We start from the raw sequence: 288,358 nt of genomic DNA, 5'->3' as shown, positions 1-288,358 counted from the left end.
TAAGCAATTATCGACACCTTCGACTCGGTGCCAAGTAAAGGTCCAAGATCGTGGCGTTTGCTGGCTCACGAATGGCATAGAATATCGATCATCGAACCGATCATCGCGATCCATTGGTTCCATTTCTCGAGTATTTCAAGAATTCATACGAGGCGTGTATATTATACACGCGTTAGGTAGGGTGAGCTAGGTAGACGCGAGCGGTAAGCTATTCTTCTGCTTCGATAACTATTGGCAATTGAGCAATTAACCCTTTAAATGCTTCCGCAGAAACCTCTTTGGAAAATCCGTAGGAAAAGTCTTTCCTATTCCAGATACCAGGCCGTGAGCGATAGGAAAGATACGGAAACGTTTCTATGGGCTTAATTGACCGTGGCCGAGGAGCATCGTGGTGCGAGCCATTAGCGAACTTATCGAAGTCCACCGGGCCAGTCCATCAACAAACTCGTTAAGTTGATTAACCTCCGATGCACCCCTTCTTGCGCGGTTAATAAATGGGCGATGCGTTAGATAAAACCGTGAAATATGAACAGTTATTAATTTCACGGTTAACGATTGTGATGGCCCGTGAGATAGATCACATTCGAAATAACAATCCTGTTTCCCTCCTCCCTTTTTTCCCTTTTTTTTCCAATCTTAGGTCGCGAATTTTTAACTCAAATCTATATAATTCCAATCTTGACGAATGTTCGTAACGCAATGAATTGGAATTAATTACAGATTAATCGGAAAAGTAGAAAGCTAAAGGTCGAAAAATACGTTGAAAGCGTTTGTACGTTGTGGATATTGGGATATCGGGAATGGAACGATTATTAATAAACCGTGGAAAGGGAGACGAAACGGAACGAAGAGAAGGCCGGCGAAATAAACGATCCCCGTACGGTTAATTGGCGCTACAGGTTTTTCCTTAAATCAAAAACTGTCACCGACGCGATATACCGGCGTATACGTGTATATCAGATATCGATCTACCGTTATTTACGAGGCCAACCGGATCGTGTCAACGTAACAGCTTCCAGGATACCGGTGTTCTGATCACGTTCCGCGTGTCCCCCGTTGTGTTGCGTCCTTACAGGACGCGTTTACGCCGCCCGTACACGCGTATATGCGTGTAGCAATTTACCGGCCGAAGAGGAGGCGTCGGGCTACATAAATCAGAAAGACAACGCGTCAGCTTATTAACCACCGACGATTTATTTCCGCCTGTTGGTACACGGACTTTCCACGCACCCATCTGCTCGTTCCCGGCCCGAACTGTTGCGATAAAATTGAAAAATTCCTTCGAAACTCGAGGGAGAGGGAGAGAGAGAGAAAGAGGTTTCTATTCGAGTTTCTTTTTTTTTTTTGTTTCTCTTTATCGAATCTTCTTTTCTCCTTTTCAGAAATGAAAAAAGAAGAAGAAGAAGAAGAAAAAAGATCGAGATCATACCCGTTTGTTTCGCCGTTTGATAAACGATAAATACTTCGATAAATATTAAAGAATTTCCCATTGTCGAAACTTTCCTTTCAAGTTTTCCCCCTTATCTGCTCGAAACGACGAAACGGATGCGCGTGCATGTAAACGAATTCCAGACATAAATTTACCGACTTCCGCTCTCCATTCAGCGGCAAAGAACGGCTGAGACATCATCGGTATATTCGACGATACTTCCGCCAATTCTTGAAACCTCTCGACGTGTATGATAATGCTATCAATGTCAGGTGAAAAATAACGTTTGCTCCTCTCGTGTTCGAATTTTATACCCTCTATACGTCAGCCCATTTTCACGTCCAATTTAAAATCTGTACCGTCCTACAGTACATTTCTCTCTCGCCGTTTTCTTCTTCTTCTTCTTCTTCTTCTTCTTCTATCCACGAATTGATCCACGCGCGTTGCGTAAAAGAAAAGAAAAATAATAATAATAATAACGATATTAACAAAAGATTGAGAAACGAGAAGGAAGAAGAAGCACAATCGGAAGAGAGGAAGGTGTATCAGGCGTATCAGGAATGCGAGGAAATATGGCGAAGGGTTAATCGTGGCGGGGTGGGATCTCCTGCAATTAATCGAGGGAGGAGCACGTCGGATTTTAAGGACTCCTCCTGGTGCGTGAAGACCCACCGCGGGTTCCGTCTTCCGTTATTTATGTTGCTGGATCCAAGGAGCTCGGGGGGTCCAGGAATGTCCACCGTTTTCTTCCAAAACGCGATACGAACGTGACTATTAATTATTGCCTCGACCCGTGCACGGTTGAGACAGTTCCGAGCCAGCTAGGGCTCGGCTAGACACGACTTACCTCGTGGCGGCCGATCATCGTTTTCTTCCAACGCGTTTCCTCCAAAGTGTGCGGCGTTGCTCGAAAGGAAAGGGAATCGTCCGTTGGTCGCAAAGGAGTAAGGGATAAATCAAGACCACATGTGTTTCGCCAATACTACTTTATTCACCCAACCATCTCAATCTACGCGAAATCGCGATTTTTAGCCGCGCGTGTGCCCGCGTGTGTCTCTGTTCCACGCTACGAGCGTCACGCTGCGCGGGAGATATTCCAGTGGCATACGCGCACGCTTGGAATAATTAACGAGAAAACGCTAGAAGAAGGCAGCAGGACAGAAATAAACCGTCGGCTATCTTCCCTCGACTCTCTATCCTTTCCTCTAAACTTTCCTTTTATTATTTTTCAACCTCGGAATGGAAGATATTATATTTCTTCCATCGAGTAATTTTCCTTCTTTTCGATAAATTTTCTTTTTCCTTTTTTTCTTTTTTTTTTTTTTTCTCCAAGTATCGTTCATTCGTTCGTTCGTTCGTTCAGAACACGGTTTAGTTTACGAGATATCGTTATTTCTCCACGAAATAAAATCGGTGAGACGCGAGCAAGCGGAGGAAACAGTGGGGGGAAGACAATGCGAGGGGAAACGCGGACGAGCGACAAAACAGCGTGGTAACATCGCGATTTATCCTCGCACACGGTTGATTTATAACGATGCGTACTAGTCACTATGCCACCGTGTCTCGGGCCCCTCTCATTTGTACAACGTACTTTCTCTCATTTGCGCTCGCGGAATTCACGAAAAGAGGAGGAAAAAGAGGGGGGAGGGAGAAAAAAAAAAAGAAACGAGTGGAAGAGAAAGAGGAACGGGCAAGTCGTGAGTGGCGCATGAATTATTCAACCGGCAGCTCTCATTTGCCGCGCCGTTGATAATGATAATCGTGAATCCCCCCTCCCCTCCCCTGTAATGATAACTGTTCGTCGATCTTGTTCGTCGTTGGACGGATCACAATAATAGCGGCGTTAATCGCAATCACAGATCGACGGTCGAAAAACACTGGTCGTTTCGCCGATCCGAGAGATCGTCATCCGTCATCCGGCCATCGTCTTTCGTCTTTCTCCGACACCGGCTGAATTACTCCTCCCTTCCTAATTTTCCTAATTTTCCGTGTAATAGGAATCCCAGGAGGATACGTTCGGGCGTCGATCCTCGTCGAACCTCTTCCACATGTACCGATACCTGAAACAGACAATCGCGTCAAATCTGACTGATTTTTCGTTCGAAGATCGTTTCTCAAATCGATGCAACAAAAAAATAAAAAACCGACGACGAATCGAAAGGGTCCCTCCTCTTCTCCTTCGTCGCGTCAACGTGTGGAAGAAAATGCGGAGAAAAGGATACGGTTACGAATCGGAAGAAGCGGAAGAAAGGGGGGGAGGTCCAGGTAGATTGGGAGGAGGTGATCCGCACCGCAGCCACGTTGCACGAAGAAGCACGTCGCTGTAGGTAAAACGTACCTACGGCATCCTGTCCCCCCTCCCCCCTCCCCCTTTTTCCTGCCCCTCCCGTGGATCTGACCCACCGACGGTGGCAGTAGCGGCGTGCATAACAGGGTGGACGTTTAACATATGACCGGCTACCAGTGTTATTAATGCGCCGGTAGCGTCGTGCTCGGTTTCTTCCGAGCCCACGTACGGTGCCTACGATCCCGTGGCCGGGTTGGGGCCACCCGCGGGTCCTCGATCGCGGTCCACGGGTCGGCCCAAGGACCCGAGGAAACGGCGCACACCGTAGACGTAACACGACACTCGGGTACCGCACCGCGACCACGTCGTCCTCCACTCATCCCTCCACGAGTTATGTCTTCCTGCTGGCGGCGGGTCTAATTAATATGTGTTTAGCCAAAGACAATGTATACGAATATATATATTCATGCGTACACGTCGGCTAGTTAAACATTCCAAAAAGAAAAGGAGGGAGGGGCAGGGAGAGGGGATCTCTCTTCTTCTTTCGAATTCATACGATAGAATCGGCGTCTGGTAAAAAAAAAAAAAAAAGACGGAAGAATCTCGATCGAGGAGGGGATGACGAACGGACGGTTGTTCGATCGCGAAAGAGGAGGAAGAGAGAAGAGCGGTTTGATGGGTGCGCGGTTATAATCGTTGGAAGAGGAGGGGTTACGCGACGTGGAAGCCGCGAGAGAAGCGCGGGGAACGCGATCGTGCGAGTCTATAGGCAAATATCTCTCGCTCAGCCGGGACATTAGGAGTTCTCCCGCGTCCGGAGGATTATAAATCCTTAATACAGATCGGCACGCGATGCCCGGCTCGTTAGGGTGATGCATGGCCGACTCTGGTGTCCCGGGGTGTACGGTAGCCGATACCAACACACCCGTGCCTCTACATCCGAGAGGCTGGTTCCTGCGGGAACGGCTACACCCTCACACACCGCCAACCACCAGGTAATAATGAGAGATCAGAGATACGGGCCGATATTAATTGTGCGCATCGAGTGTGGCGGTGCTGGCCGCTTCTGCTGCTGCTTCTCTGCTTCTCTGCCTCTCTGTTTCTCTCCGGACCCGGAGAGGAGAGAACCGACCGCTACCGGCTTACACCGATCCTTCGATGCGATACGTGGCGATATACGATACAGGACCCGATCCTGTCTGCTTCGTTCGCGAAAAGACCGCTCCTCTCCAATCTCCTCCTTGTGTGGACACACGAATTTTATCCCCAATTTATCTCCTTACCCTTTTTTTCGTGATTTTCTTTCGCGGAAGAAATCCGCCCCTCGAACCCTGCCCAGCTCTCGGCTTCGACGGCTTGAGCGAGAGAGATGAACGAGATAACGAATTTGAGATCGCTCCGTCTTTGTCGATCGATGAATGGATTGCCACCGCGAACGGATTCCATCCTGCGGGAACGCGCGTGGTCGTCGCACTCTTCCGTTTATAATATACGACATCTCCGTTTCCTCCGTAAAGTCGTATCTCGGAATCGTTCCGAGAAAATATCCATCGACGGTAGCTGCTCGAGGACCTGCTGCCTCGAAGATACAGATCTCGAAACAAATTACGAACGATGCTCGCCGCTGTCCTGCCTGTTTGCTCGTCCTTCGCAGCTGGAATAATCCGAATAATCGCCGCCCGTTAGCGGGCCGAATGAGATCGCGTCTTTTTTTAAATCGACGCGCCTATCGTTGTCCCTCGCCTCTCCCCTACCTTCCCCCCCTCTCGAGGATTTATACGCGCGGATAGCGTAATAAGTTCCCTCGGAATTAAAGTTCCACGCCTCGATACCAGTTTGCTTCGATAACGATCGAGGGAACGGTCGCTACAGATTTCCTTCCTTCCTTCCTTCCTTCTTTTTACTCGCTATCCTCCGCGTTGATACATTTATCGAGGCAAATCGGACTCCGAAGTTGAACGATCAAGGGACGCGCTTTCTATAAATCGATCGATTCGAACGCTCTTTCAAATTCGCGATCTCTCTCGAATCTTTTGATCAAAATCTTCCAAGAATCTTTTCCAGAATTCTTCGAGTATTTCGAAATTGGGTAAAATTTTTTTCTCGTTTTCAGGGCCACGATTTTAATCGGAGCGAGAGGCGTGAAACGATTTCAAATCGCACCGAGGGGGAGAATTTCGGGCGCGTTTGTAGCGAAAACGAATCCCTCTCGTTCGAAACCCTCTATTTTCCCAAGCCAAAACCGAGACGATTCTCTAATCCCACGTGGCGAGAAAGAAGAACGCGAGCTACGAGGGAACAAGAAAACGGGGGTATAGGGTATTCCGTACAAAGTGATTGCAGGTGTATGTGCGCGCAGCATCCTCGGACGGTCCGTTGCTCGTCTCGATCCGGATTACGGTAACACCTGGCCATCCGCAATTTTATCATCCTTCGTCCCGGAAGGATTCCAATTTTCTTCTCCCGTTACGCCACCCTTCACCCTCTTCCATCCACCTCGCCGCCGTCCACCGCTTCTTCCACTCTATCTCTCTCTCTTCCTTTTTTCCCCCTTTTCCTCCTTCTTCCTCTTTCTCTTTTTTCTCTCTCCTTTTTTTTTTCTTTTTTCTTTCTCTTCCAACGTCTCTCCCGGAGAGACTCAATCTGTGTCTCATCGTGGATTATTGGGATTTCCTCGATGGAGGAAGGAAGGGAGGAGGAAGTTGGCTGGCTGCTTGCCTCGACTCCCGTGTCTGCGCCAAGGGAATCGGTTGGCAGAGAGAGAGAGAGAGAGAGAGAGAGAAAAGAAAGGAGAAAGAGACTGGTTGACCAGCGCGAGACTTTAATTCTTTTCCTCCGTGAAACGTTCGACGGGGGATGCTCCCGTTCGCCGCTCCCCGTCGAAATAAGGAGCTCCGCTGATCGGTGATTTCGTCGAATTGTCCCGGCTGACAATTTACCCTCCCGCTCTCCGATAAGTGGCACCGGGATCCTGGATTTTTAAGTCTTCCCCCCTCCGCCTCCTCCTTCGTCGGCCGACACGGAAGCTCGAATTGCAGGATTTTTAATTTCGTCTTGTTCTTCGGTTGGCCCGGCACCGGCTCCGGCCGCTGGATCCTCCGGTAATCGCGAGGATTCCTTGAAAATGGTGAATCTGCCGGCGAAGGGGGCTATCGAGGCTACCCCATTTCCCGTCCCATCCCATTTTTAAATAATACACGTTCAACGAACACGCCATCGTTAACGCGGATTGATTCCAATTATAAGCTGAAATACACGTTCCTCCCTCCTTCCCTCGTTTCGACGATTTTTATCCTCCCCTCTTGTCGCTGCCGAACCAACTCCGCCTCGCAGATGGATTTTATCGAGATGCCCCTGCGAGGATCTTGGTCGCGATACAAGTAATCCCAAAGACGGTTCCTCTCGTTCAACGGCTCGTCATAAACCGACGAAATGATCCTCTTACGGGGGGGAAGGGGGATAGGCGGAGACGTCGAGGCGAGCGACGAGGACGAGGACGAAGATGAGAAGGAGGAGGAGGAGGAGGAGGTTGAAAAAAGATTGGCACGTAGTGAAGGAGATCGCGAAGCAGGGAAACCCACGATTCGATGGGGGGACGCGAAAATAATGATTCTACGGCCGCGAGATAATTAGCATAAGGAGCTTACAACGGGGAAAGTACGACGAGGGGAGGAGGGAGGGGGAAGGAAACGCGCGGTTACATCAAAAGAGACCTCCATCCCCTTCCTCTCCCCCTTCCTCTCCCTAGCCCCAACGTTCGGACCCCAACTCTTTTTCCGTTCGCGACTACGATCCGCGAACGGAATCGATCCGCGATGATTAATTTTCAATCGAGGCTTAATTACGCTGGCCGAAGCTGGCCTGGATCGAAGAGGCCAGAGTCCCTATCTGGGGGAGATGGGGTGAAAGGGCGATCTCTTCTGAAGTGGAAAGGGAAGAAAAGAGGGAAGAAGAGGGTGGGGAAGAGAGAGAGAGAGAAGGAGGAAGTGTAAAAAAAGGAAGGGAAAGAAATGGAGGAGATCGTGTCCCTACGGCCCTCGAATAGAAGGGACATCCTCCCTTTCGCCGATCCCTTTTCCTCTCCTTCCTTTCTGTGCCAGGATTGCGTCCAAGATGCGAAGAGGGGTCGCGAAGCCGTGCTGAAACGAGGGAGGCGGACGCAGGACACGATTGCCGGGAACACCAGTGATTAGATGGTCCTCTTTCCACATGATTCTCCGGATTGGACACCCTCCTCTGCCCCACCCCTTCTTGCCCCCCCTGTTCTTGCCGCAGAGGGACGTAAAAAAATGCAATCGGCTCTTACCGTAATGAAAAAGAACCGTCTCCGGGTAATTCGAATGAACGATGCCTCCTCCTCCTCCATCTCCTCCATCGTGTCCACGTACGTACGTGTTGTACGCACGCTGTCTCTTCTGTCTTCTTTCGTTCCCCTTCCCCTTCGCGATCGTAACTGCCTTGGAGGAAATCGATGGACGGGATGGCGCGTAATCGCCTCGTTGTCATATTTTTCGACAAACCGGATTAACGGAGTAACGGATCACGATGGGAGGAGGGATAGCTTCTGGTGGCAATCGGTCTGGAGGATTGTCGGGACGCGCGAGATACGTGTCTACAAAATGAAGACGTGGTAGTTTGGACGGTTCCACACGGCGAGAAACAAGATCCTATGCCGGGGAGGGGCAAAAAGCCCATGATTCCCGTGATTCATGACACTTTTTACGCTGGGTGGCCGGAATAATTCACCCTAATGCTCCTGCTAACTGCCTGCGCCCGATTGTTTATTGCCGAAAAGCATCTCTTTAATATATATCATCGCCTCTGCGCTCCGTTCCGTTCGAATAAAAAAGTGGCAAGGACGCAAGGACCGAGGTGGCGCGAAAACGGAACGAATGGATCGAGATTTTTTTTTTTCCTTTTTTTTTCACGTAACGAAACGGGAGCCTCGGCAACCCTTAAGCTTTTATCGGCGTGAATCCGGGTATATATACGTGTACGTGTGTGCGCGCGTATAAAACGCGAACAAAGGCGGGGTCGAGTCGTCTTGCGGTCTCGTCGAAATTGTCGAAGACGTGGTTTAATCGCGTCACTAGGCTCCGTGAATCCGCGACGTCGAGGGTTGCTACTCTTTGTGCGCGAAAGGTGAACTCGTTACGGGGGGTGAATGGGAACGATTCGAGATTAATGAATGTCGATCATATTTCGACCAGGTTCGCGGTCTGTAGAACGCGTTTGATGGAGAGAAGGGTACAGTTTTTTTTTCCCCCCCCTTTCGGTGTCGGTGCGACAGACCGTCGAGTATCAACAGTGATTGCAAAACGACCACGCGGACAGGAGTGCCGTTAGACACGTGCATTAATAACACTCGACATTCAGTATTCTTCCAGCGAGCAGACTGGTTTCTCTATTTCTCTGTCCTCTGCCGTCCTCTCCGCAAACTTCTCTGCCAGCCACCAAACTGGATTTTCAATACTGGATTTTACGCGACAAAACCGAATATTTTGTTATACATATATGTATATACATACACACACACACACACAAAGGGGAGATCGTTAATCCTGGCTATACGCTTATTTATTTTCGCCGCGATTTATACGCGCGTTCCTTTTACCGGATATTTTTCAACCTTTGAAGAAGAGAGTAGGCGGGTAGCGTCTTCGTGGTGGATAGGAAAAAATTTCATTCGTTTGGAAGAGGAAGATGGATGGAAGAGGGAGGGCAAACGTTGGCGAAAGAGGGAGGGTGAGGCAGAGGCAAAGTGAAAGTTGCGGTAAAATTGACGTACACGCGCGAGAGAGGTGTATTAATTAGTGGCGGAAGAGAAAATAGCGAGGAGATAGGCCTCGGGGTTGAAATCGTTAGCGAAGAGGGGTTTGCCTCGCGATTCCGAGTTGGCTCACCATGTCAATTCTAATTGCGTTTGACAGTAATTTGGCAAGGGAGAGAGGGTTTGATTGACAGTCAGTTTCGCTCCAAGGCGTTCCTTTTGCGCCTTCTCTCTCTCCCCCTCTATTCATTTCCCGCGTTCTTCGTCTAGGCCAACAGTACTTTGCACGTTACAACGTATCTTTTATACCGTATCTTCCCGATATTCCCGATATATAACTTGATCGATTAAAGATTAATCGATATCTTGTTACGTTCTTGAACAATTTTGATACCTGTCTCTCGTCGACAAGGAAAAAGTTCTAACGATAGGTTCGCTTTAATATCGGGGAAAGAGTGAGACAACGATTTTTTAACTTTCTTATAAACCGAATTATTAAAATTGGATGGATCGTTCTTTTCGAATGATTGAAATAACTTGTTAGGTATAGGTTGGGTCATTCCCCTAGACGAAGCGAGAGAGAGAGAGAGAGAGAGAGAGAGGGAATCTTATTGGCGGGCGAAGATAGAAAGTGATTTCGACGGGACACAAAATCGCGCGTGTAATGCCACCCGGTCGATTCATTTCATTAGACACGCAGCGAGGACGTGACGCGTGATCGGCTCCGACCCTTTTTACGATCTGACAATTCTTCGATCATTTCGACGCCGTGGTAAGAGGAAAGCGTGACGAGGATGATGGCCGGTCCACGATGTTCCGGCCACACGCGTTAATTAAAGTTCGCGCAGCGATGATGCACGCGTTTCGTCTCGTCCTTTTCTTTCTTTCTTTCTTTTTTTCTCCTTTTTTTTTTTAAATTATCCGAGTCGCTATGAGTCGCGTGTCTCGGGAAGAATGCCCGCTAAATTATTGATCGTATCCCCTAATTAACGGGAGATGGTACACAACTGTACACGAGTTTCGACGTATCGATTGTATACCGTATACCGTAGATTCTTTTCCCGCAAACGCAAAACGACGACGCCTCCCTCCTTCCTCCCCCCTCCCTCGTCAATTAACATTGAAAAAAGTTGGACGAGTTAAACGCTACGTTTGTTACGAAGCTACAGGAAAGCGAGTTTTCCTTCTTTTTTCTTTTTTTTTTTCTGTCACGTTCGAGGTACTTGGAATTTCGCGAGACGAAACGAAAAAAGTATCATCAACAGACAGCACACGTGCGTGGACAACGACGACAGGAATTTATGCACTGGACGAACATTGGTGAACATTGACATAGGCAGCACCCTTTGACAGCCAGAAAATAACTTTGACGGAAAATATCGCGTAACGACACGGGGAAAATATAATACGACTTTCTTTTGTTTCGGGACAATGGGTGAAATATAAGTATCAATGGAAATATTAATATCCAGGGGGGGGGGAGAATGGGAGATACGTGATATCGGCTTAAATACGCGCTCGTGCAAATCATTGCTGCGTCGGCTTTGCTCGATGCCAAAATCGGCCGGATCGATTTTAATTCGAAATTAATTAAACCGCGAATCGATTCATGCCCGATGTTCATTAATCCATAATTGCGCAAGTACGTTGTCGTAAAAATACGTAGCATCATTCGTTCGAAGAATCATGGATAAATAACCTGGATCTTCCTCTCTTTTTGCTCGAGTCTAATTAAATAATTACGCATATATATATATATATATATCTCGACAAAAATCAAAATCGAAGAAATAGCAGAAGAAAGACGAAGGATGATCGCGATATAGAATAGAATGGAAGGATAAATTTAGAGGGACAAGAGGAAACGTTACGGGAAGTAGAATGGGAGAAAGCGGAGGAAAGGAAGGAGAGGCAGGCGGGTGTTCTCGCGCGAGGAGAGAGGAGGAGAAGAGGGACGAGAAGGTGGATGAGAAACAAGGGTGTAAAGGAAAGGTGTGAGAGAAAGAAAGGAAGAGAAGGTGGATGGGAAGCGAAACGGAGCCGGAGGTGGGTTTATCTCGCTCATCCTCATTAAAACCCTTGGCGGCCCACCCCTTTCTTCCTGCCTGCAGCTCGTTGTTCCTCTTCCTCCTCGGCTCCTCTTCTCTTCCCTCTTCCTTCAATTCGAATCGCACCCCCTCTCTTCGCGCGCCAACAGACGACTACGACGATGGACGACGACTCGGTTGTCCCAGTGTTGGTAACGCGAAGACAAACACCGACGTTGAAAACTGCTCGACGCGCGGCTGCGCCTTCTCGTCTATCCGCGTGCGTACGCCGATGTATATACGCCTGTATGTGTGTGTGTGTGTGTGTGTGTGTGTACGTGTGTGCGGTATACCCGGTAGGCATCCCCGGCTCGTTGTAGCACGCTCTATTAATTAAAAAAATGGAGACTCCGAGGAATGCTGGTCAGCGACAGTGAGGGGGTGAGAGCGCATCGACGCCTCCGTAATTGGAGAGGGATGGAGGGAAGAATGAAGATTTCGTTGCTCTAACTACGCTCCTAATGATTCTTTAATCATTCCTTAATGTCGCTGGAAAAATCTCTTGTCTCTCTTTCTTCCTTCCTTTCTTTCTTTTCTTTTTTTTTATCGTTACGCATGCCCTCCCTACTCGTCACGCACTATTCTCTTCGTACTCTTCTCTCTTAATCTTACCCCGGGATTGTTCGTTGCATCCGTTTCTTTCTTTATTACTTTTCTACATATATATATATATTGATATTTCTTTTTCTTACGATTTTCAGAAATCGACTGTCTCGAAATAGATCGGATCGAATCGAGCTCTAGTTCTAAAAGACTTCTTCCTCTTCGATTCTGACCACAATTACTCCACGATTAGATATCCATCTGATAGAAAATGCTCGGATGAATCGAAAGAGTAGAAAAAAGTCGCTACCTCCGCCCGGCTCGTTGTAGATTTTTCCCTGAACGTAACCAGGAAAAGAAATCTGTTCTCGAGAGAGTGCTCATCTTGCTCGGGTTCGGGTACCTTCGATATAACGAAGGGTGGTGGCTAAAACAAAGGGCCGGTCGCGGGTTGGTCGATAGTCCACGGCCGCCAATCAGGCGAGACCTCGCCGGCAACCCTCGTCCTTGCAACTTGCCATCCGCCGAGGGTGGGTTACACCACGGGGAGAGAGAGAGAGAGAAAGAGAAAGAGAAAGAGAGAGAGTTTGCTCATCCCTGTAGGAGAGGAACTCGGAGAACGAAGGATGGCCAGGGTGTCTCGTCGCCAGGGTTACGACTCGGATGGCGAAGACGGCTTCTTCTCCGCTCGTTCCGCGCTCCGTCTGTGTCTACGCCTATGCCACTGTCTATATTTGTGCCCGCTTCCCTCCGTGTTTGTCTTTCGAGGGAAACGCCTCGAAAATGGTGAACTTGGAACGTCTCGAAAAATGGAGGAGGAAGGGGGAGGGGGAGGAGAGAGGAACGATCTTGATTGATTCCCCGAATAATCGAACTATCCTGTTCCATCTTTTGTTGGACGATTATTCGTGGCCGCGAAGAGAAAAAGAAAGAGAGAGAAAGAATAGAAAGAGAGAACGGTCGGGAAATAACTGGCCGCCTCCTGTCTCAACGTATCTCGTTTATTCAACACTTACTTTTATCATACATCCTTACGCGTAAGATCTACATAAAAACTTATTAAAACGAGCTTAATCATATGTTCATAACTGGTTCTGGGCTGGGGCAGCTTCGCGTGGCGCTTCGGTGCACGGTGTTTCCGTTCTAAAACAAAAAAAAGAAGCAACATTGTTATTAGTCTATTAGTGTGTCGTTCGATTCAATTTTTTTTTTTTCTTCACTTATCGAATCAATACAAAGTAGTCTTAAAAAGTAGGTTCTAATTGTAAGTGATACGCTCATTAAAAAGAAAGATTTCGTCACGCGCGACAATAAATAATAAAGAGCCACGACGAAAAGGGGAGGAGGGATGGAGGAGGAGGGACGAGGAAAGGTTGGGGAGGGAAAAGGAACGCGGGGATTCCACTTTTGTGACGCGAACAAACGAGAGGCAATCGCTCGATCGGTGATCGAGCCTTCACTGCCACCGTCCAAGTGGCAATATTAATTTATTCCTTGGAAAAATGCCTCCCCGTTCCGTTGGGATTCGAGCTGAAGTGAAGGGAGAGAAAAAAAAGAAAAAATGAGAGAAAGAAGAAAGAAACGTCCTCGCGATTCCGCGGATCAACGATCATCGATTGTTCCTGGGCGTCAGGGTAGAACTGATCTCCAAGAACCATTATTAACCCCGTTCGTCCCGCGGGAACGACGCTTCTTCCTCTGTCGCGTGTGCCATTTCTGCGCAGCCAGCACGCGTATCCCGTAATTAATAATTGCGAGTAATTACCCTTATCTCGTTCCCCGATGATATCCTCGCAATTTCGGAATTTCAGGCTATTGATTTCGCGCTTTCGTTTCCCTCGGCAGATTTCGTACTCGCGCGATCGCGAAAAGGATTTCTTTTCTCTCGATAATTATATCTCTATCTTCTATATATTACTTCATCATAGAAATCATAGAAATATATAAACGAAATCCTTCGTTCTCCCTCGATTCTGCTTTTTCGATCGATCGAAATAATAGCGCGTACGTTGGGAGAAATATCTTGGCAATCTCGCGTGATCGATTTTTTCGATCAAAAATTCGAGAAAGAAGAACAGCGTGCGTTTCGTGATGCGGGTTTGCAATGAAACGGGCAAAGAGAAATCAATCGATCACACGGGAGGAGGGGAAAGAGGAGGAGGAGGAGGGGAAGGAGAAAGAAGAGCAGCGAGAGTAGCGAAATAAAGGAACGAGAGGAGAATAAGAAGGAGAAGAAGATTACGTAGAATAAGACGCGCGCATCATCTCCAAAGGGCCGTGACAAATGAATTTTTATTAAGCCCCGTCCCACCGCGGCTTATCAGCCGATCCGATTGGCACAATACCGGCACGAATGAACGGGACCCGCAATATCGAGGAGTCTCTCTCTTCTTCCCTCTCTCCTCGGATCTAACCTCGCCCACCCTCTGTAATTATTTTTACGAGGGTGAGAAGCCTGCTGCCGCTGACAGCCTCGCGGTCGAGAACTAGCTGACGGAGACACGGCGAGGATGAAGCTCGGAACCAATGAACCGTTCCATCAAACAGAGACACGGGCCGAGTGAAACAGGTAGAGTGGAGGCGGGCCCCACCCCTTTCTACGCTTTTTACGCTCCGCTCCTTCGAAGGCGGGGGTGGAAAAGGCGGCGGACGGGTGGAGACAAAAGGAGGATTCGTGTCATTGGCAGTGTGTCTCTGCCGGGGGGAAGGGAACTGACAGCCAGGGAGGACACGTGGCTCGAACACCTGTCCAGAGCTTGGAAAACGTGCGCGCGGATCGAAAACTCTGTTTGCTCGCGGATTCGTTTCCTGTAACTTCTTCGATCTTCAAAGACTAGCTCCCCCTTCGATGGATGGATGGATGGATGGATGAATATCGTTAAATCGATATATGGAGAAATATGGAGAAACTTGTCGCGATTCCAACTATCGGATAGGGACTAGTTTTGGAAGGGAAGAAGGATTTGGTTGGTTCGATTTTATTTGAGGGAGCAAGTATGTCTATTTCTCGTTCTCCGAAGAGGCTACTCGTTGGAGAATTCGGCCGGGTTATTTCGATCCTAACAGGATGATTCGGGGGGAGGAGAAGGGAGGAGGAGGAGGGGGAGGGGCGAAGGATGACTCGGCGAGAAACGAGCGTTCAGGCCGCGTCGAGCGAGATGTGCCAGCTCGCTCTCCGGTTCAATTTCTGGCGTCAATTAAAAAGTGACGCGGACCGAGGAAAATCAGTAATTAACGAACCAGCCACCTTCGCCTTCTCCGCCCTTCCCAGCCTTCCTTCTTCTTCCTCTTCTTCCACGATTTTGCTACCACCGCCGTCTTTAATCGTTCACCGACTTCGAATCCTCCCTACTCTCCCCTAACTAACCATCTTCAACGATTAAAAATCAGTCGAAATTTTCTATCAAATAACGATCCGAGACGAGCATTTTTTTCTTCCTTCCTTTTTTCTTTTTTTAATCCATCAATTCGACTCGATTCCTTCCGTGGAAGAAAATATTCGCTCGAACGTGAAATACGTTCCATCGATCGAAGGAAGGCGGATCTGAGAGCGGCGTCGAAGAAGCGTATCGAGTTTAAACCCCGGCTAATCTCGAAACACGAGCCATCGAATCAATAGCCCTTCTATCGGTATACCGCAAACAAAATAACTAACGTAGGATCGAGAAATCGAGGTGTAATCTCGTTCCTGGGCCGAAGGTATCGGGGGTGAGGTGGAGGAGGGGGGCAACGTTAATGACGCCTGCTCATCCTGTGACAGGGAAACGGTCAGCCGGGATTTGGCATCGTGGATAAAGGGGAGAGAAGAGTTCCAGCTCGAGTTCGTTACACGCCGTGACTCGGCAGAGACGGATCCTCCAAGCTGCCCAACACCTTCCCCCGCCACCTTCGACACCTTTTTTACCTCGCGTCGGGTCGCTCGTCATTAGCACCGGGCCCCGTAATTGCCAAATTCACGGGGCCCGAGGGCCGCGGCCGCCGCGGTTAATCGGCGCGATTTCACACAGTTTCGCCTAGGGCGAAACTCCCAAGGGAACGCAATCGTCTCGTTTCGATGGACGCTGCCTATCGAGATCGCGAGGTACCCCCGCGATCGTTCCCTAGAATTTGTTGCTCGTCGAGGTGTCGTCACCTCGTTTCATCAGCTTCGGCCCCGGAGAAAAATTGGCGAATTCGGTGGAAGTGTGTGAACGCATGCGCCGATTTGGCAAATTATCTCGCGTGGACGCGAAAAGGATGGAGGAAAGGACGTTCGAGGCGAGAAGTGGTAAAAAGTGGGAAGTGTGGAGGAAACGATTTATCACGGGACAATTTGGAAGACGGTTTAATATCCTTGGCGAAGCGGAGGTTGTATCGCAATTAACCAGGTGGACGGGAAAGGAATCGGTCCGAGGTGATTGTTGGAAGGGGCGTGGAGAAATGGAGCCGGTGTACGCAAATAGAGAGGTGTACGGAGAACGCGCGAAATCGCCGGGGAGTTGTGTATCCCGTGGCTTTTTGCCGGCCCGGAGGGTGAAGAAGCCGGGCTCTGCGGCTAATTACCTGAAATAACCCATTAGTCGTGTATACACGAGAAATTATGGAGCAAAGAGCGAGACAAAGGGATAGATGTTTCATCTCTGACGAGTCAATCTTTGCCTTTGCGGCCAACCGCCAGCCTTCGCTTCTTCTCTCGCCTTGGACCTTGTTGTTTCCATGAATCAGCGGAAATTCGCGACCGAGGAAAATCGGCGTCGCGAACCCCAACCTTCGACGTTCGATCGAATCGTCACGCGCGCAAATCGATTACGGCCGATCATCGCGTCGATGAAGCTATCTCGACTCCGTATATATGTATATTCGATTCCGTTCGAGCAAGGGATCGGCCAATTTTTATAAATATCGACGATTGGTGATAACGAGGGATTAGGAAGATTACGAGTCGAGCGTCGATGAACACCTTTTTCGGCGAAACTTTGCTACTTTGATCGATCCCCAACGGGGATGAAACAGAGGAGAGAGGCAATCATCGGCGATTTCATAGCTGTCGTTTGTATTGGAAGCTTCTGAGGCCGGTTTCAAGGTTTCCCGCTGTATCAAACGGAGAATGACGAGGCGCATTCCCGTCCCTCACACCCTTCCTCGAGGCTTTCCCTTTCGAAAAAATTCCGGATGACACCTTGCGCTACGAGCACGCCTCCTCTTCGGCCGCTCTGCCTGACGATTTAATTTTTAATCAAAGGCTTCGACGCCTCGCGTTGAAAAAAGAGAGAGAGAGAGAGAGAGAAAAAAAAACTATTTCGACCGAAGCTTGTATAATTCTCTCTTCTGTGTATAATTTCCTCCGCGAGACGGGAGAAAGAAGCGTCGTTGGAACGAAACGATTATTATTATTATTAATATTATTAATATCACTACTATTATTATTATTATTATTGCATTTATCGCGGATTAAAGCGTCGCGAGGAAATGGAAGCGTCGGGGAATTTTGGATCGATCGTGGCGAGCCTAAGCCAAGCGGAACCAAGCCAAGCCGAGCTCGTTCCATTAAGCCGAAACTGAGGCAAAACACTCGAACGGCGATTTTAATCCGACTCGAGTAATCGGTCACGGCGTGAGAGAGTTTCGGCGAGTTGTTCGATTGCACGAAGATGCACGGAGATATGTCACGGTGATCCCGATCGCGAGGCGCTCCGGTTGCCTTGCCTCGAATCAATTAATCCCCGTGTAATTGCTTTCCCGATCCCGTCGTATGCGAGCCAAAACGGACAAAACGGATAAAAACCGTTTCTGAATAATACACATATATTAGCGAGCAAACTGTCCCCCGTATCGTACTCGGCGATTTTTCATTCGCGATCGTTTTTCCTTAATCGTCGAAGAAAAAGGAAAAAAAATCTGGATGGACGATAATTTAACGGAATCGCGTGATCGGAGTTGCAGGAAATCGATCGTAGGGAAGGGAAAACAAAACGAAAAAAAAAAAAAAAAATTCGGATCTTTCAAACGTGGTAATAATTAGGAAGGGAGAGATGTAAATTCGTGGCTTGTCCGATCTCGCGCGTTGGATTGGAAAAGAAAACTCACCGCCAGGCGCGAAACAATCAAGGAGCCTGATCCTTCGGTGCTGAAGAGGTTCGAGTTGGCCGTGCCGAAGGACGCTCACGTGGGCCAGGATTCTTGTACGCGGACGTTGCTCGTCGCGTTCCAATCCCTGAAACACACACACACGAACACGTCTGAGCGATCAGTCGAATCCTTGCGGATAATCATCGTGATCGAGAGACACGTCATCTTGGTGAAAATTAGTGATGATATCACGAAACAACCGAGTGGCCGTTCAACACTAACGTTTAAAACATTAAAACCTTTAACTTTCGTTAATAATTACGTTTCACACGCGTGCGAGAGAGAGGAAGAGAGAGAGAGAGAGAAAGAGAGGGGATGATAAATGTCGTGAGAAGTATGGAGGATCGGGTTCAAGGACAATCGTTTGGATCAAAGGAAAGTTCGAAGCTTGAAAATTTCTCGCGTATGGGGATCGAGCACGCGTTCGAGCCCCTCTTGTTATAGATCTTCGTCGAGGTGTGAAAATGACGGATGGCCGTAACGAGACGATAGAGAGAGAGAGAGAGAGAGATAGAGAGAGAGAGAGAGCCAAGGCAGAAACTCCTTTTCTCCTCGCCTCCTTTCATTTACTCCCCGGCTCGACGAACGTCACGCGAGAAGAAGTAATGAGCCGGCTTCGTTACTTAACGCCACGCAAGTCGTTTCACGCCCACGCGAGAAACAAGTTCGAGGGGGCCAGATTGATTCGAGAATGACAGTTCTCGTCCTCCCCCATCGTCGCCCCTTCTTTATTACCTCGAAATCATTCGCTGTATTTACGTCGCGGTTGGAGTCGCACGCTCGGATGCACGCTCGTTACGTTTCGCGAGAGAAATTCGACCGGTTCGTTGATAAATTTGCCCGGAAGAAGATCATCTTGTCGATGAGATTTTCGTAAATCTCATTTTTCCTTCGTCGACATGTATAATTTTTCCTCTCAGAAAATCATTCTTCTACATCGTGTAGAAGACCGCGTGCGTTTAATTCTTCTCTCAACGAGTATTGTTTCGTTGTTTCTTTTGCTTCGATGGGGAGGCAAAAGAGGGAGAGAGGAGGGGATATATATATATAGGGTGCTTGATCGAGGAGCGTTTGATCGAGGATCGGCCTTGCCCGTCGAATTTCAGCAATTCGATTCTCGAGAAAGATGACAGCCGCGTCGGCGTCGTGACAGCGAATAACGATCTTCGCTTCGTTAACGCCTCTCGTTCTTCTCGGTAGAGGATCGAGAGAGGTTCGCGTTTAATGTTATTTCTACGACGCCACTCATCGATCTATCGAACGGTTTATCAACAAGTTCGATAAAACGCTAGAAAATTTCCGTAACGACGCGCTGTTCGAAAAACGCTATTCGATCCTCGAAGAAGATCGAAGCGAAGCGACGGTAAAGACGAGCGAAAGTAGAACAGGGAGGAGGAGGAGAGAGGAGCGGAGGAGAAAAAAGGGAGGTAGAAGGGAAAAAGGGAGTAAATAAAGGAGACGAGACGAGACGGCGGAGCAAGAGGAGTCTGAGGAGACGGGAGAGAAAAGGAGAGCAGAAGAGAGGAGGATGCGCCTTTATCAGCCAGCCCAAAGACCAACCAGACTGGGGCCAGGCTAACCAACCAGAGGCATCCTTCAGCTACGGATGCTCAGCTGGTACGGAGCGGCGCGCACCCGTAGACGCCGACGCTGTCGACGCCGACGGCTAATGAGCAGAACCTCAATGATACCCGACAAATGAAAAATCAGCTTCCCCTAATTACGGGATCCTTGGCAACGCTGCATCTTGATGACGTCTACCGCACAGTTTTCGGCTTAACCCGCGATCTTATTCGTTTTTCCTCGTCTTTGATTCGCGGCTCCGTTAATTAGAGCCGGCCGAAAATCAACCGTTCCCCGCGCCTTCCCCACGATTTTTCCGACTCGCTTCAGGTCACACGCGTCGCTATGCAGACGTCACCGTTCCCCTTTTCTAAAATATATCTCGCGATCGTTTATCCTTGGACGAGCCAAGGTTTGAAAATTATCCAGCGATTTTTTTTTTTTCATCGAATATCTTTCAATTTTGGAAAAAACTAAAAGATCGCAAGATTTTAATAAAATTGTCTTGACGAACGACGAAAAATTGTTTGAAAAATCATCGCGTAAGATCGATTAAAATATCGTCCGGTATTTTTTGACGGGGGTGGGGAGAAATGGATTCGTTTTTCGGGGATAGGACTTTTTTGGCGGACAACCGACCGGGCCATGAATCCCATTAGCTTTCGATTTATATACGGCGACACGGGATTGCGTCCAGTTGGGTGGGACTGACCGATGTAAAAAACGCGGGGGTGTCTACCCTCCTCCGGCGACCACAACAGCTCGGTCCATTGTTCGAAAAAAATTAACTCTGGACTTTTATTTACTACCCTGCCGGTCGGCGTTCGAGCTCGCGTTTCTGACCCTGACGAGACGACGCGACCGATCGATCGCGAAATTTACATCTCCCCCTCGTCAACGAAAAAAAAAAAAAAAAAAAACACGAGGAGGGCACCGCTTGGTTTACCGCCGAATAAGAATACCAACGTCGATCGTTTTCAAAATTTCGTACTCCTCTCCCACGAACCCATCCATACGTCCACCACGATATCCAAATCGATATTCAAAGAACGAAAAAAGGAAATGGTACGTGCTTGGAAAAAAAAAGTGTTTTCGAAATTTCCCCCGAAGAAAGGGAGGAGTTCACGAAGGCATTTCTAACGAAGGCGAGTAAAAATTTGCTCTCTCTCTCTCTCTCTCTCTTTCGATTAATTTCGTTTTTTTAGGAAACGAGGAGAGGAGAGCTTTCCACGTTTTGTGCACCACATCGCTCTGACTTTTCAACCCGACGAGCTGGTCGAGAAAGGAAGGTCCGCGGAACGATGGTCCGCGCGGCTAGTTTTTATGAATTCCGGTGCGACGGGACTTCCGGCCAGCGACCTCATCTCCAAACCGCCCATCCTACGTCCAGTCACGTTTTTACTCCGTTTTCCCTGTTGCCAGACCTCCAGTCGATTCTCGATCGGCCGTCACATCGTCCAGCTACATTAATAACTGACCACGTTACTCGTCGCCCCGTTTTTATCGCCATCGATCCATCATTTCTCCTCTATTTTCCGCTAATCCCACCGGCTCCCGCTCCCGATACTTTTTCACCGCATCTAGCCACTAGTCGTCGATCGTCTCTCGTTATAACCCGCCCCTCGTGTTCCCGCCCCTCCCCCATTCTCCTCTCCCTTCAAATTCATTTTATTACCCTCTAATTTGTCGCGTCGAGGAGATTTAACCGCGTTGAATCTACACGACCGCGCGTATCCCCCGATATTTCTCCGTTGCCATCTCGAGCTTCTCGACGACCAGGTAGATGTTTATCGACGCGCTACCTTTTTCTATTCCCATATATATATCCTCTTGATTGCTTAAATAGGCGAGCGAGAAAAATCTTTGCTTTTTCGCCAACGCTTCATAAAATCTCCTCTCTCCATCATGATATCCATGGTTTCCAAACGCGTGGTGTGCTTTTCGTTCCGTGCAAAGCATAGGGACGGATTGTAATAATAATAATAATAATTATAATGATTTGGAACACTCGCAACGAGGGGATAACGCGAAAACTGCATCCCGGTTTCGACCGGTTTCATTCGACAGTCATTACGGCGCGATTCGCGAGCAATTAAAGCGAAGTGGCCGGGGCAAACATTCGATCAGGAAGAGTGCGCGAGGGGAATCGGTGTACACATGGGGCCCTTGGCCACCGCGAATAGAAGGCAAACACCGACGCTCAAATATTTGCAGGAGAGTGCAAACGGGTCCCCGTATTGTTTCACGCCGCTACTATGTGTAAATTTAATCTTCCGAAGAAATACCTCGAAAATAAGTGTACCGTCGCACGGCTGCACGTGCTGCACGTCCACGGGGGAAGCGTGTTCCGAAATGATTTACGGCCTCTCTTTGCTTCTGCCTAGATTTTCTAACTGTACGTTAATACGCATCGTTGGGAATATAAATATATATATGTATATTCGCTTCGATGTACTTCTCGTAACGATAAACTGGTTAAACACCGCTATTTCGAGGATATATGTTTTCGAAACGGGTTAAGCAAATTTAAACACCGCCTTTCTCCACTTTCCAAAGTATCGGGTGACCGGAAAATCGGAGAGGAATCGATAAGAACTGGTTTCGAGCGGATCACAAACGCCGAACACGGTGTTAACTGGGGCTAAAGTATCGGTCAAACACAACGGGCAGAGAATGACACTGCGGTGTTAACTGGCCCGTGGTTTTTTCTCGAGACGAGATCGAGGATACCCTTTCGATGACCTCAAATCAGAAGAGGAGAAGAAGAAGAAGAAGAAGAAGAAGATAACCGGAGTCCAGGTGTCTCGTGATCGGCCGACAAAGGATCGTTTGGAAGACGGCGTAACTGGCATCGAAACTGCGGCCAAAGACGTGTGTCGGCAGAGTCATCCTACCACGAAGAGGCGAGAGACGAGGGGGAAGACTTTGGATCCTTTTCGAGTCGGGTCACGAGGAGGAGGAGGAGAAGGAAGACGATGAAGATGTCACCTTGGCGAGCCACGGTGGTGACCTCTGGGCCGAGTCAGCGAATTCCTCTCTCTCTCTCTCTCTCCTCTCGGTTGATCCACGATGACGACTTTATCCCTTTGACACCCTCCTGGCTGACGAGATTTATGAATGATCGATCGTACGGGTGAATAGGGTTTGTCTATGCGGACGCATTCCCCCGTCCTGTTCGATACGAACGCGCCGTGATTAGCGGCCACGGCCGAGGCAATTAATCCTCCAACGACGTCTGCGCGATAAAGGGGTTGCGAACGAACGATCCTTTCGTTCCAATTGTTCATCTCTGCTGGTATTCTTCCAGAGAGAGAGAGAGAGAGAGAGAGAAATCGGGATCTTGTACGAGTTGGAGTTGATTCCAAAATTCCAAAGATTTGAAAAAGAGAAGAGAGAAACGCGGTATTTAGATTCGAGGAATTAATTCGTGACGTTCTCGCGAGTGTAAAATACAATGTCGACGCCAGGATTCCTCGAGGCAGGTACGCGTAGCAACGCGAGAGAAATCTATCGGGTGGTGGCAGAAGGGATTCGTGAGGCCACGAAGGAATGCCATCATCGAGCCACGGTCCACCTAGGAACGTGGCTAATGGGCCCACTTAACGTCTCAAGCATCTCATCGGAGCCGCGTAGGTCATCTCTCGGTCCATCTCCGGGCTGTTCTCCGCGTGGCGTGCCGCGTTAATAATCGCCAATATTTATTCCGGATTGGTCACGGCTCGGTCCGGAGAGCGATGAGGAGCTAGCTGAAGAATGAGACGACTACGCCGAGATCGGAGCCCTCGCCACATTGTAACGCGGGAGATTAATACGTATCGTTCACTTTCGTTTCAACCCCGCTTTCGTTGCGCGCCACGCTCCCAACGTCCCCCTTTCCAATTCCTCTCACACTATTTCTCTCACATTTCCCGAAATGAAATCGAGGAATCGAACTCTAACGAGGAGGAAATCGATACCTTCTTTTTTTCTCCTCTTTTCTTTTTCTTTTTTCCTCTTCCTTCGAAAAAATTGGTCGAAAAGTCGATCGAATTAATCGAGGAGAGGAAGGAGAGAGAGAGAGAGAGAGAAAGAACTGCGTGGTCGCGCAGAGTTTTCAATGTACGCTGGACTCGCGGTGCACCAGAAGTAATCGGTCTATCGCGAGGGAGGGGGACGATAAAGTTATTAAGGGAATTAGCCTAAAGGCGATTACCAACTGTCGACAGGTTGGCCTAGCGCCTAACGGGCTCTCGATCCATGCCCAACACTTAATGATTTGTCTCTCGAGCTAATGAGTGTCGGGTCTTAACGCCAGATTAGTGACCTAATCCTTCTGATGAGCGATTCGCGTGTTCGCCACGCGGTGCGACTTAATGTACGCGTATCTAGCCGCATAATAGACACGTCCACAGCGGCCATTATGGCGACAGGTGCCGCTCAACCGGTAAACAAATAATGTAATTACGACACCATTGAAATTCCCCCCGTATCTTTTAGCCTATTTAACGGATTGCCCGTTCATAATTTGAATTGAAAATTCGAATAAAGGAGAAAAAGGAGCGGCGATAAATAACCGAGCGTTGGCGAGTTGCCTCTCGTGACGTTTCGCGAAATTCCGTCCGTTTTGAGACGGATCAAAAAAAAAAAAAAAGAAAAAAAGAAAAAAGAAAAAAGGAAAGGAAAAAAACGACGTTGTTGAAAACGTCGTTAAATAATTCAGAGAGGACAGAGCCTGTATACATTGGCGCGTTTTATTTTTAGATAAACGTCCCAAGCTATTTTTCAAATATATTCATTGAATATATCGGGACTGTTTCCCGTTTCGTTCGAACGAGAGGCGGCGTTAACGAAGAGGAAAAAAAGGAAAAAAAGAAAAAGAAGGAAAGGAAAAAAATAAATCGGACGGCCGTGAAAAAGAAGCACGGCGCGTCCAGTCCGGTTAATTTCTTCCGAGTTACCGAGTTTTCGGGATGAAAGGGCGGGCGTGGAATGGGTGGAGGTGATACGGTGTGTCGCTTATATGGGACGCCATGTCCTGCGGACGGACAAAGGGTGAGGATGAATCGCCTCCGGAGAGGCGGAGGACAAATGGGGACATTAAGTCGCTTTTGCGACCTGGTACCAGAGCTACCGGAGTTCTATGCACCACCGCTCCCTCCCTCCATCCTCTTCCTTCCCGTCCACGTGTCCGCGATTTCTGGATACATTTCGTTACCAACCACCACGCTCTACGTGAAATCTCACCCTTCTACGTAAATTTCATCCTTCCTTTTTTCTTTTTTCCTTTTCTTTCTTTTTTTTCAACGGCGATTTCAACGGCATCGTTCGTTCCGACATCATTCGACGAATGTGCAATAACTCACCGAGCTTGAATCCCATTTCAAAAGAGTTTCAAAATATTTTACGAATTCGACTTCTCGAAGAATCGAGAAATCGAAATGGAAAATATTCGTGGAGAGGGAGAGGGAAGGGAGAAGCAACGATTTTGGTTTTGATCAATCGGAGGAATAGAAATACTCGCATCCCGCGTAATTTGCCTTTCTTCAATTTCAACGCCGATGAGCATTCTTATTAATATTTCAAAATATTTTACGATACTTATAAAAAAAAAGAACAAATCGAAGAGATATCCCAAGTTTGGAAAAAGAGGAGAGAACAATATTCGTTCGAGAAGAAGAAAAGGAGAAGGAGGAGAAGGAGTGAGTGAGTTTCTTTTTCTTTTTCTTTTTTTTTTAGTCCGGGAGAAATACAAATCTTCCTCGTGGAAATAATCATTATTCGAGCATCGATCATCGGGCCGTGTAAAGAAGTGTCGACAACGAGGAAGAGAAGAATTCCCGCGCAATGTTTCATCAGCTCCGCGTGCTTTTCTGTTCGCGACTGATTTATATCGAGATGGAAGGCGCGCGTGTCCGCTGGCTGCGCTGGACGCTACGCTGGCTTATCCGATTGCTATCGGGTTCCGGCGGAAAGGAGGAAGCGTCGCGACGAACCACCCACTCTGATCCATCTTTCCCAGTGGAAACTCCATCGACGACATTATCCGGCCGCAAGGTATCGTTATCGATTCAAAGTCGACGCTGCGGATCCCATCCACCAAACCATCCTGCTTATCCTCCGAGCAGGACAACTTTCGTTCCCCGTTCTCTCGAAACTCTCGTGAAAATTTCTCCAAAAAAGAAAAAGGAAAAAGGAAAAAAAGAAAAAAACGATCAGATATATATATATATATATATATTATATATATATATATATATTATAACTGACGAAAAAATTTTACTGTATATTTTGGAGATGTTATTAACGGTGGAATTTCTTTTCACAGAAATGAATGAGCGGGTTAATCGTTTCGAAATGGAAAGATTTCGACGTCGAATTACGAATTGCGGACGTCGGCGTGGATAGCCCGAGGAAAAAATTCCAGGACACCCGGTGGATAGTAGCGCAGTGCCGTAGGATGGTTTTCTCGGGGGTAGGAGCGAGGACCTGTCACATTACGGAGTGGAATTTATGTCCGATGCCCAGCGGCGTGACAAGTTGCCGCTGATGAACGGCCCCACCGCGAACTCTTGGCCCTCCTTCGGGATACGAACGGAGAAGGACGAGACCGGAGGAGGAGAATCCTTGGTTCTCTCTTAGCCCGTCCTTGGCCTTCCCTCCAAATTTCCTGGAACTTTTCCTCCTCCAACTTTAATCGCCACTTCCTTTCACTCCAATTTCTTCGTCTCTCGTTCCGTAAGAATCCTCGCTCGTTTCGAAATTTATTTCTCTCGTTTTTTCTATATAAATAAATAAATATATATATATATAATTTTCAAACGACGAATTTACGATCGAACTGGATCGTCACGTTTCTTTCGAATCGATCGAGCGCAATTATTATTTTCAATCGCTGCACGGCAAGATTATTGCTGGAAGACGGAAATTTTCTACGAAATTTCCGATGACGTGGGTGGTGGTGATGGTGGTGGTTAAGAAAGAATAGCGAACGGTGGGGACAAACAGGACGGGAGGTCCCTGTGGCCGCGGGCTTTTAAAAAAGTCTCATATGATTTTAACGCCCCACGCAAGAAGTCGTTCCTCGTGCTAACGCCGCCGACCGTGCACGGCCTGCCGGTGATAAACACGCCAAGTTACGATTTCTCGGAGCCGGAGAGCTGTGTTAGTCCGCCATGCGTGTCTCTGTGGAATATCGCGTGCTGCGGCTGGAGAAAGCGACGAAATTCGATGGAAACCGATCCAATTCCTGCGCCGCTCGATAGATACGTTCTCTCTCCTCTCCTTCAAATTCTCCTCCTCCCAGCCGAAAGTACGGACGAGCGTACGCGTTTCGCATTTTAAATATTTCTCGAACGTGAAAGCTCTCGAAACGCAAGCATGAAAATCGAACTCGTATCCGGGAAGGGAATTGGAAGCATCTGTTTCGCATACCAGTCGCATGTGCCAAAATGTCGTTCCAGGTGGTTCACAGACCATCCATCCTGCTTTCCATCCCCTCGAAGATAATAAAAAAACGTCGAGTCGCGTGTCAACCCCTCGTAATGCACAACAATCTCTAAAGCTTTATTTCTAAATTCTATTCTCCTCGAGGTAAACTCTTTTAAAAGTTAGCTTCCTTTTAAGGACATTGGAAAATTACTCGAATAGTTACGAGTCCCGTCACATCTGTTCCATTCACGTACATCGAGCTTCTCCTCACCTCGACTTTTTTTACATAAAAAGAAGAAGGAACAGAGAGAGAAAAGGATTATTCGTAAAATCAATCCTCGAGAATTATTCCTTCGTATACAAGTGTAATATTATCGATAAATTACATCGGTAAAAATTAAGCTCGTAAATCGAGTAATGGAGCAAGTTTCAAACAAAATTCAGACAAAATATTATTTCTTGTCCCGCGCGTATTTTCACACCACGGTATAATAATATAATATAATTATCGATGGATGGAAAAAATTACGAGGTAGCTCGTGTCGTAACCAAAGCAAATTCCTACATCGAATCAGCCAACAGCGAGGAACGTAGAGCAAATTTCTCGGCGGTCGGCTTGCGGGTATCCCCTTACGAATAGGTTCCAAGAAGCTGTCGTTTCGCGAAATGTCACCGTTCGCGTCGCGCGACCATCGCACGTGCACAAATCTACGTGCGACTACACGTGCACCGTCGTACTTGTGTTCTGCAACCACCTCGTGTTGCACGGCGTTACCAGACGCTACAATGTACGACGCTTTGCATTCTGGAAAATTTCTCGTCTTTCGGCGGCCGACCGAATGTTTCTGCAATAATAAACTTGCCGTTGTCGCGAAAAAAAGAGAGAAAAAAAAAGAATTGGCAACGTCAGCAGTGTCGAGTAACTAACCGCGGCTTTGAAAGTTGCGCCAATGATTTTTATTTTGTTTTCTTCTCTCTTTTTCTTTTTTTCCTTTTTTTCTCCCCGATACTTGCGATCGAACCAGCAACCAGCCTCTTTATTTCTCCAACGGGCTGGAACTCGCGTACATTCGCGTATAGCGCGAAGAAGAATAGTTTAGGGGATGGGATGAAAGAGAAATATATAGTTGAAACAGACTTGTTACCAGAACTCATTTCGCGTGATTGATGTCCCAAATAGGTTCCGATAGCTACGGTTTTCCACCGATTTCGATCAGCGAACAGCTGCTCTTGAACGCGGGAATTATTATCGCGTTTCCGGAGCTTGCTTGTTCGACCAGCACACCGGAATGTTTGCGCAAACAGAGATCGCGCACGATAGAAATATTTCGCATTTCCTCTCCGATGCTTTGAATTACACGTGCCTTACGTATAACAATCGAATCGAAATAAAAATATATATACATATATACACACACGTAATCGATGTCTAAACTTTTTTTTTTTCTTTATTTCAAAAATCAACGTTCATATCCCGGTGAAATTTTCGTTGCGTTTTAAAAAAAGCAACGAATTTTTGACTCATTTACGAGTATTGGCGAGTAAGAAAGCAGAAAAAGATGCGGGAATCGTCTAATAACTTATTCAATTTTAAACAGATAGGATCGAGTAAGCGAGAAGGGGGAGAAAAAGAGGGGAAAAACGCGAAAAAAGAAAAAAAACCCGTGAAGCGTAACAAAACGATGACGTATGATGAAGAATATCCACAAAGGGTGGGCGGTGATCCAACAATGCTCGCCGCTAAAAGAGCAAAACGGAAAGGGGTGAAATCGTTTTTTTCACGGTTCTAGCGACGCGCGTGATTTTTACGACGATGCAAGTTACGAGCGCGGAAGAATCGAACGACAAGCGTGAAAACGTACTCGATAACGAGGCTACGGTACGCGATAACTGGTCGGCGATGCCTGTAAATCGGCATTCGTCGGATGCGGGGAGGGACGCGTAAAACTTTGTCGATGTCCATCCAACCCGATCTGCCCGATTTCAGATAACGCGTGTCCTCGTCGTCTTCGTCGTCCTCGTCGTCCTCGTCCTCGTCGTCGTCGTCCGAGAGAGCGATACCGGATGGGAGCCGGTCCACGAACACGGCGTTCTCGGCTTTCAGGGAGAGGAACCGAGGAGCCAGATGAGGACACTTTCCGTTCCCGCTCGATTGTTCTCGTCCAGCGTAGCCTCTATCTGATTCGTCCCGATACAATGGACCGCGTAAAATTACGTGCTACTCCCCACTCCCCTCTCCTCCCGCCCTCTTCTCACTTTCTCTGTCTTGCTCGACTCCTCTCCGTGTGCCCCTCTCCGTGTGTCCTGTGTCCCTCGACGTGCATTCGCCACTCGGAATATCGATCGCCGGAAGTTGGCCACCGCCAGGCCGCTGGATAGTTGGTTGGACCCGATATATTCGGCCGACTTGGGCGGACCGGAATTTCGATTTTCATCGATGGAATTTTCCGAGAGACCGCCTCGTTTCGACCGTCAGAAATTTGTCAGGGGATGGCCATCGCGGCCAAGTATATATATATATATATACGTTATATATTTTAAATGTTTTTATATACAGGGGGATGGAGCGACGCGATCGAAAATTGTTGCCAGTTGTTGCTGCAGGAATGTCGGAAATTTTGATAGAAAATTTGACCACGCGAGCGAATATTCGCGAGAGAAATTGTAGGGTATCGGGGTTGTACGATGAATAGGAGAATAGGAAAAGTTTACGTCAGTTTCAGATACGAGATACGGGGACCAGTGTTGGCCGACTACCACTACCGCTCGTAGTGCGCTCGATCGAACGTTATCGTTATCGACGTCGTTTTCGCGATTATATCCTCTCTGATCTCGTCTCTCTTTCGCGAATTCACGAAACAACTCGATAATTAATCGAGACTTGAGCATTTTACGAATCTCGCAACGAAAGAGAATTACCACTGGAATCATCTCCTGAAGAGATCGGTGCGAGGGGACGGTGTTGGGCAGTGATATCCGCTCGGCAACGATTCGGTCGAGAAAGGAGCAATCTCCCACCCATCGTGGAATTCTCGACCGTTTAGAAGGCGCGGGTAGTCGAACGCGAGATTCGCGGAAGGCAGGAAATGCAAATGATGCACCGTCGTAAATTTCTCGATGTTCGGGTCGCAGGCAACTTTCTGGCGCGCGCAAGAAAGCGGGGAAAGTGGAAAGGAAAGTTGGAAAATTTATGCGCCGCGCGAGGGTGGGTGGGCCCCGTGCACGATACGAGTCTCGTCCCCCTCGCCTCTGCTCCTCGTTTCAACCATTTTCTGGACCAAAACAATCTCATTCTCTCGTTAACCCTGTCCATTGTCTTTCCAAGCTTTCATGGTCGGCCAATGCGTCGTTGTGTGGTTTCGGGAAGAACCACACGACGCCCATCGACTTCCAATCGACCCCAAGCGTCCATTGGACAAAGAGAGTCGGATGTCTCGGACAAAACAGGGCATCTTTATTTTCCTTATTACGATCCCTTTTCCCCTCCCTCATCTCATCGTCACTGATATTCGTTTCAGGCAAATTTTCATCGCCCCTGTAGAGACGGTCCACCCAAAAACTTTGGAAAGTCCGGGCTAACGTCTACGCGACTAATCGACGACTAAACGTTTTCCACCTTCCAGACTTCCCGTTGCGTAATCCTAACCTCCGCTCCTTGTTTGCATAACAACGTCCTCCTTCCTGTCCTCCCTTTTCCCCTTCGAACGTTTCCTACGAATCGAACCAAATTTTCTATCCTCTATCCTTTTGTTTCCTCCCACCCCCTATCCATCCTTGGAAAACAAGGCTTCGAAATAAATTATCCTCAAGGAGGAGGAAGAATCATTATTATTCCGATGTATGAATTACAATCGAAATCTCGTTTCGGAAGTCGAGAGAAAATTATTATCGTATAATCCTTCTCCTCTCGGAGAGGAAATTTGCGCGCTCACCCCGGCGATGATCACGAGGGTTAATGGTAGAATCGGTCGGCAGAGTCGCGCGGCACGATTCCGGGCACAAAAGTGGCGACAAGGAAGGAGGACAATTCATCGCGTAGGATTAACGGCAATTAGTCAGGGCCGAGGGCTCGTAGGCGTGGCCTGTCCTGTCGTCACGCTTGGAGGCTACGAAGCCGGCGACGAAGAAGACGGCGTAAGTAAAAGCGACGCGAGTAGACGCGGGACGTGATGAAGAGGGAAGAAGGATTAGCGGTGCGAAGCGGCGCGAGCAGGATGGGCAATGTCCGGACGGACGGAGCGGAGGAACCAACCAGTCTTTGCCGATTACCTGCTCGTTCCCCCGGGTGTTCCTGGCACGGTGGCCATAAACCAGGCATCGAGCATCAGGGTGGACACTTTTATGGTCGGCAGCTTTGTCTAGGCTACGGCCTGGCCACGTTATGGGTCGTAGTATCCTTGCAATACAGCCCTTTGGGGTGGGGGCGAGAGGAGAGGTGGAAGGGAGGAAGGAAGAAGAAGAGGGCAAGAACGAGGCACCGCGGGACTACCAGGGACACTCGGAGGAATACTGCTGTGCACCGGCGGAGGGTGGACGCGGGACGAAAGAAGGAACTCGTAACGTTTCCACGTTTCACAACAGGCTGGATTGCCCCAATCGATCACCCACTGCCTTTTTTCTTTTCTCTTCTTCTTCTTTCCTCGACCTTCCGTGAACGAGCACCCCCCTCGTAAAAGATATCCCCGATCGGTCGTCGATCCGTGTAAGTTGGTGTCGCGAGATCGTATTCGCTGGGAAAAAGCTCGTCGCCTCCATGCTAACTCCGGTGCATGGAAGAGAGAAAGGGAGGGGGGAATCGGAATCTTGGATTCGAATTTAAAGAGAAAGGGGGAAAAAATTCAGATCGAAATTTATGCTTTACTTCGCTTAAACTGTTCTTCTCCATGCTCGATTCCATAGTTGGACGGATATTGTATAGCTCGAACGAATTCGACTCGAATTTCGCTCGGTATATTTTTGGATAGATGACGAATCGCTCGAATCGCAGGCGTCACTCGTTCAACGGTCTGAGTATACAAGGATTCGTTTTATTTTGTTTTTCTTCCCTTTCTTTCTCTCTTTCCTTCTTTTCTTTTTTTCTTTCCCCTCTTGCCAAGAGATATTATGGACAAGTATCGATGTCATTAGCATTCCGATCGATCCCCGTTCCCTCGCCTTAATTTCTGACGGGCGCATTAAGACAGACGGACGGACAGCGAGTGGTCCTGCCGGCGCTGCAGGATCAGGATCAGGAGGAATCGAGGGATTCGAGGCGGCTTCGAGCACCCCCGTTGCGAGCCACGGCGGACTTCAAAGAGGCCGGAGACTTCATCATCGATACTGGATCCTGATCACTGCCGACAGATTAGACGCCTCTACCGTTTCTTCCCTCCTTCTTTTTTTCCCCCCTCTCTCTTCCCCCATCCGCGACCTTCGGCCGGCGTGATTATAGATAGATACATCGATCTTCGACGTCTCCTTTCCTTTCCTCTCCTTTCCTTTCCTTTCGAGCGTCCGTTCTTTTCGGACATCCACGTACGGACACGTTTCGTGGGTGTTTGGCAATCGCGTCGAAACGCGCTCTTATCGACGACACGAGGAAGAAGAATTTTCTCGAATCGACCGTTTATATATGTATATACGTTTATAGAACGAAATATTTTTCGAACACACCGTTGCGAAGAAGATTTGCGGTGTAACGCGCGTATTAAGAAGAAGAAGAAGAAGAAAAGAAGAAAAAATTCCTCGAAGACGTCGCTCGAAAACTTGCCACGCAATTTTCTCGAGCCGTTTGCCACCGCATCGCCAACGACTTCGGCCGCTTCTCTCGTGAGAATTTCGAGGCGAACACTCCTCGTAGAACGTAATTGCTCGTCGAACCGCAGCTCGCACGCGGAAGCAAGGAAACCGAGCAGAACTCGAAGGATAGACGAAGAAGTTCTCGTTTGAGTTACAAGAAGAAGAAGAAGAAGAAGAAGAAGAAAGGGAATGAGGAAGAAGAGAAAGAAGAAGAGGAGGAGGAGAAGGAAGAGGAGAAGGAGAAGGGGACGAAGGGAAGAAAGGAAGAGAAGAAGATGGAGAAAGTTTTCATTCGTGGAAGAACGGAGGTCGGGGCCAATGGCGGCTTTAAATCGTTCGCAATTGAGAGGCGTCGTTCCTCTCCTTCCCCCCGTGCTCCTCTTTCTCTCCAGAAGACTCGCCGGAAGTCGGCCGATCGAGGAACAACCTGTTGACCGCCTCTTAAGAACGTGAAATCCTGCGGTTACTCGTAAACCGTTCAATCGTTAACCTATTTCAGAGTGTCTTGTCTTTACTATGACTGGATGAAAATATATTGGATACTTGGACGGATCTAGCTTTTTACCGCGGACGAGATTATCGAGTATCGTTAAAATTAGAATTTTTCCTCTTCTCTTTCTCTCTCTCTTTCTTTCTCGATCGATCGATCATCATTAAAATTTCCAATCGAACGGGAAACAATTGATAATCCGGTGAGGAGCGAGTCCAAGTAATGCGATCCACAGATGTTGTCGGGCGCATCATTTATCAATCATCGGGCGTTAAGACGTTTGGGAAAAGGGAGAAAAGCTGGCGCGAAACAAGGGTTAAGTTTCGTCAACAACAAATTGTTCCCCGGCGCTGCATCTAATCGGCTTAGCTACCACCTGCAGTACCGAAAAGGCTTACGGGATAAGATGGTTCCATCTTTGAAGAGGGTAACGTTCTCGTCGTAGAAAACGTCGTGCGTTGTATACACGATTTTGCCACCTGGGACAGGTAGCTCTCGAATATTTATTTGCACTGAAACCAACGCGTTGCGAATGCCAAAGCGTTCGAGTGCTTCGAGTTCGTGTATATGTACAAATTGTCCATACGCGTTGATAATCTTCTTAAATACTTCTCTCGGGAGAAAATAAAAATCCTCGTACTGATTTCTCCCTTTTGATCCCTTCGGACAATTGACACTCCGGACGGGTCTCAAATTTCACCTCTTGGCTCGTCACGAAAAACTCAATGAAAATCGTCGTTTCTCTCGATCCCGCCAAGTCAACGGATGAAGTTCGAGGAATCGCCGATTGTAACGAGCTTTTAAAGCAGCGTGCAATTCCGTGAAAATTCTTTGCACTCTTGGACGGTTGGATGACGTTGCAGTTTCAATGGAGGCTCGTTGCACCAACTATACGGACTCGTTTGGCTACACAAGCAGGGCGTTCCTGGCGAATAAGCGTTAGTGTACCCGTTTTTCTCACAACGTCGGAGCAATGGGCGCCTGCCTCGATGAATTACGGATAAAAATTGACGATTTTACGGTGCAGCCCTTTGTGCCTGCCTGCGTGAATTCCGCCTCTTGATTATAGTTTAAGGAAACGCGTCGTCTTTATCGTTTGTTCAATTGTTAGAACGCGTCGTGCATCGATCCGTTTTATCCGTTCGTTTTACTTTCGGAAAATTTATTCGATTCGGTTCGGTTCGATTCGTTCGATCGATAAGATTCGATAGATCCAACAATCAACCGTAGTTCCGTTCATCGCGTCGTGAAATATTGCTTTTTTCTTTTTTCCTTTCTTTTTTTTTTTTTAAATCATCGATGATTTTTTTTTTACCGAAAATTGATGAAAACAGGAATCGAGCGTTTTGGAATCCCTCCACCCGCCTCCTCTCTACTTTTTCGAGGATTTTTTTCCCCCTCCCCGTCCCCCAAATAGAGTCTTGACAGAAGAAAACGGTTGGAAAGATTTTATCAAGAGACGGAACGACACATCGCTGCCGGCCATTCGCCGTTCAGGAAACGCAACCGCTGTGCAAAACTGCACGTAGGATGCACTGAATCGTAGACACTCGCGAGAGTTTCGCATAAGAGGGCCGGCAATATTCACGAGCACAAGCAACCAGGCACTCGAATAACCCGTCGGCCACTCGAAACCAGCGGAACTGGCGATATTCCAACGTATGCGCATGCATGGAAGGTCGAGTGCACGCTTTTCTTCCCCTTTTCCCCCTCCCCCTCCTCCTTTTTTCTTTATATCCCATCGACCCGACGCGAAAATATCGCCGGCCGATCGCGCTGATTCTTCCGTGCCATCAAGCCGCGAAAGCGGCTTCACGATCGATCGATCGACCGATCGATCCATCGAACGATCGAGGCCAGCCTCCGTTTTGCATTGATTCGTGGAAAAAGGAGAAAAGAAGAAAAGAAAAGGGGGGAGGAAAAAACGTTTAACGTCCAACGCTACTTGTAATTAACGAAGAAAATTTACAAGCGGAATCAGCGTGGTGAAGAAACGTTAAATTGTTGAATTCTCGATCGAGAGATAAGAGCTCGTTGTTGGAAATGCCTCCTGTAAATTTATGGTACCGTAACGGTTGGATCAGAGGCGAACGAGCAAGCTCGAGAGTCGGCGTGGTTGGGAATCGCGTTAATTATCAACCGCCCGCGCAATCGAGTAAGAAGTAAACCTCGTTATCCGGATGAGCGAAAAAGAGGCGAGCCTTGAAGCTCGTCGAGACTTGGAGGGATCTCTCGAGCGAGCGAGCGTCGGTTTGTCGCGCACTCGTCGTTCGCCAATAAAAATGCCAATCTCTCGTATCGTACGTAGCAAATTGAAAAATCATCCTGTTACTCCCCTGGTTTGCCGCGTGTAATCGACGCGTTCGAGTCGTCTCTTTCGAGAAGACGACGGTTTCGCGCCCGATAGCCCAATAGTTTGACAAAAGGCGGCCGTTATCGTGGATTGCGACGAACGTCAGAACGTGGATGCCGACACTCGCGCGAGGGTCGATCGATTTTCGGCCGGCGCTCGTTTAAGCCACGTCCACACCTGGGAAATCGGAATCGCGATCCCCGGCGTTCAGCCGCGGCGTCCAGCCTGGAAACTGATAAATTGCGACTTCCGCCTGCGTTTCGATCGTAATTTCCTGCGGAGTAGCCAGCCTGTGATGGAGGAAGAGAGGGAGCAGGCTGGAAGCCAACGGCGATCGGAAATTGGCCCGATGACATTGATTAAAGCGTTTAGCGGCGGCGACAATGTCGTAATTATTAATCGGTGACGACGCCGAGCCAAGATTCCGATCCACGTTCACGTCTCGATATGTACGTATATATGTGTATATATATATATATATATGATTTCGATTCTCTCGATCGCGTTTTTCCATTTCAGAAATAAAAAAAAAAAAATATCCAACGCACAGAGAAATCTTTGTTAAGCGAGTTCACGCGAGTTTCAATTAATAAGTTGCGTTCGAATAATAATTTTGCTTCGTACGAAATATTGGGAGTGTATATATGCAGTGGGTTATACGTACACTGGGAGCAGTTTTTTTTTTTTTTTTTCGTTAATGGAACTATCATTAAAGTTTCCGTATTATTTTCGTTTTTTTTTTCCAAATATAACCACGTAATGGCACGAGATAGAGTACAATTTTGAATTGTAATGCCAGGTGAAATTGTATATGGAGAACACGAGAAAGTAATAAAAAAAAAAGAAAAAATTAGGTGGAGGCTTGATTTCGAGTGCCTCAGAATTTACGTCGAAAAAAAAAATGAAATTGTTCCGCGTACAATTCATTATTTTTATTGAGATCAAATTTTTTTTTTTTAAACGGATAAATTTCCTTTTAAGATAGGAAATACGAACATTTTAATTACACGTATACGTGACAACGAGTTGAAGAAATTGCGTTCTATTTTTCTTTTCTTTTTTTTTTTTTTCTTTTTGTAAGAATGCAAACAATATTTTATCTCGCGTTTCAAGTGTCGAGCATTATTCTAAACGCTCGACACTCGAGGAAAAGGAGTTATTTATTATGGTCGAGGAACGTTTCGATCGAATGTTACGATCAGAAAATTAATTAAACAGCGGTGGCTCGAGTAAATTAATACAGGCTTTGATAGCGGGTATACAGATCCGTTTCTAATCTCTAACGGAAATATAATCGATCCTCGAGGCGTCGTGAGGGGGACAAGAGTGCGAAAGGGGGCCGAAAAAGAGAAAGAACGAAGGAGAGAAGGAAAGGAAGAAAGAAAAGAATGAAGAAAAAGGAAAGGGAAAGAGGAAGTTGCTCGGTCATCGGGCAAACGAGCTGATATTTTCGCACCTTCTTCGCACCCACCGACCGATTCAGGTAGGCGTCTGCAACTGAATTTCACGCTACCTGACGAGTGGCAAGCGCGAAAATTTTGGGAGAAATACGGGCAGGAAGGCAGGAAAGTAAGCGTCGATAGAACTTACCAACCAAGCTAGATCCGATAGAGACAAAGGTGGAGAGTTGTTGCAAAGACAAACAAGATCTCCTCTCCTCGAGATTGGCACCGTACATATGTGTGTGTATAAAAAGCTACTACGTAAGATAAATCGAAGAAGAAAACAAAAGCAAACAGAGATATTGATTAAAGCAGGGAGAAGAGAGGGGGTAAAGCCGTAATAACGCGGAACTCGGTAAATGAAGATAAAGAGCAGTGGCGTGCCATCTAATCGTGGAGGAATCGGTGAAAAAAATAAGCGCCGTAAGGTATAACGACACAGGGCTCGTAGAAAAATAATGGACACGATCATTTGGAAGAAAAATGCGAAGTACCGAGAAGAAGGGGGAGTAGAAAACGCGGCAACAGAAGAAGAAGAAGAAGAAGAAGAAGAATAAGGAGGAAGAGAAGGTGGAGGAGGAAGAGGAGGAGGAGGAAACTTGGTAGAGAAGAAGCAGCCGATTTATTGGCGAGTTTAAAAGAGCTCGGACCCTCGACATAACTCAGCATTCGTGTGATGTTGACTGAGTGGCCGACTCGCGGCTGCCAGAGGCGCGGATAGCTACGTACCTGGCCAGCTTGGCTCGTCGTCGGCTACCTCGTCTGCCAATCAAGAAGCATTCAACGGTACTAAGTGGCTCGGCTTAATTAAGCGCGCACGGACGGTGGAGAGGAAAGGGAGCCAAGGAAATTGCGGGACGTTTCGACGGACGGTTGCCTCGTTGGGTCCTGAAAAATATGTTTTCCTCGGCCGAGGGTTACGGTGTGGTGCGATCTCGCGGAAAATCGCCTAGACAGCGGCCTGTTTTCCTTTGAAATTTCCCTCCCCGATTACCTCGATCCTCGTCCTGCTTTCCATCCTCCGCTGTGCATTCCCTCCCTCCCTCCCTTCTTCTTCCCCTTCCCTCCTCCCCGCCCCCAGTTATCCTCTTTCTCCGCTCAGCCGCCAAAGGATAGTTCCACGAAACGCGTCAAAGGAAATCACCGGTCGCTTCATTTCCCTTTGTCTCGGTCACGAATCGCGAATAGTTTCGGAAAATTGGCCCTCGAGTTTCCGCGTGAACGAGGCGCCCCGTCGTACAAGTCTTGTCGTACACGTTGACGATGCGTTGACACGTCGACGAATTAGCCAGGGACGGATCGATTCCGTTCTACGATCGGAAAGGCGAAGTGGGCTGGCGATAACGATACGGTGAAAATTCCCGACGATAAAATCGCTTTTTCACGAAAGGAGAGGGGGAGGGGAGAGAGGAAAAATGTGACACCGTTTAAGCGAGTTCCGTGATTTGGTCGAGCGATCGAGCGATCGATCGGTCGAGCGCGCGGTGTAATGTTGTCGCGTCATTCGATTGGCCGCCGATTAATTAAATCGAATGACGAGCCAATAAAATATTTATGGAATCGTATGCAAGCCGCACAATCGACCTCAAACCCCTCGTGCTCTTTCCCCGCGATGGTTACACCATGTTTACCCCTCGGCAATCCCCTAGAGGGCTGATTCTGCGCTCTCGTGGAGCATACGTTTATATGTATATACGTACATATATTTATATGTGTGTATATATATGTCTACATGTGCATTATATCGCATCAAGAGGAACGCGGAGAATGCCCTTCGATCGAATCCCCTAGCGCGGTGGTCCCTATTAACGCCTCTCCTCCTCGCGTCTCTCATTCCGTCGTTCTCTTTCCTTCTCTCTCTCTCTCTCTCTCGATGATTTTGATCCTCTCGGTTACGGGCAATTTTTTTCTCGCATCTCGTCTGAAGTGTCAAAGCACGCCAAGGCGCGTGCTCGCTGGACGCGAAGGGCGAATTAATAATCTCGCTGATGCAGGCGTTGAAGAATATCCTATTCAGTGATCGCGATTAGGATCGCTTCTCTCTTTCTCCCTCCCTCTCTCTCTCTCTCTCACTTTTTCCTCGCTCTACTCGCGTGATTGCATTGGCCGTGAAACGAACCCATTGAATTACCCCTTGCGTGTCTCGATCGACTCGACTCAACAACTCGTGCGTAGATCGTATCCGCTGTAAGAAAAGTAATCGCGTATCCGTTTTCCTTGGTGCAAATTGAAATTTACAACGATTAAAAAAAAAACGAAATCCGATTATTATCCGATTCAACTTGGTGCGCGTGCACACACACACACACACGCACGCTTTGGATCTTCCCTCTCTTCGTCTTCGTTTCACCTGTTCACCCGAATGAAACTTTTCGATTCGATCCGGAGGAGAGGCGGATCGAATCGAAGGCCCGATCGATGTCGCGTTCGACACGCGCTCGATCGTTTCCGAATCGTCTGAACGATGACATCGATGACCTTATTCGCAGCTGTGGAACCGAACCAGATCCCCCTTTTTTCGCGCAGCTGTGCAATACCACCCCTTCACCCGGAGCTAATCGAGCACAGCTCTCTCTCTCTCTCTCTCTTTCCACGATCTTTATCGTCCCTACCCTCGCGCGTAATCCTTTCTCCATCGAATTCGCTCTGCGCTTTATTCGGGGGTGTATTAAATCGTCGTTAGAACGACGAGGATGACTCGTATAAGCTGGTGGAACGGAGAATAGAAACGGTCGAGGATCGTCGAGGAGGATCAACAGTTGATGACTACCGATCATTTCTGTGTTCAAACCTTACTCCTTACGTGGAGGGGGAAGAATGATTGAACGATAAAATTGGCGAGAAAGAACGTTTTCCTCCGGAAAATTGTGAATTCGATCGTTTCGAAACGAGGAGGAGGAGGAGGAGGAGGATTGGAAATCGTAATGAAGTTACCACAGGAGATATTCCATTCCCGAATTCGGGATCCCATAAATGCGCTGGGAACCCATGAATACGCGCATCTCGAAGACGAACGTTCTCGGAAGGATAAAATCTAATATATGCAAATCCCCGCAGCGGGCCGGCGTTCGAGATGGTTGTTGAAACAGTGGTTTCGCGGAATCGATCCATAATTTAGAATATTCGGCGATTTTCGCGCCACATCCGCTTCACGTTTGTCGAAATCACTCGGTGGCCACAACAAATTTCAACGATAATTATTCGATAATTGTCGCTATCTAATCGCGACTTTTTTGTTTTTTTTCTCGACAGTCTCGAATGAGAAACGAAGGACGCGGTCAAACGACGACGAGCCAATAAAAGCAAATCTCCTAACGAGTTCGTCGAACGCGGAAATTCCCCGATGAAACGAGTCGCCAATTAAACCCTTCCAGTCGCATGTTCAAAGGAGTCGGAGAGACAAAGAGGCAGGAATTTGAAAAAAAGAAAAAAGAAATAAAAAGAGAGAAAGAAAAAAGAAGAGAGGCATTCCGTCTGTTTCGCTTATCTCGGACAAATTTGCCGTCTTGTAAACGACACCGGAGGGTCGTCTTGACAAACTGGGGTGCTCCTGGGAGGAGTCGGTTACGCGCGGGATACACGCGGCCAACTTTCCGTCCACCCAAAGATCTTTGTAACCGACACCGAAACGAGCGATCTCTCCTCTCCTCCGTCCATTCTCCCCCCCGATCTCACAACCCGATCCGACAATCCAAATCGAACCAAGGTTTCCTCTTTTTTCTTGGAAAATCCTCACTCGGTGAGGAAGAATAGTTATTTGTCGCGAATTGTCGCCGCAGGATTTATAGTTGATCATCATAGGTTTCCGCCGAGGGTTGGACACTTCTCGAATCGAATTCATTGCCCTGCTCGCACCGCTTGATTCTTCCAGACTCGCTGATGAAAGAATCTGTAAATCTTGCGGTAAATTCCTCCGATTGTTTGTTGAAGATTAATGTCCTCTGAATAAACTGGATAATCCTATCGTGGACCGTTTAACGATAAGCACAGTCGTATAATAATTTAATCGATCCGTGGAATCTGATTCGCGGGAAAACGCGAAGAACGGTGTCGTTAATGAATCGGGGTGAGGGGGGAGGGATGGGGGATTCTCGTTGTTCCGAGAGTTTCCGAGCGGAGTGAAAATCGTCCCGATAAATCAAGGCCCCCTTTCCTTCGCGCAGGAAGAATTCAATCGGCCATTTATTCCCCTACCGTGGTAATTAATTATTAATTAGGATTACAGCCTCGACCCCGTAGGGCTGCCTGGCTGCCTCTCGACGACGTAACGACTTCCTTCATCTCCCCTCCCTCCCCCGGTGGCAAGATAAACGAGTGAAGCCCGCTGGAAGACTGCTAAGTAACTCCATGAATTTTCCGCCCTCCGCTCCGTGCCCTCGGGGGTGTAGCTTCTAATCGTCCCCATCTCCTGGCCACACCCTCGCCTTCGTCGCGAGATCTGACCACCAAGAAGGTCCTCTCTTTCTCTCGTTCGGGCAAAATAAATATATCGTCTTCTCTGCTCGTACTCTCTCCCCCTCACCCTCTTCCTCGTTTCTCTCTCTCTCTCTCCCCCTTCGACGACTTTAGCCCCATTCTTCGCGGCAAATGCGACGTTATACGCGTCCGAGGGTGGGTGTCCAGGACGAGGTTTAACGAATCTCGAAATGCCTCCCGGCACGCGATCTTTTTCCTTTCTCCTTTCTTTCTTCTCTTTTTCTCAAACCGATCCACCCGTTTCCGTTTCCCCTCCCCGCTTTTTTATTAAGAAGATTTCATCATTGCATCGGATGCTTATATAGATATTAATTTACCGAAGATTTGTGTAAATTTATATCCATTAACCGCCTGTTGTTTTTTCAGGAAAAAAAGGAAACAAAATTGCACCGATGGACGACGAGGATGGAAGATCTCGCGTGTCAAAATTGAGATTGGCGCGGGGGGGACGGGAAGGCGGCAAGAAAATGGGCGGCAGGAAACGAAGGGCGCGAAAGGAGGGAAGCGGAAGTAAATCGTGCAACCCCCGTGACGACGTCGCGCGATGACAAACGAGCGCGTCGACGTCATCGCGCAAGAAACGCCATCGGCGACATCTGATAACGACCTTAATCGCATTAAGGCCCGAGAAACCACCCTCTCCTCCCCTGCCAGCGATCCTGCCTTCTCCCGGTGGCGGTGATCGTGTCCCTAATGTCCCGAGAAAAGCAACGCCGCGATTGCGGATAAATCGACCATCCCTCTCCCCTCCTCGACAAACTCGCCTAAATATATTTCTTTGCTCTCCGCCGTTCCAAGCGGTTTCCTCGCCGATACGAACGAACGCGCGAACACGTGGCACGTCAACAAATTTTTCATCGGGTCAACGCTTTAATCATCCCTTCTTCTCTCTCTTGTTCTCGTTCGTTTCTTCGCCAGCTTTCTTCGAGTGTGGGCGTTTAAAGACAAAAAGAGAGAGAGAGAAAGGGAAAAGAAAGGAAAGAATGTGAAGGGAGATACGTGGATTTTTTAAATTTTAATTCATAGATGACGAGATTTCGAACAACTTTTTCCTTATATGTGTATATACATATATATACAGTCAGTCAGTTTTCAAGATATTTGTCAAAATGGCTGTTAATACTACAATGAATTTTGCTTTAAGTACGCGTGTATAGCAGCGTGTGCGTCATATGTAATCGCCAGTTATTATTAGGTATGCATCACACTTGGTATTTATCGTTGTTATTTTGTTCATTGTAATTTCGATCGTCCAAGGATTTTATAATTTATTTTCGCATTCCATGAATTCGAAGAATGGATAAATACTGGGTGTGATAATTATCTCGAAATTATCGCTCGATTTTAATTTAGTAATAGCAGTTATTTCTTCTTCCTCTTTTTCTCTCTCTCTCTCTCTCTTTTTCCTGCAAATAATTCTCAAACGACAAAGAATCGATCGATCGACGGCCATCATCGAAATCGTAATCCAAAAGTTTGCGAAACTTTCGGGAAAATTTTCACTCAAATTTCCACCCCTTGTATGGAATGTAGAAAGAGCGGGCAATCAGAAGGATTGAAAAATCACGCGGCGGTGGTGGGCGACGAGAGGTGGAACAGGAGGAGAGAGGCAAACAACAGGCAATCCTCCCTTGCCAGGTACAATACGACGTTTCATTATTAAAACTGGTTGCTTGGAGGCGAGCGTGGTTCAAATTAAACCTGCAAATATTTGGATATTTTATTTTTGGGCCGCGAGAGAGAGAGAGAGAGAGTCCGGTTCCAGGGGCGTTTTGTTACCTATTCGCTGGCCGGCGAGTTTAATTCGTTTCGTTATAAATACATCAGCAGCGGTCGGAGCTGGGAAATTACCTTTGCCGGCATAATGGCAAAAAACACGAAAACGAGCGCGGAAATAACACGGGCGTGTGGGATGGGCGCGCGGGGACCGATTGAATTTTGCGCCTGGCCACGGGTTGAATTATGAAAAATCGGTTCGATATTTCGAGTCTGCCGTGCAAAATCGGCCCGACCACCGTTCGTTAAAATTCATGCGCGCAATTTGGACTGAATCGCGGCCCTGTTTGTTTCCTTGCCAGCATATTTACGGCTGATCCGGCCGGTTCCTGTTCGCAACGCGAAAACTACGCCTCTCTCTCTCTCTCTCGGAATGCACCGTTCCGCGAATTATCGTTCAATTAAGCCGAAAACCAGCGCCCGATCGACCGTTCCTCCACCTCGCTAATGATTCAATTTGAATGGAATTTTTTTAAACTCTCTTCTCTCCTCCTTTCGCGTTTTTTACTTGTCAGAAAGAGAGACATTTTTTCCCCTCCCCCACGACGAAAAGATTTCCAAGCGTAAGATATAAAGAAGATAAGAAAAAAAGAGTGGCCGATTCGTGGCCATTATCAACGAAGATATCGTTGTAACGAGGATGAAGAAGAGTTTGACGACGAAACGGAAGAACACGTCTCCAACACGTGTTGAACGAACGCGTCCACGTGACAATTAATTCACACAAGTACAAGTTTTGATCAACTCCGTTTCATACTTTTTCGATACAAATCTTGCGTGCGATCTTTGATCCTCGATCTCCTTAAATCGATCCGTGGACGGGCGAGGAACATAGGAGGAGGACGTTTAAAAATCTACGCGTATTCGAGGACGCGCACGATGATTACGTAGGGAACGCAACAACAACAATAACGACAACAACAACAACAACAACAGCAACAACAACGTGAGAACAAGAAGCGATAATCGTGAGCGCAAAAGTTGAGCTTGGTTTCGAAGAATCGATTCACGCCTGGTTAGCATAAAGTTGAACCGACCTGGCTTGACCTGACACACAAAGAGTTCCTTTACTCTTGTAATAATTATGTTCCTTTCATCTCCACCGCTATTTAAATATAAAACGACGACCGAATAACAGTGAATCGCGCAGACACCAGTCCTACCTACTCTCTGCCCATTTCTATCTGTACTTTGCGTTTTCTCATAGTGTTCGCGATCATCGTGACAATAAAAATAACGGATAGATTATTCGTAAAGAAAGAAAAAAGGAAGGAAAAAAAAAAAAAAAGAAAGAAAGAAAAAAGAAAAAACGCGAGTGTGAATAAAACAGTGAGTAGAACGTGGCGAGAAGGAAGGGAAGTCGAACGATTATCTAAAAGGTATGCCGGTAGGTGGACGCGTCGTCGTACACGGAGCGATTTGTACTTAATTAAGATTACGCGCTGATGAGAACACGCGCGGCACGCGAGCCAAGATATTCGAGGGAGATTAGGGGGCGACGCTTATGCCTGGTTCGAACGTAAACGCATTCTTGCGGCCGAGTCCCAGAAGTAAATTAACCCCTAATTCCGATTTCTTCTTCTTTTTTTTTTTTTATCTGATCGCGTTACTCACCATGCCCGAACGGATTCCGAGTAACAGCCGGTTTCTGGATTCAACATTTTGCGCTCACTCTCGGCCCTGGAAACAGAGAAGAGAAAAATACGGTTATATTGGAAATTCAAGCTCGAGGGACAAATTGAATTAAAAAATTGCTTCTCGGACGCTTCGATCCGAAATTAATTATCGTTGTGCACCGTTGAAGGGAATAATGCGTGGCGTTCGATGAAACATTTGAGTTTGAGCGAAAAAATAACAAGTATACTTGGAAGTATATTGTGTATATATATATATACACAGAATGCAGCTGGTGCATCGTGAGACGTTCACGGGACACGTTTAATAATTTTATGCTTCTCGCGAAGGACGTGTAACGATCATTATCATTTAAAAAAAAAACAAATTTCAAGCATGAATTTCGTGAAATTTTGCGATGCGTACTATAGGTGTATTATACTTTCGCGTCGAATTACCGAGATCCTCGGTCTTGGAAGATTATCGAAGATTAAGCGGCCCCTTCTTCGATATTAATTATTGCCGTCAAACATCTGTTCGTTATCGATTTTTCATCTCGCCAACATCATCTCGTCGTTTTCGTGGGCAAGTTGTCGTGAAAAAAGAAAAGGAAAAAAAAAAAAAGAAAAAGTATATACGTACTCGTGAAAGTGCAACCAGTGCAACAACAACAACAACAACTGGTCATTATCAGCGCCGACAAAACTCGAGTGGGCATAGAACGGAGGACAAAGACGATGGACACGAGGCGAGACGCGGACGGCACGTCGTCGAGCGGGACGACGTATGTCGATAAATTTATTCGCATCGCGGTTGGTTTTACGATAAAACGAGCCACTGCTTTCGTCGGCCATTCACGGCGAACGATACATTATCCACGCGGGAAATTTATTCGACGCACACCCACCCAACCCATCCACCACCCTCCTCGATTCTTCTTCTCCTTCTTCTTTTTCTCCCGCCTCCTCTCCTGTCGCGCTCTTTTTCTTCTCCCTCTTGTCTTTTTTCCCCTTCCCCTTTTCTATTTACCGAATACCGCGAGTTTTCACCGTTATTGTCATCCGTGTATCGTCGATTAAACCGTGTGTCAGCCCTCCCCCTCCTCCTCTCTCTCTCTCTCTCTCACTCTCACGCAGAGCAGAAACACGTTTCCGTGTTGCACCACCGCCACAACGAGGGGACGAGATAAAAATGTGACGGCTGTCCTCGCGACGAGACAAGTTCGAGAGACGCGCATCGTGAAATTTCACGGGGTAATTTTTCCACGCTCAACTCTTCCATCTCTTTCAGTTCAGCATCGAGCGCAACCGCCACTCTTCGACAAGGACAGAAAATTGTACGGATCACTTAGGTTTATTGCACTTGTTGCTATCCACTAACTTCCTTAAATTCCTTAAATTATGCATGTAAAACGCGCCCCTTTCTCCCGTCTTATTTTTTTTTTCCGAACGATTTACGTCCCGAACGACTTAGTGTTCTCGTTGGAGGGAAACGTATAAATATTTTATTCGATCAAATTGGATCACGGGGGAATTGCTCGTTACCATTATCTTTATCTTTCTCGTTCGAACCAGCGAGACCACCCTCTCCCCTCCCCCAAGAGGAGAAGATCCCGGGTAATCCTTTGATTCTTTGATTCTTCAATCGGCCGCGGGCTATTGTTTGCGTGTTGTGACAGCGTGCATTATCTGGCCCGATTATGAGCATACGTATTAAGGGTGACTCGTGAGAACCCCATCTGGTGGTGTGGAAAGGGGAGGCGATCGTCGTGGCGGACATCGAGGGTGGAAATCACTGTGCGCGCTTGCATTGCACGCAACTTGCGTGACCATTCGTGTACTTTGCGTAAACTCTTCGTGTCGCTCGTGTCGTACAGCCCGCTCCAACACGTTTTGTTTTTCTTACGTAAATATTTGATATTCGCGGAAGAATTTTTATTTAATTTCATTTTCCTTCTTTATTTATTTATTTATTTTTTGTTCATCGAAGTATCGATCGTTTGAAAATTGAAGACGAAAGGAAGGGAGGATGATACGTTGAAGGGAGTTTCCTTCTTTTTTTCTTTTCTTTTTTTTTTCCTTTTCGAGTCGAGCTGTCCCCTCACTTGCGTGGAACGATGTGTATAATTATTGCACGAGACTGTACATCGGCGCGCGTATGGGAATGCGAATTCTACTGCGGTACCACGCAGTGGTAATTCCGAGGGGTCGGCAGGAATGTGATTTTTGGCCACGAGGGTGAACCGCCCCCTCCAGCTATGCGTGGTTTGCGCGTGACGTTTGAACCCCGCGAGTCTTTGCAGGTTTTTTTCCTTCTTTTTTTTTTATTACCACTCATCGAAACACTCGCTCCCCCTCCTGTGAAATTATTCACTGTGAAAAATCACGAATAACCGCAATAACTCCCTCCTTCCTTTCCTCGACAAAAAAAAATATCGCATCATGCTTCGCTATCGCGACAAATCGAGATACATCGATCGATTCTCGGTTCGAAGAAAACACTTGAGAGGACGAAAGATCCCTTCCTTCCTTTTTTTTTGTTAAAATCGCAGACGAACACGAATCGAACGAACAATTCCTTGCTGTCGAAAGACGCGGGAGACCCGCCTCCTCTTCGTTTCCGTTGCATAATTTCGCGTGCACGGCGTCGTATTGTCGAATTTCATCCCGCGAGGAAACGGGCGAAAGAGAAACGGTAACGAAAAGGAATCGCTGATGCGTCGGCGATGGTTGTTCCCGGAACACCATCGTGGAACGTGACGAGCGGCTCTTAATTCACGTAACCGGAGAAGGATCGCCCGTGCTCCGATAGGAACATGGAGTTTACACGGGCGGGCGGATCGGATCGCGTTTCAATTCGTCGACAGGTTGCGAGAATAATGCTCGCGGCCGAAATCGCACCGCGAAACTGTTCCGCGAGAGCTTTCAATTATGCAACCGCGGCCAAACGCGGAATAAAATTTCGCCGAAAATCCAAATCGATTGTGCGCCCGGTTTTTAATCAAAAATCAATCGAGCCGCTTTCATCGGCGGGAAAGTAATTAGACGATGCATGATTAAAAGGGCGAAGAGAGAGAGAGAGAGAGAGAGAAGGGGTATTGGGAAAACGAAACGCTTCGATCCTTTGATCTTTCGATAGAGATTGCGGAATCGATTGGAAAAAAAAAAATCTTGATTGCATCCTTCCGATTTGGAGAAAGAAAAATTTTCTTGGTCAGATTTCCTTCGTATTATTCCTCCCGGATGCCGTTTAATAAATTCTAACCGTGGCTATTTGTCAAGTCTGTCGATGGTTAATGACCAGCCGTCAGCAGGAGGGTATTTCGTCCTCTCCTCTGTCTTGGAGGGTATCGTGAGAGACGAGCAGGTGAGGGAAGAGGCGGAAGAGGGGCGAGTCGAAGCGAGACGGAGCGAAAATTTCAGAGGCTCGTACGCCGGTTGGTACCTTTCGTTCTCCAACCATTTGTCAAGGTGACAAGGCAATCTCACCCCTCCGCGCTATCACCCCTTCCACGAAACGCGAATTCGTTCGCCAGTTACGTCGATGTCATCGATCAAAGTTATTCGAAGATTGGATGTCCGCGCTGTTATTGCGACGAAATACCGTTTTTCTTTCTTTCTTTCTTTTTCTTTTTCCGCCGGAATTTTTCGAGAGTTTTATATATATATATATTTTTATGTGTGTGCGCGTGTGTGTGTGTGTTCGAAGAGAGAAAGAAGAAAATTAAATTTGACGAGGAGGACGATGTTGAGAGAGAGTCGCGTCTCCCCGCGAGAAAGAGGAGCCAGGGGTTTCAGAGAGATTGTAGGAACGAGGGAAGAGGATTCGAGGACCGATCTACCGGCAATCCGGCTAAAAGTCGTCGACTTCAAATATCGTGTTCCTCGCGACGTAATCGTTACACTCAGGAAGAGTGGTTGCCTCATCCAGCTAAACGGCAAACGCCTCTACTTCCATTAACCCGGGGGAAATAAAAAATAAGGGGTGAAAAACGAAGGGAAACGAAGGGAAACGCGAAAAACTCGAAGGAAAATTCTTCGCGACGGATCCTCGGTGTATTTTGCGTTTATGTTATTACGAAACGATACAACAATTCGTTCGGAATTGAAGAATGGCAAGGAGAAGGGAATCGAAGCGAAGTAGGTGACGATAGCTCGAGATGAGTACGCGTTTTCCCTCGATACACACGAGGAGAGAATGTCCATCGCCTCTCGATTTTCCACGGCCACGTTTTTCCTTCTCTCTTTCTCTCTCCTTTTTTCCCTTTTTTTCTTTTTCAACAGGAAAGAGAGTCGAATCGATCCATGTTAATAATCGTCGAGTGGTACGCAAGTACCGTGTCCCCAGTCAGATAATCACTGTACTTAAGGGGAGTGCTCGCTCCACCCGTGACCGGGTTCCCACAACCTCGCCGTCATTAAACGACCAGGCGAATCACGTCGCTCTCTGCCGTGTGATCAACCGTTTTGGCAGGTGGTGCGTCCATGGGTTTTCTCATAAAATGGCCGACTATCCGCGCGTCGATTACTTCCTATTCACAATTCCTATCCCATCTACGAATTATCACGAGTCGTCGATATTTTTTACTCTTTTTCTTTTTTTCTTCCCCTTTTTTTTTTCAATGAAACCAGATATATATATATATACACGTTATCGTATCGATTTTAATCACGCATGGGGAGTAATTAAGTAGACCGGAATCGGGGCAGCCCCGATATAAAGCGAAATGGAAACGAAGCGACCTCGTGTCGTTCCGCATCGAGGAGTGGAAGGTGGGGAAGCACGACTTCCTTCGTTGCTCGACTCGCGACGTCGGCCTCGTGTAACAAATCGACCTTTTAATCACGAGTGCCTCCGCTCATTTCTAGCTCTAATGGGGAGGAGGCCCTCTTGTTTAGCCGCTAATGCGGTAGCTGGCCGGCCAATTTCATGGGGCTTCGGCGATGGGTTTCGTTCAAGCCTCGAGCTCGAGTCCATTAGTAGTTTCGCACTCGGGGAACACACCCTTCGTCACCCTTCGATCCCATCCTGGCGTCGTTTTCTCGGCCAATTGTATTGGACGCGTACTCGACGAGCTCGTTCGAGTGGCTCGTTCGTCACGAGGAGAAAAAAGGAAGAGGAAATTGGAGGAGGAGGAGGAGGAAGAGCACGTCCAAAATTTGGAACTTTGTCGGTGCTGTGTGTCCGGGAGATTGGAAAATGGGCTAATAGGCGAGCGTGGAGGATGAATTATAACAGGAAATAGAAGGAAAACGAATTCGTAGATCGATCGGGGAGGGGAGAAAGAGAGAGCGGGACGAAGGGAGGAAGGAGGATCCACGGATCCATGGATCCGAAACGTGACGACGGCGCTCGGCTGAGCGTGTATCCCACCTGAAAACAGGAAACCGGGGTTCCCCTGCGTAGAGAGAGAGAAGGCAAGCCTACCGGAACACCGGAACCGGAAGGGTGCGGAACCTAGGCGACCGACGACAGCGGCGGACAGTACCGGCTCGCACTGATTACCCGCTGATGAAACGTACCGGCTCGTTGACTTCGGCCAGGGTCGCCATTAGGTACGCCCCTGAGATCCCCCCCTGAACGACGTAAAAATCCGTGCGAAAAATCCGTAACTGACTTGCGTAACTTGCATAAGAGAGAAAGAAATAGAGAGAGAGAGAGAGAAGGAGAAAAAGATAAAAATAGAAAAATAGAAAAAGGAAAATTAACTATTCGTCCGTGGATGAAATAATTCGACGGCTCCGATCAATGAATCGTTTAAATTAAATATTAATTTTTAACATCGCGAGACGAATGTTATAACCGTGGAAATAATTTTAAATGACGATTTCATTTATCCCGATATGTCATATGCCTGTTTCTGATCCGGCCATTTTTTTTTCCTTTTTTTTTCTCCTTTTTTTTTACTGCTTCACGGTTTCGCGCGACAATGGGACGCGCGTGTGTTTTTTAGGCTCGGCCGATGGGAAAAAGCGATCGCGGCCGGAAGTGGAAGTGGAAGTGGAAGTGGAAGTGGAAGTGGAAATTGAGGCAATGAGAGCGTTGCCCGGCGAGGCTCTTATCGAGATATCGCCGGTTTCTCGTTTCCGCAATTTCCTATCTATATCGGCTGGTTTCGCACGGCCCCCAATAAAAATATACCTCGAGTTTCCACGAGATCCGTCCCCCCTCTTCCCCCGCATCGATCCGAATATTTCAATCGGTTATCGCCTCGAACCGGTGGAACCGCGCTAGAACATCGTTTAGAAATTCATTTTGCCTCCCCCTACCTTCTTCTCCGTCCTCGAGGCTTATTATCTTAAGCTTTCGAACCGATAAGATTTTACCGTCTGGTTTTTCACGGTCGTTGAATGACTCGCGATGAATTAGCGATTATTAATCTCATTAATCTCTGCATCATAATTATATTATGATGCAGAGTACGATCAAGCGAATTAACTACTAGTTCCGCGATATTTACAGAGAGAGAGAGAACAATATTCCGTTCACCAGTTTCCCGCGATCGAGAGGCGAGAAATCGAATTCAATTGGTTATCTCTAGAAATCTGGAAGATTTTATAAATAATTTCAAACATTTTTCGACCGATTTATTTCCCCTGTATTATTAGCTCGAGGTCGGGGAAAAATTCGATCGAGAAATCCGTTTGCGAGGAGGGGGAAAACGTTTGGACGCAGAATCGTGCGTTCGATGATCGGGGGTCCTCTCGTCGCGCGTCTTGCCGTGCTCCAACAGCCGCGGAGGGGGCGAGAGAGGGGCGAGAAGAGAAATGTTCACCCTTGCGGCAACATTGCGAGAGAGCACACCTGGCCGAGGCTGCAGCTGCAGCCGCAGCCCCCCGTCACCGATGGGGATGAAAAAGGGGAGGGAAAAACGAGCGCACCGGAGGGTCGTTGCGGGGCATCACGGGTTCCACACTGGCCCGTTCCAAGGGGGAGGTTGGTCTGGATGCCGAGATTTCAGTTACGCGTTCGCTAGCCAACGATTTCCAGCCTCCAACGAGCCAGTAAAAATGAATAATTGTTTCTCTTCTTTTTCTTTGTTTCTAATTTTCTACCGTTTTTATTAAATGTTGTGTTTCGCGTGTTACTTAATTCGTTACTTAATTTTTTGATTTCGATCTTGTATATCTTTCGCAAAAATCGGTTCTAAAAGTCAAAACGTAAAAATATTGATTATTAATTTATAAATTCGAGATAATCGGTGTCTCGTTCTATTTTTATTTCGCTTCGAACAAACAAAAATAATTTCGTATATCGTAATTTTTGTTTGTAACTTGTAGAATCGAAAAATTTCAGAGATAAATAAACGTTCCAAATTAAAATGTTTATACATTGGATTAAAATTTTTTTCTCAGGCATGCATTTCGCGAAACAATTGTATCTCGAAAATTTATCTCGCGCGTACATTTATATTGTTTCCAAACGAAACGAGGCGTTCGAATCTGACGATTGGAATCGACTCTACTTAATCAAATCTCTTAATTGATTCGAACGTTCTCTCTCTCTCTCTCTCTGTCTCTCTCTCCACGCAAGAACCACCAGTGCAGGTGAATTTATTCAAATGCCGATCAATTCAGAAGGATGACACTCATCGACACGGCGGTTCCAGCACTTCTGCCTCTCTTTTTTCCCTCCTTTGTCATTCGCGTTACGATCCTTTTGTAAGCCCGCCTCAGAAGGGGCGGCCGGAACAATGACCCTGATGTATGATTCGAGAATTTGTTTATAAATGACGGAGCGCATCGTCTTTCGAGGATATCTGTTGATGAAATCCGTCCAAGAGAGAAGATTTCTCGCGGAGAGGGATCAAAAGTCGAATTCATATACGAATTTTCGATAAGTAAAACAAACAAAAATCGAATTCATATGTATTTTCGATGAGTAAAAGAAACAATTATAAAACAGAGGAAAAAGAAAATCCAAATTGATCGTGCATACATCTTTCGATAATATCTGCTAATGAAATCCGTGTATAAAAGAAAAAGGACCGCACCGAAAATCGAATTCATATGAATTTTCGATAAATAAAACAAACAATTATAAAACAGAATAAAGAAAATCCAAATTGATTGTGCATACGATGTGCATCTCATCTTTTAATAATATCTGCTGATGAAATCTATTTGCAAGAGGAGAAAAATTGCACCGAAAATCGAATTCATATGAATTTTCCATAAGTAAAACAAACAAAAATTTAATTCATATATGAATTTTCGATAAATAAAATAAACGATTATAAAAAACAACGAAAAATGCATATGATGTATCTTTCGAGAATATCTGTCAATGAGATTCGTCTGCAAGAGGAGAAGGATTGCATTAAAAATCGAATTCGTACGATTTTTCGACAAATAAAACAAACAAAAATTTAATTCATATATGAACTTTCGATAAATAAAATAAACAATTATAAAAAACAACGAAAAATGCATATGATGCATCTTTCGAGAATATCTGTCGATGAGATTCGTCTGCAAGAGGAGAAGGACTGCACTAAAAATCGAATTCATATATGAATTTTCGATAAATGAAATAAGCAATTATAAAAAACAGCGAAAAATGCATATGATGCATCTTTCGAGAATATCCGTCGATGAGATTCGTCTTCAAGAGGAGAAGGATTGCATTAAAAATCGAATTCGTACGATTTTTCGATAAATAAAACGAATAAAAATAATATATATATATATAAAATAAAAAAAAAATCCAAAATGATTGTGCACACGATGCACTAGAACGCGTGCATATAGAAAAAAATAAAATCGTATACGGATTTTTGTTCATCTTTACATTTACGATACATTATAAGAGAGAAAAATTTATTACACGAGTGTACGCGTCGATCGTCGAAAGACAAATAACACGTAAGTGTCGAAATATAGCGCCACATAATATTTACATACGTAGCACACGTAATATTTATATTCGAAGCGAACGAAATATTTCGGAAAGATTATTCGTTAAGCGGCACGCCCGAGGACGCCGGTTTGTTTATTAACGCGGCACAAGTTCGTCGTACGTCGTACGAGTCGCACGTACGATATTCGCGTCGCGAAATATTTCGTCGTATATATTTTATCGTGTCGCGAGTGAACTCGTGGGTGATTGGAAACGGTTAAAAAAATACGACACGATGCGTTGGAGCGCGATTCGATTAAAAAATAAAGGGAAGAAGGGAGAGGAGCGTGCCACGGGACGAAATTAAATATAATTGTTTACGAGTAAACAATCACGTAGATTCGAGATACGTTTTATATCTTATCGAAAAAAGTTTCTACATAGTTTGCACGATAAGCGGCGGAAAATTCCAATTTTACGAAGTTTATTACGCGTAATATCGCTACGTGGATACGAACTATGCAGCTCTCGGGTACCATTTGGACAATTATTATTATTATTATTATTATCGGGGGAGTACGCGGGAGTGGGTGAAAAATGTTTGGTGGCCGGTCGAGGTCTCGGCATTAATCCGAGAGACAAAGGAGGAGCAATTACAAAAGAAGAAGCGTGTCCGCCTCGAGGAAGAAGATCCGGAAGCCTAAGTTTATTTACATTACAGTGGCACGGCCGGTCTCTCGCTCCTTTTGTCGGCCTCGGCGTAATGCATATTAATAGGAAATAATCCCCCGCCCCCTGGAAAAGGGGGTTGCGGGTGGCCACGTAACGAAGGACTCGTAGAAAAGCCACCGAAGAGAGCGTTCTGCCAGATACAACGTCATCTCTCGCGCGTCACGTGGAAATTTCCTGACGAATTCCGGGGCCACCACCTCTCGGTATATAAATATTCATAGACGCGCAACTGAATTTTTTATTTCGATCTCTTCTCAACGAATCCTTTTCCAGCTTTTTGAAAGTACATATATATAATAAAAATACGACGCAATGTCTAGAATTCGAAGAATTGTCGATACGATAATTCGAGACGGTTATATCGTTCCATCGAATTGTTTTCACTTTGGACGAAAAAAAATTTGAATAAAAGGAAAAAAATTAGGTCGGGCAGAAAGACACGGAGGTACAACGGGGCCGGTGAATGAAAGGAGCTGGTAAATCCTGCAAGCATGAACGGTGAAATCGCTGAGCCAGCTACACCTCTTCGCAACTACAACCTTCTCGTGCCAGAGAAGAAATCCTACTTCCGAGAATTTCAGCCAGAGAAGCAACTTTCCTTTCTCTCTTTCTCTCTCTCCCTCTCTCCACGGTTAGGATTATCTTCCCACGAGACTTTGGACCGGGAACAATTACCAGTCTCTCGAAAATCCGTCGCGGAAGAAAGAGTTGAAAACGAAAGAAAGAACGAAAGAAAAGGAAAACTCGAGGAAAAACTCGTGGTCGAGAATAGGTACTCTCGATGCGACGATTCGTTTAATCTTGGAGCCAAGCTTGGGCGTACACACGTCGCGTCGCGTTTTCGAACAGAGACGAGGTTGAATCGCGAGAAGATTCATCTCCGTTAATCGCGCGGAGAAGGAGGGAAAGAGAGAAGAAAGCAGAGTTTGCCAGAGTTGTCGGCGAGGAATCGCCACGCCACGCACAGCATGGTTCGACCGACTGCAAGTACGAAACATCTCTGTTCAAATATTAACACGGGAAACAGAGGAGATTCTCAGACCTTGCTTGGTTTCGTAACACCGGTAGCCGAGTTTACACGTTTACCCTGAGGTTATCCGTACACCGGTGTTTGCCGACACCTCGCCGTGTACGTGCAACTTATGCGGTCCACGCCCACGCGTCCCCTGCCAGCCTCGCGCGTTGCGATATTTAACACGCCTCGATGGTAATCTCGATGGCGTGCCGGCCAACTTTGTCTCCTTTTTTTTCAAATTCAAATTCGATCTCAATTCAAAAATTCCAATTTCAATTCAAACGCTCCCGATTTGAATTTGAAATTTAACCTCGGGGTTTTAAAGAGAGGAAAAAGAAAAGAAGAAGGGAAAAGAAAGAAAGGAATGTACTGGCAGTAGGCTCGTCCACTTTCCTCTTTCTTTCGAGGAACGAAAGTAACGTAAATCGTAAAAGGCAAAATTGGACAGTTGCAGGATGTGGTAGCGTGGAGGTCAGTCAGGTACCCGTTCGAATGGTGGAAAAAAAATCACCGATCCACCGACGCGTACAGAACAAGGATCGGGCAGACAGTTGGGCGCCCAAACCTCGTACCGGGAAGGTCCTACGCGAGGACCTCAGGTAGCCTCCTGTCCCTAACCTTCGAGTCCCCTCCTTTCGAGTGGAGGGGAAGCGAGGGGAGGCCTATCCTGGTCTGTCCTCGTCAACACCCTGATCTCTTCCTCCCCTTCGAGGCTCTCCTCGGCGAGAGAGGAGAAGCGAACGAGCGCACCTGGTCGCACAGCCTGATCCTGGTCAGGGTTGGTTGCCAGAGGATTCTTCCTCTCTTATGATTTTCCGCTCTCGATACGAATCTGTCTCGACGCGGCTTTTTTTCTCTTTTTACGAAACGTTTCTTACGCAACCAACACACGGTCTTCGAGGCTTTGATTCTGTCCACCATTATCCGAATTATCCGAGTAATTTTTTCGAAATATTTTTTTCCGAAATTATCGAGAGGTTTTTCTCTTTCCTTTCTTTTCGAGTGTTAGAACGAGATAAAATTTTATTTATTACCCGCGCGTATTTTCTCGACAAGTTATCTCTGGTGACGATTTTCTGCAACTTGGTGAGTAGAGAGTAGAGAGAGGGGGGAGCTTTCGTTGAGATCCTTCTCTCAGGTCGAGTTCATTCGAGCGACGAGGCTGAGGTTGACGCCTCGTCGGCACGATGCTTGTACCTGGTAACCTGAAATTGGTAATCATACACCGGGACAAACCGAGAACCGGCAGCCTCGAGCGGGTGGCGCGTTCGAGAGACGCGCTACAGGGGCGGCAGCCAGTAAGAAAGAGAAAGGGGGAAGGACTGGTGGTTTCTCGTTACAGAGCTTCCTGTATGGAAATCACGGGAATACCAGCAGGTTCTCTCTCTCTTTCTCTTTCCTCCACGAGGAAGTGGGAGGCATCGGGCACAATGATCTCAGATTCGAAATCGAATCTAGGCTGCATAACCCTCCCCTCCTCCTCCTCCCCCCTCCTTTTCTCGATCTGACCGACCTCGTCTCTTCCGGAACGAGTCCTCGAATCGATAAACCTGGTAATCGATTTTCGAGCCGGTTTGCTTCGAAAAAAAAAAAAAGAAAGAAAAGAGAATACTTGTTGCTCCGCGCAAGATGGACGAAATCATTTTCGTCGTCGAACGAGAATTCTCTCTTTTTTTTTCTCTCTCTCTGTTTTAACGAGTGAGCGTATCTCGAGAGTGTCGATTTCGTTGGGACGATAATTCGTTGGAACCGGCGTATCTCGACGTATCTCTCCGGGCCGATTTGCAAATTTAATTGACCGCAGAGGGGGAGCGGTGTTGCGTCGGTACGATAATCGAATTAATTGAGGAACGATGAACCGTGGCGGATGGCGGAGACGGAATTGGAGCCGAGCGTGTGCCCGCACGCCGGTGAAAAGGAAACTTTGTTTCGATTCAGGAGCCACGGGGGTCCGGCGGGTCGAGCCTGAAACTCGTCTACAGGTCGTCTACGGCGAACAATTACTTTCCACTTGTCATGCTAATCGCACGTACGTGAGCACCCAGGGAATTCCACTTTGTGCGTGACGGCCTCTTTTTCATCCCGCCGCGTTCGCCGATATCGCTCGGCCACGACCGGCGACCACGCGCGTTTTAACCCTTCCGTCCGTGCCCCGAAAATTTTCGACAACGCTCGACAATTTTGAGGAATCTCGATCCCCGGTTCTCTACGCCGCGTTTCGAAAACTAAATCGAATCGAATGTAAAAAAGGAAACGTCGAATAAACGGGGAAAAATCCAATTGGACAGGCCTTTCGAAATATCGAGGTTAAAGTTCGAAAAAATCCTTGCGATTCTTTCTTCTTTCGTGATAAAGAGGGAGAAAAAAGTCCTGAAACTAATTCTAGGAAATCTGGAGAACGTAATAGATAGGAATAAATGAAGGGGAGGGGGGAGGGACAATCATCTGTTCGAGTTAGCAACGAGAACTTCCTCCGACACGGTGTTCGTGAAGGAAAAGACCGATCATTCGTGTAACTAGCTTGGCTCGGAATGAAAAACAGGCGCGTATACACGCACACGGGCCCCGATCCCCTTGGTATTGGTGTCCCTTGAACGGCCGGTATCTTGATAGCCATGCAAATGGCCCGGTGTCAGATCCTATCGTGGAGCCGCATAATCAAAAGCGGAGGCACGCAAGCGCGCGCGAACCCATCTGCCCCCCACTTTCCTGCCCGGCTCTCTCCCTGTCTCTTTCATTCCCTACCTACCCACACTTCCTCCCGTCTCTTTTTCGATTAGAAGAGATCGAAAAGCTCCAACCTCCGTCACAGTCCTCCGCCTACTGAATTAAGCGTGGTCGCGGGCCTGGCCTCGCCCAGAATCACGCAACTAACGCATGCGCACGATACACCATTTCCTGCTATGGATCATCGCATCGAACCGGGATCTATATTAATCGAAATTTACCCCCTCGAGATTTTTTTTCGCGAAATATATTCCGTCTCGAAAGGATAAGGAGACCGAGAACAATTGGAATCGGGATTAGTTTTAGGGGAGAGAAAGAAGGGAAGGAGGGGGAGGTTGGGAAGTCGAACAAAGTCGAAACAATTCCACGAATCTTTGTACCTTTCCCTGACGGGGGAAGGTAAAATAATTACGAGAGCGGTGACCGAAGCGCTGGTCCAACACCGGCGGTCTTTATCTCGGTTAAGAAAATGTTTCACGGTCGAGGAAACGGTCTAGTTTGTCGGAGGAATTCGAGGAAATCGCGTTAGCTGGAAGCGGAGGGTGGGAAAATAAAGATTCGAAGACTCGACTCGAGTTTGTTTCGTCGAAACGAAAAAAGAAAAAAGAAAAAAGAAAGAGAAGAAGAAAACCGAAATAAAATCTATTTGACGAGAAATGTGTCGAAACCGAAATAAAAATAGAGAAAACGATGGAGAAGCGAAAGGAAGAGCGTCCTCTTTCGGGTTCTTCGAAGGAAGGAAATAAGGAGAAGAAGAAGAAGTCGGTTAGAATGGATGATTTTTCCTTCCCGTCTCTTTCAGCTTGTTCTCGTCGTAGCTCCTACCTACAACGAGTTTTTCCCGATCTCTCTCCCTTTTTCTTCTCCCGGTTTCGTCTCGGTGCTCGGAACCAACGTCCCGAAGAGACGAAGATATTCCAGCTGAATTGCGCCTTCTCCTCCGGCTATCGCGGGCCAGATCAAATGGCGGTATAAGAACGGCGGGACGAGGAGGTAAGAAATATGGTGGACTGGGAAGAGAGTGTGTAGCCAGGGATGAAATCCGGTAGCCGCCCGGCCACGTCGACCCAAGCCGAGTTTGTGTTCGACAGGGCGCAAAACGGCTCCGTCGATTGGTGCGACGAGCCGGTTATTTCGATATTTCGAGGCCTGGATTTCTCGTCCTCGGACGAGAATCGATGGGATCGTCGAACATTATTTGGAATAAATAAACTTGAACGCGATAATTGCGATAATACGCGAAACGAAGACGAGCAGCGAAAGGGTGCATGGACGCGTAAAGGGATGTGGGCGGTACGCGAGATAAAGCGCGGGAGAGAGAGGGAGAGAGATACGTCTCGCGATGGAGTTGTAATTTCCAGGCTGTCACGGCCACCTCGCGCGCCACGAGGCTGTCTGAGATCCGTTCGAGGAAGTGCAATTCCTCGGATTCCGTTAATGCCGCCTCGGTCCATCCCTCGTTCCCCTCGCTCGTATCGAAAAATACCGATAAGGGGATCCGTGATAAGGGGGGAGGGGCGGTCGGGCGATCGAGTTTGTCGCGGGCAAGTTACTACTCTTTCTCGGTAAAGGGAGATTTTTTGAAGAACAAGTTTCACCAAGTTTTTACGATTGCGATTCTCGTGGCAAGCACGAAGGGAAGTACGAACGATCCGCTCGCGAAGAGTGTGTGCCTTGCACCAGGACACGCCAATTACGGGCGCGATTTAAGGTTCATTACGCGAGACGGCGAGAGCGAGGCGGGGAAACGGTGAAAAAGGTTAAGAGGCCGGGTACGAGGGATTTTTAAGGTAAAAGCTCGTCGGTACGATTCGAGAAACCGAAACTTCCCCCTCGTAGAGAGGCGAATAAACGTCCCACAAATCGCGTTTCTCGCAACACGGGGAATAATCTCGTCTCGGGAAGAAATCCAGTGGAACGGCTTGTACACGGTTCTTGGAAGTTTGTCCTCCGATGGTTGTCGGAAAGGTTTACGGAAAGCCTCCCACGTGAAAATTACGTGACGGGTCTCCGCGAAGGGGATCCGATTTCCCTGTAATCAACGACTCCCGTTTCCTGTACGATGGCACGTGCCCGTTTTCGTGTAATTTCCCTCGGCCTCGCCTACGTGCTCCATGCCCGACCATCGCTTACGATCGTTTAATTAATGCGCCGCGCCACGTGGCACGCTTTGCCTTTCGTCTCACGCGCATCGATACCTTCCTCTCGATAATTCGAAATCAGGGGGGAGAAATGCCGACCACGCGCACTTACTCACTCCACGAGTCTCGGGGATCTCTCCTTTCGCTATGCACGCTGAATAAATCGTCGCGTGATTCCAGGAGGATCGAGCGCCGCTAAATATAAAGCTCTCGAGTATATCGGGTATATAATACCGCCTGTTCGACCGCCGACAAAGTAGTCCCCCGTCGGAATTTCAAATAGCCAATCGAGTCTGTAATTGGAAATCGACCAACGAAATCGGTAATCCGTAATCGCGATTAATCTCGAGATTGAATCCAACTTGGAATTTCGGTCATCGCGTTGAACGACGTTGTTCGGAAGCAACAGGGAATCGGGGAGAAGTGAGGAAGGAGGGAGAGGAAGCGGGATCGAAAAAGGAATCAATTATCAAAGAGAGAGGGAGATAGAGAGAAGTAGGAAGAGAGAACTCGACTTCCGCGGTTCCGAATTTACTGCTAGTTGGAGTCTCTTGCGCCTTACAACGGGGAAAGACGCCCACGCTTGTGCACCCCCGCCCCCTCCCTCCTCCCACGGGCCGTGCGTCAAAACCGGCGGAGTTTCTTGCCGTAACTAACTACTCGTGAATTTATCGAGGCACCGAGACTCTCGAGTTTCTCTCGCCTGCCGCCTCTCACCTCATCCCCGGCCCCTCCTCCTCCTCCTCCTCCTCCTTCTGCTCTCCTCGAGAGTACGAGCGCGGCAAGGTAACCGTAGGAAACTTTCCAACAGTTTCTCCCGTAGCGGCAACTCGCGGAGGGTTGCGGGATCCGGAGGTAGGGGAAGAGGCGCAAGGCCTGGACCAAACTTGTAGTTTATGAATTTATAGCGGCGAAAAGGTAGGAAACGCGCGCGCTCCAGTTTATTCCGCCCTCACCTCGCCAAGATTTTACCTCCATTCAAATCCCCGCCTCCTTCGTCCAAACTTCTCGTCCCGACTTCTCGTCGGCCGGGAAATAGTCGCGAGCGCGTTAACGAGAGGCGGGTGACGGTGCGATCGCGAGAATCCAGCGGACGAGCCGATAATTTTCGTCGCGGATCGTTGACGCTCTGAACTTTCTCGCCTCAGCTACAACCGATCATAGCTGCTTCCCGCTTCCCCTAATTCGTTCTAATCTGTCTTTTTTAGGAAAGGAGGGAAGGCGGACGCGGAGAGTGTCTTTGAAATCGAAGCTAGATAGATAGAGATTTCGAAAAATTTGATGGAGCGGCGTGATGCCTTTAGTTAGCTCTCGAGATCGGAATGGAGAAGAAGAAGAACGTTCGTTCGCGTCGATCGAGGAGGGATGTAGGAGGAAGGCTTCTTTTTCTCTTTCTTTCCCCACCCTCTCTCTCTCCTCCCCGAGGCGCGGAAAGTGTTTCGAAAAACGATTAAACGCGATACGCGTGACCACGAAACCTTAAACCGCGGTGACCGCGTTCTTCCCTCTCCGTACGCCTCGTAATTGCATCGTTCGAAAGCGGGTTCCAGCCGGGTTCTAGGCGCAGCACGGAAACCGATGTAACTGCATATGCAGTGTCGTATATACCTGCGTACACCTGTTCCGTTTCCTGCGAAAACACGACGAGTTCCAGTTACACAATGGACGCATCACACGAGTCTGCACACGAGCGGTTGCACACCACCACGATTGCTCTCGCGCCACTTAAGCCCGATAGCGCGGTGGCGCTTATGCAGGTGCGAACAGGTGAACCTGTAGGTAAAAAAGGCCGCATCCCACTTTTTCCACACTTTGTCACGCGCGAACACAATTGCAATTTTTCATCTCTCTCGCCCCGATTTCCTCCACTCCCCCCCACGAATCTCTCTCGATGCTCTCTCTCGAGGAGGATCGAGGGATCGAATGTAACAAGTGTCCCGTTGCGATCGATACAGAAGTTTGCGTTTTTAAAAAAGAAAGAGAGAAAGAAAGAAATTTGCGTCGACTCCCCACGACTCGACGCGGCGAGAGAGGGATCGAGGCGACCACGCCAGCAACGCATGACGCCGGTGGTGTCGGTGTTTCACAGATTCAGATTCGGTCACGCTGCTCGCGCGACACGCACCCACCGTGTCTCCGCTCCGACACACGCGCGGATTTACACGCGCGTGGGCGCGTCGCCTCTCCTAGGATCGCCGTCGTCATTGATACCTTCCCGCTTCCTTTCGCTCCGGTTTCCGTGAAATCGCGGATGCCGGCAATCGATATCCCCAACGCCGTGAATTACTTCGTAATTTTATCCCGGAACCGGCGCGGTTCCCACGCGAAAACGCGTTTGGGTTCGCTTTTCTTTTTTCTCCTTCTTTGAGTTGGGAGGAGAGGCAAATTGCTCGAAGGGGGTTGCGAAAAAGTTGGGGAAAAAGAGGGGAGATGAGGAGAATTTGGGTTAGTCGCCGTACGTGAGAATAAGATGGCCGGGGCGTCGGATATATTTGGTCAATAATGTCAATAACCTCGCGCACGATGCTCGAGACACTCGACACTTTGCGTTCACGCGCGCGCCAGAGAACACGCCAGGTTTTGTTGGCCGAACATGTGCATCGTGACTGGGCAGTTAACACCTCGAAGGAGCCTCCTGAGTCATCGATGAACCGTGGAATCGATCTTTCTACGAACCCGAACTCGCCGGCTGAAATATTCGGAGGGGTTTGATGCCCTCGACCGTGAATCCAAGTTGGCCGCCACCATAACTCGTCCATAAAACCGGACGATAAATCCGGTAAGATTTCGTGGAACTAAATATTTATCCAAGGAGTAGAACGCGAGAATTCCACCTTCCACGAGGCAAGGTTTTCGAGAGGGGAAAAATTTAAACGATCCCCACGATTCGTGGAAACGAATATTCGTCGGAAGGACGATGACGATGAATTTGTCGGTCGGTTGGAGAAAAGGGTTAGAGAAAACTGGCATCATCTCTTGCGCGTACTGCAAGCGCGTAATCGAGGAGCAGAAGCGAGAACCTTGTCCTGGTGAAACTCGAAACTGTTCGTAACGTCTCTGATGTCGGCTAACTCGCCTTTCCTAACGCCTCCTCTCCGCGCTTTACGCGCTTGTGTCTTATCTTCCTTGGCCTCGTGGCCAACGTTGAATTCCCTTCTACGATTCTCGCGCAGTGATTATTGCGTTTATTCCTTTTCTTTCCTTTTTTTTTTCCCCTCCGTTAAAAAATCGAAAACGCGTGGAACCAGCAAAAAAAAAATAGAACGATCGAAGAAACTTTTCGAATCGCATCGAATCTTGGAGAGATCTGAGCTGCGGGAATAATCCAAAAATTCATCCGTCCTACGAGCTGGAAATCTTAGACGTTGAGTAATGGACGAACCATTAGTCCCTACTACACTTGGCCAGAACCTTACCGATATCGAGTTGCAGGAATATTACGTGACTCGTCGTCGCATCCCATTTAACGTCACTATCACTCTGCCACGACGAGTGGAAGACTAACGGCTCGACGTTAATTTGTCCCGGCAGAGGAGGAGCCATTTCGAATCCTTTTTTCCCCTTTTCCCCTTCTCTCTTCCTTTTTCTCGCGTGCATCGCACGCGAATAGAGGAGCGAGACGAGCTACTACCGGCGAACGGGGTAGGAAGAGGGATCGATCGATTGATCCATCTCGAGAGACGCGCGAAAAACTCGAGCCGAAACGAAATTCAATTCGATTCGATTCGGTGTAAACGACTAGCGTTTCGTCGAAAGAGCGAAGGATCACCGCCGCCGTTCAACGTTCAATCCGAGCAACGTTAATTCGTTCTCTTTTCGTGCTCGCTAACTCTTCTCCCTTTGCGTCCCACTTCACGTTTCATTGCGAGCACGAGGATCTCGAGGAGCTCCCTCGAGCGGAGGGAGGAACGATTTCGAAAAGAGCCGTCGTCGACGACTAAACATCGGGCCTCGTGGCCCGATTGCTGCTGCTGCAACGACCACGACCACGACGACGACGACGGGGAGACAAGACGAGCGAGTGATATCGCTTCCCTCGGGCGGCAGACGCGCGCGTTAATTAATTAGAAGCGACGGTGACACTTGTTACTCGGTGATTTCACCGCGAGTGTACCACGCTTGTTTCTCGTTTCAACTCGATCCGTTCGAGCGGAGAAACCTCGAGGAGAGAGAGAGAGAGGGGTTGGGCCTCTCGAGCGGCGGTGAATCTCGAGTTTGTTTAATGCACGGGAAAAGAGTATTCACAACCCGGTGTCCCGGATCGACTTTTCCCCGATTGTCACGGAAATTACCGCCAACGATTCTCCCCTCTTCCTTCCTCTCCACCAGTCTCGAGAGCAATCGAGGAATTAAGGCTGAATCGAATCCGCTAATTTTCCGCCCCCTCGTTTCGTTGGAAATATATACCGATCCGTTTGCGAATCGATCGATCGATCGATCGATGAAGGGAACGATCGTTGTTTCTGTGTAATAACGGATGGATAATCGTAACGTGGTTAACCGGCGAGCCGAGATAGTGGCGAGAGACTCGGTCGATCGAATCGATAGGGGAAATGGGTTGGCTTTGTGCGTGGCGTGGCGTGGCGGAGCACACACTCGACGACACGTAAATTGTCGCGTTTCCTTCACGGGAGACCGATTCGAACGGCTGCTTGTCCCCGTAGGTGCAAACACGCCGTCGTATCGTCGAGGTTCCCTTCTCCCCTCCCCCCTCCCCCTATTAACAGGCGACGCAATTCAATTTCCACGGGATCGACAAAGGCCTCGGAATTACAAATTCAAATCCCGCCGATTCACGGGGCGGCGCGCCGTGTCACGTAAACCGAATTTCTTTTCACCGAAGTGTGCCACCTGTGAATCGTCGGCAGACGTGATAAGAAGACCCTTTCCTCCTAAGCGTGGAAGGGAAGGGAAAAAAAAAAGAAGAAAAAGACGAGATTCGCGGAGGAAACTAACGTAACGATCGATTGGTCGGTATCGATACACAGAGGGAAGAGAGGGAGGGTGGAGAAGGTGGAGAAGTGGTGACAATAGGTTAAGTATCTGGTTCCTGTTTTCTTTCTTTCTTTCTTTCTTTCTTTCTTTTTTTTTTTTGTCCAGAGATCAATAGCCTGACGGCTATGGTGACGGAACGTGGAGGAAAAAGGAACGTTACGTTGAACGTAAAGGAAAGGATCGTTCGGTTGGTTCGGTTATATATTATATAACGCGGAATGTCGAGGATAAAAATTCGTTTCGTGGAAAAACAATTAAAAGTGGATGGAAATTTCCTCGAGCAAACACAGTCAGAGACTTGTGCCCGGTTCTATGAATAATTAAACAAACTCCAGTCCATCTTCGACGTTCGAGCGTTTCCTATGTAAATCCATGGCCGACTACTGCGTTTCGAGCATCCTCCCAAAGCTACTCGACCCAACTCCACCCACGTATGTATATAGCGCAGCAGACGCTGCGAAATTTACAACCTACACGGTATTATTCAGAAATGGATCGTGCTTCGAAACGCGTAATTTACCGTGTCAGAAAAAATCGCGACTTCTCTGAATCTTCCATATATCGTCGTCGAATGATATTCTTTTTATTTTTCCTCTTTTGTTGTTTCTTTTTTCTTCTTCTTCTTTCCGGTACTACTAAAAATTCGGTAAACAAAAGAAATTTCTGTAGAAAGAAATTTCGTGCGAGCGCGACAACTGACGTTCAAATGTTACCAACTCGTCGATTTCTCGCTTATTTTCGTATCGCGCATTCTTTTTTCAATTACATTACGCGTTTACACAAATCGAAGTTCAAATACAAGAAGCGTACAAACGAACTTCCATCCGCTTAAAATTACTCGCATAAAATTTCTCGCGATTACTAACGATCGAGAGAAGGAAAAAGGAAAGAAAGAAAGAAAGAAAAGCCAACAAAGTGCATCGTGGATCCCCGGGCATTCTGATTCGCATCCGACTACCGAGCCGCGTTTCGAGGATCCTCGAAAGCTGGTCGAGCGGCCTCCCCCTCCCCCTCCCCCTCCCCGGCCACCAATGCGCCGGACCAAAGTTGCGAGAACGGTCGCGAGCAAACACGCGTGAACGGAGCGCACACGACGTCGACGAATACCACTCCACCACGATACTTAAACCCCCTGTACACCGAGCTTAATTAGGGGTATGAGGCAGAGAGCGGTGGTCGATGCACCGTGGGCCCCCGTGCCACGTGCGTTTTCTCGCGCCACGCTCGGACCGGGCCACAACCTTGCCCGACGACCAGCGTCCAACCCGAGTGTTTGCCCTTCGTTTCGTGTTGCGCGCACACGCTTCCATCCGCGCGTATGTACCGCCGCCCGTACGTACGATCGCCCGTGGGTCGAGTGTTTGCTCTCGTTCCGGAGAGGAGAGGAGAATGAGAGAGAGAGAGAGAGCTTCCTCTGCTATATCGTTCCACTTGGACATATTTTATAGACGTATCGTGGGTGGAGGAGGTACGATACGAACGAATAAGGCGATTCTTGGAAATCTTCTTCCTGCGTTATTTAAATCGATTAAATTTATTGGTTATCTAGAGGCGAATGGTGGCAAGGGGGGGGCAGATTTGGTGAATTTTTAAAAAACGAGATAACGAGGGAATAGGATAGGGGGAGGGGAGATAGGAGTCTGGCAAAAGGACAGTCGTTGGCTAAAAGGGAAGGAAAAAAGTGGGGGAAAAAGACAAAAATATGAAAGAGTTTGGAGGGAGGGGGAGGGAGGAGAGTGGCGAGTGAATGGGCAGAAGCCGGTAAAAGCCGAATGAAGGGTCACCGAAAACGCATCGATATTCAAACGAATCGTCACCTAAAAAGGACACATCCGATAAACCATCAGCGAGAGCGGACAGGCTCGAATTACCATTGAAACCGGACAAAATGCTCTCTAACGAATGAAATAGACAGCGGTCGACGTGGCATTCACCGTCGAAACGCGTACAAAGGATCGATGAAAATGATCAGAGACGCGGTGGATCGACGAGATTTTTCACCTTATCGATGGACAGCCCTGACAGGGGAAAATTAAGTTGGAAAGCGACACGGGAGGCGGCCGGTAAATCGGCGGAAATAAAGAGAGAGAGAGAGACAGAGAGAGAGGGAAAAAAACGAGACAGACCACGAGTGGAATCCCATTCCAATGGGAACCAACGACTTTTGAAACAAGAATTTATTAGCGCTTCTGTATAACCGGCCCCGCCGATTCATCCATGATCCAAACAGGTGAAAAGAGATTGCGGTTAGACCGATTCGCGTACAATTTTGAATCGGTCGCTCTGACTCCGTTCTATCTATCTATATGGATTCGAGATGGAGCCGAGGGAAGGAAAGCAGCGAAAGACGAATTTGAATTTTCTTCGCCTTGTCTATCGACGAGCCGTAAAATAACGCCGTTCTTCCGACAGGGAAGAAAATTAAGTTGGGAAACGACACGGAACGAGCACGGTAAATCGCGAGGGGAAAAAAAAAAAAAAAAAAACAAAAAAGAAAAACGAAAAAAAAGAGAAGGTCGGTGGCACGACCAGCCACTGTTCAAATAGGTCGGTGGCTGGCCAAAAAGGAATTTATTAACGGCGCTGGAGTACATTCGCAATAAACCGTATGTCATGGGTAGGTTACGGTGTGAGGTTGGTTATGGCGATGCTGGCAACTAGCACCCAGACAGCCACTCGCCTCTCCCGCTCTGCCCGCTCTCGAGCAACAGCCACCGTTGCTGCCGTTGCCGGCGTTGCTGGCGCGCGAGCCGGATGATTTAATGCCGGGGCTGCCCCACCCTGGAATGCCGTCGTTTGCGCGAGATTTTCAAAAATAATATCGGCCCACCCGAGAGAGCCGGCCGCGCTACTCTCCTCCGCAGGAAGAGCAGCGGCGGGAATTATGCTGGAATGTTTCCTACTATTTCACCGACCTCGCGCGTCCGTTGAAATTTCTGATAGATTTACGCGCACCCACACGTTGAATTAACGCCGATTAAAAAATATATATATATATTTGTCTCTCCGCGATATCTCTCGCGAAATTTCTCGCCAATTTAAACGTAAAGTCGAAGCTTTGACTGGAGTCACCTTTCGACCGAGTCGGCCATATTCCCGCGATCGCGTTCCCAGCTCTCGTTTTCTCTTTTGTTACCAATGACGTCAATCGGCATCAATCCTTTTCTCATGCATTTTAATACGACCGATTACGTCAGACGGAAGAGAGACCCGCCGATGTCGATTCGTGTACATTGTTCGACCTGGATGTCGCGCGGATAGAGAAACGGAGAGAGAAAAGGAGAGAGAGAGAGAGAGAGAGAGAGAGGAGGGGAGTCTGGGACTGAAAAGCGTGAAATTCAGACCGCTGAAATAATATCGAGGGTTGTGTGGGACGGGCTAATAAAAATCGTTAATCAATCGACCGCATCTGGGGAGAGGGAGAGGGGCAGGGGAGAAGCGGTAATGAATTTTTTCACGCGTTGCCACGTGACTCGTATATCAGCTACGATCGTTCTCGTTTCACATAATTCGCGCCACCATTTGTTAACGATGATCGTTGAGCGGCGCGAAATAATAAATAGCCGCTAAAGAGAGGACGATGTAACGCCTCGTACGTTTAGGGGCCACTATTTCTTCCTTCTTGTTGCTTCTCACCTGTCGTTGGCCACGCGTGACCGAGTCTCGGCCGCCAATCCTCGGCCACAGCAGATGTATTTTTTTCCTTCTTCACGGGAGAGGGAACAGGCTTGCGCCTATCGTGTCTCATCGTTATCGCGATCTCTCGTTATATCTGTCGAATCGATCGTTCTCGACCGACCCAGTTCCACCAAATCCATTCTGTATGGATAATTCGGACACCGATTGCCGCGATCAGACGGCTTTTCCATCATTTTTCCCTTTCCTCGACGAAAAATATAAAAGAAATACGCGTGAACGTTGAATCCCAACATCGGTTAGTCGTAAGCGTGCAGATTTCAACCGCTCGAAGGAAGGATCCCCAGGTATAAAGAAATGTATAGAGATCCCTCGACAGGAGGGAGGTTGGTCGAACGTGTCCGAACGTGTCGCATTAGATTGCTAACCAGCCTGTTTTCCTCCTTCTCTTGAATTTACGAACGACGAAAGAAAAAAAAAACGAAACTAGCGCGAGACAAAGTCGGGAGAAAATCGGCCGTGCGCTTTTTCTTCGTTCCTCGACCCAGAGAAAGAAGAGGGAGAGGGAGGGGAGAGTCAATAGCATCGGTGTTGGCCGGCCGGGATTAATAGTGACAAAGGAAGATCCGGCTAATCGCGGTAAGCTGACCAGTAAATTACCACGATCAGGCCGGGCGAGAAACCGGTAACCGGTAAATCGGCGGTCCAACGAAGGACGTCACCGAATCTTTAATAGGTATTCGCATTTTTCAACTTCCCACGTTTCGAGCCGGGCTCCTCTAGACGAGTCCTAAGCCGTGCGCGTCCGTATAAATTAGATTTCTTCGGAGGGAATGATTTGTAGCGGTGCTCCCTCTCCCCCACTTTCCTCCTCCTCCTCCTCCTCCTGCTCTTCGAATAGGTATCTCGGTATCTCGCGAATATTTCCACCGAAAAACTATTCGACGAGAGAATAGTTTAGGCTGAGGAAAGGAGGAAGCGTGTCGTCACACGAGAAATTCGAAATTGGATACGAGAGGGAAGAATCTTTTGTTTCGCGGTGAACGGCGAAAGAAATAATTCGTAAATAATTTATATCTTTTTTTTTTTCTTTCTTTTATTTTATCATCACGCAAGGACTGATATAATATAATTCGTAAAGTTAGGAGAGTTGGGAGAGTCAGAGATTCGAAAGAAGTGGTAGTTTTCGTGAATTTTTCGAAATTCTTTCCCGTTTCTTTCGTTTTTTCTTTTTTTGTCTCTCTGGCTGTTTCGGGGCGAGCGCACACAGCTGCAACTCGTCGACACTCGCGGTGTTATTAATTGATACGCATCTCGGGCCGATTAAACCGATAATGAGATTAATTAGGCCGGGCCGCTCAAGTTTGAGAGAAGAACAAAGCGAGAAGGTGTGCGATCGAGCTGGGACTATGATCGCCGAGTCATCGGTATTTTTCGAGTCGCGTCACGAATTATCATCATCCACGAGAAGAGGGGAGAGAAGCAATTAATGCTCGAAGCCGTACGACGTTGCACATTCCTTTTACCTGCTCGTTGCAAATAAGATATCCTCGCAAATAGTCGCGAGGCTATTGTTCGCGAAAACTGATATCTCGATACGAAGGATGATTAGGCTTCGAGTAAACGTCGAGTAACGCGTCGAGAATAATCAATTTGACGCTAATTTAAATCAATGAGAATTCGTCCTCCCCCTTCGGGAGTAACGCGAGTGTCGATTAAATGTTTCAGCTTGGACCGATCGATCGATCATTTCACGTACACGGACCGCGAAATCGAGACAACAAAGAGGAGGAAGCGTACAGTGAAATCCAATCCTCGAAAATTCGTTAATACTTTTTTCTTAATTAATCAAATATATTCAATTCGATAACGAAAGGGAAAGAGGTAAACGAGGCGCGTAATAACTCCATCGAATTATAAAGCGCATTATCAAACGCTTTGACGGAGCTTAACCAACCGGTGAAAACCTCGCGAAAACCGCACGAGCGGACGAAATTCTTTGACCACGAGTTGGTCACTTGTTTCTTCTCGCGAAAGGAAAGAAAAGAAAGGAAAAAAAAAAGAAGAGAGAAGCGACGTTAATTTTTAACCAGTCGTCGCTAATTCCGAACCAGCGAAATTCCTCTTTTTTTTCCCCGGCGCTGGCAATCCCGGTGCCAATACGATCGCGAGAAACACGGAATTGCGTGTGTCGAACAGGCGAAAAGGTTTATTAGCCGCGCGCAGGGCTAATATCGGGTATGTACAGCCGGCGGCGATAACTTTGACTCGTCTTTGATGTCGCGCACCCCTTTGTGCCGCCGTTACGGACAATGAGATCGCTGGAAACTCGCCTTTGCGCCAGCTTGGCCCAGACGCGGCATCCGATTTTCCTTCCTTTTCCCCTCTCGCCCCTGCTTCCTCCACTTTCTTCGCTTCTCTCTCTCTCTCTCTTTCTCTCTTTATCTTCTTTTTTTCCATCCGTCGTCGCGAAACGAAGCGACGACCGGAATGGGAATTTAATAACGTCAACGTTTTCATCCCCCTCCCCCTTGTACTCTCTCGGTCCAGCACGGTAACGAGACGTCTTTATGGGGACGTTTACAATTACGCGTGACGCGCATGGATCATTTGCTGGCAAAGGAGGATCCGGGTTTAAATTGTTAGGAGGAAGAGTGGCGCGACACGGCGAGAACCGGTGAATGCATTATTTTCTCAGGGGAGGGGCGCAGGTTCACTTGTTATCGCGCGTGTCTTTTCTCTTTTTTCGTACGATGAATTGGTACACACGTGGTGTATAATCGACGCTCTAACGTGAAAACGATCGCGAGAAGCAAGGGAAGAAGGGAGGGATATATTTCATCCAATCTCCTACCAGGAGCACGCGAACGAACGAGATAGAATCCTTCGCTCTCCTTTCTTCCTTTACGAGGATTACGATACAGAGCTCGGTCCGTTCCGATCCACCGCGCTGACGAAAGAGAATTTCCGAGCAGAATAAGGGAATAATTGAAATATTAACGGACAGAAATTCGCGCGCGACTCGTTAGGGGTGGCCTTTTTGCCGGCAACTTGAGCCCTTCAAAAGGTGAGGGCACTCGAGGTGGCGCGAGGCGGAAAATATTGGAGGAAACGCTCCGCCATCGGAACGTTCGACAGAGAGAAAGAGAAACTCGTCCGCGTCTCGATATCGCGCCGATCCGCGGGGAGACAAGAAGAGAAAGAAGAGGAAGAAGAGGAAGAGGAGGAGGAGGAGGAGGAAGAAAAAAGCCATTTTTCTTCCATTCCTAGCCGGCCGCGCCGCGAATCCGGACTCGAGTGGCTCTCCTCCGGGCGCATGCGTGACCACGCATTCACGGCCCGCGTTCACGTGCACCGGTACGTGTGCGCGCACGATTGTTAAATGCGCACACGATGCAAATGCGCAGACGCCGCGGTGCATCCGATAGTGCATAGGCGAGACCACACTGGCGAACGATCGGCGGAGATAACGGTGATTCCCCTCTGCCTATCTCTGCCGTACCCACCGATCGAATGGACGCTCGGCCATCTGTTCGACAGCTCCGAGTACGTATATATTTATACACGCTCAACCTGTTACCCGTTGCCTGTTATCTCCTCTTGTTGGTCTCCCCTTTCCGTCCCGACCAAACATTCGAGAGAGGTAGTGGAAGAAGAGGATCTCGAACGTACGAATCTCGATACGCACGTTTCGTGGAAACGTGCGACGTTTCGCGCGAGAGGGAGAGAGAGGGATTCCACTTGCAAAAACAAATCTCTGCGGCGAGACTTGGAGGCTTTATCGGATCTGGTAACAGGTCAGCGAGAGAAAGAGCGCGAACGAAATTCGTCAAAGGACTTTCCCTCCGTCCCTCCGCTTTGGCTGGAGCTGCGCGCACCGAGAGCTTCCTAAAAAATGAAACTCTAACACCCGGGCGGCGGCGGGTGTAAATGCTTCAAAAGAAGGGAGCGCAAAAGGAGGCGGGGAGAGAAGAGGGGAGGGAGGAAAGAAAGTCGCAAGGAAAAAGGGGAGAAAGGAAAAATCTCGGCGCGCACCTGTGCACGTATGAGCGAACGTGTAAAGACGAATGGCGGAGGGGGAGGGGGGCGGATGTAGGGAAGAGGGTAAGGCGCGAGGGAGAGAAAAAGGTGGGGAGGGGGATAAGGGAGGCGAGAGAAGCGCAGAAAAAAAGGGAGAAGGTGCGAATCACGCTCCCGCGAATCCTTTCTCCGGCGCCGCGAGGGTGCACTTAATTGCGAGTTTAAGTAATTAGTACGCGAGCTGGAAGCGCGTCGTTCGTCCTCGCTCGCTCGCTCGCTCGCTCGGTTCCGCGAGCACGACCAACCGCTTTATTTCTTTCTTGCTCCCCCTCCCTCCCTCTCTCTCTTTCTCTCTTTTTCCGTTTTCATTTCCTAGAGGATTCTTCAGGCCGCGACGCTGCAACGGTAACAGGGTTGTTTCTGTTGCCGCGCCGCGTCCTCGTCGAATAATTGCGACGACGGATTGTAATTATGAAACGATATTTCGGACGTCCTCGCCACTTTTCAGGGAAGAAGGACCATCGTGAGGTGTCGTTGGAGAGGCGACAGGAGTGCCAGTTATGTCGAGTATTAGGACGTGTAATGAGCAAGTCGCGAGTTTAAGCTTCGACGCGTACGGTGTATTCCTCCCTCGTTATTCCCTCCCCCCCTCCTCCTCTCCCCGCGGCGGAGAAATTCGATGAAGAAGAGAAAAGGAAAGAAGCAAAAGTCGCGTTGATCGCATTGATAAGAGCATCTCGTCACTTTGATAACACTTTCGTTACGCGAAATGTTTCTTCTTTTTTCTGAAGCGAGGTCTCGTCGATATCGAGCTCATTCGCGAGACTCGAAGATAACGCGAAAGAAAAAAACAAGGTTTCACAAAGGGGTCAGGATTCGAAACTAATCCAACTAGAAATCGTCGAATCGGAAATGAGACTCGTCACAAAGACACGAGGCTCGTCTCCTCTCGGATTTTTTTCGAGATTCGTCGCTCTTTTTTCGAAACTATCCCGAGACGAGAGAAGACAAAAGAAGAACGCGGCCACTTCGCGATATATATGTATATATATATATATATATAGTATATTCTGGTTGGCAATTCACGCTACTCTCTCTATGAACGTGGAAGCCCCTCGAGGCATTCTATCTTTTAATTAGCCTCATTACCATAAAATAATTACAAAAAATTACAGTGGCGTGCAACGGGCCCGAGGTAGAGGGAGGAAGAGGCTGGAAGTTACACGTCGACGAGCTTATACGTCACCGGGTACGCGCGAGCCACGTGAAAACCGTGGCTTCGTCTCTTTCTATTTATCCCTGGCTCTACGCTCTACTCTCTCTCTCTCTCTCTCGGCGCAAGATAATGCACAGTTTTTTGCGTATACCTTGGACAGAGACGGGAGAGGGTCAGAAAGGAGCGAGGGTGAAGAAAGGAGAAGAAGGGAGTGGGCGGGTTGCTCGCGCCCACGTGCTGCTCTAATGAGTAATTAGTAATTAGCAGCGACACCCTGTGCATCCAGCGCGAGCAGTCACGCATTTATTGCGTAATTAGGTGAGCCTGGGCGTCATTCGAGTTTATCGAATATCTACGGGAGAGAAGGGCTCTCTTTCTTTCTTTCTTCCTCCTTTTTTTTTTTTTTTTTTGTTCAACCGTGCCGCGATTGTGTCGAATGGATGAAAAGTATTTTCTTCTCTCCGCTCTTTTCTTTTCTCCGCCAAGCGAGCCTTTCTTCGCGCCCTCGAAAAAAAGAAAGAAAGAAAGGAAGAAAAACAGTGCATTTTCGTTCGCCAGAGGGAAAACACGGGGGAGAGTATCGAGAGAGAGAGAGAGGAAGAGGGATAAAAATGCGAAGTAATTAAATGGGAAATAATGGGTGAACGGGAACGATCGGAACGAAAAAAGAAGGAAAAAAAAAATCGTTTCTCTCGACACAAGAGAGAATAAATTTCGACGTTGAACGATCGAATAGCAAGCGCGAACGGTTCCGCATATAGGATAGGTGGTTTCGAGCCGCTTGGGCAATTTTTCAATTAACGTCATTAAACATCACGCCACGCTCGTGAAATTTGCTTTGGCGACAGAGAGAAGGGACGCTGGAAACATACGCGCTCCGACCCAAAATAATATATATATATCCTCGGCACCGATGTCTTAATTATACCACGTTGGCATCTGTGCCAACGTTGCGTTATCGCGTGTAAATGCAAACACTTGGCCGCGATAAGGGGACGACGAGTAGCATCCACCGATCGACCGATCGACCGACCACGCTTTCCACGAAACGAGATGTGTATCGGGAGTTACGAGTTATCACGCGATTTTACGCTTCTTGTCCTCACAGGTAGGAAAGAAGGTGGCGGTCGCAGGTATACGCAACAACGGGATTTGTGCGTAATCACACTCGTATATCTGAATCGAAACCGAAGGAAACTAGGAGAATAGTTTCCATTCCATTGCGCTGAAGCTGAGCAGCGGTAGAAAGTATTCGACATTGATCTATATGCGCAATATCATGCCGTGTGACGGACGTGTGACGCAAGATGTTGGAGACGCTTGGCGGAAACGCGAGGATAATCCTTTTCGAGCCCCTCTTGTGATTCTTTTGAAAGGGGGGGTGGGGAGGGCGGGACGAGGGACGTTCTGTCCGTTGAACGTTGAACGGACAGAAGAAAAGAAGTGGCATAATTTGTCACCGCGCGACGTCCCGCGCGATACATCACCCCGCGCTGGAACGCTCGCCTCTCGCTGTAATTAATCAACGATGCAGCGATAAATAATTAAGATTCGAGCGGAGCCTGGGTCGTCTCATTAATTACGGCTACGCGCAACTCGCGCGACTTTCTACTAATTGTAAGCATCGTCCGTTTCTGCCAGACTGCCAGCTTCCTTTCCCATTCCCCACCTCTCTCTCTCTCTCTCTCTCGCTCTTTCTTTCTCTCGCCTTCTTTTCTCAGCGGCGATCCTACGGATCGTTTGAATAAAACGACACGTATCCGCGCGACACGCGTCCACCGTGCAGAGATACGCGGCGCGATGCCGGGAGAAAAATATCCCGTTATCGTCGCCGAGTTTCTTATACACGGCGGCGCGCGCGAATTAATTGCGTTATCAGTCGCGAACCGTATCTCGTATCTATCTCGTGTTTTCGGACCTTTTCCCCCATTTATCGATCGATCGAATATTTAATTGCCAATCGCGAACGGATTTTAACTTTCTCCAATATCGAATTTCTCGTATCGCGTATATTTCCAGATAGATGGACGGATACTTTCTTCCTTCTTCTTTCCCTTTTTCTTTTTGGAAGACAGGGACACTCGAGCGACTTCCGCTTCATTTTCCATTCTTAACCACCCTCGAATCTATCTCGAAATCTCTCCCCGTCCCTCTCGAAAATTAAATCAAACTCGAACAATTAAATTACGAACGTTTGTTGCAACAACAACAATAATAATAATAATAATAATAATAATTTTCGCCGACGTTTGATTTTTCTTGCGTCGCATTTTAGCGATGCGAGTTATCGTGACTGTTATCGTTCCCCGACTTTGCGGGGAGAAAAATATTTTCTCGCGCGTCGCGTTCGAACGTCGCGACGATAATTAGCCCGAAGAAATTACTCTCCTCCCGGTGTTATCGGTAGACGCGCACCTGAGTCTCTGCTCGATCATCGTCGTTGGAGAGAAAAAGATGATCGTCCGGGGGAAGAAGGGAGGGTAATGGGTGGAGAGGGACGTTTGGGAAAATTGTGCTCCGTATAAGAGTAGCCGGGTCGGGTTTAATTAACCGGCAAAGTAGCGAGCAGAATCGTAGCGGGAATCAATTATACAAATAATTTACGAGGCTTTCGAATCCGCGATCCGCGTTTCTCGCGTGTCGCAGACACGCTGGTTCTTCGGTTCTTAACGGCAACGTCGCTGCCAGAGTTGATGAGAATATAATTGCAAAGTCATTCATCAGGCATCGAGCGGCGGGTTGTAACGTGAATCGCGTTAGAACGGATCGCTATGGTTCGACGATACGTCGATGAATATATACGTACACGCTGAATTTCGCTTGCATTCCGTGAAATCGTTGAATCCTCGAAGTAGGTCTCTCCTTTTTCCACCGAATAATTTCAGAATACATTCGTTTGCTATCTGCGAATGCAATTTGTCTCCTCGTGCCTATTATTCGCTTGAGAATGTAAACAGGTTTCATCTTTGAACACTGTATGCAAATTTCACGTTTTTCAAACTACGTGCCGAAGTTCGATCGCTTGTTAATTCCCCCTTGCGAAATATACGCGTTTTCAAAGCCGCGATTTTACAATTATTTGGACAAAGATACATACGCGCTTTCTCCGCCGATCGTCCATCGATCCGGGCATCATTGTTGCCTTGCGTCGTAAATTATCGCGCGATATCGACGGCCCCGCCGATGAGCGAGACCGATCAGGCCTGCCAATTATCCTCGCTCTACTGCCTCGACAAATATTCATCGATCTTGAACTTTAACGAGTGCACGGCCGCTCGAGCGCTTTACGGCTCGCGCTTAAAGGATAAAAATCGTTGCGGAGTCGGTCGAATTACTTGTTATTGCGCCATGTGTGTGTGTGTGTGTGTATATATATATATTATATATTATATACGGGAGAATATTTAGCCGGCCGACTCCGTTAAACCGTTAAACCGACACCGGAGAAGAAGTTTCCACCGGTGTGCGTTCGATGGTAACGATTCCCACTTATCCGAAAGAAGCGAGGCATAATCGGTGTGTTACGTGGCGTTTCACGGAGTGTTAAGTGCACGCGGACGTCGAGTCGCCGTGCGAGCAGCTAGAGAGCCTGCTAACGCTTACCCAGAGAATGGAAAATTGCATAAGAGTCCCTCGAGCGGGCCACGCTCGATAAATATGCATCAGCCGCGCATCGGTGCATTTACGCTCGAAATAGGCGTCGATGCGTCCTCTCTGCGTCGGTTTCTTTCTCTCTCTCTCTCTTCCTCTCTCCTCCCTTTTCTTCTTCCTTCGAAATCGAAATCCGAGGAGGAAACGAAGATGCGAGGCGTTTGCGGGGAGAATACCCCCCTTCCTCTATATACGTGTATAAGAAATAATCATCCGTTCGACGATAAACGATTTTCGAACGAAAACAGCGATATTCGAAATCTATCGATTCCTCGCGTATACAAACAGAATACGACCTTGCCTCGGCGGAACATTATGATGATCGTTTCGTGTTGTGACATCCACACACGTTAACCGGTGGTCGTCGAAACGAATATTTAAATTTCCGATTTAAGCACCGATTGATGCCCCGAGGGGGGACGCGAAACGGTATTTCCATTTTCGCGACCGATTAAATCGACGCTCTTCTCTCTCCTGTCTTCTCTTTCTTTTCGCGAGATTGAACTGTGTTCGCCAGCCTCGAAACGCGAGCCTCCTTTGGAACGTTTACTGTTTGAAACGTTGAAAAAAAGAAAAAAGAAAAAGGAAGAAAGAAAGGGGGGAGAAAAGGAGAGGAGCCGTCAGAAAGCGGCGAATCAAGGTGACCACGGGATATTGAAAAATTACGGTTGTACGTTGCGCAATTGGCGGGCAAAAAAGTGACAAAGAGAGAGAGATAAATGCTCGTCTCGCTAATTTCCGCCCCCTCCGACCATCTTGGTCTTCTTTCTCGACGCGCGACTCGATGGCGCGGGTATAGATGTCAGGACGATAGCAAATTTCATTTATTATTCTCGCCTCGGACGGCCACCTCCCCGCGTCGCGGTGGAAAGGACACACATAGAAGGACTGACCACGACGACGATTACGACCACGACCACGACCACGACCACGATCACGACGACCATTTCTTTCACGCGACACACGCGACATTTATCACGCGTGTGACATTTTAATTAAATACGATGACACTCACGGTTCGGCCTGTCGCGGACGCCGTACGCAACTACGAAATGTACCAACACGCGTGCCTTTCTAGCAAACTCGTCTCTGGGAACGCGTGTTTCGTAACAGCCTCTCGTGAGAGAGCATGCCTCTATATAGCTGGGATATCGGCGTGAATCTCGACGCGTTTCGCGGCTAATATATCTCCTCCTCGTTCGTTCGAGGCGGGTGCTAAAGCGTAGATTTTCTGGATGCTTCGTTCTTTTTTCCCTTCCCCTTCTTCTTTCTCCATTTCGTTCGAGAGTTAACGTTAAATTCTTTCAGTCACTTCGCTTTCCTCGCCCACTCCCTCTCGCGCAACGCGGAACAAGGCAATTATCATCGATATTAAACAGCGGAGTGGGATTCGGAGAGGTTGATGATTTTCGCGCGCAAGATTTTCCGACTCGCGGCGCGCATCGCGGCGATGATTAGACGGCCTCGTAATTAAGACACGGCTACGAACTCGTTAAATTACTCCGGCAACTCGATGGAAATTAGTACGCATCAACTTATGTGTATATATATATATATTAATATTCCTGGCCGTCTGATTAATGGTAATTTCGCGAGCAAAAAACTGTGCCGAGGAAAGTTCTTCACGATCCTTTTATTCAAATCTCACTTCCTAATAACGTTTAAGATGGATCATTCCTCCCTGAATTATTAACAATTCAAAATCCCTTTCGAACGATCGAGATACGACGTTCATCGAGCATGGATCCACAGGTGGTAATCGAATTATCGAATATATATATATATATTGAAACATTAATCGAGCGTCAGCTAATTAAATATCGTAGACAGTTGGAAGAATTTCATACTCGATTCGCGTCACTCTGACGGGAAATTCCAGCAAGAAAGTCTGGAAGGATTGAGGAAATCGGGAGGATATCCGGCGAGGGCAGGAATAATTGAGACAGCGGCTTGGCCGCGTCGCTTATATCGCTCGAGGGGCTCGTCCAGCTCGAAATTAGCGTCCGACCGGGGCCGAAATCCCAATCGCGACGTGGCGATCTCCCCGACGACGATGGCCAGCCGCGATAAGCGGACGCGTGACGCCGTTAGAAAGGTTGCTCGCCAGAACGTTGCGGAACCGGCGAGAACCGATAAGAAGGCTCGAAAGCCACCGAAATTAAGACAAATCGGGGGACAACGATTGCGATCGCGTTCAATTAACCCGGACGGATCTCTCGGCTCGCTCGCCGCCGTGCTGGTGCGATTCGTCGCCTCGGCCCGTCACATGCGAATCGTGCATTAGGCAGGGTGGCTTCGCCCTCCTCCCCCACCTCCTCGCTTCGTTTCGGCGAACGATAACTCGAACTGCTTCGTGCACGTATGCTGCTGCCGCGCGCACAATCTCGGCCATAAGTCACACCGAACTCTTGGAACGTTTAGGGGAAAGATATATCGTTGTTGACGATTAACGATTATTTACCTTTACAAAAGGGTGATGAATAACGTCGGCAATATCGTTACAGCGAGTGGGGAGGATGGAATTCAATTTTTCTCCTTTTCTCCTCCTCTTTTGGATATTTTATTCGGAAAGTAGTGGTAGCACAACTCGGTGGCGAGTTACGGACGGGAGTGTACGGCGTTGGGAGGGAAGGGGTTGACGGTGCGCGGCCGGGTTATCGGCCGGGACACCGGTTTATCAGTGGCCGGCCGCGGCCGGCTGAAAAATCACCGGCCGGAAAATAATTGTTAAGTGCTTTATTAGCGCAATAACGCAGGTCCGGGCAGGGCGGGGGTGTGGAAACGAGAAAGGGTCGAGGGGGAGATAGCGAAACCGCTGCCGGGATCCTTGGCCGCGATTTATGGCCCCTGTCCACTGCTCGCTTTTCGATTTCTTGTTTGTTTTTATGGGGGCTTACGGTTGGCTCGCGCGGGGAAGCATAAACGCTCGCGATGGCCAAGATACCGAGAGGGAGAGAGCGTTGGTATGCGTTGGTGAGCGTAGTCATGGCGACGACTAACCGAGACTAAGCGAGAGAGAGGAGAGGAAAGGAAAAGGCTGAGGCCAAGGAACGAGTTTCTCTCCAAACCCAGACGATCGTTTCGATCCCCTTTGATTCCGTGCCGAGTCGCTCGAACGGGAAATGGCCCTAAACAGAAGTGCGACAAATCGTCGAGGCCCAAGGGTCAATTTGAGAAACCTCCGGGGAAAGGGTTTTCGATCCTCGCGATGCTCGACGTTTCACCCGCGCCACCGCCTCCTCCTCGTCGCGTTAAGAACGTCGCATCAACGTCGAGTCCACGTTAACTGATTGGCGTGGCGATGCAGGCTGCGATGCGGGCGTCTGTACCTCGGGCTTATGCACCGAGCGCCGGCTCGAGAACGGCGAAAAGAGAGGGCGAGAAAATATCCAGGAAATCGACTCTCGTGTACGCCGCTCCGAGTATCGTAATGACCGGATTGACGTCTAATTAAAGCACCTGCTGATTAGCGCTGCTCGCGCACCCGGTTAACGAACCTTCCTGAATTTCGAGAATCGCGTCGAAACGTTCGAGACACGTTGGATATATATATACATATACGTACATAAACGTATAATTAGTCGAAAAAATTTCGAACGTTGGACGTAAATTAGAAAATCCTTGTAAAAGGATTCCCGTTCCAATCCACCTCGTCGCCCGCTCTAATATCTTCATATCACGGATCATCCTGTTATCACGGCCATTCCACGCGTATATACCGTGAGCAAGTGAGGATACACCGAAACGAACGGGTCATCGTTTCCCCGACCAGGCAATAAATACCTGGGGAGAGGAGAACGGCGTCATTTTCGGGAGACAGTAACGCTCCTACGTAGGGGCAGAGGGATAGGCTGGTTAATTTCACTAGGAACGCGCGACGATCCGAAAATAAAACCGGAGAAAGAGAGAGAGATGGATGTCCGTGGACAAGGAGAGAGGGGGGGGATAGGTGGGAAGGGGGGAGAGCGAGAGAGGAGAAACCCGTCCTCGGAGGTTTTGTCCCTGTATCGGCTGCCGGTGGTGGTTGGCAGTCGAACCGGTGGTGCTATTAACGACATTAACGTTACTCGGGGCAAACACGGCCCTATATCATCCCGGGCCTGCGGAATAATAAACAATAAATTTCGGTGAAATACGGCGTCGAACAAGCGTAACCCATTTGTTTGCGATAAACTGACCCCGCAGCTAGTCGAACCAGTCTGCACAACCATCGTCTCTCACGTCGTTTCACCCTTGCTCTCCTCCTGTGATACCTGCAGCATATCCCTCCCGCCCCTCCCTCCTCGCCTGTCCTCCTCCTAGGACACTCCGGGAGGAATGTCGCTGGAGGAGGATTAGATTTCCTCCCGTGGAATAGGATATAAAATTCGAATGGAACGGCGGAACGGAGTCGCGTGGCTCTCTCGAGAAAGGTAAATTCACTCGCACTGGGTGGCGAGGATGGAAATTTAGAAATTTCTCGAAGAATTTTGAAAGAAAAATTGAGAAGAGCGGCGAAATTTGTTCTTTTTCTTTCTTTCTTTCTTTCTTTCTTTCTTTTTATGCCAAGGATCGCCGAGAGTTTAATCAGAGCAGGGAGCAGCGCGCGCGAATAAATGCAAGCCGAGCACGAAACGCAAAAAAGGTCGGTATTTTCCGCTCGAAAATACGATCGCGTATGTTATCGTGCCAATTAACAAATTGGAATGGGTCCCTTTGGATTCTCGATGACCGCCGTTCATTGCCATAACTGTCTTGCTCGTGCCATAAACACGGCCAGCCTCGAAAAAGGAAAAGAAAAAAGAAAAAAAAAAGGGACGAGAGGAAAGTGTCGGCCGCGCCGAAGGGGGAATCAAGCGAGATGGGAATTCTCGAGCGAATTCTCGAAATTCATTCCGCTATACGCCTCGATCCGATGCGTAGTCGTCGATCTTAAGAAGAAAATATCTTTTTGCTCCAGCAAGACGACGTCTTGTTTTCAGAAATGCGTGGAAGATAATTTCGTAGAGGAGAGAGGAAAAGGGGAGGGAGGGGAAAAAGTAACAAGATCCGAAGTTGGCAGGTAATCGACTAATCGGCCCCCGTGGCGCAAAATATCGCGTGAGGATCGGCGAGGATCCTTTTGGGCCGTGGCTTGCGGGGTTATTGGCTGGTAAAGCTTACTTGAACGTTAATAACAAGGTCGTTTCACACCGGATACTCGATTGCACCGGTGGCAGCCTGCCAATAACTCCGCTCTCCTCCATAAGGAGTGCGTTTTAGGTAATTGGCCGTGAATATTATCTTACCCGGGGGTTAACCCGGCCCGGGTAGGCCGAGAAAGGGAGAAACCAAACCGCGATACCTTCCACCGTTACGTTCACGAGGGGGATTATTTTTTCGTCGATCGCCCACGTGCCATTTCGAGCCATTTCCAGATTGACGCTTTCTTCCTGGAAGATTAATATTTCTCGAATCGATCCACTATATATATATATATATATATATTTACATACAGGCACAAATATAAGAATTATAAATTACAAATTAATTGGAATTATAAATGAATCGTGGCGCCAGGGAACGCCTGAAAACGAGCACCGATCCGAGAAAATTATTATTCCGACCGAGCTTTTGAATCTAAGATGAAATAGCGAGTCGGATATAATGAAATCTCTCGTAAAATAACGAAACGACACGAAGGTTAGGAATTAGTTAGCGCGGTGGAAGGCTGGCATTCCGTGGGCCGGGTTAAAATTCGAAAGAAAGGAGAGGTTGGAGCACGACGTTTCAATTAAACAGAGTTTTTCGATTCCGGTAAGGAGAGAAGGCCCACGACCTTGGCGCGCGCTGAGATTAATCACGCGTCGGATCGTTCCTTGCCGGCCGGCAATTAATTAAACGGTCACGGTTTAGCAAGAGCCGGCTCTATTCACGAGATAGCTTTATCAATGCCCGTTTCCCTTTGCCACCCGCGTTTCTCTCGTTTCCCGCGAACCGAGAAAATTCCTCGCTGATGTACGCGCAAACACTCCTCCTCCTCCTCCTCCCTCCCCACGAGCACGGCCGAGTGTAAATCAGTCGAGGAATAGAGTCAGGTGCGAGACACCGCGTGGGCGTCATGGCGGTTTGACCGGCCGGGACACCGAGCGAGTCGGTTTCCGCGTGGAAAAACGTGGAGCGAAATGGAAACGAAATTGCAGCATTAGGATCGAGGCTGGGATTAAGCCGGGGAAAGAGTTATAACTTGTAACGGACGACTTGTTTTTGACGGTTAATGGTCGAAAAAGAACGCGCGTGATTTATTTATTGATCGAATCGAAAAAATCGATCGATTTTGCACGGATTCCTTTTTTCTTTCTCTTTCTTGCATCTTTCGATTCGATTCGAAAAGTTGTCCCGAAGAGAAACGTGGATACACGCTAGGAACGAGACGAATACTGGTTAACCGGTGATTTCTCTTTTTCTTTTTTTATCGATTAAAAAAAAGTTTTATTCGATATCGAGGCAGTTGAACTTGATTACGCATTACGAGATAATTAATTTGTCGATGGTTGATACATCGGGATATATTATATATTGCGATTAACGATGGTAGTAGGGAACGATGGTTGATTCCAAACGACAGATTTCCGCGTTATCGTAGCGTGTAACATGGTCGGTTGATACCTATCTCTCGAGCAGCAGCAGCTCGTGTTTCATCAAGATTGATCCGCGTCGACAAACCGGCCGCGTTTCTCCAATTTTTCTTTTCCGCCTCGGCGATCGAACGATCGATCTATCGATCGTCGAGCGGCTTTTCGAACACCGAACAGGGCATAATTTGAATATTTCTCGCGTGTCTCGAGCCCGGTTGTTTCCCCCGTCGTTTCCATTACCATTAACAACGAACAAGTGCTTCTTATAGAGCGCACTCGTTATCGCTCGCTTTAATAATAGCGGCGATGCGACAGAACAGAAAGGATTCGTGAGCGCGAAAATTAATAATCGTGCACGTTTGAGCAGGCAGCAACTGTTGCAACAGTGAAATCCAAGAATGTGAAAAATTCATGCGAGGATAGATTGGAGGATTCCAGCATGGAACAGTAAATAGGACAAATAACAAAAAAAAAAAAGAATTTCGAAAGCTTGGAACTTTATCGCGTCGATCGAGTCGAAAATCCTCGAAATTGATATTTCTTTTTTCTCTCTCTCTCTCTCGCGGGTAATTGTTTCGCCCTCGCGGGCCTACCCAGGAGGCCCGCAATTGGCGCACGCACTTTGGAGGGTCGGTCGATAACAGAGAAGAGAAAACAAAACAAGGGAATAGAGAAAGGAAAGAAAGGAAGAAAGGGAAAAGCAGCGACGAAAGAGCAGCAAGAAATCTAGAGGAAGGCTCGTTAGAGAGACGGAAAGAGAGAGAAAAAAGAATCAGGATAAAGAAGCGTATAGCTGGCGGACCGGCGCGGCGCGGCGCGTCGCGCGTCCTCGTGGGGCGTGAAACACTTGAAAATCCCGGTTATGCAAAACATAGGAAAATGGCCCTCCAGGCCAGGACGTTAGGTGGAACACGTAATTGAAAGCACTTTAGAAACCCTACGGCACGCACAACGAGCACTCGCATTTGCATTCAGTGGCAGAGAGAATGCCTTTTAACCGAAATGACTGCGTGTATATGACAAACGCCAGGTTTATGTGCCGGAACGATGGGAATATTTATTGGCGCGAATTAATGTCTCCACTCGTCCGTGGCGAGCGTTATATTTATTAGGACATTTCGCGGCGGCTATTCGAGCCGGGCTGGCGAATAAAAACAGCTATCCACCGGGAAAAAGGATACCGAAAAACCCGTTCGTCTCGTTCGTCTCTTCCTCGTTCGTTCGTTCCTTCCTTCGTCCCTCGTATCTCGATCTCTCCACGCCTAATCGTCCGTAGATTTCCTTCGCGTGTAATCACCATGCATTTCCCCCAACGATCGACTTCGACAACGATTTGGTAAAGGATTGTAAACACGGCTCAACGCGGTTGCTTGAAAATTGTACAAGTAGAAAAATGTAACCGTGAAATCGGTTGGAAGATCTATCGCGTGTCGTTTCATCGCGGTGTATGATTGGAAAATGAATGACAGAGAGAGAAAGATAGAGATAGAGAAGAGAGGAAAAAGAGGAAAGGCGATGATCCACGCAGAGGATGCATGCAAAGTACACACAAGAGTGAAACGATGTTGTTCTTCTCGTGGAAGATTGAATTACCTGATTCGTATCTTTCGGCTCTTCGATATTTCGTTCAATTGGGTAATCGTTGTTGGTAAAATTGAAAAATGAAACAACAAAGAAATCATACGCTCTCGATTAATATACACATGTATATTGTAATATATTCGAAAGTTACCACGACGATTCGTTGCCATGGCAAAACATGTATTTACATTACAGTGCTTACGATTTAAAAAGAAAAAAAATTATCGGTAATTTATACAAAGCTTTCGTAACCATCTATCTTTCGCTTTGCATGCTCGTATACGTAAATATGTTATATGATGTTATATCGTGTGAAAAAAAAAAAAACAAGAAAGAAAGAAAGGAGAACGACGTTTGTATCTTCTTGCATTCGTTTGTCGAACGAAAATTGTTGTTATTTAAAAAAAAAAAAAAAAAACTCGTTCTTAAACAATTCCAAAAATCTCGATCGTGGCAACGCGATTGAGCGACTCTTTAAGAAGAGTTTCGTATCGAGCTAGGCGATTAAAAAATAAAAGAATTGAACAAATATTCTTGCTCGATACTTGACCAAGAAGGGAAAAAGGGAGGAGAAATATAAGAGAAATATGATAAAAACAAATCGGTCCCTCCTTTCCGTCGATCGGATTTCACGCACTTCGAGACGACTCGAAGAAAGCTCGAGATACCGATACTGAACTTCGCCCAAGAATGGTGAAAAACTAGGGACGCGAGAAACTGGCTCCCTGACAAGTATCTGTAAAGTTGCGCGTGGTTGAAGTTTGGCCGATCGGCCGATCGATCCGGGATTTCAAAAGCCTCTTATCACGGCATGATTGCAAGCGAGAGGGGAACTTATTAAAATACGACGACGAGAAGAAGTTGGAAGAACCTCTTTCGCGTAACAAATTTCGATTCCCCGTCGTTCTCCCTTCGTTTGGCACGTCAGGCACAGATCGGTCGCGATTAGTCGGCTTTTCGAATTTTCGGTTTAAAGGTTTCCTCGCCAAGCGGGAAAGCGTAGAGAAACGCAATACGCGCGTTTCGCGGATTGCTCGATCGATGACGATCGAAAAGCGAAGGAAACGGATGGCGGTGCGGTACTCGAACGAAAATGGGAAGAGGAAAAGAGGTGGGAAGGTGCGCGTGTAACCGAGTCGCAGATGAGAACGATAATTATAATTATAATAATTACAGTGGTAAAGATAAGTAATAGTAAAGATAATAATAATGATAATATTAATAATAATAATAATTATAATATTAATATTAATAATAATAATAATAATAATAATAATATTAATAATAATAACGAAGGGAAAAAAAATCATGGACGATAATGGTAATAACATTAATAACGACGTCACAGTAATAAAGTAAACGAAATAATATGCTGATAAAACGTACTTTATTGTAATGAGTACCCTTGAAGTTCTCTCCTTTCCTCTTTTTCTCGCGTGACAAAGAAGGCACAAGGTTTTTATAATACCATAAAAGAAAGAGAAGGATCCGGGGTTAACAATCAACGGCCAATCTACTTCCACAACAATTTCCCACTCTCGCATACGAACACACAAAACTCTTCTCGGTACACCGAAAGGGATTCTTTCGTCTATGTCAACTATGTTCGACTGTGGGGGAGTGGGGGAGGGATGCACGATATGCGCGATAAATATTGTTCTTGTTTCTTCTTCTCCCGTTCCATTTTTTCCTTCCTTTTTTCTTTTCCTTCTTCTTTCCTTCTTTTTTCCTTTTCTTTTCCTTTCCTCTATCTCGTTCTCTTTTATCTCGATACGCATTCGGGATTTCGCTGCTTCTAGCTTAATCCATCTCTAGCGATCGTGTCGTACGTGCACTTTTTCTCTCTCATTCGTTCTCATTCATTCTCTCTCTCTCTCTCTCTCTCTCTCTCTCTCTCTCTCTCTCTTTTCCTTCCATATACGATATTTTCGTACATACATTCGACGTTCAGTGAACGATGCGATTAAAAATGGTAGGGAAAAGAAACGGGTACACGATAGACGTCGAACGAGACGTCACCGAACGGCCAGAAGAGAAAAGAGGAGAATATTGCTGATAGAAAATATGATACATATCTCTTATTCTAATTCTAGTTAGTATATAATCTATTAATATGTATATATATATATATGTATACACATACATATACGCATATAAATATGTATATATATATATATATTTATATACACACACGGTTATTGTAATCTCGTTCGATTTTCTGTTTTCTTTTTCCCGCGATACACGTCTTTCTCTACTTTTCAAATCATCATCCCCTTTCTATCGAGTCCCAACTATACCCTGCTATTTCTTACACGCGAGCTAAATTGTGCAGCATTCAACCTTTTTTCATGCTTTATCACAGTAAGAAGTTTAATCAGTTCGCGTTGCTTCTCGCTTTCCTTTCTCTCTCTCTCTCTCTCTCTCTCTCTCTCTCTCTCTCGTTCATTTTCTTCCATTATCGCTCTACTCTTCGCATTTCGTTCGCGTATAATGCAACACCCATTGACAAATCATCGATACATCTCCATTCTTTTTTCCGAATTTATTCCGCGAAGACCCCTCTTCTTCTTGTCCCTCCCTCTTCCCTCGTCAAAATCGCGTTTCCGTTTGATTCAACGAACGACTTATCGTGCCTCCTCCGTGTCATCGCGTCGATAGAAGGAAAAAAAAAGAAAAAAAAATTGAGAACGCTCTCTGCAAACGAGAAGAAGAGGCGCGAAAAAGAACTGGGGGGGCCGCAGGGGCGCAGATTCGTCGCAAGCTTGGGAAGAAAACGACCGGAAGTCCTCGGGCGTACGATCGACGAGGACGCGCGCGATTCCAACGATGGTAATATCTTCCGTGAATCATATATCGATCGCTCAAGAACGCGATTACTCGCTCCTTCCCTTTTCTTTTTCTTTTCTTTTCGTGTATCTAATTCGCTAACTAGTACACGAGCTGCTCGAATCCTTGATGATTGAATACTTCGGATCGCGTTTGAATTGTGAAAGAAGAAAAAATTTTTTTTTTTCGATTGATTTTATTTCTCTTGGTTATTATTTTTTCGTTTTCGTTATCTTCTCTTTTTTTCTTTTCTTTTCTTTCCTTCCTTTGTCATTTCTCCAAAGATTGCGAGAAATCTTCGACGATCTCGTCTCAGCCCCCACGGCCTCCGAATCAATTCATCAGCGTATTATAACAATCTCAATATGTTATTCTCGCGGTCGATCTTTTTTTGTATTTTTTTTTTCTTCTTTCTCTCTCTCTTTTTCTCTCTCTCTTTCTCTCTTTCTCTCTCGTTAGAATATCATCTTCATATTCTCAAAGTTGTCCCACGTTACGCACGTCGTCCTCTCTTCTGAATCTAAGCTATCCTACGAGGTTATTGGTTTCATGTTAGGTAATTGCAAGGTTGCTAATCGCAGTTTTTGGATATTTATTTCTATCGGGACGAGTGGGATGAGTCAGAAAAAAGTCTCGTGGTTCTGGCCGCACGTTCTCTCTTCGTCTCTTCGATGCGATCGGAAGAGCGAGTTCAAAACTCGAGCGAAGATCTTGTATTTATTTATCCTCGATCGACCATTTCGTTCATTTCCACGACGAAATCTTAATCGAATCGAAAGAAAAACGCGCGAGTTGGAGAGTGGGAGAATCGAAGAGCGATACAACGACGATCGATGCCGATGATCGAAGTAAACGTCGAGGGAAGGAGGAGGGAAGGGCGAGGAGGGGGAGAGAGAAGGGGAGAACGGCCTACGAGATTCTCTTGACTCAACCCGCGAAACCCGACACGTTTGAACTCAACATTTATCTCTTGATAGACTGAGACTCACGAGAAATAAATCTTGAGTGTAAGCCGCTCGAAATTCCCTACGTTCTGGACCCTACGCACGAAATTCGGATCGAAACGAGAAAGTAATCGGAGAAAGAAACGGAAAAAGAAGAAGAAAAAGAGAAGGAAAACGAAAGAAAGAAAGAAAGAAAAACGGCGTAATCGAAAGAAACGAATCGAATAGAGAAAAATTCGATCGATCGAAACACTTGGAATCTTGGAACAGAAGATAAGGAAGGATATATAAATGTACACAAAAGAAAAAGGGTTTCGCTCGACCAAGAGGAAAACAAAGGTGTTACAGAGTCTCTTTGCATCGTGCTGGTTGCCACATCGAACGAGTTTCTCTGTTTACCAACCACGTCGGTCGACCGTCGTCGTCGAAAACTTTCCTCGTAAATCTTCCCAAATACCGTTAATCTCGCGTGCGACGACCCTATCGCTAGACGAATTAATCTCGTCTAGTCGATCGTCTGTTGATCTGAAGGTAAACGCGTCCAAATATTTCTACGTGCCCCGTCTAAAACCGGCGATAAAAACCTTAAATCGTTGGAAAAGACGATCGTTCTTCCAATTCCGATTCGAGAGACGAGAAACACGCGTAAAGGAGAAAGAAGAAGAAGAAGAAGAACGGGAACGCCTTCTCTAATTTATCACGATAACGATAACTCACGTTCGAACGAATCCTTCGTTTAGAGAGAATAGAAGGGATTATAGAAGAGGAGCGATTAATTGATTAATAGATCTAAGATATTTCCCTTTTTACGCGAAATCGATCGATTATTCGATAAAAATGAAAGGAACGACGATAATGATAACCACAACTACTGAGTAAATCATGCGTTTCGCTCGATCGAGCGTTGGATCGAGGATGGCTCGTTATCTCGTTACGTAAAAATCTGCTCGCAGTCGTAGCCTCGCCGTTACTCGGCTCGAACTACGGAGCGTGGAGGTCCCTTTTTTTTACTTTTTCCTTTTTCTCACGTCGGTGCTAATTGTTACGTATGTACTCAGGATTGATCATTAGGGTCCAGAAGTGGAAATGTCGTAGCGATAATGTTAGTATGCAAATGCAAAGCCGCAAGAATTGCGTATAGAAAGCGTGGTGAATTGCTTTATCGAGGGTGTTGGTTGCGCGACATATAATCGTGCCAACGTTCGAGTTTAAACGTCGAGCGTAAAGGAAAGCGTAAGAACATTTTTTCCACGAATACCTTCGACAAATCAAAACTCGAACGTTGGATCAAGCTTACATCTACCAAGAGAGAGGGATAAACCGGTTCGCTAATTCGCGATAAAACTCAACTACTAGCGCGACTCAACTAACTCACGGTAGAAAAGTAAAATCGCGCGGAAATCGAGGACGGATATTATTATATCGCGGTTATATCGATGTTGGATGAACTCGAACTCGACCAAGGTTTATCCCGTCCCTCGAAGGTAGAAAGGGAGTAGAAAAATGCGAGTTCGAAGCCTTCCCGGACGAACAGAGAGAATATTTCAATCCTTCTCTTTCATCCGGCAAGACGCCGATACGAAAAGTCGTACACCCGCGAGTAGGCAGAATATTCTAAAGAGATATTAGGGGGAGGGGTGGGGGTGGGGGTAAAAAAAAAAAGAAATTGGGCTTACATGTGCGTCAGAGGTGGAATCGCCGTGTGATGCTGCGCCAAAGGATCGGGAGATGGTCCAGGTGAGTAGACACCGGCGCCATGTTGGACGACTCCCTGTTCCACTCCTTGAGGCAAATACATGGAGATCATTTGCCTGAGATCACCCTGAGTTTGTTGGGTCTGTTGTTGCCCCATGTATTCCCGTTTAACTATTTGCCCCCCGGCAGCGGCCGTCGACGACGCGCCCGTTGGCGTCGGTGTGTGTATCCCACCGCTCGCGGGACTCGTCGGCTCCGATTTTATGCTACTACCGCTGGGACTGTGGCTCGACATTTGAGATCCGGGCTGCGCTTGATGATAAGGTGAGGGCGAGCCACCCGGCACGGTGGTGCTCCCGTAACCACCGTAACCGTTCATGTAACTGTTTATCGGGCTCGGGCTACCGCCGCCCATGTGATGGCCCATGTCGTACCTCGGGTAGCCGGCCGCCGAAGCGGCCGCTGCCGCTGCCGCGCCGCCCATGTGGCTCCCGTACGCGACGTGTTGCTGGTAGGCAGCCGTTGGATCGTGCATCATGTATCCGTTCGGCATGTAACCGTTGGGCATTTGGTATACGTCGCGCGACAATTGGGTCTGCTGGGGCCCACCGTTACCGCCGACTTGCCGTTGATCCACACCCAGCATCCCACCAACGCCCGCCACTCCTCCACCGAGGGGGAATTTGTCCTTCTTGAGCAACGTTTTTGTCTTGCGCCGCGGCCTGTATTTGTAATCGGGGTGCTCCTTCATGTGCACGGCGCGCAATCGTTTCGCCTCGTCTATGAACGGGCGCTTCTCCGTTTCGCTCAGCAACTTCCACTCGGCCCCCAAACGTTTCGATATCTCCGAGTTGTGCATCTTGGGGTTCTCTTGGGCCATCTTTCGCCGTTGCCCGCGGGACCACACCATGAACGCGTTCATCGGCCTTTTCACGCGATCGATGTTGTTGTTCTTGCTGGTGTTGTTGTTGTTGTTGGCGGATTGATGGTGGGACGTCTGAGACTGTTGTTGGGGGGGTTGGTGAGGATGGTGTTGGTGCTGCTGCTGCTGTTGGCCGGCGTTTTGCTGGGCCAACGAGTGTATCGTCTGTTGTTGCTGTTGCTGTTGCTGTTGCTGCGCCGCCTGCATCGACGCGTAATGGTGTTGCGGTGTTTGATGGTGGTGCGGCAAGCCCAGGCCCAGACCTCCGGTGCTCGGTGGACTTCCAGACAATGCCGGGCTGTGCACAATGGAGCCGAGGCTGCCGTAAGGCGAAACTCCGGTATGATGGCCCATTGGCGATACACCTTGGTGCGGTGGCATTTGACCGTGCAGGCTGCCGCCCTTCAGGTCCGTCTCCATCGTGAGCATTTCTTCTTCCCGGTGCCCGTACAGTTTGCCGCCGTTTACTTGTACCGCTCGACGTCAAGAAATTCGACGAAACGCCGAGAAGGACTCGTGCACGCTTCCTCACGGTTGATCACTCGTGCCGAATCCTCCGTTACCACCGCGCCGGGCAAACGAGTCGGCGGCGTGTTCGCTGTTGCGCGCTACCCGCGAACGCTACGCGACCAGCAATGACAATATCCTTCTTCTTTTCCCTTCTTCGCAGCAACAGGATGACATGGAAATCGATTTTCCCGATCTCTTCTCGATCATAAGCAAAAAAAGAAAAAAAGGGCAGGGAGGGGGGAGAAAAGAAAGAGGCAAGTTGCTCGCCCCTTTTCCACCTTCCCTAACGCACCACCGACGAGAAGTCGGCGATCGGTACCGCACCGACACTCTTCTCTTCCACTTATTTTTCGTTCGCGACGATCGCGACGAACGCGCACGTGTACGAAATTCTATCCTTTCGTTCGTCGGTCCCGTTAGAATCTTTGTCCGCGATCGATATATAAAAAGAGTCACCTCGTGCGATAAATCCTCGTTTGATCACGTTGTAGTCACTTCGTTGAACAAGCACAAACGATATATATACATATATATATATATACGTATGTATGTATGTATGTATATATATATACACGTGTGTATGTATATATATATATGTATATATATATATATACACAATCGTCAGTCAATCGAGCACACGATCACCGTGCACTTATTCGTTTAACCAATAATCAACGGCACGATCATTCCTATATCGGTATACGGGAAATGTGATTCTCCGCTTGATCACTCCGATATCACCGATTTTGTTCCTTTTTTTTCTTTTTTTTGAAAGAATCGTGAAAAGTCATCCACGTTGCGCATCCACGAGTGGATGATCGAACATCGAACACTCTTCTTCTATCCTCATATCAACACGATTTCATTCCTCTTCCTCTGGTCGCGCACTCTTCCTCCTCCTCCTCCACCTCCTCCACCTCCTCCTCCACCTCCTCCTCCTCCGCCTCCTGTTCCTCCTGTCCCTCGTGGGCCGCGACTCTACGCCTCGATCGCCGTAATTGCAAGCGCTCGAACTGCACGAATCCGCACGTTTCACGGCAAAGTCCGATCGAGAACTGGCGAACACTTTTTTCTTTCTCGACGTATATTTCCCTCTTGCTCCGTTTCAACTCGTCGAACCCGCACGAGAGCTCGTTCGTGACTGGCTGCAGCCTCGCGATAAGCTCGACGAATGGGATCGCGACGATGCAACGATACGCTGGGTCCTCGCGATTCCTCTCCGTTCTTCGGACTATTCGATGCGGACGATTCTACCCGATCCGGGGAAACAGTTCGATCACATCACTTCGCGTCGTACACGCATAACCGATCCCCTCACTTGCGGTATACGGACAAATTTTCACTTTTCGCCGCACTATAGTCTTTCCTGCGAACGTCGAGAAAGGAAGGAAGAAGGGCGACGATGACGACGACCGTCGTCGACGACCCCTCGCCGTCCCACCTGATGGATACACGCGTGCTGCTGCTGCTGCTGCTGCTCCGTGCACCGTTGCGCACGTACTTTCATCCGTGATCTTCCTTCTCCGACTCGTCGTCGTGCTCGTGGCCCGATACGACTCCGATTGTCAACGTAAAATTTCTTAAAGGCAAAACGAGAAGACGAACAAGTATCGACGACCTCCACTCGCCACGAAAGAACGGAACCGTCTGAGCATTTGTGGATTTCGCCTTGGGGTCCCACTCTCGGGGCTCACTTCCTGCCGAGGCGGCTGTCCCCCTCTCTCTGTTTCGCTCGCACTGCGCTCGCCGCCCCTCCTCCACGCTACCCTACCTGTCTTGCTACCAGCAACCATACCCAACGGACGGACGGACCAGACCCGAGCCTACCAACGGCAATCGATTGGCACGCAAGCCTGCCATCATTTCTCTCGACCAATCGCGCGGCTCCCTTCGACGCCGAAGGCGGCGCCATTACTCCGTGACGTCACACCAACAACCCCCCGACACGACCTCTCGCGGCGATGCTTTCACCCCTCTCGCCCTCGTCTCAAACACCGATCGTCTCCTCTCGCTTCCACCAGCTCCGATCCTCGCTCCCTCTCGCTTCTCCCTCGCTTTCTCTCTTCCCCGACTCGACCACCATCCTTCCTCCTCCACTCTCTCTCTCTCTCCCCCCCATTTTCTCCTCCCCTCCCCTCTCCTCTCCTCGGGTCGCCAGTCTTTCGTCGTCCACGCGTTCTTCCGCTGCCCGCCACTCACCCCTTTCCACCCCCGGACACGCATGGAACCTTCGTCAACGCTGGACCCTGCCTGCCTTCTTCTCCTCCTCCTCCTCCTCGCCGCCAATTTCCTCCCTTTCGTAGTCGCCTCGTGTCGTTTCCCTACGCTCCACGCGCGAGATCAGCGCGTGTCTCTCCTTTCTCACCCCCTCTTCGTTCTTCTCTTTCTTTATCCACGACGGATCCACGACGACACGACACGACACGCCGCGCCGCGCCGCGCCGCGCCTGCCTTTCGCGCGCGAATCGTGTCGCGCGATTTCTCCGCTGACCTTCGAATTCCATGGCCTAACTTCGATTTTCGCGATTCGGGGGGGAGGAGGAGGGTTAGGCGAGAGAGGGGAAGTTACAACCCTTACAACGCGTACACGTTTTCTTCGATTGGAGGCCAGCGTGTGGAGCTCGCAGCGTGTGGACATAGTGTAATAGTAGCGGTAGTAGTGGTAGTAGTAGTAGTAGCAGCAATAGTAGTAATAGTAGTAATAGAGAGACGGAGTAGTTTTGCAAAATTGTTGCATGTAATGTAAATGAAGACGCGAACGTTTCAACAGCGGGATTCGTCGCGGTGTTAGTCGCGAAGGGAACAAACGTAGACGCTCGATAACTGCAACTGTCCGCTCTGTACACGTGTGTAACAAGAGTATGTGTTCTACTGCGCAAGCAATCGTAATCTTATCGCGTTTTTTTCTCTCGTATCAGCGCTTTCTTTCTACGATTTTTTTATTTTTTTATTTTTTTATTTTTTTCCTTTTCGAAGAAAGCCACGAGTCGATTCGTTCGTCATCTCTTCGTGATGACGACGACGATGATGATGATGATGATGATGATGATGATGATGATGATCCAAGACGAGCTTTTTACTTTACTCCGTTTCCTCCTTCGTTCGTTCGAAATTGATCGTAAATTAAAATCCAAGTCGCGTCCTCGTATCGTTTAAACACACTCGACTTTCCGTACCTAGTCGAAAGTCGTACGAACAAGTATCTCTCCTTTTTAGCTAATTTGCCGATTGCATTAGCTTGCCTCGTCGCGCTTAGTCGTATTCAAATCACCCATTATATTCGCTCGACTTGACCCATTTTCTCCTCCTCCTCCTCCTACCCTTTCCCTCTCCCTTCTTTCTTTTTCCCTTTTTTTTTTCCCCTCTTCTCCTCCTCTGTTCGTCGAATCCTTCGAGCCTCTCCTCGGTCACCAATCTCTCTCGTTCGTGAAATTCACAAAGCGGCTGACGATGCTTCTCCGTTCGTGAAAGAACCTTCCATCGGCCGATGCGACTCCGTTTAAGCGCGGCTCATGCGTAGGACCTGTTGCCGCGGCACGAAAGCCAGACAAAGACGGGGAGAATCGGGGCGGGAGAAAGGCAGAGAAAGAGCGAAACGCATAATGGAAGAATGCGTCATAGATAATCGTAGCGCAACCCCGGCGTGGCCCGTGCGTCACCGACAATGAAAGTAACGGCAGCTCGGATGGAGTTCCATTCGAACGTTCGCCGTCGTTCAATTTCGACGAATCCCACCATGCCTCTCTCTCTCTCTCTCTATTTCTCTTTTTTTCCCTCCCTTTCCCTTTTTTTCTTTCCCTTCTCTTCCATTTCTTCTCTCCCTTTCTCTCTTCGTTTCCACCCTTCAACGCACGGTTTCCTCGGTGAAATTCTTCGTCGCGACAATTTTTCCAGAGCCTTACTTGCTTACATCCTTCACTTCCTCTCTCCCTGCGGTAATTAAAACGAAAAAAAGAAGAAGAAGAAGAAGAAGGGAAAGAAAAATCTAATCGTCCAACTTGGATAATAAGAATTTGGCGATACGAGCGGTGATGGAGTTGGAAAGAGGTGTTCGACGATTTGAGAAATCGTTGCAATTATCATCGATCGATGTCGCGCGATCGAGCGGACAGCGGCTGTCTCGATAAGCCGACAAGGTCGTCTCGATAAGATTACCAGGGCCGATAAACGAAGTGCAAGGTCCCCCTGAAATGAGTCGATCGATCGATCTCTCTAATCGTCGGGGCTGACTCTTGCGCCTCGTTATCTGCTCATACGCGAGATCGTCACGAATCGCTTCCGTCTCGCGACGGGCAATAAATCAAAACGGGAAAGGGTAATCAGGGAAGCATTGTGACAGTGCGGCGTAACGAAAACCGCACGAGTGACGCGAGCAAAAGTTACGTACGTAAGCGGCGCGAGTTGGTAGGAGTCGTGGCGGTGGTCGAGATGCGACGACAATGCGGCCTCGACTTCGACTCGGGGCCGAATATTAAGGAACGGGCGAGAATTTATTGCTAATTGTTGGTCAACGTTCAGGGAGAACTCGGCAATTGAGAATACGGTTGGCAGTTGACCGTAAACGGTACCCTTTGTTTGTCGGTCGATTGCCATCCAGCCATTCTGACCGAGTTGGCGTGTATACCTGGACCCCGCAACGAGCCCCGAGAATAATAAAGCTATGCCAAATACCTGGCCGTAGAATCTACAATTTGCTGCTATGACTAATTAGCGGGACAGCCAGCCGGCTTTTCCCTCCTTCCGCCCGCGAAAACTTGCGTTTCGTCACCTTTAAAGGTCGTGGATTATTATTACCTTTACTTTCCTCTCCTACCTGCTGATCGTTCTTCGCCACTCGAGTTTCGAACAAATGAAAAGCTTATTTGTGAATTATATTCCTGCTTGTATATGTGTATATATATATATATTTCGATCCAAGAATTGACGAAATAATACGTTACGTTACGTTATTTCTTCGATCCGCGTATTTCGCGTTAAAAGCTCGATTCGAAAGCATCGATTATTATTCCCTTGCCAAGTTCCTCGACTCGTTATCGACTCGTGATCGCTCATTCCATCGTGATTAACGCGAGAGGTGAGAGAGAGAGAAAAAAGAATAGGAGAGTGAGAGGAGAGAGACACGATGGAACAACGAAATTCTCATTTCGTTGGCGGGGAGGGAAGGGGGAGCAGGGCAAAAGCGCGCCGCCACGCGGTTGACAATCTCATTTTGCGGGAAGACAATCGCGCGATCGACGCGAACGAGAGCCGCATCTCCGCAAATTTCGCGAAAATTATCGCGTCACAAACGTGGGCCCACGTCCAACCTGCGGACAATGGACGATTCGAACGGCAGTTGGAAAACACCGACGATCGTTCGGCCGATGATTAAATGCTCGATGATCCGCGCTCGTCGCTCGTGATTTTCGTCGGCCGGAAACGGCACAAGTGGCGCCATAAACCGCGCGGAATAAGTGGATTGATAGATCGTCGCCGATGGAAAATCGCCGAAGGAAGTGAAAAAAAGTGGAGAAGGAGAGATGCGAAGAGAGAGGGAGAGAGAGGCGAAAACGACAGTCTGGAAAAGACAGAGGAAGAGGAAGAGGTGATCGCTGGCGGCGGAAGTTGGAGAGGAGAAACTGTACAATAAGTCGAGCCCCGACAATGGAATACCGCGGGCGGTCTTTGTGATTCAAATCAATGTTTGTGATACTCGATGGCACGCTGCTTTTGTGCCGGACGAGCTTTCGTTTAAGCGGATACGTATGTACCTGCTACGTACCTATCGAATAACGCGCGCGATTTCAATGCCTTCCCCCCTCCTTGCTCCTTCTATCTCTCCCCCTTTTCGCTTACCCCCTCCCCCCCTCCCTCCATCCTCGTTCACTTTCTTTTAATAAGTTAACAGTTTACACGAGATCGTCATTGTGCCGTTATTACGCGTGAATAATTGGATTTGCGGACAGAGGATGGATTTCTCCGGGTTGGAGAATGGAGCGAATCGACACGAACGCGCGCAACTTGCCACCTTCAGTAATAACGCCACGTGGCGAGTGGACGCGTTTGCGAGAATTGTTCTCTTTCGACACAAATTCGAATGGAACAGTTTTTTCCCTCCTTCTCGAAAAATTGAGAAACGAGTCTCGATTCGATCGATCGAATTTCTCTCGAGATTCTTTCTCGAAACCACCTCCCCCTTTTCTTTCGGTTCAAGAGAGCGGCACGATGGGGTCGTTTCGCGGTAGATAATTTTTAAACGGATCGATGGGTTAAAAAACTCTTTAGGATAGTTTTTTTTTTTTGAAACGAAAGTGAGGAGAGGCCGACGCAAACGGGAGAAACCATTTTCGCGTATCGAAAGAGAAACCGCGAGGTTGGTCGCGGCACAATGGCGTTTGTATACGCCATTGTCGTTCACCATTATCTTCGTCCCATTAACCGCGTTTATGCGAAGGCGGTCGACCTACCCGGTCGTCCACGCTCGAACTTCTATCGTTTTCGTTCGAAGAGAGAAAAGCCGCTGTTGTGGGTGGACGAGGCGCGCAGAGGGTGGAAGAAGCCTCGAGGAGGGAGTGGGTGGTGAGCAGGAGAGGAGGAGACGAAAATGAAAAAGAAATAAAAAAAAAAAAAGAAAAGAAGAAAAGAAAAGAAGAAGTAGAAAAAAAAGGAAGAAAACAAGGAAGGAATTCGTGGGCGTGCAATTGCCAACAGGTGATACCATTGGGGGCCTCCTTTTAGAGGTGGAATAATAAGAGAAAGGCGGACTGTGTGTCGACGGAAAGAGAAAGGGAGAGAGAAATGGGGTGGAAATCAAGGGGGGGTAATGGCGAAGCCGGAAGGGTGGCTAACAAAGTCTTTATCGTTTCGAGGACCGATTACAAAGCTCGATTGTTACCATTCTTCGGGACCTAAATAATCTGGCTGCACCCGCCACGCTCGGTCAATCTATCGTTGGTATATATCTGTATATATATATCTGTATATATACACACTGGTCAAAAAATTAAGATTCTCTCGCAATTTTCGATATTTTTTTTTTTTTTTTCATTTTTTCCCGCGTAGACGAAATTTCGTTTAATTATTTCGCGTTTATCCTCGTTTCGCAATAATATCTTGTTACCAACCCAATCGATATGACGTTCGGTTAAGAATGTCTGGAGTTTATTCGAAACACTTGTACACACATCATCAGTCATCGCATTAAAAAAAACAGATTGAAAGAAAAAAAAAAGAATTGTGGATTATTTGGCAAAAACACGATAAAATTAAGCGACTCGGTTAATCGGCATTTCCTTGAACGAGGGGGAGAAAGCACGAAATAAAATAAAAAGAAAACAACGGGAGTTATTAACTTTGGTAATTAATAAATATAGAATCTAATAAAGTTATCATTAAATATTGTCCAGGCTCGTTCGGTAATTCTAATTTTTTGGCCAGGGATTTTATTGGCCCTTAAAATTTCCACTCTTTTTATTGTACGGTAATCCATGGTTGTCTTAGTCACCTATTAAGTAAACAGCGTCGTTTGTTTTATGATACATCTTATTCGTCATAAGTCATTCCCTACAATCCTAGAAATAAGTAAGAACGAAAAGAATCCGGAAATTCTTTTTATGACTATTTTTATTGTTTTTTCTCAGTTTTACAATATCATTGACACGATTGCACGGTTCACACGATCATAAAAAAACCATAGATGCGGCCGCGGTTGATGGAAAATTACAAATTTTTCTTTCAACGTTTCAACGTTCCCGTATTCCGTCTCTCTTGTAATATTAATCCAATTCTAAAGTATTTCAACCGTGAAACATGGGTCAATAGGATTAGTCAGTCAAGCTAGGGTTTCGCCTCGAATTTGGCCAGGGATGCGTAAACATACTTTTGCAGAGAGAATTATTGCATTACGAACAGAGCCCGCTTTACGTTCATTATCCTTTACGTTAACGTGATGCTGAATGACTCAGCAAAATAAATGTCTTAGCTTAACCCAAGAATTACATTTTCTTCGTCATGTCTGACGACGATTAACCATAACTAACTGTAAATATTGACACATAACGGTTGTTTGATTGATTACGAAGAGCGAATTACATTCCAACATTCTTCCAAGTGAATTTTCTTCGCTGAAATCACGAGACGTAAAGGAACGACTATTTTATAATCGGTATAAGTGAAAATGACTTGTGTATTTATATATATATATGTATATATATATATATATATAAAAAAAAAAAAAAAAAGAAAAAAGAAAAAGTAAAGGATTTGTCTCGGATTTATCGTTCAAACAATTCGAACAAATGGAATTAACTAGTGACTAATAGTTTGACAATGTCGAAAACAAGAAAAGAAATTCTAAAATTGTGACAAAACGGACATACATTTCCAAACGAAAGGTGTAGCTTACATCGAAAGCTCCTTAAATCTTTTTAAATCTCCTTAAACCTCCACGCTTATAGAAATTTAAAAATTTACACTAGAAACGTATTTCGTTTAGAAAGAAAGTATACAAGGTATATACTATTTAACGTTTACGTAGACGTATTGTCGAGCCTAATATACGAAGATCTAAACGAGATAGTCATGGTAATGGTGGCGATTATAACGGTGAAAATTTCTCACGAGGGAGAGAAGATCGTCCCTTGCGTCTATTAAGTTGCAAACCGATCCTTGGATCGGTCTCGCGGGACGATTAAAAAGGGCGACTCTTGCGCACAGGTGTACAAATAAATTTGCGCGGGAATCCGATTGGCTCGGCTCCGGTTCTGGCTGCATCATCCTCTCTGATTGCTAAAATCAGACGCGCGTGCAACTGGTCGCGCGAGCGACTCGTTGCAACCAACCCGTTCCACGCCGATTATAAGCATTCGCGCAAATCAGAATCTCATTGCGCTGTCATCGGCCGATGCTTACTCGGCTCGCGAATATATACATATATACATCCCATTCTGACGACGTGATCTTTCCTTCCTTGGCAAGCTGCTCGTTGCTTTCTTTCCCAACTTCCCATCGTCCTTTTTTTTCCCTCCATCCTCCATTTTTCCCCTCCATCTTTCTTCCTTCCTCTTTCTCTCCAACCATTTTTCCTCCTCCTCCTCCTCCTTCTCCTCTGGGAACTAACGTAGCGTGGATGAAATCATCGACCGCTTCAGCGTTTCGACGGCCAATTTAACGATCATTCATCGACTCGCCGAGCGTATGAAACGCGCCTGTGCCAAGAAATCCACTCGCGGATAGACGGTTGTAATTATGTCAATTGCGGCCGAGGTTTAATGGAAAATGGTGGGATATTTTTGGGAGCATTTTTTTTTTTTATTTCTTCTTTTTTATTATTCGAATCGAACGTAGGAGTATTCCAAATATATATATATATATATATATATATATATATATATATATAAAAAAAAAAAAACTCTAGGAAACAGACAATGCATTTCGACGACGCTTTGTTCGAAATTAATCCACGAGGGTGGTATCGCAGACTCGGCACAGGTCGATTCCCCGCTTTAAAATACACGGTGGCGATGCTACACTTAATCCGTGACCTGTCATCGACGACACCCAGGACACGATCCTATTCACCGGATGCATAACGAATTCCGAAGGATTCGTTATGCATCCTGAATGTTGGCCAACGGATGCACGAATCAATGCGTTCGAGGTAGTATTTTTAAATATTTTTCTTTTTTCTTCTTCTTTCTTTTTTTTTTTCTATTTCACTCGCGCGCGTTATGTATTCCCGTTATGTAGGGGCGCGTGAAAAAATAATCAAGAACGAGAATAATCAAGAGGAATAGATTTCGTCGGAACGGAAACGATTTCCTGTAACGACACGATTCGAACGTGATTCCCACGTTTCTCTCCAACCACGAGCAGGAAGTTGAGAACCCCTGGCGGGGGTCAGGCCTCGTTTTTCGCAAGCCCTCTCTCCCCCCCCCCTCTACCTCTCCCCTCCCCACCCCACCCCTCTCCTTGCCCCCTCCATCGGTCCACAACCGGGTCCCATAGTTTTGCTCTACATAGTTGAGGTGAGTCTTCGAGGTAGACCGTGAAGACGAGGGTTCGGAAACGAGCGGTGGATGGAAACCGGCCACGAAGGGCGAAGAGGGCGGTCCCCCCCCGGCTCGATATTTATTGCGGGGATGCGTGCCGGCCAGATATTATTATTTGTACCGCGGGTATAATTCAACCGGGTCGTTAAAATTATTTTATTACTTGTTCTACAATCGCCGCTCCCAGATTCCGCACCATCACCCTTCTCTTTCATCATCTATAACCACGCTCCTCCCTCCCTCCTTCCCCCCAAGAATTCTACGACGCGAGAAATTTTCCTTGATCGATCTATTTGCTTTGGATTAAGAATTTAACCTTCTTTATAGTCACATGTACTGTACAGAAAATCTTACACGATATCATCACCTTTATCCACTTTATTCATTATTTTGCTTTTATGTGTTTCAGAAGGATTCCTCCTATGCCTGTACATGTTTCCCTATATGTTAAAGGTAAGTATAAAATAAGTAAGTACATTATATTTTTATAATTAGATTTAAGTATAAAACGTTTAAAAAAAGCTTTTAATGAAAAATCATATTTAAAAGGTACGTATATAAAAGATGAGTATAAAATAGATAAATATATTATATTCTATAATTAGATTTGAATAAAATGTTAAAAAATTTTTTGTTATAGAAAAATCATCTTCAACATGGGAGAAATATATCAAGGCGAGCAGAAGCAAGTATTTTACAACTACAATTTTTTAAAACTATTGTAAATAAACACTATATAATGTAAATAAATGTAAATGTAAATGTAAAGATAAAAAATGTAAAAAATTTAAAACATGAATAAAGATACAAATTTTTTTAAACAAATCATAGTTTCCATTTATTTTCCCGATTCCAAAATTCCAAAAATTATCCAATTTTTTAAGAGAACTTACATTCTCCTGTTAAAAAATCGAATTTTCAGGCTATAACGTTTTACCGTATACTGAAGAATCATGATTAAAAGGTAAGTAAAAAAAGGTAAGTATATTACATTCTATAATTAGATTTAAGTAAAATGTTTAAAAAAATGTTTAAAAAATGTTTATAAAAACATTTTTTCGCTAAAAAATCATCTTTAAAATAAGGTAAGTATATAAAGGTAAGTAATGGTAAGTATTTCACAAATATTTGAAAATTTTCGAAAATTTTTGTAAATAAACACTGCAGAATGTAAATAAACACCGCAGAATGTAAATAAACAAACCCAAAATGTAAATAAACATTGAAAATGTAAATAAACAAACCAATGTTTGTAAACAAACCGAAATTTCAACTCCCAGGCCCAGAATTCTTTAAATTTTCGAAAATTTTTGTAAATAAACATTTCAGAACGTAAATAAACAAACCCAGAATGTAAATAAACATTGAAAATGTAAATAAACAAACCAATGTTTGTAAACAAACCGAAATTTCAATTCCCAGGCCCAGAATTCTTTAAATTTTCGAAAATTTTTGTAAATAAACATTTCAGAACGTAAATAAACAAACCCAGAATGTAAATAAACATTGAAAATGTAAATAAACAAACCAATGTTTGTAAACAAACCGAAATTTCAACTCCCAGGCCCAGAATTCTTTAAATTTTCGAAAATTTTTGTAAATAAACATTTCAGAACGTAAATAAACAAACCCAGAATGTAAATAAACATTGAAAATGTAAATAAACAAACCAATGTTTGTAAACAAACCGAAATTTCAACTCCCAGGCCCAGAATTCTTTAAATTTTCGAAAATTTTTGTAAATAAACATTTCAGAACGTAAATAAACAAACCCAGAATGTAAATAAACATTGAAAATGTAAATAAACAAACCAATGTTTGTAAACAAACCGAAATTTCAACTCCCAGGCCCAGAATTCTTTAAATTTTCGAAAATTTTTGTAAATAAACATTTCAGAACGTAAATAAACAAACCCAGAATGTAAATAAACATTGAAAATGTAAATAAACAAACCAATGTTTGTAAACAAACCGAAATTTCAACTCCCAGGCCCAGAATTCTTTAAATTTTCGAAAATTTTTGTAAATAAACATTGCAGAATGTAAATAAACAAACCCAGAATGTAAATAAACATTGAAAACGTAAATAAACAAACCAATGTTTGTAAACAAACCGAAATTTCAATTCCCAGGCCCAGAATTCTTTAAATTTTCGAAAATTTTTGTAAATAAACATTGCAGAACGTAAATAAACAAACCCAGAATGTAAATAAACATTGAAAATGTAAATAAACAAACCAATGTTTGTAAACAAACCGAAATTTCAACTCCCAGGCCCAGAATTCTTTAAATTTTCGAAAATTTTTGTAAATAAACATTGCAGAATGTAAATAAACAAACCCAGAATGTAAATAAACATTGAAAACGTAAATAAACAAACCAATGTTTGTAAACAAACCGAAATTTCAATTCCCAGGCCCAGAATTCTTTAAATTTTCGAAAATTTTTGTAAATAAACATTGCAGAACGTAAATAAACAAACCCAGAATGTAAATAAACATTGAAAACGTAAATAAACAAACCAATGTTTGTAAACAAACCGAAATTTCAATTCCCAGGCCCAGAATTCTTTAAATTTTCGAAAATTTTTGTAAATAAACATTGCAGAATGTAAATAAACAAACCTAGAATGTAAATAAACATTGAAAATGTAAATAAACAAACCAATGTTTGTAAACAAACCGAAATTTCAATTCCCAGGCCCAGAATTCTTTAAATTTTCGAAAATTTTTGTAAATAAACATTGCAGAATGTAAATAAACAAACCCAGAATGTAAATAAACATTGAAAATGTAAATAAACAAACCAATGTTTGTAAACAAACCGAAATTTCAATTCCCAGGCCCAGAATTCTTTAAATTTTCGAAAATTTTTGTAAATAAACATTGCAGAATGTAAATAAACAAACCTAGAATGTAAATAAACATTGAAAATGTAAATAAACAAACCAATGTTTGTAAACAAACCGAAATTTCAATTCCCAGGCCCAGAATTCTTTAAATTTTCGAAAATTTTTGTAAATAAACATTGCAGAATGTAAATAAACAAACCCAGAATGTAAATAAACATTGAAAATGTAAATAAACAAACCAATGTTTGTAAACAAACCGAAATTTCAATTCCCTGGTCCAGAATTCTTTAAATTTTCGAAAATTTTTGTAAATAAACATTGCAGAATGTAAATAAACAAACCTAGAATGTAAATAAACATTGAAAATGTAAATAAACAAACCAATGTTTGTAAACAAACCGAAATTTCAACTCCCAGGCTTTAAATGTTCGAATTTCCAAGAATTGCCGATATTTTCGTTGACCTCTTATCAACTTATGTTCTCCTGTTACAAAATCGAGTCTTCGGCTAAAACTTTTATTCTATTTTATGAATTTTAGTAATTCCAAGAATTTGATAAATTTTTTAAGAAAATTATACTTACCTTATACTTACCTTATATTTTACTTACCTTTTACGCACGTATTTTTATTAAACTCTGATTTTCTTCACGAATCATTTTTTAACAATTACTTAAATACTAAGGGTTGAAGGAAATATAGGTTTAGGAATAAGTGTTTTTTTAAAGATAAAACACATTTATTTATTCAAAAATATTAAATAGTTTTATTGAATAAAACTTATAATTAAATACATATTTTTTAATTAACAATTGATTTGATTATATTTTGGAGTTGTATAAACTTATAATATAATATAATAATTGTTTAGTGTGTGCTTAATATATGGTAATGCAATATTAGAGAATTATCAAGCGGTATACATAAAAATTGTCAAGAAATAATAAAAAGCGTTTGTTTTTTTTTAAATGTGCATTAAATATTAAGCACACATTAAACATACAAGTATTTACTGGAAGAATATAACGTACAATGAATAAATACATATTGTTCTATTACTGATTGCACACATTTAATTCAAATGTGCGATAAAATGGCGATAAAAAATCATACGTAAATTTTTCAAGGATCATTGTAAAGGGGAAGCTTCCTTATATAAATTTATGGAATGAAAGAAATTGCAAAAATAAATTTTTAAACTATATATAGAATCATAAAACTTATCAATTTTTCATTCCTCGATATAAAAGAATTTGTGTAAAAATTTAATCGAGGAATGCAAAAGTGGAAGCTTTACCCTTTGCAACGAGACGAGATAGATCGTTGTACGATTTTCTCGCCAAATTATACCAGTTAAAAAGTTTCACGAAATTAACACATTGCAGACAGATCACGAGAATTCTCGAGTTTTCAATTTTGTTGCGGGTAAAAGTATTTATCGAAACATACTCGAAAATAAAGCTAATAAAGTTAACTGGTCCGCAATGTGTTAAATATTTCGCGTTACAAAATAAATTACAATTTATAATATTTAACAGACAGAAACGCAACTGTCGCGCGAAAAAAAAAAATTTGTACTTAACGACTAAAAGATTCGTCGTAGGGCTCTTGGTAGACACTTGCAGCCATCCCCAGTTGAAATTTCAGATCCGGCGAGGAGCAGCAACCACTACCGAGTTCTCGTTCCATCGTCATTATCCGCAAAACACGTTCCATGGCGTTGTCATAATGGAAGGTGAGCATCGCGTCGGTCAACGGCATGGGCGTACCTTGCCGAACTCTCTCCTCTACTCTTTGCTCCTATCTGTTCAGGGCGCGCAAAGTGGCGTGACGAGTAGCTCCAAAGAGGTGGCCCAAGGATCCACCACTTTCTCTCTTATTTTTTTTCCCTCTCTTTCTCTCTCTCTCTCTCTCTCTCTCTCTCTTTTCTCATCTTGCACACGATCGATTCAAGTCGAGTAACTTAAAGTCGTATCAATCTCATTTATGCCAATTTCTCGAATCCCCTCCGCTTAACCCATTTTTCTAGGCCCGTGCCCATGCGTTCGAGCACGTTATTGGCGCGTCAGACACGTTCTCCAGCCGAGAATTTTCATGACAATCGGGGATCTCCGCTCTAGCTCTGCCTCTTTCTCTGGAAGAAAAGAAAAAGAAAAAGAAAAGAAAAGAAAAGAAAAGAAAAGAAAAGAAAGAAAGAAAAAAAAAGAAAGAAAAAGAAAAAAGGGAAAAAAGGATAAGGGGAGGGGGAGTGAGTCTCTCTTGGCGCGTCGTGACACGTTCCTGGATATGCAAATCGGGTAGCGGAGGAATCGGCCGGTGCTCGATTTATTTAAGCGCGCCACCTCGCCTCGATTGATTATACAACGATCGAACCCGTTTGTCGACTCGATTAATCTTCGTGAAAAATGTTACGATTCCCTCCTCGGCTGCCTTGGAGAGGCGGGCCAGCGGTGGGGGAGGGGAGAGGTGAGGCGAGGGGTGGGGAAAATAATTTAGCGAGCCGCGTGCACGGCAGCGCGCTAATGAGCGCGCCGACCGAGATCGATGATAAATAATTACCTCTCGATTTGCTCCTTTTTTCGCAGCCGCTCCGCGTTGATCGTTCCACGCCGATTTACGCGGAGCGGGGCTATCCCGCTCCCTCTAATATATCTCGAGATTGATGCTTTCGTCAATATCCTCCTTCCTATCCCCTCCCCCTCTCCCTTTCCCCCTCACATTTAAATTCTCCTCGGTTTAATCGTCGATTGTCGACTACCGGCTAACCGATAACGTCTAAATCTTGCTACTATATTATATTTTATGTACACAAGTAGAGGGGGGAGAGGGGGTTGGGAGGGAAGAGAAAGAGGAAGAGAGAAAGGAGAGGAATCGACGTGCAAAGTAGCCATCTCGGAGGCAGACGGCAGCCACTCGACTGCATAATTTCAAATACACAATAAATTGCTGCTCTTGCGAGCACAATGCGCGCAACGTGCGGCCGCTCCTTTGGACGAGTTTGGCACGATTCACGGAGGACGAGGACGATCCAGGGGCCTCGATGGCGCACGACTCTTAGGCTCGAATCGCGTCAAGGACGAAGGGTATATACGTCGAAGGGTAGATACCCTTGTCAGAATCGTCATCGAGGTGACAGGTAAATACAGGGGAGCTCTATCTGGTATGGAGGATGTATATATACATATATACTCACGAGCCAGAGAAGACGATGCTTCGTTGCGGTGGGCAAAAGGGAGGGTAGGAGATCGAGTCCTTGCAAGTAAACGAGGATTAAATCTGAGGCGTCTCGTTTGTTCGAGATCGTGCTGTTGTGACCTAGGAGAAATCGTGCGTATAAGACGAACGCCATGATCATTGTTCCACTTTCCACCCAGCGAAAATAGAGGCGCGGAGGGGGTTGTACTCGTTTACCTGTTGATAAGCCGAAACCCCCCTTTGCGTGACGCGCAAACTTCTCCGCAATTTTTATCAATCATGGATCAAGTGGCATCGAGGAAGGAATGGGAAGATTCGCTTGAATTTTTCTTAATCGTTCCACTACCATACTTTCTTGCAGAAGGTGCAATCAGATCGATCTCTGAAATGACGAATCCGTGATAATTCATCGTTGCCATTTAAATGGCGAGAATCATCGAAGTTTGCTTCTTTCTTCCCTTGATCCCTTTGTTTTCTTTCCTTTTTTTCTTTTTTTTTACGAAAAAATAAATTCTTTCGTGAATGACAATAGCGAGGAAGAGTGGAAATGATATAGAAGCCGAACGGCCGAATGTAAGCGCATATTACGCGAAATTGCAAGGGCAAGAGGAGAATTGAGAAGAAAGAGGAGAATGAAAAAGGGGTAAAGAGGATAAAGTAGAAACAAGAAGAGAGCGAAGGATTGTGGAGAGTGGATGAAAGAGGGTGAAAAAGGTAGGAAAGAGGAGAAGAGAAGGTAGAGAGACGCGGGAAAAAGTGCGTATACGCGCAGCATCCAACCCCTGTCTCCCTCTCGTTTCCTCGTGTTTCTCTCTCCGTCGAGGCGGCGTGAGGGGTGGAAGCCATCTGCATCGCGATGAATGCCACTAACCACCCTGCGAGCACCCCTGAAAAACCCCCTTCACCTTCGTTTCAACCCCTGTGCGAAGCGGCCCAGCCGGACCCGTTGCCATGGGTTCTCAATTTGCGCGAGATACTCGACCTCACTGATTTATGATCGTTTCAAATCATCGAGAATCGCGCTCTAAACGTCCTCCATTTCGCGCGCTTAACGACAAATAAATCTCAACGATTCATCTTTATCGGCCGGGATTAATTTAATTCCTTTCGACGACGAAAGTTTTGTTTTAATCGTTCGAAAAAAAAAAAAAAAAAAGAATAATAAAATAATTCGAAAAGGTAATAGAGCGGAAGGGAAGATTTATGGCGACAATAACGTCGAAAGGGTGTTCAGGTTCATCTTTGTTCTCTTGCGGTCTCTTCGTCTCGACTCGTGAAACTTTATTACCGCGGGGTGATGATTTGCAAAATAAGCCCTTCTGTTCGTTTGACTTTCGCCAGCTTCCCAAACTTGGCCAGCTTTATCAAGTGTATGAATTAAATTGCCGTTTTATTACCCGTGGGGGAGCGCAGTGGAGGGCCAACCACCCCCTTCCTTCTCCCTTTTTCCCAAGGGAGCAACATTATTCAACGTTAAACTTTCTAAACTCTAAAAATATCTTCAATGTTTGCTCGAAGGAATTTATTATTCGTTCGTAAGGGAATAAACGTTTTCATTGGAATAACATCGATTATCGAGGAAATAATGATCGAACGGAAATTGGAAATTTCTAAATTAAAAATTAAAAACCCCTTTTTTAATAAAATAAAATAAAATCAGAAGCGGGATATTTTCGGGATATTTTTTGCTCGTAAGAAAATACGACGAGAAACAGAGAAGAAATTCCTTGGTCGAAGGAAATATTTATCCTGCGTCGGCGACTTCCGCAAACGCGACACGATTTCCGCATTATACCGTGTACGTAACGGCGACTGTTACGAATCGCTACTCTAAAACCCCCTTAGTTAGATTCTAAACACACCCTTTACATATCGTGTGGGTGGGTTTGCGGGGCTTAAGGGGTTGGTGACACGAGGGGGATTTCGACTGATCGATTGTGTCGCATACGTTTCTCGGACCCCGCAACTTTTTAAATTTTCTCCGAAAAATCTCCGAAAATTTAAGCTTCCTCGCCCCCGTCCCTCCCATCGAGGCAAAGAATCGACGATAACGAATAAAGTTCCTTCGAAAATACGTCGCACTTGAAGGAATCGTTGTTGCGACGACGTTGATATCGTATTTATCGAGGCCTTCGTTCTCTTCGTTCACGTCGTGCAAACAAACACGCTTTCAACCCTCTCTCAGAATGTTTGCCCGGTCCCTGTTTATCGTTGAATTATAGACAAGGCTTGTTTCACGTAGGCATCCCTCGCGCGACATACTTAATCGCCCTATTTCGCGCGCGCACGCACACCACCGGCCCTACGTTAAAAAGAAGGCGGTCGGTGAATAAAGGAAGAAGATGGCGTCGATCATCAGGGGTAAATTTGAAAAACTCTCTCTCTTTCCCTCCTCTTCTTCGACCCTTTTACTTAGCGTGGCGCGGGATCTCGCGTGCCTCCTCCGACGAAGGCGACGAAGACGAGGAGGAGCTCTCTTTTCTCTCCGTCTATCTTTCAGCTCAGCGAAACCCACGGCAATCACGGTGGCTGCAATTTTTATGAAGTCCTCGTCGGGTCTTCGAGTTCTTGAATAATTCAGGGTCAAGCGGCGTGGGCGAAAATGGCGCCTGCGCCGTCGGCTTTTCGGGTAATACGCGCCGAATTTTTTGGCCAAGCACCGGTGAAAAACTCGGCCCGCCCGTGCGCGCCACTTGTGCGATGCTTGAACGGTCTACCACTTTAATAATTTCGTGGTACGTCGAGTAGTTGCGAGGTGGAAATAAAATAGGGAACCACCCGGACGTCGTCGTTGCTGCGCCGAAAAATTTGTTTCCCCTTTTCCTTATTCTCTTATTCTCTCTCTCTCTCTCTCTCTCTTTTCCCCAACCCTTTCCGCCTAGCCTCAAAAAAGAATACGTTGTTCGCTAATATTTTCCGGGCGAATCGAGAAAAATGGGGGGAGGAGGGGAAAAAAAGAAGAGAAGTTTCGACAAGTCGGTCGAAGCGACATTATATAACAAACGCTTCTAACGCTCGTTGAAAAATAATTATCTCTGAAGGATCGTCGGATATTTCTGCTCGTTTTCCGCCATTGTTTCGTACAACAGGTTGAATTAATCGTTTGAATTAATTGTTTAAATAACCAGAGATCAGAGTTGAATAAACGAAAGAAACGAATTTTATTCCCGTATTTCGATGATAAAATCGCGAGACGAGTTCCCACTCGTTCTACCAGTTTTCTTTTTTTTTTTCTAGTTTTGTTGTAGTTAATATTATGTTAGTTGATAATCACGTAGGTAAGAAAGTTAAAACAAGAGACAAAGGGATTAGATCGAATGGCGGAGAAAAATATTGGCCAATTATCATTCGAGTCGATATATCAACAATATAGATATTTATGGGCCGAAAGGATGTAATTCTCCTTTTACCTATAACCGTATTTCTAACTTTTTGGAATGGCAATTAATAATGTTCGAGTCGACTCGTAAGCAAGTGTAAATCGTTTATCTAATCCTTCCATTCCGTTCATTGTTTTCCTTATACCTGATCTTTAACTAAAATAAACTGACAAATTTTATTACTCCTTACTGCAACGAAGACGGACCATTCCCGTTTATTGCAGATAATGGAATCACCTCTTTAACGCCAGAAAGAATACCGTTTTTACGATAAGTCATTGTAACGATAATGGTGGTTATAGATCGCTTAATCTCGTCGTATTTCGTCTACTAACTAACCACTAAATTTCTATCTTTAATTACCGTCTTCCATCGCAAATAATCCACAATATTTGAATGATTTTTCTATCTTTTTTTCCTTAAAATCCTTCTTGTCAATATGATTTATTGCTTTCCCTTCATTTCCATAAACTTTAAACATCTGGAAACAATTAGACGGATATTTCGTGTACAATTCATCAAAAAGTTCTTAGAATCCATCCAAATAGAAAATTTCCATTGGTAATAGAAAAATCAAGATGGAAAGGGGTCAGAGGAAGAAGCAAGCAAGGGTGTCACGATGACGATGCGAGCCTTCAGATAGGAAAAGATAAATGAAAATCGAGTCCGGCGAGAAAAACCGATTGATCCTTGACGAAGAGGGGGAAAGAGAAAGGAGAGGGACGGGGGAGAAATTCGTGCAAAGGTCGTCGTAGGTGAGGCATCGAGGTTGCTTCGTGGACATCGATCAGGGAAACGTCGTAAGGACGGACGTCCCTTCGTCCTGCGGAGGGGTTGATGGATGCGAGATTACAGCGGCGGGGACACTCGTTGACACCCCATGATGTATCACCGCGCAGCTTCCAGCTAGTAGTAGCTCGGCTACTTACCACCACCGGGAATGGGTTTGCTGGAAAACGAAAAAAAGAAAAAAAAAAGAAAGACAAGTCGCGCCTCCACGCCCTCCCTTCTCGCCTTCCATCGCCTCCTCTCCTCGCGTATCGAATTAATCCCGTCCCGAAACGATTTTAATCTTAATCGTTCTTCCCTGTCAACCGACCCCTATTCACCCCGCCAAATAAATACAAATATTAAACGCGGAGCCCAAGGTTCGAGGGAACCTTCCAAGGTTCGAAGGAACGTAGCGAAATGGGAAATCGTTATTGGGGGAGGGTGGTTTTCGATCGAACCTTTCTCGAATTCTAATCTTCGGTAAAGGTATAATAAATCGCGAGTTAATTCAAAGGGTGCTCCTCGCTTTTTTGCGAGGAGTGTAGCAACAACCCACACACACACCCCACCCACACGGCCACTCCGATCCGGTACGGAAATATTCGACGGGAGAAAAGAAGGTGGCGAAGGGGGTGGGCGCGAGGAAGCAGGAGGAGAAAGGAGAAAAAGAAGGACAGGATAGGGGGTAGCGTAGATAAGTCGGGGTTGTCGGGGCATCTGCTTTCTTTCGTGCTTCCGGCCATCTTCTGCCACCCCTTTCGTCCTTCTTTTTGGGGTGGAAACGGCTCCGGTCCATTCTCGTCGAGACGTTGTATCGGCCCAACACACTGAGACCTCTGTGCATAGGGGGAGGGGGAGGGAGCGAGGGGTGGACACGGCGGAAAAGAGAAGAGAGAGCGAGAGAGAGAGAGAGAAGGGAAGAATACGGTGGGCGGAGGAGAAGGAGGGCGAAGAAGAACGTGCTGAATAGAAGATTGGAACTCTTTCTGCGGTGACGGCGCTTCTTCCGGCGGGGTGGCTGATAGTGCCGGCTATTTCCGGTGGCCACCGTGACATTGCTATCGCCGAGCAACGTCTACTATACCCCCGAGGCCATCCACGTTAAACGTTCTCTCCTCTCCTCTCCAAGGCTCACGTGTATCCACTCTCTCTCGCCCACCCCCTATATACACGTATTTTTGCATCGGCGCTCCAAGATTTTTGCCCGAGTTTCTTGCCACGTTCTCGTGTCCTGAATTCTGCACGCCTTTCGCTGGAGGAGACTTCCTCAATGGCGTCGTACCTACACTCTTTATATTCCTTTTTTTCTCTTCTTCTTCTTTCGTAAATCGTTGGTTTATCTCGGAAAAGGAGAGGGAGAAAGAAAGAAAGAGAAGGAAAAATAGTTCTTTTTTTTTCACTCGCGCCAGAGGATAATCGTAATAATCTCGATACTCTATAATCGAAACTATCTCGATACTCTCGTTTCTCGTCTCGTTTCGGCGCGTGTAAAGTGCGGATTTCGCGTGGAAATTTTAATATCGCAATCAATAGAGATAGATATTATATACGTATATGTATAGAGGATCCAAGTGCGAGATAAGGACGTTTACCAACGTTGCAATTGATCGCGAGAAAAGATAGAGATATCGCGATGTCCGTATATCCAGTGACACCGGGTGCACTTGGCGGCTTATCGGTTATCGCATATCGAGCGCCCTGCAGTCCGATGAGCTCTCAGACATATCGTAAGCCGGCCGAACATCGACCCTTCGATTATGTCAGTTTATCGTCGGTGTTCGGTTGAACAAAGGAAATCGCCTCGACATGTCGAATCGCCACGGATAATAACCGGCCCTTTAATCGAGAATCTTTCCATTCGTCATACATAGCGGCCAACAAGCTTTCCTGAATTCTTCGAGAAAAAAAGAATAGAGAGTCGTCTCTAAAGCCGAAATCTAATTTTTTTAAATATGCATCGTCACCACGATGCGCACAAGTTAATCCTTCGAAATAGAAAGTTTCCTTCTTTTCTTTTACGACCTTCTACTTTCCATCCAACAAGGTGTGAGCCAGCTTAAAATTTTATTACCGTTCTTCTGTACGCACGTTCGTTAAGACTGAAGAAGAATTATGAACAACTGGAGAACAGTTATTCTGTAATTGATGTGCAGGGATTATTGGTCCGTTTAGTTTATGACTAAGGATGTATAGGTGGTACGATAAACAGGTAACAAGGCCTCGATGAGGGCTAACGGTTTGGCATTACACCGACTAACGATTACTTACACGCAGCCTGAAAGAAGAACGTAAGGACACCACGAGTCCCCAGGTAGTCTTGGCCAAAGCTATTCAACTGTCAATCAGCCTGTGCCGAAACTCGGTAGAACTGGGGAACATCTGCTCTTGGAGAACGCGATACGTCGGCGGACGGGGGCGTTGCTTACCCCTGCGTTCCGCTCCTTTTTCTCCTCCCTTCAACCCTCTTTTTTTATTCCTTTCTCCTCTCCTATATTTTTTTTTCCCTTCTCGTCGTCTGAGTTAATCACTTCTTTTTTTTTTTCTCTTTTTTTTAATCACAATTTTTATCACAGGACACAATTTTATTCGCAGAAAGCAACGCTTGAAGAAAAATATCGATCTATTCGATTCTATTCGAAGTTCGATCCCTTTCGAAATTGTTTCGAGCGTTGATCACCACGCGATGCGCCGATGTATTCTCAGATTCGCGTTTCAGCCGGAATTCAATGACGTGGAGAGGGGTGGCTTCCAGCACGCCGATTCATAAGAGGCAGGCACACGATTAGCCGCTGTTTGGATCCATTTACCATTCGACCGGCCATTAAGGACCGGTCGATACACCGGAATCGTTGAACTTGCAATCGAGACACCGCTGTCCTTCAATAGACTCTCCTCTCGACTCGGTAATGCCTCTGTGGCCGAGCCCTTTCATTCGACACTTTCGATAATCCGGCCAGGAATTCCGTCCCGTCAAAAGTGAAAGACAAATTGGGAATTGATCGTGCTCCCATCCCACCGAGATCTATCTATCCGCGATCTCCTTAACCTCTCTATCGATTTCCCCTCCTCTCCCGTTTCACGGAATAATGAAACGGGACGAAACAGAAAGAAGGAAGAGAAAGTAGGGTAAAATAAAAGATTACCACCCTTGTTTCTCGATAATCCGTTCCTCTACTGCCTGCTACCTAGTTTCTCTTTCTCACAATGGAAATCACTGGTGGTTTCTTGAATCGAGCAGAAAATTGTTTACCTTTCGCTATTTTATTTTACTTTATTTTCTTCCTTTCTTTCTATTCCTTTTTTTCTTTTTTCAGACAAGAATCGTGGCCGTTTCATCCGCCGTTCGCTCAATGGCCGTGTTAACGAGTTACGATTGAGCGTAGTGGCACCCTTCCAGAGACATCCTTCTTCTCGGTATAGCTGTCGACCGATCGCACGTCCTCCCTTGTCTCTCTCGACCCGCCGCCTCTCCTTCCGTCCTTTTCACCCCCGGCCATCGAACAGGGGCGTAGGAATCGCCTTGCGACTCCAGGTAATTTCAGGTACGAGGGGGAAAGAGTAGTGTAACACGATACCGCTACCGAAATCGTTTCACTTTTATTTTATTTTTTATATTTTTCTCCTCTCCTCTTTTTCCCTCGCGCAGCTTCCTCTTCTTCTTCTCTCCTCGCCTCTCTTCTGTTCTTCGTCCTTAATTCGAGGGATTCACCCTCCCCTCGGTTCGACTACCCCTGGATCCACGAGGATCATCCAACAACGCTCCCGATTTTGCCCGCTCGCTCGTTATTCCGGCAAAAAAAAAATAAAAAAAGAAAAAAGGAGCCCGATGAGACAAAGACGGTGGAAACGAAGGCGATCCGATATTTTCACCGATTTCACACAACCGCTGCACAAGCCCTTTTCTTCAAGCCGCGCGTGGAAAGCCGTTTCGTGGAAACTGCGAGAGAACCTGTGGGAAGCTGTGAATGGGAGCCGGGCTGCTACCTGATCGCCAAAATACCGGGAAATATTCCAGTTTCGGGATGGAATTTACGATTAACGCGAGATCGTTGACAATTTTTCGAGACTTAAATTCCGATGGAAATTTTTGCCATCGATTTCATTCAAAAATTCTCTATGTAAGTGTAAAAGTGTAAAAGATCGTATAAAATCTGTCTTGTCCGAATCTAATATCTTTTTTTCTTTTTTTTTTAAAAGGGATACGATTTTTTTCGGAAGCATTGTACAAGTGCACGAGTTCGAATTTTCTTTTGAAGGGAAAATTTTGCAAAGCGGGGATGAGGGGAGGGGAAGGAAAAGAGAAAAAGGGAAAAGAAAAAGTTGACGACACGGGAATAAATACGAGAAGCATTATCGATGATCTCGTAGGAAGACGAGGTCGAGCTGAATGGCGGCCAGGAATTTCATTCACGATCTCGCAGCGGTCATCTCGAAAGGACATCTCTGGACCGTGCTATTCGAGCCCGCCTCCTGAGCGAGGAAATAATCGTGGGAGAAACGGCTCCTCGAATTTCGTCCCTACCGAAACAGAACACCTCGTGGACCGCAAAACGCCGCGTGGACAATCTCATGTTCAAGATCTATCCGATTGTAAATATGCGCGTTCAATAAACACGCGCGAATAGACACGATATTGCATCGATAAAAATTGTATACAAATTTTCTTCTGTATTCACGTTCACGCGAAGAAAAACTAGATTTATTATACGATCCGAAGAAAATTATTTTTCTTTCAATCCCAAATTCCCCGAATATTTTCCTCCTTAAGTCCTCCACGAAAGAAATTTCCTTCCTCTCCCCAGGGATTGTCCATCTCGATCTAACCTACGAAAAAATCCGGTGGATTTCGCAGCGGCCGAAAAAAAAAATCTGCGAGGCACGATCGCGCGTCTGCAAGCGTTGCAACCCTAGTGCAACGAGTTAACGATTTTTCTCCCCACCCAGGAGAACGGAAACGAGTTCGGAACGAGTTCGAGGCCCGCGTCGACAGGTTCGTTATCGCGGTGGACCCTTTGTTTGCCAAGCGGTTATTCTTACTCGCGCGACTCTGCCTCCTCTCTTTCTGCCACCATCCACCGGTTCCGCGCTGTTCCTTGGCAAACAGCCTCTCGTGTACAGAGAGAACAGCCTCTCTCTCTCTCTCTCTCTCTTCTCCTCCTCGGTTTTGAATAGGTGTGCCACGCCGCAGGACACCACCATCCGGCATCCAGGACACAGGTGGCACGAGATCCCGTGCCTCGTCGTCCGGATGGGATCTCTTCTAATCTCAGCTCGTCAGAGTGACAGGGATTATGCTCATTAACTCTTGCAGGACACCCTCTTTTCCCACGCGCCACGAAACTTCTCTCTTCGTCGATTTACCAATTTCCCTCCCCTCTTCTTCTTCTTCTTCTCTTTTTCTTTCTTTCCATTTTTTATTCTCTTTATTCTTAATTATTCCAACAATTCCAAATTCTCCGGATACAATTTACACCAATTTTTTAAAAGCCGCCCCTTTATCACCCGACGGTTATTCGATTCGTATCGGGATATAGTAATGCGATGCTTTGCACAGGATTTTGATCGATGCGCCAGACATTTCGGGACAATAAAAGCGCGGGTTGATACCCGGTCGAATATGCCGGTATAATTTTCAACGGATCGTTTATCCCCCGCGTTTCCACGCGCTCTCGTTTTTTCCGCCATCGTCGCCTCTCCCCTCCCCTCCCCTCCCCGGATTCGCCTGCGTCCATGATTTATCGTACACGGAAAATCACGAGCGTGTGTGTGTATATATATATATATATATCTCGCATAATAATGTAATCGCCGATACGAATGCGTCGAAAAATTTTATCCGCCGATACTACTATACGTGTATGCATATATTCGGGGCGGAATATAACGAAAATAATTCCCCATGTGACGCACCGTCCGCCGATTATTTTATTCCCTAGCAACAGGTGATCACTCTTTTGCCACTGTTTTTCCATAGTTGGACGGACGGGCAAACGATGAGTGATGAATGGCGGCGATCGGGATGCGACGCAAACTATCCGATAATATTGGGACTCGGCGAATCATCGGGATATACACGATTCGGGAAATATGCCTACGAATTTTCGTTCGACGAGTATCGAGAGGTTCGCCGCTCGACGCTCGAAAATCGTGGGCAACTGTGCACAACAGTTTATAAATATTAAAATTCTCCGAATACTGTTACGAGTGGCTTGTTTAATAACACGATATCGACACCGAGAGATACACAAACGTTTCGATAATTCGCGTCGTAATAATAAAGGTGTTCCGTTCGATAATAATAAATATTTTGTCGACTTCAAACGGCTATTTCGTCCGTGATTTTATTGTATGTTGAATTCGTGACGGACGAAATAAATAACTGAAAAATTAATGCAACTAATTTGCGAATATATACATATAGCGAGAAAAAAGAAGTTAAAGAAAGAGAAAGGTATTAGAAAAATATATCGATATCGAGCATTTCCTATTGAAACTGTGTAATACCGTTCCGAATAACATCTAAAAGACGGTATCCCTTTTATAAAAACAACAGTTCTGCGTTTTTAGGACAAGCGAGCAAACAAAGGCGCCACCTCGAGAAGCATTCAAAGGAGAATGTTTTTTCAGGGATCCTCTTTATGAGGAAAGGATCGCGCGATCCCGGTAAACCGTATTATCCCGTCGGATCTCGTGTTCCACGTACTTACTTACTTACTTACTTGCTTACTTACTTTCTTTCTTACTTGGAGAGAGAGAGAGAGAGAAAAGGAATGGCTGGTTCGAGCCGCGAGCCAATATCCTCCCATACACCTTCTCTTCCAAGATTTTCACGAAGGACGAATCTCGACCAGGGAAAAGCCTATTAGGAGACGCGAGGATTCTCCGGGTCTCCACGGAACCCGGAGAATATTCGAAATGGCCTAGCGAATCGCAAAATCCCACCAACAAAGGCCGCTCGCCGCGCACTTTCGAAAAACCGCGTGCCTCCTCTGCCTCGCTCTTTCGGTTCAGTTCCTCCTTCCCTCTCCTTCCCCTGTCGTCTTTCCACCTGCTGAAGGCATAAATCATGGCCTGGTCCGGTCGTTCGAACCGAGAGATCGGTTTGCAGGTGTCTCGACCGCCGAATTTCACGGCTGTGAAGGCCGGTCTCTCTTCTTACGCCTTCGTTTTACTTGCGATTTTACGGGTTTTTTCGAGAGAGAAAGAGAGAGGAAGAGAGGAAGAGAGAAAGCCGTCCTCTCTCTCCCTCTTCTTTTTTCCACACAACGGGAATAAGGAAATTCCGTATCGATTATTCGTAAGATCTCTCGATTCGTTGATCGTGTCGAGAAAAAATTCGAAGAACTCTCTTTGGAATTCTCGCTGAAGACGGGGGAAGGTGTTACGGATGAAATGTCGCGAGAAAAATAAATTTGGAGTGTTGGGCGTCCTTTTAATAACTCGGAAATTTGCCGTCGAGATCGATCCTTCATTCACGTACTTCTCCACCGTTTTTCCCCCTTGTGACCGATATTTGCATTTCGGAAATCCATGCGTGTTTTTTTTCTTGTTTCGCGACAAGACAATCAATCGCATCCGTCTGGTGTGTCGAATTGAGACGACGAGCGGAGACGTTATCTCGGATCTCGCCTCGGAAAAAGGAGAAACAACGTGGCGAGGCAGCACCGGAGCGGTAGTCGTGAACGCGTCGCCGACCCGTCGATATTACGATTAATTGGCTCGTAAATTTTCACCCAGGGGTGTTCCTCGAACTCCCCAAGGATAATTTATATATTTTTCGCCCCGACCAGGTCAACACCTGGCACTACCGTTTACCTGAGCGAAAAACGGACCAGACAGCGTCGCGCCATCTTTCACTACCCATCCCTCTTTCTCTAAAATTCGCCACCAGGTAATTCGCCGATTTTTCAACAAAAAGATCCCCTTTTTAATACCCTTCCGCTGCCGCTTCTTTTTTCAGCGATATCGAACGAAGTTTTTTCCATTAAAGAAAAGAAAAAAAAATAAAGTTTCTTTCCAAAAGAATCTGCATCCCCCTCGATCCAATGTCCTCGAGAGGGTTTCCTTCGACAATTCTCGAAGGAATCGGTTTCAGCTGAGAACCTCGAATGCAACGAATCGCGCGCAACGCACCTTTCCGCCCGAGTTCCGTGGAAAAGTTGGTGGAATCGTCGAAAAGGTGGTGGGAGGAAGGGAGAGGAAAATTGAAACGCCCATCCACGCTTGAGACTCGTGAGGGGCGAGGTGGAAAAACTTTCCTCGGCAATAATTCATCGAGAGCGCGGAAGAGAAACGGTTCCTCGCGTTCCTCGAGATCGGGCCCGCGCGGTTGTTTGCCAAATCAAGTGTAAAACGCGGGGTAATTGTCAACGCGAGAGGGTTCTGCCGAGGGAAGGGTGGCGGCAGACGAGATTAGGGGGCCAGAGCGCGGCACGTCGAATGTTTATAAGCTCGTTCCAATTTTCACGGCTATCGATGCACTTCCAGAATTCGATTTGCGCGCAACGATGCGGAATCGATACGGGGATTTCTCAAAATTAAAAATCAATCCCATTTTCGAACACGTTGTCTGCGTATCCTCATCCTGCAATTCGTTTACTCGATTATTTAAAAAAATTGTACCGGAAGCGTTGTGAATTTAAACTCCATTAACTTGTTATCGTTTATTTCAATGAATAGATTCCGTAATACGTAACAGTTTCTTTATTTCTCGAAATTATCAACTCAACACCGATGCAAAAGGAGGAGGATTCGTTATTTCGCAAACTTTGTTCAGCCCATAAATTAAAATTATTACCGAAATTATCATCCATCTACCGAATACGTGAAAATTTATTTTTTGAAACGAGGCAGAAACGGCGTAAGCCAAGACACACGTAACACGTTTACACGTTACACGTCGGCACGATCTATGCAAATACCTTGCCGATAAATAAAACCTGTCCATCGAGAATATTCGAAATAAAAAGAAAAGAAGGAAAGTCTATTAAGTTCTCCCTTTAACCGCTAGATACCTTAAACAGATCCCATTTTATTTCCCCTTAAACGATGATCCACCCCAAAGGAAGCGTGAAAAGAACGAAAAGCCATAGGCGTTATTCGAACGCGTTTCCAATAAAAAGATCGACGAGGCAAGTTGACTTGGACCGGGTGGGAATCAAGATCAAGAGGCGGCCGAACAATCGGTGGCGCGTTTCTATGAAGTTCGTCGGTATGAATAGAATTCGCGATGAAAAGGACGCACGCGTACACGCGCGCGCGAGTTCGACCCTCCTTCTCTCTTTTTCTTCCTTTCTTCCCTCCTCTCTCTTTCTCTCTTCCTTTCTTTTTTTTTTGGGGAAAAGCCTGCGAGGCTGCGAGACCGCGTTTTTCATACGAGGTCCTCGATAGACGGCCGTAAGTGCATTCACCGTGCAAATCGGGTTGCCTCGAGAGTGCAACAATACGCAACAGGTGAGGAGGAGAGATCGGTACACGTTCAATGGCAGGTGAAGTTTCCTTTTCGAACAAGAATAAGTACTCGAGATTTGTGCCCGATCCGATTGCCTAAGAAGTTGAATCGCGGAAATGCTTGCTCTTCGACCCCTCGACGAGTTCAACACCCCCTATATTCGAAAATATTTAGAATCTCTTTTTGGAAGGGGAGAGGGAGGTTTGGACGCAATTCTTCCACGAGTTTTGATAAATCATTCTCGTTATCTCGGGAGAAAAAAACTGGCCTCGAGAGGAACAAAGATGGCAGGAGATTGGGAGCAAAGGGCACGAGAGAATGACGCACCTGCGCGAGGAGGATGTTGATGATGCATCTGTCGGCGTTAATTAACGGGCCATTAATTAGCCGGAATGGACCAATTAGGAGAAGGATGGCCTTGTTCCTGCTCTGTCGTGTCCGATCCTCTTTAAACAGCTAGCTGTACTATGAACCGTGTAAATCGAACGTGTGTTTTATTTATACACGTATATTTATGACAAAATTATGGCGATATTTGCGAGACTTGTTTCAGGCGGGACGTTCGATGAATTTGAATTGTTATCGAGAATTGCGAGCCAGCTCGTGAATAGTAATTAAATATCGCGTGTATGAATATTTGATTAAAAAACTATTCCTCGAACGTTCGTAAAAATGGCGCATCCGTATAATAAATGGGAAGAAAAGCAAAAAGATCTGGAAAAAATTCGTTTCATGTCCGATCCTGGTACACACTTTTCTTTTTTTTTTTTTTTCTCAACTATGATAATTTATGACGGGCACGATTCCTCGGAGGCGATTGTCACGGTTGACTTAACACGGATTCTCGTGACACGGATAAACAAGCAGGAGGACGCAAGAAAAATATACTCTCGGGCGACGAAAAAATATACGCGAGAGATAATCGATTACCGCGCGATCCATGAAAAAGTTGCCCGGAATCGTTCTTTCCTCTCTCGTCCTTTTCGACGAGAACCAACGTCCATGAAGAAAGAATCCACGTCTCAATCTAAAATTTTCCTTGTCGCCCGTCATTAACACCCTTAAATTATCGCGGACCCCTCTTTCCTTATCGAATCGAGGGATCGGTCCTCCTCTGAGATCAACGCGAGATCAACGACATTGATACAGCGGAAGGAGGGGTACACAAAGGACAAATTAAACAGTTCCATAGACGATGAATTTGGCCAACCCTCTCTCGGTGTACACCGTCATTATCTGTCCATCGTAGTTTCCTCGCCCTTCTCCTCTCGTAATCGCGAATCAAAATGGACCGTGGCGAGGGGTGTGCACCCTACGACAAAATACACACCGAGGCGAAGGAAGAGGACTGGACTCGAGAAACGGAAACGGGATCTTTTGAAGCGAGCCCCTGTCGTCCTGGAGCGACTCCTGGAAAACGAGATCGCTTCTCACGATTTCTTTTTTCCGATCCGTGATCCACATGCCACGATTCCGGAGAAATTTTTCCTTCCTGTCCACGACCACGCTTTTCGTTCAAAAAAAAAAATATATTAAATCCAAACCTAAATTCTAAAGGAAGTTAATTCTTCGATTCCGTTAAAGAATATATTCCATGATAAAAATTCCATGATTCGAATTTCGAAAGTAAAGAGAGAGAGAGAGAAAGAGAGGAAGGTTCGAAACTATCACCCAAATAATTAACTTCAATCGATCCGAGGTGTTCGATGGCTACGAGAAAGATTTTTGAACCATTGAAAATGAATTTGATCGATCGAAAAAATTCTCTCCTCTTATAAAACAATAACATTTATAATTCTCGAATAAGAAATTCAGGATACGATTACAAAACGTCCCGTACTTCGTTCGTGCCTCCACGAATCTGACTACTGCCCCAGCATCGGTACAATCGTAAAGAAGGGTTAAAAAGGAGAGATCGGAGAGAGAAACCGCGAAACAAAGAATGGAATGGAAGCGTTATCTCGAGGAGATCGATCGATCCCGGTGATCTCCCCACCGCCAACAAAGAGGAATTCCTTTGGAATCGAAAGAAAGAAAGAAGAAAGCGTGCGCGCGGCCGGTACCCCGGTGGAAATCGATCGATCAAAAAAAAAAAAAAAGGGGTCTCGCAAAAGCGTCGACCCCCTCGAGGGAGAATTGTGGCAGGAGTGGGCGACGGGACGGAGTGAGTATTAGGTAGAGGAGATCTATCTGGAGGAGCGCGTAGATCCCTAGCTTGCGATTCGGCCGTGATCCGTGCGCCTGGTAATAACTACACAAAAGTAGGGGCTGTATAGGCCCTCGCGGGAGAGGGCGAGAGCGAGAGAAACAAGGGGCACGGACCACGGAAGGAAGGAAGAGAGAGACGAAGAAAAGGAGGTAGGGGGTGGAGAAGAGAGGCATTGAACGTCTCTCGAGTAAGTAGAGATTTCCGGACGCTGCGTGTACCTGGGCCCTTCTCCTCCATGGGGCCCACCCCCTCTTACGCTCACCTTCTCTCGATCCGCAGCCTTACCTATGGGAAAAATCTACATTGAGTCGAGGGCGAATGAATGGAAGAGTGGCGGTGGTGGTGGTGGCCGGTCCGCGGCGGAATCTTTTGTAGGCCGGATTCCTTCTGTCGGGTCCATCCGCTGCAACAACCTTCTGTGCCACGACTACCCACGGATCCTTCCTGAACCCCGCGCGAGTCTTCACCACCCGCACACACATCTCAATACAGTGTGGGTTCGCTCTGGGTGCGGAGGGCAAAGTTTGCCCTATTGGATAGCACGTGCAGGTATCGGAGGTGAACGAGATATTCCTTTTCTCACGGCGATTCGAGCGTAGTAGTAGTAGCCCCGTGGCGCGGCCCTCGTTTTCGCGCCAATTTCGGAGAAGGTGACACCGCTCTTTCCATTTTTTCTCGAAATATTCTTTTTTATAGTCGAAGAGGGGCTCGATTCTTCGAGATGTCATCCTCTCGCTCTCTCTGTCTTTCTCTCTTCTTTTTTTGGAAAGTGGATCGTACTTTGTTTGCTTGTTTCGGAGTTGGAATTTCTTGTTCGTGAAAAAGTGTTGCGCGCGATTGTATTCTCACCTCTGTTGGGAGGTCGATTAAAAGGATTAAAAGAAGCACGTTCTTCGGAAGCGAGTGAGCATCTAGGTCCAGCTCGAGAGGTGCGAAAAACACGGTTCCGCCGGTTGTCGAAATAAATTACCGCCACGCCCGTTGGTTAAATGGGCGTGTAAGCGGCTTCACCCTGGCCAAAGACTTCTCTCTAGAAACAGACGTACGCCACAGATCGTAATTATCTAGCGAGGAGGAACGCTCCTCCTCCCACCGTCTTTCTCTCTTTGCCCGTTCGCGACTCGTCGAGTCGTGGATGGATAAACGCACGAGCCTAACTCACTAATCTCCTCTTACGGAGGAGGAGATCCGTACGAGGGAGCAGAGAGGAAGAGAGTGAACGGAAAGGTCGCGGATACTGCATCGTCACGCGCCTCTATTAGAACACCGGTGAAAAAATATTTTTTCTTTTTACTCGCGCCTCCTCCCGATCGAATTTGCTCCATCCGATTCCTCGTTCGATCTTTCCATCGTAAAACCGAATCTTAATCTTCCCTCGTACTTTCGAGTATAATCGGATCGATATTAGCAGTTCGGCAGGTAGAAAAAAGGGGTATCGATATTTGTTAAGGATATTTTTTAAGGGATTGGGAAGGATGGAAAAATCGAAAATGTCCTCTATTACACGGGGAAATATTTTCGAGGTAGAAGCTATTTCTTCCTCGGTCCCTTTCTTCGCCAAGAAAAATCCACGTTCCATGCCAGGGGAGGAAATATTTTTATTGGGACGATTGCGGTTGACGTACGAGGGTCCTTCGAATTCGCGGTACCCGGGATCCACCGATGGGATCATGGGTCGTTCGAGTGTTCTGATTGATTCTCGTCGTCGTGAGCTCCGAGAAAAATTCGGGGAAATAATTCCAAGAAAATATTCCAAAATATCGATCGAACAATATTCCCCTCCCTCTCCCTGTTTCTTTAATCCGAAATTTCGAAAAGATATATATACATATATCTCGCGATTTTTTTAATTAGCGATCACGCGAGAATCGATTTCGTACGTAATACGTGCGAGGATCTCGTAGGTCGGGGAAGAAAACGCTTGGATCTTTTTTTCTTTTTTTTTTCTTTTTTTTTTTTTAAGAGAGATTTAGACACAGCCTCCGTGTTATGCCACATTAGCGCTCCTCGGGATTCCGGTTTTTCAATACGACCAGTCATCCTCGAAGAATCGGCAGACAATGTGGCGGCAGCCCTCTTCCTCGTCACTGGACCCTTGTAAGTAGCGCGCCCTCTTTATCCTTCCTTCCTCCCGTCAGCTTGGGTCAGCGAAATAAAAAAGAAAATAATACGCGAAAAAATAAAAGGGAAAAACTTCCGCTCGAGGATTTAGAATCACGGTATCGCGTTTAATCGCCGAGCTGAAATCGCGAACTATCATCGATCGTATTAGTTTATATTATGGTTCTTCGTGTTTCCCTATATTTTCGTTTACCTGTATCGAGATAATCTTATTTAGCAAGATCGTAAGAACCGCGCATTCCACCGATTCTTGTTTTAATAACACGATAAACCGTGTTCCGTTTTCGTTTATATACAATTCCCTTATACTGGTCCAAGAAAAATAAACGCTATAATTTTTTTTTTCAATCATCGATCGTCAAATTATTTTTCGAGCGAAGGAAAACTCGATTTCATTTTTACACCTCTATATATACGCGTATCTCTACGAAATAAATCTAAGAGTCCAAAAACCGAGAAAATCGATTCACCGTGATGGCGGTAACCGTAAACTATTTCCAAAGCTTCGAACGAAGGATGGTGTTAAAGCAGATGCTGGACGGATCTGCCGCCGGAAGGCTGTGATTTTATTCCCGGGGAGCTGGAGGAAGGAAGGAAGGAAGGGGGGAAAGGTGAACGGTGGCGCAAGGGCGGACTCAGGACGGAGGCTGCGAAGGCTTGGTGTAATTATGTGCGAGGATAGAGTAACATGTCGGACATTCCAACAGCCACCGGAGTCAGAATCCACCCTCGCCAGTTGGCCCGTTGAACTGAATAGCTAGCTAATGAACGCGAAGCCTCCAGTCTGTCAGTCCCGCACGTCCACCATGGGGAGAGAATGATCATTGCCCGGCCGAGGATGAAACCGATGCGACGCGAGCCATGGTTTCTAGCAGGCCGGTCATGGAGAGACTCTGACTCATCCCGTTCCTCTGCTCCTATCGTCTTATCGGTAATTGTCCACGCATATACTTCGTCGTTAATTCCACGTATATTCGTCACTCGTGCGAAAATCTTGAGATTTCTTCGACACGAATATATCCGTTTGGATATATGTTTCTGTTTCATACAAAGTTGGAAGAAAGGGAACGCAATCCCGACACGGGATCTCATCCTCAGCGTGATTTTAATCATCCCGTACGAATGAAATAAAAATCCTGTACAAATTTTCGGATCTCGTGCCTCTTACATTCCCCCTTCTCCCTCCCTCCACAGAAATCATTTCATCGAACCGAATGGGACGCCGCCATATACATACTATATCGGTAGGTACAATTTCAATTTTGCTATCTCCCCTTTCTCGGGGTTGGTTTCTCGATTCTTACTCGAGGAGGGGGAAGGGGACGCGGGGGGTGAAGGAGGGTGTAAGATTCGACGTTAGATAGGCGAGAGTTAGGCCCGCGTCAGGCAGCTTCTCCTTCTCGGCTGTCACTCAAATCCTTCCTCCCTTTTCACCTCCAACCCTCCTCCCCCATGCCTCCCGACGTGCATCCCCCTCGGCCACCCTCTCTCGCACGTTTCTCGGCAAGGGCCACCCCCGCGGACTCGGTAATTGAATTTCACGAGTTGGTTACCCAAACCCCCGCGCGCTCTATCCCGGCGCCCCATCTCCTGTTCCATACACGGGGAACGGGGGAGGGTGGGTTCGTTTCTGATGCTATTCCCGGTTCCGCGTGCGCGGCCAGGGGTCTCTGCCAACCCACTTGATGCCCGCTTAACGTCGTATCACAACATTGATTACGACACCGGTGCACGATTGCCGGCGGGGACGATGCCTCTTGCTTTCCCGCCTTTTATCCACGATTCACGGACAAACGTTTGGGCGACGTGGGTTTGCGCGATTAGGACGATCGATCGGGATCAATTAACACGATTCGATATCACTCCAACGATGTCAATTCGATGTTAATGCGCCAAAATGTCGAAGTATATAATGGCAGCTTTTTTTTTTCCTTTTTTTACGATACCTTGATAAAGTTGTATACCGAATAAGTATCTCTCTCTCTCGAATCGACGAGATCGATTTTCAGATTCTCGCTCTGGAGTTCATAAATATTTAGCGAGCCGATATATATTTATTCGAAAGAGGGACAAGCTCCGTCCTCCCAGGCCAGGATTTAACGAGGCAAGCTGATTTTTCGACTCCTCCGCTTGTTTCCCCGTCCAACGCCGCTCCTCCTCCATCGGGCTTGTTTCTCTTTTTGTTTCTCTCCCTCCGTCTACCCGGAAGCCCTTTTCATCCCGCTCCTTCGACACCGCACACACAGAATTTCCAGGTTTTTTTCATCGACTCTTCCAGGCCGATAATAATTTTAAAAGAGGGGGAGGGGGAGGGGGATAGCCCGAGGTGTCGAGCAAGCGAAGACGAATTATCGTCGCATGACGCGTACTCTTATTTATAGCCCCTCCTCCCCTAACCCCGTATCATCCCCCTCTTTTTCCAACACCGTCGGAATCGATGATACGTCGGAAGCGTAGAGATTCGTCAAGACTATAAATCCTTCGGTTTCTCGATTGAATTATCGCGTCGTATAAAAAAAAAAGGGAAAAAGAAAAGAGAAAAGAGAGAAGGGAGAGAAAGAGAGAATAAAATAAGGGACGATTAAACTCCGGAAAAAGTTCGTTTCCTCCGGGTTCGTTCCTCCGCAATGTTAAACAAATTCGATAACAGATTCGGTTTAACTTGGCTTTCGAGGCGCGGGAAGGAAAACGGGGGGACGGGGAAATGGATCGAATTGGACGGCATCCGACAAATCGACGACACCGAAGGAATCGTCGTCGGTGGCGAAAATACGTCGGAGGGAAAAGGAAAAAAAAGTGGGGGAGGAGGAGGAGGAGGAGGAAAGATAGCGGCGCTGACAATTGGGGCAACGGTGTGATCCGATATTGCGACGGCAACCGTGCGCCACTTCAGGGCGGATCTGGTTGGTCAATCAGCGGTGCATTGTACGTAACGAACCTCCGCACTCGGCCGAGTTTAATGCCCGTACGTGGACCTTGGTGAACGTGTGTATGCGGCTGGGTTATTAAATATGACGAGAAGGAGGGCCGGCGGCGGGGGAAGGGGGACGACCTCCTCCCAGCTTCCTGAACGTCGACGTTTGACGTCGAGATTGTCGTTTAACGTTTTCTCCTCTGCCAGCCTTTCCTCCGCGATCCTCGCTCGATCCTCGTCTTCTCTCCAATTTTTCTCCAACCCGAACGCCCCTCCCTTATAACACAAATATTTATTAATTTAATCCGGCACGAGAATTTATTTATTTATTTATTTATTTATTCGTCCATTCATCCATTTCTCATTACAGCCGGATATATCTTTTTAGAAATTCCTTAAATGGCGATTGAAAATCGCGCTTCCCGCGCGCCGTGAAAAAAAAGGAGAGAAAGAAAAATAAATGCATTTATTTTGCGCAGGAATCAGGTTCTTATTGGAGGCGAGACAAGGGCAAGAAAAGGGGTACGTTTTCCTTCTTCTTTTTTCTTTTCCTCCTTCCCTCCAAAGCACCGATCTTCCCTCCAACATCGAAATCTCCCTCGAACGAGAGGGGGGAGGTGGTGCGTTGTATCGCGGCGTACGGAACGTGCATAAATTTGGACGGTAGCGTCTCATAGCTGGACGGATGGTGCTCGAAAGCGGTGAAGTGGACCTCTTGGTAACGGCGAGCACTTATTCGCTCGCTCGCTCGCCAATTCAAATGAATTGGATAATTTGATCAGCTCGTTGCTGGCCCTTTGTTGCCTCCTGGGAACTTTGAATGGTCCGGTCGGCTGCTCGTCGTCCCTCTTTTTCGCTCTCTTCCTCTCCCACCCTCTTCCACCCTGATCCCGGATCAAGCACGATATCTCTCTTGTCTTTTCGATTCTTCCTCCCTCCCTCCCTCTCTTCCCCCGTTCTCGATCTTGTCCAGACGCCGCGACACACGCCACGAAACACGAAAGAGAAGATTCGCGAACGAAGGAGAGAAACACTTTCGGGACGGAATTACGATCGATGGTGTAACGCGATGGTGAATCGGCAATGGAAATGGGCGTCGCGAGATTTTCGTAGAATTAAGATAATTATTCGGCGGAAGCGGGTGGAATGGGTAAAGACGGGACGTTTGAATGGGAAGGATCGGTTGGCTCGAGGTCCGCGATTCGCGGCACGCCTCTTCTTCCCGCGAATCGTCGAGAAAACACTTGGTCCTCGTACCAAGAAACATATATAAGGGGTATATATAAGATCCCCGACGTCGTAATTGTTAACGAGTATGTACGTACGAGGTTGTATCCGATTGTGCGTTCATGATTCTCCGTCTCGCGTGGAGCTTGTTAATTAACATTCTTGCATTTAACGTGCTCATTCTTGCATGTTACGGGTATAGAAAGGCGTAAACGAGCGTTAAGAAAGTCGCTCCGCGTCACCGGAAGTCTTCGTTGAAGAGCGTAGAAAAGAAAAAACGCCAAGAAATTACTTCGCTAACTGTATATTCTCGGAAGAGCGTTATTCGTTAAAAAATCGTCGAAAGTCGAAAATTTCGACTCGAATTAAAACGCGTAGCAACGGGGATATAAAAAATCGTAAGACGGAAAAAGAAACGGATAGAAATAGAGAGAGAGAGAGAAAGAATCTGAAGGGTTGAACCGATGAATAATATGATAATGCAGTAGTACGGAATCGGGCGGAGAAGAAAAAAGGGAAAAAAGGAGGAGGAGGAAGAAGAAGAAGAAGAAAAAGAAGGAAAAAAGAAAAGAAAATCAAGCAACGCTTTTCAGCCAATTGATCCAAAAGATCCCCCTGCCGCGGTCGAGGATTTTAAATGCCGTACCAACATATCCCTTCGTCTCGACCCGTTCCCTTGAATAGGCCGTGCTTGCATCCTGAAAGGAATCCGCAAGATGAATCCGCGGACTCAAGACAGCCGACCCATTTAACCGTGAAAAAAAAAAATCCTCGAGTCTGCTATCTTGAGTCCTACATTCACCGGCTAACGGGGATATTATTTTCTCCTCCCTCCCCCTCCTCCCCGCGATTTTTCCCGCCTCAAACCACAAATCTCCCTCTTCCACTCCCCCGCCAAAGTATATCCCGCGCACGTGGAAATATTATTCGGACGATCGCCGCCCCCCCTCTGGTTGCTGGCTGGATGATTGGATACCTTTTGCCTCTTCTTCTTATTCTTATTCATCTTCTCCTCCTTCCTCGTCCTCTTGTACCCGTTCCTTCCGCTTTTTGTTCCCCGATCTTGCTCTTTCTCGACGCGGCTGTGAACGAGAAGGGCTTCCTTACAGCCTCGGGCTCCTAAGATCGTGGTCACACAGCCTGGAGGTGCTCCGCTCTCGAGAAACGAGATATACGTGTATATGTGTGTATATGTATATATATATATATATATATATATATATATGTGTATATATATATATATATATGTATATATATATATATATATATATATATACACACCATCGAGTAGAGAATGGAGGAAACGCGAGAGACCGAGAACTGGTTCGTTGACGAATTCATCAAAAACGTTTCGGTGTAATAGTGGCGGTGATTACTGGCGAACTGAGAGAGAGAGAGAGAGAGAGAGGAAGGAGGTTGGGAAATTAAAAAAGAGAAAAGAAGAGAAGAAAAGATGAGGAAGAGATAGAGAGGGGGGGAGTGAAAGAAAGAAAGAAAGAGAAGGAGCGAAGAAGGTTCTCCTCTGTGGCCGGAAGGTGAGTCTCCCGGCGAAGGAAAAAGGTGGAGATGATTAAAATGAATTCTACGGAGACGCGGCCGTTTCACGGCATTTTTTTTCCCCTCCCCCCCATAGTATTCCTCGAAAAGCATCCCGTTGCTGCCGTTCGATGATATTTCGGTCGTCCCTCAGCCCCTCACTGAATGGGGATCGATCGACGAGGGAAACCGTCCCGGGGATTGAGGAAGCATGGATTTGTCGTGGGCGCCTGTGGGAGAGGATCCGCGGATTCATCTTGAAACTGACGAAGAATAGCACTTGATACGCGTCTCACAACGCCATTTTCTGATGAAACGCCGACAGAAGGAAACCGCTCCCCCGATCTATCGCCGACACGATAGATTCGTTCTCTCCCGCCCTCGATCCTCCCTCCTCTTCGATCCATATCTTTGATAAACTTCGATTTCCTCGATACATCCTCCTCCCCTCCGTCTATCGTACGCGCGCGACATTCATTTATTTATATTTTTAGAGAGAAAACGGGAGGAGAGAGTAGAGAAATCCGAAGGAATTTATAAATTTTCTTCGAGTTAATTCGAGGATTGTACTCCTTTTCTTTCTTTTTCTTTTTTTTTTCGGCGGATCGAAAGTTGCAACGTGGCATTCTCGTTTCCTCCAACGTCGATAGCAAAGATCACTCTGTCCCGTTTCATTTTCCTTCTTCCCTTTCTTTTTCGTTCGGTGAGCGCGTCGGAGCAAAGCGGAGCGAAGCATATTTCCGAGCACAGCGGGACGTATTACCGAGCCGCTCTCGTCCGATAATGTGTTTCTGATTGCCGGCGCGTCTAGATTTCGCCCACGCTGGGACTACCACGCTCCGTGTAAATCCACCTTCGCGAAATATTACGTCCTCGAATCTTTGTGCAAATATTCTTTACCCGTTCCGTTACACCTCGTTTCTATCTTTCAACGACGGTATTGTATATTTTAAAAAATCCCGATAACATTTTTTCCCTCTCCAATTTTACAACGAAACGGAGAATCAATGGAGAAACTCGATCCTTCCAAGAGGAGGACGAGACATTCGTTAATTCACGCGCGCACGAATCGAATCCGAATAATTTTTCCCCGATCGATTCGATCGGTTCATCGTTAAATAAATAATATTATTTAACACGATTTCGATCCATCTGTGAATCCGTAATGTAGTACCGAAATCTCGATCTTTTCGAGATTTTTGCTAGAAGAAGAGGAACGATCGATAATTTAATTCTAACCGAGAGAATGTGAGAAATTCGATCTTTTCTTTTCCTTTCTTTTCTCTTTTTTTTCCTTCTTTTCGTTAAGATTCCTGAGAGAAGAAGGATGGAACGATGGATCGTCGAGAATAATTTTTTTTTCTCCTCCCTCGATTCGAGATTTCCCGTTAAATAATAATATTGTTTAATACGGTTTCTTTGAGCGGCGCGGCTTATTGACGAAAGGCACGCCGTCGCTGGCACGAATTCACCGCGGGGAATAGCGTCATTATTCGACGACGCGTCGAAGCGGCCGTTTTTAATGAGATCCTACAATATTTAAGCCGAGTCTCCAGCGATTTTGCGCCATCCACCATGTCATCGCGTTCCGTGACAACGATCAATGACACTAAATATTCTCCCCTAATTATCCTTACCGCTCGACGAATCATTAAACCGAATTCAAACTCGAATAAGATAAAGATCCCATCGATCGATGCTCGAGGAGATGCTCAGCGACGAGAATTGAAGGTTCGACGGAGTGAAAGAAAGAAAGAAGAAAAAGGAAAGGAAAGGAAAGAAAGAAAAACAAGATAAACGCATGCATCTCTTGCCCAAGGAATACGCGATCGCGGGCAAAAACGGATCAGTGGCGTGCATCGTTTCATTCCACGTCGCGAGATCAATACCTATTGGACAAGCCCGTCTATAGGTCGGATCGATCGTTGAAGTTGTATGCTCGATACATACAAGAGGAGGGACTCGAGACGCGAGAAGGAACGGATTACGTATCAAATTGTCGATTATAATTAATAACGACGTGCCACGACGAGTTTCGCTCTTCTTTCGGATCGATCCAAGATCGGCAAAAAGTTCGTAATGCGATTTCACGATTTTAAAACGTGAAACGTGAGCGGAATTTCTTACGTAAGAAAATTTGGAAGGCAGGAAGGAGGGCGAGGTGTTGCGTTTTACATAATCCAAGATCCCGAACGAAAGAAAACAGATTCGCGGCCATTTTCACGCCGACAGGGGCCATTTGTCTTTTCGTGCGGCGAAAAGAAGGCCGAAACACGAGGCGAGGAGGTTAGTCTCGAAGGTTAAGAGGTGGAAAAAAAAAGGAAAAAGGAAAAAAAAGAAAGAGAAGGCGGGCAGATTAAATCGACGTTATTTTCGAGGCCCGATCGACTTTTCGACCGACTTTGGAACCGCGCACCGTGTGTAAATTAAATAGTCTTAGAATGATTAATAGCCACGTTCACCGATAATGGTCACTTACATACATTGCGATTTGCATCTGGACGGTTTAAAGACTCGGCCAACCAAGGTCGCCAAGAGAACCATTCGGCCAACGAATCGATTAATAATAACCGCTCGCCGGCTGATAACTCGTAACTAACGTGTATACGTATATCGTGAACGAAGAAGAAGAAGAAGAAGAAGAAGATCGCTTTGATTTTACCGCCGGAAGACCTGCATCTTAGATCGCACGTGCAGATGTTTGACGGCTCATCAATGGTTGATTTTCCATCATCGCACCGCGGATACTCCCGTCAATTTTCCAACGATCGTGATTAGAGGGCATTGTCTCGTGCACGTCAAAAACTAGACTTACCGGAAACTCGAACATTTCGGCGAGCACGGGATCCGGTTCCACCTGAAACAGAGTATCGAGAGTCAGTGGGGAAAGAGTTCGAAGAAAGAAGGGAGAGGAAAAAAAAAAGAAAGAAACTATAAGAAGGAAAATTGGCAAGGTTACGACGGTGTCCTTTACGACGATGCACGATCCGTTAAATATCGTGTCAGGGTCCCTTGAAAGATTCATCAACGGGTGGCCAGCCGAGATCCACTTTCCCGTGCCCTATTCGCGGAGGCAAACCACTCGAGTCCCCCCTCCCCCCATACAAGCCCTTCTTACGTAATCCGTCTGTTAAAATATCAATCTCAACATTTCACTCTTTGCACAGCATTCCGTGCAGGGGTAGCCCCGATCCTCTCACCCTCTTCTCTGTCTGGACGAGGTCATCAAAGATGCAGCAGCAATCAGCGGAGCTAGTCGAGCGGACGAGCAAGCAGAGAATCAACCGACTACCGGCCTGGACCCCAGGGATGCACGCGAGATTTTCTTTGAGCCTTTAAATCGATCCTCTCGCACGAGGAAAAAAAAAAAAAAAGGGGGGGAAAAAAAACATACATTCTCGATCGCAGCATCTCTTCACTTTTCTTTCCGATCGATCGATCCGAAAGAAAACATTCGAATCGTTTGCCGATAACTCGAAATCGACTTTCGTATCTTACTTTCGAGTTTCGAGTTTATAAAAAGCGAGATAATAAAAAAGTTCGCAAGCAATATAATAATATTGGATCGACCCGAGAGAAATGATTAAAAACATCAAAGAATTCTTGATCCTTCGAGAGCGACCAACGCGTGCATCGCTGTTGAAATCTCTGCTTTCCACCCTTCCCCATCCCTCCCCCTCCCTCCTCTCGTTCTCTGACCGCGGCACACCGCGGGGGGGCGAACTCTATTAAAAATGCAATATTCTCGTTAATCCGCGCCGGTATGTGGTACCGGCTAATTAGCGAGTACCGAGGACAGGGATGCATACGCGCATCCCCGTTGTCATGCAAATACCTCACGGTGGTACGCACGAAACGTCCATTCAACCTACAGTTCTATCTGCGCGGCCGCCGTATGCCCGCTTACACTCAACGCGTATTAATAACGAAACAAATATTGCTTATCGAATATTAAATTTCCATATATGACACCCACTGCTCGCCGCGATATCGCATTTATATCGTCTCCAACGAATATTCCAAGATAGAAGTGCGCTCGAGCCGGTTGACGCCGATTGGCGATGATGTATCAATGATTGCTGCCACTTCTCTTCGCCTTTCGATATCCTCGAGGAGTCCCTTCGAAAATGAGAGATGGATTTTCCCCGTGCGAGAAATTCCACAGACGACATCCCGTAAATTTCCGCGTGTGCAACCTCGGATACGAGGGATGTAGGGGGTGGGTTATATCAATAAGCATCGAACAGCTACGGCAGGGAGCTGTTGATTAAGGGGCGAGCACAATGAGGAGATATCCTCCTAGAAGGGAATGCGATGGATCCGCACCAAAGGGTCTCCCTCCTTGCTCGCTCCTTCCCCCGCGTGTCTCAGCTCGATCTGATCTCTCCGGCGAGCAAGAGAGACTGTTGGACGCCGATTATTACCGATCCCGTGCTCCCACAATGGCCTCTCGTCTCCTCCCTGTCATCGAGAGATCTGACTGGGTCACCTTGTCGCGTGACAGAACAACGACGATTCAATCGTCCGATCGGAAGTTGCGCGATCGTCGACACGATCATCGTGATCTGTAATAAAATAACTTCGATAACCTGATCCTCTTCGCTTATTTTCGTTTCAGTTGAAGAAAATAGAGAAAAAGTTAGGCGAATCGAAGAAATTTTTCCAAATAAACTTAACTTTTCGCCGGATTTTGGAGTTTACGAAGGAAATGGAGAGAGATCTTGCCGAATATTCCTTTGTTAGAAGGGAATTTCCGCGAACACGATTCGATCGATTCGATCTATTATCTATCCATTATTATATCGCCGTTCGATCCTTCGAAGGAAAAAAAAAGAAAAAAGGAGAAAAAAAGGATCGTAGGGCGACGAAATTAAGGGAGAGACGACGAGAGTGAACGAGCGTTCACGGGCGGCAAGTTGGAGGTCCCCAAATTAATAGTAATGAAAATTGGTTATCAGTTGAAGCGACATCCTGCAGACCGAACAGTGTTACCAGCATTGGAGCGCGTAATATCCCATTGAGGACGAGCGGACGGCGAGAGCACGGTACTGGGATTCGGGTGCACGGGAAGCGGATCACGTTGACACAAAGCGGCCGTAATCCGTTTATCTTCTCTCCGGGCACTCTGCGCCCACGTGTTACGCTTCGCGTTATTCGAGGATGGTCCTGCCGTCAGCCTCTCCGCCTCCCACCGCCACCCCCGCCGAACCACCGCCTCTGCACCCTTTGCGCGCCCCTCGTTGTTCTACGCCCCTCACTCCCCACCATCCGTCTACGCAGCGAAACGAGTTTCAGTTTCTACGTTTTTCCGCAAGAATCTCCACGAATCGATCGCTCCAACAACCATTTCTCCAACAACAACAACTCGTTCGACTGATTCGATTTTCATTTTCGAGAAGCCTCTCCCTCGATTCCGAAGGAAATTTCCCCTGGAATTTTACGTTACAAAGATCATGGCGCGTTTAAATCGTACGCGGCGAGCGATACCTCGCGCGGGTATCGCGAAACGAACGAGGATGGGACGAAAATGTATTCTGCCCACGCGATTGGCCACACGTTCTCCACGGCTCAAAATCCCCTTCGACAGCAGTTTTCTGAAAGGGAAGCGAGGAATGTCCTTCGCGACACGTATTCCTCTTGAGTAATGACACACGGCCCCGGACAAGGAATGCAGAAGGAGGTGTCTTTCACCGGAGATTTCATTGGTTTCGAATACAGCTATCCCCCTTCGCCCTCCCCTCCCCCTCCCCTCCCCCTCACGCCCGTCCCAACCTGAAAACGGCTTAACGAATGACGACGAGTCGTCACGCGTTTTGTCTCGCGGCTTGGAACACATTTGTCTCGAGGCCGGATGCCGGGTGGTGGTTTTGAATCCCGTTGGGCTCTCCACGCGCATACATAACTCGCACACCACCACCACCACCACCACCAACGCCACGGATCACCTTTCTCTCCCTCCCCTTCCCTCCTCTCATTCTTCATCATCAAATTGTCGTTCCTCGTCTATCCTCCGAGACGGAGGGCTCTCCTCCCTCCGTCTCTCCTTTCATCGTGATCCTCGGGCCCGCCAGGATTCGGCTTGACGCGCCGCTGAAAGACGCGCTCGCTCTCCTCACAAAGGACTCCCTAATATATTACGCTTATTAATGCCCCCCCCTCCCCTCCCCATCGTCCTCGTCTATCTCTTCGCCACCCTCTTCTCGGGGTCCTCGAGGAGCGGCGCGTGGAAATATCGTGGCGAATGATAAAAAAGAGCAGCGCGATAGGCTGTGCGCGCCGGGGAAGGGAAAGGAAGTCGACTAAGAGTCGAAGAATTCGACGGTTGGAACGGTCTCTGAATGGTTCCTTGGCTCCGTGCTCGATATATGTGAATATATATATATATGTGTATGTATGTATATCCAAGAAGGAGGGAGGGAGGAGGAGGTTTGTTAATATCGGCGGAATTAAAAGCCGAGATTTCTCTAGCTTTTTAACGTTCGTGAGCACAGGGTAGGAATAAGAGGGTGGCGAGAAAAATCAGACCGAATTCGTCCAGGATCCTTGTAGATTGGTCCATTCACGGGGAGCAAAAAAATTGGCGGCTCGGCGTGGCCCATTCGATTTCTCGACGCTCGCGCGTTTCTCTTCTCGGCGCGCGTTGTTCGCGATTAATTGGACGACCGAATTGTTGTTTCGTTCCACGTTGAATGGCTCCGGCTCGATTTTTTTCTCCGTCCGTGCTGCCGCCGTGTGGGTGTTTGTTTTTTAAGTACCTACACGTACACGCGACGTGCAACATACGCGCGCGCACCACCGCCTATATATATATATATGTATATGTATATATATATATATTTTTTTTTCTTCCCTTTATTTATTTTTCCCTTTTTCCCCTTTCTTTTTTTTTTTATTTCGTTTTCGTTTTTTTCCGCTCCTTTTTTAACCCTTTTTACCTCCGCGTGTTTTTTTCACCCCCTCCTGGACCACTCTCTCGACGAAATTTCACCAGGGCCAAGCCCACACAGCCATCCACCACCCAACCCATCCAGGGGCGGCAGCAAGTCGGGTGAAATCTTTTATCGTTCACGTTCGTAAGAGCGACTGGGCACTCTCCGAATTTCTCTCTCCTTGCGCTCCTCTGTTCCCCGCCATTCTTTCCCCCTTTCTTCGCCCTCTTTCCACCCCCGGAGTTTCCGTGTCACCACGTGGATTTTTCGTGCGGGCCAACGCATAATGCATAAAAGTCGGCTCATTCAGGAGCCACGGAAGTCGCTCGAATTTAAACAAACGCGAGGGCAACTCCTCCCCCTCCCCCTCCCCGCCCTCCTCCTTCCTCCCCCTTCTTCCCTTTACTTTCCAGCCTCCTTCGTTCTTTCTCGTCGGTTATTTCCTGCTCGAGCAGTCTCGACCCCCCTCCCCCGGCACGCGAAAATACCGCTTAATCTTCGCGGGTTCGGTCGCCGCATTGTGCGCCCGGAACCGCGACCATTATTTAGAACGGAACAATAAACGCCTCGGATGATTTTCATGCGTGCAGGCCCGCTTAATTCCTTCACCCATCGTCCACCCTCCGCCCCCTCCACCTTCTTCGATTATTTCTTTCCAGGAAAATAATTCCCGATTAATTCGCGTCTCGATTAATCGCGCCAACGTCTATTCCCTCTTCCCTCTCCCCTCCCAAACGCGATACAATGCAGGGTCGTCGCAGCACGAGAATAAATCCGCCGTTTTCGAGCGGAGGTCTGCGCGAAGAGAAGCGACTTATTTATTTAACCAGAGAGGAGGGGGGACGTAAACGAGGAGGGGAGGAGAGAGAAGGAGAAAATGGCGAAAAAGGAGAAGAAAAAGAAAGGGGAGAAGGAGAAACGTGAAAACGTAGGCTGTGCAGAGGAGATTGGAGGGAGGGGAAAGAGAGAATCTCGGCGCGAAATTTGCAAAGAAGATGGTAGTAGCTAAGCAGAGCTAATCTCGCCCCCTCTCCACCCCTTCCCTGATTTTCTCCCCGGTTATGCCCGTTGTATTTGTTTCGCGGTATGGTGCACCATGGAATAACAATGGTGGCTCGGATCGAGTCGGCGGCCTTTTTGAAGGCAGCTGCCCTCCCCCTCGTCCCTCCTTCTCGTCTTCCTTTTTCTTCTTTCCCTCTACCTCCTTTCCCCCAAGATCAAGCTTTCTTTTTCCACCCTCTTCCTCCCTCCAAGTTTCTTCCCTCGAGGTTGCATTAACCCCCCTAGCTCGGACGGACCTCCTTTCATTTTCGTCTCGCGCCAGGAGATTTCGCTAATAGGCAACAGTGGCTGCGTTAAGCCGGCCGAAAAACCGGATACGATTATCGATTTATCTCCTGACAAACCTTTACCTCCGCTTACGCGAAAGCAAATAGTTGGTTGGTGGTTAACGTAAGAACGATCGGATCAGGGATTAAGAATTTCGGCTACGTTTGACCATCACCCTCCCCCTTAATCGACTGCTGATCTTTCCAGCTGCGTTCTTCTCGCTTTCTTTCACCCTTGCTTGCTGGTGTTAATTAACCGCGTTATAAAAGATTTAAGAATCGAAGAAAATCGTTTCTCTTTCGCGTGAAATTGTACGGAGAAATTGTTACCTCGATCCACGTTCCCACGATATTAATTTTTTAATAGGACGGATCAAAATAGTGATCGTTTAATTTTATAAAACCAAGCTCAATTTCGAATGTCTGCGTCCGCACGATGTAGGAGAGCGAGGCGATGGAAGAAGGATCGCAAGGCCCGGAGTGAGCAGCGACGGTCCCAAAAAAGGCCAATGGGATGTTGTCGCGGTCGAGAGTAGGATCCTCGGAGAGCGTGGGTCGTGGACTGTGGTCGGTCCTCCCACGCATGGAATCACGCATGCGTCGGGCCTCCCTTAAAACAATGCGCCAACCAATCTCGTAAGGTAAAGGGGCTCTTGTCCCATTGGCTCGTTCCTTCAAGTGGATCTTTTTTCGACACGGCCACCATTCTACTGCCTTCTACTGAGATCCCATGGAGTCTCATCCGTTCAAGCAACACGAAATCTTCTTCCCCTCCTTCTTCTCCTTTTTCTTCCATCTTTACTCTCATCCGCGCCTAGTCTCTCGACCAGAGCAACGAAACAAAATTTTTCCAATCTGTTAAATTTCCCCCCTCGCTCGCAAGCGAAACGTCGAAAGTATCTAACGTTTTTTTTCTTTTTCTTTTTTTTTCTAAACTTTTTATTATCCCGGTCGAAAAGAGAATATCAAAGATCCAAGAAACTCTGAATCATCGGCGAGGAGAAGCCGAAGCACGGAGAGGTGGCACAACTTCTCCCCCCTGCGAAACGTTTTACCGAAGGTAATGGCCGTGCCGGAAACGAGATGACGCGTGACCCCAGACGGATGCATTAGACGCACTTCCGGCGGCACGACGCCCGGCGCCCTCGTTCATCCGTGAAACCCGGCCATGCATCCCGCCTATCGCCACTCCTAACGCGCTATTCTCGCGATCCGCACACCGAATTTCTCCTTCCCCGAAACCCGAGCACGCATCCGATCGAAAACAAAAAGTTCTCCGCCTCGATCGAGGCGAAAGACCAACTTCGTCGAGCCTCCCTTCCTCGTCGATCTCTCGGGAGAACGTAGATGGAGAGAAACCGATTCTTCCCGACCAATTTCCCAAAGTGTCACGGGGAGGGAGGGAAACGGAGAAACGAAAGTTGGAATCCCAACCCCGATCGGTTAGACGCGCGAGGCAGGCTTCGCCTCGGGTCCGCTAAGCGGCTGTCGAGCGAATTCTTGCACGAAGCGGTGGAACGCTTTGTTCGACAACTAGCTGGAGGCGACGCTATCGGAAGACGGGAGCGGATTTTGCACTCTCCGCGGCGGGAGAGGGACCGATCCTCCCTCTTCGTCCTCCCTGTTTGTCGTCGCAACCACCTCCGCTCATCCTCCACCAGGGAGAGGAAATGAAATCCCGTCCGGGACGCGATTCGCGCGACGTTTGTCCCGTTATTAGATCAACGTTACTCCCCGTGAGAGGAGGCTGGTGAGAAGAGAAAGAGAGAGAAAGCGACGATCCTCTCCTCCCCCTCGCCGGCCGTGCTGGAATACGTCTTTCGCATTTCAAAGCGTATCCCGCCTTCCGGCCGATACTTCCTGCGAAAATCGCTCCACTCCAACCATCCACGGCTTCCACGGTAATCAATCGACGGGGGGGACGAGCGGAGAAAACTGTCGACGCGCTCTTTTTCGTCGCCATTCTCAGCCGCGCCGAGCAACCCTCCTCCCCATCCCCCCGAGTCGGCGTTTAATGGAATCGAACACCCCGTTTTTATTAGCCGACGGTGTCGCTCATTTGGAACCCCGTGCTGTCTCGATACTTTCTTCTTCTTCTTCTTCTTCTTTTTTGAAAAAAGTTGCTCCGTTTTTTTGAGAAAAATTGAGATATATAGACAGGGAGAGTAGTTATATACTTGAGATTTTTTTTTCTTTGAAGAGTTCTTCTTTCCCTTCTGCTTTGTTTGTTAAAGGTATATCGGAAAAGTGGTATACAATAAAGATTAATAATTCGATGTAATTTCAACGAAATTGTCGAAAAAGCGATTCTTCGCAAGTTTGAATGTTAAATCCATCGTTCGTTTCTTTCGTGACGTACGAGATAAATAATTAAAAAAACGAGAAGAGAGTATTTCCCTCGATCCAAAAGGAGTTGGAAAATATCGAGACAAGCAACGAAAAGAAACAACAACGAGCAAGAAAGTTTTTTCTAGAGTCAAAGATTTTTATCGTCAAGGATAAACTCGAGGGATAATTAAAAAAAACGTCGAAGCTATCGGTTCATCGTAGTTGAATTAAAACGATATACCTTTAAAGAACCGCAACCTCGAGACTGATTTTCGCGGGGAAGAAGCAAGCGCAGGTTGGATCGTTGGCGAGCATTTACCACCTGCATCGGGGTCGAATTAATAGTTCGCTCTGCCGCGAAACCCGTAAATAATGCCTCCTGACAGCCGGAGCCGAACGTCGATGAATAACGAGCCACGGAACCTTCGACTTTGAATTTTTTTTCTTCTCGCTGCGGCGCGCCCGCGCCGGACCACACACGCGCTCCCCGCGCGATGCGGTGCGTGCCTCGTGTATAATCTTTTATGCGATGACGGAACACGCTCACGATCCGCCGTTCGAGGAGGAAAATGGAAAAAGCGTGGAGAATTGGTGGAGAAGGGAGGGTGGAAGAGCGCTTGGTCTAGTCTACCGGTGATCAACTTGTGCGCTGAGCTGGAGGATACCGGAAATCGACGAGAGAAAAATAAAAATAAATAAATAAAAAGCAAAGGGAAAGTTGACTGTGCGTGCAGTCAGAAGCGAGCGTATCGATCGATGGATCGACGACGTCGCGAAAGTGTTATTTCAAGAGTTATCTTGATTCCTCGCTCCGTCTCGTTTCCTCCTCTCTATCATCGTCATCGTCGTCATCGTTCGACGACATGGAACGTTATCGCAATTTCTCCGCGATTAAAATAATGGATTCGCGTTTTTTTCGACCGAGAACCGAGTCGGATGAGCCGAGAGCAACTCGGATAAAACTCGGGTGAAGAGGAGGAAGAAAAGGAGAATATGATGAAAATAAGATGGAAAAAGAAAAAAAAATGGCGAGATACGGTCAAGAGAAGGCAAGGCGCAGCGTGCCAAGGTTAAGCCGGCGCAGGAAGAGGAAGGAGGAAGAAGACAAGCAGAAGAAAAGTGAATGATGGGACTATAATGACGGAGCCTCCTCTCCTAATTCCAGTCGACGCCTCTCCTTTCCACCTTCGTGTTCGACACCTCTGGACAGAGATGGAAGAAGCGAGAGGCGGTGGTGGAAAGAGAGAGAATAGAGAGGAGGGAATCGGAAGAGAAAGAGAGAGAAGAGAAAGAACAGGGGAGAATCTTGCTGTCTCTCCTTCTCCTCTCCTTCTCGTTCGTTCCTCTATTCTTCGCCACTCTCGTCGGGGATTAATAACGGCCTACCATTGTTGCCATGGCAACTCTCGAAGCGTTAAAAACCTCTCCGCTCTAACCCTGATCGTTCGCTTAAAGTTTCACGGCGAAAGGGTTGAATCCACCCTTCGAACTATAGACGGGACTCCAGTGACTCCTGGATATGACGGTGGTATCGAGTATCGTCTAGAAGAAGAGATTCGAAGAAGGGGGGGGTATATACGAAAGGGTATTTGAAAAATACGGTCGAATAATCGATCACGACGTCTCGGATCGCTCTTGCATCGCTCGAAACCACGTGTGCCTGCCTGTCTCTCTGCTACATTGGACGAACGATAGAGAATAAGATTCAACAGATCGGGGATGGGAGGGGGAGGGAGAGGGTTCCCATTCCACACAATGATGGCCGCGTAACAGTGGGTCGTGCCTGGCATAACTAGATCACGTCAAGATAAAGTCTGTCGTAAATAGAGTCGGTTGTTTGCCGGGTCACGGGGGCCAACGCGACAAGAGGCGAGATTACAAGAAAAAGGAGAAACAGAAGAGGCGGAGAGGGGGCGTGGGAGGGAGAGGAGAAAGAAGAGAGATCCTGACGGAGGGATCGCGTTGTGCGTGAGAGTAGGACGATGCACGGGACGACAGAATGGGGCTGATCAATATTCATGGCCCGCTTGTAGGGTGGTTCCAGCCAAGTCAGTGGAGGGTGGATTTATGCGAATCCTTCCTTCCGACTCACCCTTCCCAAGAACGAACCCTTTTCCTTCGATACTATCGCGTTTCCTTTCCAACCTACGCGAAACGAGAGCGAGAGGAGATACTTTCCGCCATCCAAACATCATCATCCAACGCTCGCCCCTCTTTTCTTTTCTCTTTTTCTCTTCTTTTTTTTTCCTTTTTTCACTCTCTCCGTGCGATCCTTCATTCTAATCGACACGATTCTAATCACAGTTACTTAAACAGGGATAAAGTTAGAGTAAAAAAATTTTTATTCCTTGCCAACTGTGACGATACATCACAGGAGGAGAAGAGAAACGATATTTAATCGTATCCGCGTTACCGTGGATACGATACATTGTTTGGCAATGAAAGAGAAGTCTTCCAAGAGGGAGGGGACTTTGTTCGGTTTGCCCCGAACAAAGTTTTACGAAACTCGGAGCCACTTGATCCTCCCTCCCTTCCCACGAAACTGGAACAGCCAACGTTAGAACGGCTTATCCAGCAATAACGCTAAACATTCGAAATGAAGTAGCGCCGTTGAAATCCAGATTGGTAGACGTCGCGCAAGGCGGAAAGCGTGTCTATTCGTCGCGAGGGGGTGGAGGAGCGGCACGACGTGCGGGGGCGAGGAAGAAAGGGTTGGAGGGAAGGGGAGGGGGAGGGGAGAACGCGTGGATCCACAGACGTGTGCACACACGTGCACCGCACGGAGGCGCAAACGTAAGCGGAGTCCGTACGAGAAGGTAGTTCAGTTCCGGTCCGGGCCATTAGTTGATGAGCTACCTCGTTTCCATCCCCTCTCGTAGGCCACGCTACCGGCAACCACCCCCTCCTAACCCGTCCCACCTACATCCTACACCACCCTACCACGCCAGGCCCTGAAAAGCTCGCGTGGCATTGTGGGATCTATTATTGCCCTCCTGGACTTACATGTTTCGATGCAGCGGCAGCAAACTCAGCCAGCCAGCCAGTCAGCCAGCCAGCCAGCCAGCCAGCCAGCCAGCCAGCCAACCAACCACCCAACCAGTCAGCCAGACGAACGAACGAACGAACGAACGAACGAACGAACGAACGAACGAACGAACGGACGGACGTATACCGACAGACACACGGGGAAAATCGAGCTCCCCGCTAGCCGACACACCACTTCGTCGATTTCCAACAGCCGAAGAGAGAGAGAGTCCTCTCTTGCTGCCTCCCTCGCTCGTTTGCTCGCAGAAATCCGGTGTATCAGTCGTGTATCGTAAAACGTGGAATTCCCCCTTTTGGTTACCACGAAAGTAACACAAGGCCCCGAGGCTGCCTCTTACACGTATCTACGCGTATCCCATCCTACACCCTCCCCTCAGACTCGTTCCAGCTCTTTGATTCGCGCCACGATGCGAAAGGAGACCGCGGTTTCGCGGATACTCGCTTCCCGATTTTCGTGGTTCCTCTATCCGTTTCGCGTCTCTATCCCTGATTGGATTCGACACCTGATTGTGATGGATTTGCCTCCATTTGCCCTTTCTTCGAAACATTCGCTTCGAATTTACCACCCCCCGTTGCTTGCTCCATTTATTTTGCATTCATTGTATACATGTGCAAGCTTCGTATATCTTTGATCGATTTGATGGAAGGAATGATCTTTGCGTCTCGTTCGTGGATTTTCTTCTTTCGAACGAAAGGGAAGGAGAAACGGTTTCACCTGTTCCACCAGTAACTTTATATATATATATATATATAGCCATAACGTTAGGGATTATTCGGTATCGCGTGGTTGCTCTTATTCCATTCAACGAAAGATACACGACTGGCCTCGATGTCGAAACCTTGCACACAGTATGGCACACGATAGTTCCGGTCGCCAGCAGCGGTTCTTAGTGCTCGTAGAAGCGATAAGCGCATAAATGCAAACACGGGCGAAGCTCACAGAGAGATGGATGCATGCCTGGGCACAAAGTTGTTGGAAAAAGAGAAAAACGAGGCGGGAGTCCGGCGGAGGGACGGAGAAAGAGAAAGCGGCAGGAAGGCATTCAGCGCATTCACGGGGAAGAACTCTGCACGAACGAGCGAGCTCGTGAATGAATCAAGTCCCGACCCGGCGTACTATCCCCTAACCACCCTCGAAACCACCCCTATCTCGGGCATTATCGTTATTAAACACCTCGAAGGGCTGCCGTCATAGGATATCCTTCGAGTTTCACGATTCAACTTCGAATCGACGCGTCCATTTTTCCCCCCTCCCTCCCACCACAGATAATTCTACGTCTCTCCTTCAAAATGTGAAAAACAGGAGGAGGAGGAGGAGGAGGAGGAGAAGGAGAGTCGTTTCTTGGAGAACGCGTATGTATAAGATAACTTTGCATAAATAACGCGCAAACAATTCGAGATGTAAAAGAGGAAAAGAAAAGGAAAAGAAAAATAGAGAAAAGAATGAAAAAATTAATCTCATCGTTAAGGGTGTTGAAAATTTTGAACCGAGAATTTCAAGGGTTGTAACGTTATACCAACGTGTATTTATCCAACGGGATAACACAAGGGTTTTCGAGCCTCGAAATCCTATCTCACCACTCAAGACAGCCGCCATTGTTTCGAAGAAGGCCGGTCCGCTCCGCGAGCGGTGAAACCAACCCCCTTAACCGTGGCATCGGCGAAACGCCGGATGATGTACTGCGCCCCCAGCCCCTTAATTACTGCCGCGTGCAAATTGGAAGGAAAAATTAATCGCAGAAATGACTTAGAGCCGTCGGTACGGGGGGCAGTGGGGGAGGCGAGGGGAGGCCGAGGGAGAGGGTGGATGAGGAAGCGCACCCGAGGGTCGCACAAAGGGGATGAAAGGAAGTCCGGGGCAATTAGAATGATGCCCTTTGCACGGTCTTCCTCGCTCAACCTCTCTCCCCCTACTTCCACCCCCTCCCCCCTTGCCGGAGAACCGTCTTCCTTCTTTCCACCCTCTCGACTAAAATCATAGAGAGTTCCTTTCTGCCTGCGCAAGGAAACGAAGAAGCGACGATCCGATTCGAAACTCGAGTGATTAGTGGCATCATATTTCGCGAAGATACGAAACGCGAAATAAAAATAATTTTAAAGAGAGAGAGAGAGAGAGAGAGAATTGCAATAACGAACGAAATTGGCGACAGAAGGAGGAGCATACGAAGAGAGAAGAGGAGAGGAGAGGAGAGAAAAGGGGAGGGGTATGGATGGACATTTAATCTCGATTTCGGGGTCGAGCGCCGCCGATCGACGATGTCGACCCCAGACGTCGAAGGCCCACTGTCATATCTCCGGGGGATGATTCGACGTGACAGCTCTCCCTGGAGGGTGGCGCGTTGCCCTGCTAGTCACACCGCAACCTCCCATAGAAAAGGCGGCGTTATACCAACCATTGCCCTAGGCGGCAATATACGTCGTGACGTCCGCGGATTCCTCGCATGCCACCCTTCCACGGCTTCCACCACACCCTTCGACGTATGAGGTTTAATGACGTATAAACTATGCGCCGGATTAGCAACGCGGTTACGCTCGGGGTGGTTCCACACCCCTGCGAGGCGCTATAAGACGCCTCGTAGTAGGGGCTACTCGTTGACGGACAAGGGGGAGAGCGCGAACCACCCTCCCGTGTACATGCAATTTTTCCATTCCTTCGTCCTTCTTTTTTTCCTCGCCTGTCGCTCACGAACCTCGCAAGATTATCGTGGAAAATGAACGAGCGGAAAGGGAGGGAGGAATCGCCGATTTACCCGTAGAACGAATCGTAGATGGATGTAACGTCGGGGAAGACAATGAGGCAAATTCGAAGCGGCCTCGGAATTTTTCGAACTGTCGTGCGACGACAGCGGGCACGACCTTTTTTTTTTTTTTCTTTCTTCCTTTTTTTCATCCACTACCGAAAACGTCACGTATTGTAGAAAATAAAAAATTGAACGCAACGTGCAACGCGCGGCAAGGCTTTTTTCTCCGGTCGAGAAGACAACGAAAGCGAAATATGGAAAACGGGGCCGGGGGAGGGGCGCCCACGGAACAAAAATCTGAATGGATAGATACCTGTCGGACGCATGTGCAACCCGGCGTAGAAAAAAATCAAGGAACCACGCTACAACTGGTACATGACGCGGATTTAATGTACCGGCGGTATCGTATTCCTCCTATGGAAATGCGCGGGTGTATTCGCCACCACTGGAATGTGTCTTCGCCGTAATTACTTAAAACCTTTAAACGACGGAGAGACACGTGTTCCCCCGGTTGATCGAGTTAAATATCGTTAAAAATCATGCGAATGAATCACGAGCAGTACCCGAGCGTTAACATGACGGATCGTGATGTTTCGTAAGCAATATCGATTCTTATCGATAAACGAACGCGATATCAGGAACGTTTATTGCACGCATTTACCGCAATGATAACGTAAAGGAGGGAGGAAGGGGGGAAAAAAAGAATTAGAGTTCATGAGATGAATCTATAGAAGCGTTTATAGCGAACGTGTAACGATAATAAATAGGGAGAAAAAAAAAAGAAAAGAAAAGGAGGAAAAAAGATTATTTTTATATCTACGATCAAAGAATTGCAATCTTTGAATTTTATCCCATTATTGCGATATGATTTTTCTCTAACTATCAAGTGGTATCGAATCGCAAATAATACTTATTCGCTTTTTTTTTTTTCTATAAATACACGCAATTGTAATTGCGGTGTGTTTACAGTGTATTAATCGATTCCAAAGCAGCGTAAATCGTAAATGGGAACGAAACGTAAAGCTTCTTAAGTAAAATTTCGCGCACGATACACTAAATACAGGATTGAATGCATCCCGGGCCTTCGAACAAATATTATTCTTATTACGAAAATTGTTTGAAAACGAGAGGTGCATCGTTTCGAAAACGATGTCTATTTTTACGCTCGCTAATTACGTGCTCTTATATTCGCGGGATTCGAAGACGATTTGAGAATTCTCGATGGTTAACGCGCACGAAACGAGGAGGATAATTAAGCGGACAAAAGAAAGCGATGCTCGAGAGTAAAAGTAATCGGCGCGGGTGTCGAGACGGAGCCAGAGAGAGAGGCGGGAAAATAGAGCGAGGGCGGCGATGCGGATAAAGAGAGCGAGGAAAAGAGAGAGAGAGAGAGAGAAAGAGAGCGAAATGGCACAAAAGGGCCCCGACAACAAAGTCAAGTGGGGCACAATGAGCCGCGGCGTGAGTACATTGAATGCCATGATCGTCTCATGTAGTCACGGTCCCATGCCTCTTTACCGGTCGTGTCGCATGGTGTGGCCCACCGTGTGCCCGTCTACAATGTCGCTGATTCAATAATACGACCGTGTCACCGATATAGAAAATTGTCCAAAGAGGGAGCACTCTTCTAGAGTGGAGATTTCGTCGCGTGCGATCCTCCGCTTTTTCTCTCTCTCTCTCTTTTTTCTTACGTTCTCGATTTTATTGGGAATCATTGTTAACGATGCGTCATTCACGATAATAATCGTTTCACCTTGTCGTGTTCGATTCTTCGTTATCGTCGATAGGAAGAGATATAGGAAGATAATCCCTTCAGTTGAATCGACGATAAACGATTCTGGAATTCTTTAAAGAGGGAGGGGGGAGAAGGATGGGGAAAAGCAAGGAGAGATTTAGGCGGAAATCGAAAAATTGGCCATCGAGTTTGACTCTTCGTTATCGAGAGAGAGAGAAAAAAAAACGTGCGGCGGCATGTAACCGTTTCCTCGTGTCTTTTTCATGCGACTCTGTTGCCGCATGGTTTCGCCGCACGGCTACGAATACGCCGATAACGACGTTATCATCCTGCGCGGGGTGGAAAAAAAAAAAAAAGGAAAAAGAAAAAAGAAGAAAGAGACGCCAAGGGATGCCGACTGAAAACGTCAAGGTCTATTAACACCATTCTGCCGTCGCGGTGTCCGCATAAAAGCGGCCCGTGGCCCGATAATCCGACCCGTGTCACCGATCTATTAAATTACGCACGTACGAATACGCGGCGTGCAGATAAGTGTCGTACGTCGCCGGTTGGCGAGTTTACGCTCGGGAAAATCGCGACAATCTCCGATTCTTTGGCCACGAGGACGGGAGACCACCGATCACCAGCCTTTCTCGATAAAGGGAAACCCGTCTGGGTCTGGTTTTGTGTAACTCAAATTCGCTAGAAGAACGGTTGAAACATCGGTTGACGTTCGTTTCGTTCCTAGTCGACGATACATACGTTTTCTCGCTTCGTTGTGCTCTGTTTTTTATAACAGAAGAGAGAGAGAGAGACAAAGAGAAAGATAGAGAGAGAGAGAGAAAGGGAACGAAAAAGAAATCCAATGGCAACCGTAGCGAGAAAATAAATTATAAAGTAACGTTTCGAGGAGTGCGCGCGTTAAGCTCGTTCCCGCGTGAATCCGGAGTGATGGATAGAACGTCGAGATATTTCGAAAGAGCGGAAAGAGGGGAGGGATGGAGAAAGAGGAGTGGAAGGGTGTAAGGGGGAAGGAGAGAGGCAGAGCAAAAGGACCGATTTAGAGGATTGTCGAGAGAGATCGTCGGTCAAGCTCGACAATCCTGATAAATGAAAGAAGCAAATGCCGAATTCGGATTCCCAATAAGGGTGGTCGATGTCAAGCGACGTGGAACGACTGGATGGAAATGAGGGTGGAAAAAGAGTGGACGCAAGAGGTGGCTTTAACCCCATGACGTCGTCCGCCGGCGACGATCTGGATCTATATTCCATTCCCTTCACTATGCTCTGGTCTTCCGCGTTATTTCGCCCCCCCCCCCGGATATCTCACCGATCACCACCTCGTCCGTATCCCCTCTCCGTGTCACGTTCACGACCTCGTCAAATTCTGCCTCCCTTCCACGTTTTCGCGTTTTCAAAGATCTCCTCCTCCCTTTCTCTTATAATCGACGACGATGGAACGAACGACGATTCGGTAACGGGATATCGACGAAAGCCGAGATTCTACGGGTTAAAAATCATACAGAAATGTGACGAATGACTTCAACAAGCGCAACAGCAACAACGACGATCCAACAATAACGGCAACAACCCCGTGAACATCCGGCGGTGATCCAAAACGCATATTCGCCGCTTCCGGGCTAACTTCCCCTTCCCATTTTCCTGTCGCGTTATATCAAGCTGGAGGGGTTGTTCGTGTTTCCGCCCTCTCTCTCTCTCTCTCTCTCTCTCTCTATTTTTCCCTTTCTCTTTTCCACCCTTCCTCATCTTCTTTTCCTCCCTGCCTCTTTCTCGCTCCCTCTTTCTCCCTGGACGACGATTCTCTGTTTTTGCCCGCCCTCCTCGTCTCCGTTCGACTGGATGCAATCAATAAGACATTCGTGACGCGACGGTTATGGGTGATGGGGACGCGAGCACAGGGGCCAACGGCCAGCCCCATGAATATCTTTCGATAGATTGCACATCGGCCTCGGTTCACCCCCGATGCGTCGCGATGCGTCGATCCCGTGCCACGAGGGGGAGGAGGGGATCGGGACGACGGGCCACAAGGGTGGACGATGTGCAGCCACGCGTCCACTGCGGTTAACTTTTTCCTCTTCCTCCTCCTCCTCCTCCTCCTCCTCCCCTTTTTTTCATCCTTCGCTCTCGCCTTCCACCATATTCCTTCTCCGCGTTTATTCCGGCTTTATTATTCCTGCTCGATCGCAAGATAAACCTGCCAGCCATCGCCCACCACACCATACCTTCGCCCACGCCAAGGATGCTAATCGAAAGTTTTCCACGTTTTCCACGAGGAGGACGGTTTTCCCCTCCCCCTCCCCGGTAATCGATGCCCGATCCGACACAGCTCGATCCGGGATTCCTTTTCGACCGAATTCGTCACGGCGCGATACGCTCGATACGAGGGGCTCTCCTCGAGAGAAGGAGATTCATTAATAATGCATGCACCCTCGTCCACAAAAATGCATACGAACACGGGAGAGAAAACACAGAGGGGGAAGGAGGGAGGAGGGAGAGGATGGTGGAACAACTTCGACGACGTTCGATCCTCGACACGATTCCACACGAAATTTGTCCTCGTTAAACGGCCCGACAGAGAGTGTTCGTTTCGTTTGAATTACCTGTCTCCAAGGGTTTCCTTTCACCCCTCCTTCCCTCCTCCCCGTGAAACGAAACGAAAAGCCGGCGGTGCCCGGTGACACGATGCACACGTTGCGTCGGCCGAATCCTCGCGGAGTTTTTCGGACTGATTAGCATTTTTTTTTCCTCTCTCTCTCTCCCTCCCTCCCTCTGCTCCTCCTCCTCCTCTTCTTCACGCTTCCAGCGTGACCCGATGACGTCCGTGGCCGGACAATGAGGCTACTTATTTATTTAAATACCGGGCATCCTGTCCTTTCACGCGAAGATTTATGCATGCCGCCGAGCTAATTGCCGGCCTATTATCCGGATAATAGTATTCCGTCGCGTAACGACGGACGCGTCGTCGTCTGCCTTCTACCCCACCCTTCCCTCCCGCCCTTCTACCCACCCTACCCCGCGCAACGCGTTTCTCTTTTCTTCTTTTCCTTCTTTTTTTTTTTTTTTTCCTCTCCTCTCCACGTTTCCCCGTCCTCCGTTCCTCGGCCGGTTTACGTGGAACGTTCTTCTCTCCGCGTCGAACAAAAGGGCGAGCCGCGCTGGCTGAATATTCGATCGGCTCGTTCAAGGATGCAGAAGCGATAGCCGGCGCGCTACCGGTGCCTGTTGCGAGGAGGTATATAGTTGGGTCACTCGTAAAATAACCTCGGATAACCGAGCGATTCCCTCTTCGCGATCTCTTATCTTATCTCTGCCGTCGTTCAACCGCGAGAGATTCACCGATTAAGACGTTATTGCATTAACAATTGTATCGATGTTTTCGAAAGTAACCACGTAGCATCTCGCAACTTGTCGAGTGGCCGACTCTCTCTCTCTCTCTCTCTCGTTCGCAACGCAAAAAGCGGTGATTGTACGTCGTTTGAAAATTATTCCCCGTCTCGTTGACAATTTTTTACGGTCGTTGGATAAAGGAGGAGGAGGGAAATAAAAGAGAGAAAAAGGAAAGGAAGAACGACGAGCGAGATCAACTCGTCAGAGATCCCGACGTCGCACGATTTCGCGATACGATCATCGTTGATACTTGCACGGGCCGCGATCATCGATGCGAGCAACGCGGCTGCACGAGAATTCAGAAACGGAACAAAAGGGCCTTCGATCGATCAAAGACACGATAGTCGTTATCGAATGACAAACCGCCGTTATCGCGAATCACAGAGGACGAAAACGTGAAAAGGAATTCGATTCTTCAAAGGGTCTTCTCGTGAAACCGTCGGAAAAAAAAGAAAGGAAGAAAACGAAAAATGAGAAAAAAAGAGGGAAAATAAAAAACAAATCTCCAAAGGCCGACATGCACGAAATACTTTTCAACGTTGCCGCCATTGAAGAGAATGGTACTTGGTATATCGTGGACATTGATTTCTAAACGGGCTGTACCGTAAACGAGATCTCTCTCCCCGTGCGACCCCCTGCCATCCACCAGACCAGCAGCTCCCTCCCCCTCCGTCCAACCCCCGCGAAACGCTCGAAAACGCGCTTTCGCGTTCCCATCGAATTGGGAAAACGGGCAAAGGGTTGCTCTCTCTCCCGTTGCCTTTCACCCTGTGCCCTGGCCAGACGACCGGAGGGTGGGGGGAGTTGGCCGAGGGAGAGAAAAAGAGGAAAAGTGGTGCGCGGATCCGAGAGTCTGCAACCGTTCGCGCGCGCGGATCGCACGAAAACTTGTGGAGAATCGAACGATGATCGTGTTACAACGAGTTTGTCCATTATACGGACACGCTCGTTCATGCTCGCAAGCGACCAGGAGAAGTTTTAAGGATGGCGCATCGTCGTAGTTTCGTCAGGATATAATTGGATAACTTCTATTTATTGCACGAATCCGCTCGATATTCTATCTTGCAGTACAAAATACCCGAGGGAAGAGGAGGGGTTTAATATGGTTTAAATTGAAAAACCAATTTTCTTATTTCGAAGAGCGAGACCCCGTATCGTCTCGATCGCTACTCAAAATCACGACGCGATTGCACGCGAAAATCATCGTGTGCAAATAACGACAAAAACAAAAACGTTTTGAGAAAACGTTAAACGTGGAAAATATGCGGAGACGAGGAGAGAGATTAAGCACGATATCATAATTATCGGGCCAATATCGGAACAATGATTCAGACGTGGTGGCCGCGAAAGGGGGATCCAACGATTCATCGTTTTCTTCTTCAAAACGTTTTCACGATTTACCCGGGACGTTCGATCACCGCCGGTATTCAGTACCGTGGGTCGGTGGAATTAACATTAATCCCGAGTTTTCAATTGCAGCCGCCAAGGGAGATCCGTCAACCGCCGCCGAACGACTGGATAAGGCAGCGATATACGAGGCTGGTGATTAGCAATTCGACGTTAAGAAACCGACGGTCAGAGTTTCCGTGGAAACGGAGGGAGGATCCTATTTAAAAAGTTTGATTAAGAAAACCGGCTCGCTATTATTCTCATGCTAATTATGCGGCCGTGGACGCACGGTAAAAAGTACACGTCGAAATGGAAGGAACACCCTGCCACTGATGCATTTCTCATCACTTCCCTCTTATTTCTCCCTCGTATTCCTCGCCATCCGCGTAACCATCGCATTTCAATCGCCGCGCTATAAATAAACATCTCGAAAATGAAATTTAAATGTCCAGAGAGAGCGAGAGAGCGAGAGAGAGAGAGAGAGAGAGAGAGAGAGAGAGAGAGAGAGAGAAGAATGAAATCAAACCGGGGAAGATTCGATAATTTTCTCTGGACTCTTAAATGTTTTCCCACACGCGTCGCATTAATAATCATAAGAGAGAAATAAAAAGACGCGATTCACGAACCGTTCACGCGGAAAAATCGACAAGAAAAACTTTCATCCGTTCCGACCATAAATTTTTTTCGTTTCGCCCCCCCTCTCCTCGAAAAATCACATGCACCACTTCGCGTCCAAGATCCGCGTTTCCTGCGATGGCGGAATGCGTGATCCGGAAGTAGGGAGGAGTTCTCGAGTCTCTTTCTCTCTCTCCTTCTCTCTTCCACTACCCTTACGAGAGGCAACCCCGATTTTTAGACGTACCCTTAACGCGCAGACACGAGCTACAGTTTATGGGGCCGATGCGTATCGTTCCTAATGCTCGAGAATATCCAGGGATATCGCTATATCCTGAACAGCTTCGAGTCGTAAAAACGCGTATTACGTGGAGGATCGCGCGGAGATCCCCGCGATTTTTCATTTCCTCGTACGAGGATTTCAGGGGAGGCTTTCTTCAGAAATTAAATCGCCAACTTCGAGTCCGCGGATCTCGATTTCCAATGATGGATGGAAATAATCGTTCTTGGCTTTTAATGATGAAATTTTTTTTTTGTTTTTCTTTCCAATGATCGAACGAAATCTGCGCCTCGAGGATCGATTCTGCTCCGATCCCCGATGGATAATACGAATCGTCGGCCGTCCCCCGTACAAAAGTCACCTCGGGCACGACTTCACCGGCGAAATAAATCACACGGCACATACATCATTCGGTGGGCGCGGGGGCGAGTGACGATGTCGAGTAGTGAAAAAGTAAGTGAAAAGCCGCGCGAAAACGACAAACCGCCGGCTTATCCAGTTACACGCCGGAGGGTTACCCATTTCTTTTTCCCTTCTCTCTTTTTTCCCCTCCCCCTCTTCATTTTGCATTTCCTCCCTCCCTCGACGGTGTGCCCATCATCCTGCTCTGGACTCACTCTCATCGCCGTCTGCGAGTCACCCTCGTTTCCACCGTTTTCCACCCTCCGCCATTTTTACACTTTTATTCGCCGTTGCGAAAGACTCGAAACGATAGAACCGATTATTATTACGATAGAACGCTCTATCTCGGGAAAATTCTTTGTCTCTGTCCACGCGTGAAAAAAGAAAAATCCTATGACTCCTCCCCTATCACTAAATTATACCACCGTACACCACCAGACCAGACGAAATCAGCTCGGCCAATTTTCCTCGAATCGAATCTCCTCCGAGGTTCATCGTCGTCGTCGCCATCATCCCCCATCGAGCAACGAGAAGAGTCGAGCATCCGATCCTCCTCCTCCAGATTCTCACGCACTCGAGGTCCCGATCGAGGGTCCCAATTAGAGGAGGTGGACGCGAAGAAGGAGGAGGGGACAGGGTGAGTCTGTCCGCTGGCTCCGTCCTCGCGGTATTCACGGATCGTTCACGCGATGGACAATAATGTCAGTGGCGCGGCGGCCGTTCGCAAGATCCTTTCGAAGACAATGGAAAGCAGTGGGGAAAGTGGGCCCTCGGAGTCGGCGCGGAGGATGGTTAACTTTTAACCATCACGGGAATGCGGGAAGATTGTTGTCGCGGAAACAAAAAGTCATCGCGAAAGCACGAACACCCGGTATTAGCCGTTCATCGAGACCCCCTGATTACGGGCCACGCACAGCGTGTGCGTATCCATTTGCCGCGGCCATTGTTCGCCGATCCGCTAGGAAGCATTGTAGCTAACGAGGGGGAAGGTAATAACGTGGCGCCTTGTTCGTCGATTAAACGACACATTGTACCGGGGACTTTTCTTTGATTGGATTACGCTTTAACGGAGCGAGAGTTGGGGCCGGGAACCGTGAAAAATGACCACGCGACCGGCAAATCCCCGTGAGAAGCCGCGACACGGGCTACTACCGAGGATATTCTTCCTCCGCTCCAACCTCTCTCCGCGGCCTCCTTAAGAAGCCATCCCCTCCCCCTCCCCACCGATCATCCCAACCTCTGCCCACTTGCTCCATTTCTTCTGTCTTTCTCTTCTCTCTTCCTTTCCCTCTCTCTTTCTTCTCCGATTGAATTTCTTTCAACCCACGTTGGACGAAGAACGGACCACCACACGGTTTAATTCGATTTCTTGCGCGGATTGAATCGTTAATTCCTTAAAAAAAAAAGAAAAGAAAGAAAAAGAAAAAAAAAGATATCGATAGACAAAAGGAGTAAAAATATTACTACCGTGCTGCTATATTTCCTCGAGCCAAACTTTTTCTTCGCTATATTCTCTCGCTCTTGCGTCTCACTCGCCGTCTTCAACTAACCGGTGTTGGAAACACCAGGCAGAGGGCAGTTGTCGTCGGTGTACTTGCGGTCAGTGACGCGAGACGAAGGAAGAGGAAAGAACGCGGAAAAGGTGAAGAACGGAGAACGGCGGAGAGGAAAACAGCGACGAACATACGTACAGCAGGGGAAGAAGAGGAAACAGCAGGGTGTAGAGGGATGAGGGAGAGAGAAAGAGAGAAAGGAAGAGAGAGGGAGGGAGAGAGAGAGAGGGAGAGGGGGAGAGAGAGAGAGAGAGAACGTGGCTTGGGCAGTGCGTATCGATCTGGCCGCGTTACGTGCGTGCCGGAGGTTGGGGTCCTGGCGTGGACCAATCGGAGGGCTACTCCTCTCTCTTCCTCTCTCTCGCTCTCTCCTTTTCTCTCTGGAAACTTACTCTCGCCCTCCTTGTCCCTTTTCGTCCCACCTTCCTCCGTCTAACCAACGTGGACGCGTACGCACACGTACGCTGCCACGCAAACTCACGCACGTCACCGGCTGTGTATCTGCTTGATTACGTCGGCTGATAACGCAACGCGGCCATGTCGATACAATGAAATGGCGGACGATCGGAGAGGGCTTAACGCGCCTACGGCGCGTAATTCTTTCTCTTCGAACAACGCGACAATCGTCAAAAGCATTGAAACAGGAAGTCCATTCTCCTTCTCGAGATCCACGAATTCGAAGAATGGTAAAATTTTTAAATCGCCGATACTCCATGCTTTTCCATGGGAACCTTGCGCCGCGTATACCTGAAATCACGGACGTCACGTCGAAACAATGAAACGACGAACGATAAAGTTTTCAACGTGAAATCCGACACACCGGATGTTGCACGCAGGAAACGGCTTATGAAACCATTTCCCGTTTGATGTCCCCTCCCCCTCCCTCTCCCCCGGTGTAAAAAATTATTATAGCGTCGGCGAAGCAACAGTCTGATCCGCGGGAAAGGGGGAGGGAGGGCCCTGTTTCGAGACCCCGTTTCGACGAAAATTTGTCCTCCTTGGTTTAACGAGATGGAGATCTTCCAGGCTCGTGAATATTCATCGGCCGTTACGTGGAAAGATAGAAAGAAAGTTGAACAACGTGGATCCCTACGAAGCTTCTGCGAAGTTCCCTCCTCGCCCTCCTCCGTCCCTTGACGATCTATTAGGACCACAATTAGGCTAAACATTCGAAACTTCGGCAATTCCGTGAAATTCGCTCCTCGTTTTTCCAATTTCGACCACGGTCTTCCCACACTTTCACACACTTTTACGCACTTTTACTCTTCGCTGTTTAATTCCGTTCCGTTCTCGAGACAAAATGGATAGATAAAACATTAGATCTTCGAGTGACGATTCAATTGCACGCTCGATATTAACGTATAGCGTTGCTGGTTATCACGTGTTGCGTTGTTAAAATTCGATCGATGCAGGGAAACATCGAGCAATATTTGTTCGAGACGAATCTTCGAATCTTCGTTCCGTCTGGTCGCGCGATGACGTTCCGGATCTACTTCCATCCGTTTGATAGAGAGAAAAAAACCTCTCTTTGAAGTTTCCCCCCCTCCCCCGTGTAAAAAGAATTCTGGTTGGCCACGAAGCACGTGAAAAGGAAGCAGAAGCAGTTCGGTCACGAAGCGGCCATCTCGTTGAACTTTAACAGGAGGAAAGGGAAACGGCACTACACGGTTCGTCCGCGCGTGAAGACCAGCACGGCGTATATACGAGTCGATTAACGAGGAAATTCGATGAAATCGTAAATTCGTTCGCTCGTGCCGGCGAGTGCTGTATTTACCAATAAACACAGCCACGGTCGTGCGTGTACGTGTACACAGCGCGGCGGCACAGGAATGGCGGCCCGGCCCATCGGGGACCAGTAAAATTTGCTAAACGATGTAAATAATGGATGGGAACAGTCGGACAGTTTTCAGTTATTTTCCTCCCCGTTTTCGCGCATAATTCAAACGAAATTTATTGCCGTTGCTCAATTACGCAAAATATTGTCAAAAAACGCCAACCTCTCTTCCTCGCCCCTCCCTTCCTCCCATCTCTAAATCATTTCGTTAAACACGCCACGCTCCACGTCGCTCTGCGGCCTTTCCTACTTATCGAAGAGTTACGACTTTCGTGTTGTTTACAATTTTATCTTGCCGATAAGAGAGGCAAGATGACGTTGCTTCCACGATATCGTGGATAATACGATCGAGATAACGCGTCTCCCTTGTATTATTGTATTATTCATACATTCATACGAAATAAAGAGAAATAAAAAATCCTTATTTGTTGCGCGAATTAATTGCTCTTACTACGCGTTTAAAAAGTACGATTTTATTTTTCCTTTATAAAAATAATCTACTCTCTCGGTTCCGTTCCGATTGTATCCATAATCTATCGTACGAGCATGATTTCCCGAGATGCGAGATGTAATGTCCACTCGGTCGGATTATTTCGCGAAAGTCGGAGCCGAAACGGGTGTCGTCCACGGACGGCGGAGGAAGAATGGCCGCAGCCGTTCCCTCCTAAATTCGATTCCTATCCACCATCGGTTTTTCACCTTCACGCGCCACCATTGTTTCGAGCGAAAATAACGGGCGGAGAAACTCTTGCACGCGCGAGATACGAGGAGGGCCAAGCGAAAATCAGGAAAGTCGTGCGGCCGCCCGGGATTCACCCCCTCTAATCTGGTCTCCTTGGTTTCGCCCCGGGGGCGAGAAGGAGACCGGAGGAGAAAACTCGAGCCCGGCTTTCGTCGACCGGGTTACTTGCAAGGGTGCAAACGAGCGAGTGGGATCGGGCAGGCGAGTCGGCGGAAGGCGGCGCGAGATGGATAAAGAGGCAGGCGAAGGCGTGTGCGAGAGAGGACAGGAGGAGGCGGTTTAAAGGGTAGCGAACGCCTCGACAAAAGGCAACCCTCTTAAAGCTCGCTCCACGCTCTTGCCTACCAATGCGAATTTCCAAGCCGGAATTCGATTCGGCTTGCTGAATTTTCGGCGAAAGGGTTGTCGAGTAGCGATCATCCCGGAAACGGGGTGGAATTAGCCGAAGAGAATACCGAAGAATTTTATTCTTTTATTCGTTTCACTCGTCGAAACAAGATGAGAATTCAAGAAAACGTACCACCTCTCCCTTTAAAAAAATTGCAACGACGGAACACCGATGGAAAATTAAAAGACGAGTCTCTCTCTCTCTTCGCCCTCGATGTGTTCCCTGCCGAGCTTCTCTTTTTCTTCTTCTTCCTCTTCCACGAAACTCGTTATCCCGATCGAGAAAAGAAACGGAGGCGAAAAAACAAGCGGGGGAAAGAGCAAAATCGTAAGTAGGGACGCGAGCGTCGTCGGCTCTAATCTGGGACGCGGCACGAGAGCGAACCCTAATCCAGCTTATCCAGAAAGTAATTTTGAGTCTTTTGAAAGCGACCCTCCCTCCTTCTCTCCCCCTGCCAGCTTCGTCCAGGGAGGAATCTCGAAAGGGAGGATGGAGGTGGGTCCGTCTCTCGCGAGCGCTCGAGGATTTTAAGTCTTCTGGAAGGACCTCGCCACCCTTGCCAACCCAACTTTTCCACCGTCCCTACTACTACTACTACTACTACTATTCCCTTCGAGTCCCCCCTCCCCCGCGAGTCACGCTATCAACGAGGAGCAGTTGTTTTTCTCGATTTGGGTCGGGGAAATTAGCAAGAAGAAGAAGAAGAAGAAAAGGAAAAAAGGGGGGAAGATTCCAGGACAGGATAACCGGCGACAAGTTACGAGACTCGAGAAACGAATTAAACGGCGCGAATCTTTCTTTCCATAAGATAATTTCTTATTAGGGAGAGAGAGGGGGAGAGAGAGAAATTAAACGCGACGGAACGCGTGTATTTCAGAAATTTCTGTTAATCGAAAATGTTAACGACGATCCGCTCACCGGTGGCAACAACTTATCTGCCATCAAAATGGCAAATGATCAACGAGTAATGGCTGACGAGGAGGAATAAAGATGGAGAGAAAAAGAGGGGGAGAGAGAGAGAAATAGAGAGAGAGAGGACGAAGCGAGAGCCGTCGAATCCAGACGAAAGGGACGTGCAGAGACAGAAGCGAGAAAGAAGGAGAGAGAGAGAGAGAGAGAGAGGAGGGTGCTGCATCGTGTGCCGGAATATTTCGAGAGTACTCGATGCATTGTCACTCGGGCCTACCCTTGGTCCACCCTCTCGACGATTCGAAACCAGCCCCGGTTACACAGGGGGAGGGTAGCTGCACGTGCAGAGCTAACGGCTCGTTGGCCGAGTTGCGTGCCTATACACGGTGTCGTGTATTCGATTCGGGGCTCACAAACGATACAACACCATCGAAAAACTTTTCATCTTGCGTTTCGTCAATATCGCTCGTGTATCGACACGAGTCCTTTCCAAATCCAAAATCCATACATCCACCATTTATCTTTCAACAGCGGGGAGCAGAGGCTTCATTATTTCTCCATTAACGGGGACATACAACGAGCGTATTTTAAGAAAGGCTGGAATCAATCCAATCGATCAACGGATTAACCGGCATTGTCCATCCCCGTCGATCAATGATCAATCGGTGCAACCCCGTTTGACTCGTAACATCCCATACGAAAGCTACAAGCTCGCAGCCCGGCTATTAGCCTCGACTAACTTCGCCACGTTCCTACATACTGTCTGCATCTGTCTAGTACATATCCAGCGGGTACGTATCTAGAAGGCCAGCTCCATCCTAAGCAGCCACCCCGGTTGGCGGGTAGAGTATTATACGCGTAGTAGGAGGCTGGAGGGTCCTCACCGCCGCAACATTACGCTGATTGCCTGAATTATCCGCAACCAGGCTGCCTGTGCGCTTCTATATACACACGCCTACATACCATTTGCGCGTACGTGTGCATCCTCTGCCGGTACTCGTCGTCATGCCGGCTCTGGCTACGGTAACGCAACCACCACTGTCGCGATACACGTCGATGCTCTACGTGTATTTGCGGTTTGCCCGCGGGTGTTCGTGCAAGCGCACACGAGTATCGTCGCAGAACGGTTTACGAGGAGAAAATTGGAAACAGAGGCAGGGCGTGAGCGCGAAAGACAACGTCGAATTACGAATCCATAAAGCAGCGAACTTTTCTTCTCAGGGTGGAAAGCAGATTCAGAAGGAGATCGATTTCGAATCACCGAGAATAAATAAATAAATAAATAAATCGATAAAGTTCGCAAGTCCAACTCCTCTCCATTCGATTCGACTCTACGAATTTCGGTATTGCCCCCCCACCATTCGATCCCTTTCCTCCTTTCCACGTTTTTCACCATGAAATTTCATTCCCGTTTCTTTTCCTTTCTTTCCCCTTTTCTACTTCTCTCGTTCTCCGCTCCTTTTCCTTTTTTTACTGAAAAAAATCGCCAACAATCTCGACGGTAGCGAAACTCGACAATCGCTACTATGCGCTTCACATTCAACCGAATCGCCGTCGTCTGAGAGAATGAAAGAGATTCGTAGAAAGAGAATCGTAGCCGGGCAACGAGCGCGTTGTGCGGGAAACAAAGTCGGCTGTCGATTCAGAAGAGGAGAAGCAGGAGGAGGAGGAGGAGGAGGACGTTTTACATTTTTTCAGCCGCGGCACCGGATTGACCGGTTAATAGAGCCGACTCTGAAGCGTCCATTTAGCCGATCCTTGTCGAGGCTGCGGCTCCCTTCGGCCTCCTCTATACAACGTGCAGGGCAATCTCGATGGTCGCGTGCTCGCAGCGAGCAGCAGGGAAAAGGTGAGAGGCGGAGGATAGATAGGAGGAGAGGGAGGTAGGGGGGCGGATAGATAGAGAAGTAGAGTGAGTGAGAGAGGAGCGGACGACAAAGCGAGCGTTTCGATTCCGGTGACACAGTGACACGGAGCCTGTCAGCGGAGGGCAGCCATTGGCTCGTCCCTGATAAATAGAACGGTACCGGGAACAGTGTCGCGAGTACCGACAATGGGGGTGCCGGAAGACCGGGGCAGCTTTAATTTCCCCCCGTAGTTCCTGGCAATTACCGCGTGGCGCACCCCGATAGCCATCTCTATCTCCGACCACAATGCACCCGGTTCCGAGCCCACCCCCTCCCCACCTCGGCGACATCTCCGTCACAGTGTTTCTCAACCCCTTGCCCCGTTACAACCCCTTCCTGGGTTTCAGAATCGGCGAGGAAGAATGGAGAGGGGAATTTTTATTGAAATCGAATTGGCGGTGATTGGCGGTTGACGAATCGAAAGATGGTGGATACGACTTTTTTTCGTTCTTCGAGATCTTCCAGAGTGGATGGACGATTGTTTGAACCGACGGATTGAGAGACACTGGACAGGAGGAGCGATATCTTGGCGAAATCTTTGGCTATGAAGTCTTTACTCGCGATTTTCGAAACGAGGGTGAAAAGAGGTTTTCGAGAGATTCGTCACCCTTTTGACGCTACCCCTAATTCGAGAAAAATTCGAGAAAAATCGCGAGAATGAGAAGCGATTGTGTACGGAATGTTCGATACGGGGAAACTTTGGTGCAAGAGGTGGAGTGTCGGTCGCCGAAAGTCACTTATCCAGTTTCCAGAAACTACTAGAAGCATCGACTGCGTTATTATACGGAATATTAATTATGCTTCAAGCGTAATAAACTTACGCGCGTAATTACGCGCAACGACCTGTTACACTCTGAAATATATATGTATATACGTATAAAATATATATAATATATATAATACATATATATATACGACGGACGTCACTCCTTGAACGTGACGAGCTGCCGTTCCAAATAAACGACCGTGAAAAATCTTCTTTTCCCGCCGATGAAAAGAATTATACGCGGATGAAATTTCACTGATCCTCAAGGTTACCCGCGTTTTTTAATCCCCGACGCGACTCGTTTTTTTCTCTCAAAGGTCGGTGATGAAATGGCGCGCCAGTGTCTTCAGATCGGTGGAAATCCATCAAAGGGGATCGCGAAAGAAATCGATTAAAAATTCCCACCGATTCGTGCATTCGTGCCACGAGCGAAACGATTTTCCAGAATTTCTTGCTTCGCTCGTAACGAATTAGAAGCGCCATTTCCCCCTTTCTTTTTCTCTTCCTCTTTTTCATCTTTTTCCGCTCGCGCGGGGCCGAGGTTGGCCGAGCTTTGACCGGCAAAGTAAACGCGCGTGACGAAAGTTTCATCGCGCCGAAGTTGAAAGCCGATTAAGCTAGCCGATACCGTAGTAAGTATTCCGCTTTTATCCGCGGGACAAGCGAACCGAGAACAAGAAGCAGGATCGCCGCCACCGAACTGTTTAACTCATTCGTCCCACCAAGTCCTCGGAGAAGTTTGCTCGGCTGCTTACGACCGCTTAAGTTCCACCCAGCTTCTTCCCCCGATTCGGAGAAAGATCCTTTTCCCGGACGGAGGGGAGGGAGAGGCTGGCTGCCGGCAACATTATCATCGTGTTTTAATTTAACTTGCAGCTGCACTTTAATTAGACTTCGCCTGAATGAGGAGACGTCGAGGAGAGACGAGCAAAGCGAGCCATGCCATACCAGACCAGACCAGACCAGACCAGACCAGACCAGACCAGAGTCTCTTCCTTCCAGTTTCCACTTCTCTCTCTTCTCGCAGACCTCTTCTTTCTTCTCTTCCATTGCTTCTCCTCCCGAGTCTCGATCCCGAGAGTTAATGGCTTCAATGGTTTCTCGAATTTTTCTTCCGCGATTTTCGTTGGAAAATAACGGAACGTGTATCTCTTTTTTTGGTTCAGTAGTAACAGATTGATTGCTCTCGAGGGCGTTGCTTGCACGGTTTACGCGGTGTTGCGCGTCGTTAAGACGCACCGATTCTGCGTATTTTCTTCGCACCGACCTCTCATTATCTGTTCGCGCTTAACGAACATCCCCAAAACTGTGGCGAAGCCCGATCGAGACGCGTTTTCGTCTCGTTGCTCCGCGCGACAATCGTAACAATATCTGATTGCCAGCAGCGGTGGCGGTAGTAGATCAAAGGAAGGTAGGGAAGACTTATCGAGACCGAGGGAAATAAACCCGTAGAATTAATCCCGTGAGCGAAATTGGCGCTCGCGCTTCGCTATGGCTGCCTGGAATATCTCTGTGCTTTCCTTCCTGCTCGACCAGGCAAATTTGAAAACAACGACGAGTATATCTGGGAAAATTTTCAATTACGTAGAACGAGAGACAGGGAGAGAGAGAGAGAGATATCTCCTCGAAAGATATATCGGGAAGAAAAATTGTCGAATTCCTCTCTCCTGGATAAAAAGCGAGTGGGTTAAATGTTTCGAGACAAGGGTGAAAAGGGAAGGAAATCTGGGAGGAAGGAGGGAAAGAAAGAAAGTTGAGAACGAGAGCCGTGAAAAAAAGCTCGGGAAAAATTCCACGGGGGCCTCCCCCCGATTCTCTCTCCTTTCCCCCGTTTGAGAATCCCTGGTCCGAGGTCGAGAGCACTTATTCGGGCCATAACTCCCGCACACGTTCTGCCCTACGTTTCTGCCCTCATAAATACACGAGACGACGGGGAGGAGGGGCCGGAGGAGGGAAAAAAGACGACAAACCAGGCAATGGGGCGGGAACGGGACTACGAGGCACGGGAATCCAGGACTTTAAAACAAATATATCGCGCGTAAATCCAGGCTGGATATAAGTCAGAGGCTGGCAAAGGATACACGAAGCGGAGACACGGGTCGTAGTGGTTGGAAACAGGGGTGGAAAGGAGCAAATCGTCGCCGCTTTGCTTTACATATTTCCTGTCGGAATCGGATCGAGAGAGAAGAAAGAAGAAAGAAGAAGAAAGAAGAAAGAAAAAGAAGGGAGGGAAAAGGGACGATAGTTTTGTTTCGATTGTCTCGAGTCGCGCGTTTAACGCTTGCGCCCTTCTTCTTTCCCTTCCGGATCTTTAATTATCAAGGCATTAAATCGAACGCGATTTCGTTTCGACGCGAGTTTTCCTCCCATTCTCCCGTTCCCTCAGCTTCGAGTGGGAAACGATGAAATTTCCGTCCGAGCGAGCCACGTTTCCGTAATTATTTCTTAGAATGTCCTCGCGCACCGCCCTCCCCCCCACTACGGGGGTAAAACGGGGTTGCGATTGAAAGTAAGGCGCGCGAACGAGTGGCGGCAAAACGACGCAAAACGAAACATTTTTCCAGCGTGGTGGAAACAAATTACTTGAAAATTACTCGCTTGGGATTGACGTTTGATTGCGCCGTTGCCTTCTTTCTTTCCCCTTCCTCCTCCTTCTCCTCCTCCTCCTCTTCCTCCTCCCTCCCCACTCCCTTTTCCGCGAGCTGCACCACCGAGTGCACATAACCGAGTGCACCGCACGAAAGGTAGGTCGAAGGTAGGGAGGACACATTTATCCACGTTGGATATCGAGAAGAACAGTTGTAATCTCGTCGTGCACACGAAAAAAAAAAAACGTACACGTGCGAAGGGGTGGCATGCACGTGCGCCAACAACCTCTTCTCACCCTTCATCTCGTACGATCCTCCTCCTTCCTCCTCCTCCTCCTCCTCCTCCTCGCTAGTTCCGCCACTTTTCACTCATTCCCTCCGTCGTCCCTTCGCCCTTCCTCGCACTGTTTCTGCCTTTTCCCCTCCCTCTCTCTCAGCAAGCTACACTCCCTCTTCTCGCTCCCTCCCGCTCTCTCCTGTTTCTATTTACGTCGCTTTTCGCATTATCGCCTTTTTCGTCGAGCGAGTCTGGCTTAATTCACTGGAAATTATTCATTTGCCTAATTGCCACTCGTCGACCTGGATCGTCGACGCTTCGCCGCGGAAACCTTCGCCCCCTTCGACCCCTCTTCCTCCCCCTCCCCCTGTTTCGACGCCGATTCCTATCCGTGACAACGACGACGAGTTCCGCCTTTCAATTCCTCCGTGCAACCGAACCTCCTCGCGTCAAAAAACATTTTCGTTTAAATCGGAATCGTGTTGCGCCATCCTCGTTCTTCCACTCCGGGAACAACCTTCAACTGGACCCTCTCTTAAGTTAGCGCGAATTTTCGAATAATAAATTCTTCCTTCCACCATATATACACACATATATACATATATATAGAGCGAGAGAACTAAAGTTTCGAATCACGGAGCAAGAACAAGGTTCGTTTCGCCGTAAAATATAGAAAGAATCGATCGGAGAAAGCTTGGTAGTGAGCCGTCGTCACGTCCACGCGATCAAGGTTATGTTTCGCGGGGGTGGGTGGAAGCGGGTAAGAGGCGGTCTCGCGGTGGTCGAGCGTGCATTTCCTGTGGCCGAGCACCGGGATTCATGAATACCGGAGTATTTGCACACGGTGCGCCGATATACGCGGCGCGCAGACACTCCGCCGCGTATGTGCTCGGCAGCGCGCGTGTTGGAGCCGGCCGACGCGGAGCGTGTCGGTGTTTGGTAACGCGGCGGCAAAGTCCCCGGGGGCTTAATACGGTATGCACGTCTGTCGTTCGCGAGCTCGACCCAATGTTGGCTCGAACCAACTACCAGCTAATATTCCACGAGAGGGGCCCTGGGCTACGTGCGCCGACTACCGAATACCGACTTGCGAAACCTGTGGAGAAACTCGTGATCCAGCTCCCCGCCGTCGCCGAACGGACCCGATTTATCTCTTTTTTCTTTCCGTGTCGCGGTTCTTTCAGTTTTTTTCTTCTTTTCCTGCTTCCACGATTAAGCGGGGAGAGGAAAAAATTCTGTAATTAAGATTTTGCAACCTGTTCGAGTCGTTTCTTTTGATCGAAGCACACGTAAGAAGAGAAAAATCATCTATCTTCTTCTACTGAGGATCATCATAATGGGAGAAGATCGGAGGGAAATTCGTCCTCGTACGAGGTCGCAATTTCTAATTTTGTTTCTAACTTCCAGATGAATCATTATTTACCTTTGTTCCGTGCAACTTCGAGTCAACAAGATGGCTATGCCGCCCAACCTTCGCGATACGAAACTAAATAATCCGTGGTTCGAACGACAAAATCTCGATCGATCCACGATCCACGCGAGTCGATCGATCGATACGCGTGTTCCTCGTGGTATGTAATTTCCAATTAAAAATCACGGTACGCCGCGGCCGCCCGGGTATCGAAGCACGTTCCACGGATCCACGCATCGGCGAGCGCATCGATCAGAGCGGCGGGCGCGTTTTCACGGAGCCGCGAGCGGGAAATTTGGGCGCGCAGCCGCGATTAAAATCCCGCGGCGCATCGAGGCGGTCGACAATGGTGGTCGAAAGTTCGTTTGCAACGCGTTTACCAGTAGCGGATGGTTTTAAAGCCATCGGAAGAGGGGGTGGCGAAGGGAGGTTGGGTGGACAGAGGGGATGGGGAGGCCGGCACAATGGCAAAGCGGCGAACAAAGCCTATCCACGGATAATTCGAAATTCGCATCGTCCTGTGCCCGCGCGCTCGTAATTAACGGTAACCCCGTGTCCTGGCCCGATTAAAAAAGGACGTCGTATAATTGCACTCCCGCGCTCGTCACCACCCACCGTCACGCGGATTTTAACGAACTTCGGCCTCGATACCGGTGGCAAAGGTTCGTTATCGCTTTGGAAACTACGCGACCCAAAGGACCCCCCTGCCCACCCCCTTTTTCCTCCCTTCTTTTTTTTTTTCGAGTGCCACCGGGATGAATTGATTCGATGGATTCGCCGTGACAATTTCGGGGAATTTTCGAGTTTTGCGCCCGAATTGGCCGGCTAAGGGTCTGTCGGGGGACGAGGGCGTTTTAGAGCAGTAGGGGGCGGCATTTCGAAGAGGAGAGAAAGAAATTTTCCACGATTTCGGAACAGCAGCGAGTGAGTTATCCCCCGTTATCGCGGAGGATATCTCGATACCGGCGAGAAATGAAACGCGAGACGGACAGGTATATCGTAAATCGATATAAATATTCATCGCGCGGTGTCACCTAGCCGATCCCGCTCCATCCATCTTGCGGACGTCTCATCGATGTCGACGAGGCGAGGGAAAGAAGCGTGGATGAAACAATGAGAGAGAGGTGTACAAAGAGGCAAGGTAGCGGGTAGTACCTGGAGCGATAGAACGGAGAAAAGGGGATCGCCGAGCTGTGCCGAATAATTGCCAACTATTCCAGGCACGCAGCTTAAGACGCAGGGGAAACGGTTGTTGCCGTAGCCGGCGAAGCGAAGGGGGGTTCCGTGAGGCGGTCCGTGGCGAGGGGACGAGGCGAGGATGGAATGGAGGCGGAAAACGAGAGAAACAAAGAGAAGGCCGAGGAGGAAGAGGGAAGGAGAGAGAGAGAGAGAGAGAGAGAAGGAAGGAGAGAGTTGTTCCACGTTAGGGAGAGTCCGAGGCGAGAGAAGGAGGCAAACGGGGACAGAGAGGTGTATAGCGAGAGAGCGTGCGAGATGAACGGAGGAGAAGCGAGAAGGGCGAAGAGAGAGAGAGAGAGACAGAGAGCTGGAGAGGAGAAAAGGAGAGTGGGAGTTGCCAAGATGGCGCCACCAAGAGTGGCAGTGGGCAGAGAGGTAGGAGGCAGAGAGGTGGAGAACGTGCTCTCCAGCAGGAGGAAGGGTAAAAGATAAATGACGTGTCCACCGCCTCCACTGGCAACCTCGACTGCCACCGACATCGCCGCGAAGACGCGGCGAAAGAAGAAGAAGAAGCGGCCGACGGGAAGCCTCCATTAAACATTGGCTCGCTTGCTTACCCTTTAGCCTCCCTCGCTTTCCTTCGCCTCCACGCTCCTCACCTTCGCTCGCGGCTTCCGTCGGGATTATGGATCGGGTTGCCTCTCTCTTCTTCCCTCCTTTCTTCTTCCCTCCTCGCCAATAGAATCCTATCTCTGTGCCAGGTTTACGTTTCATAACCTTCGTCCCTGCTCGCGAGAAGCAGTTTTCCTCGAGGAAAAAAAAATCCGGTTCTTTCCCGTGTTTCCTGATCTATTTACAGAGATCGCGAGAGATGCAATGCTCGACAATGTTCGACATGTCTTCTTCCATTCGAAATGGAATGAACATTTCGATGGATCTTCATATTGAAACGTAACTCTTGGAAAAAGCGGTTGGCAATGATTAGGTCCACAATACGAATTTGCTTATCCAATGAGAAGTTTATCGTATCGGGCGAGGGATCGATCAGCGCGCGAAGTTTCTCGTGTTCCAAAAGAGAAAGTACGACGAGAAAGTACGAATTTGGAAGAAAAAACGAAGGAAAATAAAGCGCTACTTACATCTCCATTCGCGGATCTCTTTCGCCAACAGCGTCGTTTCATCACAGCGTTGTTTCTGTAACAGAAAAAAGAATAAACGCGAATTAATTCCGAGGGAAACTTCGAAACTCGAGTTCGGTGAGCCTTGCTTCCACCTCTCTCTCTCTCTCTGTAAAAAAAAAAAGGAAGGATCACTCTCGATCCGAAAAGTTTCAACGAACACCAACGGGTAACCAGGCTTCTTCGTTCAAACTTCTTCCACCCCATCTCCATACGTTTTCCACTCAGAGGAACACCGGTTTACGAGTTCTTCACGGTTCCGTGAACCTCCGTGAGCACGGATCATGAGGCGAGAGGGACAACGAAGAGAGGGATCGAGACACGATCCTGCCCGTTTCCAGGCATCGAGCGTTATGAACTATCGGAAGACACATTAGCGCGAATCTGCGAAGCCAATAACTGGGGCCCGAACCGTTCCACGTCGCCACACGGTGGAGGTGGCTGGTTTCATCCACTCCGTCGTAGATGAAGAACGGCGGCGGAGGGGCGCATCACCGCCTCTGTCGCCGGGGCGTCAAATTATTCTGCGATTAATAATCCGCGCGTTACACGCGTGATCGGGCCTTTATCCCAATGGCTGGCCTCGCATCCTTGTCTCCCTTCCTTCCTTCCTTCCTGCCGCCACCCACCACCCCGTCCGCTCCCCTCCCTAAAGGTATCAATGGCTGCGCCACGTCGAAGCGATTGTCCTTCTGTGTCGAGGGCATTTATCGCTCCGCGGGACGTGCATGAATCGATTGCACGCGAGCGTCCTTTAATGAAACGCGCGGTTCGATCGTATTCCACCCTCCTCCCAACCCCCAATCCCCTCTCTAATTGAAAAGATTCATTAGACTGGTAAAACCGCCGCGTCCCAGAGTTCATCGTCGATCCCCCGCACTCCCCCTCCTCCTCCTTCTTTCTTTTTTCTTTTCCCTTCAGAGAGAATCATCCTTTTTTCTTCTACTTTTCACCGATTATATTTCGCCATCTTGTAACGTAAAACGTATCCATACAACGCGCAAATCGTAGAACGGTAGAATCTCGCAGAGAATCTTCGTTATGAAAAAGAGAGAGAAAAAAGGGGGAATCGCATCCGAACGGAACGGCTTTAGCGAGTATTCCGTAATTTTCGCGCCGATCGAAGGAATCGGTACAAAGGGATTATATCGAGGCACGCAATATACCGATTCCGCGAAAATTCGCAGACGGCCGCACGTTTCTCATACGGCGATCCCGCATTGTGCCCGGGAAGAATATGAGCCGGCGCGTGTGCGTGCCCGTCGTCCGTACGTGTGGAAAAAAGGGGTGATATCATCCCCGTAATGCGATGCAGGCGCGATGATCCGGGAGCAATATACCTTGGGACGCGCACCGGGGGGGAGTCGTCGGGACCCCCCGCAGGATAACCCGGGGACCTCTTTTGGCCCCGGGACATCGCGATATTGCTTGTTTTATTGGAGCGTGACACCCATTTTTTTTCTTCTGATGTCTTCTTCTTCTTCAGTCGACCATCGAATGGAAACCGGTGGAAGGGCAGATTTAAGGGGGCGAGATTCCGCAAAAGGGGGACAGAGGGAGGAGGAGGAGGAGGAGGAGGAAGAGAAGAAGGAAGGAAGGAAAGAGACAGAGAAAGGGAAGGTAGAGGGGGGGCGGGGAAGGAAAGGAAAGGAAAAAAGAAATCATTTTCGACCGGATGTTTAGGCGTGGCGGAAGCGAGTTCCGGATCGGTGGCGGGGCGAGGGGAGCGAGGATCGTCTCGTGGAGGGGGTGGGTGCGATAAACGAAACAGATTGTCGGAACGATCGTACCTTGGGGAGAGATACCGTGGATAAATATATGCCCGGTGTTTTATGGAAACTGCTCGCAGCACAACGAAGGGTAATTTAACGGGGGATGCGCGAGCTCGGACAGCCCCCTCCTCCCCCGATTCGAGGTGAAATTTTACGGCGGCTCTGGGATACTCGTTATAAGCTTGTTCGAGAGAAACAAACGCTTGCCAGATAGATCTCACCCGTAAATAGCGTCAACTTATCTCGCGGCTCGTTTCGAAAGACCTTATTTATTTAAAGGGGGTCGTTATTGCGCGAGTTACTCTCCTTTCGGCTCTATTTCGTCACGGCGAAATCCATCGGCGATCAATCGACGGATTAATTATCGATAAGATGCGGAAAAATAGTTTTTTCCCTCGTTTCGATCAAGGGAAGGGGAAGAGGGGAAACTTTTAATGCACCGATGAAAAATAAAGCGAACGGAAAGAAAGCAATTAAGGTTATTGCTGCTCGCTCGTGACGACGCGAGGATCAAAGCTACTCGACGAATTAAACTCCGCGTCTCAAAGTGTATCGGGGACGACTGAGCGGGGGAGGGGGTGGAAAAAAGAGAGAGGGAGCGAAAGAGGAACGGTCCAAAATTTCCGGCAAAGCCGGTTCGAGCACAATTTCTCATATGGAAAAGTTTCCTCCTCTGTTTGCCCACCGACGTTGGAGCGGGGAAAGGAACGCCAGGTTGCAGGTTTCTCGCGTTTTCCCTCCGCTTTTTCCAACTTCTGTCGTCCACGAGGGGAATCGTGGAAACGATGGGACAAACAAAACCGATACCGAACCGAAGGAACCCACCGCGGTTCTAAACGTCGCCACCGGATCGAACCCTTCCTCTGCTCCCCGCCCCCTGCCCCCACGAATTTTCGCATCGTTTTCGTGGAAAACTTTCGCCGTGCTAAACACACTTCGAAAATTTCCCTTCCCCGGAGGAAGCGAGATATATACGCGCCGATAAAAACAGAGAAAGAAAGAAAGAAAAATATCACTCGCCGATCGCATCGACGCGACATCGAACGGCGACAAGAGGAAAAGGACAACGAGCCAACAGTTGGAGCGAAGCTGTGCAAAAGAAACGAGGAGGAGAAAGAGGAGAGAATCAAGGGATGGACGGGGGAAAGGGGGGAGACAAGCGCGACAGCGGAAAGAGAGCAGAAAGGAGGAGTACTATACTCGTAGTAAATTTATCAGTGGTCATCCAGGAGGGCGGAACCGTCGGGGACAAATTCCATCGCGAGCATCGCCCTCCTCTTTTGCGAAACCAGTTCGAAACCTGCACCCCCGCCGCCGCCCGTCTCTCCCCGCCTCGCTGGCTGGACTGGCTGTATCCACCCTTCGACTGGCGGGATAAGTCATTGCGGCTGACCGGAAGTCGCAGGATCACCGGAACCGGGGATATTTATGCGAGCTCGCCCACCGACCGGGGCATTACCCGTAATAAGGAAATTGCGAATTTATTACGTGCCCACCCTTCCTTCTCCTTTCCTGTGCGCGACTCCCGCCCCACCCCCTCCCCCTCCTCCCTCCTTTGATATTGTCCGAGCAGGGTGGTGGAGCGGAGGAGGTGGCCCCGGACTAAGAGTTATTTCGGGTTTTATGGGTCGAGACTTGCCTGGGTCATCCGGCAGCGTTCCAGATGATGGGGAAAAAGCGGTGGGTCCTAAAATCTAGGAGGGATTTCTAGCTGGCGTGGAACACGGCTACGGTTCTTTTTTTTCTTTTTCTTCCTCTTCTTCTTCTTCTTCTTCTTCTTCTTCTTCTCCTCGAAACCCTTGAGGACACCTTTTGGACGCGGTTCGTTACGCTACGCTGGCTTACCCTGGCTCGGTTGAAGAAGAAGAAGAAGAAGAAAAAGAAGAAGAGGAGAATTCGTTGTTGGTTATCCCCGATGTGTAATTCGTCGCTAATGTTTCGTCACAACGGACGGAACGAGTAAAAATATATATCGTTGGTTGAAATCGTTTCGCAGGGAATATTTCGTGCCTTCGAATTCATCGCGTATCCGGGCTAATAAATTAGATTATGAATATCGAATGAAATTATCGCTGGCGGATTAAACAATTTTGAAACCCGATTAAACGATCAATTAATTATCTCCTCTCCCCTTCTCCCCCCTCCCCCGAGGCACACAGGAAACGCGGCGTTCTCGTTACGTCGAATTAAATATCGTTCCATTTTTACGGTCGCATTCGTTCATCCCCCTCTTCCTTCCTCTCAATCGAAACTCTCTCTCTCTCTCTCTCTCTCAACCCCCGAAATTAATCGAAATCAATAATCCGCGCGGCGGACGTTCCGTACAATTTTAAATATCTTATTTCCTTCCGCTCACCCGCTTCAACGCTCGCTCGAGCGTGCATCGCCGTTCCTAATCGACGATCCCGATATCCACTCCGAATTAACATCGTTCCGAGAAATCATCGGGACGATCGTACGTGCGCGTACGAAGAGGGCGATTTCGGTGAAGCGGCGAGTGTGAATGGAGTGTGAATGGCCGCGAATGGTCAGAGGCGTGGAAAGGGGGGGGAAAAAAAAGAAAAGAAAAGAAAGAAAGAAAGAAAGAAAGAAAAAATCGTGTCACGGGATCTGGATACTGTGTGGGCGAAAGCCACGGGGGGGACTATTAGCACACATCATCGACAGCCGGGTCGCTGCTCGTGATGCGCCGGCATTGTTGTGCCCGGTTGAGCGCTGGCAGGAGGCGTGGTTCCGCGATAATTCATTCTTGATTGCGTGTCTGATACATACGACCAGTAATTATACCGCGGTGCCGCGTGCATCGCTTCTCCTCTCCTGCTCTCTCTCCAAATCATTTCGCGGGAGGAAGCTCTGCCCGCCCGCCCGCCTACCACCCTGCCCCCCCCTCACTCTCTCTCTCTCCTCTCCTCGCCGAACAATCGCGAATCCTTTGTTTCAATCCTTTTCCACCTTACCTCTTCTTCGTCGTGCCAGGCTCGTTTCGTTCCTCGCGTGTCGTATTCGCGGTGAAAGAAGGTCGTAAAAATGTGTACCTGTCCAATTTGCCTACGCCTCGTCCGTGCAACTCCCAACGTCTCCATTGTCTTTACGTACTTTTCTTCTCTTCTTCTCTCCTCCCTCCCTCGAGTACACGCGTGTGTCGAAATTGAGAGCGAGCAGGAACGCACTCGGTCCAATAAATATGGGAGGGAGGGGAAGGGGCAGAGATAACGGCGTAACGTGTGAGTCGACTTAACGACGACGATTACGCGATGCCATTAACGGCTTCCAGACGAGAGCCGGGCTCCATCATCACCAAGAGGGCCGACAGGTACCATTATTTCATAATCACGCGGCTGCCGTCATTAGACACGTATTCCTGACAAATGACAAGTGAGACTAACGAACACAGAGAGAGCACAGCCAGCCTCTTCTCCATCCGAAAGTTACACCTTCGATCCGCCCCAGGGTCACGCATCGCCCCGTGCTCGCATTAAACATCCCGCCGACCCGTTTTCACGGGCGCGTTACAGGATCCCCGGAGGAGACTGTGTCGCGATCACACTCCTCCGCGCGCGAGGAGGTAGGGGAAAGGGAGAGAGGAGGTGGAGGAGGGAGGAGAGTTGCGAGAGAGAGAGAAAGAGAGGAGAGTTATTGATGATGCACGGGCACGGACACGGACACCGGCTGGCAACCTAAGTCCCGTTTCATCCATCAAGCTAAAGACTCGGCTTAATATCTCCTCGAGAACGTGGCTCTGCATTTCTAATTCCTCGCCTCTCTCTTTTTCTTTTCCTTTCTTTTTTTCTTTTTTTCTTTCCTCCGTCCCTAGTTTCGATTCTTCCAACGTTAACGATATCACAAATATTCGAGACAAACTTCGATTCTCGCTCGCTCGCTCGAGAGAGAGAGAAGGGGACCCAACGTATTAATACACTTTGTCGAAAAAAAAGGCAAAGAGAATTACTTAGCGCGATGAAATTTTAACTAGCACGCCCCCCTCGGCTATCGAACCAAGCTTCCCCAAGAATTTCGTCGCTGAGCTCGCGTTTACCTTGTGAAATCCCGGGGGAGGCATGCCCTCCCCAAAGAATTTCCGCCCTATAAACTTCAAATCCAATCTGTGCCAGTACATCAGCCGGCCAGCAAACATAACCTTAACAAAATATTGGCGTTGCTCGTGGCGTGCGCGCGAGTTTCAAGCGTGCGCGCGTGTGCAATACGTACGCACGTGTACACGCAGACACAGAGAACGAACCTGGGCGCCCAGGTGGTGGTCGATCCCGCCAGCCTCGAGCTCGTTCCTCGAGAACTCGAATCGCGGCTACCGACGAGGGGGGGTTCCAATGGCGCGGCCAAACACGAGGGTGTGTTGGTACATATGGTGTATCGTGAAACCCCCGTAGGCTGTTTGGCCGCGCGTATACGAGACCGGTATTATGCTGGCTTGATTGGGTAACGGCAAACGTTTGCTCTCGCCGTTACCCAAGCTTCGGTAGATCGGTGCATTGACCTGTTTCGCCGGATCTCGGCGAGAGCATCGAACATTCATTGACTCCGTAGGAAAAGCAATTTCCTCGCTATTTTTTAAATAATCACGCCGCCGTTTTCTTTCATCTCTTTCTTTTTCTCCCCCTCCCTCCCTCTCTCTCTCTCTCTCTCTCTCTCTCTCTCTCTCTGCGCATAATGTCGCGATTACGGATCGATCATCATCGTGGGATTTTCTTTGCACGAGGATAAATATGGGAGAGGAATTCTTTCTCGAGATACGACGAGAACCGGCGACGTTTTCGAAAGCAGAAGCCAGACCAGACGAGTCGGTCCATGCGAAATGCATTCTGCGCGCACACGGGGGAGAGATACCTTTTTTCTCTCTCTCTCTTTCTCTCCCTTTCCCTCGTTTCACCACGGCTCGTCTTTCTTCTTTCTTTCTTTCTTAGTAGCCTCGCGTCGTCGGATGGATTCGTCACGGTTGCATTAGCGAAATAAATTGCCGACTACGGGCACGGGTATTCACTTTCAGCCTGGCGCGCAACATTTTTCCGCCACCTGTGCCGCGGAGCGTAATCATGCAGATTTCGACGGGATGGTAACGACGAGAGGAATCTTAATTATCTCAATTTCGCGGCTGGATCTGTGAACGAGTTCATACGCTGACACCAATCCTTTCTACCTTGAAAATTTTCTCCTTTGCCTGATTTTTTGAATAATTCTTGCGTTTTTTTTTTTTTTGGTGCTCGCTGTCGTCGAATCAAAGGAATCACGGTAGAGAAGATGATTCTATTATTCTCGCGTATCCTCGCGCGTGAGTATATACGTATATATATATCTTGGAGCCATTTTGGAGCAGAAGAAATCGAAGCAGGAATTTAATCGTTAAAAAACCTAATTCCATCTAATCAATTCGCAATTGCACAGGGGAATAAAGATTATTCCGATTATTTCCCTCGAAATGATATCCGTCGATGTTCCATTGTCCAAACAAATATCCTGTCCTCCTACCAAGCAACGAATTAATTTGGAGAATAAGAGGAAAAGATGGATACGACGATATCCATCCATCCATCCATCCGATTGGGAGAAATTTCACGATCGGAAAGGAAAAGAAACGAATATCGTTAAGAAGAGCATCAATCTCGCAAATGTATCGCCTCATCTCCATTTCCTGTCGCAGGTATTCTCGAACGAGGGAGATGGCGTCGAACGCGATCCGTGACGCGTGAAACACGCGGGCGAATGTGTTGGTCGGGGCCTGGGTGGCGGTGTTCCAGAGACCGCTATTAGCAGGAGGCTCTCGTCGGCCACGTCGTGCAAAGTTTCAAGTAGTTCGGTAGACACATGGCGTGGCAGCGTCCCGAGTTCTCGACCCTCTCGACCAATCGCAATTATCCCTAAACACCGAGCTGCCACTACATCTGTTCCCCTTTCGCGTACTCGCTCGCGCCTCACCACCACATGCGATCGCTGGGAAAACAGGAACAGGAACGGGAACAGGGGAAGATAGGCGAAGGAGGAGAAAGACGCGCGGTGGAGAGAACTTTGCTCCTCGACCGCTGCCATCGAACTTCCACCGGTTAATCCGAGTTTCGGGAACAAGTTGGACCGAGCAGCTCGATGCTCGGAATTCCACGTTTTCCAACTTCTTTCCACATTTCACACGGCGGGACAAGATCGAATTTTTCACGCGAGATTTCTCTTTCCTCCGTTTTTCTTCCTTCGTCCTTCCTTCATCATCGTCATCATCCTCATTTAGAACGGAAATCGGTTAAGAGCGAAACGGAATAAACGAGAGATAATCTTGAAAGAAGAAAAGAATGGAATGACGGCGACACCGTCAGGAGTGGACAAACGAGGAAACAAACGGTGGAGAAAGAGAGAGGGAACGCGGATAAAACGCGGGAGAAGGGAGGAAAGTCGCGAGGGGGTTGGTAAAACGTCTGTGGGAGCGCGGAAGCCGCGAGTCGGATGGCGTAACCGAAATTACTTAGCCGGGCTTTCAGAGGCAACCGAGGAGAAAGGACTTGTTGCACGAGTAAGTTGCGGCCGCCGGTTAAAATATCGGAAATTTAAGCATCGTTCCACCCCTCCCCCGACCCCCCTGTTCGTGCCGCGCCACACCACCGCCACTGGATTTACATTTCGTCTACCGCTTCTTCCGCCTCTCCTCTTTTTCCCATCTCGCTCGCCCTTCCCTCCCTTCTTCCCTCCACCGCCGGAAGCCGCCCGCGATCCGCCGAGATTTTCCGCCTCCGGTAGACTCCGGGCCAGCCTGCTATACACGGCTCCCTTCCTCGCCACGGTTGCTCCTCTGCGTGTCTGCCCGCTCGTGGATCACTGTCGAGTAACACCGAGGATTTTTTCTCGAGGATCGATAAAATCGGATTCCCCCCCTCCCCCGAGGATCGATCGGGATGGATCGTTTTTCCTCTCTTTTATTTTTTCAGATCATGTCGAATCGGATACTGGGGAGGGAGGGAGGGAGAGATCGATATTTGGAGAGGCACTCGCCGATAGAAGTAATCACGAGTCTAAACGATAATAGTATAGCAGTGGTCGGGCCGTGGTGGCGCGGGACAAACGAGCACACGCGAGGCGCAATAAACCGAGATTCTTTATCGCGTGGATGAAACGAACTGCATTGATGTTATCGTTCAACGTCAAATAACGCAAATTCTCCATAATCCGCGCTCGCGGATCTGCATTAATTAGCGGGGATTGGTCTCTGCGGTATTTATTAACGCGATTGTGCGAGTAAAACCGATTCGTCTAGTCATCTCCATATCGCGGCATTCGGCAACCACGATAATCAATTTCCAGCAAATATTTCAATGGCGCGCCCGCCGACCTGCTCGACCGTTCTAATCATTTCGACGCTGCGCATCGCGGCCACCTCCACCTTTTCCATCTTGACTCCACCACCACCATCGTTCGTTACCATGCGCGCGTGTATCGCCTCGCAAACGAGCAGGATCGCAAAAGGGAGGGGGAGGGGGAGGGAGAGAAGAAAAAAAGGAAAAAAAAAGGAGAAAAAAAAGAAAAGAAAAAAAGAAAAAAAGTATCGATTCGAAGGACGGCGAAACGCCCGTTTTCCACCCTCTCTCTCCCCCCTCCTCCTCCCTCGAACTTGCCCCCCTGTGGCAAGAAAAGAGCCACCGTATCCCTCGAATCCGGAATATATCGATAATTGTCACCTCACCCTTAATTAGACGTTATTAAACCGATCCATCGAGTCGTGGCGTCATTTTATTAATAACGAGCGTATCGTCGATGATCCCACCGATACGCGCCACATCCATTGTCCCACCCTTGGCTCCTCCAAACTTCTTTTTTCTCTCTCTCTTTCTCTCCCTCTCTCTCTCTCTCTCTCTCTCACCTCGCCGTATCCCTGCCGTTAATTAGTTCAAATTAGTGTCGACGGTGCTAATTGTCGCCGCCATTGTACCGCCGCGTGAAACCGATTTATTGTCCCCGGGGTTCCCCGAGCACACAGCAGCCCGTCGATCCTCGCCCCCGATTCCGAAGTCGCGAGCACTCCCCTCCTCCCCCTCCCGCCGCCTCCCGCGGGGATCGATCGAATCGCCGAAACACAATTCCACCCACGGCTCCTCCACGATCCTCCACCACCGCCACCACCACCCTTGCAACCATTCCTTTCTTCCGTCTCCCGTTCCTTTCGCCGTGGATAAATCTCGTCCCGCGAGAACGCAATCCGAAGCGCGCGAATCCGCGCGCGTCGCCGAGTCGCGGTCGCTGAGCAGGTAAATCGTTTAATTTCCCTTCCCTCCCCTTCCAGCCCCGCGCGAAGCAGTTTCGTTCCTCCTCGAGGGACTCAACTCCTCGCCCTTTGATATTCAAGTTTGATCGACTTTGTTAATTCGTTTCGTTTCGTTTCGAAATTCGCGTTTTTGTTCGCGCGGGGAAGAAAGAAAGAAGGACGAAGGATGGAAGAGGTTTTTCCCTCCTCGATCGGTCGACGCCCCTTCCGCATCGATGACAGAAATGAAACGAAGCCAAATTGGCGGGATACGGAAAGATACTACTATATCTCTCTTTTTTTCTCTCTCTCCTTTTCTCTTTTACGTACGCGTTTCGTACGAAAGAGGCGAAAATTTTGCTCGATCGAGAGATAAGGATCTGGAAATATTGACGGGCTGCGAAGAAAGATCGTTTCGTTTCCAGGAATGTCCACGGGAATTGTGTCCACGGGGTGTGAATTTCCGTAGGAAGAAGAAAGAAAGACGCGCCACGCGGTTGAACGTATTTCGGTCGTGGACCAAATCCCAGGAAGGACGACGAGCGGCCGCCATCGCAAATCCAGCGACAGGGAGAAACGATTTTTCTCACAAGCGGGGTAGGTAGCCGTGCACGTGAGACTACCTGCTCGGATTCCTGTGAGCCCTCTCGCCCAAGGCCCGTCGTGCTCCAGTTGGTAAAAACGTTCCCACGACATAGGATACGCTCCCAGAGCGGCCATCTTAGCTTGCGTTTCGAGGGGAAGGGGCGCCTCCTCTTCTTCTCCCCCTTCGACGGTGCACGACGAGGAACGCTTTGAAAAAAAAGCTTCTCGTTCACGAGACACCTACCTTCTTCTCCTCCTCCCTTTCCTCTTCCGATCTCCGAACTGGAAATCTGACCGACGAATCGATCCGATTCGCACGCCGCGACTTTCTTCCTATGCTACCTGTTCTCTCTGCCCGTACTCCAAGAGAGAGAGAAGGAGAGAGAGAGAGAGACTTTCCTCCAAATTTTGGAACCCGAGATAGGCAAAGTTGGAATACGACGCGCGAGGCATTGGTCGAATCGTTTGGGACTCGTCTCTAAGATCTGTCGAGTACGCGTCGAGTGCTCGACGAGTAAATAACACTCGGCTCCAAGATTGATATTTCTTTGAATGCCAATAAAAAGTTTCCCTCCGGGAGGCCAAGGGTGGGGCAAGGGTAAGGAATAATCTCCCTCTACCAAGTATTTATTAGGCCCGTTAAAAACGGTCGTATAATTTAATATGCTGCGAACGAGTTCCGTCTACCTGTGTACCCCGCGAGAGCATCAGGTGCTTCCCGTTTAACGTCCGCTTCGGATCGAGAATATAGCGGCTATATACGCCGCTGCTTGGAAACCGGACCCACGAACGGGGAGACGAACGACAAGCCTCGCTATTTTTTCGGGATGAAAAGGCTTAGCTGGCAAGGCTCTAGCTGGCGCTCCGCCCTGTCTTCGCCGTCGAGAAAAACGGGGGAAAATCGGAGGAGAATGGATCGAGGCCGAGGATCCGCGAGGCACGGTGGATCGCGGAACGGCCATCATCGGCAACGCGATCGTTAATCAACTGAGAGTCACTGGGAGTGCTCATTGTGGGCGGGTTATTAATCAAATGAGAACTACTGCGGCCTATTGTCGGCCCCTGGCAGGGGTTCCCGCGAGAGGGACCGAGAACGAGGGCAAGGGATACGGTGATCCTGGAGAGGAGAGGAGAGGAGAGACTCTCCTTCCCGTATCGACCAAGCCGGGAATAGCGGCTGCTTCGCGAGACTGTGAAAAGCTTAACTGTACGCGCGTTATACAGAGATACGTCCTTCCTCTACGCTACGCTTTCCAACTAGAGCACGATGATTCCGCGAAACATCGGCTTTTCGTCCGTTTCGCGAATTCCAATGGGAACGATCGACCCGAAAGGAGAATTAACCCAATCCTTTTTTTTTTCTTTTTTTTTCCTAGACAATGATCGATTCTTCCCGATCGCCGGTTATTTAGATCGAGATCGCGGAGGTGGCGAAAAGAGTCCTATTTCTTTGGACGGTGAAGAAGGTGAGGATCCTGTCCCCTTGGCACGGGACAAAGGGAGATTATCGGTAAATCTTCGTGTATTTTTCGTGAGAGTGAGGGAGGATCTTCCGTGTGTGCGTGCGTGCGAGAAAGAAACCCACCGCGCGATCTAGAATCGAAGTGAGAGTACGAGACGAGGTAAGGTATCCTCGTACGTTGGCGGATACGTTGATGAAGATGTCGACGGGCAGCTGGAGATTTCTCAAGATTACAACAACCACCCGCCGACACCCGCCGCTTCTCTCGTTCGCACCTTATTCAACCTTTCCACAACAACAATGACGCGTAACGAGAACTTTACTACTACTTGCCTCGTTGGGAAATTCTTCTCGAATCCCTCGTCGCTCGCTTGATCCAGATTCATCGGAAAATAAAGAAGAATCCCACCCCCTCCCCCCATTCGTGCGTGAACGAAGCGAGGATATTTAAAGAGGGCAAGGATTGTGTGCAGCAGGAAACGTAACGTTTCCACTCGAATTTGACTATTTTCTTTTTTTCCTTTTTTTTTTTTTCCAAGTTAGGAGATAGGAGAGTTTGAAAGAGTTGCACGAAACTCTGGTCGACTGGTGAAGCGAGACGGTGAGTTGTACGCGTGTGATGTTGTACAAAGAGGAACGGCGTCGCGTAAACTTTCACGATGTTTGCAGGATGGAATTCGCAACACCGGTGTAAATATCACAGGCCGGAATCGGAATGCGCCCGAATGTTCGCACACGAATGTTACATTGATTTCACCGTGTCAGATACGCGATTGCACCAACAACGCCCGTTTTCCAGTGAAACAGACATTATCCCGGGAACAAGTTGCGAACTTTGACAGTCGTGATCATCGTTGTGAAAATTTCGCACCTTCTCCCTTTTCCCGAGGGAGGGGATGATGATCATCTTGATCTCTCTTTCTTTCTTTTCGCCTTTGATTGAAAGAAGAGAGGGACGGGCATAAACATCCGTGGACGAAGAAAGAAAAGGAGGAAAATTCTAACGCGAAAAATGGCACGGATTTCCTAATCGACTCCCCGGCTAACCAGCGCTCCTACGTACGGAACGAACGTAGAAACGCCCTGTGCAAGACGACCATCGAGGGAAAGGGCCCTTTTGTGGGCACATCAGAAATCTCGTAATGTGGGAATGGACGCAGCGAACCTCGGTCCAGGTTCCGTGCTCCTACGATTATTCCATGTAATTAAGTCGGCGGAACTTTTCTCAGAGCTTTCAAGCTTCCCCTTTGGCGAAAAGAGGGAAAAAGAGAGAGAGAGAGAGAAAGAGAGAGAGAAAGCAACGAGTAAGCGAAGCTAACGTGCGATGAAGAAAGAAAAAAAGAGAGAGAGAGAGAGAGAGAGAGAGGGAAAAGGGAGAAAGGTGGTCGAGAAAGAAAGGAAACGGCAAAGAAGCGAGGGAGAGAAGGAGGCGAAGAGAGAACGCTAGTAGGTGGAGACAGGTCGACGAGAAGGTGGTGGAGCAGGAGGTGGAGGCCGACGGAGGAGAGGCGAGGAAGTAGAGGCGGTAATTAAGAGAGTTAGTTGCCGGTCTCCCAATTAGGAGCCAGTAGGAGCCAACCCTGCTACCGCGACGCCTGCCGTCTCTGCCCTGGAGCCAACTCCACCTAAAGACCACCCGATCCTCGGCTACCCACCGCGCAAAATGGAAAGGCTACATCCTCGAATTTCCTGCATCCTCGCTCCTTCCAATATCAAGATTTTTCCAACCAACGATAAACCGCCCTCCCCTTGTCTCCCCCGCGCGGAACCAACCTCTCTCCGTCGCCGAATATTGAAAATTGATCGCCAAATCCTGGAAAAGGTGGACTTCACTTTCGAAGCGAAGAAAACGAATCGATGAATAATTGTATCTAGCTTCGCAAGATGTATTCGAATTCGAGTAGAAGAAGGTGAAACTTGGGAGGGGAAAGAGGAAGGGAAGAAGTTGGAGAGGAGTTTTATTTATATCCCGAAAATAAATCCAGACAGAAATACGTCACGATCCGGACGAATCAATCTCTTTCGATTCGGCGAACGAAATTTTCTTTTCCCCTTCTTCGTTCAAAACGAAGAAAGAGGAATTATCGGATCCTCTATCGAGGACTCCTCTATCGAGGGGAGACGAATACGATGAATTTTAATAGAAAACGATAAATTGTCATCGGTATTCTTGCGACACGAGAGCAAAGACACTGTACACGGACGGATCTTTTCTTTTCTCCTTTTACGACACTTTAGGGTGTCGGGTGAACAAGGTGGCAATAATAATAATAATAATAATAATATTTGAATAATAATCAAGATAATCGACGCTGTTCAACACCGTACCAAACGATCGACGATCCGACTAATCCTCTGTGAATGTGCCTCGGCAACGATATCCGAAGCACGCTTGTCGGCTCACCACACGTGGCGACTCTCAAAACGACTCTCATCCTATACACATACATATATATAAATATATACATACCCTTACCGAATATACAGAGTATATAGAAGAGAAGAATAAGAGCGCGCGATACCTGACAGACAGAAGATGGCGTCGTTTTCGTACGCGAGACGTTTTCGACGTGGCACGATCGTGGAGATTTTGCACGAAGGGGAGTGGAAGAGTTGCGTGGATACACAGGGAGAGGAGGAACGTTTGCCGAACTCGGAGAAGGCCGATTGACTGGTTGAAAAGGCATCGACAGATCGCGACGCAGCGGAAACCTCGCCACGGCCGCGACGCCACTTTCGCGAAGCCTGTCAACCCCTTGTCGTCGTCCGACCAACAGCTCTAGCTTCAACAGGTTGCGCTCCTATCCGCGACACGACGTGGATCCGGCTCGCGTTTCCCCTCCCCCCTCGACGGCAAGGAGTTAGTTGCTCGTTTCGAGTTCCTTCGACGGGGACGGAGAAGAAGATGCTCCTCGCCTCGTCGAGGGACGGAGAACATTCGAATTCTTTCGTCGTAAAACAATCTCGAGCCCTTGTTAAATGGCGGAGACACGTTGACCGTAACCTCGACACAGGGATCTCTCTCTCTCTCTGTCTCTCTGCACACCGACGCCATTCCGACAGGAATAATTCGCGCGTGCTCACGATCCCCTTGTCCTTCCCTCCCCCCTTCGTGTCAAAGTTCCCCAGTTTCTCTCGGTCGGAATCGTGGATCGAGCGTCGTGGTGGAGATCCCTCCGTGGCGATCGGGTGACAGAGGGTCCCGAGGAACTCCTCCGGGCACAAGGATCGAACACCTGGTCGCTGCGCCCGACGAGGGTAGCGCACAGGAGGAGGGGAGCAACCGCGGGGGAAGGGACGCACGGGGTGGGGAGCATTAGCATGACAAAAGGGACCCACCAAGGCCCCCTTTTGCAAGGGACCCAGGTGCGTGGGACCGAGTTTTCGGGCCCGGTAGCCGCTGGAGGGCGTTTCGAGAACACCCCCGCCGCGCTGCTACCCTCCCCTGCTCAATGAGGCTGTCATTCATCGGGGGGGCCAGGCCCGTGCACGCTCTCCGGAGGATGCCGCGCCACGGCTCGATAACTCGAGAGGCTAACGCAAAGATCGTGTTACGACGCAACCTCCTCGCAACGAAATTCCTCTCGTAGAAAGAGAGTGAGAGAGAGAGAGAGAGAAGATCTCTTGATCCTCTTACCGTTCCAAACTTCCAATTAGGAATGATTAGGGTCAATTAGAGGAGGTCTACAACCTCCTCGCTTCGATCTCAACCTCCGATACCTACCGATCCTCCTCGCGTATTCGAAGGAGGATGGGATCGGAGGACGAGGAGTCCTCTACGACGAAGATGCGAAAAGATACGGGACGAGGATAAGAAGGAAGATCGATAGAGAAGGATTCGCGAAAGACGTTTGTTCGAACGACAACCGCGAGTGAACCGCGGTCTCGCAAGCATCATCGTCGTCATCCAGAACTCTTTGAACTCTTACGGGGACGAGGTATACGCGCGCGCGCGCGTATATGTATATAAATATATAAAATATATAAGAAGAAAAAAAAAAGAGGGACGAAAAAAGATGGTGGAGGGAGGAAGAACGTGGTCCGCGATGATGGTCGCGTTCGTGCGTAACGTTTAAGCTGTGTTCTCAGCGTTCCCTCACACTCCCGATCCTTTTTTTCAAGGTGGACGACCACGGACCCGCGACGAGCCGGCGACACGAGCGAAGAGGAAAAAGGAAGTTCCTCCGACGCGTGAAAACGTGCCGACGAGAGAGTGCCAGGTTCTGGAAGGATGTGGCTCCGCGACGCATATGCGAACGGGGCTTTACGTAAGCAGGTGTGACGATGCGTGGACACGCGTCTACCAGGAAAGGCGGACCCTCGCACGGAGCCGGCCAGGTGTTCTTTACGACGAATCTCACCTCGAAGCACCAGGTTTCGCGAGAAATACGGAATTTACGAACGAGTCTCCCGAGTTCCTCTTCTGGGAATCGCGATTACGCCGTCTGGATTTCGCGGAAATGCAAAACTTTACTTCCCTCTTCTCCGGTGAAAAGACGTTTCGAATCAAGGAAATCTCGAATGCCGAATAGACAATGTCTGGCAAATCTTTCCGTCGCGTCGTTACAACCGGAACTTTGACCGGGATGGAGATGGAGGGGGGTTCGCCACGGATTAATAACTAACCGCTGCAACAGCCTTCTCCGGCGTTGTCTCGATCGAAAATGACCGCAAGTAAATATTATTAAGAGAAGAAACCAACAGCGGCGGCGCAGCGGGATGTTACGGTTTCTCGTGAATTCGTGGGAGAAAAATTGGGTCAGTGGGCCAAGATTGGAACCAAAAATATTTATTTCAATAGTTGGAGCGCGGCGAGTCGAAACTTTCTCCCATCCCCCTCTATTTCCGCGCTTTCATTACCGAGAAATAATGGAACGGAAACCGGGACCGATCGCGCGGCCCGCGTAAGTTGCTATCGCCGGTTGAATTTCCTGCTGGTGACAATTATCCGCGCGGAGAGTACAGCGCGCGATCGCCTGCTCCTGACGGCGATTCTTTGCTCTCCGCGTTGCCAGACGTCAAATGGGGGAAACGTTTCAACAAAACGCGTCCCCCGCCGTAAGATCGCGGAAACTGATTATTATAAAGCAACGAGCAATTTTAATAGAAACGATTGTATTAAATTTTCGCCGAGCGAAAGATTTTCTTCTGTCGTCGACCAGTGCGAGACGAAACGAGAGAAGGGGAAAAAAGAGAAGACGAAAATTCAAAGTTTACGTTCGTACGGAGTGCATATATATATATATATGTATATAAACCTCTTCGAAACTCGGCGCATCGATCTCTTTGGTCGAAACGACTTTGGTATCCGGTATTTCGGCTCGTAGCCCAGTTTTTTAGAGAACGAGTTTCTCGAGCCACGGAATGATGCATGCGTCGGCTTGAAAATTAGGGGCTGTTGGAGTACATGGCGCAACAAATTCTCGACCAGACTACCGAACAATACACCTCCTGCGAGCAAAATCACGTCCCTGTGACGCGGGAAATAGAAGAGGGAACGCATCGCTCGTTTCCAAATTATTCACAGGACAAACACTTGGACTCGAACCGTTTCGACGCGTCCATCGAGATCCTTCGAAAAAAAAAAAAGAAAGAAAAAGAGCAAAACTTTTCCCTATCCATTCGTCTCACCACCATCCCCCAAATCCGTCCCCGACTGCCAACGAATTTCCCATTTTTTTCTACATTTTCTCCGTACACGTTTCAACACCGAGTGACGGCCTTTCATCGTTTAACCGGCCGGCCACGGTTAATTACCCCAGGCGATCCTTTCCTCCGGCGAGAGCAGGGTGTGTCCACGTTTTGAAAATTCCACGCGGCTATCGTGTCGGGGCCGTCTTATCTCGCAGGGAACGTGTCGCGAGTTATCGTCAGCCGACGTTATACCGGCCGATATTGCCTGGCCGGAGCGATTAATCTTAGTTCAGGCGAGGACGCACTGTACACCCCTACCCCGCTGGCCCCGCAGGGTAATGATCCGTGGCACACACGATAACCCGCCCGCCCTTGTCCGACACCCGTGCGTGTCCTACGGACGTCCTCCTGTGCTTGTACCACCCCCGCCTAATGGTTAGTTAGGTTATCGAGCATCCCGGAAATTTCGTGGCCTGGGAGAGGAGGACACCTTCCTCCTTTGTGGCCACGTAGCCAAGGAAGAAAGGAAGGAAGGAAGGAAGGAAGGATGTGTCGTCGGAAGCGAATCTAGCGGAATCTTAATTGAAAATCGGGCCATCGACGACGATGAGCTCCGTTACGCGATCTTTCTCGATCGATCGATTTGTCGGGATACGTTGATTTCATTCGGCACAAGTTTATTTCTCTTCTCCTCTCTCTCTCTTTTTTCCTTCTTCACAGGTCAATAACGCGGCCTTCCGTTCCTCCTCTCTCGAAAAAACCTTTGCGGTCCCCCGATTTCACGCGAAGGGTGAATCGAATCCTGTACCTCGGTTTCGCGGCGTGTCGTCCTGCCAATTGTTTTTTCAGAGTTTGCATAGGGGAACCGGTCGAAAGAAGACGGGGGAAGAGACGGGGCCCTCCCCCCTCTTGTACGATCTCGTACCCGATCCCCCGACGAGAGCAAGGCGACGACGAGTTTGGCCGGTATGAAAATCTTGGCCGACCTCTCGGACAGGAGCGGGCAGGACAATCGCGCACCGCCTTTGAGTTACGACCGTGTACTGGGTGTTTCGATAAAAGAGATCCTCTTTTATCGTCGAATAATTATTGCGTGGAAACCAGCCAAAGATCTCTCTCTCTCTCTTCCTCTCACTCCTCTCGCGCTCTTTTCCATTCCTTTTCGTCCTCACTCGAGTCAATCTCAAGTCTTCTATGACGATGAAACCGATGAAACCGCCAACTTTGACGTGTTCCTACTTCCGCCTCGTACTTTCGGAACACCCCGTACACTGCGTCGTGAGAGCAGCGCAGAGCTGGCCGCGTGAAATCAATGTTTCATAAGCATGGATAACAGAGGCGACCGCCATGTACACCGTGACCAATGTACATCTTGATTTAGTGGATCCGTTGGAGCCGCGTTTAGGTAGCCCGTTTGGTCGTTGAAGTAAGGCTTAGGGTTGGACGTTGTGCACTCCCGGCTGCTACTCGCCTCGGTCACGAGCTGTCTCGTTAGCAGCCGGACGACGACGGGGAACGGGCAAACCGTGGCAGATGAGTAGAGACGGAGAACGAGGCAGATATTACCTCGGCAGAGAAGGGAGCACGGAGCGTGGAGAAGCGTGGAGGACGGAACGGCGAGGCGAAGGAACGGCGAAGGTCCGTGTATAGGAGGAGAAGGGGAGAAACGGAGAGAGAGAGAGGGAGAGACTGTCTAATAAAGCAATTCCGTTATGGTGGCCGGGCGTAATATGAGAAGCTTCCATCCGCCCTCGTTGAATGCGTCGTGATTTTTATGCAGTTACCTGTCCGCCACCCCAAAAAGGGCGATCCCCGGAGAGGAGAGGAGAGGAGAGGAGGAGAGGAGGAGAGATGGATGCAGCGAGGCGGGTGGAGCGAGAGGAGCCGGCACAGTCGGCTGGAAAGTGTACCGTCGAGTGTTCTAAAGCGGTTTCGAAGTAATTTTGAAGTTGGTCGTCGTGGGATAGAAGAAGAGAGAGGGAGGGAGGGAGGGGAAGGGCTCGCTCGAGCGCTTTCGAGAACATAACGGAAGTAAAACGGCCGGCTTTAATTAAGCTTCGTTACGACGTCTGCGCGCGCTCCTTTCGTGGCAAATTCTTAGAAATTTTTTAATTAAAAGTTACACCGACCGCGACGTCTTCGCGAGTTCACCGGTAAGAATCGTTCAAACGGAATCGGCTCGATGTTACTTCGATTAAATTCTTCCACTTTTTCAGACGCAAACCACCGAATAATTCGCCGCCCCTTCCTCTCAACCTCTCGCCGCTATTTATCCTCCCTCCCTCCTTCTCCCGCTCCTCTCGACATCCAAGTCTCGGCATTTGGGTCACGCGAAAGAAATACGTCGCGAGGAATTCTTCCCTCGTTCCTTTCTTTTTCTTTTTTCTTTTTTTTCTTTCCCTCGTTAGGGGCGAAGCAACCGCGACGAGTCGAGAGAGCCTGAAAATCCAACAACTCGACAATTCGCTCGTGTTCTACAATAGATCGTCCCTCTTATTATCAATTATCAATTCGCCCCCTCCCCCTCCTCATTATCCATTATCCAAGTTCGGTTATTCGCGTGCAACTTGGGGACGCGATATCCGCGTGCCCGTCGATTTTTCCCCGACTAGGAAAGGGATAAGTTTTCGCAACAATGGCGATCTATATAGCTTCATTAAAGCTGCGACCATTCGTCAGGGCGAACGGCATCCGTGACGCCTCTGGACTCTCAACGAGCGAATTAGGGAGATTTACGGCCCTTGGACGTGACCGTGCCGCGTCTGGCTCGGAATGGACCGTATCCACTTTTCAGCTTGACCCCGGCCAGTTACGGCCCTGACTGTTGACCCCGACCAAACCTTCGTCTAGCGTGAACCGTGTGTCGAAATGTGAGAAAACCGTCGAGATCCATGTGTGTATATACCTATACATGTACATATATATATATATATATATAAAACGGATATATACGTGTATAAATCCAACTCCTCCGAATTTTTCTAAAATCCAAGCGACTAACTTCTCCTCTCCCATTCTTAACTCGACCGCGGTATAATCAGAAAACAGGCTCGTTCAGCTCCAGCGGAGTGATGGAAACCGGAGAAATTTACAAGTCGTTCCTCCTCTTCCTCCTTTCCCCCCGAACGAAGGACGGGCTTTCCCTTCGAACGAGCAAACGGAAAGCCTCCAACGGAGACGCGTTAATGGGAGAAATACGGCGAGTATGAGCGTGGCTCGGGAGGAAAAAGAGACGGAAAATGGAAGAGAGAGAAAGAGGGGCTAGTTGGTTGAAACGCGACAATCCGACCGGAAAAGAATCTCCATTGTTTCAGGTTAATCGTGAGACGAGGAGCCGCCGCCGCCGCCGCCGGATGATTCTCACAGGGAGAGGAGTGGTTCTACGCCAGGCAACCGGAAGCCGGTATCGTGCACGAGTCCTGGCCAACTCGACCGTGTTCCAGAGAGCTACTACCCGGTTACTCGTCGGTCGGTCGTCGTCGTCGTCGTCGTCGTCGAAAACCCGGTCCCCAATCCCACGGTGTAAACGCCGCGGGGGTCCGCAACAGGATTCGCCGGTTCGAGCCGCCGTGCACACTCGAGTCGCCGATTCCCTCCACGTACACGCGCGCGTCGGTTATAAATCATTAGCAGTGGCGGCGATTAGTCCCTGCGGAGGGTTGCAAGAGGGGATGCGTGGCGCAAGGACGCCAACGACCGCGGAGGGAATGATGATGATGATGATGATGATGACGACGATTATTATTATTATTGCCGTGCCACGGTTCGGGGGCAAATTATTAGTAGCCTCTGATTGCATCCCTTTGCACCACTCGCCCCCTTTACCCGGCCGGAGATTTCTAACGCGCTAACGAGTGGTCCATCGTCCAATCTCGTCTCTCGTATTTTTCGTTTCGCAGGAGATGGAAACGAAGGAGAGAAGAGGTGGATCGTCCAGTCGAGCGTTCCGATGATTTTCACAATCCTTTGCGAATCGAGATGTAATGAAATATGCTCTCTCTATGTTACTCTCGAGGATTTCTTCTACGCGGGAATTTTATTGCCTCGATATTTGTGGCTAATCGATGGGATAGCGGGGGAGAATGAAATTTCGTCACGGATCCGGGGTCATGAATACTCGGGGAACGAGGCTCCCGGAGCGACGCGCGTCGCGCGATGCGGGATCCTGGACGAGGGTGGCGATCGTCGGGGTTGGCCCCCGAAAAATCAGCAGCTCTCTCGCAGACAACGATGATATTCCAACGACTATCCCACAGCGGCGAGTGGGTATTATTATTATTAGGGTAGCGTGACGTGGTGCGGCCACTCGCGAGGGGTGCCGTCGCCGTCGTCCTACTTTCTCTCTAATTCTTCTCTCCATCTCCGTCCCTCCCTTCCAATATGCTCTGCTCTTCCCTCCCCGTTGGGCCCGGCATATGCCTCGTCCCTTCTCGCGCGGGTAATCCGATTTTATTATATACGAGTTTCGTACGAGTCGGTATCGAGATTTTATCGCGATATCGATATCGGCAAGGGTGGATTAAGCTCCAAGCCAAGGGATGCCACGAATTAACAGGCTTGTTTTACTCGATACCCGCGTACGGATTCCCGATAACGGATTCATCCTGTCGGTTTTTGCGCTCGAGAACGGAGGGGAGGTGACCCCCTCTAAGTCCCCCCTCTCTCGATCCCTCTCTCGAAACAATAGACATCCCGTCGAATCGAGGAAGAGGGAAAAAGCGAGTGAGCGAGGAACGTAGGAAACATTAGCACTTCTTGCGAAACGTTTTTCGTACTGAAATACGCTCTCCCCTCCTATGGAGAACTTGGGTTTTCCTCTGGCTCGCCTCGGCCAGCAACGAGAGAAAGGCTGGCTGCATTGCTGGTTCGACTACTTAGTGGCTGGAAAGATCACAAGGCACCGAAACACGCACCCTGCGACGCAAAATTATTCTCCCAATTAAGCCAAGACGCAGCGGGCACGCGGTAATGCGTTAATTAAATCAAGACGGCGAGCGTGTGAAAAATAATTAAGGCGACCAGTCGCGGGACAAAGGACCGTCGTCGTGGTCGCGTAGAACACAGAAAGTACACCACGGGTGGAAAGGAAGGGAGGGGGAGGGGGTGAAATCTCCCTCCGTCGCTCTACCGTGTCGGTTTGTCGTTTATTGTCCCGCATGCAAAAATGCACAGCGAAAATAAACCGCGACACGACGACGACGACGACGACGACGACGACGACGACGACGAGGACGAGGACGAAGATCTCAAGCGTGCTCTCCGCGAGTTTTTCCTAACATAACGCGGGCGAAGAATTATCGGCGCGGCGCAATTAGACCGGGCTAGAATTAAATTAATAACAATCGTGACACCGGCTGTATAAGTAAAATTCCCTTTTGAACGCGTTATTTTAATTAAAAGGCAGCGCGCGGATACGAGCGCGTGTACCGCACAACCCGTTGCGGTAAAAAAAAGGAGAAAGTTCGTAGTCGGGAACTTTTATTCTTCAATAAATTATTTTTTATCGTGTCCGCATTGTGCCGCGATTTTATGGTCTCGCGTTGTTCGGATAAACGAGGCGCACCCCGGGCGCCCCCTACCTCCCCCCTCCGCCCCGTCCCGCCCCCCAACAGCCCTGAATATGTAAAGTTTCAATTTTCGTTATTTAACCTGTGGTACCCCGGCTTTTTAACGACATTTTATTAATAAAGGCCACCCGCGCGGAAACTTTCCAGTTTCATGTCCCCATCCGTCTATGCGAACGATTCTTTTTTAAACCTCCACCGAAAAAAATAAGTCGTTAATAATATTTTTTCCTCCGAAGGAGCGGCGAAAAAAACGGTGCCTATTGCAAAATACACGCGATAATCGGTTTGTACGATCGTTAACGAGAGGGAGAGAGAGAGAGAGAGAGAGAGAGAAAAGGTCCCTGTATGTATGAAATTCAATGGTGTTCCTAGCGGTGTTCTCTCGACCCTCCCCGTGAAACGCGTCCCCAAAGCATGGCCACAGATTCACTTAGCACCAGTTAACGCGCACGCACTTCCCATCTCTCTCCCTCGACCATCGTGAAAACTATTTACCATCCTTCTCGATCCCCGACCCCGTAAAAACCTACTTCACATCACCACGTGGCTCACGGTCCTCACCCTAACGTCGCAAGAAGGGGGACACACCCCCTCGCCGCACAATTCACGCCCTGCCGTGCATTCTACAATGCCACATATAGACTTTGTAATAGCAAAGTGCCTTCCAATTTTTAAACTACCCTCTGCCTCGTATATATAATAAACTAATTTGCCTCGCCCCAAAACTAAACGTTATTATCGAATCGTTCGAACGAGTTCGGCGACAAAAACAAAAACTTGCCTCCCTCCGTCCAAAGGGAGAAGAGGAAATTTCCAAATTTTTTCCACGTATCGAATCTCCTGTACGGATCTGGTGTACTTTCATCGAGAAGAATCCCACCCTACGATCCTTATCGCTGCGATCCGTGGCGCTATCCACGCCATGAGAACCGCGGCTGTTCGAGAACCCTGAACCAATCCCACGAACCGAAAGGGGGGGACGACGCTGTTCGTCGCAGGCGTCAATCACACACCGCGCATATATTTACGAGAATCGTTGTGACACAATCGTTCTCAGTGTGTGGCATCTATCAGCCACCGAAACACCCCCGAGGAGAGAGCGTACCCCTCCCGCGGTAGGATGCTGGTTAAATAATGGGCCCAGAAGGGAGGGTACGACGCGTCAACTATCTCGACAGTGTTCTGACATTTCCTAGCTCGCGCGCACACCTACGTTCCATTCCATCCCGAACTACGATTCTCCCCTCCCTCCCTCACAACGTACGAACGCCGCGGGGCGATAATAATACTCGAGCCGCGATAAAATTTTACAATCGTTTCGACGCCAATTGACGATCGCACAAATGAAATTACAATTCCAACTGTTCCACGTAAACAAACGGTGGTCCAAGGGCGGTCGCAAAAAAAAAAAAAAAAGAAGAAAAAGAAAGGGTGGACGATCGTCCAAATTCCATTGTGCCTGGGAAGTAGTATCGGTTTACAGGGCAAACAGAGGAGATCCCGAAAACAGAAATAAAATTTCCATCTGCGCGCCAACGAGATTACTAAAGCGATTAAGACAATGCAACGAGCGGAGGGGCGTAAAATTCGATTCCACCGAGCGTAGACAAAAGGGGGGCGAGGGGTCCTTGGTTCCTAACGTCACACGTTCGGAGAATCAACCCTCGAACGTATCCTATATACGTATATATATATACGCGCGCAACCCTCCGCTCTCCGGTTCCTGGACGACCGCGACACATCGCCGCCGCACGACTCGTTTACACGAACAATCGCGCGTTTTCTGCGAACAAAAAAAAGCTCCCGTCGACCTGTCCAAAGTTGCTGCGACAACAACTGTCTTGTGACGCGTGGCGTGGGGTCAAGGGGCACCACCGACGTTCTCTCTTCGTTACCGCGATTGTGAGAACGGAACCGACTGGAGACTCGTCGACCATGGAGACCTCCTGGAAACTGTCCTCGTCCGACGAGATCCGTCAACTTCTACCTACATTTTGCAGCTTTGCGCTCAACTTTATTTTCGATTTATTATTCGGGGAGGGGGAAGAGGGGGCAATAGAGGCGAGACCCTGTCTCCTCTCTCGTTCTCTCTCTTCATTTTTGAGAAAGGATCGCCTCCCCTTCTTCCAGTGGTGCGATTTAAAAGGATGTTCGTCTGGTCGTAAAGCTCGATAGAATGACTCGGATGGATTTTATCGGGCGCTTTTAGAGGCCCGATCGGGAGAGTGTCCCCTCGAGGACGATGTTTTAGACTTAGTTTAAAGTATCCCGACCGGTTATTGATAGGCCTCGCGACGCTATCGCGAGAAGTGACCCGACTTCGTAACGGGGAATCGAATAGGGGTCGTCCGTGAATCTATCTACTCCAAACCTCCCTCTCAAAATTTCTTTACGCGCGAAGAAAAATATCTAGAGAAGTATACTGTTCTTCCTATCCATCTCTCCCTCTCTCTCTCTATTCTAAGTAAAATGCGAAATGTATATTTGTTCGACAGGTCTAATTTTTGTAAAGTGAAGCGTTGCTTGAAAAAGAGAGTAAATTGCCGATACGCGGCAGTATCAACTACGTTGGACAATTGCTCTCAATGATTGGATAAAGAGTGGGTTACGATTCCAGCTTGGACGATTCTTTCGTAATAATTTTATCGACTTATAATATTAGAAACAAGGAACAAGAGTAGCCCGTCTGGGGAAAAATTGTCCTCGTTAAAAAAAGAAAAAAAAGAAAGTGGGAAAGAAAAGGGAAACACGCGAAAGGGGTGGACGGAACAATTTCGATTCACGCGTCGACGGAGCGGCGACCAGCCAGTATCGATAACGCCGAGATGACGGATTGTAACGGAGCATAAAACCCTGGTCGTACGTTCTAAAATAATAATCAGCCCCGGGGGCTGTTGGTAGCGGGAGCCAGGAATAATCAGGAATTCCGGCCGCGTCCAGGCTGTCGCACGAGGCGCCAATCATGCCAACATTCAGTCGTACGACGTGCAACGGTGTTACAGTGGAGCCAGAGGCGGGAGTAGTAGACACACCACACGTACACACACACACGCACACTCACACACGAACGATGGAAAGAAGAGCAACAGAGAGAAAAGCCGGAGCTACCGACTCGATTCGCGAAACTCCACCAATTATTTGGCCATTCGTTGGCAACGTGCGCCAAATCTACAAGTGTTTACCCTGCACTCCACCCCCTCACGGTCTCTGACACTGCCGGTGCACACGGCCGGTGAAGGGGAATGGATTTCATCGGTTAGGTTCTTCCAGAGACAAACGGGCGACGGTGGGTGGGTGGGGAGGGAGGGAAGGAGGGAGGGCGAAAAAAATCGAGTAAACAGTGGTAAGCCCGGGGAAATCGCTGATTTCTCGGAAAAGGAACGGGAAAACAAACGGACAACGGGGACTAGGAAAAGGGAAAAATAGCGATTCGAGCCCTGGTTTCTTCCTGCATCGAACCAACCGAGCCAACCAACCCCTTTCTCCCCCCCCACGAACGTACCAACGAAACGAATTTAATCGGGGGACAATAATTGTTCGGTAAACTTTCCCTCAGTCGTGCATTTTCCTCGGCCTCGTTTAAATTATCCATTGTCCACCGCTTCTTCCACCTTCTTTCACCCTCCCCCTGTGTTTACCTCCTCCATGGATGTTTCGAAATCCGCCGACGTTAAGGATTCAAGCGAGCGGGATAAATCTCTTTATTATCCTCTTCTCCCAGGGGGGAGAAAGGAAAGAGAGCAACGCTGGTAAATAAATTCTTGGTTAAACTCGTTCCGATTAATCGTTCCAAACGTACGAAAACGTGAGGCTATATATATATATGTGTATAAAGAAAGAGAGAGAGAGAGAGTATTAGAAATATATATTCACCCCGGGCTCAGATCGAGCGTACACGAAAAAGGTCTTTGACGGCTTTAGCTCAGCTCGTTCGACGCGAACCGATCCTATAATTGGTCCACGATAATTAACAAGCTCGGCGGGCGGCCACGGCTCAGGAATTTTATTTCGCCCGGCCCAGGAAATTGTCGATTCGACGATGCGGGTCAAGCTGAGCCAGCTTTCGGGCGCAATGGCAAAAAAAAAAAAAAGAGAGAGAGAGAGAGAGAAAAGAAGAGAGGTTGGGAGGGAAGGGGGAAGGGGATTGTGCGGCGCGCGGGGATGTCGGCAGAGTGGGTGGAAAGGTGTCGAGAGTGTTACGGCAGCCAGGTTTGCGGGCACGAACACGGTCGACGGTCTTTTACACACAGGGCCTGCCTGGGAAGCGGAGGGAGCTGCCTCCCCCTCCCTCTACCTCCCCTCTCTCTCTCTCTCTCTCGGTGTCTATCTACACACAGAGGCCGGAGCTCGAGAGGCAACGAGTGGCCGACATATTTTATAATTGATTCCGACAAATTCCGATCGTCGATAATGACGTGTAAACACTAATTACGGCCGCGGTGCCACTAATTAGTGGCTGCCGGAGCGTCCTGCCCTACGCCTAGCCTCCCCCGCCAACCCCGGTATTAATTAATTAGAACCACTCTGGCATACGTCGATGATTGCACATGGCGCTCTGTCACACTCTGCCACGGATCCTCGCTCTCCTCTCTCGGGGAAGGCGGTGCACGGCACATCGTCGTTCCTTCTAATTGCCGCGGAGTGAAAAATCTTCCCGTGCGAAAGAATCGGGGGGAGGAATCGCCTCGATAATCGGTCGCATCCTTGAGATCAAGATGGAAACAATTTTCTAAAAATTGATCGATCGAATCCAGCCAGAGAGAGAAGCCTCGAAGAGCCAGGGAGCTTTCTCTCTGGAAAACTGCGACGCTCGACGCTCGCGTGGGATGAAGGAACGAAAGAAGAGAAAAAAGGAAGAAAAGCGTGGAATCAGGGAGAACGAGGAGACAGGGTAGTGGAGAAAGAAAGAAGGAAGGAAGGAAGGAAAGAAGGAGGGGAGAAAGAGCGAAGATCCAAGGGAAGTTCGGGCTGCTTCTCGTCGCCAGCTCTTTGACTGATGATTGGCAATCGGTAAGCCGATTACGAGGCCGAGTGAATGTGCTCGCCGGGCCGAGTCTGGCCTGGTCCAACCCCGGCTCGCTCCCTGCCTTCCACGCTCGCTTGTCTACGCTCTATATATCCCTCGCAACCACCCCCGTACCCGGGGGTTGGAGCGCCGCCCCCTCGGGCCTGCAAACCAGCCCTCGGTGATCTCCTTATTAACCGCAACCCGGTAATTGCGATCGACGAGCGATTACGCCGCGCCTCGCTGGCTGCCCTCTGCGGCTAGGATTAGGCAGATTAGTCGTCGGATAATTGATTGCACCCCGACTGCTTCGCGATGCAATTAAAGGCGGCAGGCTTTCCCTTATGACTACTCACCTGCCGCTCATCGAATCCCCTCGCGTCTGAGGTTAAATCGCCCAATTACGACGAGGTTCGACATCTTTTCAAAGGACCCACCCACCACCTTCCCTATATATTTCTTCCATTTTTTTTTTTCTTCTCTTTCTTTTCGTCCGAATTTTAATTTCAATTCTCTTCCGGAGACTTCGATTCCAAAAACGAGATTAACCTCGAAACGATTCCGAGGTATGCGTCCGAGGTATCGGATGAATAACGACGTGTCCGAACGAGCAGTGTCTCAACATAAATCGAACGATAGCTTCGGCGCTGAATTTTTCTTTTCTTTTTTTCCGAGCGGAGGGGAATTATTCCCTCTCGATTTCCTTCCTCCCTTAATTTTCCCCGTCGAGCAAAGAGAGAGCACAACCGCGACGTCGACCACATATTTAATACGACGGTCGACACGAGGGGGGCGTGTGTACATCTGTCAATGCGCCGCTCTGGACCTTGCAATTTAGAGGGGGAGGGGGAGGGGGTTGGCTTGTCGAAGGGGGCGTCGAGGCGGGCTGAAGGCTTGCTTGAGTTATTGGAGGTTGTCAGTGCTGGCTTCTGGTGCCAGGAACACGTGCTCCGATTTCGCGGTAAATCGTCGCCTCAACCGCTACCCCCGCTCTCGATCGCCTCGATCGACCCCACAGCTCCCGTAACCCCGGCTCCCGATTCTTCCCGACGACGAGTCGAGGTGACGAAAAAAAAAAAAAAAGAAAAAAAAGGAAAAAGAAAAAAAAGGAACGGGAAAAAAGAGGGAAAAAGGAGGAATCCCATCCTGCCAACTTCCAACAACGCGAGAAATAATAGAGATCGAGCGAGAGGCGTGGAATTAGAAAAAAGAGGAACGATCGAAAACGCGTTGCTGACCGGCCAAGAACCGATAGCAGCGGATCGTTGGATGGATAAATTATAGAGGTGGAAGATAGGTGAATCGCTTTCGAATTCATTTTTTTTTTGTTTTATCAAAATATTCACATTCTATTTTTTAAACGAAATAGAGATATATCGAGGAATGCAATAAAAATAATAAGACTATAAGAAGTACTCTAGCACTCTTACTACTCTTTGTCAATTGTAAATTCTAACGAATAGATATAAAAAGTTTGTTTTCGTTTCTAAATTTTAAAAAATCTTTATGCGACGAAGAGAGAGAGAGAGAGAGAAAGAGATTACCCTCATCCCTTCCACGAATAAACCCCCTCCCATCCCTCGTGCAAATACGAAATGTTTGGATAAAAAGCAATATGTACTCGAGCCCGCATACCGAGGCATTTGTAACTCGAAAACTTGTGGTAACACGAAGCACGCAATGTTTGGCCTGCTAAAAGTCCTCGCTGCCATCTTCTACGTCATCGAGGACATCACTTTTAAAACGCGACACGACACGTGTCGCGGCTCGAAAAAAAAAAAAGAAAAAAGGGTGGCTCGTTGTGTACAAAATCAAAGGGAGGAGGGCACGGGTTTAAACACCGCCTGCTCGGATTCGCACGGTTTTCGCCTCGTTAAATCGATCGGGACGCATCGTCTTTCGCTTTCGAAATTCGTCCAAATCAAATTTGGGGTGGATTTCATCATTCACTTCACATCTAATCTGAAAAGTTCAAGGGGACAAGGTTTTTCGCGTGTTCTTTCGGATTCTTTCCTTGGCTCCTTTTCTTGGAAAAGCGATTTCGTTTTTCCGTTTCTTCGAGACGAAAAGAAATCGATATCTCGAAGAGCGAGCGAGCGAGACGTATGGAAGACGTATTCGGCAAGAATCGAGGAATAATCGATGGAGGATGTTTCTCGAGGGAGATGACGAATGGGAGCGTGACTACTCGGCGGAAGTTTTCTGGAGGAAAAAAAAAAAGAAAAAAGAAGGAAAAAGAAAAAGAAAAAAAATCATGTTCGCCCATAGAAGCACCCTTCTTGTCTATTCACTCGAGTTGCCCTTCGCCAGCTTTATCGATTTCTTTTCATCGCGATACGAAAATAGTTTCGAGTGGCCCGACGGAACTCGAGGGCTTCTTAAGGCCGACGAAAGGGTGTACTTCTCAGTGACAGAGAACCCAAAATGGCGTCCTGATACGGGAACACCCGTGGAATGGCCATACAAGGGAAATGCATTAAATTCCTCCAGTTGAAATAACGCGGATGAAAGAAAAACACGTGGAAATCCAAACGTCGTCGCTGTGTATAAGTAACAAGAGAGGGGACAGGAATGGGGAATATATATTTATCTCTCTCTCTCTCTCTCTCTATCGAGATTTTTCAAGAGAAGCGAAGAAATTTTATCGATCAATTGTATCTCGAGTCGGTGGAGGAACGATTGAAAGAAAAAGAAAAAAAAATCGCAATTTTCTAACGATCCGTCATCCATAAAAAAAAAAAGAAAAGCAAACGTAAGCGAGAACGTAAGCTAAGCCGTAAGAATCTTAATCGACAAAGGATTAACGACAAAAACAGTCGTTTATAAAGTGAACGTAAACAGAAATACGCGTACAGAGAAGAGAAACGAGGAGAGAGAGAAAAAGGAACAGAGAGAGAGAGAGAGAGAGAGATGATTGCAAGGGGGAAGAAAGAGGGAAGAAAGAAAGGAACAAAGAGCACGCAAAATTTATACACGCTCCCGCACAATGTCAATGAACCTTTCTAGCCCGGCCGTGTGCGTCACGTTGGACAAAAAAGCAACGCAACAGAGGCAAAGGCTGTGGGAAGAAAGAAGAGAGAGACAGAGGATGTTTTAATTGGACCAAATAACAAACTGTGATTGTTAGCGACAATCGACCCGGTCGCGCGTTGTACTCGACCAAAGCCGTGTCAACCGACACCGGTGCCCCAGGTCGCTTAACCGGGGATCGTTTCCCGTCTTTCTGTCTAGCTTCAACTAGTTCATTTTTTCGCCGCTTCGTAATAAATCGCGAAACGATCCTTTTTTTTTCCCCATCGCCACGATACACTCCTCGTTGATGGGTTCGTGCATCGTTCGTTTCGGATAACCGCAACAAACTTCCCTCGCTTCGAGTATCGAGGAGCGAAAAAGTTTCGAAAAAAGTGATGGTGGAAAGAAACGATGGTGTCGAATATAGTCTCATATATATAAGTCGCATATATATCAAAGATGATGGCAGAGGACGATTTAACCGAGGGGTTAACCGGTTAAGAGGTAATTACTGCGCGCGTGCAATAATGCGGCCAAGCATTTTACGAGCAATTTAAACTGTGGAGCAAATAGAGATGATTCGTAATTAAATCGTGGGGCCGATTGCGTAATTCAGCCGGAACGTCCTCTTCACTTCGACTCACGAGGCTTGGTGATCGTTCGGATCGATTCGGAAGGAAGAGGGGGAAATTTTGCCCGAGAAGAGTTTTCGCGATTGAAAATTGAAATCCATCGCGTCGAAATGCACACCCGGTAGACGATCTGACCGTCCGCTTCTTCGCCTCCTATTGCGTAGATCGGGGAAGGATTTTAATACGAAGAAAGCCGCGAGGTAGGCAAGCCTCATAAATACAGTTTATCCGGTGGCACGCCCATCCACGCTCATTATTCCGAAATATCTCATTCCACAGCCATCCCACCTCTCTCTCTCTCTCTCTCTCTCTCTTCCCCCGGCATCGTGCTGCCGTGTCGCCAGATTTAAAAAAGTCTTATCTCAGACACGGGCGCGGAGAGACAGAAACGGGAAGGGTGGGACGAATAGAGACGGAGAAAGCAGAGATTGGAAATAAGGAGAGGCGAAGGCGAGTGAGGCCGTCTACACGGTAACATAAAGGGACTCGGCATGGGGGAGAACGCGGTAGAAACGTTAATTGTCCAATAAAGTCGAGTTACGGCCGGCAAAAATATGCTGTTAACGGCCTCGTAAGGAGAGCTGGAAATGACGCGGAAAGACGTTACCTACCGCTTAACTTTGCCATCCTGTCTCTCTTCCTTCTCGAAAACCCTTGTTATCGGATCGTCAATTTCTCTTTCGCTCTCTCTCTCTCTCTCTCCCTTTTTAACCTTTTTTGCCTTCCCCCCACCCCTCTATTTGTGTACACCTCGAGTCGAAATCGATAAAGGGCCCGTCCGCAGGGATTTTTTTTGTAATTGTTTTCGATCGACAGAGATTGGAAGGGGAAAAAACGAAGACCACTTAGAGGTCTGTCCGGCAATCACGCTCGCATTCACCCTGTCTCCCGATAATGGCCGCTTCCACGAGCTGGCGTCTCGCGGGATCAAAATATTTCAATCCAAGGAGTCGTGGCTCCTTGTGTGACACAATGGCGGCACGTGTTAACGGGATTAGTCGGGTTAGCAACGGAGGTGTGTATACGCGTATAGGGAGAGAGGAGGCCAGAAGCGCGATGCCCACGCACGTATCCTGTCAGGATGTGCCTCGCCAACACGCGTCGAGCAGGAATCTCGGGGAAGCGCAGGGAGCACCTTTACATAATCCCGATATTTATAGATATTTGTTACGGCACTTACGGGACGAGGCACGCATCAAGCGATAAAATTTCATTGCTTTCGAGGCGCTGGTTACCTCGGTGATGGAGAGATAGAGAGACAGAGAGACAGAGAGAGGGGTGGAAGAGAGAGGGACAAAGTTGATCGAGAAGGAGTGGAGTGCGAGGAAGATATATCTAACCACGACTAAATTATTACGTCGTTGAATCAGCCACCAATACTCGAAACGAGCAACATCCGTCGGTTCATTAATTAAAAAAGATTCCTCCAAAGTCTCTTTCGGACATTTTCCCAAGACGAGGGAGGAGAACGAGCAGAGTCGGTCTCGAGGCAAACGAAAGCCGGGAAAGAGAAAAGCAGAATTGAAGATGAAAGAGAGGGCAGACGCAAAGAACTGGTGGGATTCCTCGCGAGACGGAAGGAAGGAAGGAAGGAAGAAAGGGAGACGGGGAGGAGTAAATGAATTTAGTGTCCCCGCGGCGTGAAAGGTGAACATCCATGCAAGACTCCCGGGAACAGGATCGCGCGGGATTATGATTATCCTTGCCGCGAGGAACGAGTGATTTATCCTGTCGCTGTCCTCATTACTGCTCCCGGTCACATAATCCAACCTGCTGCCACACCCTACTGACCGTTCCGCGCATAGATTAAGGCACGTCCATATCGGCGTAGGTGCATCCTGCCTGTGTAAATTAACCTGGCTGCGCTCCGAATATTTAACGTCATCGCTTTATAAACGTCCTTTCCCTTATCCCTCTCCGCATCCCTCCCCGGCCTTCAATTCTATCCTTATCCTTCGTCCCGCGCGGAAAGGATGGAAAAGAAGAGGAAAAAGAAAACTGTCACGTGAATATTTCCCTATCGTGTGATCGAAATTCGAAAACGATCTTTTCGAAAAAAAGAAAAAAAAAAAAGAAGGAAAAATTTTAATCAACGCGTATAAGGTGACGCGTATCTCAGTGGAGAAGGTGGAGAGTTTTTAAACGGGAGCACCACGGCAAGTTTGGATGCCGAGGAAAAAAGCGGAGCGATACCGGAGCGTGGATGGGCGAGGCGCGGCGGGGAGGGAAACGGAACGGGGTAGACGGTGGACGGGATTTTTACGGAGAAGAACATAAATATGGGGTATTATTCTCCGGAGCTCCGGTCGGTCGGCTGGCTGTCCCTCTGATTTATAGACTCGGCTTGTGAACACGGCTGCCGGTATTTTTATTTAAATTTAATACACTCCACTTGCCGCGCGGGGGTGTATTAGGCAGCTTTAATAAGCGGCCATGTACGAGGTAAATATGTAATACTCGCACGCGCTTGGCGCGAGTGCTACTGACGATGATAAACGGCCCGAATTCCCGCGGATTCTCCTCTCTCTAACAACCTGAATACCTCTAAACAAAGCTACTCCCCCTACCCCCCCTAACCCCCGTGCAATTTATTCACCTTCGTTGGATCAACGATAACTCGAGAGTTGTATAAATAACATTGGCTCGACCGTTCGATTTATTTGGCTCGACCGTCGAAAAAAGCCGAGCATCGGGGATTAAAAAGTACTTCGTCACGATATCTATCTATCTATCTATCTATCTATCTATCCAACAGAGTAGGTATCGATGGTCTGTCGGACACTAATTCAACACAGGGTATAGCAAGCTCCCGTGTACAGTTGAGCTCCCGATATGTACATACGCTAAGTCGATCCTTCTCGCATGATGGATCGAGCTAATGTACCGTATTACGCGTTTACGCAACACGCAGACAGTGCGCGTTGATCCTAAGCTCGCTGGGCGCAGGGTAAGGGTGACCGTGGGAGAACGCGCAACGGGCGCTCGCTTTCGTTCAACCACCACGAAACGCAGGTACGAATCCGTAATCGAGGGTTCGCGTATCGTCGAGTAGAGTGCCTCGACTCGATGTTTTCGACCGATGTTTTAATTCCTCCCCCGCCCCCCTTGGCAAACTTCCACCGAATACGCTTCCACCCAACTGTAACCAACTCCTTGTCCCTCGTCCCTTGTTTCTTGTTCCTTGATCGAGCGTGAAACGGACAAACGGACGGAAATCGACATCCACCGTGGAAAAGAGAGCACGCGGTGCGTGTCGACGCGAAGCCGCGACGTTGAAGGTAGCAAACTAGGAGTAAGGAAGCGGAGAGACAGGTGTCGGGTAAGAGGATACCTTTTATACTTGGCTATCTCGCCAAAAAGACAGATACCCAATACGCGCGATTTTTCCTTTCCCTTCCCCCGCCCGGACACGGAAACATCACCCTGACCACACACACACACACACACACACTGGTGGTAACACGTTCTTTCTACCGTGACGGAAGAAAGAAAGCGCGGCGATTTTCACGCGCTACGCGTCTCCATCGCGATTCTCGATCACCGACCACCACCACCACCGGTCATTTCGTTTTTATTTATTTACGATAGAAAATGATAAAAGGGGTACGAAGAGAGAGAAGGAAGAGGGAAGGGGGTAGAACGATCGGAGGGGGGAAAAGGTTTATTCGCGGACAATATGTTTCCCCGTGCTCGCTCCTCCACTACGTGGAGAGAGAGAAGCATCGCTCTCGTAGAGGGTCGTCGCCGGTTTTGGGGTGGCTCACAGGGCTTGTAACTCGGTTAAACTGGCACGGATATTTCATTAGCCGTCCCCCACCCGAACGGAGAGTCGACCCCACGTACGACCCCCCAGAAATCTCCAAATACAACCACCAAGAGACAGGGATCCGCCGCGCGTCCTCGAAAGGCATCGTCCTCGTAGTCGTCGTCGTCGTGTCCTGCTCGTTCTAGTCGTTTCGCTGTTCGAGCCTCGTCGCATTAAGTCGAGTGCCGCGCCACCCCACTTTCCGCTAAATTGTTGACACGACAAATATATCGCTCCTCGTTGTCTCCCTCTCTCGAGGGTGTGTTTCGAAAATTCGCCCACCCCGAACGACAGCTCGTAAACCTTTCCAACCCCGGTACGATTTTCATCCCGACTCCGTCCTCTTTTCACATTCCTTCCCAACCTCCCTCGAACCCTCGCGCGCGAGAAAGAGGGAGAGAGAAAGAGATACGACTAGACGCGATCTCGTCCAGCGAGGACGTAAAAATTCTTGCTCGGGGAAGTGCAATCCTTGGACCGAGTGTCCTTTAAATTCTGGCCGCCTTTTTTAACTCGACGACGAGTACGACACGAAGGAAGCTCTAGGTTGGCACGAAAGGATGGTACAGTTGGTCACGGCGGAGGGGGAGGAGGGGCTGTTATCACGGACATTAGCTTTCAACGGGTCTCCCCAGGATATAAAAGTAGCCTGGGGCGACCATTACTCGGACATTGTCCGCGCGAGTCTCTTTCCTTCTTCCCAAGCCTCTGCTTTTCCAGCCTCGCCTTCTTTCCCTCCGTCCGCCACCCACCTCCGTCGTCCTTCCCCCTCCCTCTGTCTTCCTCTCTCGTTGGAATCGCTCGACCGAGGTGCGACCGAGAGAGGAAGAGAGAGAGAGGGACGGAGGGAAAAGAAGTCTCCTTATCAGAATTCCTGGTCCGTTCCAGCGTCACCTTGTCGCAAATCCATTTCGCAGTCGGCGAATTTCCACTCGTACACGTCCCTGGAAATCGGGACGAGGGCTGGATTTCAATCGCGCGAATTTCCTTCCACTCCTTCACGGCTCTTTTTCTCCCCCTCCCCCCTCTCTCCACAGTCCCTCCTCCGGTTCAATCGTCGCCTTCGCGATCCTCCCCTTCGAAAATGGACGCGGAGAGAAGAATCTCTTAATGGATCGTAGCCTAATTCGAACGAGAGAGGAGACTTCCCTCCCTCTTCCTCCAACCTCTCCTCCTTTCCCCTTCATATCGAGGAAATTGCGTGGCTCGCTTTGCTCGCGGATAGCGCCGACAGATTGGTCGTCACGGATCGATCGAAACCCGCGGAGGGCACAAGGGGCGCCTCTGCGCTTCGGATGCGATTCCACCTGCGTCCGGCCCAACAACATTTGATTAAACCGCGATCGTAAATCAGGGCCGCGACGATCACGGTGCAATAAGGTTCGATTCCAGTTTCGATCCCCGAATATCCCCTCCCCTCCCCACCGATTATATGTACCGAAACCATTATCGCCCCCGTTAATAAATCTACATATTTCCCGTTAATTAACGGGGGCGCGCCGCTAAAGTTTCCACCGGTGAATCCGAATCTCGACGCGCGTCGCGCATGGTTAGTCAGAGGATGCTCGGTCGCTCCGGGCTCGGGAGAACGGGAAGCAATTATCCGTTTCGAGATCGCGGGCTCGAGCGAAAGCGTCCCTCCCTTTATTCGGCCCAATGGGGTAAAAAAGACTGAAATATTGGCAAGCGGTATCTCAACAAATTAGCCCGATGAAATGCAGATGGAACATAAAGTGGTGGAGAGAGGTGGGGGAGGGGGATGGGGTGGAGAGAAAAGGGCAGAGAGGGCGAAGACAGGGGCAACAGACGAGCGAGGAGAAAGAAAAACGTGGGGAGCGGGGGAGGGGAGGGCCACCGACGGAAGAGAAAGAGGGAGAAGGGTGAATCAAAGTAAAGTCGTTCAGACTCATTGAACTGGAAGTAACCGACAGAGTGGCTTCCGCGCCTGCCGCTACTAATCTTATGCAATTACTTTACAATTCACTCTGCCGCTTGGCACTCACTGCCGATAGAACAATCTCTGAAATCGAGTTACCCCTCGAAACTTTTCCACGCGGGCCCCACTCACGCGCCGCGACTTTTTTTTTTCCTTTTCTTTCTTTTCCTTTTTCTTTTTTCTTTTTTCTTTTTTTTTACCAGGTAACGCCTGGCGAGCATCGTCGCGATACTCGATGATACATTTTCGTTTGAAACGCGCCCTTCTCCCGTACTTTCCTTTTTTCTCTCTCTCTTCTTTTTTCTTTTTTTTTTTTTTACCCCTCATCCGCTTCGATCTCGACTCTTCACACGTCATATCGCGTTCTCGCGATATATTTCCGCCGTTTTTTTTCGCGCTTCTCTCCTCGTGCGATAACTTTTCGATCGGGGGAAATAAAGGAGGGGGAGAAAGTGGCGCGTTTCGAACGGAAAAGGAGAAATGGAAAGTGACGACGTCTATCCCTTAACCCCGTCAATGGACACGCATTCGACGAAGATATATATTCTCGTTATAATATCGAGCGAAACGAAGGAACGAAGTCAGGGTCTCGGGGTATCGATATCTCGACGTATCCCCGCCCGTGTCCCTATCCAATCTTAGTTATTGAAAAACTACAAGACCTTCCTAAACAATACCCAATCCCACGAGGACACGGGTGGGGAAAGGTAGCGCCATTTTCATTAAGGAGCGACTCCTCTCGCGATCCCGTCGTCTCTCTCGATTCAATTCGCATAGAACGAAGATCGAAATACTTTTGTAGGCGATCGAACTCGAAAACTTCGTCGTCCTCGACGAATCCGAGGATCTCGCGCGACCATTCCCAGAAATTAATTTTTCCCTCCGTGTCTCGCATTCCGTATCCTCTCTTCTGCTCTCTCTCTCTCTCTCTATCCACTTAGTCTGATTTCCTTTCTTTTTTCTTCGTACGCCGTCCTTTGTACTTCGTCAATGTTACGTAGAGCGCAGTCGATGGTACGATTGTAGCTACGACAGCAACAGCGGCGAGATAAAAATCGTTCGTTACTCCGATAGATACCGAGCTAGAGACGACGCCGACCTTATCGCGGCTCGCGATCGTTCGTTCATGGATGGACAGAGCCACTTGAAAATCCACTTGACGAGAGGGGGGGAATTCTGTTACCTTTCACCGTCAGCTGGGCCGATCCAGCCTTCCTCCGCTCGTTCGAACCACCATCGTCGAATTAATCAGGCTCCGCTGCATCGCTACCCGATTTCGAGAGCAGCGCCATCGCATAGCGGCAAGTCCATTACCATAATTGCCTTCGTGCAACCTTCCCCCCTCCTCCTCCCCTTTTAAAATATTCTCGCGATCCCGAAAATCTCTTCCCATGGAACTAACCGTCCATGACGACCAGTATACATACACACATGCATACATATATATTTATACACACACGTATAATCGAAGCGTGGAATCCCATCGTGGGGATGGTCGAATGGACGCGCGACCCCCGTAGCTGCGACGATTTCGTTCGGTTCCAGGAATCCCATTCGACGACAGTAGGCGATCCTCTACGATCCTCTCCCTTCCCCCGCACTAATCGCAGTAATTCCAAGGCGACCAGCCGTGACGACGTGCCCCGTCCGTACCACGATCATAATTGTTTCCTAACCGGGGCCCAAAGTCGGAACAAAACAAACAGCACCATATGGGCTAACGAGGAGCAAGCTAGCGAGCGGGGTGGAGGAGGAGAAGGAGGGCGAAAAATACGGTGGAGGAAAACGCCTCCCCCCGCGCAGGGGACGGGGGTGCGTTAGGATCCGCGATCGAGATACGCCCATGTAATCAAGGGAACCAAAGGGGCAACCCCTTGTTACACCCCCCGAAAAGCCTCCCTTACAACGATATGGTGAGCCGTGATTAACTTTTCGTCGTGGCGCCGCGCCCCATTCATTTGCCATTCATTCGTGTCCGCACGGATTACTACCGGTGCACGAGAGCCGGGTGCTCCGGCCCTGGTGTGCGCGTGTCCGTGGAAAGATCAGAGAACGAAAATCACCGGCCGACCGACTGACTGAGCGACTGAACGAACGGCTGATTCGAGCATCGTTTGCGCCAGCCTGGATTGCCCGTCCGTAATTTCTATCGCCGGGTGAAAAAAAGGGAAAAGGAAAAAAAGAAGAAAGGAAAAAAAAGGGGGGGCGCGGAATTGAAAATGTAATCGCCGACTCGCCAACGATACACGATGGAACTCTCTTTAATTTCTCAACGTGAAATACCACGCGGCAAATAGGGTAATCGAGGATCATCATTTTCACCACGACCATTTTCCCCCCGTGAAAAAATCAATCGTTTCGAGATCCGTGTTGATAAAACGAGAGAGAGAAACGGAGAGAGACAGAGAGAGAGCGAGAGGGAAGCCCCTACGATCTCGGAGCTTCTGACGACGCCGGATTTAAAGCGAGATCTGCGTGATTCACCGCCTTAAAATCGCGGCACACGGCGACAAAGAGCAGAAGGGGTTTCCGCCCTCTTCGCTCCAAGATTTAATGCCTGTTGGTTATCGGAGTAATCGTGAAACCCACCCCACCGGCTCTCGCCGTCCCGATTTCGACGATCCTCACGGGGCTCGCGTTCTGATTGAAACGTTCTGATTGCGTCCCCCGGGGGGTGGCATGCGGGTGCCACCGAGGGATCCCGCCCCCGCCGCTCTCCCACCCGCCCTTGAATCCCGACGATGCGGCACGTACCCACTTATTTGGTAGTCTAATGTCTAACGTCGAACGTCACCGTTTGTGACGGCTGAGGGCTGACGATGGTCGGCTCGTGCCTCGATCGGGGGACGGAACGACGACGGAGCCCCTTCGAGATCGCGCGATACACTCCAAAATACACTTCTTACAATCTTGTAAATTTTTTTCGAAGAAGAAGAAGAAGAAGAGGCACGCGTAATCCCAAAGCTGAAAATCCGAGCGCGAGTAAGATCGAAGAATCGAGGCGTTCGAAGGGGTGGCGAGAATTGAAAATCTTGGGGAGATAAAAAAAAAAAGAAGGAAGAAAGGTGGAGAGAAGAGACGAGGAGACGATCCTCCGCGGCAATTTCCCCGCGACCCCAACGCGATAAAACGCGAGTGACGACGCGCGGAGTTGGGAAGAAATGCGAAGAAAAAAGGGGGAGGGGGTGGATGGATACGAGAGATGAAAGAGGAAAGAGGGGGAGATCACTGGTCGTGGTCGTCGTGGAGGATGGTCTATCAGCATATTTCAAAGATAAGCCTGCCCACCCTTCTCCAACCGAAACCCCTGCCGAGCCATCAGCTATAATAACAATCCGATATGATTACGCCATAATCGTAACGCAGCCGACGAGGCGGGAGGGTAAAATTACGCCGGTGAATTGAGATACCGTGTTTACGTCTTCCAAACTGCTCGCATAAACAAAATTAAACAGCTCCCCTCGGTGGCATCGCGTCAACTTTATACCAGTGGAAATTGGCCACCTCTTCTCTCCTATCGTGCGAGAGGTTAAAAAAAGGATCATCCGAGAGAGATCTTAATGACGTCGAGGAGAAACGATCTTCTCTCTCTCTCTCTCTCTCTCCCTCAGAGAGAAAGAAGAGATTCTTCGAAATCTCCGATTCCAATTCTTCGTGGGAAAACTGTACTACATACTCGTCTCGAGACGAGTTCGGCAAACAAAAGTGGAAGTATTCGTGGCTGATTGTCGGGGTTCAAAGGCCGCGGCGTAAATAGCGGCCATTAAAAGTTTCGGGGAACGTTTTCAATCGGGGAAGGGGATCGGGGAAAAATCAACGAGCAAGTTCACCGCGTCGAAAGTATCACCCGAAGTGAGCGCGATGATTAAAAGAGAAACGGTGGAGAAAGTTCTCGTGGCCCCTTTTCGCTCGAGGAATACCGGTTTCAACGTTTCATCGCCTCCCCCTCCTCCTCCTCCCTCCCTCCTTCCCTCTTCCTGGGATCGATCCGATTCCGATTCCGATTCCAAGAAAGTACGAGGAGCGGGCGAGCACTCGAGAACCAATCCGCAATTTCGCGGCTTCGACGACCTTCGTCGTCGATGGCCAAGTCGCGGCTTCCAAAGAAAAGCGCGAGGTTATCCGCGAGGAGGGGAGGGGAAGGGAGGGGCTGGTTTTCAGAAGAGAGATGAGATGTCTATTTCGAACCGAGATCGGGACAACGCGCTCTCTACGTCGCTCTCAAACCCTCGAATGTCGCTACGACGAGGAGAGGACGAGACATAGTAGTAGAATTCGTCCGAGTAGGCGAGGGAGGAAGCCAAGAATCGGACAGAAGAGTGAGGGATGAAGAGAGAGAGGGAGAGAGAGGGAGGGAGGGAGAAGAAGAGAAGCGATCGAGCAGTCAGCTGACGAGGAACGGATATAATGGGGAAGAAGAGGGAGGCGGGAAAGAGAGAGAGTGGAGAGAAAGAGAGAAACGAGGGGGCGGAAAGACTCTCACTTTCCTGTCGACGGTCCGGATTGTCGATGGAATGCTAAACGACCCGGAATCGCTGAATCGGTATTGAGTCCTCTTTCGTGGTCTCTCGTCCCTCCTCTCCCCCTCTCTCGCTCTCTGTCGCGAGCCTCGCGGGGTGGCTCGCTCGATCCTCGTCGCGCCTACTTTCTCCCCCCATCCCCTCCCGTTCCTTCTGCCACCTAGCCGCCGCCAACTTCCGACCGCCCTTAGCATGCCGGTGATTGTGCTCGCTCGTTTTGTACGAATTTGCCTGTTGACTTCGATATCTCACCTCCTCGGACGCAAATCGCTCGCAATCCCAGCAAATCCCGCCATGGGAGTATCGACACAGCCTCGTTCCCCAAAACGCCGCGACTTTGCCACCTCCGTGCCACCCCGTAAAAAAGAAAAAAAAAACGTAATTTAAAGCCACCGTCACGATCACTCGTCTCTCCTCCTCCGCCCGGGAGAGTGGAAGAAGCGTAGTGTCTGTCCTCGTTAATTTTATCGATTCGAGGGAAGGTAAAAAAAAGGTTTTAAAAAAAGGAGGGAGGGGGGAGGGGAAGAAAAAAATGAAAAAAAGGAAAGGATCGCCGAAAGACCCTTCTCGGTTCGAGCAACCGACATCTAATTCCCGCGGAATTACACTCGGCTCGGTGTCTCGAAGCGGTATATCAGTCCGTTCCTATCATCTTTCCTTCGCGTTTCCAAGCGGCGAACCGGGGTACACGAGCGTGTCGGTGAACCTGTCTACCACGCGGGGATGATTGTACGTGTGTACGTCCCGTTCGGCATTATCCGAGCTCTAGTATCTGATGACCCGCCCAGGGCTGCGTCTGACAGCAGCAGCCGGGAAATGAGGACTTCTAGGAGGCGAGTCTCTCACGCGGGGGTGAGTTTTGCGGAGGGCACTCCGTTCTACGGGTTTGCGGGTTGGGGCGGAGGGGTTGCCGGGTTGGAGGGGTCAGAGGGGGAGGCGCCACGGAAGGGAGGGGAGGCGGAGGGAGGAGGAGGAGAAGGAGGAGGGAGAGGGGGAAGGGGGGTGACAGTCTTCATGTCATGCACTTAAATATGTACCCGAGATAATGCCGTCGAGAGGACCTGCGGGGCTTGCCGAGTTCTCGAATGGAATGGAACGACCCGGAGTGTTTCAGACAGTTTGTTTACCAGCCGAGTGTTTCGCGCTCCCTTCTCCTTTCACCACTTTCTCACTCTCTCTCTCTCTCTCTCTCATCTTCCACGCTCGACCAGCATCAATCCTCTCCTCGACTGGCGGCCACTTTAAAACGGCGCTCGAAATATTCAGAGTTATTCGTTCGAATATTTTCGATCATCTCAGAGAGTGGATTATAACGATAGCCGAGGAAATCGTCTAATCGTCGTGCGAAGGGTGTAAGAATAAGACGATCGCGGGTGATTGGGACGAGGTACGAGAGAAATGGACGATTATAGGCCGACCACGAGCACCGTAGCCGTCGTAGCGTATAATTTTTCCAGGATAAAGAGAATCGAGTTGATCGATAAAAAGGCGGGAACGAGGGCGAGTGTATGCGTGGCGTGGCGCGCTGTATCCCGGCCGGTGGCACCGCGTCGGTGACATATGTGAATCGAGCCGTGTGTGCATATGCTAATGCGAGAATAAACGGTTCTATTAGAAGAGCCAACAAACGCCCTTACTCGATGAGCGCAGGGATTTGAATACATAAATACTCGAGGTTCCTAGGTGTGGGTATATATATTCGCGGGGCGAGATCTGCATACGTTCAGGATCGGAGGGATGTGATGTTTTAATCCGTCCACGATCCCGGCGATTATTTCTTCGCCGGAGGAAGGGGGAATGGATGGAACCGCGTTCGTTTATGCAAAACTGTTACGGATATTCCAAGAAACTATTTATCAAGGATTTGGCGTTTCGATCTTATTGTCGATGCAATTAAGCCCTCGGACGTATCCGATGTTCGAAGGGACGAGCGAGAATCCCCGAGTGGAATATCTTCGATTCGATAAAGAGACGGATTCGAAGACAGAGAGAGAAAGAGAGAGAGAAGTTGGAGAGAATTCGTGAATCACGAAGGAACAGTTTCCAAGAAATTTCGAATCGTCGTTCGGCAACTCCAACATGGCTCTTCTTGGCCATCCCCCAAGATATCCTTCCATTCCCCACTCACTTTGTCCAATTTCTGTCCAACTTCCTTCCCAATTCATTTTCTCGCACATTCTCGCGTTTACGAGCGAAATTTCTTTGTTAACTGTCGAGATAAACGAATCCTTATAATTCTCGAGAAATTAGTTAATTAAAATTACGAGGAAAAAAAAAAGTTGTACCGTGTTACGAAGCATACACGAGTGAAAGACATAAACTCGAGACTCTCTCTCTCTCTCTCTGTCCATTTCTCTCTCTTTTAAAACGAAACGTGGAAGGAAGGAGGGCGAAACTGGCGTGGAAGAAAAATAGAATCTTCAGCTTTCTTGGCAGCGAAAAGGAGAATTCCCGTGGCACTCGACTAATGGATGCCGGCAGTCTTATGGCAGGGTGGAATGAGAATATAACGCGGCACGGCCAAGACAGAGAGCGGCGTGGAAGAAGGGTGGGAGGGTGTGGGAGCGAGCGAGAAGGAGAGAGGACGTCGCGACGCCAAACTTTAACTCGTTAATTACCGGCGCGAGGGCAACTTCTTGTCGGCGCTCGAATATTTCAAACTATTGTGTTCGTAAACCCCTCGGGCTTGGCTCGGGCAAGGAGGCTCTGTGTACGTAGTATACACTAGATCCTGCACTCCTGTTCCTGCCTCCAGACTGGGTCCTTCGCGTACAATCACACGGACGTGGACGCTCACCAATACTCCTACGATACTCCTTGCCTTTGCATGCGAGCTCTCTCTCTCTCTCAGTCACAGTCTCTCCCGAATGTCCCAGAAATCCCTGGCTCTCCGTAGTCGAGTCGAGTGCCGTTGGACTAAGAAAAGGGGGAGGTGGACGGCGAAGAAATTGAAGAGAAAGAGAGAGAGAGAGTCGGAATAGAGAATGTTTTGAGAGGGTTGGTCGGAGAGAGGAGTCGGTTCAATCCAAATTCTCCAGAAAAATCTTGTGATTCTACATGAAGAAGGGAGATTAAAATAAACTCGATAAATTAATCGAATTATAACGTCCAATCTCGTTCGAAGAGAACAACTTTGTCCAGAAATGCACGATCGCGAAAGTATATCCGATCTTTCAACGTTCCTTCATCCGAAAGAGAAAGAAAAAAAAAAAATACTGGGAAACTTGTGCTCGCTCGGAACGAAGGGTGCAAAGCGGAAAGGAAAGGAAAGGAAAAACGACGAAAAAGGAAGAAGCACCAGAGAGAGAGAGAGAGAGAAAGAGAGAAGGGAGGAGGCATTCCGGGGGCAGTTCGTACATAACGTTAATTGTCGCAATTATTACGATATTATAATTCACCCTAATTGTACGGGCAATCGGCACGCGAAGTGCTTAATTGCTTCTTCCGGGGGTGGAAAGGGAGCAGAGGATGGAATAGGCGGGTAGAGGGTGGAGACGATGCGGGAGGAGAAAGGTACATGCAATTAAATTAATCGCCACCACTCTCGAATACAATGATAATCCCGGTTACACCGCTACTTTCCACAGTTCCACTCGTCGCGTATTTGTTATATTTCCCAGTGGTTTTGGTTCGGAAGGAGAGACGAACCTCTGGGCCGAATCCACCAATTCTTCCCAATAACGATTCGCCCGGAACGAGAGAAACGGAAAAACGGGACGAAGATTGTTTCCTCCCGATCGAAGAGATTAAAATTACCAAAGAGAGAGAGAGAGAGGGAGACGAATGCGTATCAGTATTATAGACAGTATTATAGTTGGAGGGAAAATGCGATTAGACAATTTGCAGAGAGAGAACGGGTGGCCCGATCTTATTACAGTTGGCTCGACTGAAGAGAAACGTCGCAGAACAAAAGAGCGGTGAGGAAAAAAAAAAAAAAGAAGAAGAAAAGGAGAAATCCGGAAGGAAGTTTTGACGCTTGGCGGGAAAAAATAAAGGCGAGCAACGCAGCGTTGGTTGCTTAATTCGTTGGCTCGCTTCGCGCTCTAGGGGGTTCACCTTCTCTTCGCCGTTCACCGGAAATATATTTAACGAGGTACTTTAAGAAAAATAATTCCGCTTCTCGCTCCGGCTGTTCCCGGGCTGGGCGCACTCGTCTGTGGTGAAACAAATAATTACGTCTTATTGTGTGGAGAGAGAGTCAGAGGGTTGCGCGATCATTGCCACCACCTTCAAAGTCCGCGAGAAATATCATTCTTCAGAGAGAGGGAGAGAGAGAGACGCGAGATTGCAAGAAGATAGAGAGAAAAGATCGCGAAACGATTCCGCCAATGTTTCCGAGTGAACGACCACGAATCGAAGGGAGCGGGTAATATCGAAACGTTTCTAATACGGTGGATCGATGGGACGATTAGGCAGACGAGAGGAGAAAAGTCGGGGGTTCGGGCAGTGATTATTATAGGGAAAGGAACGCGAGAGACTGTGGGCACGCAAGAATGTCCAGAACGATGCTCCCATTGTTCCTGGAGCGAGCCAGTCATTCCTCCACCGCATGTATCTTCGTCGAGAGAAATTCTCTCTTTCGTTTTGCACCATTTTCCCGCCCTGCAGCACGTAGGAGGCTCGTTAATAAGCCGTTGCCTGGCCGAGTCCCTCGAAAATGCGCCAGCTAGAAACGATCTGGCGAAAAGATGTGGAGGAAGGGAGGGAAGATGATCGAGAAAGATACAGCTCTCTCATTTCTAGATGGAACTCGTCGGCCTTTCTTCTTCACACCCTGGAGGACCTCGTTACACCCGAATTCACCGTCCCTCCAACCATTCGAATTTCCCGCCGCGGCTCGAAAAATCCCCCTCTCTTCCCCGCCCCTCGCTTTTTATTGTCCCCGTTGCAGGGATCCGCGATGATAAGCCGGCGACGATACATCCGCGCGCGCGGTCGGCGCGGAATGCACAAGATCTCGTCGTTGCACGGGGATCAAGAGGAGAAAACGGAGTCGAGATGGCCGTTCACGGCTGGCCAACCGCGTTATGCGAACTCTTCCAGGCACAGGTGATGTTCGAGGCATGTGCACACGCGCGCATACGCGCATACACACACACGTCCGTGGAAAACGGGAACGGTGGCTACGGCCCCGTCGTAGCGGGATGAGGCTAATGGACAAAAGGGTAGGAGCGAGGAAACGGCGTACGCCAGTGCGCAGCCGTGAAAGGGTGCAACCAACGATTAACAACGAGAGGGCCGAGAGTGTCGCCGAGAGTGTTGTCTTCGTGTGCCGTTTTCACGCAGTCATCGTCCTCGACCTGCTCTCTCTCTCTCCCTCTCTCTCTTCTTTCTCCGTTTCCACCTCCACGCGTTCTCCTCTCTTCTTTCCTCTGCCCCGGTTCGTTTTCGTAATTGAAAGACGACTCCGCGCGGCGGCGGCGGCGAATCGTCCCCTATCCTCGGCCGTTATTATGCGGAATCTTCGAGGCGCTCATCATCGTCGTGACCGCTGAGTCGCGGTATCGTGGATCGAGGACGATGACGCATTGAAGGGCGCGAGTATATATATTCTTTTATACGATTTTCTCCGGTTGGAAAATATTCGAGAGACTATGGATACTATGCAAGATCGAGATTGCATTCGCGCATCCTTGCAATTAATCCGTCGTCGAGAGGAAGAAGACGATTTACATTACAACTTTCATCTCCTCGGAATCGAAAGGGAGGGGATAAGGTAAACTTGGACGCTCGCAACGCTCCCTTTTTCGAGCAGGCTGAATTCATCGGGTAACGGGGAACCCGGAAGTGGCAGACTGATGGAACAAAAAAAGACGATGGAACGATAGCACGCGGCTGCTCTAGTGAAAAGATGCAGCAGCCAATGACGAACAGCGAAACCCAAGGGTGTCATCTCGCCGTGATGACTACGCTCTATTTCTTCTTTAAAAAAAAAAAAAAACTCACTCGATCCCGAATGTCAATACTTATACCCCCCTATCGATCGTGATCATCGATCACTACGCTCGATCATTTGATTCATCAATTACCTCTCCTTCTTTTCTTTCCCTCCAAATTTTGAGAGATTGAGAGAACAAAATCTCTTCTTCGTCTCCTTCGTCTAGGCGAGAAACGCGCGTCCAGAGATCCATCGCGGAGGCCTCGTGATGGATCGAGCAAGCGGGTTAACAAAGCGATTTTTAGGCCTTGCGTTGTTCCATTCCACGGGGCCCGGTGCGAAGATACGCAGATGACGGGGGATGACGGGGCGTTCTCTCATTAGGCACGAAAACTCGCGGCTGAATTATACCCCTTAATTTACACCGGACTACGTGGCGTGGTTGTTGTTGTTGTTGTTGTTGTTGTTTCCACGCGCGGCTCTCGCGGGGCAACCGAGCGGATGGAAACTAGGCTAACGATGCGGACGCAGAAAGGAAGCCACTCGTCGTCGCGGGGCGAGGTTGAAAATCGATAGGCAAAATGCGGCGTCACGATGCCACGGAATCCGGGGAAAAATATTACGGAGGATGAGCCGCCGTGCGACGCGACAACGATCGCGCTAACGACCCGATCTCCGAGGAGAATTAATTCCGCGCCCATTAGTCCTCCGAAGGGAAATGCAGAATTCGAAAAATCGGCGCAAGAGGAAGAGGGGAGAAATAAGCGAGAAAGCGAGGACGAGGTCGGTCGTGGGGCGTTGCGCGAGACACCCGGCGCCTTTCTCCGCGAGGCGAGGGTGAAGAAAAAAGAGAAGAGAAAAAAGAGGCGAGGCGCGAGGTGTCATCGTTACGCAAGGTCGCTTTGACGCGCCTCCTACGCATCGAGCGCGACAAAAAGGGCGCGCAAAGAGAGTTTCGGGGAAAAAGAGGCGCGTCCCTTTTCAGCCGTCCGGCGTGGCTGCTCTGCTGGTGAATTAAGCGCTTGCAGCACGCTGCTGGCGAAAGCCGGAACGGAAAAAAGGAGGAGAGAGAAAAAGGGAAGAAGAAGAAGAAAGAGCGGTGGTGGCGATGATGCTGGTGGTGGTGGTGGTGGTGGCGGTAGTGGTAGCGGTGGTAATAGTCCGCCCCGTCCGTTTGATCCGCGAGCGCGGGGCGGATTAAGCCGACGGAATTCTCGCGGGGAACGCGAGCGGAGGGCCCCGCGTCGAGGATGTTGGTTCAACGCACAAGCGACCTTTGGTCGCGATCAAAGAAACGATCCGAAGCGCGCGGCCAAACACCTGAAAAGGATCCGCTCCTCTCCCTTCCATCCTCTCGCGGCTCGCTGCGCCGAGGCAAGAGTCAGCCACCGACGCGATAATTAGCTCGCGAGCTAATTTCCCGCTGATTGTCGCGAATCATCGGCCGAGTGTCGGGGTTTAAGCGGTGAAAGCCGTGCACGGGAGACAAAGAAGAAACGTCAAAGAGGATTCTGTCTCCTGTAGGGCGGCGGGCGGAGGCCGCGCTCAAAGCGGGAAGCCTCGCTTTTCGGCCGCGTTTGATGTCGAGCACTCGCAAAGCGGCAATGGTCGCGTGCGCCACCCCACCTCGCCCCGCTCCGCTTTTTAATTTCAACCTCCTCTGATCGTTATTAGATGATAAAACGACGAGCTGCCTCGTCGCACCAATTCGAATCGTTCCAATTCGCCAGGTGAAAGAGTTGCCACCGCGGCCGTGGCACCGTTCGCCCGATTCTCGAGCCCGTGCTCCTCCCCCTTCCACCCGCCAGGAGAGGCGGCGAAATAGGCGACGGTCCTAGTTTTTAGTCCCCGTGACACGAGAAATCGAGATTTTCCGACGGCGCAGCTTCGAGAGAAGCAATCCAAGAGTCCGTTAAATTCTCAATTAAGATGCGAGAACTGGCGTCTCAAGTTCGTTCGCGACTCGTGTAATTTTCACGCTGTTCCAACCATCTCCCTTCTGCCATTCGATCTTCCTTCTCCGTCACCCGAGAGAGCGGTAGGTGGATGATGTTTCGCGCGCGAGTGCGAAGGGTGACACTTCCGCGTCGCGTCGCATTTCCGTGCTCACGATGCGTGTCACGACGACGACTACGACGACGACTACGACGACGACTACGACGACGACTACGACGATGGCTAGAGCGCACATGGACGCCCACTTTCACGGGGGTCTCCGGTGTCTGACTGTCTGAATGTCTGTCTGTCTGTCTCTTCATCCGTTTCTACGTATGTTTGTGGCGTGCACGCACGCATTAAGGACGCCCAGATGCATGCCTCGACGAAGTCACCGGTGTTGCTGCACTTGCTCGACATAAGTGCGAATTGCAACACCACTCCCGCCTCCGCCCCGTCGCTCTTCTCCGCCGCTCTCCCCCCTCCCCTGCCCACCGCCGCCTCCGCCATGGCGCCGAGGGTGGTTGGCAAGTGAGTGCCGTTGCGTGCATAACGTGCGGACGCGCATACTAATTACGGCGTTTCCATTTTGCGCCATCCACCGCTATCTGCGCCATCCACGGCCCCTTCTCGTTTCGTTTCCTACAGCTTTGCAGTGCCCTACCCCTCAAGGGGCACCCGTCTTTTTCACGTCGCTTGAAAGGAACGGCCTCTGAACTTTCCCCTCCGAGAGCGCGCCAACGATTCCTCTTCCTCGCCTAAAAAACGCCCGCTGGACCAACAGAAATTTCCATCCTCGATCGTTGTCCACCGCTTTGCCTTTCCAACGGTTCAACGCTTTTTCTTTTTTTTACCGATATTAATCGGTAAAAACAAACGGATAAACAGATTTCAACCGGATATATCATCGGGCGTTGTTCCAACGATGGGATTAATATTATTATTGCGTAATACTCGAAATGCAAACTCAAATAACAAACGTTGCGTCTCAGTGAGAGGACTGACTCTTCCACTTTGATCCCAATCGTTCCAAGGGGGTCGTCGCGTTTTCTCTCCTTCGATCAATCGTCCCTTGCTTGATTAATATATCGATCCTTCCAAGGAGAGCTTCCACTTTGCGCCCTCCTCTATTAAATTTTCTATCGATTCCGTAACGTTTTCTCCCTACACCGAACGTTCTTCTACTCGTCGACGATGGTAACATCGGAACGGTGGAGAAACGTGTGGAGAAAGATGGCGAAACAGGGCCGGAATAAGGGAGTGGGACGAATTCAGCATCCCTTTTGTCAGCTCGCCTCGTCATTCGTATCCTGGTAATTAGTTCATTTGCCTGTGCTAATTACGTTACTTTTTTAATACCGTACAAGAGAGAAATGGCTAACGCTATACGTACACGTGTGTGTGTGTGCCGTCATGTGGTGGGTCGTAACGCGGGCGTACACACCAACCAACTCTATCCACCTTCCGCGAGTGCCTTCTTTTTTTTTTTCGGAAAATTCGAAAGCAACACCCCGCGTGCCTCCTATTAACCGCGACCCCTTTTTCCCTGCCCGCGACGCGACTCGAAATTTCATCCCCTCGTGACTGCCAACACCTCCTATCCGCCTATCTACCTATCCAGCTCCAAAAAAGAAAAAAAAAAAGAAAAGAAACAAGCTTTAACGTTTCTAATTTTCTCCAGAGGACAAGCCGCGAAGAATTTTTCTTCCCGCTGAATCTATTGATACTTGTATATCTCGTGAACAGCGATATGCGCTGGTCGCGATAACCTTTGAGAGAAGGGAGAGAAAGGTATGAATTAAAAAAGAAGAGGGCGGTCCCCACGATTCGGTAAGTCTCTCGCTCACCCCCATGCCAGAGAGTGTTTATCTCTCGCCCTCTCAGCCTTGCACAGCCCTCTCTTCCACCAGCCTTGTTCCAACCTCCTCCAACCTCGCAATTAGGGGGCGTCGGGACGGTGCGCGACGCTACGTCGCCCTTTTGCCTGTTATTTAATTGGGATGTGCAATTGAATGACACTCGGTACACCAAGTAACGGGAAAGAGAGAGCCGTGTCGCGATTTCTGCCGCCGGTCTAACCACCGTCATTGTGGATTCCCACTTTCGGACCCCTCTTCAATCCCTCTCTCTCTCTCTCTCTTTTTATTATCAAACCGCTCTCGATGATGGTTAACCACGCCTTACGAAACGGCGACGAAACAGAGGGATCGATCGTTTAATCGACGATTCTGCTACTATTTTCACTTCACGCGCGAAAAGGAAGAGGAGGCGGGAAGAAGACGCGGAGGGGGGTGTTGTCCTTCCGTTAAATTCACCGCCGTGAAACTGATCCCGTCACGGGAGGAAATCCACGGGAGGATTTCACGTGCCGATCTCGTGCGAATCTCGATCGAGAGATTCCCGAAACGGCTATTATAACGAACCCCGATCGAGCAACGGTCAATAAAATGGGAACCGACAGCGGATGATTGACAGCTGAACCAGCCTAAAGCCGTGCTTTATTGTCGCCCCGGGCGCAACGCCGCCGTCACGGGTAGAAATAATTCGTGCAGGCGGACTTGAGCGAGACGACTCGGGGGGGGGGGCTCTCTCTAATTCCTACGGAGAGCTTACTACGGAGGAAAAAAGAAGAAGAAAAAAAAATGAAACCGTACCTGCTGCCCGATATTTAGTTACGAGAATAAACCATCGAGGATCGATTTCCCTGTATCGAGCGCAACGAAAAGAGGAAAAAGAGTTTTTTATTTTTAAAAAATGCATCGAGATTCCTGGAAAATTTTGAGGATTGTTTAAATATATTCTATTTGTGAATCGTATTAGCCATAAAATGGAGAGAAAAAAATATCTCTTCAATATAATAATACGTTAGTGTTTTGAATGAAACAATACTTGGAATGAAATTTATACAACTCCTGCGATTCGCAAAGGGAGAATAATCCATTCCATTGTTGGATATTATATATTTTATAATTCGTGCCCTAATTGACCAAAATCACGGGTTCAACGTGTTAAACAAATAAACGAATGCGAATCGATCCTCAAACGTTTACTTTTCTTTCCCCCTCTCTCCCTTCTTACCAGGAAAACGAATCCACCTCCTCCTCCTCCTCCTCCTCCTCCTATTCCACTGCTTCTTCACTGAAAAACTTTTCCTCCATTCCAGAGCTGAAGTCCGATTCGATCGTTCGAGTGGCGCCAGATTGAGAATACAACGGATCGTTAATCGGACGTGGTTTCTCGAACGAGATTAAAAACTCATTTCCAACATGGTCGATGCATGGATCCCCATGGGTGGAAAAAAGCGGCGAAACTCGAGGCTGAGACGCGCTATCAAGGCGCAAGAGGAGACTCGGTGTTAGAACGAAGGAGATCCCTTAACGAAGATCAGCTCCGTGGAGAGAGGCGCAGTGATGCAGATCCGCGAGAGATATTCCGTAGGAGATGCAGAGGAGAAAGAGAGAAGGATGGACAGTCTTTGAGACACTCGACGACGAGTTGGTGGACGGAGGAAAAGAAGGAGACGAACGAGAGGAGAGAAGAAGTCGAAGAGCGAGAATCCTGCCGCGAGTGTTCCGAAGACTTCCTCGAGCTCATTACGCCGACAATAATTAACGTTGCTTAAAGTGTCGTTATGGAAATAACCGGGACAGGGGGGAGGAAGGGGGGAAAGTCGTCGGCATCGAGGATAGCTCGCGAAGAGGAGGAGGAAGAGGAGGGACGCGAAAGAACCGAGACCCCTGGTCGAAGAATGACGAAAAGGAGGACAGGTTGAAGCGTGGAAAGAAGAAGACGTGGTGAGTGAGGGGAGTGAGGGGGGAGAAAGAGAGACGATCCTTACGCTATCCAACGCATTCTACGATGGAAAATGTTTCCATTGGTGCCCCGTACCGAGTTGGCCCTCGCTCGTTGCCCGTTTGCACTCAACCCCTCGCCCATTGCCCGGGGAATATAATTCAACGATCCTCCTCCGATGAAAGGCGAGCGGAGGAGGCCGAGGCGGGAGGAGAAGAAGGGAAGGTTCGCGCTGAATGCCCAATTATTATATCGTGAAATATCTGCTAGAAAATTGGATAATACACTCTCTCTTTCTCCGCGAGGCAGGAGACTCAGCCTCCTCCTGACGGCACTGGCTGAGTTGCTCGGCGGAGGGTGAAAAAGGAAGAAAAGCAAGCAACGGGGGGAGGAACAGGGGGAGGCGAGGGAGGAGGAAAGAGAGAGAGAGAGAGAGAAACGAGGACCGGTGAGCTGTAGGAAGGAGGCCTGGCGAACGGAGCGGGGGAGGGGTGGGTGGGCGAAGATCTGGCTCACGCACGGTGTGCATAACGGCCTCTACCGTGGAGGTGAAACGAAACCGCAGAAAACGCCAGTCAACGGCAGCCAGTATGCGGAAACCGCGGCGGAATGACACTCGTGCTCGCGCTAATTGGGCCCTCGAGGTGACGCCGCCGAGAGGGATGCTCTTCCACCCTCGGGACCATCCTGCCTCCTCTCTCTTCTCCGACCTGCTTCTTCGTCCATCTCTCTTCCCTCCCTCCTCCTTCCTCCTTTCGTACCAGACGAGGGTTTTCGGAGGTTGAAAATGCCTGGAGGACGAGTCGTAAGGTGGGGGGGAGAGTGGCGACGCGGTTGTGGATGCACCAGGAGAAAGACTGATTGGGGGAGGGAAGGGGTGGGTGACGAATGAAAAGAAAGGAGAACGAGGGGGAGGGAGAGAGAAGGGACACGCGAGAGATCACGTTAAATCTTACCGGGTGCACGCCTCTGCCGCACCCCTTTTCAATACTTCAGTACTTCCCCCTTTGATGCCCCTCCGTGTGTGTGAATTTCCGGTCGCTTCCGCGACCGTTGTTCGAGACAAGAATCGAGCGCGAAGCTCGAGGAAGGGAGTCATTCGCGAGAAACAAAGTCCTCCAGGAACGAACGTCTTCTACGAACGACTTCAATTCCACCCCCTCCCCCGCATTCTTCAATTTCTTCGCCGAAACCGCGTATCGCCAATATTACAGCGGCGACCAAATGTGTGTTTAAATTGATGCTGAGTCGCGCATTGAAAAAGTCACTCACCGGAGCCGGGGAAACGGAAGAATCACCCTCCAAGCGCCAATGATCCACGCGATTCGTCTGAAACAATGAACCGAGTAAGTCGATAAAACAAACAAAAATGTAATTTCATTGATGCTGGATGGATTAAGAAAGTATGGAGAACAGAGGGGAGGGGAGGAGGCAGGCAAGCGGGCAGGAAATCGCACTTTTATTAGAGTTCTCGAATAACGAAGAAGGAGAAGATAAAACGATCGGTCGGAGAAGAAGAGGGAAATGAACGAGTTCACGGACGAAGGAAGGAAGGAAAGAGTTCTTCTTTCGCGAAGATTTTCACCCACCTATACACACCATGATGCCGGTGCACGTGTGTGTGTGCATATATGTATATATATATATTTTATTGCGATATTCATAACGTTTACAAAGACGCTTCGCGAAACTGCCTCGTTAAATATTTTACGGTGCGATCCCGCCCCACCGCGTATCCGCAATGCACGAACCACTGGAGTGAATCGAATTCAATGGGTATATTCTATAGATGCGTGCACCTCTGGCGAAAAGTGGTGGTGGAGTAAATGGCGATCCAAGAAATACGGATCATCTTGCGAACGATCCGTCCCTTATACCTTTTTATTATTATTATTATTATCTTTACGTTCTCCGCTCAAGCTTCGGGAAGCTCGACGATCTTTCATCGATTTCCTCCTTTCTTTTTTTGTAATCGTTGCAATACGTTTTCGCGTTCGTTTTTTTGAACCGCGTTCGTTGCTCAGTGAAAAATAACATTCGCAAAATGGGATGGGATCATCAGGTGTTTCGCTCTCTGATGCATTGTCGAATGCAATGGGAACTTTGCTACATCGTGCTTTAAATTTCCACTGTCTCTTTTCAGTTGGTTTCGCAACTTTCGCGATTCCACGCTCCAAGCCTCTCGTTCGTCGGATAAATAATTGTTACGCGGCGAAAAGAAAAACGAATCGCGGAAGAACGTTGCCCTTCCGCCGCGCCGACCCAACTTTCCGAGGATAAAGTTTACCCATTCGTCGCGGGGGAGAAGGAATGGGGGGAAAGGAAGTTTTATTGCGCCGTTATGAAGACGCATCGCGCCGCGAAAGATAGTTTCAATGTTTCTTCCCGCGGCGGCTGATTTTTAAACATCTAAGAAATTCCAATTGCGTGCATTCCAAACTCTTTTTTATTACCTCTCTTCTTCCTTCCTTCTCTACATCATCCATATACGTCCATGTAAAACTTCCGACGAAATTTTCTTCTCGCGAAAGAAATTATTTTTTCGATTAAAAAAAAGGAAGGAAGGAAAAGATTTCCCAACACTTATTCACCGAGTGTGACCACCAACGTATCTCTCACATTCTATCTCGTCAACACCTACACCGATCCAGATCCGTTTTTCGTCGATCCAACCGCCACTGCACATCGGTCATCTGTGCAACGAGACAACGATTGGGGAGACGAGGGAAACGAGGAAAACGGGGGGAGACGGGAAGGAGCGAAGAAGAGAAAAGGAGAAGATAAAAAAGAAGAAAAAGGAGATCGACTGTTGTCGTCGTCGTCGTCGTCTTCGTCGTACCCTTTTCACCGGTACGAAGCTCGATACCTCGAGAGGGATTCACCGCGAGGCTCGTGGAAAGAGCGAGAAGGAGGCCGAGGAAGAAGCAGCTCGGAACGGAAAGGGGCATACCGTGCGGGAGGTCTGAGGAGGAGGTTGCTGGTCGGACTGGCCCTCGACCTCGATTTTCAAAACGATCCTAACTCCGCGTCGAGACAAGAGGGACGGAGCGAGCGAGGAGGCGAGGGGGTGGTGGTTGCCGCATTCATTCGGCCATTTCGGGGGAGGAGGAGGTAGTACACCGCCGCCGAAATAAATGACCGAGCATCGGGGGCCGGGCATTCATAGACCCGGCACTGGCGCGCAGCACTGCTTTGCTCTAGTGCCTTTTGGAATTTCGATTGAGGGAGAGAAGCTCGAGCGGTCGAGCAACAGAGAGAGGTTGAACCTCGGTGGTGGAGCGGAGCAACCGTGAAGGGGGCAAGGAGGGGAAGGGGGAGAGACCGAAGAGAGCGAAGAGAAAGAGACGAAATGGATGAAGGCTGAACAGGCCAACGGATGGATCGGTGTATTTCTGAGGAGGAGGAGGAGGAGAGAGGGTGAGACGACGGTGGGTGGAGGAGGCGGCGAGGCTTCTTTCACGTCAGGATAGTGAGCGATCGACCGAAATCGCAGGTGAGTGGCTGAGACCGCGTACAATTTATTTATATAAACGCCGAGTCACCGGTTATTAATGAGAATCGCCGCCACCCTTCCACCGTCACCCGAGACTTGACGAGTTCCCTCGTTGCGTCGTCCTTGCCGGTGACGTTGTCCTGAGAAACTCCTCGTCGGATTGTCGATCGATCGATATTCGACATCGCTGAGAAATGGCCTAGTATTCTTGAAGGAATACTTTCTCTCTCTCTCTCTCGTCTCCACGACAATACTTATCAATTCGTCCCGTTGCTCGTTGATCGGAAGGAATAATTAGGAAGAGAAGTTAGAATGAATTCTTAGGATACGAACGATTCGTGGTATTCGAGAGAGCGGCCAACGTTTGTGCGTGACGTTTCATCGTCAATCCCGGTCGCGTGTCAACCCTTTTACGGTAGATGCTTCTAATAGGTCGGGAATCGACAAAATGGCAGGGTAAAGGGACAGGGATCCGGCTTTGGGAAATTCGTTCCACCGCCCGCGCCCTATCCTTTTCCTTTTTTCTTTTTTTTTTTTTCCACTCTGTGCAGCCGCTTTGGTATTGCTCGGTAGCCTGCGTCGGTAGCCTGCAAGAGGTAGGACCGACACCTGCACCTGGCTGTTTTCTCCAGCCATTGACGAGTTAAAATATGAAGGTCTCCGAGGGCACGTCGAAACCGAGACAGCTGGATTTCGCTTCATCAATGAGAAGACTCTCGACAGGGGGGGAGGGACGAAGACAAGGTTTCGTTCTCCTAGTTTTCATTCTTGTGAAAACGGATCGACCGTTGTAACGTATATACGTAAAACCCCTTGGGGGTTTTCGCGAGGAATTCATGGCAAAAACAAGGCGTGGATGCCACGAGGATTTCCTCCGTTGATCGATTCATCGATCGCTATGACGAGCGATTTTTTGGATCCTTTATTTCCTTTTTCTTTTTCTTTTTTTCTTTTTTTTTTCGTAGCGCAAAATCGAATCGAAGCGAAATTATTACTCTCTCTGGACGGAATTTCTTTTTAAAAAATGTATCTCGCGGATTGTTCGTTCGCAGGTCAAAGGATGACACGAAAGAATTTCCGCCTTGTAATATCCTGAATCGATTACCTCAATGACGTTAAAATTTGTCATCCCGGCCCAGATGAAAAACGACGAACCGAACCGAACCGAACCGAACAATCTTACCTATCGACGCTAACTTATTTATTACGATAAAATGGAATAAAGTATATCCACAGCTGGGATCGAACGATAAACTTCAACGCGATCCATAGTTTTTCCCCCCCGAAATCCTTTTTTCCCGATTTTTTCCGGGATACATAACTCGCGAGAGTCATCAATAAAAATAATCCCAGCTTTGCGCCAGCTTACCGATCACCCGAGTCTCCTCCCCGTGCACTTTTATTTATTTTTAAACCGCTACGCGTCATTGCCCCAGGCTGTTCTCGGGGGTGGTTCCGGCCACCATGGCCGCCGAGGCGAACTTTCAAAAGAAGCTCAGGGGTGTACTGCACCGGTGGGGAAAGAGGGGTGGCTAAGAACCAGGTGTCACTCTACAACTGTACAAAGAAGTGATGGATGTCTGGCATAGCTACCCTCGTAACGTGTCACGACCTCACCTCAGGTGTCACTGTAGGTCCATGCCTCGTTATCTTTTCGATAGGGATGGAAAAAAAAAAGAATCGATTTTTTTCCTTTCCTTTTCCTCTACGTCTGCAGAGCTGACGCGATCTCGTTTCGTGTTTTTTCCCTATTTTTTTTATTATCATCCTCGAACAATGCGGAACAAGCGCGCATTCTCGACGAGCTCGTTAAATATCTCATCACGATTAGTAATACTAATAATTGGGAACGATTATTAGAAATTTATCGTAGATTTTTTTTAGAACACGATTCTGTAATAAGTAACAACAACCTTCTTCCGTGTTCACCCGTGTTCAGTCGCATCCTCGAAAAAAGGATACCGCCAATAAATAGTTTCACCCAAACAAATAGCATCTCCACTACGAAACGAAAGCTGAAACGCTTGTTCCTCCCGCGTAATTGCCTTTCAATTACACGGTGTTCCCTTGAATTTTCGAAATCGACCAGAACCGATGAGGTGTTCTCGATGGTTGTTTCGAGGGTGCGGACTTAGAGGAGCGGCCCTTTGAAAAATTCCTGGAAAGTACAAGCCCTTCTTCCAAGACCTAGCATTTGTTCGATGCCTCCTCATTCACAACTGCGACGGGAGGTCTCTGCGATTTTATGCGCGAATACTTCTTATTTTTCTTTTTCTTTTTTTTTTTCCTTTTCCTTTCCAAAATACTCCTGTTGTATTACCGAATAATCAAGAGAATTTAAAATTTGTATACAAATTTTGAAATCTCGTAGATTATCTTTCTCGTCGGATGATAAGAAAAACAAAATTTCGATGAAGACAGAGGAAGACGGTCATAAACGGTGTAAAAATCTGTGCGAGAGAACGGGCACATTGACGAGGACATGGACATGGAAGAAACGTAGAGTCGAAATGTTATTTCTAAACCCGAAAAGTGTCAGGCTCGGGAAGAATTGCTGTGCACAAAATCGCACCTGGCCACGTCCCCGAGTCACTTAAATCGTAGGTGGCGTGAAAATTGAATGGCCAAGGTGTGAACCATAGAAAAGATCTTTCTTCGGTTGCGGTGTCGTCGTAGAGAGATAGAAATCCTTCAAGATCTTGCGCGTGTTTCCTACCACCTGGTAGGAATCGAGAACTCGTCTCAAACTTGGATCTCGGCTTTATTCTTTCCAACCGCATCCCCCTCTTTTTTCCCTTTTGTGCGGCCACGCGACCATCGAAATAAAAGGTGGATCGTGATGCGTTTAATTTATCCATTTTTCCAAATCCCTATCCTTATCCCCTTCCTTCCTTCCTCTTCCGAAAGAGGAATATCACGAGAAAAATATCATCGAAAAAAAATATTCGCAGAGACGTCGACATCAAAAATTTGGAAAATAAGTTCGCAGAAATATCTCTGGTGTGATGTCTCCGTGCGATTCAAAAGACACGACTGCGAGGATGGATCGTACGTGGTCGACAGAGAAAATTAACGTTTCGAGAAAGGCGAGATAGACGGTCGCGTTGGAGAAGACCGATCCGGAGGAAATGTCCGTCACTGGTGCGAGGGGGAGGGGGAGGGTGGTGGATTTCTTTCCCCAGTGCGCAGCCCAGTGGCTTCTTTTTCGTTGGGATAGGTCCTGTCGGGGGCACCTCATTTCCTTTTGAGTTGACCGCCACGGTGGGGGGGACAATTCTACAACGACAATCCCTCCCCCTCTTTCCACCCCCGCTGCTTCAGCATCATCCATTGAGTCCGAGCCGACAATGGACCGTTGGTCCACCGCGCAGGGAGAAGCTAAACCGTGAAAGAGAGACGAGGACGGAGCGAGGGAGGGAGGGAGGGAGGGAGGGAGAGGGAATGGAGAGGTCTCGGGGTATATATCTGAAAATACCATTCATACGCGAAGGCTAAAGTCACCATTCAGAAACGACAATCCCAAAAACGAGCTCGCCACCGGAGAAAGTGCGATGGACTCGGCCGCACTTTTGTCATCCGCACTCTTCCTCGTCCTCTCCTTGAGCTGTCCATGAGCCGAGGCGTGTCAACCTCGTGTTGTGAAGAACGAGCCTCCTGTCCACCAGCCAACCAAAATCGTGGAGGAGATCACTCGTTCGTGTTCCGGATGGAGGTTCATCATCCTTCCCCCGATCCATCTCGAGACGTCATCAGCTGAATTCGGCTCCAACATTTCGCCGCCCGATCTTAGACGCCGAAAATATCGAAATATACGTCGGGACGTCGCGAGAGAGGACGCCGATTTCGCGACCGATCCGAGTAATTAGAAACGGAGGGAGGGGAAGGGGAAAAATACGCGCAGAGTCTAGTTTGAAAGGAGGGAAGGATGAAGGCGGGCATCGGGCAAAGGGGGGTGAATGAGAGTGACCTTGACAAAACATCGCGGCCACGGAGCGAAGCCGTTGAGCCGCGAGAACAAAGAGATTCTGTCATCCTTTGTCAGACAAAGTCCCTATCTCTGTCTCCCCGCGGCTTTCTCTGTCTCTGCCGACTTTTATCTCCGCCCCTTTCTCTTTCACTTACTTTTATCTATTTCTATTCGCCCCTATCCGTGTTATTACACGGCCGTTTTCACCTCCTCCTCCTCCCCCTCTCCTCTCATTCTTCGTGTCGTTACTTCATCGGCCACTTTCACCGGACTTCAACTCCAAGGTAATTTTAATTCAAACATTCCTAGATTTATAGATAATTTAACAGGCTATACCGTCGAAATGGTGATGGCCATTCGAAGGCGAAATTAAAGGCGGACATCGTCGAGCTGAACGATCACCTTTCCACGCTTGCACCCTAACTAGGGGCCGAAGACCTTTAGAGAGGCCGATCCTAACTCCTCTCGTATCCTCGTCGATATCATTTCCCTCTAATTTCGATGACCAACCCTTCTTTGAAAATCAACTCTCCGGGATTTCGATTGCGACGAAAATGGAAATTTCTGGTCGCCTCGTACCTCGACGGAAACGAAGGAAACGAAAGGAGCGCGTCGAGCTGTCGATACCAGAGAGATGTGTGTAACGTTTATGTAACGTCGCTACACAAGGGAAGAAGAAACTGTTGGAAGAGAAAGGGGGAGTGTAGAAAGGGGAGGAGGCCGGGACAAGTTGGGAAAACACTTAGCCGCGCGACTAATGCTTTTATCGCGACCCTTGATTTCAGGGCACGGCCGATTTTCGGCACAAATCAAGGCATTTGTCCCCCTCCCCGTACCATGGTAAATATGTTTTCTGCGTCCCCTGCGTGAAATAATGCGTGCAAGGGCCCGTCAGCGCGTGACAATAAGCGAATCTCTCGCTCGTGAGGGTGAGAGATAGACCGAGTGGCGGAAGAATGGTACTTTATTAGTGCCTCGTAACGCAACGGCGTTTCCAGCGGGAGGTAAGCATGCCAAATATTACGGGACGGAGAGCGTTGTCTTTGACGGAGGCACGCTGGAAACGAAGAAGAAGAACGGAGCCTCTGCGAATATGTGGATACACTCTTTGCGTATTCCGTATCCGAATTTATCGGGCGCGTGGAGTCGTGTTTAAAATTTTTGCAAACTGAAAGTTGAAAACGCGTCGAAAACGCGTTCGTCAAATGACAAATCCATATTCGCCGAATAATTCTCAAAATAATTCGCTCCAGTATCCTAATCCTTGTGCGACGGAATATCGAATCAACGTGTACGGAATTCCCAGACATCTCCTCGAACCAGAATCCCTCTCTCTCTCTCTCTCTCCTCGAGAATCGAATTACCCTCGTCGAATTCCACGCGGGCACATCCTCGAGACCTCGCGGAAATAAAATGCCCGGGATATGAGTTCCAACCCAGTCAGTTCAGCGACTGACCGCCCGGCATCACGGTGGCAGCACCTACCGTTCCAACAAGGGGCAAGCAACCCCTGAGCCGGAGCCACACGGGGAGGTGGAGTAGCCCGTGGTGTAGAGGAGGAGAAAGGAGGAGGAGGAGGAGGAGGAGGAGGCACTCCATCGCAGTCCGTCGCCTCATCTAGAAGGTGGGAGTAGCCGGCGGGGTGGTTTTGTCTTCCCTTCCCTAGCCCTCCACAATCCACCTGGCCCCTAATGCGCCTGCGCTCGAAAACCACCCCCGTGCAGCTTCTATCACAGCCTCTCCTCTCTCTCCCTCTCCTCTTCTCCCCCTCCCTTCGCCACCCTCGCTCCCCGCCACTGCGCCGCGTGTCCTCTCGCGCGCCACCCCTCTATTGATTTTGTTACAAACCGGCTCCAACCCCCGCGACTCACCCACCCCGAGTCTCGCGGACCTCTGCGTTGGAACGATACGCGCCGATGCGTGTATATATGCGTCTTCACACGCCCGTGTTTATCGTTTATTCGTGTACATAAGCGCGATATGCATGCTCTTAGACGCATCTGGATTTCAGGGGCTAACTTCGCTCTCCCGAACAACCGGGGGGCAAAGGAGCCTTCCTTCCTTCCTACTTTTTTTTCACGAGTGGAAAGTATCCCGAGTTGAAAAACTCGTGTCGCTTTATCGATTCGTTGCCCGATGATAATCAACGATAGGAGGAGGATTGAAAAAAATTATCGGGTTATGATATTTCCGCTCGTTCGAATCGAGAATTCGCGAGATTGTCAAAGTTGCATCTATTTATCTATTTATTCGAGGCCTCGTCTATTACTTTTTCAAACGAATCCAGTCGCGTGGTGTCCGCACAAGTGTCAAGTGTCGTGCACAAGAAGCAAGTGGTTCGAGAGAGAGAGAGGAAAAAAAACAAATACGATAAACGTAATATATTTCTCGCTCTTCCGTGCCACTCGGTTTTTTCTTCTTTTTTCTTTTTTTTTCTTTTTTTTTTTTTTTTCCCTCGTTACTCTGGCCGATCGTATATACGCGCAAGCAAGCAACATTCGGGCAGCCACTCGGTGGTCCCCAACTGGTTCAAGTACCACGTGCTCTCTCGTGGTCGCCCTTGCGCTCACGTCCGACCAAGAAGAAGTACTCGAGAGCATTTGCGGTGGATTTGACGGTGCTTCTCGCCACGGGAGCCCCACTTCTGGCCGCCGGTAACCATGGGGTTCTCTCTCCCAGCTCTCCCTCTTTCCCTCTTCCTTCTCTCCTCTCTCTCTCTCTACCCTCCCCCTCCCCCTCTCTCTATCTCTCTCTCTCTTCTTCTCTCTTGCCCCGCCTCGTCGTTTCTACGCTTTTTTCTCGTTCACTTTCGAGAGGCTCCATATGATACCCCGTGATAATCCCCCGCCTATCGACTAGGGACTCCCCCTCTCCCTTTCTCCCTGTGTGGATTAAAAGGGTGCCTTCTCCCGGCTTGCGCCAGATTTACATTTTCTTTTTTTCGTTTTTTTCCTCTTTTCTTCTTCTTCTTCCGTTGGCCTCCTCACCGTTGGCTGGCTGATCCCGAATCGTTTGGAAGTTGTCTCGCGAAAGACGTCGAATAAGCGAAAAAACGTGGGATGTCGTGGCGGAGAGAGGGCCTCTCCGCTCGATCGAAGAGGAAGAAGGAAAAAAGAAGAAGAGGAAGAGGAAGATGATGATTGATATTTATCAAGGAGGCAACAGCAGGGTGAGATATATTCAGATCGACATCTGGTGGCTTCGTTTGCGCAAACGAAGCCGGCTTGGTCCGTTAAGCCGGCTCCCGCGTAAGTCAGGCGTGCGGAGATTCAAGAGCCTTGTTTCGTGGGATTGCCGGATCTTCTGGCGATATATCACGGCGGCGGTTATATACACGATCCAATTTGAGACATCTTCACAGTGTCTACGGGGTGTCCGGTACGAAGCTTGTCGTCACAAAGAGGAAGCGGGCAACGAACCCCCTTCCTCCCCGCTCGATACGTCCTCACTCTTGGAACGAGAGATGCAAGAAGAGAGGACCATGCACGCAACCATCGATAAGATTATTCCAAGATGCATCGATCGTCCGAGAAAATTTTATCGGATTATCGAATCTCTCGTGAAGGAGAATCAATTGAGTATATTCGTGAATGGAACTTGTTGTTTTTCTCTTTTTTTTCTTCTTCTTTTCCCCTCCCCCGACGAAATTGGTCGAAGGATTCGGATCCTCCGTCGCGAGGATCTCCGAGAGAAATCCGGTCGGGCGGGCAAAGTGGGTTAATAAAGCGATATTAAAGCCGCGGGGGGTGTACCGTGGAATCCCCAATGTCCACTCCGGAACGGACACTTTAGAACTACGGAATTACATGGACGGACACCGACACCCTACGATCCGCCATACCGTTTCATTATCTTCCGCCTATCTCGGCCGCCTACATATATTCCCTTTCTCTCTCTCTCTCTCTCACGATCTTCAACGATCGCACGCGCGAATGTTAGAGAGAGCGGGATGGTTATCGTGGTAAACTTTACAAACACGAAGGTTGGCCACGTTATTATCCCGTAATCCCGGTGTTTTACATGTTATGAGAATGCGCCGGATGGCCCCGCGACCTTCAATCTTACGTTATTACTCGGTTACCGCGGGTCCATCCACATATGGCTGTGGAAACCACCACCATCGCCGCCTCCACCCACCACCACCGCGGTAGCCGCGCATGATTTTGCATAAATTTCACGAGTCGAAACACCTCGCGCCTGGACGACGACAACGATCTCCCCCACCAGCGCGAGATGCTATAAATTTGTATTTCACGGGTCCAGAGGGCCGCCTCTGCGATTATATTGTTCTCCTCGAAGAAGGAAGGGGTACGATAACGAGCCTCGAAATCGTGGGGACGGACGATGACGACGGTTCGTTCCGGGAAAGGAGAAAAATCTGGAAAGTAAGGAACAAGGTCGATCAAATCTAGTGCGATTTTCGCGTGTGTTTTGACAGCTCTTGCCACGCGCGCTCTCAGGATACGCACGGCAACTCGCTATTAAGTGCATTAGCACGCTTTTAATATCATAGAGATCGCATTTATGGGGTTGTGCGCACGGTCACGGGGGTCTGCGTTCGCGTGCACGGTGGGTGTGTCTGGTTTCATTCTTCACGCACATCGGACACGTGGCCGAGACACACGAGCTTCTCTCTCTCTCTCTCTCTCTCTCTCTTTCTTTTCCGCCTCTTTCTTTCATCCCTTGATTGGCACTTTAAAGCCGAACAACGGGCAACGACGCGGAGAAAGCACCCCGCATCCGTGTCCACGAGATCCACGTCGTCGCCCCGTCGCCGTGTGTCCATCCAAGTTGCAGCCAATAAATTGATCACGATTTATAGGATTTATCGATCGTTGTTTCTCTCCCTCGATTCGAGACGACAGATTCGTGAACGGGAAGAGCGATTACCCCTTCTCCTCTCGTCGAATCGAATTATCATATCGAGTCCATCCTCCACCCGATTATTCCCCCATTTCATTTTCCCCCGTTTCTTTGTTTTCCTGTCTCGCATCACGGTCAATTAATAGGAGTCATTTATAAGGGCAAACCGGAGAATCTGGGAATCCGCAATCCACCGGGGAGCAATAAATCTCAAGTCGGCGAGCGGGATGGAAACGGAACCCCTCTTGTAAGCTGGTTGTATTGTAGCTATTACCGAGCCATGCATCACTAGGTAACAACCACACCACGGTTCACTATCTTCGTCTCTCCCTCCCTCCATCCCTTTCCCTCTCTCTTTCCTTTCCTTTCCATCGTTCTATCCTCTCTGCCCCCCTTTCCCTGTCCTCCGTTTCTCCTCTCCCGGGAGGAGAGCGAAGGAAAACGCGGCGTAGAAAAACGGGACGTCTGGGAAGTTACGCAGCTGATATCGGGGCATGGACCACCCAGGTGTGCTCCGTGTGTACGTTTAGCAGAAGCGAAACGTTGGGGTGTTTCGACATTAAAAGCGAAATATTAAGCCACGCACGGAACGGCATCGTGAATGAAACGAACCCGAAGCAGCGTCGTATCGCGAACCGTTTTATGACTTTTCGAGCCTGTGTATAAACCCACGATTCCCGTACTCGCTCCCGTTGGAAACGATCTTAAGAATCGCGTCGTAGTCCGTCCCGATATTCTCAATCTCTCCTGGAAATTCCTGGATGTAGGGAAAAAAAAGGAAGGGAAGGATGAGGGAAGGGGAAGAACAACAGGACAGAAAACAGAAGACGCGGAAACCAGACGCGTGTGGAAAAGAGAAGAGCAAGGGAGAAAGAAGGAAAGGAGAGAAAGAAAGGAAAGGCCGGAAGGAAATGCACGTCCATCGTCCATAGTCTCTCTTTCTCATCGGACGACCATCGGTTGGAAGAACGGAACACACAGAGTAGTTGGCTGCGCGGGAGGAGGGGGAGGTGGTTGTCGAGGGGTGGCTGGCGCGCGGGATGGTTGACGAGGGTGGTACCTGCCTTCTCCTCGCGCCCTCACCGGGCGCTATAGTAACAATACGGGGAAACATAGGGAAATCAATATGGCTTCCGTTACCCTCTTCCCTCTCGCCTCTCCCTGTCTTTCATCCTCTCGCTCGCCCCGCTTCGCTCAGACTTCGACTCTCTCTCTCTCTCTCTCTCTCTGAACGCTGGCTCCGTTCCTCTCGCTTGCTCGTCCAGTTTCTCTCCTTTTGACACCCTTCAACCCTCTTTCCGTCTCTTTCCCGGTCGGTCTCCCGCGCTCAGCGCGGACGGGTGAACCCATTATGAGGGGGTGTTACTCCGGGCCAATCCCCAACCATCCGGAGAGAGAAAACTGAAGAGACGAGAGTCCAAGAAGGGCGCATGTGCGTTGCTAGGGCCACCGGATGGGTCGTGTAGTTCCGCGCGCGAATCCGGACACCCGGTATACGTGGTCAAGCCGGTTCGCAAGAAACCGCGCCATTATGCTACGCAGAGAAAATAGGCCTGCATTATGAGAGCGTAAAACGTTATATGATAAAACGACGTTGTTGCGTCGTTCGGATTTACGGTTAAATATGTCGATAACGGAATGTGGAGTGACCATGCTTGGACGATTGTCGGATGCCAACTATTGTATTTCCAAATTCATTGCTATATATTGTATATTTTTATGCATCTCGTAATCTTATTGGGCGTATCGAACATTGAGAGTGTTCAATACTGCGGAAAATTTTTAAATAAACTCCCACAAATAGGATTTTACTATTGCATCGTGATTCTGATGTGTGATCTGATGCGTGCGTTCGAGAGAAACGATCGTGAGATCGCATCAGAATTCGATACAACAAGAGAAATGTAGTTTTGCCTTTTTGCGTTGCGTTGAAAATAGCGGAAATACTTTCTCAAGTTTAGAAAGAAAATATGTCAATGAAAAGAAAAAGAAAAAAAAAAAAGAAACGATGAAAAAATTCAAAAAAGTGGTCAATCGTGATAACTACTACAGTCGATGAAGGATTTTTTTTTGGAGGTTGGCCTGCTTTATTATTTATTTGCCATTAAGAAGTTTTTGTCCATCTTCTCGATAAACCCAGTTTTCTGTGCACACCTTCAAGGGTTAGGGGCATCATTATATAACTTTCCAAAGTTTTTTTCAATCCTTTTCCCCATCAGGAACGATTTTAATACTGGATGAAGCGGGACCAAGCGGAATATTAGTTACATATATATTAATATATATTTTAAGGTTTTATTCGCAAGACCCTTCCAACGAGAGTCCCCCCCCTTTTTTCTCTCCTCCGTGAGAAGTTTTTTAGGTCGATTTGAAGATTAGTAGTTGGCGATGAAAGGATCCATAGGAACCTGGTTTATTCGTGGATTTGAAGAGTCCATCTTCTTTTTCCTGAGTAGCACCGGACCACGGGAAAACTTGCTATAAACGATCTTTATATAGTAATTGACGGTTCATACGAGCACTAGCGAGAAAGTTACTTATAAAAGTAGTAACGTTTCGTATTAGCAACCCTCTATTAGCCAATAGGTGCAACACAAACCTGAAGGGATTTCCTGCAGAGAAATCTTCATTATCGACAAAAGAGATGGATTCAGAATTAATAATAATTTCAGAGCAAAATTTTAAATGAAATTCGACGATTGTACAACTCACATCTAGCTTCAAATTCTACAATATCGTTCTATTAAATTGCACGAAATAAGTTAATATATTTTTTATCCCCAGTATATAAATATACAGCTGTCGATAAAGAAATATCCTTCCACGCAGACTTTGTCGATACAAAGGACAAATGAATTGTCGGTAAAAGCTGAAACTGCAAGCAGTTACCGACGGAAGATGAATGCCTTTCGTCGATAAAAACATTCACATCTTTACCATACTGGCTTTCTATCCTAAGGGATAGGGTTGCTAAATTATTAAATAAATCTTTGAACGAACAAGATTTGAAACGCTTTTCCTACGACAAAAAAAAATAAGGCAACATAAAACATAGAATGATGCAAATATTAAAGCAATGATGAACAAATTAACATCATTTTTAATAAATGATTAGATGTAAAATTTAAACTTTCTTATTATTACTTTCATTAAACTAAATAATCGAAAAAATTATAATATTTATATCATTATTCATTATCTGTACAATATAATCGTTACTAATCCTATTCAAAAATTTGAAAGGTCGTGTTTATCTTCACATACAATCTCATTTGAATATACGTATACGTATATTATTATTATAGAGAAGATATACAAACGTATACGAAGAAGAATTGCCTATTGTACAAGAAGAAGAGCCTATATCAAATCTTCAGTTAGTTGTCGGTTAATGTCGTAAACGGTCTCTAGCGATCGATCAATTTCTAATTGAGGTAAAATTTAAAAAGAATTTGATATACATCGACGAAAAATTCGATGAAATAATATATCTATAAGATAAGAAATAATATATATATATATATAAGATTTTAAAAGAAGATAAAGAAAGGAAAAGAAAGGAAACGAAAGGAAAAAAAGAAGGGAAAAGAAAGGAAGAGAAAAGAAAAATGGCATTATCGATAGCCTTGCCTCTATCTGGCCTAGAGCCTGAACACTTTGCCTCTATAGGGGCAAGAATTTTGTACGAACGAGGTTTGAGAATTTTGTCTGGCAATCCACCGATTTCACCGAGTACCGCGAGTGAATCAAGTGGGATCTCCAGTCTCATACCCTCCACCACCGAATCATCAACACCCAATGAAACGCCAATTTCATCAAGACCGGAAACACCAGCCGAGGAAACGATCAAGAAGGAGGAAGGGCAAACGAAGGAAGAGGAGGTGTGTGCGTGTGTGTGTATGAATTAATTACAAAGAATTACGAAAAAGAGGAAAACAGTAGTAGTAAAGTAAGATAATTTGAAAATTTTTCGTTTTCAGTTACCGCTCCGAATCTATTATAGGCAACGCGACATATTGAATTTAGGAGCGAATCTCAGAGAGCCGTTCTGGCAAATGAGAGTTCCAACGATGCCACGATACGATTTCAAAAGTTTCGTAGAGAATAGGTCGGTGTATTATCGGTTAGGCGAATTCGGATTAACGGAAGATTATCCAACGGTGAGTTTGTTACATTAAAAAAAACGACCAATGTACTTTTCACGTATAATGTCATGTTTAATACGAACAACAATTTATCTTACATCTTGCATCAAAACATTTCAATTATATCGCATAATGGACAATCACTGTTTTAAACTTTATTCATTTAGTCCGATCGATTTGTTATTACCTCTCAATGGTCCGCTTATCAAACACTGTATTAAATTATACTTTGATGCGATAAAGATATTTCGAATAATTTCAAGTCTCGTTTAATGCTTCTTAGCTATAATTAAACCGTAATAAACTTTTTTCTATCTTTCTTCTACCTTAGAAAGACCTTCAAAAGGATTGTCTTCCCGAAAGTGTTTCCGTTCGAGTCAATCGTTATCACGTGAAATACGTCCTTACTTCCTAATCTCATTGCCTTCCGTCTGCCCTTCTATATTCTGTCTAAACATTTCCAATTTCTCACGGCTCAATTTCGCGTTAGCCTTTGCCACGGATCGAAATTGATAAAAGACAGGTAAACAAACGATCAAACCAAATGTCCAGTATCTGAACGGCAATGATTTTTGCCAATAATCGTGATACGGAAATTGAGTGATCTTCGTGCCGAGAACGGAGAATTTGCTCAGCAAAGGCAACGATTCGATGTGTTGACGCAATTCTTTGATTTGTTTAATACCCTAAAGAAAAAAAGAGAAAGATCAACGAGAGCACGAATCAAGCACGTTTCAATTTTTAAAGGGAAAAGTTCAGTGATTATTATTTTTTAACGTACTTTGGAGAATTTATATTTGAAATCCGACAATCGAGCATCTTTGATTTTATTGTGGACTCGACGATAGCGTGTCGTTAAGAAATTTTGCATGGCAAATTTCTTTCCTTCCAACTATCTCAATGATGACAATCAAATGATCGAACGAGATACGGGGAAAAGAACCAAATGAATCTTCGTAAATTTGACAGATTCGATCAGTCCTCTTCCTTTGATTAGGCCATTTTGTGCGAGTCGAAAAAATCGGAGACAAAACAAACTCGACACGTTACATCGTAGGAGGCGTTAAACCTGTATTAAGAATTTTTAATTTCAAATTTTTAAATGTCCTCTCTCTTTACATCGAATATTCTTTTTTTTTTCTTTCTTTCTTTCACACAGAGAATGTGCACAGATTGTGGGTTCTGCGAACCATCGCCATACCTGTTTTAATCTGTCGACATCGATGTTGAAAACAACAGACAAGAAGAACGACGTTGCGAACAACTAACTGTCATAAATAGATAGACAAGCGGCGGCCGGCTCGAATTCACGAAGTGAAACCAAAAAGAAAAAAAAACCAAAAAAAAACAAAACAAAAAAAAACCAAAAAAAAAAAAAGAGACCAGTGACAATGTACATAAAAAGTACACACGTTTCTCTCGAGGAAACATTAAAAAAAGAAGAAAGCATTGATCTTTTGGCGCCTAAAAGAACGCGAAAGTTCTATACAAATAAATAATCAACGCATTCGAAAAGTGAATCCACCAAATGTAAAAAAAAGTTTATATTTCTATTTTTTCGCGCGTTGGTGGCGTACTGACCGAATGATTGATTGTCAGATACATAATCGGTTTTGAAGATTTGTTCAAAAATTTTTGCGATATTTTTATTCTTCGCTGACGCATTCATTTTTTTTTTTTTTGTTTCACGCTTTATTCGTACTAGACAATTGTGGTAATTTTTATTTCACAATTAATCACATTGTTTAACCTGTGTATCTGACAATCGAACCCTTGTCGAATTATATCGAATTATAGCCGGTAACGGGCTGCGATTGATCTACATAGCGTATCTTTGCAAATAAAATATTATAGGTAAAGTATACACGTTGAACAGGGCAGGTCATACAGCTATGCAATTTATGCATAAGCATAATGATCGATTAGGTTGGAAAATTCCACTGTTCAATTGTTTTTTAAGTTTTTAGAATAATTTTCATCGAGCGATTCTAAGAGAAGCAAACGATTTTCTCGCTAATGTTTTTTTTTTTTTACTCTTTTTTCTTTTACAAAACGTACGGAAACACGTGATACCAATACGTTGCAAGAAAGAATAATTAATTGTAATAATATTAAGAACGCCAAATTAATGGGGGAATGTTTAAGAAAAAAAGGATTGTTTAACGAGGCTTGTACGATTTTTTTAAAGAATACTGAATCCTTATCGATACTGTACAGTAAATAGAGCGCAAAGAATTTTTCCATCTTCCAGTCAATCGCGACATGATTAATAATCAATATCAATAAGTTGGAAATTCTACCCGTGATATTTTTTTATTTTTTTCTTTTTTTCGCAGATAGAATTATTAATAAGCATTCCATTAAGCACATCTCTTTGTGTTGTGAACGACATAGCAACCTATTATAATATTACGAACAATCGACCAGTGCGCTATAATTATAATTGGCTTATACATTTTCACGATAAATGTAATGCGCGCTCACAGAGTATTATTGTAATTGTACCGAAGCTATTTCACTAGAGTCTTTACTGACCATTGTTTATAAGCGGGTAATAAACAATATTTTATAACGACGCCACGTTACGCTCAATTATTTAACTAATGCTCGTTAAGCATACGATTTTCATTCATTATCTCGTATGTATTCCCCATGTATCTTTACCTCTTCTGTATTCTCGCAATTTTTACAAACGAATCGAAATGCGGGTTGACGTTTCAGCTTAAAAAAAAAGAAAAAAAAGGAAGAAAAATCGACCCTCGTGTAATCTCATGCATCTTTAGGAAAAAAAAAAAAAATCCCATCAACGATCTCGATCCTTTAGAAACGTTCATACATCCCCCGTATCGCAACTTTCGACGAATCCATCAAAAATACCAGGATTACGATCGGAGATGCGACATTACGGATAGATTCGAACATTTGGCGAATACTTTTGAAACAAACGCGAGCACGAAACGAATAGATACGAATTTCTCGTAATGATCGTAATAATTTTGAAAAATTCGCGAATCCTTGCAACAGGAAATCAATGGAGCTTTATAGGATATCTCCAAAATAAAATAAAACGATGGTTCTCCAGATGTGCAATCGAGATCGAAACGATGATTAAAACCGATACTATCCTTGCTGCATCTCGATCCCCAAGATGGGACGCGTGAGCGCGCGCACAAAGGCCCGTTTAACCGTTTAACCGTGTCCGTTCGGAACGGCGAGAGATCCTCCATCGCATGTGTGCGCGTGTACACACGATGCGACGCGATCGTGTAAAGAGGCGCAACGTGCGAGCGTGTGAAGGGATGCGCGACGCGAGCGTGGCGAGGGCGATGCGAGGGGATGTATGCGCGCACGCATGCACGAGTGCGCGAGTGCGTGCGTGGGTGCGTGCAACGCGCGCGAGAGATGTGCACGACGACTATTCAGATATTGTTGTTATTGTTGAGGGAACAATCGGCCGTCAATAGGCTGCCCCGGCACAATGTATCTATTCAGGTGCGGTCAGGGGTGCTCAATCGATCGGCCCCCCTTCGCGAAAAAGCCTCGCGAAAGAATCGTGCTAAACTCTCCCAACGCTAGATGCACGCAACAGAACGAGGAGATATCGTGGGGGATATACTCGAGTTTCCTTCGTCCAGTATCGCGTCCCGCCCTCGCCAACAATTTCGCCAAGGAACGGGTATCATGGTTGTGCATCGCGCGTCTCGAGGGGGCGGAACAGGATGAAAGGGGGTGGTGAAAGTCGGCGGATCGTTGGAAGATCGAAGATCGTTATTATTATTATTATTATTATTATTATTACCTTCGATCCGATTCCGGTATATTCTCTTACAAAGGGCAAAACTCGGCCGGCCAATGGAACCAATGGGCCGGTAAACGGCGAAACGATGGTCGATGGTATTAAGCGGCGACGGCCGAGATAATTATCAACATTTAAATAGGCCGAGCCGCGTTTTGGCGTTAATTGCCGATGATTAGATGGATCGTAGGTGGAGGGGAGGGGGTTATGGGTAGGAACACGGGCATAAATCGGGTATCGGTTACACAGTTATTATTATCATCCGGCCTGTGCCGGTATTTAAACCGATAAACGGCTCGCGGAGTCGCGGAATGGCGCGGTGTCATTGTTAGATTAGCGCGGCGTTGGAGGAGAGGATCGAAAAGCGTGCGTCCCTCCTGCGTGACGGACGGACGGTACGGGAAACGGGACCCGGGTTGGGAAACGAAGGGAGGGAAAAAGAGGGCGCGTGTGAGAGCCACTGCCTCGCGAGTGTACCAGCCTTCCCTGCCCATAGCGATGATTACGTATGCGGGAATCATTGTCGAGTAACGCGCGATGCACATGCAAAGGCCAAAAATCGTCGAAATCAGTCGAGTTCAACATCAGCATTGTACCTGGCCTTTGTCTCTGCCTCATTGTTGTCGGTACTCGGTGTACAACGTACACGTACGTACAGAAAGCGAGCCAGAGAGAAAGAGAGAGGGAGAGGGAGAGAGAGAGAGCACGATGGGATAGTTCGTTGGTTGGTCCACGGGAACCACACATCTACAGGACCTTCGCTATTTGCTATTTATGCTAGCGAGATCCCGAAAATCGGAGCATTGTTGCTGGTCCGCTCCGGCATTGACTAGAAAATCGATTCGAAAACCGACGAATGCGGCTGGGAAACTCGCTTTCAACGTCCCCAAAATATCTGTCCACTTCGCTTAAATATTACAATTTGGATAAATATTCGGCTCGATCCGACCCGATCCGACCCGAGTAGAATCGCACTCTGGCTTCTCAATTTCATCCGCGCGCCCTTCTCCCCCGTGGACTCGACGCTTTTTTTTTTTTAGATCCTCGTTAATCGACCGAATCGTCCCAAATCCGCGCAGCTGTCGTCGCGAAAACCGCATCGAAATTGCTTCGCTTTTCACCGTGAAACGTGAACACGCGTCGTATAACGGATAACCGGGCCATGCTCGCGCGTTAGTTCGATTGATTCGTTGCATTGCCAAGTTTTTGCGGCGACCGACTTGGTCGTCCGCTCGTCTAAGCCGGAAAACGTCCAGCAATCGATTTGCACGACGCGGGATTTCCCGTCTCAAAGGAATCGACGCGAAAAACAGAACGACCTCGAATACTCGTGATCGAAGAGTAAGGAAAAATTCTTATCTTTTCCAACATTTCTTCTAACCCTACATTCTTACGTATGTTACAGTGTAAATCTCGCGCGGTTGATCAAACGTTTCCACGTTTTCTTTTCGGCTAAAAGTGGATATCGAGATACGATACATTCGTAAAGCATTCCACCACTACGATTCCACCACGATCGTTTTATCGTATCGCGTCGAGTCATGAAACGCGTATGAAATTTTCAACGCGACAGATTATAGAAGACTATGGAACGGATGGATCCGGAGTAATATTCGAACCGCGGTAGCTCGGGGAGGGGGGCGGGAACAACGGATGCCCCCATGATTTTTCGCGTGTACAAAGGTATACACGGAGAGGGCCGATAGGATAAGATTTCCGTGGCGATATCGGGACGAACGAGTGGAGGAGGGAGGGGGGAAGATAGCGGATGAAGGGGTGAGGAAGAGCAGGCGGAGGCGGAGGCAGTGGGGGTGCAGAAGGAGGCGAAGAGGGGATAGGAGGAGAAGAGGGCATAGAGCAGCTGAATAGGAAGCGACACAATGGACCTGGGTGGCTGTGGAGGCGTGTTATCAAATGGGTTCCTCATTCACATACTGCGGCCTGAGCTACCTGTGTCTGTCTGTACCGGTGTCTGTCTGTTATACTTATTCATACCGCCCATTGTGTCCTCCACTGTTGAGTCGAGTTCAGTTCAGTTGAGAACGCGATGGAACGTGCCACAATGCACGAATATGGGCTGCGCTGCTCTGCCTCCCTCTCCCCCCTCCATCAAAGCTAACTCTTTCTCTTTCTCACCCTCCCCCTTTGCCATTTGCCACCCACCATCCACCCCAGGCTAGATTCGTTCGGGCGACTGAAAAGAAAATTGTGTTGGGAAATTGTATCCGCGAGAAACCCGGCCGATAATGTGGAATTCTTGGCGAGGGAACAACCCCCAAGATTTCGTCGTGCCGTGCCTCCCCTTCGAGCTTCCAAAGAATCGGCGACGATTTCTTAAATTTCTTCCAAGGATTTCGAAAGTTCCAAGACCTCGCGATAAAAACGGTGATAAAAACTGAAGAACGAAGACCCAATCTATTCTTCGGGAAATAACGAGAAGGAAGAAGAAGAAGAAGAAGAAAAAAAGGGCCCTTCTCCAAAACTTTAAACCCGTTTAAAGGTAAAAAAAAAAAAAAAACAACTTTTCTTCTCGGGAGAAATTAAGAAATACTTGCGCGAAAATACTTTTTCCAAAGTCGAGCTTGGAAAAAAGCCTTCTTCTTTGAATCGAGAAAACGCGAATCGGACCGAAGTGGAAGAGGAAACAACCCCTTACCCCTTACCGATGAAATGACGGAAAATCATTCGTTTTCGCCAATTAATTAAAAAGAGTTCCGAATTCGCGGAAGCGGTTGACAAAGAGAGTGACGGGAGGATCGTTGAGTAAATGATGGGCCATCGATCGAGCAAGGTCTCCACCCCTTGGCGTTCCACCGTTTTCCCATCGAACAAAGAAGATCGGGGAAAGAAGGAGAGAAGTTGGAGAAAGTGTCGGAGGGCACGTCAAAGTCAGACGTCAATTGTTCGCGAAGGAAAGCACCGATGCCCGATTAAGTCCGCAAGATCACCCACCCTTCCCGCCACTTTCGTATCTCGCGCCCGTCCCTCCGCTTCTTTTCCTCAACTACCGTCCTCTTTCTTTTCACTCCACGTAACGAAGATAATTACGCGGGCACGGAGGACGTGCACGATCATCGACGAAACGACAAATCTATCGAGGGATGATACAGCCTATACCCTAATAATAATAATAATAATGATAAACCGAGTAACGGATCTGAATAATTCCGATTCGATTTTCGGCGACGAAAGAAAGTAAGATGAGGCGTTTCCGTTTTCGGGCTCGAGGATGGACTTCGATTTCGCGATCAGGCGTGTGTAAACGTGTGCGTGACGCGAGTAGCGAAGGAACAAGGTTGAAAGAAGGTTAGAAAAATCGGAAGGAAAAAAAGAGAGGGAGGAAGGGAGGGAAGAAAAAGAGCAATGCTGCGGGCCCTCTCTTCTTCGCAGCAAGAAACGTAGGAAGAGAAAAGAGCGAACGTATTACGTATAAGCAGGCATAGGCTCTGGATGAGCCACACGCGGACGCAACGGCATACAAAACTCGCTCAATACGTCATTCAACCGAAGAATACGGTTCGTTCTCGCCATTTTGCTCCCAGAATGAGAGTTTCAAAGGGAATTAAGGATTCAAAGGCATCTTTTGCGCGGCGCGCACAAAACGGCCAGCCACGATCTTCTTTCTCTCGCTCTCCTCTCTTCCTCCCTCTCTGTCTTGCTCCTCCTCGCGATTCTCTTACTCCTCTCCTCGTCTATTCGCCTCTCGCTCCTGCCCACTGTCTCTGTATTTACACGTCCCTCTCCTTCCCTCTTCTGCTCCTCCCGCGGGAGGGCATAGAACGCGCTCTCAAGACGGGGCGATTCGAGGCGGGCGCGTTGCGTGTACACGCGCCCACACACCAAAAGAACTGAAATCCGTACAAATCGTTGTACAATAAGCGGAGCGGTGGTTAACGCGCGCGGCACGGCGTCCGCTTCTCTCTATTTCGCCTAACAGCGGCTCAACGTTTTCGTATATATATATATATATATATATATATATATATATATATATATATATATATATATATATATACCAGACGCCAATGAAGAAATCCGCGTGAATGGGCCGGCTTCAACAACAAGAAGCTGGCCAAGTTTCGAATATTCGAATCGTTCGCCATTGAAACCGACTGAAAATCGCGCAACTAAGACGCGGCGCGGGAAGAAGAAGGATCGGTGCAAGGAAATCGGGGAAACTGGAACGAATGTAACGCGTGTATGTAATTCGTAAACTTTGAAAAGAAAATCTCGAGGCAGATCCTCCCTTCCCTCGAATCGTGCGCCAAAAATTCTGCCAATATTTTAACAATACGTCCTAACCAACTTTGCGGAAACAAATAATCGATAGCGAGCTAATAAATTCAGATTCCTTACATGTATATATATATTTGTCACGACTCGGAGACATTTCAGATCCGTCCGTGTTATAACGCGAAAAAAGTTCCCCTCTAAGGAGGAGGGGTGGAAGAATCCACATTACATTCGGGTCGATCATTCTATTCTACGTCCACCAGTTTAATCCACGCGTGCACCCTAGCGAGGGATCTTCTTCGTTACGTTTCTCTTTTCTTTTTCCTCCGCCGTGGAACAAATTCGTGCGACGATTTCCGTTTACAATGGAGAGGGAGAGGAGGAACGAAAGGAAGGGAAAATCGGTGGAGCCAGTTGGCCAGTCTCCCCCTCCCCCTCCCTCCTCCCGATTGGCTGATTAACATAAAAATGCCCGTGCTCGTAAAGGGCATCGTATACATATATTACAGGCGTTATATGGATCGCGAGGGAGGGGTTATAGTTTCTGATTGTTATTCATATTCGAGGCCGGTAGCCACGCGACCGAGCATCAATGCGCGCTTCTGTGTTGGCTCGATATAAGCGAGAAGAAGAGGAGGGGTGCACGCGTAGGGGTGGGTGGATGCTTCCTTCTCAATGACACTCTTTCCTTTTCCTTTTCCTCTCTCCCTCTCTCTCTCTCTCTCCCCCTTTTTCTCCAACGTTAATGCCAACGAATCGTGGCGCACAGGTTTAAACGATTACTCACCCGCGGCTCTGTCTGGAATGAAAAGGGCGAAAGTGCCACTTACCGCGCCACGGGCCTCCGAGATTCCACCTGGAACAGAAATCACGTCCTAATGAGACCGGCGGAGTTAAACAGCAAAGTTGTAGAAATTGCCGGGGATTTCGTGCGGGGCGAAGGGGCAGGGGCCTGCCTCGCCCTTTTAGAACGCGTTTCGCGCCAAGTCAGTTGCGCCAAGTTTCGCGATCAAACTACCTGCTCGTCTCGACGCCTCGAAGAACGGATAAAATCGGGGCGCCTTGATTGAGCGAGAAAATATCTTTCCAATGTCGGAGGAGATCTTCGAACGAATTGGAGAAAAAAAATTTATACCATCTCCTTGGACGAGCGAATCGTAAATCGCGAGTCTGGACTGGCACGTAACCAGCGTCCGAATCCACTTTCTAATAATTGGGAAGCGGGAAGTATGGGCGAATGCTTGGGAGTTCAAGGTTCGCGTTCTATCGTGAGGGACGTGGAGAGGTACAAAGGACGAGCGTTTAGCAACGGCATGCGATTTCGATCCGCGGAAGAGGAAGGAGGAATCGGAAGAATAAAGGGGCGGAGTAGCCCGCAAAGTCACTCGACCTCCATCAGCCATCCTCTCTCCCGGGGCGACTACGGTCTATAGCCTCTACTACATTATATTTCTTTCGTATTTGCCTCTTCTCTTTCTTTCTCCCCTTCCCCTTTCTCTCTCTTCTCTCTCTCTATTTCTCTCTCCCCCTCTCTCGCGGCCAAACACACAAATGGCCGCACGTACACGTGCACACAAGCTGAGCATTGCCGCGGTCTTATCGGCAGTTATCGGGCCGTGATGTCACACAATGGGGCAGACAATGCTCGGTACAATACACCCCCTGCTTCTAAACCATTCAACCCTCGCCAACCACCTCCCGACTCATCCTCCTTCTCCAGTACCACCTTCTTCTTCTCCTTCCCCTCCTTTCCTTTCTCCAGGAACTCCTTTCCTTTCTCTCTCTCTCTCTTCAGGAATCAGAGCCAATCTCACCGACTTAATAAACATAATAGCTAACTACGGATGCAGTACTTCCGTACGATCTCAATGAGAGGTCCGTAAGGAGATACGCCCGAAAATCCTACGAGGATCAGACACCGTTATCGCGTATCGCTCGAGATGGCGTCCCCAGCACTCTCGTTGCGTTGCATTCACTTCGTACGAGAGCGAATCCACTCGCGGAAAATAATCTATTCGCGTTTATTCGTAACGACGATAACGTCGATAACACATCTTGAAGAAGAGCGGAACATCTTGGAAAAACGATCTGGAGGAACGATGGAAGGTGGGGAGGAAGAAGGGGATCGACGACGGAGGGTGAATCTCGGCACGCACCATCGAATCGACACCACGCCCCCATACGCGGCTCCACCAGATCCACCCCTACGATCGCGCAATATGCTAGCCTGCGTGTAATCACCCTAAACCACGTGCACCACGAGTCGATACACGAGCCATTGAAAAATGAGGTCAGGCGCCCATTATTTCGAGAAGTTTTCACTTTACGCGCATCCACGCGTACTGCCAGGGGGGAAGAGGAAGGGGAAAGAGAGAGAGGGAGAGAGAGGGAGAGAGAGAGGTGTAAACAGTATCGTCGGGGTGAATTCGGGATGCACACGGGCCAAAAAGATCGCGTTTCATTGATCGTGAACTATCCAACGGATTGTTTTTTTTTCCTTTTTTTTTTTTTTTGTATACGCAGAACCGAAAAACGAGAAATAAAAAAAAAAAAGAGAAAACAAGCTACACGATTTATCGACAACAATTACAGGGTTTGAATGCTGGCCCGTTTAGAGTTGTCAGAAGGGAGGATATTTCTGCCTTTATTTATATTTTATCTCTTTTTCATTTTTTGTTTTTTCTTTTTTTTCGTATGTGTCCAGTTAAAAAATATAAATCGAAACACGCTGCGAGGCTGACTGATTAAATAAAACTGGCAACAGTATATATATATATATATATATATGTGTGTGTGTGTGTATGTATGTATGTATAAATCAAATGAAGACTGAGGGAGAAGGGGAGGGGAGGGGAAGGAAGGGAGAAATGGGAAGGAATCCTCCCCGTCGGTAAATTTTATCACTCTGCAATAAAGCACGTCACGAAACACAATTACATCGACTGCTGACATTTCCAAGCTACATCTTTCAACGTGGGCCCCGCTCGCGCCAACGACTGCGGCTGTTGATACCTATCTACGGAATGGCATCGGAGAAGCGTTAATTAAGCGAGCAGATGCGCCCAGGAAACGGTAAATCATGCAACCCACCCTGTACGAATATAACACTCGCGGGCGTCAACCGTCTTATCTTCCTCCAGGTTATCGAGATAATGATAAATCGCTGGTTCGAATTGGCCCCTTCCATAGGAGAGCTTCGACGACCCCGACGATGAAGGGTTGACGATCCGATAACCGAAGAACGGAAAAGTCGCCCCTTTTCCGGGGCGACAACATCCTTTTGACGATACTTTTCATCCTCTTCTTTTCTTCCCCTTTTCTTTTTTCTTTTTTTTTTTTCTTTTCTTTTTTTATCATACCATCTCGAACCTCGATACGAGACGCGCTCGTGAAAATACGTGAAACGAACGCGTAAAAGCGCATCGACTTTTGAATCTCTCGTCGAAGAGAATGAGGGGAGGATTATATAGGGAGCGCGAGCGAGTAACCCTTTGACGATAAGCTTAACGACTCGGGTCCGAAAATAATAATATCGGGACGCGGTGCATTAACGAGTAATTAACTGGTTCGGTCGATTCGGCAGACAATCCGGAAGACGGCAGTAAAACAAGGTTAGCTCGCGGGGTTGAAGCGAGCGCGGCACCGCGGTGCTCGATGGTGGTGGTGGTAAAAGCGGTGGAAGTGGTGGCATCGGAACCGCCCCGGCTTTGCAACCCCGGCGAATGGAGTGACAATGCTGCCACGGGATTCACAGTTCTCTACCACCCCTTTTGTCTTTCCCCTCTTCCCTCTCTATCTCTCGCTCGAGCTGCCGTCCCCTTTCATCCCATTTGCAACTTTCCGGCTTTCCAACCGTCCGCGCCTTTCTCGTTTCTCCGCCACCCACGCACTCCCTTTATCCCCTAGTCTTCATACGCCGCCACACTTCTCGCCGCACGCGCACCTTAAGGCAAACGCCTCCTCTCCTTTCGAAACGATTAACTTTGTCACGTGGAAAAACAGATGGGGATGGGATCGAACATCGTTGATCGCGTTCGTTCCGATTTTTCTTTTCCTTTTCTTTTCTTTTTCTTCTTATTTCTTTCTTCCTCTATCACCAATCGTTCTTATATCACGACGAACGATTCACGAACCAAGAGTGCAAAAAGAGCGCACGGTTTAGATATACGTTGGAACGATAGAGGGGGCGAGGAACGAGGAGAGGCACGCGTGCCAGTTGAGTATAAAGACACGCAATCGAGTAGGAAAAAGGGTGGAGGGTGATGCAGGATGGTGAAACGTATCGAAAGGATCCACCACCCCTGTTCCACAGAAACGGCGTTCGACATCCCCTCTCTCCTTCCTTTCCTTCTCCATCCCTCATCGTCCTCGTCGTCGTCGTCGTCCTCGTCCTCGTCCTCGTCCTCGTCCTCGTCGTCGTGGTCGTTTCATCGCTCCGCTTGGAATCTCTATCTCTTTTTCCCTTCCTTTCTCATCCTCGATCCATCTGTCTCGCTCCCAGCGAGCCACCCTCGCACTCTTTCCTCGTATCAGATCGAGTCCCTCTATTTCGCGTCCTCTATTATTTCTTTTATCAATCTGCGCGCTTTCAGGACGCTTTGAGGCCCGTTGAAAGCTGCGTGATAAATCATGAAATGTAAGAACCTACTACACCCACACATCCAGTCACGGGAGGGAGCTACGCGCATTTATAGATATTTCGTACGTGTAAACACACGAAAGCGGCAACCCAACACGAAAATAGGAAGAGGTGTTAGTGTAACGCATAGGAGGATGTGTGCAACAAGCTCGCGTGCACGTGTAGGTGAGTGCGCACGTGTACGTGTATGTGTATATATACACACACATATGTATATGTGTGTATGTGTGTGTGTATTTACGAACGTGTGTAAATACGTACATATATAAGCAACGGTTCAATAGGCGGCATTGCCGGGGCGAACACAGCATCCATACAGCTCGCCAGATGAGGTCTTCTAGCTTCCGTGGAGTCCGCGTGAAAGGATGCCCCAATAATATTCCATTCACCAAACCACCCCCAACTTCCACCCTGTAGCTTTCCCTTCCGCGTATATATCCCATCCCACGGACCGGTCTGGCCCGTGCCCACCCGCCCATTGATTTTTCATTCGTTGCCTTTTCAATAGTTTGTTATGAGCTTTCCTTCGCCGATGTCTCCTCCTCTCCCGGGTTTCCACCAGGACCACCGGGCTTACTCTTCTTCCTTTGAAACCAGAAAACGGAACGGAGAGGAGGAGGGCTGGCGGAGAATTTCCGACAGACCAAGCCCGACAGACGTGCAACTGTCCCGGCGAATTAGATGCGTTTGTCACGAGTCGTCCGTTAAAGCCGCCACCACCACTTTTTACTCCATCTCGTCCTCGTCTCTCGAAATCACGCCGCCGTTCGATAATCGATGCGCGATAACGTGTAAAAATGCGCCGCGACGGGGAGAGCCGTGATGATTTGAATTTCAATATTTCGTATGAATGCGAGTGACAGGTGTTGGAGCGTCGAGGAGAGATTGGGATCGATCGAATTCGAAGGGTACGCGACGAGCTTCGAATGTCTCGCAATCGGTGTTAATTGAGCGTGTAGAAAGGAAACGATGGATCGAATGGATCGATGGTTGAGCCAAAGGAGGGGATCGTTTGAAATCGATCCGAGTGTAAGAATATTTCAGGCAGGAGAAGCGACGCGCGATTTTTATCGCTCGATTATCCATCCATCGAGAAGGGATAGAGGTTCGATGGATGATTTCAGGTTCGATCCGATTCGAAACCGGTTGACAGAGATGCGAGGAAAGGAGGGGGAAGGAAAAATTTTCGAAAGTATTTCCCCGCGAAACAGAGCGAAAATAACCTATAACTTTAATCAGGGATGAATAAAGGCAACCCTTTTCGGAGCGGCGCTGCGTCAAGGCGAAGAATGGAGATGAGGATGTAGCCGAGTATCGGCATTGTTTCCAAACAAAGCACGCCTTTCATACCACCGTGTACCCGCCCTGCAACCCCCATCCGCCTCGTCCACCCACAACCCCCGCCCGTGCACTCCCCACGGCTTTTCAGTCATTTGACACGCAAAGAAGTCAGGCAACCCGGCATTGTGGCGACCACCACCACCACCACTGCGACCTATTGTTACCAGACCACTACCATAACCACCACCCCCGAAATCCACCCTTTCCTTGTTACCCTCTTGCCACCTTTGTCGAATTTGACGATCGATTCGATGACACCGACCTCCTAAACGGAAACGCAGTTCAAACCTTTACCAACTTCCCTTTTAATCCCGGATATTCGACCAGAAACTTTGATGATTATTTCCCCAAGGTCCACCACCCGCTTCCATCCAACGAATACGTCGCGAAAGATCGCGTATTTAGACCCCTGGATAGATCGCAATTCTACCGTTCGACGGGGATATTCATTCATTCAAATTGCATTGCCAACTTCCTGAAACCGAGTTCTACCGAGAGACTCTACCGAGGCAAAACACGAGAATGGAACACGAGCGGAACAGGTATTCGGCGATGCATCGATACTACTAGCTCGGGGCTACGCCGGGAGACACGGTGTCCCGATGATGCTTCGACGAGCGGACAGGATTCGATGGACGCCTGCGTTTCGATCCGACGAGAATAACGTGACGCGATGAGAAAGAAGCTTTCGTTTCGAGATGGATCGAGTTTCGCGAAAAGGACGAGGACGTTCTCAAAAGACGTCTTCGGCAGCGCGGTTCGGAGAAGATAACGAGGACGCGCGGCGCACTGATCGGTGTGCACGTCGAGAGCGATTGCGGCCACGGTTGAACCGCGCCAACGAATCAGTGGCAGAGCGCGGCGGTCGCGAAAGCATCGACGGAATTATGCATCGGGCTGCATAATTCCGTTGCACACGGTAGCACGCGCGTCTGCGGCGTGCCGCCGCCGGAGGGGAAAAGTCGATGGCTCGTAATGTGACAAACGAGGCGTCGTGATACGCGTCACGAAAATACCAGCCAAATGCCCGATACGCTTCGTTCAGACCACGTTCTATTCGAATGTCGATACCTCGCGTCAGTCTTATTAATCTCCCGCCCGCGCCCGAGTATATAGGGATATATTGCGTATTATAGGCCGTAATGAAAAGTGACTCCCATGACGAGAAGAGAAAAGAGAGGAGAAAGGAGGAGAGGAAGGGGAGAAAAGGTGGCAGCAAGAGGGAGGAAGAAAAACGGAGAAGGAAATAAATTATATATATATATATAGAAGGAGAGAAAGAGAGAGGAGACTGCGGTACGCGAATTCTATGCACAATGCGAGTCCTCTCGCGGAAAGCTTGCGCGCGGTTGCTGCTCGAGATTTCCAGATTTCACGACGCTGAATAAGCTGCCGATGCAAATTTAACCGGCGCTGTCGTTTTCCCCGCAGAAAAAGCCTAAATGCGTGCCGGAATAATTTGAATTTTTTCCCTCGTTTCCGGCCGTACAATGCCACTCTCTCGCCGATCCGAGAGAAAGTTCGCGCGAACGAACTTCTCTCTGTGTCTCTACGACTCTCGTCTACCCCTTCAAACAATTTTCCGGCCCGATTCAAAATTCCGTTTAAAATTGAAACGAAATTTTCGAAAGGATAGCTAAGACCGATAGATATAAATTTAAAGGGAGGATAATGAAAAGGGGGAGGGGAGGGAAAAATAAAATAAAATAAAACGGGATAAAATAGACGGGAAAATCGAATAGTCCAAGTAAGCGAGGGAGGATGAAATCGGCTAATCTAAAAGACTGGATGGAATCAACGGGGAGGTAGATAGGTAGATAGGTAGGTAGGTAGGTAGGTAGGTAGGTAGGTAGGTAGGAGGACGCAAATAGCCACGTTTGCCGACAGAGGAACCTGTTAAAAGTTGGAAACTGCACTGACAGAATAGGGTGGTGGGATGAAAAGGTATACACAGGTGCAGCGGGACGTGTATGGATGCCAGTGTCGTCGGTCACACGCACAGGATGAAGGACGATCGCCGGGTAAAAGGGATCGAGGAGAAGCAGGAGGACGTTGGGTTGGTGTTGGATAAAAGGGGTGGAAAAGGGGGTGGTAAAGTAGAGGGGATACGGGAGGAGAGAGAGAGAGAGAGAGAGAGAGTCCATGCGAATATGTTATACGCTCAAGCTCGTTCGCTCGTAACCGCGCAGTAGAATAGACGAATTGTTCGGCAGCGGAGCTTTTGTCTATTTTACGGAGTTCCAAGGGCTTCCAGCGGAGGGGTGAGTGGCGAGAGCGGAGAAAGACACAGAGGGTGAGGGAGTGAGCTGAAAGCTCGGAAATATATTCTCAACTGAACGTTGTACGGATTCGCGCACCGGGCGTTCCTAATTATTGTTTTCCAGGCATCCGTCCTTTCTGGTTGCTGCGGTGACTGAAATTCTCGTTTCGAAACTTTCCCTTCACCGCTGGCGTCGAGGAATTACCGCGCGAACCACCGGTCGCCGCGTTCTTTTTTTTTTTATTTTTTCCACCCCCTCACACATCTCTTTTCGTTCCCATTCGAAGTAGACGCTGGTCCTACGCTTTATCACCCCCCTTCCCGTATCAAACGATGCGTACAAAATTAATAAATTAACGAAGGACAACGAGTTCTCCAAAGCGTTTAAAATATTTCGAATTAGCGTATCGTCTATGCGCGTAAGCGTTAATCGCGAAAATCGTCCCGATTTTAATATCTCTTTCTCTCATCATCTCGCAGGAGCGAGATTCTTGTATTTCTCATTATCGCGCATTCGAACGATATTTCGAGAAGGAACGAACGTCACTTCTTTTTGGAACGAGAACGGGAAACGTGCGAAACGTACGAGGAGACGCGAGGACGAAGGAATATGGGAATATGCGAAAGGATCGGTACAATGGAGCAAACGAAAGCGAAGGAATAGAGGGTGGTTTAGTGGAGAACGGGAAGGAGAACGGGATGAAGAGAAAGGGATGTGTTGGTGGGGCGGTCGTATCGGTTAAGTGGGGGAAATTGCAAAACAATGAGACGGCGGGGTAGGGGTAACAATGTGAGGGACAATAGGCCTGATAATGTGCCAGAGAATGGACGCCTAGACAAAAGAGTCGAATAAGGGCGCGCGCACCTACCCGATCCACCACCCATATTACACCATCGACTCTCGTCCGTTGGCGTGTATATAGAGAACGGGGGAAAAAGAAAAAAAAAAAAAAAGAAAAAAGACACCTGCATGCTTCGATGTGGGTTATTTTAAGTTTGAAACAATAGCAACTCCGCGTAAGTTAATCCTCTCCTACCATACGAAAAGCGAGTAAAAAGTTTCGTGGATACAACAACAACAATGGAATACAAATCAGAATTCCAGTGTGGTGAATGAAATTGTGATGAAAAAACGCAAAAGAAACAGAAAAAAGAGAAGAAAGAAAGAGAGGAAGAAAAAACGATACGATTCTTTTACCGAAATTGCCGAACGGATATTTCGATGGAAGGTGTCGATAAGGACGGACAACCCCGTTAAAACGATTGGATTATCAAGCGAAGGGATGAAACGTGAGCGTGTAACCGGTGTGTGCAGAATAAACCAGAGGGATCAGAGCGGAGATCAGGGACGAGAGTAACGCGTGGAACCTACCGCAATGCCAGAGGCCAACGCCTGACATAACCGCGAGTTCTGGAGGGGTTGCGAGTCAAGGGGTTGAGCGATCGAAACCTCGGTGTTAGCAGCCCGCTCGTCTGGCGTGCACCTGTTGTTTCTACTTGCTCTCGAATCAGTCCGCGCCCGTATCATCGCGCCGTCGATCGATCTATCGTAATCGACCTTTCTTCCATTTCTATCCTCTTTCCTTTTGATCCTGAAAAATTAATCGATGCGCGAGTTATTCGATTTGCCGGAACGTCTTGACATGTCGTAACGAAAATTCCACTTTCGCGTCGTAGAAAAAAAAACGCGAAAAAAAACGAACGCGGTCCCTTCCTACCTTCTCTCTCTCTCTCTTTCTCTCTCTCTGATAATTAGCATTTATATAAACGCGGTTACGGCCGCGAGATACGGTACGGAGTAACATGACGCACGGTTGGATGGAGAACAAAAAAGTGGACTCTTCTTACCTTTTCGCTCGGAGAAAAATGCGTCTCGACGATGTCTACGAGATCGCGATGGTGTCGTTCTTCGAAACTAAGAAAGCGAGCGAACTTGGGCCCAGAGAAGGAAGGAAGAAAGAAAGGAAGGAAGGAAGGAAGGAAAGAAGGAAGAAAGAAAGAAAGAAAAAGAGAGAAAAAAAAGAAAAAAGTGGAAGAGGAAAGTGGCAAAAGGTACATATAAGAGAAGAAAGAGAAGAGGAACGGGGCGAAGAAAGAGGAGAAGGACGAATGACGGCAGAAGACGATGAGGAAAAAGAGAAGAATCAAAGAGGAGAGGAAAGAGAAGTTCTGAAGAGGGAAAGACCAAGGCACCGAGGACAGAAGTGGCCGTACAAGGCAGGAGCGCCACAAACAGTCCATAGAAATTCCCCGGCCGTAGAATGCAACTGCTTCTTTGTGTAACACAGCTTACACAGATAGCCGCGAGTCCGTGTTTAAGCGAGCGTCGATGTGCGCGAGAGTTGGCGAGCGCGCGCCTGTTATTTAAGCTTCGCATAATGGCAACTCTTTTATGCTTCTTGTGTCTTACATCTGAGACTGTGTCGCTCCAGAGGGCGCATTCATTCCCGTGAATACCGTGCTCGGGCCTCACAATGGCCTTCTCTACGCCGCCTGCAGCAGCCACGGCACACCACCGAGTTGCGCACTCAAAGTGCAGCCACTCTAAGGATGCGCGACGCGGTCGCCTTAGTTTACAGCCTTAGGACAACCACCGTGTCGCTCCACCTCTTTTCCTTATCTCTATCCAAGGTTCTAACTTTTCCTACATCGAGATTCTTTCCTTTTCTTTCCTTTCCTTTCTTTTTTCCATCATCGCGACGCGTCCTTCTCCTCTCCTCCTCCTCCTCTTTGACCTCCTCTTTTACACGGTCTCTTTGACGACGAGTTAATTCGCATCCTCTCGACCGAGACATCGGCCTCTCTCCCGGGCAAGGATTCTCCGGTCGGAAGGGAGCAGGGAGAAAGTTGAGAGGGAGGGGCGAAGAAAATGATGCTCGCGATAGGAAAGAATACATCATCGAAACGATTGTTACTCGAAAAGCCGAGACGAAACGAAGCGAGAGGAGGAATAGCGCGATCCCCATCCCCCGCCGACTTCTCTTCTTTCATTTATTCCGCGAGGGCCGTCAATAGGAGAAAAAGCTCGATCCGCAAACTTTTGTGTCGCTGGTTCGCTCCGCGACGACCTTCCGGGGGAGGCGAGTTTCGAGGCCGGTTTATCGTCGAACGATCGTTTCTCCGAATAATCGCGAACGTGCCTAACGATCGTGGCCGAGGTGGTTGGGTTCGTGCACACGAGGCACGCCACCTTGCGATCGGTCACAAAACAGCGACACAATAACCGGGCCGCAACAATGCCGGGCGACAATGCAGCGCCACCAACACACCGGCGAGCCGAATCTATTGTCTGTACTTCTCTTGTTCTCCTTTCATCCCCTGCACTTCCACGACGAGCCGCAAAGAACGAGGGAGAGGAGCCGGAGAATCGAGCTGCGCGAGGCGAGAGGAGAGGGAAAAGCTATCCGCGAATGTCGCGACCTCACGGGACGACTTTGTTTAATTGCGCTGACTCGATTAGACGACCACTCTCCCAGACTCGCTCGAGTTCTTCCGCATTGTATTTTTGCGGCCGTTGTTAATCCCGTAATCATCGTCCCCCCGGAGTAACAGGAATTCAATGCGTCGTTCCTCCATTCACCACATCTCCGACCATTCTTTCTCCATTTTCCTTTCTCATTCCCGCCACCAACTTCGCCACTATGAAAAGACTACTATATATATATATATATATTGAAAACCAGTTCCTGCTTCGTTTCTCTCGATTCTTCTTCCAAACATTTGTCGCGCTTGTTCTCAAATCGCGCGGAAAATTCTGGTAATCCCGTTCGAGACGAGATCATCCACCACCATCGCCAAACATCGTCCAATTCTCCTCGCGAATCAAATATGCAGCTATCAGCAGTCAAGGGGAGAAGGAAAAGAAGGAAAAGGAAAAGAAGAAGAAGATCGCCCACTTTGCAATGACCGGCTAAAAGAATACGGAGTGGCGAGCGAGTATGGAAAGAGAAAGAGAGAGAGAGAGAGTAGCTTCACGCAGGAAGATGGATCAGGGAAAGAAAAAGAGAGATGATACGGGCGAGGGAGGGTGTGGAGCGAGAAAGAAAGAGAGAGAATCGGCCGCCCCACTCATCCTCCCGTCCGTCTCATTGTGTCGGACGATTGTCTTAGAATAATGGCGGAGACTCACAATAGTGACTACAATGCTTGCTCGTCTAACAATGCGGTGACGTCACGCAGCGTCGTGTACGTGAATGTACCGGCACGGGCGCCCCGACGTCGTGTGCGTCGTCTCTTCAGAGTTCCTCTTTCTCCTTCCCCCTTTCTTCGCGGCTCCAACCGTCTTTCTCTCGCACCCCCGTCCTTTCTTTCCGCGATTCTTCCTTTCGTTATTCCGTAGCCCGATCACCTACTTACGCTCGAGTGGGGCTCAATTGCCACTAGCTGCACCAAGATTGCACGCGTTTGATACAATTAACGACCCGAGCTCCGCGAGAGATCGGAGGTGAAACCATCTCTCGTTTCGGTTTTCGGGGAAAAAAAACGAGGTGGCGCCTACGCCAGACCAAGGCTCGGCGCCTTGAGAAGCGAACGGACACAAAGGCGGTCGTCGGGAAGAAAGGCGGAGGGGAGGCCAAGGGACGTATCGACAGAATTCGATCGGAATTTTCCAAGAAATTTATTTGCTCGCACAATGGCGTGGCTTTCCAACAAGGACAAATCAACTTTCCGACGTTACCTTTCCTGTCTCCTTTACATCGATCAACTTTGACTTTCATCGGGTCGCGTGCACGACGACAGTCCCTATCCAGTTCCAGCCACCCCTGCGTGACCGTGGATTCGGTCAAGTCATCCCTGGGGATGATTTCGAAACGCGATCCACTCCCCTTCCTTTGTTACGCGATAGGGCGTCGGTTAGCAAGGTTATTAAGCGAAACGATAAGTGCAATTACGCGTCGACAGTTCCACGCGTCCAATATCTCCAACTTTTCCATCCTATATTTTTCTTCTATTCGGGTGGAATACGATCCCATCGAGGATTAAACGGAGAAAAGAAATAATTTCGAAATCTTATTGCGTGACTTTTTTTTTTTTCTAAATACAAGAGGTAGAGAGGTTGATGATTAATAGCACGAGGATGAAAAGAAGCCTATCGAGGAGATAAGAATAAACCGAGGCGCGTCTTGAGGGCGTGAATGGAGTCGACTGTTAATTAATACCGAGACGCATTAAATTGCGCGAATTGTGCGCCGTTCGCGGAGGCTTTTTGCAAGGATCGGGTGCGGGTTGAAAAGATTCTTATTAGCAAATAGCATGGTGTACCCAACGGAGCTGATACACGAGGGGATCGAAAGAACGGAGGAAGGATCTTCTTCTTTGCGCGCGGGCCGCGAATCCAACAGGATTCTCGCAAAGGTGGAGAGACCAAGTGGGGCAGGGAGGGAAGAGGGAAGCGAGTTCTTTCGTCGACACGGACGTTACGAGCTGCGAACACTTGCATTTAAATAGTTTTTCGTGGATTCGCGATGTCTGGAAACGCGTTTCAAGATTCACGAGCGAGGAGAAAAGTCAAACGATACCTTCGTATTTCTCTTCTTTCGAAAACGATAAAACGTTTCTTTACGAATTCCATTATTAATTTATTAATCCTTTCGATACCAAAGAAAAATTACCACGATTGTAGATGCTACCTCGGACGAGATATCTCTTATATTTATTATCGATACGTAGATACGATACGAGATATATTTGATTCCAAAGTTTGGAATAAATAGATCGATTTGTAAGATATTTTTATCGTTGATAAAAATGACGCTTCGTATTTATTTATCGTTTTTAAATCTTTTATTTTTATTCCCTATGAAATGCTCGAAACTACTATACAATACGTAATAACGATACGATACAATTTTTTACAAAAATATCTACTTTATTTCCGCCCGTGCATTTGTATACACCGTTTTGCAGATATCTCGTTTGCAGCATCATACAGACGGTATCGCGTAGTAAGACGTCGCATCTACGACATCGTGAAACCGAGATATCTCGCGTTTGGTATCGCGAAAGAATTAACGATATACGACAATAACGATTCAAAAACGATCGAGAAATCTAAAAAAAAAAAATGGTTCATCGATCGCGAAATAATAAACGGGAACATAACCGCGGGACGAATGTTTGGTTTGGCAAGCATGTTGCAACAGAAACATTCTTTTCAAGTCCTGTCGTTTGATGAACGAGAAACGATCGGCGACGTTCAAAGCGATCTTGCACGCGGCTGGAGGAGCGACGATAGCACAAAGATTTCGCGAAAGGGGTGGACAGGGAGGGTTGGAGGAGAGAGAGAGCGGAGGAGGAGGAGAGAAAGAGATAAAGGGAACCCAGAAAGACAGGGGTACATTGTGCTGGGTCGCTTGATACTTTATTCCGTATAAAAGGAACGGCGGAACAATGGCGGGAACGCGGAAGAATGGAATGAAATGGGACCGAGGGAGACGGATCGGGAGAAAGGGAGAAAGAAAGAGGCGCACTCGCGCCAGTGTGAAGACTCATCACTCTGTAAACAATGCGAGAAGCGAGAGTGACTCAAAGAGTGGCGGAATCCTCAGAGTCCTTCCCTCCGCTCGAGAAAAAGAAGGGAGACGGATGATGGAGGAGGAGGAGGAGGACCGGAGAGGGAACCGTCCATCCACGCTTTCATTTTTCTAATATTTCGACTTTCTTGATCATCGACGAAGCTTTCTTCGTGCATCCGTCGAGGACTTTGTGGCCTCGCGCGAAGATTACGCGCGATTCTAATGGATTCCGCCGTCTATTCCCGCGGATCACGATAGATCGATCCTGCATAATTTTACGATTGCGATTACGAACGATGGTCAGGAAGATAGCGATAACGATTTTTCAAAATTTCCCCTTCCCCTTTTCTCCAATTTTCGATGGAGACGGAGGAAGGAAAAGTTGTCGGAGCGTGAACGAATCGTTAGGACAAATAAAAGTTGGCGGGTCAGGAAGCAGCGTTTGCGCGAAATTCGAGCGATGCCGCCAACGTCGGCGCGGTGATCGTCGTCGTGGTCGTTGTTAGGAGGAGGATTCACAAAGCTATCGGCCGTGGCAGGGGCCGTGGTATTGTTGGACGAAGATAGGATTCCTTTGATTGTCCGGGACTGTGCGAAACCGTCCAACGAACGAAAGGGAGGAAGAGGTGAGAGGCACTGGGAGAAGAACCCGCTTTACATAACGCGTTATCCACCGCGACAATGGCCGCCGAGAGCCGCGCCTCGAGAAAGAATCGTTTGATGTCGAAGGATTCATCGCGACCGTGCTTCAAGTGAGACCAACGGAGAAGAGAAAGGGGCCAGGAAGTGGAGGGGGCGGGACAAGGAAGGTTGGAAAATTAATTTCACCCGGTGAACAGAGAGGGAACGAAAAGCATCGGCTCTGGTTGAACGCTTCAGAATAGCCGAGCAAGACGGAGAAACCTTTCGACTGTCCGAGATCGAAGCGTCTGCGAGCGATTTTTTTTATCGCCACGCTCGATAAATGAACTCCTATTTCTTTCTTCATAAATATCGTATACGTCAATTGTCAATTTTCGCGTTCCGTGATCGATCTTACAAATATTCTTTATCGTCATTTCTAAAAAAAAAATCCTCGTCGCTTCTTCTCCTCGTTTGTTCGAGAAGTCGAAAGGAATTTCGAAAGATCGCATGAAATTGATAGCACATGCTGAAATCGAGGTTGAAACGATTCTTGTCCCCTGGTCGCAGAGGTTGAAGAGACTCAAATGTGCCGCCAATGGCAAAGGGGTGCGTGGCGCCAGTCAGGACAAGTCTTATAGAAGCCGTAGAAAGAGAAGGAGAAGCAGAAGGCGATCCACAAAGAGCGAGGAAGGGAAAGAAAGACGGTAGGGTGTGGGATGGGGGTTGAAAATATTTAGACATCCGCGAAGGGATGAATAAGACTAAATTGTATCCACAATGCTGTCTCAGAGGCAGACGCGCTCTGAATAGCCTTAATAAACTCGCTGAATCCTCGGAAATATTTCCAAGCCGGAGGAGTACCGAATGCGGCGAAAACTCTTCTCCCCCCACCGACTTCACGTTCTTCTCGTTCTAGCAAAGCAACCACCCCCTCCCCCGACCACCCATCGCGACCAACACCGCCACCTTTCGCCCCCCTCTTTATCGTCTATGTATCTTCGAAATACGAACGTGACAGGGGCCTCTTGAAAATTTCCTCGAGGGGCCCCGCGCGACAAAATGCAACCGGGTGAAACGTCAACTTCTCCAATATCTCTATTTCCCGACGCGACTCCCCCACGTTCAAAGTTTCCCAAAGTCACGGGAAAATCGCAAATCATTTCCGCGACACACGGGACAAATCGAAAATCGGCGATAATCGATCGAATTCGCCGTATTGAGTTTCTAAAAAAAAAAAAATCAAGACACGATTCCCCACTCTACATCTCGTGTTCAAGATATAAACGAGCACACATTTACGCGCCTTTTATCGGTCTGCATAATGCGTAGATTTGCCACCCGCTGCGATACGCTTTTCCCTGCATTAAGAAAAGAGCGTTCGCTCGTTTGTCCCACACGCGCCATTTGTATAAATTTTACAACCGTGCCCGAGGGTAGAACGTCAATTTGCAAGATATTGGAGAGACTTGTCAAGACTTTCGATCAAGTTAACTCGTTCTATAACTCGTTCTCTCTCCCCCCCGCCCCTATTTCAATCCATCGAAGATTCATCGCCCACCACAAAACAGAAAAGACCCATCGATCTTTCCGATTCCTTAGCAAACGAGATATGTGCGGTTCGAATCTAGATCGATACGTCATTACGCGTCCTACAGAAATCATGAAAGTTCACGGCGCGACGAGAACGACGAGAACGACGACGACGACGAAGAGGAGAGGAGGAGAAGGAATACGTCGAACGCGGTGCACCGACCGAGGGAGAGAAACGAATTGCGTGAAAGGGTGCGGAAAAGGAAGCAGGAGAAGGAAGGGGCAGGTGGAAGCGGAGCCGGGCAGAAACGGATTCACGATTTCGCATGAATCGCTAGTTACTGAATAAAGTCCTTTCGGCCGGGTTGGCCGGAGCTGGCGGTGGCTGACTTTACTTTATTATATGTATATTCGCTGCACCAGGATGGAAGAGGGTTTTCGCGGAGTTGAAGAGACCGAGGGGTGGTTGGCGGAGGAGGAGGAGGAGGCGGTGGGTGGGGAGGGTAGTCATTCAACCGTGCGGTTCTATGAAATCAAAGGCCACATTGTCACCGGAATTACCTCCATTCGGAAACGACGTATTCAGGCTAGCAGGCGCACGTGGAATTAACCCTATTTGTTTGCCGCCTTCGAGTCGCGTGTAACGAAGCCACGATTTATTCGCGTATGCCGCGCCGCGAGGGACATGGGACGGATCCAATGGGCGGAATCGATACCAGGGGATATCAGGGTAGGATGGAGCAACGGTGGACCAAGAAAAAGGAGTTTGTTCCTCGGCAAGAATCTTGAATCGCGGCTAATGAGTCGTTACTAGTCGTTCGTTCTTGAATAAAATCAAACGGGACGACGACGTGACGACATCCAGTCGTCCTTTATGTTGAAATGCCAATTACACGGACACGACGATTAAGCGAAATAACCGTTATTGATGCACGTCGCCGCGCGAGGATGCGGCGATTAGAGTAAGGTCGAGGAAAGAGAATCGTCGCCGCACGAGAGAATTTTGGAATTTTCTTGTATCGCGCGAGAGATATTTTTTATTCCTACTTGAAATAAATTATGCTCGCTTCCGATTCAAATCCCGACGACAATCGACGAAGAATTGATCGAGATGTTAAATGCGGATAATCCAATATCTATAGTTCAATTTCTATACGAATTTTGGGAAATTCTCTGTTCGGATCCGTTTAACGATGAATAGAAAACGCGTGAACATCTATCGTTTTACCGATAGGAAATTCAACCGAATTTTATTGATTAATTGATCGACGATCCGTCACCGGGATAGTTCACCAATAGGGTTATTATATAGGATATCGCGTCGATCCTGTCAGCTGTTGGCGTTACGGTTAAACCCACCGAAATTTCACGCCTGCAGATGACACCGCCTAATTCACCGGCTATCCCACGCTGCGATATCGGTTTAGATATTGGACTATCCGCAGTGAATTTTCGTTTATTACGGGCAGGTGTAAATTATAATTATTTCGGTAACATCTGCCTCTCTTCGCGCGCTATTCGAATATAGAAGAGTATCCCATCGATTAGATCTAATATTAAATTTTCCACGCCCTTGCGTTCTATAAAACTATCCACCGAGTACTAATAACCGTATTTCGACCAATGAAAATTGGATCAATTGGAATAAAGTCTATTATACAAGGACTCGATGATTCTTCGAGATTCGATTAAACGGAATCGAGAATAGAGGATTAAAAAAGACGAAGAAAAAGAAAAAGAAAGAAAGAATAAACAAATAAAAACAAAGTCGTATAATATCTATTACCACGCGTATCTTCAAAGGCCAATAGTCACAGGTGGGTGTAAGTCTTGCGTGCTCGATTCGATCGTGTAAGACGTAGAATAGGAGATTCACGGGAGGTATATTATTTCAAAAGTTTTCGGAGAGTGCAATCTTTGTGGTCGCGTTGAAGACCGCTGACGAAGCTCCCCGTTTCCAGCCCGAAACCACTACCGAACCACCCCCCTCTGGTTACGATAACAATGGTCGATTTTAATATACGCGCGACAAGAGCGAGCGAGATGAACGAGCAACGACGGGGAAAAGGCGATCTATATTCGACGTACGAACAAAAATTGGGATAGAGAATCAAGGGGAAGAGAGATAGGACCAAAGAAAAGTTAGGCAAAACGAGAAGAACTCGAGGAAGAAACCACAGGATTCAACGAGTGAAGGAATAGAAGAAGAAGAAAAAGAAGTAATAGAGTAAGAAGTGATAGAGGATGCAAAAAAGAAAGAGAAAGAGAAAGAAGAGAGCAGAGAAGAGCAGAGGAGCGTGCAAAAGCACACGCAAAGAAAAACAAATGAACGCTGCCTAACCGAAACAATTGAAGCCTGCGTGGAATAGGGGTTGCTGGCCTTTTATGTTGCCCACCCTCTATGCTCGCCACCCCCGACCAACCACCACCTTTCCCAGTATGCCTAACCCGCAGCTATATCCAACGCCACCTCCACCAGCGCCTCCGTCAACCCCCTACCCCCATTTTTATTCCCCCGTTTTTGGCCCTCTCCACCATCCTCTTCGCGTTTTGCCTCGACGGGACTTGAACGAGGATATTCGAGCGATCGTTCTGATGAGGCCTTTATGCGATTCGCGAGAGCCTTTCAGCCGCGCACGCCTCGGATAAGAATTTCAATTTCTCTCTACCGGCGCACGATTGTATCGGCAGCCGCTTATGCATCGCTGATCGTTTCCTCGTTTCTCAGGGATACGATTCTTTATATATATATATTTTTTTCTTTTCCCTCTTTTCCGTTTCTTTCTTCTCTTTTTTTTTCTTTTCACCGAGTTCAGAAAGTCCCGAAGTGGTTTACGAGCAGAATTTTTAGAGCTAGCTTTTCTTATTCGTATAAAAGTTTTTTTTTTTTATAATTCCTTATTGATTATAAAAAATTGTATCCCCTTTCTATTGTTTGTTTCGTTTTTTCTTTCGAAAAATCGAACGATAATTGTATATGATTGAATTATATACCAATAATGCAAAATTATCGGTATATAACCGAATTTTTTATACTCTACATATTCGCATTAGGGTATAAAACTTATAAAAAAATAATCTATCGCTTGAAGAGTTTATATCTATATCTTATATCTATACGCTTATACCTATATATAAAGATTGCCTTGAGTTTCGCGGAAATATACTAGAAGTTCGAATATAATTGATAAAATAAAAATAAAAAATAAAAAAAAGTCTTACTATATAAACATTTGCTGAGATCTAAATAGAATTATCTAATCGCTATTAATCGTTAAAAAACTTCTAATCGCGGCGCGACTTTGTGGCTGGTTACGATTCCGTAAAAGCAGGTGAAACTATAAACGAGATGCAATGGCGCCGAACGAGTACCGATCGCGCATTAAAATACAACATTTAAAAGCGTACTCACCGTTCGATGTCACAGGAAATTTGGTACACAGCAACATAAATCAGATTCCCAGAGATGATAGAGATACGGCACTCTAACAGCCACTCAGTCAAAGCCAAATGTCATAGCAATCCGCGCACTACATCGGGCCTCGTCGACGCGTGTCACGTCAAGGCAAAATTCAAAACCGAAATTCCGAGCATTGTCCTCGTGTCATAGCGTCAGTCACACGCGATTCCGAGAAACACGGTTCTGTTGAAATTGCTTCGACTTGACCATAGCCCGCGGCAAGACAACAAACATTTCGATAATACGTTAACGAAACGATCAACACAAACGATGACTCTATACTTTTTTTCGAAACACATGCCAAACACGCGTCGCACTACATTATTAACTGCGTAATAATACACAGCTGTATCCCGCCAAAAGTAGTACAGGAAAAGGAAGAAAATTCCTGCTTTACGGAATTCGCGAGCTCTCATTGGCTCTTCTTTTTCTAATAACGAATCATCTTCGAGAATTATGTGACGCTTCTACTACGTTGGTCAAGATCAGATTATGTCCATGATTGACACCTGCGAATTTGTAACTTCGATGGACGAAAACAGGAAAAGTTTGTATCCGATCGACGCATTTCTCGCGAAATATTCTTTCCAGAAGATGAATTTTTTGTTTAATCGCGATCTGATGCACTGTCAACGCGATATTTAACACTAACATATCACTTCACAAGATACGCGTGAACACTTATTAGTCCAAAATGTTCGACACGTAAAAATTTTATTACCACCGTATTAAAATAACGAACAGGATCACTATATTAATTAATGTTACTTTCACTTTCGCGAAAAAATGTAAAATAATGCGATTTCCAAATAGAAAATAAATACGAACTCTACCGCGTAGTTTACCGTATCGCGCGCAGCATGGAACTGATCGTGCCTCGACCGTATTGCCCCACCGCGCCGCGTCCCCACCACTACTCAACCACGTTACGCGTCGCGTATATGCTTATACTACATATATCAAAATAATTAATAATATATATTCAATTTAACAATTTCTTAACGAAAGAAAATAAAAATATCAATCTCTAATAACAATAAAAATTAAAAGTTTTTTTTTTATAAATATTATAAAATTATAAAATTCTTATTTTTATATAATCATCATAATATAACGTTTATACGATCGAAAACTTTAAGATTTCGATGTATTAAACTTCTCTATAAATAAATAATATTTAATTTTTGCAATAATTATAGTTAAAAGAAAATTATTCTAATAACTATGAAAATTAAAATTTATGTCTTTCTTCAATATTAAAAACATTCTTATATTTGTATGATTAGAACATTTATACGATCGAAACCGTTAAAATTTCGATGTATTAAACATTTCTGCATATAATTAATATTTCTGTAATAATTGTAATTAAACAAGAATTACTTTAATAATTACAGAAATAAAAATTTTTGTCTTTCTTAAATATTATAAAATTCTTACTTTTATACTATCATAATATAACATTTATACAATCGAAAACTTTAAGATTTCGATGTATTAAACTTCTCTATAAATAATTAATATTTAATTTTTGCAATAATTATAGTTAAAAGAAAATTATTCTAATAACTATGAAAATTAAAATTTATGTCTTTCTTCAATATTAAAAACATTCTTATATTTGTATGATTAGAACATTTATACGATCGAAACCGTTAAAATTTCGATGTATTAAATATTTCTGGATATAATTAATATTTCTGTAATAATTGTAATTAAACAAGAATTACTTTAATAATTACAGAAATAAAAATTTTTGTCTTTCTTAAATATTATAAAATTCTTACTTTTATACTATCATAATATAACATTTATACAATCGAAAACTTTAAGATTTCGATGTATTAAACTTCTCTATAAATAATTAATATTTAATTTTTGCAATAATTATAGTTAAAAGAAAATTATTCTAATAACTATGAAAATTAAAATTTATGTCTTTCTTCAATATTAAAAACATTCTTATATTTGTATGATTAGAACATTTATACGATCGAAACCGTTAAAATTTCGATGTATTAAACATTTCTGCATATAATTAATATTTCTGTAATAATTGTAATCAAAAATGAATTACTCTAATAATTACAGAAATAAAAATTTTTGTCATTCTTGAATATTATAAAATCCTTATTTTTGTAGGATGTAATATAACGTTTATACGATCGAAAACTTTAAGATTTCGATGTATTAAACTTCTCTATAAATAAATAATATTTAATTTTTGCAATAATTATAGTTAAAAGAAAATTATTCTAATAACTATGAAAATTAAAATTTATCTCTTTCTTCAATATTAAAAACATTCTTATATTTGTAAGATTAGAACGTTTATACGAAACCGTTAAAATTTCGATGTATTAAATATTTCTGCATATAATTAATATTTCTGTAATAATTGTAATCAAAAATGAATTACTCTAATAATTACAGAAATAAAAATTTTTGTCATTCTTGAATATTATAAAATCCTTATTTTTGTAGGATGTAATATAACGTTTATACGATCGAAAACTTTAAGATTTCGATGTATTAAACTTCTCTATAAATAAATAATATTTAATTTTTGCAATAATTATAGTTAAAAGAAAATTATTCTAATAACTATGAAAATTAAAATTTATGTCTTTCTTCAATATTAAAAACATTCTTATATTTGTAAGATTAGAACGTTTATACGATCGAAACCGTTAAAATTTCGATGTATTAAATATTTCTGCATATAATTAATATTTCTGTAATAATTGTAATTAAAAATGAATTACTTTAATAATTACAGAAATAAAAATTTTTGTCTTTCTTAAATATTATAAAATTCTTACTTTTATACTATCATAATATAACGTTTATACGATCGAAAACTTTAAGATTTCGATGTATTAAACTTCTCTATAAATAAATAATATTTAATTTTTGCAATAATTATAGTTAAAAGAAAATTATTCTAATAACTATGAAAATTAAAATTTATGTCTTTCTTCAATATTAAAAACATTCTTATATTTGTAAGATTAGAACGTTTATACGATCGAAACCGTTAAAATTTCGATGTATTAAACATTTCTGCATATAATTAATATTTCTGTAATAATTGTAATCAAAAATGAATTACTCTAATAATTACAGAAATAAAAATTTTTGTCATTCTTGAATATTATAAAATCCTTATTTTTGTAGGATGTAATATAACGTTTATACGATCGAAAACTTTAAGATTTCGATGTATTAAACTTCTCTATAAATAAATAATATTTAATTTTTGCAATAATTATAGTTAAAAGAAAATTATTCTAATAACTATGAAAATTAAAATTTATCTCTTTCTTCAATATTAAAAACATTCTTATATTTGTAAGATTAGAACGTTTATACGAAACCGTTAAAATTTCGATGTATTAAATATTTCTGCATATAATTAATATTTCTGTAATAATTGTAATCAAAAATGAATTACTCTAATAATTACAGAAATAAAAATTTTTGTCATTCTTGAATATTATAAAATCCTTATTTTTGTAGGATGTAATATAACGTTTATACGATCGAAAACTTTAAGATTTCGATGTATTAAACTTCTCTATAAATAAATAATATTTAATTTTTGCAATAATTATAGTTAAAAGAAAATTATTCTAATAACTATGAAAATTAAAATTTATGTCTTTCTTCAATATTAAAAACATTCTTATATTTGTAAGATTAGAACGTTTATACGATCGAAACCGTTAAAATTTCGATGTATTAAATATTTCTGCATATAATTAATATTTCTGTAATAATTGTAATTAAACAAGAATTACTTTAATAATTACAGAAATAAAAATTTTTGTCTTTCTTAAATATTATAAAATTCTTACTTTTATACTATCATAATATAACGTTTATACGATCGAAAACTTTAAGATTTCGATGTATTAAACTTCTCTATAAATAATTAATATTTAATTTTTGCAATAATTATAGTTAAAAGAAAATTATTCTAATAACTATGAAAATTAAAATTTATGTCTTTCTTCAATATTAAAAACATTCTTATATTTGTAAGATTAGAACGTTTATACGATCGAAACCGTTAAAATTTCGATGTATTAAACATTTCTGCATATAATTAATATTTCTGTAATAATTGTAATCAAAAATGAATTACTCTAATAATTACAGAAATAAAAATTTTTGTCATTCTTGAATATTATAAAATCCTTATTTTTGTAGGATGTAATATAACGTTTATACGATCGAAAACTTTAAGATTTCGATGTATTAAACTTCTCTATAAATAATTAATATTTAATTTTTGCAATAATTATAGTTAAAAGAAAATTATTCTAATAACTATGAAAATTAAAATTTATCTCTTTCTTCAATATTAAAAACATTCTTATATTTGTAAGATTAGAACGTTTATACGATCGAAACCGTTAAAATTTCGATGTATTAAATATTTCTGCATATAATTAATATTTCTGTAATAATTGTAATCAAAAATGAATTACTCTAATAATTACAGAAATAAAAATTTTTGTCATTCTTGAATATTATAAAATCCTTATTTTTGTAGGATATAATATAACGTTTATACGATCGAAAATTTTAAGATATCGATGTATTACACATTTCTCTAAATAATCAATATTTATTTGTTTATAAAAATTATAAAATTAAACTTTTTTTCCTCACCCAAATATTATAAAATTCTTCCTTTTGTACGATTACAATATAACGTTTATACGATCGAAACGATTAAGATTTCGATGTATTAAACATTTCTGCATATAATTAATATTTCTGTAATAATTGTAATCAAAAAAGAATTATTCTAATAATTACAGAAATAAAATCTATAATTACAGAAATAAAAATTTTTGTCTTCCTTGAATATTATAAAATTCTTATTTTTGTACGATATAATATAACGTTTATACGATCGAAAATTTTAAGATATCGATGTATTACACATTTCTCTAAATAATCAATATTTATTTGTTTATAAAAATTATAAAATTAAACTTTTTTTCCTCACCCAAATATTATAAAATTCTTCCTTTTGTACGATTACAATATAACGTTTATACGATCGAAACGATTAAGATTTCGATGTATTAAACATTTCTGCATATAATTAATATTTCTGTAATAATTGTAATCAAAAATGAATTACTCTAATAATTACAGAAATAAAAATTTTTGTCTTCCTTGAATATTATAAAATTCTTATTTTTGTAGGATATAATATAACGTTTATACGATCGAAAATTTTAAGATATCGATGTATTACACATTTCTCTAAATAATCAATATTTATTTGTTTATAAAAATTATAAAATTAAACTTTTTTTCCTCTCCCAAATGTTATAAAATTCTTACTTTTGTACGATTATAATATAACGTTTATACGATCGAAACAGTTAAGATTTCGATGTATGAAACATTTCTACATATAATTAATATTTCTGTAATAATTGTAATCAAAAATGAATTACTCTAATAATTACAGAAATAAAAATTTTTGTCTTCCTTGAATATTATAAAATTCTTATTTTTGTACGATATAATATAACGTTTATACGATCGAAATTATTAAGATTTCAATGCATTAAACATCTCTACAAATAATTAATATTTAATTTTTGTAATAATTAAAAGAAATTACTTTAATAATTACAAAAATTAAAATTTTTGTCTTCCGTGAATATACTTATTTTTGTACGATGACGCTTATACGATCGATAAAATTTCTACGTAAGTGTTAAATATTTTTGTAAATAATTGACGATATATATACGTATATATATATATATATGTATCTATATGTAAAATTTGAATCGTTTGAATAGATTTCTCAAAAATTCTAAAGGCAACAATTTTGTAAGAAATAAGAATTTTTAACGTAATTTCGAACTTCGCCCTTTCGATATCGAAGATTTTTATCTCGTTTCAAACTAAAATTCGATCCATTCAACACCAAGAGATATTATTACAACCGATTCCTCGATATTATCGTTCTCGATTCATTCGATACGTTGAAACGTATCATCCCTTTCTTTCTCGTCGTGAAGCATATTCGTGAAAGATAGACCAGTTCGCAGGTGTCGTACGATTCTTTTTTAAACAGAATCAAAAGAAAGGAACCAACGAGAAGAAAGGCGCGTTTCCTTTCTATTACGAAGGAAGAAAGGAAAACGAGGAACCCAGGCATACACCACGTTAGCTCATATGCATCGCGGTCGACGGCTAGAATGCGATGAGACTTCTATGGGCATTGTCGCGAAATTCCGTGGACGTAATTTCGAGCGGCTCCGAAGCCCCGCGATAAATTGCACGATGAAAGAAGCTTTCTCGAAGAAATTTATGAATTGTCTCTTAAAATATAGAATTTTTTAAGTGGATGCAACGGATTTCATCAATCCGTCACGAGTGCACGCACTGACGAACGAATAGAAATTTCCGAGCGTAATTTCTCATTGAACTAAGAGAGGGGAAAATCTGGGAAACGGATTGATTCTCACTTGAGCCGCATAGTCGCGCCCTTCAAATGGCAAATTATTATTTCATTACGGGACGAATTAGAGATTATTTCTGCGCAGGCGTCGGCGAACCGCAGGAAACGATTATTAAGCCTGAAGCCGTTGTCTTCTTCTCCGAATGAGATGCAATTTATAATACAGTCGTTTGTCCAGCGGTATCTAATTGCATTCGCTCCAAAGATCTCCGGATATGCATCTAATTGTTACAGTTGTTCCCACTTAAACGCAACTTTGCATTCCATCGTCTCTGTTAATTCTTCCATTGTGCCTGGATCTTCATTTAGCCGTCGGTAATCCGGAGCAATTAGACAAATTATCCGAATTCTAGTTCTATGGAACGTTCCCAAAAAAAAGAAAAAAAAGAAAAAAAGAAGGAGAAAAGAAACAAAAAAGTCTTCTCCCTCCTCTTCTCCCTTCCAAGAGCAAGCAGCATCGAGAGGATGGAAAGGCCGTAGTCTCGGCCATCATAAAATCATCATTCTATTTGCTTCGATCAATTTAGACGTTCCCCAACGAGATATCGGGTTACCTTCTTCATTGGATCATCAATAAAACCAATTGGTATTGGTACTGGTTTCTCAAGCAAGCGCTCCTTCTCTCTCGAAACGAACATTTGTTCACGAACACGCGCGAGAAATCCTTGAAATCTCAACATTCTCGGTTTCCCCGGACATTGATTGACGATTTTTAATCGTCGGCGGGGAAGAGAACTGGTGTTGGTCGGCGCACGCGCCGCTTCTTATATCGTCTTAAAAAGACAATTGCCGCGGGAAGAATGGCACCGTAAATGTGATAGCGGGATAAAAGAATACGGAATAAGAACGGCTCGCTTGATGACCGAGACGGTGTTGGTGCTTGTGCACGTACACAAAGAGGTTTGTGGACCACGAGGGTGGAGGAAAGCCGAGGGGGCTGGTGGCACCGTGGCACCTATACATTTAAATAAATAGCGTTTCATTATAACTTTTGTGCGCGCGTTACTGTCCGCCTGACAATGCCTGAAACAAAGCGCCCTTCCATTGTTTTCGAAATAAAAGAGCGCCGGCCCCACGGCATGGCCGCCGACGACGACGACGACGACGACGACCGAGCACCGTCCATGCCGTCTCCTCCAGCTTAGAATCGACAACGTCTTCCCGAGGTTTGCAGGAAGGGACCATCTCGTCTACGATCGCCCTTTCCGATAGAGTTAACACTTGGAACACGCCGTCTTCATCTTGGAGAAAGAAAGCTTAGCTAATGATAATCAGAAGGATCTTCTTCGCGATTAAAATGTATATCCGCGTATATATGGGGAATATGGGTAATATGTAAAAAGAATTAATGCACGACAGCTCAACGGCGATAATATAAAGGTGATCGTCGTGAGAGAAGATTGTCGCGAAGAAGACGCGAGGTACGTGAAAGTGTGTCAAACGTTGAAGTAGAAATGGGGAGCGCGTTGAATTGAGAGCCGCGATGCGATTCCGCGAAAATTTCAGCAGAGAGGGATTATATATTGCAAATTCCGACGCAATAAAAATCGCGAGCGAGGCATCTCCGTAAATGATGTACGTATATGGGGGGAGGGAGTATGTGTGCGCACTTGTCGGAGCGCAAGCTTCCACGGTGCATAAAGGGGCCCGGTAAATATAGCTCGCGATATTGTGCACGCGGCCCGCTTTGTAAGGAGCGAGGTTGCCGTCTTAATATCGCGGGAGGAAGGATTAACCGCGAGACCCGTCTAAGAATGGAAGGATCACGGGTGGGATTCTAATTAAACGGAAAACAGCTTCATTAAGTTCCTAACTGCCTCGGGGCCATGCTCCCCGTGATTCCGCCGTACCTGTGCCATGTTAAGGCGAACCCTTGGATGCACGAACTATGTAACGATGAGTCGTGTATTTCACCCTAATTATCTGTACGCGAATATCTGTATCTACCCATGTATCTGTATCTGTATCGTAGGGAAGGTCGATCGAACCGATATTCCTTCTATCCGGTCTCGATCCATTTCGAAAATTGCATTAATTACATATGTTTAGCGAGAGAGAAAGAAACTGGGGCTGGATCTACGATGACACGTTTTCCAGATTGTTCGTGTTTATCTATGAGAATACGCAGAGGGTGTAGTGAATACATCGATCAAAGTCGTTAATTTCCTTTCGATTCAATCGGATCTAGTCGAGCTCATCAGATAGCGAAGGATCGATATTAAACGTAATTTTCGTCGGGTTTGAAACGAGGCTGGCTCGTGTTGGATATTTATAAATCCAATAGACGGCTGTTCCGTGTATTTTCGCGATTTCACGCGTCCACCGTGTGCGTTTAAAAGAGGAAAGAGCGCGGACGAGGCGCGGTGAATCAAAAGCGGCGCAAAGTTGTCGCCGTGGATGCAGTTACAGTGGCTTCGTTACGTGTCGATTTGCCGCCCAGTTGAAAGACACCAATTTATAATTATTGCATTGAATAGACCGGCACCGTGCACGCCAACTCCCTCCCATTCGATATTACCATCCATTGTACAGTTTAGATTCTATGCAGTCATCGCTCTCTTCTCTCACCGCCTTCGCCATTTCTCTTCCCTTCTCCCTCTCCCACTCTTTCGTTTCAAACGTTCGATTCCTCGCTCTCCTCCTCTTCTCACTTTTTTCTTTTCTTTCCTTTTTTTTTTTTTTACCTCTCCCTTCCATTCTACGCGATATATCCACGTTGTCCCACGTTGTTTATTACACGCCAACACTTTTATATTTCTCGTTACACTTTTTACGAACGAAAATCCTCTTCTCCTCCGTTCCGTTTCCCCTTACCTCGTTTCCCTCGCATTGTCCCTCCATCGATCATTATCCCCTCCCCTCCTCCACCTCCTCCTCGCGATAGCGCATCACCCGTTCTGTTTTCTTCGACGTTTCGTCGATCGAGACGAACATACGTTAAAATGGACATCGAAAAGCGGTCGGGGAGGAATTAAAAAAGTATTCACCGCGTGCTCCGATCCCTCCCCTCCCCCCTGCTCGATTAACGCTTTCGAGGAGATTCAACGGCTCGTGGCTCGTGGCTCGGCCAAGGGCCAAGGGAAAAAGAGGAAGGAGACAAAGGGGCGGCAGATTGGCGATTGCAATTTGCGCGGAACGGACCCGCGAGGATGGGGTATACGGGGGATCGGGAAGAACGAATAACGGGAAGAACGGCGCGGCGCGGCGCAACGGGCGGAGCGAGGTTGGGAGGGCAAGTGTGGGAGGGAAAAGATGGAGGAGGAGGGGGAGGGAAGTGGCGGCGGAAAGGCAGAGGCAGAATGCAACGAATTCGAAAAGAGCGGAGCCCTGCGCCTGCATACGTAATGCCATCGGGCCATTGTCAACCGGCGCCCGCCCTCCCCCTTTTGTCTCGCGCGGGGGCCAAGGGGGAGGGGGCTGGGGCGGACGGGGCGAAAGGGCAGAGCTGCCCCCGGAACCGGTCGCGGGAAAATTCTGATCGCAGCCAGGGACTGATATCGATCTTCGGCCGATCATTTGCATGCTCATTGTTCGAGCATCCCGACGACGAAAATTCCGACGACGACGCCCGGCATCGCCGTCGAGAACAATATTCTCCTCGCGGTCGCGGCCTTTCCTTTTCACCAGACCTTTCACGGTCCAAGGGGTTGGGGGCGGGGCACAGGTGTCCGTGGCAATAATCGTCCACCTCCCTTCCCTCCCTCATTCCCCTGATTCTTCCGCGCTACTGTTTACGAATCGCCACACAATTTCGAATCGAATCGATTTTGCTTGATAACGTTTAAAAAAATAAGCGGATGGAAGGTAGAAAAATAAAAGGGAACGAAGGGAGGAAGCGTTACATGGATTTATATCATTCGAAGATTTCGAATTCTCGCGGAGAAATGGATGGAAGAAGAAAATCAACGCGATCGCGCGAATACGCGTTTGTATTCGTTCTTCCGACAAGCCGAATTAATTCGCGGCGTGGAGCCGGGTTTCGCGATACCGACAGACGTTCGTCTATGAAAGAAGGGGCGGGAGGAGCGGCGAGAGGGTGGATACGGCTGGAGATGGTAGAAGAGACAAGCGGAAAAGTAACAGACGGAGAGAAAGGTGGAGCGGAGAGAAGGAGAGAGACATCGGTGCACATATTTTTATGTCATCGCAGTAGAGGCGATGCATTGTTGTCGCGAGACAAAGGCAAATGTGGCGGAAAAATTGCGGAGGAAAGGCGAGGCGCGGGGAATTCTGGCTCTGGGATGGGTGTCGGACGGCGAAAAAGAGCGGAAGAGGGATGGAGGATCCCCTGGAGGGAGAAGGGTGCTACACGCACGCGACAAAGCGGAATAGGTTAATGCCGGATCTCGCACGATTGCATGACGATCCTTTCCACAGAATGTTCCGCGAAATGTACGCTCGCTGAATAAATTCTAAGCATAAACGGAAAGTTGCCCGTTACATAAAAAATCATACCATTCTACGATTAGTCATTGAACAACACGCCGCGGCTCAAATTTATTCTAAAAAAAAAATCCATTGTGTTTTCGTTTGTTCGTTTGTTCTTTTTTCCTTCTCGCTGCGTACGTTAAAAATTGATATTTCACGAACGTTTCGCGGCAACATGCCGGGAACGACGAGACGATTTCCTGAAATGCATCCACATTTCGAGTCGAAGGAAACGATTCCCGATGCGGGATAGAGGGAGAAAGAGAGGAAAAAACGAAATCGGGGTAGAGGAGACGTAGCAACTACAATTAAGCCAGTCAGTCCGTGGCTGAGTTGTTCCATTGAGAGAATTGGCCTGCACAGGCAGCGAACTATCGAGCAGAATTGAGAGCCGGCGGGGAGATTTCGCAGATTATCAAGCATCAGTTGCCGGGAAGAATAAGCAACCGCCAACCGTCATTTAACTTTAACGCTCGAACTGCCCCCGTCCGCACCCCCGGCAACCCCTGAGGGCCTCCGTTGGTCCATGCTAATTAAATCTGCCTACGTACCTACCCCCTCCCCGCGGCATTACCCTCCAACGGACCTCTCCTCGTCGACCTTCCACCCCCTCGAACCATTCCGATGATACTACTCTACTTGCGTGTGCACCGTAACTCGCCTCTTTCCGCCATCTTATTACCGCCATCCTTTCTTTTTCCACCCTCTTTTTTTCCCGCGATGCTTCTCCCTTAAAAACAGGAGGAGGAGAGAAAAAGAATTTTTTAAAATAATTCCGCTAATGTTGAAATAAAACGTGGAATACGACGGAACACGGTGTCTCTTTCTTTCGATTAGAATTTTGCATTATCAGCGAAAGAAAGTTTAAAGAAAAAACGTGCAAAAGATTCGTGTCAAGGAGCGTAATACCCTGGAATAAAAGCGCTCAAAGTTCTCCGTAGTTTGCACTCATGCTGCATTCATATCCGTTATTTCCTGAAAGCGGCATGGGGCGTGCGATGCTGTCTGACGCATAAGCGACCGGAACTACTGGCTTACACGACCCACTACTATCCCGTTGTAAGTTTCTTCACGTGTTCCGAATATTCCCGGATGTATACGGAACAACCGTACCGATACACCCCATTCTCCGCTCCGTTCGCAGTTCCAAGGCATCTCATAAGCCGTCTCATAAACGTTAAGATAAATCGCTTGTTTTGATCGTGGAATCTCGATATACGTCGAGAAAAATTGCAAATGATGCATGCGAATTGCAAAATTCTATTCCCCCGTCTGGCATCCGTTCGAGTTTCCAATCGGTCGTAAATTTTTCCCCGAGTGTCTGGGTGTATACGTGTATACGTGTGTGCGCGTGTGTGTGTGTCTTAGCGATGGCACTCCCGTGCATTCATTTGATTCAGCCATACAGTTTACCCCGACGAAGCGCAAGGTAAGGCGCGCAGGACTATGTGTTATTCGTTTCCACAATAGCGTCATTGTTGAAGCACTGTGCTTCCACCCCATTCCGTAGATTCGTCGCCAACACTTTATCTCCTACTTCTTACTACTCGTGAATACACATGTACGTGTTTTATACGCGCGAGTACTTCTCTTCTTTCTCCTCCTCCTCCTCCTCCTCTTCTTCTTCTTCTTCTTCCGTTATCATTATCTCTTCTTCATCGATTCATAAATTCATATACACGTATTACATGGAGGAAAAATCGTCGATATCGATCCTTCAACGTTGAAGATGTTTCTTTCTCGATTCTCCATTTATATATTCGCGCAATATAAATATTCTTTATTCGAACATATGAGAACGATTCTAAAAACGAATACGTTCGATTTAGCGAGGTATTATATATATGCATACATGTATATACAGTCCGTGGAATTTTTTACGGGTATAAAAATGGAGGAAAAAAGATTGGAAGGGGTGGGAGAAGGGTAGTAGGAGCAGAATGAGATGCCGAATAGCGAGAATTCGGGACGTCGCTCAGACCGTTAAATCCAAGTCTATAACTAACGTTATCGAGTTTCCAGTATCGCGTCTAAGCTAGTATCAGAGCTATAGCAGGCTGTGAATCTAAATGCGTGCTCCGCGAGCATAAACCTCCACGAATTACTATGTGGCTCGTCCAGGAACGATGCCTGATTAACGACGGCACGATATTGTCCCGGGGTTGCTCGAAAAGGGGGACAAGGGACAGTAATGCGCTCATCTCCCGTGCACAATAGAACAATGCGTTCCATAAGTAAAGCGCCACCACTCTCGCGAAATATACACACGCACACGGCCCCGGCGAATATGTACGCGCCTTCCAATGAACTCCACACTTAAATGTCCCGAGTATTCACCGAGTGAAACCCGGCTCGAAAGGGTCTGGTAAATTCGAACACCCCTCCCCCCCTTGTTCGATGGAACTCCATTCGAATTTTTCCCACGATCCTCGATCGATACGAATAGATTTTATCGGGGATTGTGCGGAATAGACGACGGATGATTCGATGGATAAAAAGGGAAAAGTCGTAAACTCGATTGAGGGGAAATCTGCGTAACAGATTGGATAAACAGTGGTATTAGTCGGGGATTGGGCGGACATCGGATTGGGAAACCGGTTAATTCCCTAAAGTAAGAGAACGGCTCGGAAGTCGACGCCTAAAGTTCACAATGCTCAAGGAAGGAGAACGAAAAGACGGACGGACGCGCAACAACGAGGAAACAATGAGTCGCCGTCGGCCGAGGAGGACGAACGAGCGAGCCACCGTCAAACAATGCACCGAAACAATACGAGGAAGGAGGATGCCACCGCGTAACAATGTGGACAATAGACAGATGGGCACAAAGAGAAACGAAGAGAGAGGAACGAAGAGAGAGAGAGAGAAGGAGAGAATGAAAAAGAGAAAACGAGCAGGAGGGGGAGACAGAAGAGTACAGTAGAGGAGGAGGATATTCGCGAAAAGCGCGAATGCAAGGTGGAAAGAAAGGCGCGGTCATCGACAGGAGAAAAGGGGGAATCCTAAATCTAAACGAGATCTAACTCGACGGATTCCTCTAAAAAATGAATCGACGAATCGAGTTGAAAATATTTGAAGTAACTCGTTTGATATCGTTTGATAGGGTTAAGACGTAACCCAATTCGGAGGAAAAATTCGTGGACGGGCCAAGAAGAAGCGGCCTTAAGGCGTGTCCACAAGCAGAATCGCGACGCATGCTGGCCGACTGCTGCGAGCTTTATGATCGAAAGAGAGAGCGCGTTGAGGATGGGTTAACAATACGCGGGAGCGAGAAGGAGAATGTCAAGTGGACATTGTTGACGGTGACAATGCCGCTGAAATTGCCGGAGAACAAAGAGGTCTTATGATGACGCTGCTGGCGAGCGAGCGAGCGAGCGAGCGAATTGAGCGAGTTGCCCGTGGACAGGGACTTCCCGTATATATTCTCCTCCACGCTGGCCCTTCGCGCACCCTCTCTTTCTCCCTTTACGGAACCAAGCGGCGGAGAAGCGTCGTTTCGTCTTCGTCGTTCGCCCCGCCACCCTTGTGTATCGCATGGCATTATAACCATCGGCTCTATCGCGACGCCCGTGTCGATACTCGTGAATTAAGCACCTTGATCCATTAAGGACCGGCGTACTCGTGTGTTCCGAGTTAACGGGTCTGTTTGCCATTGTTTTAACGCCGCTGCGACCGTGCGCGCGACGCGTTAACACGACGGCTGATAACGCGTTAACGGTATTACGTCACACGTACGCCCACATTTTATGCATCGGACCAGGCATAAACCGAACGATTGTTTCTCCGTTATTAAGTAATCGTTGCGAATTCGGCGAGGAGATCGAGAGACGTAAGACGCGACAATTAATTGAATCGAGATCCCGACGATTTATCTTTGAATTTCTCGTCATCGAAAGATGTGGAATATCTACATCTAGTTCGATGTACGATCGATATTTACGAGCTGCTCGTAAAACCGAGCCGGTGCATGGATGCGCGAAAACATTCGAGGCTGCGTTTGTATTCTTTGCCCGCGAAGAAATGTACGGGCACACGCGTACATTTTCATCTATCTATCTATCTATCTACCTATCTATCTATCCATCTATACGTGCACTCGCGGCCAAGTGAGAGGGAGAGAGAGAAAACGGGCGGAAGAGTATGGGAGAGAGTGGTATTATACGTATATACATCCGTATATACGTACAGGTATACATCGCCATCGTTCCGTGCTTTCATTCGTTCGCGGAAAGAAGTAAAGAGCTTTGTCGCCGCGGCATCAAAAGCTTGAATGACGCGTCGATGAAAGAAGGAAGTATCGGTACAAGAAACTGCACAGTGAATACTGAAAAGAATGTAGTCACGGGAAGAAGGGGACCGAGACGGGAGAAGAAGTTAAAAAGGAAAGGAAAAGATAGCGAAAACGGGAAAGGGGGAGAAAAAAAGAAGAAGAAGAAAAGAAAAAAAGGAGGGTGGCGGAGGAGGAGAGTATTGCGGATAGAAAACCTTCTAGGGAAAGACCGATAAAAGTTTCTGCCTGAAGACGGATATTGGAAATACGTTTCTCGATCGACTACCGCGATTTATTAATTAATTCGTCTCTCTTTCGAAGGAAATCGAGCAATCAACGTCGCGTGGGGGGAGGGAGGAATTTCAACGATTTGCGAAATTTCGATCGCGGTGGAAAAGAAAGAAGCAGGAAAAAGAATACTCGAGCGTTGTCGTGACGCGTCACGTTATAACGTGGGTTATAACGATTCTTAACGATCCTTCAAATCACCGCCACCCTTGTTAGAATTCAGGAAAACACATTCGTGGATTACATCATCGCCAGGCATGGTCGAGTTCTAATAGCTAAGTCAGGTACGCCGGATTACGCTCAACTATTACGAGCCTTCAAAGCGCGAGCCTCGTTGTGTATACAGGGTGTCCCGTATGGATGGAATCACGGCGAAATGACGTAAAGCTGGGAGAAGGAGGGGGAGAGGGAGAGAGAGAGAGAGAGAGAGAGAGAAAGGAGAAGGCTGAAAAGCCATACCACTCGCGGCAGCGTATGCAGATAATCGGTACAAAGCCTTTCGTCGAATGACAAAGGAGAGCACTGGCCAGCCTCGTGGTTCTCTCGCATCTATATGCCAACGCGTGCATACACGTTCAGCCTGGTATTATTATACTGGGTGACAGCGTGCTACTAGGAAAAACCCAATTTCGACAGTTTTTGTTCCACTTGTTAAAACAAAGGGAAAAACTTGGCCTCGAGATTCTTCTATTATCTTAGGAATAATCTTCTATTATCTTAGAAGGCTTAGGAATTCTTTCGTTTAGAAGAGACGTAAAGGCAAAGGGTGATAATTGCCATTGCTTCGCGAAACGCTCGATGAATCGAGAGAGAAAGAGAGAAGAGACTTGAAATTCTAACGAGACTCGGCGATGCAGCTTGGTCTTCTCGATGATGCGTCAGAAGGGAACATCTTATTTCGATAAAAGTCGCGGAAGTCTATTAATCACTGGAGCGCATTGTGACATTCAACCGAGCGGCATTCAGGGTTTCAATATTATCGATACTCAACAGCGGGGCCAGCATCCGCGTCTATTGAAAGAGAGTTTATCAATAGAGTGCAGGACACTCTTGCTGTATCCGTTTCTAAAGCATTCTAAGCTCGGCGAGGTTTCTACAGTTTTCCGGAAACGATGACCGTCTCTGGCCAAGAATTTTTTTTATCCCCAATAAACGGAATCATATTACGGTTGAGGCGTGAAGAAAATATCAAGCTTGGGAGAAGGTTGTATTTTTTTCGGCAATTTCATCATCCAAACACGTACGTGGAGTGAAGAATCTTGGAGAAGTCGGAAGGATAAAAATAAGGTTGATGCGCTTAAGGAGATTTTCCGCAAAAAGATTTCCCGCAAGTAGTCGAGATAAATACATTTCTTCCTTGTGTCAACTTCGATTAAGCTTATACGGTCCACATATAATTCATATTAATGCTGAGGAATTGGATGGTGTGCGGATAAATAATCAGACACACCCCTCCTATAAAAAGAGGTAGATCGATAGTAAAAGGCCAAGCGTGGTTAATTTGAGGAGACACGGTGATCACGCGTTGTCCGCTTGAGCGAGGAGTTCAATAAAGTTCGGGAATTCGTCACGAACTCCTAATTTGTTCATCGATCTAATTATTTGGATGTCTTCCCTGTATTGACGTTCCATCGTTAATCCGGTAGCATTGAAAAAAGAGACGAAAACCCGACGAATTTGCGGAATGCACGGTTTCCTGACCAACAGACGATTCTTTCCACGGTCCAGTTAGACGATACAGAATTAAGCTCGAAAAGTACTCGGCGAGTACACCGGGATGATGGGCCTATACAGCTATAAACAGCGACAAAAGGATACCGAGTGGGCGACGAGCATTGAATGTACCAGAAAGGATTGTATGCCAGCGAACGATGCTGACGATGGTAGCGACGTTGCTGTTGCTTTTGGCATACGTGTGTCACGTACGGTACGTCTGTCTGCGGCCTGCTTTTCGGTGTATCCGTGCTGCCGGCAGAAAAGAGGAGTATTTTAGCCCGCGTCCATATGAACGTAGGGACGAAACAATGTAGCTTTTGTGCGAGAAAGGAACGGAAAAGCCAAGCCAAAGAGAGAGTCTAAGAGCGATTGAAATGCTCGGCCGTCTGTCTCTTGTTCTCCACGCCTCCCTCTCCGTCTCACCCTTCTTGTCTATCCTTTCCTCTCCCTTCCACCCCCCCTCTCTTTCCCCGCGTCTTTGCGCTCCTGTCTTTTTAGCACTCAAACATCTATGTTGTCTCATCCTTCGCAGTTGCTTCATCTTTGCTTTGATCGCAGCAACATTGCAGTGATTGCAAACGTGTTCACCTTCTCCTCGGATAGCGACGATCCGTTCTGTGAATTTTTTCATCCTTCACGTGATTCGCCTGGTGTATTATAAACCTTGAACTTTTACGTTTTCAACGACGATTTCTTTGTTTTCTTTTTTTGAGAGAGGGGGGAGGGCGAAAAATTACCAGTAGAACGAACAATAGAATGGAT

General features: G+C 47.5%; 3 protein-coding genes across 22 annotated transcripts; 1 reads left to right on the top strand and 2 right to left on the bottom strand.

Moving 5' to 3' along the window:
* Nucleotides 1-2,400: 2,400 nt before the first annotated feature.
* LOC107998775 (transcription factor Sox-2) lies at nucleotides 2,401-95,230 on the bottom strand. Of its 7 annotated transcripts, XR_009832354.1 has the most exons (5): nucleotides 91,718-95,224; nucleotides 45,124-45,189; nucleotides 18,183-18,309; nucleotides 13,133-13,259; nucleotides 3,471-3,489 (listed from the first exon to the last, which is right to left on the bottom strand). XR_009832354.1 is itself a non-coding variant. In XM_062083664.1 (3 exons), the coding sequence occupies exons 1-3, from the start codon at nucleotides 93,085-93,087 to the stop codon at nucleotides 3,408-3,410; spliced, it is 1,518 nt and encodes a 505-aa protein (XP_061939648.1). In that variant the 5' UTR covers nucleotides 93,088-95,230; the 3' UTR covers nucleotides 2,401-3,407. The 7 variants fall into 7 exon arrangements, 4 of the variants coding, with proteins under 4 accessions (XP_061939648.1, XP_061939650.1, XP_061939649.1 ...); XR_009832355.1 differs by lacking the exon at nucleotides 3,471-3,489 and having other exon boundaries at nucleotides 13,102-13,259; nucleotides 91,718-95,227; XM_062083664.1 differs by lacking the exons at nucleotides 13,133-13,259; nucleotides 18,183-18,309 and having other exon boundaries at nucleotides 2,401-3,489; nucleotides 91,718-95,230.
* Nucleotides 95,231-107,940: 12,710 nt separating this feature from the next.
* LOC114577681 (uncharacterized) lies at nucleotides 107,941-271,316 on the bottom strand. 13 transcript variants are annotated; one of them, XM_062083675.1, is made up of 7 exons: nucleotides 270,351-271,316; nucleotides 250,860-250,885; nucleotides 226,805-226,861; nucleotides 171,723-171,777; nucleotides 135,666-135,707; nucleotides 109,240-109,361; nucleotides 107,941-108,180 (listed from the first exon to the last, which is right to left on the bottom strand). In XM_062083675.1, exons 1-7 carry the CDS (start codon nucleotides 270,385-270,387, stop codon nucleotides 108,163-108,165), a joined length of 357 nt encoding a protein of 118 aa, XP_061939659.1. In that variant the 5' UTR covers nucleotides 270,388-271,316; the 3' UTR covers nucleotides 107,941-108,162. The 13 variants fall into 13 exon arrangements, 11 of the variants coding, with proteins under 11 accessions (XP_061939659.1, XP_061939661.1, XP_061939658.1 ...); XR_009832359.1 differs by lacking the exon at nucleotides 107,941-108,180 and adding an exon at nucleotides 132,291-132,470 and having other exon boundaries at nucleotides 108,196-109,361; XR_009832358.1 differs by lacking the exon at nucleotides 107,941-108,180 and adding an exon at nucleotides 109,458-109,623 and having other exon boundaries at nucleotides 108,196-109,361.
* LOC107998826 (uncharacterized) lies at nucleotides 241,236-243,492 on the top strand. Of its 2 annotated transcripts, none has more exons than XM_017058315.3 (3): nucleotides 241,236-241,736; nucleotides 241,836-242,015; nucleotides 243,160-243,492. In XM_017058315.3, exons 1-3 carry the CDS (start codon nucleotides 241,464-241,466, stop codon nucleotides 243,208-243,210), a joined length of 504 nt encoding a protein of 167 aa, XP_016913804.1. In that variant the 5' UTR covers nucleotides 241,236-241,463; the 3' UTR covers nucleotides 243,211-243,492. The 2 variants fall into 2 exon arrangements, with proteins under 2 accessions (XP_016913804.1, XP_016913803.1); XM_017058314.3 differs by having other exon boundaries at nucleotides 241,378-241,748.
* Nucleotides 271,317-288,358: the final 17,042 nt, after the last annotated feature.

The sequence above is a fragment of the Apis cerana genome, linkage group LG13, assembly GCF_029169275.1.
Source record: "Apis cerana isolate GH-2021 linkage group LG13, AcerK_1.0, whole genome shotgun sequence".
Classification (NCBI taxonomy): domain Eukaryota; kingdom Metazoa; phylum Arthropoda; class Insecta; order Hymenoptera; family Apidae; genus Apis; species Apis cerana.
This window is presented reverse-complemented; position numbering and strand designations above follow the sequence as displayed.

Excerpts from the sequence above, each read along its gene's own strand:
- LOC107998775 (XM_062083664.1), bottom strand. The coding sequence starts at position 93,087 with ATGCTCACGATGGAGACGGACCTGAAGGGCGGCAGCCTGCACGGTCAA. Across the intron at positions 45,190-91,717 it reads ATTCCACCTCTGACGCACAT|GGCCGAGAGTGAGCGCAAAA; the intron begins GTAAGCCCAATT and ends CTCTGTTTCCAG. Across the intron at positions 3,490-45,123 it reads TCGGAATCCGTTCGGGCATG|GTATCGGTACATGTGGAAGA; the intron begins GTGAGTAACGCG and ends TGTCTGTTTCAG.
- LOC107998826 (XM_017058314.3), top strand. The coding sequence starts at position 241,464 with ATGGCATTATCGATAGCCTTGCCTCTATCTGGCCTAGAGCCTGAACAC. Across the intron at positions 241,749-241,835 it reads AAGAGGAGGTGTGTGCGTGT|TTACCGCTCCGAATCTATTA; the intron begins GTGTGTATGAAT and ends TTTCGTTTTCAG. Across the intron at positions 242,016-243,159 it reads TAACGGAAGATTATCCAACG|AGAATGTGCACAGATTGTGG; the intron begins GTGAGTTTGTTA and ends TCTTTCACACAG.
- LOC114577681 (XM_062083669.1), bottom strand. The coding sequence starts at position 270,387 with ATGTTGCTGTGTACCAAATTTCCTGTGACATCGAACG. Across the intron at positions 226,862-250,859 it reads TCTCGGAGGCCCGTGGCGCG|ACGAATCGCGTGGATCATTG; the intron begins GTAAGTGGCACT and ends TCATTGTTTCAG. Across the intron at positions 171,778-226,804 it reads CTTCCGTTTCCCCGGCTCCG|AAACAACGCTGTGATGAAAC; the intron begins GTGAGTGACTTT and ends TTTCTGTTACAG.